Genomic DNA, 288,358 nt, shown 5'->3' with positions numbered 1-288,358 from the left:
AAATTTACCAAAGAACAAAGTCCTAGAAAAAGTCACTCAAAACATTGTTTCTATTTATGAGTAAATCTCATTTCACTAATTCTTTTTTGTTTTACTTCACAGTATTTAAACCAAGTCCCAATAATTATTAAAATAAATGCCTATAAAAATCATTTCACAATGGAACACTGAAATGCCTAAAATGTTTGGCTTTTTTGTTTACTTTTGCCTTCTCAATTCAGTTCTCTGCTGCTATATAAAAAGCATAGTTTTGTTATTTTTCAGTTTGTAAATTCCAGAGTAATTTACTAATGTCATGCAAAAAAAGCATAGTGTAGATAGATCTTTATTAAAGAATAAAAGAAAAGTAAAGTAAAATAAAATCACTTGGATTCTGTAGGATTTAAGTGAATTCCACAATTACTGAAAAACACAGAACACTACTAACAGATACAAAAAATTAGAAGCCAGGCTTGTCTTCCCTGCTAACATAAACAAATAAAACATAGTATCCATGTGAGTTTAAATAGCCTAAGTAGAACTTTCATGGAAAAATTAAACCTCTGTGCTAATGTCTTTTTTTTCAGTGATTTTTAATTAAACCACTTAATCCACAGATCTAGAGATACTGCAAAACAGATCCAAACATTCAAAATTTCTATGTAGATATAGATTCCAGAAGTGATACACCTCTTAATACATTATTTCTTCTGTCAAGAAGAAATACAGTACACCACCAATTTCACAGAACAGTTTTGTCCAAGTCCCTTGGGGAACATTTTCTCAACTTTTCGGCACAGTTTTCTTTCACTCAGATTTTTGGCAATCTCATTGTATTTGAAAAGGATTATCAAGAAAGACCTCAATACATATAAAAATGCAGACCTCAGAGAAAATGATTATTTTTCCAAAAAATTACTGAATAGGTAATATTAATGGTTTCTGTGCTGTATTTAAATTTAGATTACTCGAACCTTTAAAAAATGTTAATGACAAATGCAGTCAGAGAAATATAGAGCCTTTTATATGTTCTTCAAAGGTAAAGCCTGTAGAAAGGAACATATAAAATTCACTTTTCTTTGGTTACATAAGTAGAATGTTCTAATAATTCACAAAAGTATGTAAACAATTTGCAAAAACAATTTGCAAAGATTTATTCTCAAGTTGTACTTCAAACTAATTTTAGAAAATCAACTATACATTTTGAGAGTTCAATCCTCAGGTCAGCCTGAATAGTCAGTGAGTTATAAAGATCTGGAAGTGCTTAGCTTGTTTTAAAATCAAACCATTTAACTTGAATACCAAAAATCAAAAGCCCCATTAGAAAATATGTCAGCAATATATTGCTTGTTCTTGTCTCTCTTTGAGTGCTTGTAAATTTTTAGTAGCCACAATATCCTGTGGCTACTAGCTCTACACTAGCCTGGCCAATGTATAAAGAACCACTTTCTTCTGTTTGTTTTGAATGGGACTCCTACACATGCAAGCTGGCAGCCCAGGTTCTTGTATCACGAGAGCCAGGGCACAGTCATTCCTCGCTACTGTTCCCATGTCCTCCATAGCAAGCCCCAATAGGCTTCAGTCATATCCTCTTTGAAGCATTTCTTTTCAAGACTGAAGAGTCCTATCCCACTTACTCCTCAGATGGAAGCTTTTTCCATATCTTTGATCACCACTACCATGCTTCCCTAAACTTTTCCAACTCTGTATCAACTTTCTTTTTGTTACAGGAAGGGAGAACTGTTCACAGGATGCAGGCTCTGGAAAAAAACACAGAGTTATACAGTAGCTTAATGATTTTCTCTGCTCCGATCTCTATTCCCTTCCTAACAAATCCTAACAATTCTTTTTTGACTGCCAGTGAAGTGAGATTACATTTCTAGGGCTCTTTCCTTCCTAGCTCTAAAATTTAGCTTCTGACTGTGATAATTCAAAATCTGTATTTTAAGTGTAAAGTTAGGTTTGTCCTTTCCCCCCACCATCTGCATCACTTTACATTTATCCATATTGAAGTTTATTTTCCATTTTATTATTGGTCACTGAATCTAATAAGATTTTTCTACAATTCTTCATAATTGCCCTTGTCTTGCAATCATGAATAACTTCATGGTTTCATTATAGTCATTCTGAAAAGTCTTTTGCAGCACATCACAAGTTGCAATCCTTGTGCATGGATTACTCATCTACTGGATGCAGTGTTACTCAAACAGTCCTGCAGGGCCCAAAACATCCCAGGCAGCCAGTCAGGTGTAGTGTATATAGCACCCAGTAGCTTATAAAAATGTTTGATGGAAGGAGCAAAGAGGAGAGGAAAAAAAGAAGGTCCTGCCCTATTTACTTTGAGGAAGGACATCCAGAATTCAAGAAACATGGTAACTTTCAGTCCCCTATATGATGCCTAAGACTTCATCACATCTCACCTACCCACAGCTTTATTTGTAACAGATGTTATTTTAAAATATTTAACATATTCTGTAGCTGGTGATAAGAAAGCATACATTAGGTGGCTAGCAACATAGCAAGTCACTCTAGGTTTGCCTGGGCGTGCCATGGAAGCTGGAACAGCTATTTACTCCCATTGTAGGAATTGTTTTGCTCATCTCCTTGTTTTCATGCCAATTTCACTTTCTGAGATTGAAAAGAGATACAGTGATTTTTTGATTGAATCTGCAGGGACATTGAACATAAACTCATCATGGTTATTGTTATAGAGGGGCCCTACAACTGAAGATTTCAGACCTGTTGTATCTTTGCTCAAAGATACAGAATTTCCGTGATTTCATCAACAGCAGATGCTCCATCCTGAATGATGCTCTCTTTCACAGTTGCTGACTTTCCCACACTCTTCAGTTTAAATATATGTTAGTGAGTTTTCAATTTGAAAAGCTGAGATTTTTCATTCAAATTAAGTCCACCTCTTCTACATGGACTTTCTTTGTTTCAGAAGCATCCCCAGTTCCTGATGAATATGAATTCCTGCTTACAGCCCTTTGGCAGCCAGGCACTAAAAATCTCTTTTTCAGCCAGTTTTCAAACCAAAGCAGGGTATTATGAGAACTTAAGTGAATGCTACTATAGATGCTTTGGTCTTCAATTGCCTTTCCAAAGACCCAAATTTTGCTTCTATGATAAAAATGACTAGACTGTAGATGAAGGGAAAGCACTGGATGTCAAATATCTTTATTTTAGCAAGGCTTTAAACCCTGTTCCTACAACATTATGGTCTGGATGGATAAACAACTGGATGGGTGAAAACCTGTGTGGATGATTGGGCTCACAGGGTCATTGTTATTGAGACATACTCTGCCTGGAGGTTTGTAACAAGTGGAGCACAGCAGGAGTCTGTGCTGGGCTGCATCTTGTATCAGTGACTTGGAGAAGAGGGCTGAAAGTGCTCTTGTCAAGTTTGCAAATGTCACCAAACTGGGGGGAGCCATCAACACACCTGAGAGCAAGTCTGACAGAGGGACCCAGACAGGCTGGAGGAGAAGAGTCAGTGTCATTTACCTCAACTTCCAGAAGGCTTTCAACACTGTCTGCAGTAATATTCCTGCTTTCAAGATAGGATGTTACATCCTGGGTGGGTGGGCAAACAGATGAGTAAAAAATTGGGTAGATGCTCAGGCTCAGAGGATTGTACTCTACCAGAAGGCTGGCAACAAATGGAGTAGTGAAGCATTACAGGGGTCTGTCCTGGGACCTGTCTTGTTTAACATCTTTATCAGTGACTTGCAGGAGGTGACAGATTGCTCTCTCATCAAGGTGCAGATGAAGATAACACCAAGCTGGTGGAAACCGTCAACATTCAGAGGGACCTAGACAGGCTGGAGGAATCAGCCAACAGGAACCTCAAGAAATTCAGCCAGGACAAACGTGAAGTCCTGCCCCTGGCCCCGGGCAGGAAGCAACAGCACAGCCTGGCGCCTGGCTGGCTGGCTGGGGAGCAGCTCTGCAGGAAGGGACCTGGGGGCCTCAGCAGGCACAAGCTCACCATCAGCCAGCAGCGTGCCCTGGCTGCAGGGATGGCCAGCAGCCTCCTGGGCGGTGCACACTGAGACATGGCCAGGACATCGAGGGGAGGGATTAGCCCCCTCTGCTCAGAACTCATGAGAGCCCATCTCAATTACTGCGGCCAGTTTTGGGCGCCACAATACAGGAAGGATGTTGGTACACTGGGTTCAGTGAGTGACCCCCAAGCTGGTTGGGGCTGGAGCATTTGCCCGCTGCGAGGAGAGGCTGAGGAACTGGGGCTTGTTCAGCCTTGACACGAGATGGTTTCAGGGGACCCAACAGGAAAAAGCCTTGAGCAACCTGGTCTGATCTTGTAACTGACCCTGCTTTGAGCAGGTGTTTGGACTGACACCTCCTCAGGTTCCTTCTAACCTGAATTATTCTGTAATTCTATAAATCTGTACCCCCTTCTACTCAACACTTGTGAGAGCTCATCTCAAATACTGAATCTAGTTTCAGGCCCCACAATAGAGGAAGGATGTCAATAAACTGGGTTTGGCAAGGACCCCCAAGCTGCTTCGGCAGTGGAGCACTTGCCCTGAGAATAAAGTTTTGAGGGACCTTGAGAAGAGACAGCTTTTGGGGAGGTAAAGAGAAACTTTCTTCCTGAGGACAGTCATGCAGGGGAACAGGTTGCTCAGAGAGACTGTGCAGTCTCCATCCTTGGAGGTTTTCATGACTGAACCACATAAAGCCCTGAGTAAGCTGGACTGACCCCATAGCTGACCCAGCTTTGAGCAGCAGGCTGCTCTAGAGATGTCCTGAGGTCCCTTCCAACATGACTTATCCCATATGACCCTTTTCTGCTCTTCCTTGTGTAGCCTCTAATAAAAAGGAAACCTGCCTGCTTGTCCTTAGGATTTTATACAGTGACTATGATAATGATTTTAGAATGCACTGGGCACATGTCAGAGTATATGACCAAGATATAGCACAGTTCAGTGTAATTAAGCCTGGGAGACCTGCTCTGTTAATAAATGCCCAAAAGGAGAAAAGAGGATGCAAAACAAAGAAATTTACTTGGCAATTTATACAAGTGTTCCCACACCTGCTTTTCTTATGTCTTTTTCTTTCACTCTTTTATTATTTGAATTGCCTGTACTTTTTTAGGCCTATAGATTTTTCCTGATGCTATCTATTGTTTCCCATTTCTCATTCAAGCCTGTCCTCAGTCTATTGCTTCCTAAAAGAAGACTATAATTTGAATCCCTCCTTAAAGCTGAGATAAAACTACAAGAAAACAATTAAAAAAGGCCTCTGACAAAATGGTTAATATATGAGATTTTATACTAGCACTACACAGTTCAGTCACACTGCTTTGTATGTTTATTACTGTAATCCATATTCCTCATCTGGTTTGGTTTCATTATACTTGCTTATGATAAGGCTGTCTTCATATCTACCTATCATATAATTATCTTGTCATTGATATATACTTATATTGATAAAATCTGAACTGTAATTATGACAATCTTCCAGTATGGCAGGACTCCCAATGACCTCAACAGCACTGGACTAAATGGGAGGAAGTTCTTTCTCTACAAAGAATAGAGTCCAATTTTATGATCTGCTGTGTTGAGAAGATATGATTGCATTTCAGAACACTATAGTCTATTCTGATGAGATACCTATTCTTCTAGTCATTTCAGGAAATTTCTACCAGGTAGAGGTGCATTTAAAAATATAAACAAACATTATAGAAAAGAGTGAATATTTAGGCTTTCAATGATATTGCAAGGTACAACATAATAGTATACTCTACTGAAACCTTCTATTTGCTGGGTATGTTTACCTAATGTATTCTAAATATCCCTGCACACTGTGTTAGCAATCAAGCACATGACTGCACTTACAAGTCAGTTTGGTGTTGTCCATTGGTTTTACTACCTCCCTAAATTTTAAATGCAATTGAACTTAACAGGTAGTCTGTCTTCTTTTCTGATAAAAATGTTAATAATAATGTTTCCCCAAGGCTTTCATTAAGTCTTTTAAGTTAATACAACTCCCGAAACTAGTGAAGCAGACCTTTTGGAAGTTATTTTATATATTTTAGTCCATATTTGTAAAGAAAAAAATAGCTAAGTACACCTATTTTTAGTTTCCTATATTAATAATAAAACCTGAGTAGTTTCAGCTGCTATGAAGTAGGTATTAGCATGTAGCTACTGTACTAGCTCCCCACATACTTTCAAGCTGCAGTAAAGAATGCAATTCAGCAACACTGATGATTTTATATTAAACTATTACAGTAGAACAGATGATTTATCATATGCAATGTGCTGTGGGGGGAAAGTAGTATTCATAACAGTATTACAATCAGAACTTGGTATCTTTCTAACCCTTAGACAAACTGTTTTATGTATTAATTTGGAAAAAAAGAAAAAATAAAAGATTAAGATTAGATGAAAAGATGATTACTTAAGGACACTAGATATGATAGAATTAAAAATGATAATAAATCAGCCACAGAACAGGAAAAGAAATTATCTCTTTCACCAAAAAAAAAAGTGAAGAAAAACTGAGCTTTTCTTAAGTGTTCAAACCACATACTCCCTAGCATGAATTGGCTGGCTACCACCACTGGTCACCTTGTTGGGAATGTGTATTTTGAGTCTTCTGAGCTTGGCTCATAAGGTATTGATTTATCAATAGCCAGCTACAAACAAGCTTGCTGCAACTGTTCCCAGAAGTGTGCTAAGTAAGAAAAGATCTGTCTTAGCTCCTACCATTAATTATCCTTGGGTCTGCAGCACTGTTAGAAGATCAAGTAGTCTGAGCTAACTTGGACCAGAACCAGCCACAAATTCCAAATTCTTGAGAATCACCATTCCCTTTCCTTCACGCTGTCCAAGGGCACACCTGAAAAAAGAAGCACATCTCAGGTTACTTACAGCCCCCTTTGGACTCTGAGCCACACTTTCATTCCTGTAAACAGGGACAGATTTTCCTGAGATCTTCCATGTCAGGGCCCAGTGAGGCAGCAAGACCAGAGTGGGACATCAGTGCCTGCCTGGCCATCAGGGCTGTGCCTCTCTGTGGGGTGCAGTCCTACAGCACCACAAATGGCAGGGCCCAGCAGGGCCAGGGCTGGCAACAACCTGGCAAGGGAAGACCAGGACCAGCAACATAGCCACAATGCTAAAGCACAACTTGGGCAAAGACCCCACCAAGGGCCAGCATTGCAGGGCAGCCTCCAGTCAATACAGGGAGGCCCCTCATGAGGTTGCTCCTGCCCCCAGCTGTACTAGATCAGAGCTCACCCTGAGCACAGCTGCCAACAGCTTTCGAAGGGGAACAGTGAGAAAGAGCTATGCTCAGGGCCCTGACACCTGGTTTCTATGTAGGCATTTAATTAAGGTCAGCTATTCTAAATTGGCTGTCTGTTCAGCTGCCCCGTGCTCAGCTCTGTTGTAGCAAACCACTTCTTTTACCCAAAAGCTGCAACCTGGACCTGAACAGGGGGCCTGAGCTCATCTGACAACTCCTGCTTTCTTCCACTATCTGCATCATCTCTAGTCCTCCTTATTCACCTGCTTGTGAGCACTGAAAAGTACCCTGCTTTGAATGAAATATTCTTGGTAAAGTGTTCCACTTCAAAAAGCTGTGAGAGCACTTCTCACAGCTTCTGGCTGAATTTAAGATAGCTCTGTGATCTCTGGCTATAGAAAAGGGTTTTTTTTTTTTCCTTCTCAGTAAAGAGACATACACTTGGCAGGAACAGTTCCTTTTTCATTATGGCTTGGCAAATGTACTATTAGCTAGATGTGCAATTTCAGAACTATATGAAAAGTTATCTGAATCATGCTGAATTTTATTAAAATTAAAATTTTGTTGTGATATTTTGAAAATATCACTGCTTTTTCAAAGTTTCGACCTCAATTCTGAAATTGTTTTAATTCAACATTTGCATAAATTTTTAAGTCTAAAGAATAAAAGATATGCTGAAAACAAGTGCAGTGTTTTATTTCAAGTCAAAATTAACTTTTTCCCCAGATTTGCTAATGAAATATTAAAACCTTTTATTTCTCATCAACTGAAACCAATACTTCTCTCCCCTTATATTTTGCTTCACCCTTTGAATGAAAAGAATCCATTACTGCATATCTTTACCTACATACACAATGTCACCACCTTGTGAGACTCCGTATTTCAAGCAAAATGCTCTTAAAATCTTTCCCTGTTCTTTCATGTCCTCAAGACCCATGCAGCTAAGGGGTCAGTGATCACAGCTGAGACAGTTTGTCTCATTTGTCCACATATCCATGTATACATAGTCTACTTACAATGTACATAGTCTACTTACAATAGATCACTTAAAACTAATGTTACTGGCTACACTGTTCAAATATAAAATAGTCCATAAGATGCATACTATTAACATCCGCGCCTGATTATCTACCCCAACATGGTGTACATTAGGAGCACTCTAAAGGAATCAAACAAACAATTATACAGGCCCTTACGAAATTTGAACTTTGGGAGTTATCACTAAAAATAAAGAAAGTCTGCCTAAGTATTTATGACATGTTTCTTAATCACATCCATCTGATGGCACCACGATTAATCAGACACATACTATGGTTTAAACCCTGAAGTCTTTATAAACTACTTTTGTTGCTGATGGCAGGACAGGAACTGCTTAAAGCACTAGTAAGAGTATTGCGTGTTATTTTCCAAAATATATTCAGGATGGATTTCACAAGAAGTATTTGGAACATACCTACAAAAAGCAATTATAACTCAGATTGTTATATCATTAGCTTGTAATGCTGGGGTCTTTTTTGGGCATTCCCCTAAGTTACCTAAAAATTTACCATTTAGCAAAATCCTTAGGAATGAAAAGATCAGCTAAAGAAAATACTTTTAAAAAGCTAAACCTCAGAAAAATGATGATTTACTTGCAGGGCACATAGGATTTACTTAAAGTTTATGCTTGTAAGAACGTAAAGGCATTAATATTTATGTAGACCAGATGATTATACAAAAATGATATTCCACCATGAGGAAAAACACAAACCTCTTCTGTAGACTGGGCTGTTCTTAAGAAAAGTCTGCTAAATTATTTTATGTTTTCTTTACATCTTTCTAGCAGAACACAAATCCAAATCCAACTCAAACTTCAGCAGGAAGCTCTTTGTTCTGCTCAGGAATCACCACCCTCCTCCACATTACAATATGGACTGTTATATGTAGATCCCCCTGTAGATCTTTGCTTAATATTGGTTGCAAATATGCACAAATTCTTCAGGAATAGATTTTAGGGTGGCTCACACTTTGAATGCAACTTGGTTTTGTTGATTAAATGGCACAAAAAATGAAACATTCCAACACCATATGGCACAAGCTTAATCAATATATTTTTCTTTGGTTATAATGTCATTCTATCTTTCTAAGGGTTAGTGGAATAAAGGAGGAATCCAATATATGTCTCGATTTGTGATGAAGTTTCTTCTAAAATAACTTTGATAAAAAACTGACAATCTTTGTGTTTTTCTGAAAAGCCTTCTAATTCCCCAAGTAATTGTCTTCAACGAGCATTATGTAACTCTAGATTAATCTTACTGGTTTTAGGCTTCAGTGATTAAGGTAGCAAGTACTGCCCAGTTACTCAATAGCTCAGCTTCTTATATGGATTTGCTCATACCTGTGCACCTGAGTAAGGACTTCTAACTTGTAATATTTTTTTGTACATCACTACCAAGTCAGAGACAGATTTAGTGCTACAGAAGAGATTACCATGTTCAAACTGCAGCACATAAAGTATGGTAATCTTCAAAATACTCCAGTTTTATGTCTCTATTTTAAAGAAAGGAACTGAGACCAAAGAGAGATTTGCCGAAGGTCCCATAAAAAGCTATGTCAGAGCACATAACACATTCAGTCCTGTTATATCTCCATCTTTCTTCCTAACCTTAGGAGCAGACTTCCTGTCTCTGCTGATGATGAAGCTCTACGATTTTAAGTGTAACAAAGTCTTCATGTGCTGGAATATAGTCTTGCGCAGTTAGAAACAAGTCCATATTAATAACATGAAAAAATTTGGAGGAGAGGAGAGAAGGGAGAAAAGGCAAATAGCAAGTTTAGGAAACTATTCCAGAAAGGACTATTTTGAGAAACAAAAAATTAAGCTGTAAACTCAGTGTTGCCAAGCAAGCTAAAAGAACCTCAGTTAAGTGCTTTCTCACCAACTGAAATGACAAACAGAATGAACTGCTGTGTCCTCAGTAGATACGTGAGGTGGATGGATGATCCTGAGGCTAGAGCATTTCTTACAAAGTGCACTGAGAAATTCCTGGCTGCCTCATAGCTCCTTAGAGCTACAGCTCCTACCCCTTCTGCAGTGCCTTCCCTCACAGAGCACACGTGAGGCAGCGACCTCTGCGATTTACTCACAGGAACATTTAGTTCAGTCAGTCACAGGAAAATGTACCCGCGTAGGCTCAGGAGACATTTGCTGTCCTGCACAGGATTCAGGCTGGAATCTGCTGAGAGCACTTCTCGTCTTAAACATCTTAATTTTCTGTTAAATTATAACCCCTGTGCTTTTAATACTTCATGAAACTTGATTTTCTAAAGACTAAGATTAATCAGGTGCCCAAAAGTTGTTAAAAATTCAAGGCTAATTACACTGTGCATATATACACATACATACATATATCAGACACACAGAGCACTGCAGTACTGAATTACTTCAGACTATCTATTAAATACTACACTGCTAATGGCGCCTGTTTGGGAAAACCCAGCTCCTAGGGGTGGTGGTCCCTGGGTGAAAAGCCCCTGCCCACCGCCCCCTGGCCGGAACTGCCCCCCGGCCCTGGCCACACCGCAGCCCCGGCCACCCCATGGCATGGCCGCCCCCCGGCCCTGGCCCCACATCTGATGGGGGGGGGAGGGATAGGAAAGTCCCTTTGTCCCCTCTGAGCTCTAGAAAGCACCACTGAGAAAAACATGAGGCTTCACCAGGCGATGTTCTCATGCTTTTCGAGGGAGCTGCTTTTTCCCTCATCTGCGCTGAATTGTGGCTGCTGCCCCGCGCAGGCAGGCGCCAGCGCCCAGGAGCCCCATGGGCGCCGCGTGTTACCACCAGGCGCTTGTGGCGCCCGGGGCACTTAGCCCAGTGCAGAGCTGTCAGCAAGGACGGGCAAACACGCCTAACTCAGAGCTGCCATGGAAATAGAAAGTCATTTTGTTAAAAAGCCCCTTCGTTTAAAAGGTCAGTTTAGGTGTACAGACTTGCTTCCCGTTAAATGATGTTGAGTTTTGCTACACTTTTTGTAAGAGCAATACTGGATACTGAGCTTTCCCCAAACAAACATCAAGAACTGAATACTTTGAAGTGAAGAAGAAAAAATAAGTATGTATAGTAAACAGGATGACATATACCCATCTCTGTACTGATAATACATATTAAACCTTATAGACTGGTAAAACTGCTTTTCGTAATACTCTATTAGGATTAATGAGTTTAACTAACATGAAATATTTGGAGCCAACAATACACCAACACTACTATCAAGATACAATTTAGAATTGTTTTTCCTAGCTGACACTTCTTTCGTCTTATTACTGAAAAAAAAGTCTCAGCTGTATTTATATTTCCATGATTTAAAATAATTTCTTTTTGAATCAAACTTTCCCTAGCATGCTGCTTTATCCTCAGCACTGCATTACATGAATAAATCAATAAATGAATAAGGGGCCACTAGAAAACATTTTGAACATAACAACTATGCAAAACTGAGATGACAAGTGTCAACTTTTCTCTATTAGATTAAAACATAACATTTGATGGGACTCTTATCCTTATCCATGAAGGACTTAAATCACACTAAATACACAAACATACCAGCAATGAAGTGAAAGAGGTTCAACATTTGACTCCTGCAGGATACGTCACTGAGAATAACGAAGAGAACTTTGATGACATTCATTTACCCTAACAGGATGAATGCTAATGGATAACAAGCAACAAAATATCCAAAAATACAGGATCATTGTATTAAGTATATACTTTTTAAAAAAATTGCAAACACAGACCATTAACATGAATTTCCAGTCAAGAGGATTAAATAATTTACTGAAATGTTCAAGAGGCTTCATGTTCTAATTGAAGTTTTCATGTTTTCTGTTCACTCATTTTCCTTGAAAGGCTCTGAAATAAAAAAAATTTAATAGACTGGGATTAAATTGCAATCTCCACTCTAAGAATTACTTTTGAATGTAGCATACCATAATATAATGAATAGCTAGCACCTGGTATGTGAAGGGATGATTCTAAAGAAGCAGGATGAAATTCAAGAAGAAAAAGAAACCAAGTCAATAACCTGATTTGACAGAAGTCAGAAAACATGTTGGAAAAAAATGATGGGTGGATCCTAATGGTTACCAAGTCATTATGTAAAACATTTTGAAGCTAAACAATGGAAAGCCTGAATCTTGCAGACAGTATCTTGCATAAATGTTGTATTCAGAGGAAAGTATGCCAGCAAAAAAGGGGCCATAAATGCAAAGAATATGCCCATCAGGAAGGATATCTAGATGCTGCTATGGAATAGGGTCCCGAAGTGGGTGGTGAAGCCTAGTTAGACTCAAAAAAAAAGCTAATAAGAGTACAAAACACTGTTCTGTAACCTTGCATTGGGAAGACACGAGTTGAAAACTGCTTACTGAATGAAGTGAAAGCCCAGATTTCTTTACTTCTAGAAGAGGGAAAGAGCTTGATTCTGATGAACATAAATCACAAAAAACCCCAGCTATAAATGTCATTTATTTGCCTTGGTAGGTCAACCTGATAAACTCCTTTTTGCTATGAAAAAATGCTTCTTACAAAGGAGGAACAGCTACTGTCTAAACCCAGGAAGCATCAGCATCCTGACACTTAGGTGAAGATCACTGAAATTCAAGTGAAGTAATTTGCAGCTGTTGCAATTAAATGTATGTGTATATATTTATCTGTTAGGGAGTTAGAAATTGCTGTGTTGAAAGTGTTTAAAAGACTGGAAAATCAAGCCACTTTCAGACTTCAAAACACTTTACTGGATTGACATTCCTAACAACACATACTGCCAATGGTTAGTTCTTATTCACGATCAGTCTTTATCAGTACATATTCAAAGCAATTAGTCATTTCAAAATATGAAGAACACATCAACAACAGATTTTAGAGCCAGATCTGTATGGTACAGAAAGCATAACACTTTTTGATAGATTCTGACATAAAGAGGATGATCCCAGTGATGCCCTAATGTCAAGTTATCAGTGTCTGAACACTCGTCTATATATCACAATCACATACAAGAGTTTGCAATAGCTTAGGATATCTGCTAGATTGCTAAATGTCCCTGAGAGGTAAATCTGGATCACAGATGATATGGTCCATACATCAATTCCAAAGAGTAACTCTTTTGTTGCAAAATTAGGGATCATCTAACTTACTGGTACAAGCAGAAGCAATGCTAATTGATATTAGTACTTGAACCTGAAATGCCTGGAAGAAATGTGGGATATGTGCACCTGACAGGTCTGAGTTCCTGAACACTAATAAGCAATCAGCAAGTGTTCACAGTACAGAGACCTTGGTCTATACATCCTTTTAACTTTGCTCCCTTCCCGATACAGATGAATAAAAAATCACCTTGTGGTTGGAGGAGATTCAAAGAAATAACACAGCTTCCATACATTGCTCAGGTCTTTTCTTCCAGTGGATGGATTTATGCATTAGATCACAAGTGCATGGAGCAAATACTTGCTGTTTAAACTACAGCCAAATTTTAAGGTTCATCCTCTGTGCCAATGGGTCATGAAACTACATACTGCCATGTAGACCAAGAGACAGGAGAGTGTTGATATGTGCTCGCTGGAGTACGCAGACAAGACGAGATCAGTCAGCGCCTGAGCTGCTGTAGGTTCCAGTAATGCTCCTATGAGTTATAGCTGCTCAGCATGCTAGATGCAATTTTTGAACATCCACCAGAGGTTCAGAGAATTCAGGATTTCTATGGTTTCTCTCATGGAATTCACTGTTCTGGAAAAAGGAATTATCCTTTATGTGTCAGTTGTCAGGATAAGGATGTAACTTCATGATATTTAGGAATCATAACCTCACCCACTGGCTAACCAGTGTCTCTGGTGGGCTGGAGGTCTCAGACACATAGGGAAAGGTTGGTTTCCACTGCTTCTTAGAATGGGCTGACCCTTGTTCTTGCCAAACTGCTGTCTTTTTTTCCACTGCTTTTTTTTCTTAGTGTTTTATATGTTTTTGTTTTTCTCTTGAATCCTTGAGCTGTCACCATATAAACAATTTCACTCCTGTGTTTTTTCTTTTATAGTCTTACACGGCTTTAACTCACATCCCTTCTCATGCCTTAGCAACAGTCTTCATAATAAAACTCAGTCAAAACTACACAGCTGTGCTGTTCCAAACAAGCTCTGAAGTAACAGGTTGAATGTTACAGCATGCTATCACTGGAACTAGGAATCTCAGTAAACAGTTACTCATTAAATACATTCAGTGTCATATAAAGACCAAAGGCCAGAACTGAATGGATAATAAACCCGGCCTGTTGTGAATCTAAGGCACCTATAGCATGAAGAGCTAGAGACATGGAAATAAGCTCCAGACTGAAAAAATGGGAGTCAGTCTGTTTTCTGGAACAAGCGGATTATCCACAACAGAGTCACCATCCTGAAAGTGAATTTTGGAATACTTATGCACAGGTTTCTCAAATCTTAAATGATTCTTTAATAACTGGAAAGTAATTACTGTAGAAAGTTATGCTCAAAATCCTGCTATGAGCAAAATGGAAACACATCTCATATGTAAAGCCAAGAATTTGTCATTACCATGACTAAAATCATAACAGTCTGATCAAAGAACTATTTTTATTCCAGATTTAAGTATAGAAAAAGACAATAAAAGAATAGCATTACAGAAGAAGTATCAATAATAATACAATTAAAAGTGTTCACACACCTCCTAGAATCTACCCCTTTCCTGGTGTTATGCTCACATTTCTGTCCTCCCTCTTGGGCTTAAAGTTAATGTCTTCAGTCTGGTCTGGGGGTGGGGGAAAGCCCAGTCATCAGCATCCTGAGGCCTTTGCTGGGACGTTAATGTTTGTTAACTCACTCTAGGGTTTGCTTGGAGTCATTTTTATATGTCTGCTAACATGCTCTATACGTTATTCTTCACTACCTGCAAGTCCATCTTTCTTACGCTGAAATACACTATAGATGGATCATTTATACACATTTACTACTTGCTTTTTGTTGTTACCCCTAGAACTGGTATTCCCAGGCTCTCAGGTCTGCATTTTTAACTGACTTTTGCTGAGTTTTTTATAGCCCTGGAGTCTCCAGTGTCAGCATGTGCCGCTTTTCTTATAATCCTCTATCTGTACACCTCTATAGTTTGTTTTAATTTTAAGGCCTCTGCTATCATACCAAGTCTGTATTTCCTCTACATCACTATGTTATAAATATTTCATTTTACACAGAATAACGACTTCTTACAACTATCTATATAAAAATTATGGTTATAACATGCAAAGCTAAGCAAAAGTAAAACAAACTAGGCATAGCCACCAGTCATTAGAAAAACTGCTGTTACAGCTGAACAAGCTAAAAAAAAGCTCCAGGCAGACCAAGAAGAGATCAGATAAAGCAAGCCTGACAAGCCTCAGTCCTGAGGCCTTGCAAAGTCAGTACAATGCCTCTGACCTAATGAAAATATTTTGCTTATTGGGCTACAAGACACATGAGGCTTTTCCCACTTAGATTTTGTTGGCATGTCCATGACAGCTTCAGTAAGGATTGAACTTTATGGCAAAGCCAGGAAGGGTCCTCAAGAGGGGATGGAGTGACTATATATAATTGATACAGTCAAGAGCCATTAGCTATTTGGAGATGAGGGCAAAGGAACAACCTTGGGCATAAGGGTGGTAGTAACAGTGGTGGCAGATCAGTGGTATCCAACAACAGCAATGGTTTTGGCTGTTTCTCCCCACTCCTTCTGGGAAAAGGAATAGGGCTCAGGAACAGCCTCTGCTGATGCAGTCACCAGCCCTGCTGCTGTCCATGTAGCAACTGTTGGCTCCTGGTAGTTTTATTTTGATATGATCTCTGCAAGGAAAACAGAGGTGGTAGTGAAGATGATGGCAGCATGGTCATGGTAAGTGATGGTGATCTGCTGAGAAGAAAAGTCTGCAGAAGATCCTTCTTCTGCAGTTCCCCACCCTTAGAGCAATAGGGAGCAGGTGGGCTTGGCCACTGTCAGGGAGAAAATCCTGGAGAAATGGATTTTCTGGTCTGACTCAGTACAAGTGTCCTCATGTGCTAAATATGTTACAGCAGGTAGTCTGTGTGCCAACTCCAAGCAGCACGGTGCATCTCCAAAATAAGCTACTCTCAACAGCAAGTTGTCTGTAAAAGATACGGTTCAGCTTAATGTACAATTTGGATGAAAATAACAATAGACAGGAAGAAATAATATCTAATGTATCTCCTAGATTCACACATATCTGTTGTGCAAAATGATCACAAAGGCAAACTCTGCCCAAACTGGGAGGATAGATCAAACTGACAGGAAAAAAATATTGTAGCAATAATTGTTATAAGTCTCCAGGGCTCAGTAAGCAAACTGGTCAGAGATCTGGGACTGGCTTATGAAGAAAGAAGATAAAACATTTATCATAGCAAATTTCATTTAGCTTGACACTCAGGAACAAAATATGAGATGTGGAAATGTTATGAGATAGAAGGTAATTTATTGTCTTCATTGTCCAGGAAAGTATGTAAAACGAAAAAAAAATTCAGTCTTTCTTGTTTTTAATTATAGGGACAAATACACTGTTGTATACTATACCAAAGATTATCAGTCTTTGCACTTTCAGTATAATTGGAGCTGCAGTTACATGAAATGTCAGCTAAAGTATGCTAGGTTCAGGCCCTTCAAAAGAGAAACTGATTGACTGGACTAGCCATATTGTCCATATTTCAGAAAGTTTCCAAAGTAAGATCAGCTTGATGTAAGCCCTACATCAAAATTTGGAAAAAATATGTAAACATAAACATACAAAAATATATAATTACAGTAAAGGACAGTAGTTAACATAGCAATGATAAAAATGTATATGTCACTGATTGAAAGTTTTACATCAATTCACTGTGGTACACTGAAGCAATTGTATTTCGGACTGAAATGCCTGTATGTACTGACTATTCATATCTTTCAAACACTTCTTAAAAATGCTATTTGGACAAAAAATCCAGAAGGAAGTAACCTATGTAACCCCTCTGAAAACCATTTTCAGCCAGCAGAAAGTGTGATTTCTCTCAAGAAGTTACCATGTTCCTACTAAAATAAGACTCTTTTTCAATAGGATTTTAAAAGGCAGTAGCTATAGTCCTTATAGGGGCAACTGCCTGTGGGACCCATGCTTATGTATACCGTAAAACCTTCTGTCACTCCTGCCACACAAACTGGTAATCGATTCACTGAATTCAACTGGACTGCATATGGCACAAGGTCAGAGATGAAAAAAGAACAGAAGGCAGACAACAGATCTCTTCAAAAAAAGAGAGGGGATACAGGAAGAATGATACTGGAGGAAGGTGGGGAAAGTGAAACTTCTATGACACATGACAATTTAAAAGATGATCTAAAACCAAGAGAAAACAAAAAAGCAGGCAATAGCGAGGGAGGATGGAGATGGAGCACATTAAAGAGGGAGAAAAAGCAAACACTGGAAAAGATTAAGAAACACCGAAAAGAATAAAAATGCACTATGAACTATTTATGAAGACAAGAATGCTGGAGAAAGGGAGAAGGGAACACAGGCATAACAGAGACCCAGTGGACATAGATTTTGGAAGCAGTTTATTTGGCAGAAGACTTAAATGCCAAGGTGTTGCGAAATACAGCCCAATGAAATTCTTTATAAAATAGGAAAAAGTAAAATGGATGCTGAGTTGGAAGAGGACACATATTGAAATTAGTCTAAGAGAGAATAATGCATAGAGCTGGCTCTGCAACATGGAGAAAGAAGGATATTAAAGTATGATTTATGTTCCATAGGAAGATTTTGGGAACAGCAGGAGAAAAGCCATAAATAAGATCCTGTGTACAGAACGTAAATTGGATGCACTAGCGACAATACTGGGGTTAATGCCCAGACACAGGCTGTTGGAGTCTTCCCAGGCAGTGAGTTCCCCCTTGATTTAGCGGTTCGATTCATCATCATAAGAAAATGGAAGCAATCAGACCCACCTACTGAGGCTGAATGGTGAAGCCAGACAAGAGGGACTTCAGAATTGGGGAAAAAAATTACTTCAGAAGTACAAAATAGACACAGACAATTTCTGACATTCGGTCAACTCTTTTATTTCCCACCAACATTCAAAGATAAATAAAGCTGTAAGTTTTTCCACACTAGGAACTGCTGACTGAAAAAAAAAACAGGTGAATCAATGCATTCCGCTCTAATGGAAATGGATAAATGTATTTTATAAGAGAAAAAAATATATTTAATTTTAGTGGCAATGATTACATTTTTTGCTTGTAAAAGTAATTATTCATGTGATTTTCTTCCAGTTTACACAGAAGATAAAATGTAACAGAATATAAATAAGACTGATCATTTTTAAGGTTTTGTTTAGAATTTACAGTATGAATGTTAAAATGGTTAATGAACCAAGAATTCTGATCTCTTGCAAAATCTGTTTGCAGAGAAGTAATATCCTATTTAAAAGCTATTTTGTGTAATGTGATTCTATTAATGGATAATAATTATTTAAAAATAACATTCCTCCTTAGGGAAGAAATATTAAACATATCAGATATGTGAAATGCAAACAATTAATTGTACCTTAGTACATCTTAGTGATCCTCTAAGTTCTACCTATCTAATACTCTAGGGTTATTTTAGATGTAAAGTATTGTCACTCAAAATTCATGTTGCCATTACAAAATTCACACCTTCTGCTTTGAGATGTTTACTAAAACGAATAAACAAAAACCCAGATTTTTTGACCTGTTCACTAAAACTTGTCAAAGTTGTCTAGGTAGCCTAGCAGTAGTCTGCTGAACTGGTGGTGTAAAATGAGGTTATGCATCAGATAGAAGTGTTTATATAGTGCATTGTCTCACAACTCCCCGTGGATGAAAAGCTAGCGTGGCACAGAACTGGATTTCTATCAATAACTGTTTATTGTAACTATATAACTAATATCTATCATGAAGCCTAATTTCTTTTCTATTTTTGTCAAAGGTCTTCTTTTCAAACATTTCCAGTACCTATGCAATGTGATGTACTGAGAAGCACATACCTTCTAAGCTTTCATGCTCCTTATGGAGCAGAGAAAGGGGAAAGAAAAGGAGATCTGGAAGAAAAGTTTAAGCCACTAGTAAGGACCCAGATCAGACCCTTAAGGGATTTTAGTAATATTTAACAATGTCCTCTCTCAGGTGAGCTCACCTCCAGATGCTTTATATGGCAGCTGCATCTTAATGTGTTAGAAAGAAAATATCCTCATGTACTTGTGCAAAGTTTATAAATTTTGAGAACATACCAGTGATATTGCCGTAACTAGCAGATACTTGTTCCAGTTGACTGCCAGAGAATTGTGTCTGTATGTGTCTGTATTCATGTGTGTCTTCTAACGGATCATTATTTTTGTAGAGTGAACTATTAAGGACCTTAGAACAAGGGGGTGGGGACTAGCTTGAGCTAATCTGGAGCTATTAAGGTCATCAAGAGACTACAGCTTGAAAACTGAAGAAGAATAGGGAATTGTAACAGGAGCACCCAAAAGTACAGGCACAAGATGACCCCAAAGGCTCTAGGGCTTTAAACACAGATCACCAGTGGTCAATTACTGAAGATTATAGGAATGCAGCCATGGGAGCTGGATAAAACTGGTTTTAAGGATAACAAAGAACAACTCTCCAGTGTATGTAAAACACATCACAGACAGTAAATCAGGAAATAATATTGGGTTGTGAACCAATGAAAAAAGAGGAATTAAGCATGCTGTGTTACAAAATTTATGAAAATGGCCCCAAACAGACCCGGAGTGAAGAGGAAAAAAACCCCAACAGTTACATCATACATCCCCTGTTGAAGCACTTGGATGTTCCCGCTGGCAATAATCCCAGTTCCCCACTTTCTAAAGAAGCCTTGAAGCCATTGACTCTAGAACCACAGAGGCAGTGGAAGGGTGAGCGTAACAGCAGAGAAAGAGGCAGATTCTAGCCTATGTAATCTGTGATTCAAAAACACACTGCAAACTTCCTAAAACCTTGGGAAATTCCAAAAGGCAACTGGGACTACACTGCACAACTTCTTACTTAGATAACAGAAAATTATATGTTGCATGGGAAAGCAAAAAAAATTATTTCATATGTTCACATATTTTGCATGCTTTACCTTTAAGGCAACTACTTGTTTTTCCTCAGATCTTCAATACTGTCTATAGCTTTCTTGTTTGTACTTTTTAGTATTAGGTAGGTAATCTCTTTGCTTAATAGCCTTCAACGCTGTAATTTTCAATAAAATGCTATCATTCATGCAGTTCTATTCATGCTTAAACAAATAAAATTTACTCATATATCTTGGCAAGTTAATTCATTACACTAGACAATAATGTACACCGGTTAACATTTGGAAATGTCAAGTAGATTCATTTAGACCTACTAGCAACTTTGGAGATGGGAATATACAATTTTAACCTTCTGAATGGTCATATTAACATTAAAAATAAATCTACATGCATCAAGCTATGAAGAATATTTGTTATAAAGTTCAAAATATTTTGAATCAATTTATGCAGGATTAGATAAGAACATGCAAAGGGCAGAAGGAAAATACAGAATTGCAGATTCAGCTAACAGCTGAATACTAAAAGTAGACTGATTCCAATTTGAATTTGCAGGTATAATGTTAAAAAAGTGTCCATCTCCTCTGTCAGAAATTCACACACAAGCTGAAAACCAAAAGCAAAACAAAACCACTACAATAAGTTGTTACATGACTGTGTGTGTTCTATTAAAAAAAAAAAACAAAAAACAAAAACACTTAACCATTAAGTAATGTTAAATCTGAATTGGTAGGTTTTTAAAAAACTGCCTTCTGCAAAATAAACCATGAATAGCAATATGCATTTTTAAAATCAGTATTTATCTAAACAGATATCCACACATACATTTTGGAACTCTAGGAGAGATTATGGACCTTTTAGCAGTTTTATTTAAACTGTCTGAGTTTCCAAAGCATATTAGCTGATAGTAAATTGATGAAAACTGTTCTCAAAATTTACAGGGATGGGTGAATTCCTTGAAGACTTAAGCATAAATCTAAATTGAAAAGGAAAGGACAACAGAAAATAAATACTCTAAGAGTAAGATTCAAAAAGCAGTGTATTTGTGTCTAAAAACCATGCACCATTTTCATGGTCATGTTATTTTCTATAATCCTTCATTTTCCCTTTTTCCCCAAATGAAGTTTTAGGAACATACTCTTTTTTTTTTTTTCTTCAGAACATAATATACACACATATAGTATGTTCACCTTGTAAAAAACTCAAGTCATTGCTACCTTATGTACCATGTAAGCCTTATCATTATTCACCTTTTTAGTTTGTATAATGGTAATCTTCAAAGGCTTTGATTAAGATTTGTACAGTGCATTGTACACATTGGAAGAGAAAGTCCCTACCCTAAAGACATTATTACCTAAAGAAACAAGAAGAATAGAGTGGGGAAAATAGAGAAAGGTGTACAATGCTTTTTGCCCACTCACACAGCTGCAAGTTAGAAGATGAGTGGGAAATTTGCACTATGGTAAATTTCACCCAATGTATTGTGGCATATACCCACACACCCATCCATAAATCAGGTCTGGATTACCTCTTCTAATACCTGTCATTAGGAACGTAAGTTTTCCTTAAAAGCTGCAGAATTATTTGTCTGATTTGTGTTTGCATTTCTAATGGTTTTCTCCCCCCGCCCAACTGCTGCTTTCAAAGTCAGATTTAAAGCCAAAATGCTTGTGCTGATAACTGCATACGCTCTCTACAGAATTTGCTTAAAATTAGGATGATTCTCTACTTCCTGGAACTTCCATTTTGCTCCATTCTGTTTAATTTCTTTTAATATGATACAATCTTTAAAACCTCTGGAAAAAGTGTGTAAAATGTGTGTTTCAGCCTCACATTTTACACATGTTAATGGCAATTCCAGATTGACACTCTTCAGGGTAATCATATCTATTCCATATTTGTAGTGGTATGCTTTCTTATACACTTACATTGTATCTGTTGAGTACTGTAAGTGCTCAACACTTCAGTTCATCTCAGGGCACAATGCAGTGGTGAACAGATACCTGAGACAGATCAGGCAGTGAAAATGGTATGATGCTCTGCCTAGACTAATCAGCCACTTGAGAAATGGGAGCCTTCAACCAGACTTGAATATCACACTATAAAATGGTTAAACTGCTTCTATAGTCCAAGCCCTGAATCTGGCTCTGAGCTATTTTTTGCACAGTGCTGTGTTGTGCAAGGCAGTCATACCCTTTCTCTCAGTTACCGAATGAAATACTTGGAAATTTACAACAGGTAAAATTGGGGCCTTTTGGACCGTTATGCTACGTCTGTAAGGGGAAAACTGAACAGAAATGCAATAGTCTGTACTAGTACATGATTAAAGATACCCTGGCATGATTTTGGCACATGCCAACCAGCAGTCTCCAAAACAACTCTTGGGCACAGTTTAGGAGTGAGAATGCTCCAGAAAAGAGAGCCAAGAGACAATTCCCATGCAGCCCCTCTGCTTTGGAGGTTAAGTGCATGACTAGCATAGCCTTGGGGTATTGCATTGTGCACGGTCTGAGGTCGTAGAAACGCTTATGGGCATTTAATTCCTTAGTAGATAGATATAACCGTATTGCTTGTCAGTCTTTGTCCCACTGAGTCTCTGACAGATAATGGAGCCTTACCAGGGGATTCTAAGTGCAGCGCAGCCAATATTCAGGGAACAGATTTTCAGAGATAAGAATATTACGTGAAAGTGCTCAGACGACCTTGATTTTGTTTCAGTGTTGGTTCCCAAATGGTGTTAGATTACACATGTAAATTCAAATTAATCAAATTTGAAGGTTAAAAGCACCAACATTCCTTAATTTGACAGTCTCATTAGAAAGGAGGGTTGAGACTGGATGGCTGCCTAAAGCAAGTATTGTTTTTCTTAATCTACTGTGATTTCTTTTAAAACTTAATTCCTAATTTCTTGAGTTTGTATTACTTTGTTTTAGAGGAAGCACAGCATTCAGTTATGTTTTTAAATCTTAAATTACTCACACATATTATCAGCAATAGCACTAGGTTAGTATGATCTTCCAGAAGTATCTATTGCACGGAAAAATATCTATGCTCATATTATATATAAGAGCACCTAGTGAAGAATTCAGATTTAGAAACTGTTGTATTAGGTAGGCTGCTATGCAAGTGTACCATGCAGTCTTTCAAATACTATTTTCTCATCTCTCATCTTCCGCTTCACGCCATCTACAGGCCTAGTACTACTTGGGGAATGAGACAGGTCTTCAATTTTATTTTGTATTTGCATCATTCAATACATTCAGCCAGGCTTACTATTCCCATACTAACCCAGGACCAAGAATAGAATTATTAATTTCCTATTGGGCTTTGTTATAGCACTGCGTACTGCTGAATCTAGATAAATATTTAAGGAGTTTAATATTCACAATTTTCACAATTCACATATTATTTCCATTAAGCAAGAAGGGATTAATGTTCCCATTTCACAGATGAGGACTTGTAACACCTAGTTGAAAATACCTGTTATATGAATGCCACAAAGACTGAATTCGAAAGTCAAAAAGCACAGATTTTTTCAGAAGTATTGAGCATTCACAGCTCTCATTCTTAGCTTAAATTGTGACTACTTAATACCTGTGCCACTTAGATCCCAGGTATTTTAAGTCAAGAAAGGGTTTCATTATGTCCTTATTCAAGTCAAAGAAAAATTCAGTCAGCTTGAATGATACAGGACTTAGTCCAAAACAAGAGAAGTGAAAAGCATGTCCATCTACCAAATGTAGCTTTAAGCAACTTCTCTTAACATTCAATGGAATTACAGAATTGAGGTGGGAAGGGACCATTGGAAGCCATCTAGTCCAATTCCTTGGTTAAAGCAGATCTAACTTCAAGGTAAAGTCAGGTTGTCCAAGGCCTTGTCAAGTTTTGAGTAACTCCAAGGCTGGAGAATCCACTACCTCTCTTAACAACCTATTCCAATGTTTGATCACCCTCTTTTGAAGAATTTTTTCTGTATAGCTAATTGGAATTTCCATTGCTGCAAGCTGCATCTGTTTTCTCTTGTCCTATCAATGTGCACTTCCAAGAAGCTTCTCTATAAAAGACCCATTAGATGTCTGAAAGCAGCAATCAGATCCTCCCTCCTCAACTTTCGCTCGCTCCAGCTTCCGAACCAATCTGATGGTGCCTCCACTTAATTCATTCCAGTTGTCGGTATCTTTCTTATGTTGTGGAGTCTAACTAGCTAGTGACAGTGCCCCACATACAATCTCCAAAGAGCCTAACAGAGGGCAATAATGACTTCCTTTGACCCGCTGGCTGTGCTCTGGCTAATCCAGCCCAGTATGCAGCTGGCCATTATGCCCACAGAGAAACACCGCTGATTCTTGTTCAGACACCTGAAGCTGACTTGTTTTTTCCTAGTCAGGCAAGCATCTTCGTCACAAGAAAAGTCCTGAAGTCCTCTAGTTCTTTCACTCACAGTAAGAGGAGCAGGATCATACACTTTGTTGCCATACTCATTCCTTAACCCCAGTATCTAATAAACAGCACCCAGGCACTGAGTGAGGTAGAAGGCTTGTGGGAAAGTAGTATGTGATCATTTACTGGGCAGCATGGAAGGGGTGACTGAAGTTCATCTAAGCAGCTCTCAAGCTTTTTTGCAGGTGAACGAAGAGCAGATAACAGCTTTGTATCTGTTTTGTAAATTCTACTGTTGTCTGTAAATTACTGAGTAAGAAGAGATTTAGATTTTCTGAACTTTCCAAAGTAACAAATTTCCAATTCAGCTGATGACAGATGAAAAGATTACAAAAGACAAATAAACAATAACTAGATCAGAACAAACTTACCTTCCAAATTATAAGATACTGATAAACAAGAGGAATACAATACCAGGACTCAGAACTCCAAAAGTAATGTGTCAGAAACCAACCCAGAACAGACAAAAAACCAGAATGTTATCTCTTGGCAGGAAACATCAATCGTATACTTATGTCACATAGATGAGGAGGCTTTAGTTATTAATTATTTCAAGAATTAGACAAGTTAGATTTCAAAATGGCTAAAAGTTAACCATATTTTAGTTATAATAACTATAGTTACATTAATAACATCTGGACGGTCACAAAATAATATATATATTAGCCTTTTATGAGTTAACAGAGATGAAGTACATAACCTTTTTACAACTCAAAATGTTGTCAGAAATAACCAGTATGAGTAACATTATCTTTGGAATGGAATGTTTAAATTAAAACAATTTGCTCTATAATAGAAGACAATCCCATCTGGAATACAATTTTTAGATAATTCCTAGGACAAATGATTTAAAATGGGACATTTGAATTTTTATCATTAAAATTCATGAAAAATATTTGCATAATTATTATCTCCCATACAAGGAAATTTCCTTCATTAAAAAAGTTTCATTTACACGAAGTATGTTTCTGACAAAGTATATATAGAGCAGAATATACTCATTTGTGCAATCAGGTATCTCATGAAATTAATAATACAAGAAACTAACAGAACATTTCTTTGTATATAGCTTTGGGAAACAAAATCTCCAAAGATGTAATCTTTGTGAAATTACTTTGGCCCCCACTGCTTTTAGTTAATCAGCATAAACAGATACACGTAAAACTTAGAAATGTGTATGTAGTAATGGGAGACCAGAAGAGACTAAGAGTCCTAATTTTAGGACTCTAACACTAATCTGGAGTAGCTGCATACTGAATTTGCTAGCCAGTGACAGAAAGGCCTCCTCCCCCCCCCCAAGCCCTTCAGAACTCCTCTTTTTTTTGCAAATAGAGCAGTTCTAAAAATGAAGAAAACTTTCTGAAAAAAAGTTTCTCGCTATATGGAAGTTAAGCTATCTGAAAAACCTATAAAGGGTTCAGAGAAATGAGATTTTTATCCTGAATTCCATACAGTTACTTAGTTTTAGGATCTCAATGTCTAGGTAGGAGCACTTTAGTGTTCTGAATCAAATATGGTACAAACACGTATACTAGACTGTATGTACTCATCTAAATTCTTTCTTAATATACAAGCACATTTCTGGTCTTGCTTGAACTAGAACAAAAGGCTGTGAGTTTAATTATGAAGACTTATGCATAAAGGAAGTCGTTATATTTAGCACAAAAAGTTTTGATCTGCTAGAATCAGTAACTAGCACACTGTACCAGCAATATGATTTCTAAGGTCAATATCATTTTTGCAAAATAGGACACTGTTTGTCATTGTTCTATGACTTCTGTATTTGCCTATCAGTGAGCCAAATTTAGAATTGGATTATGTATCACAGATTTTACCACTTAAAAAGAGACTTTTAAAACCCTAGAGATTCACTAGAAGGTACCATTGTTAGTATAAACAGAAGCCTGTGAAAGAAGGAGCAGCAATCTATTTCCAGATCAACATCATTGTGGGTGTTTCCTCAGACAGGGCAGAGACATCCTACTAAAGTACCATGCCACAACTTATTTTAAGCTTTTCAATTAAAGTTCTTCCTCAAATTATTCCCATGTTTAACCAATGGGGCATTAGGAGCACAGCATTTCTTGAGATTTATAATCTAATCTGTCTCATGAGGGTTATGATTATAATTCAAGCAACTGCAGCACGGACAAAATATAAAAGAACAAGCTTAACTTGCAAGAAACTGGGAGTAGATACTTATCCTGCATATTCTAAGTACCGCATATTGATTCAAACAACTTAACATAGCAGAGACCTTAGCACAATTACATTATTACAACATGGTACCTAATGGATTAGCTAATAAATGCTAATAACACACTTCAATTCGGACTCTAGATGAGACCATGAATATCATTACAGCTGAGCAGTTATTCAGCAAAGCTGAGTAAATGATACTGGCCACTGTGTCTGCCATATTGCATTGTACACTCATGTTGCATCTATTGTCTGTACTGCCAAGGCCTCTTTTTAGTAAGATTTAAAAGATTTTTAAAAAATGAAAAGATTTTCTAGTCATGTCTTTCAAACCAAAAGTAAATTTTATCACTATTACTTCAATATCATAAAATTTAGTATCATCTCTGAATTGTATTAGTATAATGTTTATTCCTGCTCCTAAATTACCAGGATACTGAGACCAACAGTCCCCAACTGATGCCCCAACAATATTGGTATCTTATTTTCTTAATTTAAAAAACAGTTTGCCTGCTTATGTATCAGCCAGAACTAATATATTTTAATTTTCATAAACTGTGTTTTTGGAGAGCATACATTTTCAGTTCTTAGTAAATATAAAGTCATACTGTCATTTAGGAAGTATTTTTGTAGTTGAAATCAAACAAATGTATCATTCATTTTGCAGAAGGACAACTGCAGAAGCTGAGTAAGTTCATTCTGTTTCAATTATAAAAGTCTATTATTTTCACTGTTCTTTTGCACAATTTAGGTGACTGCAAGCTATGATATCAAGAACAAGGAAGAAGGTATTAAGCACTGGGATCTAGCTCATGTGTTAAAATAGTTCTGTGTATGTATCTCTAGCCCAAATACTTCGGGTCCTTTCCTCTTTTCCTTTACTTTAGCTTATTAGGACTTATACTAATAATGAGACATTTTTTCCATCCTTAATAAAGACTTCCGTATTTATCTAGCCTTACTAGATTTCTTTTGTTCTGTGTAAGTTTCCAAAACTAATTTTCAAGAGTTTGTCTTGTTCATATCATACTGCCATTGAAATCAATGATGTCAACTCTTAACTTCAATTGAAATCCATTTGAGCAATATATTTCCCTTAATGCTCCAGGTTATACATCATTGAGACTAAGCTAACTTTTATATTCTCAACATCTTCAAGTATTCCCTAATCTAACTGCCTATTCATAGCTATTGTAGAAAATTTCATTTACTTTTTAATTATCCAGTCATCTTTTCTTCTTATTAAAGATAACTGAACTAAGCCTCCCTATTTTTTATCATTAATTTAATTCCCCATTTATCAATCACGCCACTTTATCTCACTATATATCTCCTAATATGCTTGTAAAAGACCTTCTTAACTCCCTTAAGCCTTTTAGATGCCACTCTGCTCTTTTGTTTTCCTTCCAACAGCCTTACATGTCACATCTGAGACTTACACTCATTTGTCTGATCTCTCCCCATCTTTTGTGCATCTTTAAGGAGATTTTTTTAAAGGGCCTCTGACAGTAGCCTACACACAACTCTGAACTATCTTCTAAGCTGATTTATCAGAAAGTCAAATCTTGTATAGGGTTGGTTCTGAGAAATTGGTAGAAGGCTGTGGTATGGCCTTAATAGTCTCCCGTTTTCTAAGTTGCACAACCCATTTTATGGTGGTAATTCAACCCTGATAGTATTCCTTCTTCTGAAATTCAACCTCTTTGCACTGCTGTATTATGTGAGCTCAGAGCTTATTGTGTTTGCAGTACTCAAGTGTTCACTCAGTACTCAGGTATTAATTCATATATGTAAGCGTTTCATATTTACCATCATCTAACTTCCTTAGTCCTACTTAAAGCCAGTCAGCTGGGTGAGGCTTTCAAGCGCATTCAAGATAGCTTACTTCCTTCTCTGGATTACAGAGACACCATTTTGAATAAACACACTTCTTATTTGCCTGCAGAAAATACCAGGATATTATCAGGGAGCAGCAAAGACAGGCTGCTCTGGAAGGGACAGCGAGCCAGGAGCTAAGCGCAGTAAGGCAGGCCGTGGCAGCGGCCTCAGCAGCAAGAGGCACAGTCCCACAGTACCTGTGCAAGGCAGACAGAGCAGGTCCAGTGGTGGCCACCAAGTTTGGGCCCAAGTCCCGACCACCTGACAAGTCCATAGTGACAAAGCTGGCCTGAGGTCAAGTGAGGAAGTCAAGTCTGCAAGCCAGGGTCAGGATCAGCAGGTCACCTGGCCTGGCACAAACATGGCTGTGGTAGCCACCATGGTAGATCAGGTAGGGGCCAAGGGCAAGAGGCTCAGCTTATACAGCAACTCCAAAGCAACGGAGGGCGAGCCCCATGGAGGGCTCTTAGGAGGGCTTCTGGAAGTGATCTCCTCAGGGCCACCTGCTGCGCTACTCACTGAGCTAGATCCTTAGCTAACAAAGCAAAGCAATCAAAAACAAAGTGGAGTATTTGTGCTTGACGAAGATGTGAAAATAAAACTTTGAGGCCTGAGGATGGGGGCCTTGTGGAAGTGTAGGACCAATCCTGTCTGCCTTTTTGTCACAGACTCCCTGGCAGTACATCTCATATGATTTTATTATCTGGCTACCTGGGCTTAGACTAGATTAAACAGAGCTGTGCTCCTTTTCCTCTACTCTCCTTCTACACTGCTTAAGACACCGATCTAGAGAGACTTGCTACTTTCTGGACAAGCTGTAGGCATGGGCCAGATAAATCATCTGCCTTCTTTCTCTTCTCTTAATTTTTAGGGTAGAAGAGTTTTCACCCTGTTCTTGTGTTACATCTATCTTGTACATCTGTTCTTTATGGATTCTAATTAGAAATGCCTTCTGTGACTTCTACAGATAAAAGATTTGGGATTTTATTATTTATGATCTTTGAGTTAATGAGAAACAAAGACCTGAGGCAAGTACCTCAAATTCTCTCCTCTGTCAAAAATCACACATATGTAATATTGCAATTATAGGATATAATCAAGCAAAGAATGCAGAATATTTTTTCACAAAAAGGATGTAGTGACTTGAAGTACAAAACATGAGACTCACTCAGAAGTGAGTTTCTCCAACAGAAACAAAACATTTTTGCTTTGCAATATAAGTTAATCATGTTATTTTTATGAATAATTTACATGAAATAATCAACTTTCAACTGCTGAAAATTCATAGAACAATGACAATCCTTTGAATCCACAACTTTGGACTGGTAAGTTCTCACATCACCTAAAATCTAGATATATTTAGAATCTAGAAAACAGATCCATATGCTGAATAAAGCCATTCCTTAATATAAAAAGTACAGTTAACATTATGCTGGTTGCAATCTATCTTGTTCACACAGATATGAACAGAGCTGCTATTATTTATATGGTCTGATTCCCTTTTCTGACACATTCTACATTTGCATACATCCACTTTTCCTCACCTGTAAATCAAGTGTACTCCTATTGTTTTCAACACATTCCTATTCCATCTCAGGCAATTCGTCTTTGAGCAGTTACTTTTTTTTTTTTTTTTTAACCACGTCCTATATAAGCAGGCACCAAAAAATTATTGTCACCAGATACTCTTTGCTTCTGAATTCTGTCCAGAGAGAGACTGAACAGCTGTGTGTGTTAGACATTACTTAGTAAATCCAAGACTCCTTTTAGACTCTGTCTGCTCTTCCCTACACATAAGCACATGCATTAACACAGTGGCTGAGGCACTCATTGCATACTTCCTTTCATATACCATGTTTGTTAGGACATTTCCCTCCACATTCCTAAAGGAAAATTCCATCAGAAAGTTAGTGCTCAGTTAATTAAATACCTTCTAACTTTCTCTAGAATGTCCATGCCCGGTTCTACCTTTTTTTTTAATGCTCTCTTCCTTTAGTTAAATAGCTCTTCCTACTAGTAATCCTCTCCCTTATCTTTCACAACTTATTTATTGATAGAAATTTCCTCATAGTCTTCAGTCTGATACATTAGCTAATCAGTTTTAGTCCCATTCTGCTGAGAGAAGCTGGATGACAAGACCACTGGTTTGATCCAGTAGGGCTTTCATATATATATATATATATACACACATACATATGTGTGTGCATATATGTGTATATATGTGTGTATATATATATATACACACACACATGCTGTTATGTTCTTTGAACCTGTTCTTTTAAGAATTCATGTCACCAAAACTGTTCATGGTATTCTACACCAAGCTTTTCCAGTGTCTTTTTCAGTGTATTAGTACATCCCTGTATCTCTGGAAATGCTGCACGCAGACTAAGACTACATTTTTTATTTTTTTCATGCTGCATCACATTGATGACTCAGGTATGTCTTGTGGTACACAAGTTCACACAGAACTTTTTCCTCCTTATTATATGCTTCAATTTCCCAGTCTGTAGTCAATATTCTTATCTTTCTAAGTGCTGCAGTGCTGAATTTTATGCCACTTGTACTGTGCTAGTTCTCCCGGCCATTTAGTTCTTCCTGTCTCATATTCTCATCCCTCTGTTTTGGCAAGCCTTCCCATCTTTGTGCCTGCAGATATCTTTAGTCCATTCCCACTTTTGTTTCTGACAAGATTTGTAATTGAAAATACACAGCCCAAAGAGTAACTTTAAGAACTCCATTAGTAACCTTCCCTACTAGCCCTCTTTTAGGTGCAATCCCTTGCCGTCTCCTACAGCCAGTTCTTTAAACTGAGATGCAAACAGGAAATCGGTAAGTGCTAATTCTTCAGTTTAATCAATCATTTCCCATTTGACATGATATCAGATGCTTTCTGGATGTCCAGATTGCATCTGCTAAACTTATCTTGGTCAAAAAAAGAAAAAAGAAACTGTAGAAGAGAAACTGATATCATTTCTCTGATATATTTGCTTCATACCACTTTCTTCCATATCCTTTAAGATTTGAGCTTGAACTCATATGTTCAAGCAACCCAGTAAGACAAGAACTGTGAAGAAACAATAAAACCCATTAATGCCCTGTCCTACTTTAATATGAACATATTCTTGATCTTGTATTTAACCCTGGATTAAAAATTACATTAGAGTATTAAACTTCTCCCTTCCCAACGAAAAAAAAGCCATTTTAGTTGATTCAACCTTTTAAAATAGCCCATTATATGAGTTTGGTTACCCTCTGCTGCCTTCTCCATTTTTGCATCATCTTCTTAATGTTGTGTAATTGACCAAAGGATATGTCAAAGTAAGTCACTTCATAGAATTTTATTCCATGCAAAATTCAGTACTAGTGATTGAATTAATTTCTACAGATAATACAGTTCAATTTCTTTCCTCTGCTGTTATTATTGTCAGTAGTAATACATGCCAAGCAAATGAGTATGATTTATTTTCTTATTTTTACTTCAGTAGGCAGACAAAGATTGAATACTTAGAATTTAACCTTTTATGTAACTCATTGCAGCTTAATCCACCATGGAAGAAGATAAAACACATATACATGATCTTAATCATTGCCAATGTTATTTTATCCTAGATGTAAAGGTATTCACCCAACTTGGTGAAAATACTTGTCAGTTCTAATACTAAGATTTCACTCTTTCTGTTAATACGCCTTCTACAATCACAAAAAAATAGAACAGGAATGATGAAATTTTACATAGGTGTCTTTGAGATGCAGACAAACAGCAAAATCTGAATAGAAAGAATCTTTGTTTCAGTAAACTCTCCATCTTTCTTTGTGAGAGATATATATATTTAGTATGCCCAAAGTACTTCTTCAGTTTTGTCTGGACAAAAAAATAGTATCACTTGCATCTTCCCATTTCCATAAAAATTGTTAGCCCTGTAAACATTACGCACACAAGACAGTCTACAAACTACTTCTGGCCTCAGTTCCCTCCCCTTTGAGCTACTGGTAGGAGTTAAAGCACAGGGTAGCTGCTCTCAGTGTATGATTCTTGATGCTTAGAATAAACTAACTCATCTTCTAAAACACTGTTTTAAAGTCCTGACAACATATAGGCACTTAGCACGTACAGAAATCCTGTTTTTTTTTCTTCAAAATAAGTCTTTTTAACTCTAGCTTCTCCACATCCACACTTTTTCCATTTCCCACAAACCAGATACCTAGTTGAGTAACAGAATCCAAAAAATAACATCTTGAAAACTAAAACTGACTTTTCCTAAAGTTTGAGGTAATTCTTATAGCTGTATTTCTTGCAGCTGACACAATTGTACTCTTTCTAATGATGCAGCAGCACACAATATGAAAATAATTTCTGAGAAAATCTTTTTACTCCCTTTTACTCTACTGCTTTCACTTATTTGTTCTTGATGCTGACAACATGAATGGCTTTATGTTTTGAAATTACGCTCCATTCTATCCTTCATCCTTTGCAGAATTTCAACATAGGTTGCTCTGTAATCCCTTCAGTTTTACCAAATACTATCTCTAAATGCTTATGACAGCTTGCACCAGGTTCAAAACCAATTTTTTGAATAAAGGTTTTCAATTACTGCCGGTGTTCAGTTTTACAAAACCCAACCTGACATGGCAAATTATAGTACTCCAGATTCTTCCCTTCTAGTCAGCTTTTGATCAGACTCCATCCTAAAATTAATACTCATACTTTTGACCTTTTAGATTAGCCTAAATCACACTTTAACAAATGCCTTTAATAAAATCTAGACCACGCTCATCCACTTCCCAGCGTTCTTTCAAAGAACTCTAACAGATAGCTTGACAAGACCTGTCCTTTGTAAACCCATGTTGACAATTGATTAACTCATTCCCAATTCTTTTCCAGACAGCTGTTTTTTGTATCACTGGTTGTGGATTATAAGCCTGCTCTGATATTGAAGTCCTCAGCCTATAATTAAAAAAAAAAAAAAAAAAAAAAAAAAAAAAAAAAAAAGCTTTTTAACTCTTTTTTTTCTAAAACAAAATATCCAATAGGTTACAGCTGTTTTTTAAAATGTTTGCAGTATGGTAAATTACATTAAAACCTTTAGTAACAAAACTGTATACTCAAAATGGCACATATGTATTAAACCTAAAATGGTAACGTACTCACTAGAACTTAATGTCAGAAAGGATGGCTGCTCCACAAGGGAGGATGCGGCCAGAGCCAAGGGTGACCCCAGCGCATGGACCAGGACACAGGAGACAGAGCAAACTGTGGGCAGAGCATGGTGCTGGTTACAGGCTACACTGACAGCCCCACACAAGTCAGTGCAATGAATCATGTCCAAAGTCCATCCAGGGGGTCCAGAAAGGAGAGGTGGTCAGATACAGGGCTGGAGATAGGCTACAGTGTGGGTCCAAGGTCCATCCAGGAGACAGGGTGAGACACAGGTTTGCAGGCAAGCTACCAAAAATGTAGGTCCAAGGTCCATCCAGGAGATGGGACCAGAGACAGAACCTGAGACAAGGGCAAGGACAGCACAGCTCAGATGAGAGGCGGGGGCCTGGGCTGGAGCCCCAGGCAAAAGGTCACAGTGGGGGTCCCTTATGAGGGTGCTCAGGACAATTACGGCCTCTTGGTACATGCAGGGTCATGACACTTAACTAAGAGACTTTTCAAGCTTCTGTATCTTTCTTAGCATGGTAACCTACATGTGCTAGCATTCTAGATTTATGCTTATATCAGATTTGCTTTTAGGAAAACTTGAGAATAACAAATCCAGGATTTTTAAGCCAAGTTTTAAATATATAAGAATTGAAAAAAAACCTAAAAAGTATACGAGTATCTGTTGAGTTTGTTGATCTCAATTGTTATTCTTTTCCCCATGGCTAGTTTTGTATCACTGACAGTGTATTCTAAAACATTCCCTGCTACTGAAGTACTCAGACAACAAAAAACATTCCATTCCATTCCAATTGTCTTTTCAACCTGAACATTTTTGTCTGCTAGGAATCTGCTGTTTCATCTTATGATTTCAGTTATATTTCAGTTATTTATTCTACTTCAGTCTTTCAGTTATTTTATTTCTTTAAACACGAAGAATTATCTATATTTTTACTCAAATTACACAAAAATGCTGACTGCACATGTGTGCCCTTGGCTTTTTATTTTTTTAATGCATCCAGATTACCAGTTTTGCATCATTGAAGACTACGTAGTGTCTATTCTAGCTATGCCAAAGGAATTAGCTCTGAAAAATAATCCTTTCTATAAAGCTGTTACAAAGGGAAAAGCATTTCGTTCCTAGGAAAAATCATGGGCATCATTTTGTATAACATAAGTAATTTGACGGAGCTCCTGAATATACTTTTCAGAAGTTAACATTTTGAAAGTATCTACAAGTGGTATCTCCCTAACTGATGCTAGTTTTACTTTTTATTGTCTGGTCAGCTACAACATTTTTCCCTGTATTTATCTGAATAATAATTTCTGAATAGAAGGAGTTGTAGAAATTGTTTTCATTATCTGCCCTCCAAATTTCTCTAGATACCAGGGGACAGGGATGATACTACCAAGCAACTGAGTATCTTTTTCTCTACACAACTTCCGAGCTGTGCAGTGTCATCATTGCTAGATACATGCAGATGTGTGACATCAAGACTATTTTTTTCTGAAGAGATGGTCTAATATTAGGTATAGAGTTTTTGCCTATATAGCTGTCTAAACAAAGGCCCAATTTTTAAATTCTATCTTAACTGTACAGTCCTATGTAAACATTGGGGAAAATAGGGAGATTTTTATATATTCATGTACAGGAAGGTAGTTTGCTCTATACTCTAAGAATAAGGTAAAGACTGATTTAGAGAGAGAAATAATTTTATTACTGTAAATTGGTGTTGTGTTACTTACACTGTCACTGAATTGACCCATTAGCTGTCATGAATTCAAGAGAGGGAGAATGAAGCAGCGCATCTGACATATTCATAATGTCACCAGAGTTCTATGACTGATGGTCTTTCTTGCTATCTAATATCTCCTCTCCACCTTCGGTCAAACCATTCCGAGAATATCCTGACTTATTCATTTATATGAATAACAAATTTTATTTCAGTCAAATGTCACAAATATGTCATCTTCTTTAGAGTTCAAGATCTACCATAAGGACATATAGAAAGGAAGAGTGAAAAACAAATAAACTAAACAATGGTGTTATTTAATCATTAATGATGTATCACTGTATGAGTCAGTTACAAATCAGACCAAAGCAATTATTTCAAATATTAGCATCAGTATAATGGGCCCAATTTTGCTGCTTTTAATGGTGCTCTTATATTTCTCTTCAGGAAACTATTTGCTTCATGAGAACAACCTGTAAAATAATATGCTCCTCCATGAGTGTCAGTAATAGGAGTTTGGTTCAAAAAATAGGAAAAATGCCATTTTCCTCTACCTCCAATAACATACACTCTCTGCTCTTCACCTAAATATTAACTTATCAAGATAAATACACAGTTAATAGAAAGGAATATGTAAAACTATAAACCAGATCTATATGACAAGGCCCTGTAATTTAAGCAGAGCTGAAGCTTAAAGTTCTGCTAGGGGAGCTGTAGATCCAGGCCGGAAAAAAAAAAAAAAAAAAAAAAAGAAAGAAAGAAAAAAGAAAAGAAAAAAATCACAGAGATTTATGAAAGGGATAGGACAAAGTTTGATTTCTCCTTTGCAGTTGTCTTTATCAGGAAAGATATATTAATGTGAGAACATGACCTGGGATGAACAACAAGTAGTTGGCTGTAGGCCAGGCAAATGTGCTCTCTTGTAATAAAACATGTGTTCCTAATTTAGGGCTGTTTGCCACCAAGAGCATCTTCTTGCACACACAATAACATTTTGACTTCTTTATCTACCACCTGGTAACCAAGCATAACAATAGTCCAACAGATGGATGCATACAAAGACATGCCAAAAAGCCAGTGCCCACATCAAGTTGAATTTGTATCCAAGTATGTCAAATGCAGGCCTGTGATAACTATAGCATCAACATCTTTAGGATGATTACAGATTAAGTTTATTTTGGTCCCTAATGTTCAAAATAATGCACAACTATGGTCATTTAACACTCCCTAGGGAAGAGGATTATTTAATAAGTTTGCCCAACTATCCAGTTGTTCACAAGAACGTTCTTGTGACAGTGATTAAGATCTTTCATCTTTCCATCCTGTCCCATCTCTGAGTCATTAGGATTTTCTCACAATCCTTTGTCTCCTTAAAGTCTATGTCTGAGTCTAAAATTCTACTCTGAACTTAAAAGCTCAACTCTGGTCATTATCTTACTTGCCACCATCTTTTAACTGAGTCTTTGTTTTAATGTGGGTGGAGGCTGTTCTTAAGTTAGGCTGTCCTTTGTTTTCCTGATCTGGGAATCCTGAAAAGCAGGAGCATGTAGGTGTGCTGTTATTCTGATGAGTGAGGTGCCACTAAAAGCTGGCTGTTCTTACAGCTTTTCTCTTTCTGATGACCTCACCACTAGACATCCCCATTTTTTCTCCATTCTTATCAATCTTAACATTTTTATTACAAACCTCTACATAAGCAGGATTTCGGATACAGATACTGACACTTACTATAGAGCGCTGGATGGTACCTAACACAACAGTTTTGATCTGGCTCAATCTGGGTATTACCCAATCACAAAGATGTATCTCATCATATGAAAATTCAAAATGACATGTATGAGGAACACTGACACCTGATACATTGAAATTGTAATGTGTTTACTGGGGTCCTAGCTGACACTAAATGAAATTCACATGATTCTCACAGTTGCCTAAGTACTTAGGCGATCCCATACTTGTGGGTTCTGACTAGTTGATTGCCTGACCTGTTATTTCTCAAACATTGGTAATTTAGATTTTTTTTAGTTCTATGATAGCTTTAGAACAGCCCTAAGTATAAAAAACTCATGCCGATGAATAGACAGTTGTAAGCATTGTCATTAAAAGATTAAATGCAATTAGGCAGTGATGTAGATTCATAATGGGACCATAAAATATACTGTCAAAAAAAAGGCTAGTAGTGCCAGTCAGATTGCACAGGCTGACACATAAATTAAATGGAATTCTGCTATCACTCAAGCTAGAATGAGAATTAGGTTGTAATGTTATTACACAGAGCTTATGAAAGTAAGTGACTGCACTGATGCCAAAACAAACCACACATACGCTTCAAGACTGGGAATGTACTGCAGCTATCCATAGACTGTATAGCTTCCAAAGCCTTCTTTGATGTATCCTGCTACATGTGTAACATTGAAAGCCATGAAAAACGGTGGTGGTGGTGGGCTCTCCACCCAAAGGAAATAGAAACATGAATTTCATTTCCAAAATGGGCTAATGACATTTTTGATATAAAAGCCACCACTGATCAAAGATAATTGCAAAAGCACTGCTGAAAATACATACATACATTTTCTATGGGATTTATGAAATCAGCACAGGAACCTGTGCAGCCATAGTGTAGGTAAATGACTAAAAAAGTAGCCTGATAGTGCTAGTCATTCAAAATGCCAGGCTCTCAAATTTTGGCAGGAACTCATCCACGTACTTGGTACCTACCAAGTCTTCAGTAACTTCTCCTATCATTCACGCTCTATGAGGTCAGTTCTGTGAAACAAAGCAGCCACCAGTGCAAGGATGCTGGGGATATTTGCCTCAGCCTTAGTCTGAACAATTCCATAGAACAATGAAAAAAGAAATACTTTGATGTCTTGAACTATTGACTTGACTTCTGCATCGCCATTTGTTAGCAACTTGAATACTTATTGCCAGCACGCTGAAGGGTTCTGCTGCTTGAATGCTTTCTACTTAAATACAATCATAAAATTGTAAATCCCTTACTGTAATACCTGTTAGCATATAAAGATGCTTGGGCCCTTCCGAAAGATTGTAGGCTGCATGATGAAAGTCCTTCAACTCATGTAGGCAGTGCATCACAGAAAGACATTGAAGCAAAATAACGAACAGAGGCACTAAATACTGTGTTACTGGAATGCAATTGGGCTATGACTCATTTTGTATTCTGCATTAAACTACAGGAGAAATTTAAGTATTACAATATAGAAATTGCTGTGAATGGCCCTTCTGTGCAAATGCAATCCATTAGCACTGCCTGTAACAGGGTTTATTATAAGCAATTTTATTGAAAATACTAATTTCAAAGCATCTATTAGACTCTTGTTAAGCTTGGACTATATTACTGTTCATAACCTTCCCTGGTAACTAACTATTTGGGTTATTTCCCTCTCCATTTTCTTTCTTTTGTAACTTCAGTCAAAGCATATTCACAATAGGTACTAGAAGTGCTGCAAAGCTCATTTCTTGACCTTTCTCCATTTCTCAGAACTTCAGAGCCAGAAAAAAATCTTAATTCTGCAACAACCACAACAAAAATTAGACAAAGCATGATTTCTGCCCAGAAGTACAAACAAGCAAAATCCATTTATTCTTGACAGTTTACACAAGCTTTCTAATGCAGTGTTAGTCTCAAGCACTCAGAATATGGTTGCTGTTGCTGAGAGACTTACATTTCTTCTCGTTTTCACCTCTTTCCTTACCCCACCCCCAAATGAAATAGGAAAAGGCTGGTAGACAGCACCATAAATTTAGCCTTCAAACGTATTAGCCATAGAAACACAAATATTTTCCAGCTTCAAAAAATAATCAAAGCAGTTTCCCCTACTGACAACATGACTATTAACACAACAGACTGGAAATGCTCTAGGTCTTCTGTTTGCCTGTTTTTTTTTTATTATTATTATTATTTTTCTAGTCTGAGAGTTCACACTACTTGTATTGGTAATTCTTTTCTCTTTTTTCCAAATAAAGATAAATACTAGTTGATTTTTTTTTCTGATTTCCTCATGGGCTTCGGTTCTAGAGAGCCAGTTAAAATTCATCTCTGACACTTTGTGTTCTCAAGATTCCAAATGCTGCTTTGTCATTGTTTTTCCAGTGTGTCTGTTTTTCAGGGTGCATATATTATGGGTGAGGAATCTCATGAAACTGAAATCATCTGTTATTTCCTAACAAATGAGCACTTTTGGTATTTTCAGAGTTTTTGTTATGAACTTGTAACTGTGAAAAGCAGCTTTTGAGGAAGCTGGTAACTTTCGTCAGTGTTTACTCTGACTTGGTATAGTAGTATCAATCATGTTGTTGTGAGGGAAGCTATAGCCAAAACCACACATACTGCTCTTTAAAACTGTGATTTGCTTAACCCAATTCTACGATTATGCAGAAGTGGAAGAAAAAGAGCAAGAGACTATTCAGAAAATTGTGTTCTTTCTTTACTGAATGTGAGGGGGGAACCTGCTGGCATTTATATATCAGCAGTGATGAGACAGTGTTCTCAACCACAGCAAGACAATGCTAGTACAGTTCTCTTCCTGTATCTTCCTTTTTCCTGTTCTTGTAGAGGTTGTCACTGCCTTTTATACTTTCTTGTTATATCCTTTTTTGTTTTCACCATACATACGATGTTTTACATATATTGGATGTATATTATTTGTTCACCTTGCTGTGCCTTAACATGAGTTCTGCTCAGGTATCGCTGTGAAAGGGAATACCCTCAGCCTCTTTCCATACTGCACTCTTCAAACCTTATGAAGAGATTTGTAGGTTCCGTCTTCTTCCCTTCTACAAGACAATCATCTTGTCCTTTTTTGAATTAGGCATGGTTAATAAGTTACTGAATGAAAGTAAGGGGAGATCTAGGAAGCCTAAATAGTATCCTGTTGAGAGGAGAAAAAGGCAAAATTTGGTTGCCTAGGTGTAATAAGAGGAGAGTAGAGAAGAGCATCCTGGGAGTCAACTACACCAAACTATTTTTATGGACTAAACCTAGTTCTCATACACTGGAGCTGCAAATAGGCTGATTTAAGTTCTATGACCAACAGAGTTCTTGCTTCAATGAATGTGAATCATGTAGAAGAGACTCATCAGGAAGCTTCACTGAAGAAATGTTACTGCTTTGAAAAGACTTCCATGATAGAATTTTTCAAAATCTTAAATTCTTACACATTTTGAAAAATCAAAGAAAATTACTATACTGAAATAGTCACTTCTGTTAAGAGGTAGTCGTGATTTAACAAGCTTAGTACAAGAAAAAATTAGTTGTAATGGATAATGCTAATCATCAAAATGGAAATCCTGAGTTTCTAAAATGCTGTTTTTGTGCCCCAGGAAAGTGACCATAATTTTAATATCTTATTTTCTGTTGGGCAATCCCAGACTGCCTCCAAAACTAAAAGGGCACATATTACAGACAAACTAATTTTAAAAAAAAGTCTTGAGTTAACTGAGGGTTGCATCAGTCTCCCCTGAAAAACTACAACAAAGACCTTACTACATTTATCTTGGTTGCTTATGCTAAACTTGACTCATTATATCATGGATACAATGTTGCTCTCCATTCAATGGAGTGCTTTATCCCCCACCCCCATCTCACAATGAAACTAGGTAACAGACTATTTAGTCACAGTTGAGTATTAAAAACGATGCAAATTTTCCCTATAGGTTTGTTTCACTATACAATTGTAGTAAACATTCTCTTACTTTAACAGAGAAAAGGCAATTTTGTGATAAAAGTACTTACCTGACAAAGAGGGAGGAAAGGTTTTTCAGCTCTTTCACAGATTTCTTAGAACACTGAGGAAGTAATTTATGACTGCTGAGATTACTGAATTTAGCTATGTGTCACAAGATGTATGATATTTCCATATATGAAAATGATGAAGAGACTAAGACCTCTAGATTACCCTGGAGATGAAGAGAGCACTGCAATCTGAAGATGCATTCTTCTCCAGAGTTCCCAAAGCTTCATAGAAAAAAAGGGTGAACAAGAAAAGTTCGAAAGACTGTATCTGCACAGAAATATGAACTGGGAGAGATTACAAGGAGCTATTTTGCCTTTGTAACATTCTGTTCAAGAACATTTGGTTGTATTAACTGAAGTTGACTTACTCTTGGGAGATGAGTTTTTAAAACAAAACTTGAGAAAACTGCACTTACTCTGTGAATGAAAATCCTCTCTATACAACCAATTTTTACTTCAACATGCATACAGCAGAAGTAGATGATATTTCAATCCTAAGATTCTTCACGGAGCATGATTTTTTTTCAGTTCCTTATCATCTTTAATCATGCCAAATTATTCCCAATGAATATTTAAGATTTTAATATTGCTGAATAAAGTCCACTCTCCAGGAGGTGAATAAAGTCACTTTCCAACTGGCACTAAGTTGACACATTTTTACCTACTGATGAGAAAGCTTCTGGAAATATTTATCTTCTTCTGAGCAAGTATCTCCACGGAATAGGCAGTTAAGTAAGCATTTCAGATACACGACAACAGGCAATTCAGAAATTCAGTTAAATTTTAGATTAGCTTAATTTCAACTACCGTACAACACTATTAGATACAAATTGTTATTATTTTAAACAAGATCACTATATCACCTTCAGTAAAAAAACATTACAGCCCCACCTGGTAAGTATAAAAAGATGGAAGATATAAAAGCTGTTATTTCATTTGAAATACAGAGTTTTACCTCCTCTTTGTCACTTACACATCTGCCTTAGTACATATATATATGCAGGTAAAGACACAGCCCATATGGCAATACAAATGATTTGTATAACAGAGCTTGTGTTCCATCCACATCTACTGGCCCCAGAAACACTCACCCTGAGCATCTAATTTTTCAGTGTTCTCATTTGTAATTTTAATGCTGCAACCTCATAACTCATTTTACATTTTTAAATTTAATTTTGCTGTGCAAACTTGTAGAGACTAGTACTTGAAATCTGCTATTTGCCAGAAGCAGCTAAGAAGGCAACACAAGCTGAAGTCTCATGATAACAAGAGTCAGTAGTGTTAGTCATGTCCCATTCATTGCTATGTATCAAGTTAGGCCTTTGAGGTATAATGAAAGACATTCACACTGAAAATTAATATCCTGTAAGGTGTCATTTCAGTGGAATGAATAACTAAATATGGTATTCACCTGATCCTGCTTCTCTCCCACAAAATCTCAAAGCGTTTTTCTGATTTCAAGGACTATCCTGAAAATGGGGCAATTAAAGAAAAGCCCTTTAAAGATCTATGAAAAGTATTTTTGGCCTATCTTCTTATATGTAATAGGGAAAAAATACCTTCTGCTTTTCAGATGGAATCTACAACTCAAAAATTCAACTCTTCAAAACACTTCTAAGAAAAAAACACATCAATAAGATAACATTATCCAGAGAAGGGACTAAATTCTAGGAATAAAACAGGACAATGATTCAGTTCCCCTTCTGCTATGAAACCTAAGATAGGTTACATAGAACAAACCATTACTAAGAAGATATTTCACTAGGATTTACCTTTGTAAAGTACAATTTAGTTTATGTATTGTACACCTTGCTTTTATTTATCTCTTTGACCCTACGTACAACCCTCAATTCATTTTACTTCCATTACCCACTGCATTTCTTTTTTGAATCCTCTAATCTCTTGCTTCTATGCCAACACTACAAAGAATCACTAATATTACATTGGATTCCTTATTCAAACATTTTCTTCCCTTGTTTCCTCCAGGTCTTTCATCCACTCCCCGTATTCAGCTAGACTTATATCTTCCCTATTGGAAGTCCCATCTGAAGTCCATTCTTCCATCTCTAATCCGTTTGCACACTTTCTTCTCCCATGACATATAGGTGTCAAAGAGTTTTAGGTGAAATTAATCAGTTTACCAGGAAATCAGGTATGAGAAAGCAAAAGGAATGATTAACTATGTTAATACTGTCAGATATAAAAGCACATTGCAAATCCATTACACACTCACAAACTGCACGGCTACTCAGTCACATCCTACACAACACCTCCTTTCCTTGTATTTCCAGGCCACCATATGGTAGTTATTAATGTAAGTTATTTTCAGTAATTCTTTTTATTTTCTACCCAGATTGCTCGGAGCTCTCAGTATGAGGTTGCATTACAGAGGATACGGCAGATTCTTGCAGGTAGCATCCCCTCTCTTTGCTTCAAGACAGCTGAAGGTACCCTGGCAGCAGGGGCCATAGCACATTTAAAAAGTGTCTTTTAAGATCCTTTTACAATACACCAACATAATGGTAAGGCTACCTCGCAACTTGTCATGTGTGTGTTTTTAGAGCATGATGCTGAAAGCGTGTACTGTCTAGAGGGGAGCTGTGTGACAGCAGAAGTCCTGCCACATGAGAATTGCAGGACTGGAGTATGCAGAGGGAATAAGACTTGGTATAGTCCTTCCCTTTAAAGTAGCTCCTAGACCAAAAGAAACACCAAAACAGCCTTAGGTTTTGTCTTGGAGTGCGGGGTGTGTGTGTGTGTGTGTGTGTGTGTGTGTTACTGCCAGGTTCTAGAAAGGATCCCAGGAATAATGGAGCATTCATGCAGTAGGGTCACTGAAACAGAGTGATCCAGACTGAAAGTGAAGATACACCCAGTGAGTAAGAGAAGAACCAGGTGTGAAAGTACTTCTTAGACATCTAGTAACACCTATTTTGCAGGCAGAACAAAGTACTGGCTTGCTCCTTTCAATATGCATGACAATATTTACTTTTGTTTAAAACAAAAACAAAAACACGCTCTTGGTATCATAGTACTGGGATGGACAAAGGAGGAGAACTGAAACAGCTACTCACCAACCTGTGGACCAATACTTCAGCAAAAACAACAGGTTATATATGTTCATGGAAAGTACAGCTTAAGGCTTGAAACCACAGATATAAGTGATCAGTGTATCAAAAGAATTCAAGAGAGCACCTTGTAGCCTTAATTCCCACATCCTATTTGTGCATAGTCAGGATCAGGGCAGAGAGCGGACTTTTGTGCACTCCGCAGAGCCCCATCTGGATGATTACACAACCAGAAATGCAGGCACATCACAGAGAGCACCTGCTTTGGAATGTAGACATAGCCCTTACAATAAGAGAGCCCCATGGTGTCATTCTTTCAACAGTTTCCTAATCTGACAGATCCGCTCCCACATCTTTTCCCAAAAGAACTCCTTTGAACCAGCAGATTGACATTGCAGCGATACAAACCACTGGATATATACAAGAATTTCACCAGCCTGTGCAGGAATATATATTCTGTGCTCTATAACCTATGTTTGTTCTTTTTAGAACAGAGCATACAGCGAATGGTGGTGGTGTTTCATGTGCCCTGTCAAACTAGGATACCCCAGGTGACAAGAAACCCTGCTCTGCACTTCAGATGAACTTTGATTAAAACACTTGGACATAAACACATGACTTCCCTGTTTTTCTCTTTCACAGTTTCCTTTACGTTTTATTATTTCCTGTAACTTTCCAAGTTAGTGAAAACTGCTTTTTATTTTGAATCTAATGATTATAGCCATGCAATACAGAAAGACCCAATCTGTTGTTGCATTAAGCACTGATGACTAAACCCATCCCTGACTTCCATCTCAAAACAGCAAATCAGATTGACTTGAAAGCCCTGGAGCCAAGTTGTTACACATTTGATAACTGGAAGATAGGGTTCACTGAGTGCTCAGAGCCTGCTAAGAGGTTGGCACAATAGTAACAGTAACAACAGTAATGAAAAGCAGACCCACCCCACACCCCACCAGTCTTTATTTATCTTTCCTGAAAGAGTCAAACTTGGGGGAAAAAAGTCTGTAAAGTCCTAACACTAACGCTTTGTTTGGGAGTAAAAGCTAAAATGCTTTTCATTCAGAATATCTGAAAGACACTTTGGTGTGATACCTGATTTTCTGCAGTGAACAGTCTGTTCAGTATTGTTATTTAATTCTGATCTCTTTTTGACTCTTTCTCAGAACAACCTGATCTAGTCACAAGCATACTGTAAGGCAGCAGCAGATTCCAAAGTCCCACCAGAAATACTATTCCCTGCCAACTAAAAACCTTCCAAGATTGCTCTATTTTGGAGGCCTCAAAACTCAATTCTACCAAGTGCCCATTCCTGAAGAATTACATTGGTAGTTTGAAGGATAAAATTGTAACTACTGAAACCTAATTGTTTATACATAATGCTAGCAAAGTTTGAAAAAGTTTGTAGATAAGAAATTAAGAAAGTTGCAAAGTCTTTTGTCCACAGAGTCCACATGCCAGGGAAAACATGCTGCTCACAGTGAAGGGAAAAGAAATAGCCCTGCGTATATTGAAGCTGCAGTCCAGTGCACAGCATCTCAGAAAGTATAGTGCAAGAGTCTCTACGTGCTGGACTTTTTCCCAGAATGTATTTTTCATCTGTGTCTAGTTTCAGTCCACTTACAAAGAACACAGCTGGAATTTTTCCTGGCTCAGAATTTGTGAATACAAGCAGATCTGTCTTGTCTTCAGCTGCTCTGAAAAGAAAGTGAGAAACAGCAAAACTGGTGGTGGTGGTGTGTGTGTGTGTGTGGGGGTGTTAAGCTATAAACCATTGTAGGATATCATGGTTGCTGCCAGTTTTGTTTTCTGCCTAAATCACAGAACTGCCACTTATAGACTGAGATGTTTTCAGCCTACATGCACAAAGTAATTTGAGGAAAAGCTTATGACCACTTGAAGATGTTCAGGCTGTACTAAAGAAACACAGGCAGCTACCATTAGTCTATCCTTTTTTTCATCTCAGTAAGTTAAATTCAGCCTGGAATAAAAGATCTAAGAACAGAACAGACTGGGCCCAAAAGTCATATTCCTATGCAGTCTATTTTTCTGTCTCTCACTTGTTTAGGCAGGAAAAAATCCACATCTGATGGAGATTTGTGCTACATTTTACATAGATATGAAAAATTGCTCCCAAATATGATACCTTATCATTTTGAGTTGTCTATTTTGTTAGTTAATGTTTAAGGCACCTTAGTTTAAGTGGTTAATTTTGGAAGTCACAAATTTAAATGTTTCAAAGCTAGAGAATGCAATATTTCAACTATCCGTGCAGCCTAGAGCACTCTCCTTTTCAGATACCAGTTTGTGAACTGAAACAGATCAGGAAATTGTGGGAAAAGTATAGTATTATATGATTAAAATCTGAACATGCAGTGAACTAAACAGAAGTAACACTACGAATACTATTTACTAACTTCTGAAAACTCGATTTTTCAGCATACCTAAATTTTAACCTATGTAATATTCTTCCATGTAGAATATATTCTTTTACATACAATTTCATAACATTTTCCCCATCTAACACTAATAACCTCATATGACCATTGACTAATCATATGACTAGGCTTTGAACTGAACCCATTTGCTGCTTCCTGGTTGAGATATATGAGCGGCAGGTCATACAAATATACTGGCAGAATAAGATAATCTCTTTGTTCATATAAAACTGTCTCTTACAACAAACTTAGGTATTCTCAGCACAGGGTGGTTTCACTGCTGGAGCAGAACCACGAGCAATAGGGTATTTGTGTTATATGGTCATATATACTTCCATTTTTCTTATATTCTTATTCTTATATTTTCTTATATGTTATGGATTTCACTGTCTACACAAAGCTCAGCAGCCACTTGAGATACAGAAACCTAGAAAAATATAATGCATGCATTATGTAAAACAACTTTGCTATAGGTATTTATTAGTACTGATAATATGTGTGTCCTTATAAACTCTTAACAGAGTCCTTAAAACTTAGATTTATGAGGCAAAATTGATCCATTTTTAGCTTCTGCATATAGACTATTTATATTGGGAAAACTGGAGGCTGGTGGTGAAGATCTTGACTGGAAGATTGTGGAAGCGGGAAAAGATCCTTTAGACCAGAGAGACGGATGGAGACGAGTGCCAGGAGATGTCCGGGGACCTTGGCTGATAAAACCTGAGACTAGTAACTGCCAGCAGCTGTACAGCAAGAAACCAACATGATTTTCTACCCTACCTTCCCAGACAAGCAGGCATCTCCCTGCTGGGAAGGGAAGTCAAGACCTAGTGAACATAGTGCTGGTGGGGGGGAGCAAGCTTGTGAAATAGTCACTTAAGATGAAAGCTCCAATCTTGTCGGTACTTAAATGAACTTGAATATCCAGATCCACTACGGGTTATTTACTCTGTCTCACCTGTGACAGGGCATTAGTGTACAGGCACTTCAGAGTGGCACCCAGTGATGCTGATCTTCCAGGAAAACGGTAAAAGCTTCTCTCATAATGCTGTCCTCTCAGCACTTCTTTATTTGTGTGCATACAACATTTAGAAACACAAATAGCAGATTCCAAGCACAAGTTGTCATTGTCGCTCTTGTGCCAACATTCACTTGGAAAGTACAATTACTATGACCGCATGTGCAAGTTAGGAAAGCTTGTGGACTTTCACCAAGAAAAATTCAGGAACTTCCCATTTTGTTTGCCTTGTTTGAAATTGTGAAAGAGTTCAGAGACAGAGTAGCTGAGTACATCTGTTCTTCAGGTGAACAGGAGAGCCTGAAAAAAAATTGTGAATATAATACATTTAGTTTATAGAATTCATTACTTAAGTCAAATCATGAGCAACATGAATCATGGGAGCTTCCCAGCAGTCAGCTAAAAAGATGTCAAGAACTGACCTCCAGGAGACGCTTAGCACAGCAGAAGACTGCCATGTGGACGCCACTACTATGAACCTCTTCTTACGAAAAAAGAGATAGAGGCAAAAAAAGGTGCTACTTGATGGCTTTCAGACTCATTACTGTAATCATGGCTAGGCATTCATTAAGTCAAAATTAAACACTTCAAACACAGGAAGAATAAAGATCTTCATCCAAACCTAGAACATAAATCCTTTTGGTAAACAACAATGAGGCAACACAAAAACATTTACTCAGATGTAAAGAAAAAAACATAATGATGATCTGCATCTCCTAGGGTTTATTTACATCTGGTGATCATTTCCCAAAGGTCACTTCTGTGACCATAAAGAGAATATACTATTCTTTATTGCATTTAGTAACAGCCAGGTAGAGAGGGATTTTATGTTAACATCTTATTTTGTTAATTTTTATGGACTGCCTTATCTTCTTCTCTTTTTTCCAGATTTAGCAGTGCCAGATGACATCATATCCCCATCTTGGTTTACAGAGTGGATTATATTTGAAGATAAATTATTAACTTACATGCTCAGTTGAAGAGCTCATCTTATTGCCATTAATAAACAGGCTTGTCCTAATGTATCAGTATCAATGAACAACGAGGGAGGCAGAGACACTGCAATGGTGACTGCGGAAGGGTGGGCATGTGTAAAGTTGAACTGCTCTCCCATGAACAAAAGGGAAAATTGAGCTTTATAGAAATATAAAATGACCTTTAGCTTTAACCTGTACAACTATTTTGCTTGTACTTATTGCATTTCTTCTTTTAAAGTGCCATGAGGTCTTGAAGAATACAGGACACTACAAGACAGCATAAAAATATTAACCTCATACGAACACTTTCCACTTCCCAGTTTTTCAGATCAGCTCAGAAAAAATGCTGCTTTTGTCTTTTCAGAGTGTAGAATACTAAAGTAACAGTTCTCTGATGCAATAAAGAGCAAGGCCTTGCCTGAATTGAGTTCTCTTCCACTGGGTCCTTCCAAATGCAAGGAGCCAACAAAAAGCTGAAGCAAGCAAAATCTTTAAAAAGAAGAGTCTTTTACTTTAATTATGAAGGAACAGCAAAGACTTCATCATCGGCAACTGTACAGCTTTGCTCAGGAGAACTCTCCTGCCACACTATCCTGTTGGGTTCCTCTCAGCCATGTATTACGACAGTTCCTCTTTTCCCAGTAGAAATATGAGTTTGGGGCACGGGGAAGGACAGCAAATAACTTCATGCTGTGTCTCTCCCAAGAACTTAGGATTATTATGTTCTGCCTGTGAGACCTTTTCTGCCTTTACTCTGCATGAACATAAGCTACAAAAATTTTCTTACACCTTGTGGGAGAAAAAATTGAAGGACTTCATTCAATCCTCCTTCAGTTCTGCTTTATTTACCCAAAGTGCTGTACTTGAAGCCCTCTTAAAGACTGCATTTGTTCATATACATAGGCCCTACATATGTATATCCACACATTTTTAACACAGAAAATAGAATCAAAATGGATAACTATTTCTGTATAAAATGATGAAAGACAGTCTTGTGGTCAAACCTGTGAACTCAGATTGGCCTTTGTTTTCCAGGTTTTGTTTTCCTTGGAAAATGCAGGCTAGGAAGGATTATCACCAAAAGCATTTACTCTTGAATGCCTTAACTCTCTTCTGAGATACTTAGTTACGACACATCAGCTGGTACTTTGTAATTCTACAAGCTCCGGTAACTCATTATGTATTTGAGCTCTCTGCGACTGAACAACCTCCACTCCTGCTTTAAATTACTTAGATAATAGTTGTTTAGATTAATAGTATTCATTTTTAAAATACTAGCTTTAGAAAGATTACAAGCCTTTTAGAAAAGATCAGCTTTAACTCTTTGTAATTGAAGATAAATATTTGAAACTTTTCTTTTCCTTCTTGTTCCTTCAAATTTAGTTTGAAGGAACTCTATTTTGGTACCTTGGCTTGAGGTGAGGGTGTACCAAACTACACAGAAATAAATTGTCTGATACCTATTGTTGCTGCCAGTTTATATATACTACAGTCTCAGCCCTGCTTCATTCTAGTGCAGTGTTGACGACCTGATTGCTACAGAACATTGCAGAGACACTGAAGTTGCCTGGCCTCTAGCAGAATTCAGTTCCTCTACATGAGTCAGTTGAAGAAAATAAGAATTACTCCTTTCTTTAGAAAAAAATGACATGGTAGAAAGGCCTAGGAAGCATTCTTTTAATTAGAAGTATACTCGTTCTGCTAAGCTTTTGCTTCTAGAGAGAAGATAAATATTCCCTCTATTTATTAACGCATCATCCCTTGTGTCAACATCACCTTTTTGTTACCTATGATGACTAGACTCGTGAAGTCAAAGTTTTTTACTGAAAATTTTGTCTTAAATTCATTTAGTTAAACCATCATGAAGGCTTCAATGAACACTTATTTCTAATTAAACCAGGTTTGTTTTGATTTACCCTAACTCAGTTAGGAATCTGTATCAACTAAATCAAAAGAAGCACTGAAAGTAAGAAAGAGCATCTAAACAGGTATTTGTAATGCTTTAGATCAATGAGTTCAAAAACAAACTTGAACTACTCAAAGTCTAGGTTTAAAAATATTCGCAAGGTTTTAAAGATAGGAGTAAATGCTAACACAATTTAGGACTGCTCTATGTTAACAAAACAGTATTACATAATGAATTCATAACTAATTCAAAATTCAAAACAAATATAGCATGTTCTATATGCCAAAATATTATTCTGCTTCCAAGAACAGCTAAAAAGGTACAACTGCTCATAGCTATCTCCTTCAAGGCTGTTGGTATTTACCTCCTGAAATAGCTGAAAATAACCTTGGATTTTGGACACGACTGAAAGGGTTAGGCTTGTGTTTCTTACATACACATCATTTTAATCACAAGTTCAATTAAAATATAATTGAAGTGCAGATACAAAAGCACAAACATGAATTATAGAAAAGAACACACACCCTGGACTTAGGATCCCAACCCTGGACTTCAGGAGAGCAAACTTTGGCCTCTTTGGGACCTGCTTAGAAGAATCTCATGGGACAGGACCCTAGAAAGAAGAGGGGTCCAAGAAAGTGGGTTAATATTCAAGGATGGCTTCCTCCAAGCTCAAGAACTGTGCATCCCAATGAGCAAAAAGTTGAGCAAAGAGGGCAGGAGACCTGCATGGATGAAGGAACTCCTGGCAAAACTCAAACAGAAAATGGAAATGTACAGAAGGTAGAAGCAGGGACAGGCCACTTGGGAGGAATACAGGGACATCGCCCACCTATGTAAGGATGCGACTAGGAAGGCCAAGGCCCATTTGGAGTTTAATCTTGCAAGGGACGTCAAGGACAGGAAGAAGGGCTTTTTTAAATAAATCAGTAACAAAAGGAAGATGAGGTAAAATGTGGGCCTGCTACTGAATAGGGCAGGGGCCCTGGCAACAAATGATACAGAGAAGGCAGAGATACTGAATGTCTTCTTTTCTTCAGTCTTTACTGCTAAGACCAGCCTTTGAGAATCCCAGACCCTGGAGACCACAGAGAAAGTCAAGAGAAAGGAAGACTTTCCCTTCGTCGAGGAGGATCGAGATAGAGATCATTTAAGAAAACTTGGCATCCACAAGTCCATGGGCCCTGATGAGATGCAGCCATGAGTACTGAAGGAGCTGGCACACATCATTGCTAGGCCACTCTCAATCATCTTTGAAAGGACACGGAGAACAGAAGACATATCTGAGGACTAGAAGATAACAAGTATCACTCCAGTCTTCCAAAAAGGCAAGAAGGAGGGCCCAGGAAACTAGAGGCCAGTCAGCCTCACCTCAATCCCTGGAAAAGTGAGGGAGCAGCTCATCCTGGATGCCATCTCTAAGCATATGAAGGACAAGAAGGGGATCAGGAGTAGTCAGCATGGCTTCACCAAGGGGAAATCATGCTTAATTCATCTGATAGCCTTCTACAATGGGATGACTAGCTAGATGTCTAGCTAGCTACGGTAGATGAGTTGAGAGCAGTGGATGATGTCTACCTTGACTTCAGCAAGGCTTTTGGCACTGTCTCCCATAACATACTCACAGGTAAGCCGAGGAAGTATAGGCTAGATGAATGGACAGTGAGGTAGATCGAGAACTGGCTGAATGGCAGAGCTTAGAGGGTTGTGCTCAGTGGTGCAGTTTAGTTGGAGGCCTGTAGCTAGTGGTGTCCCCTATGGGTCAATGCTGGCTCCAGTCCTCTTCAGCTGATTCCTCAGTGACCTGGATGAAGGCACAGAGTGCAGCCGCAGCAAGTTTGTTAGTGATACAAATGTGGGAGGAGTGCCTGATATCCCAGAAGACTGTGCTGCCATTCAGAGGGACCTCAACAGGCTGGAGAGATGGGCAGAGAGGAACCTCATGAAGTTCAATCAACAGAAGTGCAAAGTCCTGCCTCTGGGGAAGAATAATCCCCTGCAACAGTACAGGCTGGGGGCTGACCTGCTGGAGAGCAGCTCTGCAGAGAAGGACCTGGGAGTCCTGGTGGACAAGTTGACTATGAGTCAGCAATGTGTCCTTGTGGCCAAGACAACCAATGGTCTCCTGGGCTGCATTAGGCAGAGCATTGCCAGCAGCTGGAGGCAGGTGATGCTTCCCCTCCACTCCATCCTGGTGAGGCCACACCTGGAGGGCTGTGTCCAAGTCTGGACTCCTCAACAGAAGGAAGACATGGAGCTACTGGAGCAAGTTCAGCCAAGGGTTGCTAAGATGATCAAGGGACTGGAGCCTCTCTCATAGAGGAAAGGCCAACTTTTAATGCATGAGACTTCAGATTTTTTTGTCTTTGTGTTCAAAAAATACATATATTCAGAAGTCCTGCAACAGCCTAATGAACAATTTTTTCCTGTGGTTCCTAAGCCTAAGGTTCTATTACCTTGAAAAAATAAATGGGTATACTTCCACATAGCTCTGCAGAAATTAAAACCCACAGTGCTATTAGAGTGTCAGGTCAAAACTTTCAACAAGCTAAGGATCAGCTTCCTTTATCATGGGAACTACTTGTACTTTACCACGGTGCATCAACAAATAAAACAGTAAGAGAAACAAGAGGACTCATTGTTTTTAACAGCGAGACAGGGGAGCTCTCTTGGGCTTTCCGACAGATCTGAGTATGAACTTAGGTAAGTCTCAATTTCTTCATTCTTGCACTTTGTTCCTCATCCACTATCTAGGTTCGCACAAATTTCAGGGGCTTTATAAGTATCTTCAACAGAGTCATTACATAACTATAAATGAAAAGTAACAGCTATTAACATTATTTTTTCCTATAATTAGATATTTTAAGATAAATTATTCTAACTTTCATTTGCCTGAAATTCTGCAATTCTATCTGAAAAATTACAATTATGATTTTAAGGACACAAATTTCATTTACAAAATCAATGCTGTTTTGAAAAGCTATCTCTACAAACACTAACTGACAATTAGTTCATGACTGATTTAAAAAAAATGTACAATACAAATGCTATGGTGAGGGAACTGAAAAGAGTTTTGATAATTTATCTTTCTTCTTGGTAAGTACATGTATCTTGCTTAATCTATGACACAGTGGACTTGAGACAAAATATATGGCTTCTTAGGAATTTCTATATAGATTTTAATTACAGAGGACTTGCTTGTGGCTGCCGTTTTTGATCCATTCCTCCAAAGGCACAAGTCCCCATGAGCCTTCGTAAAGTATCATTTTTCTTGAGTTGCAAATAAGTATTTGAACATCAGTAATAAAACTCAAGTCTGTCAAGCAAGCTGAGAACAAAGTTTTTCAAGCTTCAGAGCTGCCACAGGGACACACTTCTTTTGAGGAACAAATCCAAAATGGCACTCCGGATTTTACGGCTCCTGTGGAACACCAGTGATTGCTATGTCACCCCCCCCCCCCCCCCAGCAGGGATGCTGCATTTTTAAAGCTGTTTTCTTGTTTATTCACAAGTCTTGTCAGAAATGCAAAATCATGGCTATTCTTTCCCTCACCCCCATTTCAAGACAAAACCCATACGCTTTTTTGTGTTTGAAAAGATTTTTATTTTAACTCAAAAAAGCATAACTGAGTATGGATGATGCCCTTGGGAGGAATAAAAGTTCCTTTTAAGTTAAGGCAAACAAGTTATTTTCTCTATTTAAGGGAATACGGTGATGTACAGATTAAGAATAGCAAAGCCACAAGAGTAAACGTGAAGGCTGCATCTTCAGCCAGAAAGAAAGCATAAAAATATCAGAACATGGAGTTTAGAAAATATGTCCTTTAACCACATAGCAAAACAGTGTGCAATAAAAAGTAGCAAAATTGTGGGTAATGATGTTCATCCCTTATGTGATTCTGTTGGCTTCAGTCAAATTACAGCAGAAAAATTCAACTGTATCTGGCAATAACTAAAGGCAGTTCACCTACCTTCTCTAAGAATTACCTAGGAAATGAAGTCAAACAATGTTTGTCTCATACGGTACTTATAATAAATTGATGCTGAACCTGCATGGAAAGCATTAGGGCAAATCATACACATTTTGTCAATTTGAAGTCCCAGCTGCTCACCAGAATTTAAAATATCAAGAAAATATAGTGCAGAAAAGATACTTCACTGTCTGCCTAATTAGATCAGACAATTCCTACTGCACGTCATGGGTCCCATTTCCTAGCCATGGCAACTGTCCCCCAACTTAAACAGAACTTTGCTGGTTTACAACAGAACTCATCTGGTTGCTTACAAAACAATGGAGAAGACATTTGCTGCTACCTTCAATTGAAAGCAACTGAGCATTATTTTTCTAGTAATGAATTTTTCAGTAAAAAGAAATTCCAGCTGCAGTTGATTTACGGAAGCAGTGAATCAGAAATGACACACAACATTTATATACCACCGGAGTTGTGAATGTACGTAATCACAACCATAAAAAACAGACCCAGTGTTTTCTAGTGACACTTGAAACTTACTACACAGTGCAAGAGAAGTCCTTTCTCCAGTTCCTCCTACACACATTTCCCCAGTCACATAATGGGAACCTCTATCTACACAGAAGCTGTATGCAGCTGTCTTCTTCATTAGTTGGACACCCAACCACAAGAACAGTGAAGTAATCAAGAACAGCTTTCTGGCATGGCTTGATTTAAGCCTACCAACACTTCCTCTAGAAACAGAAGCACAATTATTCCTTTTGAACTCTGTTCCCTTGGTCTCCAATAATCTCAGTTTAACATATTCTCCAGCCCTGGAGTGGTAAGTTTATTTCTCTCTCCTCTCTGACACATCTGGACAACACAGGCGAACTCGGTGAAAGTAACAGAAGCACTCTGAACACATGCTAAGAGCCACAGCTCTCATCTTTGCTTCCTTGTGAGAACTAGGGGCACCAGGCATGGATCAGGTATATTTCCTTCTCCCAATATTTGACTACCTCTCAACACTTTTCTTCAAAGTCACTTTATACCTCTCTTGCTTCTGGACTCTGCCTCTATGCAATCTTGTATTAGCTTACAGAGTTCCACTTGGGTCTTTCAGACTTTCCAATTTCTTTTCACCTTTTCTATCTAGAATGGTAGGCACAGTAAGAGGATATTGCATACTAATCACTCTTTTGGATCCATTCAGGGAGGTGCTATGGTACTTTTTTTCCCCTCCAGTAGCTCCACGGGTTTTCAGAGTCAAAGGTCTTTATCTTTGGGCCTGGAGGAAGGCTTAGTAAGGAAGCTACTCATGGGTGGACTCTTTCCAGAAGAAAGTGACAAGAAAAGCAGTAGAGACAATAGCACTTTCTATTTTCAAGCGGCAAAAGTGGAATATCCATATGGTAACCACTGCATGACCAACAAAGACACAGCCCATGCTTGAAAGCATTTGAGTCTTAGTAGACTTACAGGATCTTCCTCCAATACCCTCTGAAATCTTAAAGGCTGTGACTGAAATCTGGCAGCTCTGGAAATCTCTTACCAAGGCTTGCCTTTCACTAGCTTCCGAAATAGGCCCTATCATGAAGACTAAGAAGGTAACTGTTGCAGAAATTAGGCTTGTCGGCCTCCATAACAGGGCTCGACCCTAGGTTCCCACAGAAAAGTTCAGAGTCAAATCAAAACAAATCAGATAATTTTAATCACACGCGTGCCGTAATTACAGCTCGAGCTGGGTGCCTCCGAAGAGGGACCCCAACATAAACAAATTCTGGGTAATTATAGTCTTTTCGACTTACATTTCCCACCCCTCATGTGATAGTTAGACCAATGGTAATTTTTTGGTCTGGGGTCTCCTGCTCCTCATTGGGTCTAATCGTCATTCTGAGGCAAGCTGTTTTTCTCCTTATTTTTGTTTTTTGCAGTCTCTGATGACGGTTGTACTTCTGTTTTTGTTGGCGGTTGTATCCCAAGGTCTTATGTTCCCAATTGTTTTGGCGTCTTCCCTCTCGGAGTCGGTGACACAGGTGCACAGACTGCATGTCGCTTCCTTATTTTCCCAGCCTGAAGGAGATCTGAGGCACTATTTTTTATGAAACTAAGTAAAGATTTGTTACCTTTCCCACGCTTGGCCTAAGGCTTCAGCAAATCTAGCCACTCATGCTAAGCAAGTTTTATATAAGTTGTTCTAAGCAGCCATTTCTAGACAGTTTCAGTTCACTATTCTTTAACAGTAACACTCCCATGCCAAATTTGTTGTTTCCTTCGAATACACATCTGGCAACAGATTATTGCTCTCTACATTAAAAGAAAAGCTCAAGTCATGGAAACAAATGAATGGCTATTTTCTTATTCAGCCTGTTAACTTGAGTTTGAGATAGGCTGTATATTTGGTTATGCATATTTTATACATCTTTAGCCTCATAGCTGCATATATAGTGTAGGGAACTTCCTTTCATACAAGTAAGAGATGACATTTTGACTTTTTCTGTATTATTATTGCAAAGTTTGCATCTCTAACTAACTGTGGAGTTTTACTGCACTTGGAAAGCTAGAATACAGCTGCTCTTGGCTAAAGTTATTCCCAGAAGAAATTGTCCCTAAGCAATTCACTGTCCTTACACTTCGCAATCATTGATCCTAATTGCATATGCTTGAGATGGCTCTGTATTCAGCCATTCTGTGCTCTCACACTTTATTCTCTACAGCTTCTTGTAGACAGCCACTCTTGTTTGCTAACCAAGCTTATGAGCCCTCTTATTAATCTGCACATGTGTTTAATATGAACTTTGAGATTTTTTTGTATGCTTGGGGGTATGTGTCACTGAAACGTGGAGTTAACTTAGGGGATATTCTCTAGTACATGTGATGGTGGAATTACAATTGCAAAATCTGAGTATATTCTTTGATTTTCTCTTTAATTTTTATTCCAATAAGTAAGGATAAATTCCATTTACATCTGCCTTATAACTTAATTGTTTCTACACTTGCAAAAAAAACAGTCTAATTTACTGTATTTTACAGAAATTTTTACCTTCTGCACAATGACATTTTCTGTTAAAGCATTCAAGAGGACCCTCCTTAAATCACCATCATCAGTTTGACAAAGAATGGCGTCCATGAGAAAGCATTCCACAATGTTGCAAATGGAAATTTTAATAGCCCTCCCTCTTTACTTGAACCCAGCTGAATTAGAAAGAAATATGCATGCTGTTAAGAAATTACTCTGAAGTGCATCTTTTTAGAATTCATTCTCCAACATATACTTTCTTCCTGCCTTGCACTTTCTCAATGAGTTTGTTCTGTGATAAAGCTTGCAGCTGGATGCAATTAAACACTATAGAACTACTTCCTATCAGAAACTGCAGTTTTAAAGGTACCATAAATAAAAATAAATGCAGTATGTTGTTTTAAAATAAATGTGCAAATTAGCATAACACACAGGCTCTTTTTATCATTAAAGTTTTTTATTTTTTTCCTATTTACTGCCTTGTATTTCTGAGTCAGGATACAAGCATTAAACGTATTATGCCTTCAACCAAAAGGCATTATGATCAAATTAAACTGTTAAACCTAACCATGTTTCTTCATGTATTCTCTACAAAGTAAGTTCTACCAACAGCTGAAACTAATTCATTGCCCAAAATAAAAATATCAAAAAACAGTGCTGTTGAAAATCAAAATTTGAAATACAGGAGTCAGATGGAAAAGGTCAGCTGTCCTATTTTTAAATGTCTCAAGCAAAGATTCTGTATTAATCCTTAGGAGGTAAGTCCATTGTTTAGTAGATATTATTCATATAAACTTTTCCTGATATTAACTCTAAATAAAATCTTACTTTACAATCATATAATTATAAAACTTAGAGTCAACAAGGTAACACCATGCACACGTAACACAATCCTCCTGAGAAAAACATTAGGAATCAATCTTTCCTAATCCACTGTCACCCAAGAGTGATTAATTATAACCATTCCTGGGTTCTATCAAGACCTAGCAGTAGCTACATACATGTATCACATTTATAAACATACACTAAGTAAATTTCTCAACATGTGGATTGATATAGATTAGGCCTCATGCAAGTTTAAGACATTGTCCACTGAAGGATAATGCCCCAATGGAAAAGAAAGGTTTTTTATGACAGAACTTTGTTAGTCAGGTAAATACAGGAGCTGATTGCTAGTTTAACTTGTTTAACAAAGATATGTTCACATACTTAAGTAGGAGAAAAGAAAATGAGCTTCGGAATGGAAATGTTATCTCAAACTTCTGAAAGACTTCACAGGGACACTGATAGTATGAACTAACATGCTTCATTAAATAGTGAGTAATCCAAGCCAACCTTTGCCCTCCAACTGAAGGCAAGTTGTAGGGGTTACTTCTAAAGATATCCAGTGGAAATACAATCTTTTGGGAAAAACCCTGACTGAAGCTCCCAAATAGGCAGTCTGCAATAAACACAAATTAAGGTACAAGATATGCACACGGACTCAACTTTGGTTCTTATCTATTCAATAAATAGTGACATATTTCTAAGGTACACAGTACCATAGCAACATTGGACTGCATTCCAAAAAAAGTTAAAATCAGGAATCTATTGTGGTTAAGTGAGATCTCCAAAGACTGTCAAAAGGTAATTGAACAGAAGAACAACAAATAGCAGATGTGGCAGTGTAGCAGTAATCCCAGGACGATGCCCCAGTTCACACAATAAGACTCACAGCAACACTGGAACATGACAAAGAGAAGTTCACATTAGAATTCTGCTACACTCAGGCTTTCCACAAGTCTTCTCAGGGCACGCAGGAGGAATAAGGGGTAGTGAAATTAGAAGTTTCATATGAAATATTCGATTACTTTTAGACACCTGCTAAAGAGCCAGTTCATAACCAATTTTCAGAAAGTCAAAATCTATTGACTTGTTCACTAAAATAGTTATCCAAGTCTCATTATATACAAACATTTTTATTCAAACATGTAAATTAGCTAATTAGCTTGGCAAGAACTGTGCAAGTCACCTGAACAGTTATGAGATCCTGGTACATTTTACATCACATTATAAAGCATGGAATCCTAGAAACAGCATGCCTCCTCTGCATTGTCATTTTAACATCAGTTTATATCACTATGAAGTATTTGAGGAGCTGGAGCCATCTTTGCTGATGATTAGACATTACACAGCAGTGCAAAAGGACTTCCAGTTGGTTCCTTTAAGTGTAATACAAGCAATATTACTAAGTTTTTATATGCTCTTAATTCATGCAAAGAATCCCCCGCCTGAAACCAAAAACAATCATGTAAAGCGAAAAACATGTAGAAATAAAACTGTATTTGAAAGCTTAAGGTTTTTCAGAAAGCTCAACATTACTCTTTCCTGATTCATATTTCTGTGAATAATTTCAAAATCTTATTGTTAGTAGATAAATGCCAGTTTTAAAGAATTCTTTTAGCTTTCAAATTATTACAGCTAAAGATGACTGTGCTCTTACATTTCCAGCATGAAGAGAGGCTGAGAATATTATTGGGGGAAGGATCACTATGTATTCACTTCATCTTTTACTCTTTTATAGGCATCTGCCTAGGACCACTGCTGGAAAGATTATACTCTGTTATATGCGACTACAGCTTGATGCTATACAGCCATTTGCAGATTCTTGCCATATCATTTTTCTCACTGGGAGATGGGACATAAAATGAATTATATTATCAGTTACGAATAGCTAACATCATTAAAATTCAGCTTTAACCTGTTAGAACAATATAATCCCAAGATTATCCTAAAGTACACTACTATTACTCAAATAAAGCCTTTTGCTCAAATTTTTGGATTTTGACTGTTACATGTAGGATTGCCTTTTTAATCCTCAAGTCCTGTAGCAAAAAACAAACCAAAAAACTACAACAAAGCCCCTTTTCAGTCTTTTAGGTCTGATTTCCCTAAGAGGTTGATAACGGAACCATGTTTTCTTCCAGCAGACCTGTACTTGTACACCTGGAAGCATTTAGTCACTAAAATGACTGCCAATATGCCAATGTAATGAATCTGCAGAGAGCATTGCTCCTTTGAATTAAAGACATACAAACCTTCATCAGCTGAGGACTTAATGTGACATTTTAGCGTTATATTTTATAGGTGCAGCACAAAAGTTGCAGCTCAGATGGGAGCTTCGGTATGTAAAGTGAGTTAGAGGTCTCATTACTGTGTGTGATGTGATGACTAAGATAGGTGTTAGCAAGCAGATAGACCCAAGTTAACATCATAAAACAGCTTCCAGCCACTTTAGAACATACACACAAGTTTACAAGTGGCTACATCCATCTTTCAGACTTAACTGTAGGCATCCAAACTCTATTCAGGGAGCCAGGTCCCTAAAAGGCAGCTTAAGACTGAGTGTACCCAGGCCAAAACACTGAGAGATGTCTACACACAAAGTAGGAAGCATAAATACATGTTAAAACCAGTACCCTTAACATTTTTGTTATTGGGAGGAAGAATAATTATATGAATTGCCATTAAACAATACATACATATGGGACAATTTAGATGACTTAATGCATCTTATACGTGTGATTTAAATGACAAAATATAACTTATGTGATATAATGGCTTCCTGGGTAAGGCTGTTGGGACTAGATTCTCAGTTCCATGTGCTCATGGATTTCAGCAAGTCACAAAATATTTAAGTACAGGGAGCCTCTCTAATAGCTTTAGATTGTTTTTGCATCCATGACTTTGGCCACTTACTTTGACCCCAGAGTTAGTATCTAGAACACCTGCAGCAAGGATTTCCACAGTTTAACTAAGCATACTGTGAAGAACCACTTTCTTGTTCAATAGGTACCTTTCTCCTGATTTTGTGTTGCCTATTTCTTGTTTTCAAAGAGACAATGGAGTTGATTTTATTTTAATAGGGCGCACACATTGAGACCTACCACAAATGGTCAGTGCCAAAATCCACACTTCTGATCCAGGGTGCAAGCAGATGGTATTTCAGGAAACAATGTGAGAAACTTGCTACCATTTAGGCTTACAGGAAGCATCTGTCACATAGGTCTCTACTGGGCTCTGCCGTGCATGAGGGAACACAACTCCCATTTGTAATAGAAAAGAACATCATTAATGAATCAGACTTCAGACCAGGTCCTAAACCAGGAGCAGGTTTCAGACAGTAGAGAGATGTAAATCTCTAGGCAAGCCTATAAACTGGCCTGGAGAGGCAGACTTCACTCAAATAACAATGCTGTGCAAGTTTTGCCAGATCTTGTAATAAAATGACAGAATCCACTTAGATCCCGATGTTCCATGGAATATACTTTGACAATTCCTCTGTTCCAAGTTCTCTAGGAGATCCTCTAGCTATCCCAGACCCACAAAAAATGATGTAGTCATTTCCCAAAACACAGAAAGTAGTATGTCTGCACGTCACCTGGAATGTAAGAAAATTAAGGCACCTTACCCTTCTGCTGTATTCATAACATCAGGATGCACCAATCAGCTGTCAGATGTGCAGCCCACAGTGTTCTGCAAATCTCTCTCATCATATCTTCTCTATGATAATCAAAGCGGTTCCACTGTAATGGAAGTAAGAGTAGTCAAGCCAAAGAAAGGGAGAGGTAGTCATTTATAAGTTTCACATAATTGTACTGAGATTCTTACTGTTCAAGTCAACCACACAACTGGTTACAAGTATTGTATTACTGGGGACTTCCATGGGAGTTTAATAAATTTGTGTATAAATTTTTCCAGAGTCTCCCCAGTCTCTACAGTACCTTCCAGTTTTAGCTCCTTCTGCAGACAAGAGTACAACCAGTCTTGACATCAGTGCATTATCCTATTGGCATGTCCTATAAAGATAGAGGAGAAATTGTTTATTTTAAAAGTGAGCATTTGGAGTGTCCTATAAAAAAAGATGAGCTCACTGATCTGAATTAAAAAAAGGCTTGAGAGGCAATGGAGGAGCTGCATTACTGGCTTATGAAGTGTTTTCATCTGCACTGAGGGCCCCCCTAATTTATCTTAATACATAAACCAGAAATATCTATTGAAACATAAGATACACGTTTGATTACTATAAAAGCTATATTAATTCATTCAGATTACCTTATGTTGATCAATAATCTCTTTGGACTATGTAATGCTGTAAGTTACAAGTCACTGCTTTCTAGGAAGCCAGAAGGCGCTCACTTCAGCATTTCACATGTTCACCATTTATCACTACCTCCATGCAACTGTGACAAGGCTTGTTGTATTTTAGAATGATTCCCCAAGAAATACAAGGAAAAGCACCATCAGGTACATGGACTGGAGAAATACAAGTGCTGACAGGAGCAATAGTTACAAACACTTCTCCCTCACATCCCCAATTATTTTAACTTGGCCTTTAGCATGCAGCTGCTGCCTTTCCAGTCAATATAATACAAGCTAACCACAGCAGTTAAGTGCTTTCAGGGTCATAACACTAAAACCAATGGGTATTATACTCTGCTCCTGCAGAGATACTTTTAGGAAGTAACAAATGCAAGACTTGGACACAAATGTTTGCAATGACAAAAATTAAGAGAGTACCTCCACCACCTTGAATAAATCAAGTATTATAGTTAAAGATCAATTATTAATCATATTTTCTGTGATAGTGGAAAGGATTTATTTTAGTTTATTTTCTATCTACAACCGGACTACAGAAAAGCACAATCATTGTGTCAACTCATAGAAAATCAAGAACTTTAATCAACTATACAGTTTAAAGTCACTAGATCTTAAGTTTCAACAATATATCATCATCAATACATAGAACAATGGAAGTATAAAGTAGATAGAGTAGGTAGGTTTCAGATCAACTGAAACTGCTGTAGAAAGAAATAACTTTTCACAACCATATTTTGGTCAGAATATTGTGAGTTGCTACTATCTCATGATAACATATCATGAGATATGTTTGGTTCCTAGTATAGCTTTCACTTATTTCAGTGAAAGCTAATGGTGCTTTCTGGGGGAAAAGATCCATGGGGTCTTACCCTAACATTGTCAGTAAACATAACCTAAATATAGTGATTTAACCCCAAAACCTCACTACAGAGAATAACTGAAATGACTTAAAGGGAAATCATTAATGAATGAGAAGGTAGAAAGTGTATTAATATTAACTGGAATAAGCTAAAGAACCCTGATAACACTTAACATTGCATTTAACCTATAAATGATAGAGCTTTGAAATTTGTTTCTTATTAAGAGTTTACATGTTCTATGGCACACAAACACTACTACAAAATGTTTGACTTCTGTACAACATGTACAATCTAAGTATGAACAGATAAAGAGATTTGATTGAATCATGCTGAGCAAAGATTCCTGTATTTTCTAAGCTTTTTTTAGTATTTCGGCAATTTTCTGGAAAAGAATGAAACATACTAGTGACAGTAACAGTATTTGTCATATTATGATTTTTCTCCAATCAGTATCTGGGATAGACTACGTAGGCAGAGTACAGAGCACATATTTTAAATAGGTGAAATACTAGCATACATACTATAAATCCATTTTTATCAGTGTCGTATCAGCGTATAAAAACCTATGGGAGCAACAGCAAAAGGGTTATTACCAGTTACTTAATATTAAAACTTGAGTCCTATTTTAAACAGAGAGACAATGGAACTAATACAAGACTAACCTGTACAGCAGCCTAACCTTGGGACTGATTGTGATCACTGCAGTCATTGCTGGAAGGAAGCTAAAGATGCACAAGTGGTTCAGCTGATAGACAGTTGCAAAAATCCTGCAATAGGAATGGGAAGAGCTGCCTGAGGATGTCTGTTGAGGCCAAGACAAGAGATGGAAGTTTCATGTTTGTCTGTTGTAGTTTCCAGCTTTAGTGCTGGTCATTTCCCTGGATTGAATTTAAGTACTGAAACTTCAGTTAAACTCCCATCTTGCACACATGTACACTCGAAGATTAGTTTTCATTATTAGAAATGAAAATTTGATTCCTGGCTATACTAAACTATTTCAGGCTACAACTGTACTAAGCACCTGGAAGTTCCAGTATACATTTAAAACTACTATACCAGAATTATAGGTATAAACAACCCAGGGGGGAAGAGGAAGTCACAGAAAATTGTCCGCATCCCAAAACCTTCACCAAGGAGAGCTCAATATTGATCAGGGTGGGTTCCTTCCTCCTTCTTGCTGAGGAGAGCAGGATGTTGCAGCTTTCTTGCTTCTTCAGCCTGGCCTCTGCCTGGCTTTTTCTTCCCACATTTCTCAACACAGCCTGGCTCTTCTCCAGGCTGTCAGTGCAGTGAGACAAGCACACACTGGCCACCCCAGCCCTGGAGACTTCCCAGGCTGTGGTTTGTTACACAGCAATGACCACAGCTGCTCACGCTGTTACCACAGACGGCTTAACCCCAGCTCGCACCAGGTAGGCGAGAGTCACTTAACTGTGAGTGAACTGGGATGTTAGGCTGAACTTGTCTCAGGCCCAGGTTAACGCAGACAGGTCCTGAGACCTTGCTCAGTTAGGGCAATACACAACCTGGGCCATTTTCCTAGTAACAGAAAAACTGGAGTCTCCATGTGACAACCTCCCCCTTTTAATGGTCCTCTAAACATATATTACAGTTCCACCGGTCTAACAAGGATATCCTGCGAGTCCTCATCAGGACTAAGCAGTACATCTTGGAGATGTTCAGTTTTTCTGATCCGACCTTGCCTCAGGATAACTGGGATAAGCCTGGAAGTGACTTGTAATTTCTCACTGCAATGGATGGCTATTACTTGAACTGCTAAGTGTGTGACTGCTGACAGGTGCCACACAGGAAATCATGGGACTCCAGATGGTGCAGGCCGTAGAAGAGGGGCCTGCTCTGGGGTACTCCCCAAGAGTTAACAAACCCCAGGTATACCACAGCTGGAGCCACACTGTGGGGTTCCTGCAGCCTGGGGGCACACCCTCCAACTTGTCATGATTGACAAGTCCAGACAGAGGAGCAGTGACACCGCAGACCCACATCACAGACATCTCGGTGCTGTGGAGCCATTCCCCTCAGAACCACTTGCTAATGGGCACATTGTTACCCACTGAGCAGTGTTTAGGCTGATGTGCACGCTGTTATTGACTAGAGCCATACAGCTTTCCTATAGCTCTGGGCTGGCATTGTTCTGACTGGGTATAAAAGAGTAAGCCACATAGGTTGGTGCAGACTTGGACCCACAGTCAGCTGGCCTGCAGACCCAAGGACCCACCTGTCAGTGGGGACAGCCCTGATGTCAATAGCATGGTGAGGGAGAAACCAGGGAAAATCAGACCACAAGGGTGGCCCATGCGGGGTCAGAGCAGTTGCTGTAACGTGCACCCATTGTTAGAGAAACTGAGGAAAACTATACTGGAGGGGTGACCCATAAGGGGCAAGAGTGGTTGCTGTACTGTGCATCCGTTGCTTGAGAATCCAGGGAAACTATATTGGAAGGGTGGCACTGAAAGAAAAGAGTGTTCATTGTGTTGTGCACCCATGATTGAACTGGAGACCTCTGATATATATATATATTTTTGATTGTTATATTTCTAGCTCTGCTATACTTTTAGCTTTGTTATAACCTCTTCTTTAGTAAATTTTCACACTTGACAATGATGATCTCTTGAGTTCAGTGCAACTAACCCCAGAAACTGAAAGAATCCTGGATGCCCCTCTAGTGGCACCTCACACTCACACAGCCAACATCATCTGCATGAGCACCAGATGAGCACGATTGTTAACAGAATGAGTACAGGAATACTGTTCAATTCCAACTTCTAGAATTGTCTAGAAGCTGGAAATCACATCCTTACTTTGAAAGGGAAGATGTCATTAAAATCCCATCCTTCAACAGGGACTATACTAGTTAGACAATGATGTCACTCACAGCACTTTCTGTATGTTGAGTATCGACACAAACATAACTGGATCCCACAGAAATGATTAGAGTGACCAGAAGCAGAAAGAACACGACCAGTCACATCTAGTCCCACTTTGACTGAAGCCATCATCCAAAGGTTGAAAACTCTTATCTGCACACAAATAACACTGGCTGCCCTGATCTGATATCCTTCCAGAGAAACTGCTAGGACACTCCATCAAGTCTGGCAGTCCTTCTGCTGACATGCACATCTTTGATCTCAAACATTGGTGTACTACAGCAAATTTAAGGATTTTTCTCATCAGTTCCTTAAGACCCAGCAGAAGAAACTCTCAACTGATGCTTGATTACATACATATGTGGAGATGCAGGCTGAGCTCTGATACCTCCCTGAGGAACTCCTTGTCTCTCCCTCTGCCAAATTCTGTATTTCTAAAACAAAAAAATCATAACACATAAAACTAGGCCAATGTGTACCCCTACTTCACGGAATTAGTTTACCATGATGAACATTTTTATACTCAGATTCCTCTTTACTCCTTCTTAGGGTGCTGAAAATCCCATGAAGTATTCCAGACCCCAAGTACCATCCACAGAGAAATGAATATTTGTGGTGCACACTCGTACAAACACTCATACGGTGTTGATCTAGTAATCATGTTCAGGGTTAAAAAGAGGTCAGCTCCTCTTCATCTAGGGGAACAGAGTTCTGCAAGTGTGGACTTGGAGACACTGTAATGCAGACCCACTTGCCTTCAAAACACAGCCAAGACTGCTATGAACAGCTATCTTCATTATCTAAGAACACTTCCTGGAGTTCCTGGTGATATTCAGGATAAGCTGTACTGCTGTTTCCTTAATTCTTTACACAGTATCTTCTACTAACAGCTTTATTACAAGATTAAAACACTTTACTCAAACTTAAGGAACTGTTCACTGATCTGCCACCCTTGTTTCTTACCCTTGAATTCCATCTCTTCTTCAGAAGAGGAAAAAAAACACTACTTTCAACAAAGAGTAGGCATTACACTTACACCTACTCTTTTACCTCCCTCTTTCTCTGAACAGAAATGGTTTAAACATATCAAATAAAACTATACCTTACACCATTATCCTTGTGGCTCATGCAGATTTACTGGCCTCCAACCCTTTCCCAGAGTATAAAGTTTTTTTTTTCTTTTCCCCACTTATCCATTCTTTTATTTACATACTACAGCAACTTTGAATCTATTCTTCCATACATTTGTGTGTTAAGGCCTTTGAAATTAATCACTGTCTCTTCAATTCAAGTATCTGCCATACAACAGTAAGAAGGAATTTTGTTAACATTCTGAGGTGGCAGAGGTACTAAAGAAAATTAGCTGTTTTCAGGAGAAAAGTACCTGAGGGCTCATGTTACTCCTACTTTCCTAAATTGCATTTTTAGATGTATTGATGTTCCTAATAGTCCTGTTTCCGTACACACTGATTTTTATGGTGTTGTTCTTGCAAGTGTAAGTAATTCTCTCATTTCTTAACTGAACTGGAACATGACTGATGTATGGTGGAAAGATGCACAAATGAACCCTACTAGGCTGATATAAATTATTCCTTATAATTTACAATTTGTGTGCAGTTGCCAAGGAAAATTAATACTTATTTATCAAAACTGATTAGATGCCTCATATCTCTAAATTGAAGTGTCTGGGATTTTAAATTTGTACTCTTGTTAATTTCAAAAAACAGTCAAGGAAGTTAGAACCTGGCCTGCGAACTTTGAATCTCCAGGGTCTTGACAGAGATGGGAAACTTCTGCATGAGGCTGTTGATGAGATTACCTCCCCCATCCACCTGGTTTGTGGAGTATGGACATACAGTGCTGTAATCCAGGTGTCAAAGTATAAGCACGTAATAACATTTGATATTCTCAACAGTATCCTCAGCATCCGCATATAGCTGCCTGGTATTTTACAGGATCCACAGCAGACCCAAGCTCTTCTGAAACAACCCACAGAAGTCTGGCAGGATACCCTGTGCATCTGAGACTAGCTACCTGCAATCATGCAGTTGGTTTGGTACAGGCCCTTAATTGCTGCAGTGTACAGCACAGCACTCAAATTACATCTTGTTCCAGAACTGTGTTATAAAATAAAAACCTCATGTGGTCTTATTTTCTGTTTCACTTTCTCTAAGCTGGACCTTCATCTGGAGTCCACAGAAAAAAAACCCCAAACACTAAAAGCAATGGAAAGTTTCTAAAGCTATTTATAGAGACAATATATAAAACATGAAAACTTATTTGAAAGAATCATAAAATACATGCCTGAGATGAGCCATACCTCAACCATACCAAAGGAAGTCCCACCCTACAACTCAAACTCCCTTTTATGCAAATTTAAGTGTAGTTGGATCTAATAACTATTAAAGATCATTGAATGCACTGTACTTCTTAGCTCAAACGGCATTAACTTTTAATTGGCATTTTTGCATATGATTTTTCCTGATGAAAGCATTGTGTAAATAGTGACATGAACAATTTAATAGGGAATTCATCCAGTTTGATGTGTAACTTGATTTTAAAAATCCTTCAAAGTTATTAACTTAGATTTTAGAGTAGATGATAGCTTCTTTTCTGCAGAGGTGAATTTTACAGAGGTCATTTTGACACATACATACATGTTTGAAAGCCATCCTATGCATCTGCTATCAAATTTTTGTAGTGTTCTGAAGTGAACAATCACTGTAGTGCTCTGTACAGAATTAGCAGCAATGTTATGCTTAGCTCATCATAACACATCTCTATGATGGAAACTGATTGAATGGACACAACGGCAATAGAATGATATACTAACTTCAGAACTGAAACCATTTTACTTACTGCAGAATAGCACTGAAGGTCAAGACTAATGATCAGGAATACTTGTCATGTGAGCATGACTGTACTGCTCCTGGATAATAATAATCCAACATATGTTGTTGCAGTGCACTACATGAATGTACCAGCATATTAGCTCAGAGATCTCTGCACCATATTCCTGAAGTAACATATCCCAGGGATCCAAACAACATTGATCAGTCCAGCTTAGGTAACTGGAAATATGACTGATAGGCTGAATGGACACACAGGGGATATATTATTTTTAAAACTGGTTTGGTGCATTTAACTTCAGTGAGAAAGTGTTTTGCTAAGCCTTTTTTAAAAAGAAGGAAAAAGTGAATCACCATGAAGATGAACTGAGTGTCCATGTCAGGTCATAGATCTGTGGAAGATGTCACTAAGTCTTTTTTTGCTATATACCATATATTTGCACGCACATAAACATATACACACACACACACATCCATTAAACCTAAAATGTGTACAGCACAGCAAATTAAAGTACAAATGCTCTATCAATGACACTTAAAAGTCAGGATCAAAGACTTGTGATCAAGAGTCACCTACTAAACTACTTTCAGAATTTCTCCAAAAGAAGTGAGTTTGTTCAAGTTACTTTTACAGACGAAGCAAGTTTCAGAGTAAAACAAGAAACAGTATTGCTCCCCAAACTAAGCCAATCAACCACCACCTTACTATTAATACTTTGCATCCATATAGGTATCATTTAGAGAATACTTCCCTAAAAGTTGTAGTATCTCTTACACAGCAGGTAGACAGGTATTAGAATCACAGAGAAAAGTATTCAGCAAAGGAAGAATTTGCTGACATTTATCACTGAATATTTCAGGTTAGAAGGGATTTCAGAAGGTCTCTAAATCAACCTCCTCCTCAAAGCAGGCTCAGCACTGAATTCAAACCAACTTCTTCATGGCTCTGTCCAGCAGGGTCTGGAAAACCTCATGTGTTTTGATTTTCTGTTTCACTTTCTCTAAGCTGGACCTTCATCTGGAGTCCATAGAAAAAAACCCCAAACACTAAAAGCAATGGAAAGTTTCTAAAGCTATTTATAGAGAGAATATGTAAAACATGAAAACTTTTCCTTTGGTGCAGATATTACATTTCACCTTAAATAAAATTTTATTTCCACTTTTCTCATTGTCATTTGTTTGTAAGCTTAGGCATCATGATGCAAAATCCAAAATTTGTTTTCTGTTATATTTTTATATATAAACCTATGCATTGCTTTCCAGAGCACTTAAGAACAAGATATATTGTAACTCACATTTATCTGCCTGTCTGCCTATCTATCTATCTATCTGTATTTTGATGATCAGAAGTCCTACAATAGCTTTTTTCCCCTGCTTACTTTTAAAATAAAGCCGGCCACCATGGGATAGAGCTTCACTTAGTCATCCAGATGCATTTTCAGAAATTTAACCAGTATCAAAAGCACCAACAGGTTGGGCTAGTATCAGTGGAACTACTGCTACTACCGAGTTAGCATCTACTGCAACAGAATGTACTTGGCCTCATGCTAGCAGTTTTTTGATCACCCATGCCAGCAAAGTCTCTAGAACCGTGTAGCCTTACATCATTACTTAATGACCACAAGGGGAAAAAATGAATTTTTCTTATGCCTACTACCAGGAATCCTGCTGACATTGTCAGTGGCAGAGGCTGACTACAGCTACCAGCATCCTTTTACACGTGCAAAACAGGGTAATGTGCTCTTTCATGCTATTGTTTGAAAACAAAAATTCATCTTTCTGAAAGATCTCCCCTTGCTTTCTGAGTTTATCTTTTCAGGTATTGCAAGGGAACTGACCTACCTATTCTGTCCTCCATGTATCTGGCAGAGAAACAAAGAATTAGATTTTTAAAGTCCCCTAAGGTCTGAGTTGAGCTTTGCCCTTTCTAATTGTTCCTCCAAACCTGATAATCTCTGTAGCAAAGACAGGACTACTGAGGCAGACCCACAGTAAATCTCTAATCTCTTCTGGTCTGGAAGGACTTTAGAAAATCCATCACAGGGAATTATAATAATAGAGATACCACTGGAATGCACGAAGCTTATGTGCCATTCACATCTGAAATAAAAATGCAGTTTACAGAATAGCTTCACTTCTTGTTCCTCTGTAGTCTACAAGACTTTTAATATCTTTAAAACTGTAAACTCACATTCACCTCTGAATATGATTAGCTACCAAATGAAACAAAGTTTTCATAATTCATTCAAGCCTTTACTCATTGCCATAATTTAAGTAATTATACATTCACACCCACAGAAATGAAGAATGAAGACTTTATTGGCATGTATAGGATGTTATATAAAATAACCCTAATAATACTTCTTATGCAAAATTTTATTACAATTTTCTTCTTATAACATAAATGTTCTAAAACATGTCTCATTTAGTTAGTTAACATTTCACTGTCTTTGAATGTAGTTCTCACTCAGCTAACACCATCTGTTTACACCCAAACATTTTCCTTACATTCAGTCAAGTTGACAGTATCAGTAAAAAGCCTGTGTAGGAAAAAGAAATGTGCTGATACACATATACATTAACACAAGAGCCATTCTTACTATTGCTTTACTAAGAAGCCAAAAATTGAGCTGCTACTTTTGAAATTCATTTGAATGTAACATGGAAAAAAAAAAAAAAAAAAAAAAAAAAAAAAAACTTGTACACATCTGGAACTTGGATCAAAGCCAAAGGCAGAACTTCCATTTTCTTCCATACATGAACATCATGACCCTGATTCTATATACTAGAGTTTGTATGCTAATATCAAAGATTTTTCTCCCTTGGGAGTTCAGTGCCTATTTGCATTTAAAAAAAAAAAGTTTGAGAAAGTGAAGAATCATTATTACATCTTATACATAAAATTCTTGTCCTCTGGGATAGTGACACTCATATTTCAGAGCTCACCTTCCATGAATTGAAAAGTGAAGAATAGTATTTACCTCAATGCAGTTTGTCATCACCTGTGATCCTCTCTTTCTGATATAAAAAATAGCTTTATTCATTGTAAAAGTTTGTATTCTTCTCTTTCATGTTAAAATGCTGTTCCAAATCATTGCCATACACTGCTCAGCTTCTGCCACTAATCCCAACTGTCTGATGTTTTGGCTAGTCATGGTTCTCATGAAGTAATAGACCAAAAACAACAACCAGAAGGGTGCCTCCAGAAAAAGGCAAACTAACTATACTGATACATAAATCTTCCTTTTTTTTTTTTTTTTTTTTTTTTTTTTGGCAGGGTAAGCATTTATAAATGCTTGTTCATCTACATCAAAAGTCTTACTATTTCTCTGAGGAAAGGACAAGAAAGACTCTCTGGAACTCAATAGGCCCCCACTAAAATTTTTGCACATGATTTTATTGTCTGTATTGATTTCTAGTCTGAGTTGCATTCAGTTTGGAAGACAAGCCATGTAAGTAATCAGCAGCCCTTTAGATCAGTTGCCCTTTTCCATAGTCTGTTTCCCAGACTTTCACTTGCAATTCACATAAAGGAACCTGTGCAGAAATAGCTAACAGGAACAAACATAAAAATTTATAGCCTGCTGTATCAAAGAAGTGTGTGTTGAGACTAGACAATTTTTGGAAAAACTGCTCAGGATTTACAGGCTAGAAATGAGTTAGTGCTGGGGTGTTCTTAAACATCTTTCTCCTACATACTGTTGAGCTGGCTATAATAAGCGAAGCTGAAGTGAAATAAATTTTCCACTGTCATATAACTGATCAATAGCTGAAGTATTGACCAGTCACATTCCATGAAATTAGGGTTCTTATCCTATGCTCCTATATATTGACCTTGCTATGAGTTTTGTGTCACTCTTGTATGTACTAAATTTGTATCTCAGTTTTGAAAATGCTGGCACTGAGGAGAGAAAGAACTTTCAATTTAAAGCATCATTTGAATGTGCCGTCACTAGTCAGAAAAGGGATACTTTTGCTCAAGTGTTACCCATGTTTTCTTTTCAAATTTGTATATCACAAAAGTGTTTTCAGTGATACGGCTTTGTCATAAAGCAATAAAATGTTAATGAGTCTGATTAACTAGCTACTCAGGTTGATATATCCCGATTCAGGTGTATATTAATGTTTTTTGCATATGATAAGATCCAAGAAATTGTAATGATTTGTATTTTCAGACAAAAATACCTTGAATTCTTTCACCAATTATGGTTTTATATAATAGAAAACAAGGGTAGTTCTGTGTGTCTGAAGATGGTATGAGCCACTACTGTAAAATTAAGAGGAAAATAAATCACAGATAACAAGCACTTTGGAAGGAAGTTCTCTGATAGAGAAAAGTATACGTACATATCCGTACACGAACACATAAACTCAATAGGCCCCCACTAAAAAAAAGCTGCAAAGTGACAGAACATCGAAAATGTGACTATTCTCACCAAGGCACTGGTATTTATTGACTGACTGGCCAAATCTGCAGCAACAACTTATAGAATGGTTTGGAGGCCAGAATGATTTCTATACAGTGCTTCGGTTGAAAAGCGCATTTTCTTCCTAGAAAGGTTATTTTTGAAGTGTCACTCTGAATTCCCATATCACTGCTTGAGAATAGATTTCCATGTTACCACACACTGAAGGGGCAATATAGCCAAAAATGGAACTTGACATCTGCCATTTATAAACAGAGATGCTAGGATAGAGGTCTCTGCTGATACCGTGGTTAAAAACCCAAAACAAGAAAAGAAACTAACACAGCTTTGATCTAAGGCATTCTTTCAATAAGTTGAAATTTATACTGTGATAACACTTTGTGTGAAGCTTGCTATTAAGAAGAATCTATTCATGGTTTTTCTAATTGCAAATCTTTTCAGGCAGCTTATTTTTATGAATGACTTAAAATACATTAAGGGAAAAACTGTCTAATTACAATTTGTGAAAATAGCTCGGGAGAGAAAAGCACCCCTACATAGAATGTTACTAGGCAGGAAAGATGTGCATTTTGTAACACCTCTGTTGCCAGGGATGTACAGGGATGACACACAGAGACCTTTCACTAAATAACTTACACATTTCTTTATATTTTAAATGGCTTATTCAATCCAGTTTTCAAAGAAATATCATTGTGTAAAACACCCTATAATTAAATGCTTCATTGTCACAAAGATTCACTGTTAGTCACATGTAGACAGCTGATAAAAGTTTTCATTATAGTGTTCAGTATTGGCACACTAATGTAGGCTGTTACCAATCATACCTGACCAAAAAGGACAGCCAGTATTTGCCAAATGCCAGGTGGTAAATGAATCTCTGAAATATGGGGTGACTGAATCAAGACTGTTCTTAAAAAGAAGAAGGTATTGTTTTTCTTTTTTTTTTTTTTTTGTCTTTGCATTTAAAAAAATGCTAATTTTTCAGAACCTTTTGCAGATGAATTCTTCATTAATGCATTTTATGACCTTTATTTTATTTCTCAGCAAATTTTAATGGTTTCAAAACAAGCAAAATAATAGTTTTCTGTTATATTTACAAAAAATCATACTAATAGAATAACCCTTCCCCCAAGTGTCAAAATTGAAGAGTTTCAAATTATCTCTCTTAATTAAAAAAAAAATGGTTAATGAACATTAAATTTCCACACTATGTCCAAATAGGGAACAAGAATTTTTGCAGACTGTCATTTTCACTGGATAGAATAAGTTGTGTATTGTCATAGGTCACTCAGAGAAAGCCAGTATTACAAGTCAGCTCTTGTACTAGTTAGTAAATTTGACATTTGTCCTTTACAGTGAAGACCCAGAAGCTCACAAACAGCTTCTACTATGACATGTTAATTTCTGTCTGCAACAAGGAAGACTAGAAGAAAAAAAACATAGGAATGCACATTTAGACTCCTGAGTCTCATACAATCCATAGCCGGGATCCTTCCCACTGTAGAACAAAAGGAGCAAAGTGAGTCATCCCATGAGACAAGGTCTGTTGAGAACACCACTTTTACACTGAAGGTAGAGCTACAAAGTATGTCCCCTGTGTATGGCCGCCTTCTCTTAGACCCACTAAGATCACCCATTGTATATTTTCCTGAGCTGATAAAAAAATCAGGATATTCTCTCTTCTTGAACAGCATAATGGAGATAAAATTAATCTTTTTCCATTTGAAGAATAATTGATGATTAAACTCTTCCCAAAAACCCAGCCAGCTAGTGTGTACAATGCTGTGCAAGGGAAAAAGTTTTCTTGTCCTAGAAACTGATCATCTTGTGATACGAAGCATGAACTTTCATTAGACTTTATTTAATTTACACAGTTGTGATGTTAGACATATTTCAAGTCTACCCATCCTATTGTACTCTGCGATCTCTTAAAGAATGAATTACACATTCATAGGCTGATTTATATGCTACAGGAGGTACATTTTCTTATTTCCCCTAAAATTACTGCCCATCCATTTAAGCATTGTTTGCTCTTTTATACTGCATCAGAATATAAAAGATAAACCAAAAAATCAGTCAGTATATGCTTAGTAATTCTGCATATCTAAGTTAACTCTTCTTGATTTCTTATTCTTATGCTATTAGGTAACCCTAGATTTTTCTGACTTTACATACAGAATTACCTCCATTTCCCTCCTCTGAGCCATGTCACATTTTCAAACTGATCCTTCTTGAAAGTCAGGAACTAATTAGGCACATTACTGAACAATTGAGTGTTCTCTGGAGCAAAGTACAAAGTAGTTATATCTGTTTATACGTTGCTTTCTAAGCGTAAGTAAGCATCTTTTTAATTTTTTGGCAAACATTGCACGCTGCACTTCTTAGTTGAATTATTCACAATAATCCTATGTCATTTTTTTTCTTGAAAGCTTCCTAAACACTCAAAACTCCTCAGCATATCTGAAAAGTTTAGAACACTTCTGTAAAGATACACTGGCTTTACACTAATCCAACTGGAACTTCATCTGCCACTATAGAGTCTGTATTCCCGTGTCTGTGTCCATCTGAATGCTTAATAATAGAATAAAATTTTAAAAGCATTAGCATGATTACTTCTTCTCCACTTTTAAATCTAATGAACATGTAAGCAATAGTTTAAAGCCAGCTGCAGTGAAGTTCCTAAAAACACCAAATAAAGGCACTTCTTGCACAGACAGCATTCACTATGATTGCTTGCACGTAGTTCTCCACATTCTACAAATCTTCTTTATGGCAGTATTAAAACCTTGTGCCTATCATACTATTTGCCTTAAGTATCTAATCTAAGTTAGGAATCAAGACCTCCTAACCTAGTATGAAAAGGGGTATGCCCCTGAATCATGCATACAAGATGACCACTTCCTTATAGTCTACATGGACTATACAGATGGCAGAAGCTCCTTAATTAGTTTCCTAAAACAGACTATGCCTATAAAACCAACTGTGCCAAAACATTAGCCTGAGAATCATGAAAATTTACAATTCCCAGGTCTATGAACCACCTTCTGACCCTAGGTAAGTCTATTTTCCCTGCTAGTATAATGGAAATGAAGATACACTCCTTCCTAGTGATAAAAACATAATTAGATATGTAGAGCAAATTTCTAAAGCATTAAACATTAACCTAATACTGTTTACACTCAGGCCACTGGCTACTGTAGGAGTAATGGTATGCCGTAACTGAGTGCTGCTTTAAAAAAAAAAAAAAAAAAAAAAAAAAAATGGATTGCGTGAAAAAAAAAAAACATGATTAAATGCTGTCTGCATCTTTTCAAGGAGCTGGAGAAGTACATTCTACACATTCAGCTCTTAGACTATTCCATGCATAATCACATTTCTATTTTATTGAATCAATGAAAGTTCATGAGAACAAATTTAGGCAAGGTCATACCTTAAGTACTGGAAAGCAGAGTAAGTTACAGGGCTAGAGTCTCAACTGAGGTTAAATGCACTCAATAATCTTGATGTGAGAAGATCTGTATTGCTTTATATCAGCTTTCAATCTACAGCCTTATTTTTAATGTGTATCCATATCAACAGTAGGAGGATTTAAAGGAATAAAATAAAATTCTGAGTCTTCGAACAGCAGACCTCCAAAGTCTGAGATGATTTCCAGCAGCTTCTACAGTTATTCCAAAGTGTCTTCCAGTCACCATATTATTTACACACTAAATTAGGCAGCAAGAATCTTTGTAAGTAGGGATTTGCTTACCTCCTCTATGCTTTACCTCAGATTCAAATGAAAGATGGAACTATGCAATTACTATGGAAAGTCTGCAAGGATGAAGTAGTCAAAGTAAGAAATTACTTTGTATCAGTCTTACTCATGTGAATTGCTGAAGCTTTAGCTGACAGCACCTGAAAATCGAAGAGAGATAAAGTATAAAAGAACCCAGCTTCTAGTCATTTCTTCTAGCCGTATCTTAGAGTAGTTGCAGCAGAAGAAAAATTGCAACAGCTGTCATTTTTATCAATAGTCATCAGCTCATAGTATCCAAGATAGTATGACATAATTTTCCTCTATATAGAAACAATGTAACTATGGCATTTACCTTGCACAGTGTGATTTCTGAAGGGTCATTTTTCCATTCAAATAGGATAGCACTTATGTGTAAGATAAGGAGATAAATTAGATGCTCATGTGCTTCAGCAATGAACAAGTGAGCTGCAAACCCTAGTCATGAAGCTCTGGTAAAATAAAAAGCTAAAGGCTTGAAGAGGAGTACTCAGCACCCATTTATATACAAGGATATGCTCTGGGACCCAGAGTCGCAAGCCAGAGTACTCCACTGCAGGAAACCATGAACATCTTCCACATATTAGAGTGGGCGCTTCATGGAGGCTGAACAGACTGGCCAAGAGTGAACCAAGTATGCTGCAACTTAAAGAAGTATCACAAGCTTATCAGGTCTTCTGTATAGCAGAGATGTTCTAAGCACAAATACAACATGGCTTAAAGCCAGCAGTGTGCAAAGAAAAAACCAAAACTCCCACACACCTCAGAGCTTAATTTCCTATGTCAATATTCAATTTCAACAAACACATTTCAAGTAACAGTTTAAAAATAATCCATGAGGATAAGACCTATAATAAAATGTGTAAAATATTTAACTCATTAATATCAGTGGAGATCCAGCACAAAAACACCTCTGAGGATCTGGACTGAAGCACTCTCCACCCCCAAATCATGTAAGAAGTCTGCAATAGAACAGGCACTTGAACATAGCTTCTAGTCCGGGGTCTTAGCAATAAAACAGTCTCCTTTTGTTCAGCAAATAAAATTATGCATTCTTAATTTAAAACCTGCAGTTCAGCTCTTTTGACTGAAATATCAGCAATGAGAGCAGAGTGGTAGATGAGGGCAATTTTTTACATGAAAGGGTTCTAATATCAGTGTTCTTAAGCAACTGGAATTTTGAATATTCAGCATATAAGCAATCAGTGTTCTTTTTAATTTTTCAGAGACAGGTCCTTTCCATAGCAGAGGAACAATGCACCATCTGTGTATAAGCTTGACACTAATTGCTAGTACAACAAACATTAAAGTTGATTATCCAGAATTACAAATTGTAATAAATACAAGTAAAATTGAAGACAGCCTTCTCATCTCCACCACACACACTTCACCAGCTAATAAAATACATAATAATTAATATAAAATAAAACATTCTTTTTAAAATAAAATTGGTCACAAGTATCCTGAAGAATTTCAGTGTGTCATTGGTCCATATAATCCCTCCCTGATGATAAGCAATAAGTATGACAGGATTTGAAGGGAAGCTGATTTCATTTCAGACTGTGGGAAATCAAAGTCAGAATAAGAGAAATCCTTTCAATAAAAAAATAAATTTTGAAGGTGTTTAATAAGAAAAAAGAAGACCACAGGATTTTGAGTTTTCAACTGTAATACTGGCTTTTCTGGAGCAGCAAAAAATGATTGGAATTTTCATACTCTCAGACCATGCTTATTCTGGTAACTTGAACTTGGCCAGGATCTAGCTTTAAGCGCTCACATACGATCATCCATAGTGTTTAACTGTTGGTGCACTCCTTGGCATGGGAATGTGCCAAACCATCATTTTCCCAGACAACATCTGGGCACAGACTGAAGAACTGCGTGGGCCAGGGACTGTTGCCAACAGGCTTTCTGGATGAGACCACTTGTTTTCTTAAGGGAAGAGAGCTAAATTGTGAAGACATAATTATGATATCCCTAAAAAAAAAAGTAGTTTGGAATCAGGTTCCTCCAACCCACCATTACTCAGTGGCTCACAGGCTTCAAGTACAGTTTCAGTTCAGATGAAAACCAGGAACTGAGCTGAATGAGGAAGAGAGAAACTTTTCCTAGTGTAAGTAGATGAAACATAGTATCTCCTGTCTAACTTCATTTATGCCTGTAAGAGACATTTGTACCTGCTGTTCTCTATGCCATTAAAAAATGTTTACATGAGCAAAATTTTGGCTTAACTTAGTCCCAGTGTGACTTAAGGTGACTGGATGACATCAAGGTGCTCCATCCTGAAAGGCATGCCAAATCTATAAGCCAAGACTCTGAAATACTGTAGTATCCCAGAGGCCTGCAGCTCCCCATCACTTGATGCATCCAAAAGGCAGTGGCATTTAAGCTGCATGGGCCAGGTGCAGAGCTGGTGCCGTGGGGGCTAAGGGAGGCAGGTGCATCTCCTAGTGACTGCTGTTTACATTGAAAGGTCTTTGGCAGGCTGTAAGATATGAGGGTGCACACATGGACCCCCAGGAATGCAGTGTGGAAAACACACACAGTCTGTAGCATGCACCTTGCCATCAGGGCTAGAAAATGAATTCTAGCCAACTTCATTTACTGACAGAATTTTAGTCTCAGTAACATGGAAGACCATTGAAAAAGCAGACTGAAAGACAAGTGTTGAATCAAAATTATCAAGTCTGCCTGAAAATAAAAGCCTCTAGCTTCTATTATCCTGTCAGGTATTATGCTAGTCAGATTTTGGGTGATATGATCTGGTCACTGACATTACAATTTAACACACTTCATTTATCATTATTGATATTCAAATATGGATAGAAATATTTAATAGTTGTGTGGCAAATATTTCATATCAATATTGGAAAATAGGGCTAAGGAATACTACTATTTTTGAATAAAGCATAGAAAATTACCTGTTTTAAAAATGGATGGAGTTTAGTCTTGCTAATGTCTGTAGATTCAAGCAACCTATTTTTACATATGTGAGCATCTAGAAAAATGAAACCTAAGTTAGCATCCTCAAATATTTGAACAGGACATTGTAGAAGGGTTATAATGTCAAAAAGAATTGCAAGATAAGGGAAAGATTTTCAAAGGACTAATGGGAGTTAGATGACTAATTACCCTTTGCATACCTTCAACACTCACTACTCAGTCTTCCCAGGCCTACTCAGATCTGAGCCCATTTTTGTTATTTGGGACCTGCAGTTTGTGTCAATGACTGAAGCGACAGAACAGTATAGACCATTCAACAAATGGTTGATGGATCAGTTTATTTCTTTAACACAGCATATGTATCTTTTTCCCTGAATAATGGTCTCTGCTGAGGACTGACAATACAGTTAAGCCAAAGTCAGTGATCTCACCACACCTAGGCTATAAAGGCTAAGATACTCCCCCAAGCAAAGTCACACAGAAAGGCTGAACCTCTGTACTACCAACTTGTTAGAAGGAAAACAGCTGATAAGCTGAAAAAATGGGAAAAAAAACCCAACTTTTTGGTGTTGCCTTACGGTAAGTAAAGTCAGCAGAGCTTTCCAGTCTCTCTTCAGCTATGCCATCTCCCTGCACCTTTCCCTGCAAACCAGTACCCTGTGGGAATGTTGCCAAGTTGATGTAAAGTCCAAATTTCCCAGCTGCCCAGAGCAAGAGCTGTGGGAACATGCTGGGGTTCTCCTTGGCCCTGTACATGCACTTCCCTTCATTTGGAAATCACTTGGCATACTGGGTTCACTGTTGCACTGTTAGTAAGCAATATTGTTCAGAAATCCATGTCCAAAGGTACATTTAACCAGGCCTCTTCTTTCTTTCTGACATTTTCTACTTTGTATTTCTGCATGCAGTTTGGGTCTGCAAATGGCAAGACACTTTCACATTTGTACTCATCACTAAATCATCATACTCTCAAACTCATGAGCAGTTTGTGAAGCAGATTGGAGAAAAAGTTTCAGGGGTATATTTTTCCCTTTCAGATTGCCTTCTCCAGTGCAAAGGTGAGGCTTTGAACTGGGACTCTATTGTGCCTAATATTTCATATCAGTTACTGAGACTGCACAATACTAATCTAGGAAAATGCCCCATTATAATATTGTCAGTATTGCCAATGCTGTCAGAACAAAAAAAAGTTAGAAAATAAAACTAATTACCATGTTCTTCCAGTGTGTTGACATTATCTATTTTTAGTCTCCAAGTAAAACTGATGTTTATTTTAAGCCACTCCTCAGTCTCTCCCTGTTACTGTTTTCTTAAAGGTTCCAGATAGTATACCAGTGGGACTTAGGGGTCATGTGGTATTATTTTGTCTTTTGTCTCAATAATATGACATAACTGCTTTCTCAGAATTCAAAACATGTTTTCTGCAGTAAGAACAATATAACATTGTTTATTTCCTTGAAAAAATGGCTTACTATCATACATACATTACTCAAATTTTACACATTATCATTTTAAGATTTTTTACTACATTTTCATAGTTCACATTTTCACACAGCTTCCTCCTATATTTTCACACTATGACACATCATCACACGGTGAGAATATTTTTAGTACATTATTTCATTATTCTTGATTATATCTTATTTAATTTTATTTTGTGGACATTGAGAGGTAATAGTGATCTGCAATACTGATTTAGTATCTTCTATACGTGTTCTAACCTTCTCCTGTGATTTGCATCCACAGTGCTGTTTAAGAGGAGTACACGTGCACTTACAGGCAATTTCATCCATTGTAAAACACATTACCAATATATGGATTGTCTTGTAATACACATAGTCTGAAGTCTGTAAGTGATGTATAATTTTTGTATACTGCAACTCAACCATCAGTGTCTATTTTTAAAATCTCTGTGTGGCATGGTTTATTATTGCAATCATTTCTTCTTTAGCTATACTTAGCTGAGAGAGTTAAAGACAAAATGGGTGTCTCATCTCTAGCAAACCTAGACAACCACCACTGATTCATGCATTCTGTCTTAGATTTAGTTCAAAATGAAAGCAAGCTTGAAATAGTAATTTATTTCTCAGGACATTAAAAATTCACCCAAACCCGTAAACTCTTTACAGTACGGGCTTCATTTGAAAGGTGAAGCATGATTTCCATGCTTCTGAAACAATAGCCTTACGGACTAAAGGTTAGGTCCTGATGCAGCATGCGAAAAATAGTGACTGTTTTTATGTAAGCTCTTGTTCCAATAAAAGCTAATAAATCAAAGACAAATGATTCAGAAATTATTCAACCTGTCACAGCATAAACTTGTTACAAACGCAGCATATTTCAGAACTGTAGCAAATCTTCCCTTTTTAATTGGAACTTGAATCACCTTGACCTTTCCTAGCACAGAGCAGAGTGCCCCTCTGAACCAACGGCAGCTTCTGCATCCTCATTCCATTTTAATCAGAGCTCAATTTGGATTTCTATGTCTCAGCAATCAGTGCATTGCAGAGCAAGGAAACTGCAGAAATAAATGAGATGTTGCCTTGTTCCAGCTGATTAAAACATGATTCAAGGTGACTTTTAGGTGACACTACAAGTTGTCAGAACAGCAGTGTACTTTATGAAGAAAAAAAATGTTTGAGGGATGTTTATTTCCCCTATCTGAGATAAGTGACAGAGTTGAAATGAGAGCAGTGGTGTGTCCATGAAAATATATCAGTGTTTAAAGAACCCTATTGTTAGGCACAGTGGAAATTACATCTTGGATAAGGCTCCCATACTGTGGGTAATTATCACAAGCCAGAATGCTAATTGCTTTTCGATCTGCTGTATGCCTCCAATGAGTCTTGTTGAGGGCTACTGGGGCTGTACCAGACACCAGCACTTAATGAGACTAAGTTTATCGAAGTACAGCATAAGCTATTATTAAGTGAAGAATGAGAACAACATGGTTTAAAGTGAAAAAAAATAAAACAGAACAAGAGGCAGAATAAATTAAAAATTATTTTCATTATTCTTTCTTTTCATATACTAAGTAATTGTGTCTTCATCACACAAGCAACTGAATTGAAAAAATGGTAAGAATTTGCATGTTATTGCTTCTTTACCTGAAATGATGACTGTTTGTAAATAGAGGAAGGACATGGCACAAATATTTAAACATAGAACAAGATGGAAGTCCATCTATCAGCTAAGAATTCCATAAAGAAATTTTGTTGACTATTAAGACCAGTATGATTGGTAAAAAGCTATCAAAGGGAGCAATCTACACATTTTTCTACCTTCTCGTGAAAAGTAAACAACAACAACAAAAGTTTGGAAATTATTTTCTGGAACTACCTGTCTTCCATGCTACATTTTAGCCTACCTTCTCAGACTGCAGAAAATATATGGGATGTAAAACGTAGTTTGTGCAGAAAGCCTAACCCACTGAAAATGCTCTCTCTGAAGCAAAGAGGAAACATTCTAAAATTCTTTTTGCCTTGATTTTTCCATTTTAAAATATATGCCTTTATATAATTAGATCTTTTCCATATGAAGATATCAGTCATGAATTCAAAGAACAAGGTAGGCAGTTTTCACAGAGTATGATTAAACTTTGAGTATGATTAAAAGATGATCAGATACAATGGCTGTTTTAAAGACAGAATGAACAGTGAAGTCACCCACTGGGTAATTTGCCCCAAATTGTACTGAGAGTCTGCAGAAGAGTGAGGAAGCAGGACCCAAAGGACACCGCTTCCTGTCCTATATTCAATACAGATTCATTCTTTCCTATAAAACAATGCTAGTACCTCTGAAGAAAGGCAACTACAACAAAATCTTGGCTACTCCATAGGTTATAGATTGCACTGATGCATGCTCTTTTTTGTTTCCTTCACTAATCTTTGATTTAGACAGGGTAAAAAGAAATAATTATAGTGATCAAGGAAGGAGAGAGAAGAGATTTGGACCTTGGCCCTGCAAAAAATCTTGCAATTCTCTGTGCTGACAGTTTTTAAAGTTGAGGTCAAAAGAGCAAGAACAGAGAACACAAATAAGACCAGTACGTTAAGGATCTCAATAGCAGTAACACTAAATACCAGTCACAATAGTTGTGAAGATGAAAGCAAACCTGAGTAAAACAAGTGAGCAGATTGTATCGCAAAATTTGAATGCAGGCATCAATATTTGTGTGTGCACACGTGTGTGTTCATTCACCTTTAGAAGAAAATACCCTACCATTCCTAAATTACCATTTAAAACAAATAAGACAAGACAACTTAAAACAATGGCTTTAAACCTAATGTTCATGCAGTCCTGGAGTCCTAGTAGTTCATGAAGAAAAGCAAGCCTGTTTTCAGTAGGCTTCTTTGGGCACAAAGCTTTTCGGACTGTCAGTGAAAAACATTTAGGGGTCCAAAACAAGACAAACAGAAAAGTAAATCACAAACCTCACTGATTTAAATATATAAAATAAACATTGAGCTCTTTATCTGGTTTGCTTTTTCTCTTTCTCATGTAATCATAACTTTAATTACTTGATATCATAGATCCTAACCTCTGTGTCTCATATAATAGACACAAACTTTATTTCTAATGAATATTTTTAACATCTGAATCATTGTATTAACCTTACATTGCTCCATCTCCAGGGCAATCTCCTCATTCCTCTGAAAAGGTGACCTACTTCCAAGATGAGGTCTAACAGTTGGGTTGTACAGTGACAATACTGCTTTTCTTTTCTGTTTTCTCACCCTTAGCATAGTCTGCTTGCCTTAAAAATCCCCTGCCCTCATTCTCTAACTCTTTTGATCCCAGTAAATTCTTGACAGCTTGTCTTAATATCAAGCATTATGGCAAATAAAATAAATATGCCTCAGCAGTGACAATAACATTATTCTCTTCATTCTCTGTACAATCAGTCAACACATATCATACATCATTTACCAGTGATATAGGAATTGCAAAAGACATTGTGAATGAATTCCAAAGTGAAAATTTCATAGTAGCAGGGGATGAATGATGCATGTATAAGATTACCTTTCACTAGTTCTTTCCATCTCTCAGCTTTGTGTCCATACAATGCCTCTCCTTAGGGATAAAACCTTGGAATAAAAACTACAGAAGTCCCACAGAGAGGAGGAAGAAAATATTCAGAGAGGAAAGATAGCTGTATTGTCATATCTCTGTGTACTGTACAGCCTTATCTAACTCTTCATAACAGGAATTTGGTAAAACATTTGAAAAAAGTGAACAATATGCCTTCTCTACCCAGCATACGTGCTGCAAAAAAGGTATGATTTCAGCCAAAACTTAGTGCTCTTAACATTCATTATCTACACTGTCATTTCCCTCACCCCTTATATTCTTTTACTGATATAGAAGGTAAGAGCAGTTGGGCTGAAAGGCTAGAGAGAGACCTTTTGAGACAGGTACCACACTGCAACAAGAATCTCTGAAGTTTAAAAAGTCCTTCCTCAAGGAATTCAGCTGAACTTGATCCAAGGTGGTTTCACTTGCTTCCTCTCCAGTTCTGCTGACTGCTTCACCCAGGCGGAGAGATGATGAATGAGCTGAAAATGGAAACATCAAGTCAGACAAAAAGGACAGCTTTCTCTGTCTATCCTCTGTTCCTCCCTTATTTTCCAAGCAAAATATCAAACAGAAGTGGTATTTTTGGATATCAGGAAAAATTAAAATTCTGCTAACCTCTGAATGAATATTTTCTTTTATCTGTCTCCTGTGCATATTTATCTTGGAGATCCTGAGTCACTCAAATTAGCACATAAGTGCTTATGGCTCAATTTTTTTCCTATCTTGACCTCATTGAGGTCATGCTAGTCTTTTGGTAGTTTTGGTAGCAGCTCTGGCTTCTGTCATGGACTACGGTCCAAACTGGAGTCAGTGTAAAAGAATTTTATAAGTCTCTGCACACAAAGAAATGTTTCAAGCACGCCTGAGTTCCTGCCAGGGACCTTGCATACTGGTTTTGTTCCTTCATTTCTGAGCTGCACTGATCCCCGCTTTAGTCAGTCTAATTGACGGTGGAAGGGAGAGCAAGAGGGAAATACATATGCAGTTACTTCAGCCAGGCATTTGCTTCCTGTTTGTTTTTTGCATTGTATTAACTTTCCTTTTTGTGCTGTGGCACGGTGGATTTTGAAACTGTTTGGACACTGTGTCTTTCTATCAATCAGACTGCCAATGCTGTGGTACACTTACTGTCAAGCTAAAATAACAGTCACATAATATTGCTTGATGGGAATAGTGAGCTAAAAGGCTATCAAGGGGAGGTAGTTTACTCTCTCTCTTCTCACCCTGGTACCCTAGGGTCAGTCTCTTCTCCCATTGAAAATTCCTCTAGAAGCAAGTGGTGTGCAGGATTTAAAGTAACCACCAAGGCAGAAACCACCTTGAGTACTCCACTTCACTTCAGTATGAGGCAATGATTCAGAAAGCGAATACAATGGTCTGTTACCCAGTGTTACTCCACTGCCTTCAACCCAAGTTACCTTAGATGTTACTAGACAAATGAACTGTAATCTACCTCTGATTTTTGCTGAATTTCCACAGACAAACTAGGTGTAGGATTAAGCCAACAAAAACAGGCATGATTTATGCTTTGTTGGGTTTGGCCTTAAACTGCCTATATATTGAAACTAACTTCTGGCCTACAGGGAAAGTCTAATTCCTTATAGTGCTCTGTCAAACCAACAAAGACAGGCATCTTCTGAGGGTGGTTCAGAGAAAATAATAATATTCCTATAGTAACCACGCTCTATTGCATTTTGCAAGCTCTCGCTCTTCTCCATTAAACACATAGGTTACCAAGTTAAACTGCCAACATGGGCATCAAAACAACATATTTCAAATTAGACAGAAGTGTATGTTCCCCCTCTGCCAATCCTTTCTCTGCAGAGCACCTTAGAGGTTGTGGCCACATCTCCCACCCAGCTTCCAGCAGAGTGCAGATTTTTTATGGAGTCCCTCATAAACCTCCTGCTGTTGGTGTTTTGGGATTTTAGGCAACAACATAGCCTCATAGCCCAGTAAATAAGGGTATACGCATGAGTACTAAGAAAACACGGGCCTTGTATTAAATCAGTGCACTGTGTCTCAGGCCTTGTCAGGTTTTGAGCTTGTTTTAGCTGAAATAGCAAATTGTTCAATGGTCAGTGAACTACTATATAATTTATTTTAGCTTTAACTTAGCTTTGTGCAACTGATTGTATCCTAAATAAATTATACCATATATGATATAGATCTAACAAAAGTAAGTGGTTATTGTGTGACTAAATTTACAGGCCAATAAGAAAGGAAACATTAGCAACGGACTGTTAGAAAACTGCTTAAAATAAGCCCCAGTGGACTCAAGACTGAGAAAGAAGAACCCTAACATCAACATCCTATTCGTAGCAAAGAGTATGGGATGCTGACAACTCACTATAATAGTACATTGGAAAGGTAAGCATAACACTAGAGAAGAGTCTCTATGAGAAGCTTTCTGTGTACTAATTATTGGGAATTAGCAGTAACTGGATAATTTGGACTATAATCATTACTATCTTGGTAACTGGACTAATAATACCTTTTGTTTTTCTTTTGTTTAAACTGCCAAGGTTTTGATTAGACTATTAATCCTTGCACATGCACTGCATATAGACTGAGTTTCTTTAGCTCATGTGAATTACATGGGGAGTAGTGCAATAATGTGTCTAACAGTTGTTCTCCTTTTCCTTGTACTTCATAAGGCAGTGTTAAAACAGTCTACACCTTTGCTCAGATTGTCCCTCTGAGAATTTCAGTCAAAATTTTATCTTATCACATAAAATGCTTACAGTACACTACTCTGCAAAGATAGCAGCATGAGAAAGGGAACTGCAGGCAACCCTAGGAGTCTTCTCAATGCAACAAAACACAATGTCCCTTATCAAATGACTAATGCAAACTGCATGAATGTTCTCCTCCTTCAGCAGCACCCTCTCATTGCACCATGGGTGGCATCTTGGAGTCCTTCAACATCACACCACCTTGACCAGGATATACAGTACCTCACTTCTGGTTCTGATATACACACTGAATACTGGAGAGGGTTCAGAGAAAATGTGCAGTACAGGAAATGTACAAGAGCTCAGTCTAGTTAGCTTAACAAAAACAGTGACCGACAGCCTAGGAGGGTAAAAGATGGGGTAAAAGATTAGCAACAGAGTCCATTTAGCCTAGCAGGCAGCTGGTATAATAAGATCCAATGGCTAAAAGCTGAAGCCAGAAATAACTCAGATTGTAACTATACTAGCATTTTATAAAAAGTCAGATTTAGTAACCATTGGCACAATTTATAAAGGACTGCAATGTATTTTGCATCATCCAAACTGTTTATACTTAAGGTTGGCTGCTTTATTCAAGGATTTCTATATTGGGTCTATCAAGCCAAGAATTCCTAGAAACAGATTTTTAGGGAAACATTATAGGAAACAGGGAAAGTAAAAGCATTTTTTCATTCTGGTTCTGCCACAGATCCCTTCCTTCTTTTCCCCACACTTCTATCCAGAAAACATTCCAAAATATATCTTTGTTTACACATGAGAATTAATCATGGCAAAGTCCTTTGGTCTGTGTCATGCACAAGGTCAGAATCAAAACTCACAATAGTGCATCCTGCTCTATGAACATGATTCTTACGTGCATTTATCTTTAAGAAAGTGCTTGAAAATTTAGTAGTCTCCCTTTTAAAGGGTCTTTAACAACACCTGGAATGGTGACTATAGAAACATGAGCAATATTAGTAAGGTCATACGATTTTTTCAGTAAAACTGCTGTTACCTCTCATCATTAGTTGTTTGAGCACCACAGAGCCTTAAAACAAAATGTAAAGAAATTCTATGGAAGTTATATGGGAGGGGGAGGGCAGGTGATGGACAAGACTACATGTATGTTATCTATGTGAATTTGAATTATCTCTTGCTATCACCTATAAAGAAATCAGAGGTTTAGCATGGATTTGAAGACGTTACTAACTTTTGGAAAACAATATATTTGTTAGCAATTCATTTACATATGTTACCACAAAAATTCCAAGCATACACTCTGAGTTTGCCCAATTTTTTTCTTCCTGGTCAGCTGCTAACTATGATACAGTATTATGTCCTTTAATTTAGGGAAGCCAGTGTTTTGAAAAACCAGAGAGATCAAACTCCCTGTGAGTGTGATCAGGTCTACCACATTCAAGTTACACAAACTGTGCCCGTTAGGGGCCATGTAGCCCAATGCAGCAAGTTATTTCAGTGTATTTCAAAACACTGTTTTCTGCAGCAACTCATAATATGCCCCAGAACCTGCATTATATCCCTAACTAACATTATGGGATCCTCTGTTCATGAAGGCATATCCTATCAAATTCACATTTATGCATCTATTTTGTGTTTTTAAAAACATATAAAAATGTGGCAAATTAACAGCCGATATAAACAGGCACAAGCAGTTATCAAGCTTAAAAGATAAGGGAGGTGAAAGGAAAAAAAAGCTAACACAACTCTGAACTTTATATGTCAAGAAATATTTGCTGCTTTCAGAAATGGCAACATTTTGAATGGAAGATTTTATCTCTTTTTACACTTTGGTTTTTTTTAATTCTCTCCAGTGTCCAAGTTTACAAAGGTCAGGTGTCAGTATGATCTAAAATAAGACCATTTGTGACTGATTTTGAAAGGTTACTGAAGGGGAAAACTTATGCATGAGAAGTCTCAGGGTATGCAGCTGACTCCTATTGTTTTCTAATAGGTCTGATACCCCAATGAAAGACAAAATTGCTGAATTCTTACATGGATTCTGAGAAAACATATCAGGACATCAAACTAGGACTGCTTTTTGGCTCCATGTTGTGTCACAGGTTTTCTTCAGAATCCAGCACTTGTCAGAGATGCTTTGCACAGTACCTGGATATCATAAACACGATCAAACAGAAAATGTGTGCATTCACTCCCTACAACCACAGAAACAGTTCAACCTTCACAAGCCCAGCTTGGTAAAATAGAAAACATACCACAGTAGAGAAGCAAGGCCAAAACTGACATTCATCACTATACTGCTTCTGCAAATTTCTACCTCTCTATTATCAGGGCCCACTGATAATCACGTTTAACCTGCAGAGGAGAAAATATTTTCCAGGTGTCTGAAATAAGACTAGTCCCATAAAGGGCTTTGAATATTAAAGTGAAGAACCTCACTGGGGTCCTGATGGGAAACCAAAGCAGAATACAAAGAGCTTCAACTATGTATTCACAGTAACCTGACTTATTAAACAGTGGGGCTGCTGCACTTTGTACCTGACAGAGTTTCCCAGAGAATGTATATCATTCAAAAGGTATGAACTAAAGCAATCAAGCTTAGTATATTTGGACTTCAGGAGTCTAATATTGTGCAGTGCTAATCAGGATTGGGAGAAAATTTTCAGATGAATAATTTATTTGCCCAAAGTGCAAGTGAAAGTCAACTGAACTCTTTATGAACAGAACAATTTACTCATGCGAAATACAGAGCTGGAGAATTGCCAATTTAAGGATTTCATTTGGGTCAAATGAGGTATTTTGTGTGACTTGCAAAAAAAATGTTCAATTATTTATTTCAGTCATCAAACCAATCAACTATGCACACAACCACAGTCAATATCTGGCACTTCATCTTTAAAAATACATATACTTTGTACTCTGGACAAAAACAGATACCCAAAAGCACCGGGCAGTCCAGGCTAGCTGAAGGCGCCAAGATAGCTAACATTTGGAATCAGAAGGTGTAGGTGTAGGAATGTTCGTCCAAATGCTTCTTTCTCTGAAATACCATGATCTCCACCTCCCCTCCATTCAGTTTTAATGAAGCAGCTGATTCTAGCATGACGTGGGGAAAGCTGGGACATGATGCACCTATACTCGATCTAGGGGACATATGATCATGTCATATGTCCTGAAAGCATAAAAACTTGCATTGTCTTACCACAGCTCAATAAATTCCCATAAGGCAGGAACAATAGAGGGGAGGAAGACTGATTTCAAGCAGAAGAAATATTGCCGACGATGAAGTGGAATCCTGTTCCTCACACATGCAGAGAAATCTGATGTTATTTTGAAACTCTTAGTTTTTAAAGATTTAAAAATGCTGCTAAGTTTTACATGTTTCTGCACCATCTTTTCTCCTTCATCTTAAGGAAAAACATATTTCAGCAAACTTTTGAAATAAATAAACTTTTAGCTCTAATTATTGAAATTGATCTACTGCAAGAAGTGTCATTTCTCCGTTTCAAGTACCAATTTGGGTAGAAATAAAAGTGATAGTACTTCAAGAATATAAAGGCACCTTAACTTCCTGATTTAATTACTATTTCACAGGCTATTGAAACTTTTATAATTACTCAGATCTAGGCATCCATCTATTTTGGCCATCTAGAAGTCCAGACTGGCAAATGCAGATAGCTATGTCAAGCTCCTTTTAACCCTGTACCAAATTTTTCCCTACACTATGCCTTTCAGATGGTCCAGCAGAGAATGAAATCCCTAAACTTTTCATCTCTAATCTTTAAAAATAAAACTATCTCTGGTTATTATAAATTATACCAAATAATGCATGATTTTTATAAAGGCTGGCACTTTTTGTTATTATCCTTTATTATACGAAGAACTTACTTAAAAAATACAGAAATCAAGTGGAAGTCTATTTTCATCTGATTTCTTTTATTAATAAAAGATAAAATTGGCTTGAGAAACTCCTGAATATTTTATTTTTTGAAGACTGGAAACAATAACTTCATGTCAAGTTCATTCACCACCCAACGAGATGAAATGCATCCATAATGCCCAGAACAGAAAGAGTCAATGAAATACCAGAGAATCAAGTCTCTAGTTTTTGTGATTCCTCCAAACATTTCCTGAAAGGCTATGCTGCTTCTGCTGAGAAACTCTTAGAATTTGGTATGTCATCTAGCCAGGTTACTGAGTGAGAATACATAAAAACCACGGTAGGTAAATTGTCCCAAAGTCAGGCTTGAATCAGACCAGCATATATCAGCTGGTAAGATGTTTCATTAAATTGACGGATTATACAGACAGTGTAGCAGATAATAATCTGAACCACAGTGCATGAAGAAATATCACAGGTACCTTTAAATATAAAAGATAAAAAAGAATAATCACATTGCTTTATATAATAAGATTAAAAAAGAACATCATGTTTTTTCAGTAATGCATGTGGTATATAGGTCATTAAAATGTTTCTAGATGGCACAATTGATATATTTTAGCATCTTAGATGAGGCAGAGAAAGTGTTGTTCTGTGACACTTTGGACTCTAGCTCTGACTTGGGCCTTTGACCACTGGTGCAAAAAAGAACAAAAGGAAACAGACCAGTATGCTTCAACATGCAGTGTGCCACTATAGGGAATTTACATTTATATTGAATGATAAGTTGTATTTCTGTGCTGTATAAAATTCCAGGACATATTGCCAGAAAAAGTCTAGATAATGCTAAAAATGAGCTGGATGCAAGCCTGAATGTTATAGAAAATTAGAATTGCACAGAGAAACAAATGCCTTCCACTTAAAGGATCTGTGAGTCTATATTCCTGTAGCAGAGAACTTTAAAGAGAGACCGGTATTAAAATGCTATATCCACACAAAACATTTTGCCTGCGATAATAATAACAACCTTCTCCATTTGTATTTTTTTCCAAATCTTCAGAAGTACTTTTTGCTCCCCTTGTGAAAGTGAACTGCAACTGGAAAACTTGGAGATTAAATTTACAAAATTATGAGATATGATTTCAGAATTTCAAAATCACAGCTTCTTATGTTTCACTTTCTGTATTGAATGTGCTAATATGAAACAGAGTATGGAAAGGGCTTTTTTCCAGTTTATTTTCAAAAATAAGTACTGAGTTTGGATTTTATTTTCCTTCAAACAGAAATAATTTTTTGGTTACAATCTGCTGCTACAGATGTGAAATTTAGAGAGTTTAGCCAAAACAGGTTTTAGCCCTTGGGGTCCATTGCCATTTATTTGGATTAAGGGTTTGGCCATAGGGGAGAATGTAGGACAAAAAAGCATTAACTAATAAGGGCATTTACATTAAAAAATCTGCTGAAGAAACAAGGTATTAATACTGCACTTCATGTGCTTGCTGGAATCACTGGCAGGAGAGAAGCAATGATGCCTAAGGCTGCCCAGTCAGAAAACACTTGAAAGAAATAAAGCTCAAAAGTATAAACTCACCAATGATGCTGCCAATAGTGCAGTGACTTGACAGTAGTTCATGTAATCACAGTCAAAAGATGGACTAGTCATGTACCTCTAAAACACTATTTTTATCTCAGAGTTCTCACATAGTCTATTACTGCTAGTTAAACATTACTTGTTTTAGTTTTTCCCACCAATAACCATCAGTGGGCAGTGGCAATGTTGATTAGCACATTAAAGGGAAGGTGTTTCACCGGATACTACATATTTGCTTTATGCAATCTTCAGCACTGATCTGGATATTATTTACTGATAAACTGGATTTCTTTGTGATAATTTTCAAAGGAATTCATTCCATTGCAGTGTGAACACATATTGTTTAAACAGGATTAATCCTTTTTTTTACTATTATTTTTCAAGGCGCTGGCAAATTGTCTGCGGAGTTATATGTGCTTAAAGTGTATGTTATGGAGACAATAGAAGGACTGGATCTAAGGAAAAGCTCTGGAAAGTTGTTAGGCAAAGCTTAAAAAATTTCAGTTCCCTGCTTTAGTTTTTCAAGTAATGAGAAAGTTACCATGTTTTGAAATGAACATTATCTAGTGTTTGTCTTCTGACAGCGTAAAGTAACAGCCTAAAGTAATTCACTTTTGTGAAATCAAGGGTAGGAAAAATTGTTATTATGCGAAGTTATTGGTATTTTGTTGTAGTTGTTCCTGTAGATGGACCAGCTACTAGCAACTGTTTGCTGATGCGTTATGAAGTCGACAAAATAAGCACGATTCAGCGGCAGTATTTTATTAATTAGTTCAGAGGACATCTGGGCATGGTTTGTAAGCTTACTGACTTCCAGTTACAGTTAAAGAAAGAACATCAGTATAACTGCATTTGACAATTATTGTAAATAAAGTTGTGAGCCTGGATTAGCTCTAAAGCTCTTCAGCCACACTGAAGGGAGATACAAAAACCCTAAAGCTGTTCTTATATCCTACTACCCATATTTCTAAGAGACAAGAAAACCATCCTACTATCTCATTTATTTAAAGGACATTGCTACGTTTTAGACTAAAGTAAAATTCTGTGACTTCATATAACTGGATAGTATGAATAGATTTGGAGGGAGAAGGATTTAACAATAAGCTGTTTTAGCTAACCTATTTTAGAAATTATTCATGTCTTCTAAAATTAGAAGCAAGAGCAAACTGACACCCATCATAAATTAAAACGGAAAATCAAATTTGTTCTTAACCTTATCCACCTGCTTTCTGACAAAAGTCAAGGTCTGATATGTTCAACCCTCATTTAGAACTTCATTACAAATGGAGTTGAATTCACATCCAGAGATCAAAATTTAACTGATTAATTTTGTAATAATGTAGTGGCATATCTGCTCTGTGCCATTTTAAAGGTCCTGGGGTAAAAGGTGATCTGAGCAAATTAAAAATGGCTTAGCTCATGCATTGTTGTAAGAACAGCTCATCAGTATAGAATTTTAAGCAGATCTTCCCAGCTACGTTGTATTGAAAATAGAAAAGGCTAACAACAAGTGCTGAACATGAGTTGAGTATGACGGAGAACATAAAAAGTTGTATTTCAAGAAAAATTAAAAATACTGCAGAAGAGAAAGCACGTGAAATATATAGAGATGGCCAGCAGTAATCCAAGAACTGAATATCCAACCAGTGATAAATTCATGATGTTCCCCAGGTGCTGAATATTTTTTAATATGGTACATTAAGCTGAAATACTAAACTACAGGTATTAAAAAGTATGGTTCATAAGTCCACATTAAGAAGGGGTACACTGGGTGAAGAAGACACACTGAAATACTTTTAAAAATAGTTCTATGAAGTCAAACTAATTCATGCACACTCTTTTTTTATGTTATAATAAGGCCATTGTCAAATGTTATATATTTTTAATCTTCAACAAGGTCAGCAGCTTGCCTTCTACTTCCTGTAACTATTCCTTTGTGTGGCTTAACAATTTGCATTCAAAGAATTCAGCATTGGTGGGAGCTCTTATTATAGGACTTTTGAATACATTACCTCTCTCAATGTTGTAATTAATCTTTTAGTTGCCTGATACTGCTTCTAGAGAAAGAGGTGGTCAGTTAATGCAGACACACATGCGGTACTGTCTGTGCCTACTAATAGCTTTCCTTTTGATACTACGTCACATGAAAATAGTTTCAATGATCAATTTTTTGGATTTACAATGCCTCTGTTCAAATGCTGCCATTTTCAGTCACAAAAATGCTTTGTCTTTACTTGCTTCTGCTAAAATTTCATTTTTATTTTGCCACTCTTAAAAAATTTAGCTTCTCCATGTATTTTTTCAGGCCTCTCTTCCAGTTCCTCACACCTAACGTCCATTCAACATGCACTCTGAAGTGCCTGAACCATTAAAATCCAAGGACCGCAGTGGTCACTTCTTGAGCTGTGACCCAGACCAGTTAATTTCTCAGGTATGCTGTGTATTTTGACTAATGACATTATCTCAGCCTTCACTAAGCCACTAATGGTAGCATGCATACAAAATCAGTCTGAAGTAACATTCTTAAAAAGAAAATCATAGCAAAAGAACAGATGGTGGAAGGCATGGGCTCTACCACAATGCACAGTTATGTTTTGTGGTAGTTCAGAGTGTGACTAAAATGCTACCAATCTAATTTTAAATCAGTTTATAGAATTATAAATAACTGCAGAAAGTGTTTAATGGCAAGAAGAAATTATCTCTAAACCCAAATTCCCAATCCTACATGCCAGAAAATAAGTATTAAAATCCACATCCAAACATGATGTATTCCTTTGGCTTTGTCTTATCATTTTAATTACATATCAAACTGTAGGATTAAAGTATTAATTTTCAGCTCCCAATGTGAAGTATGCACCTATGAATTTTATTTAATGTTAAAATGAAAAAGAGATCCTCACCAAATTAAATTTAGTTAGAAGATAGTGTTTTCAGAAATAGAAGAAATGCAGCAAAAATGCAGGAAAAAACAGTTCATTAAAAATTTTTAATCATGCTGCTTGAGAACTTCCCAGTCATTGAAACTAAACAAGGAGGCCATGTAATCCACAGGTTTCAAAGGAACAAATACATGACTTTGCTAAATGCATCTTCAATATTTTGTAGAAGGATAAAAGAAAATAAAGGAACTTGTGTCCTAACATATTTTAATGCAGTGTGTCTATTTTTATCCAATGGATAGGTAAACAAAACTACAAAATTTCAAAACATAAAATCTTGCCCTTCAATCACATAATTTTGACAGCTTTCACTGTGCTCCCTTCTTACCAAAAAACTGTTCATTAAAAACCAAAAATTAAGAAAGCTTTTAGGTCAACGCAGGCTACTTTGGACAAAATCAGAAATCTGAGCGAGTCTCAGGGAAAAAAAAATACTTTCTAGGAGATGAGTTTGAATTCAAGTTCAAGAATCTCTTCTGATTGACGTTAATGATATCATGCTACTGGATGTGAGACGTTCTTTGCACTGGCAGCTCAAGTATTTCCTAGCTCTATGGAACACAAATAAATCCCATCAACTTCGCCCAGATATTGCTAGGGCCAATTTAAATTCATGTTGATGTTTGCAGTAAGTCAGTTTGCATTATTGTTCAATTTTGTTCTCCAAATAAACATCAAATTCCATGTTATCTAATTTACACTATCCTAAGAACAGACACAATGAACCATCAGAGGAAGCCACCTGAAATCAAAAAAGACCTCCTTTCTCTCTCCTTCTATCTTTTAGGCATTGTAAAAGTATGGGCCACTAGAATATTGATGTGTCAAAGATAAAAATAGTAAGAAATTAACTCCAAACACAGCAATCATGTATAGAGTGTGTTTTGGTAATGTAATGGAACATGCAGTGTTCTGATTTACTACTTTACTTTTAGATACCATAGATAAATACAACCTGCCAGGAATTCATCCTGACTTACAGACTCAAAAATATGGCAGTCACACATACACAGTCCCTTGATTTCTTACTAAGGTTGACAAACTTCAAGAAACCCTGGGCCATTCATCTTTCATTTACATTTTATGCTTCATAAACAAGATGAGGCCCACTAGAGGGCTATAACAGAGTAACAGAGTAGACAGATATGTTACAGATCATTTTGAATTAGCAGGGTCAAAAGTGGTCTAACTCACCTAGAATTTGAAGTGTTTTTCTTCAGAGTTGATTAAACTATTCCAGGCTAGCTTAACACAGTTCAGCTCTACTTCAGAAATGACTAGCACTTCAAAATGCTCTCCCATCTTTTCTTCTACAAGAACTGTTCACAGTATCAGTAATAGTATTATCACTTTTTTAGCTATTACACAAATAATTTTTTCTGATACATTTATCATTTGTATATTTGCACTGATACAGATAAGAGGTGCTTTGGCTTTATGACATATTTCTTTGCCAAAGGCAAAATTCCCTGAGCTTTATTTTATTCATACTTTGTTTCACCTATTTAAAATCTGTTCTTATTACTTTTTTTTTTGTCCCTAACCTTATTAACCTGTATGTTTCAGAACGTTGCAAGATTTTGGGGGTGTGGATCTAGTTATTCCAAGCTTCTGAAAGCTATAATGAATTTTGCATCCATTTTGTGTTCTTACTGCTGCCCTTCCAAGTCAGTGTCAGTACCGCTACTGTGATCAAGATAAATCTTGTTGGTTTTGCCCTTAAAGTTGTGCAAATCGATTGGTTTCTCAAGGGCCTCCAAAGGAATCTATGGGTATAAACAAAGTACATCATGCACTAGTTGAATAAAGGTAAAGATGGACACACCAGGACCCAAAAATAAAGGGACCCAATGCAGCACAAGGAGATTTATTTTGCATTGACAAGATCACTGCTGTCATGCATCTGTGTTTAATACTGCTTGATGTAAATACCTGAAAGGCACAGCAGGAGAATCTCCATGCACTACTAAAAGTTTCCATTTCTGTTTATAACCTCTAAAATGTATTTTTTTAAAATCTCACAGCTTAGAGAAAGCTTTAGGGTATGACATTTCACTCTCTTGAAGTTCTGAATTTGGAAAATAATCATCCTGGTGTCGCACAGAGGAACTTTGAATCCCCTGATGCATCATATTCCACTGCAGGTTAAACAGACCACTAGTGCTAGGAGAGGAAAAAAGTTCTGGAGAACCTACATGTGAAATCAAAGGCAGAAGAAAAAACATTATCTCACCTCATTCCAACTTACCTCCTTTAAAGAATAAATAATTTACACACTTTTTTTCCCCCTGCTTGCTGTACATTTTTAGCTGGCATGTCAATTTCAAGAGACTCTTAAAAGAGAATATTGGAAAATTACAGAAAAATAGGCTTTTTACACTACACCAAAAAAAGCAGAAAAGAATTTTAGGTATTCTACTGCAAAGGCAACCAGATTTGTACTGGAGTGATCTTTTTTATTGGGAAAATGCAGAACATAACAGAGAGTACTCTGATGTCACTATAGAAAGCTAATGAGTTTTCTGATTCACTATACAGTACGATAATAAGATAGTTATAAAATGTTCATTCAATTTTCATTGAATGTATCAATTGAATTCAATGGACAGCATTAACATTCATCGAAGAAGATAACACCAGCTTTTGAAAATAAAAAGATAAATAAAAAACTGATGATAAAGTATCACATCCATCAGGACATTTTTCTCTTGTCACTTCTCTTATTATTTCATTCATGAGGGAATCCTGTATTCCTAAGGAATTCCAAGGTAATTAGAGAATAGTTTTCCCAGATGGTTTTGCTTTGCAGGCAGAGTTTCAAATGTCCTGATCAGAACCTTAAAATAACCGTATTTGAAGTTATAAGAATTGTTCGGTGTCGTTCAAAAAAATGGCTCATTTTATTCAGCTTCTCCTACGTGAACTATATTTAAAAGCAAATAAGCTTAAATTCAAGTATGTTATATGCAGTGAAACCTCAGAACTCTGATGAAAAAAAATACATAGGAATTGGTTTATGTGGGATATGAGAAGAAGACACACAGATGTCCCCTCTCAATCACTTGTCTATCAGCAAGATATCCAGGTGAACAGCAGCTAAAGTAGGCATGCTCAGGAAGCTAAGCAGGAACAAATGAAGAACAAAGATACATACTGTATCTTCTCTTATGCTTAGTAGTGACAGATAAAGCAGATTCTTAGAACACTTACATTTTTAATTTGTGATTTTCAACTTGGGCAGAACTGGGTGAAACTCAGAAAAAAAGAGACTTTTGCAAATATTTCTACTTTTCTGTTCCATTTTCCCACAGCAGAGTAGGACAGCAGGTTTCTCTAGGAGAAACTCTAGGAGACTTGGTGATCTATTCTGGCACTCTGGAGCTTTGAGAGCTCCTTTGGAAGATCTGGGGCAGCTCAGAGGCTGGAGGCTCAGGACAGCAAAAACAGAAGCCTGGAACCCCTTATACCACAGGGACTTGCAGCCACTTGAACCACAGAAGAGAAGCTGGATGCTGTGAGAACTCTTTTCCAAGGTAGTCCACATACCGGGACTATTGTAGAGCTCAGGGCCTTTGAAACTCATGTTTAACCTCCTTTTTTTCCCGTCAAATATTGGTTCAGGAAAGAATGCGTGCGAATATATCTTGGAAACTGTTTATTATCTGGTCACGGCAACATCTTCCAACAGCTGTGACCACAGTTTGATTCCTGTTGATACATTTATTCTAATGAGATGTGATGGCATAAACATTTCAGGAAATACACTGGACTTGCCCCTTCTTAAAAGAGCTACTTGAAAGGTCATACTTTCTGTGTAAACTATCATGATAAGCTGTAGTTTCCTTAAGACATCTTTGTTATGAGTTGAATATCTGAGAGCACTGGAAACAATGAGGGGTGAATATGATACCATGTGATGATCTATACTGTTATTTTACCTTTATCTGAATATATCTGGACTCTTTCAGCTGAGGATAGGTGTGAAATATTCTGTGCTACTCTGTTCAGATCAGATACTCTGATCAGATCAGAAAATTCACACACATATAAATGAACTTAATTCTGATTTACGGCGGTTTTCAGTCTATTTATCTATGCTAAGACTCAAATTCTAGATCTGGAAAGAATAAGTAATAAAAAGAAAATATCTATGCTAAATGTGAACTGATTTCTGAGGTATGCTCTATGTTGTCTTACAGAATCTCAAACACTAAAATAATGAGATCATCTCTGGCCTTGGGCTTGGATCCTAAAGCATATATAGCCACGGGACTTTATGAACTTCCACAGTCTCATAAAAATCAACAGGAGTATTCATGAGACTAAAATTATTTGCATGCTTAGGTCTTTTCAAAGTCAATGCCTTTATTATTTGGATTCAGGTTCCAAGTTCTCAGTGACCAACCATGTCAGCAATGCACTCAAAGAATAAGAGACAATTTATGCCTGTCGTGCTGGGTTACCAGATAAAATACTTTCTCCTCCCACCTCCCTTCTTTTTCTGTGTGCTTTGAATATATCAGCAACCTAATACACCAAATCGGCATGCCAGTGGTTTATGAAAATTGTTGAAGTATGCTTAAATCAGGATTCAGCTGTTTAAAATTCAAAATAATTTACAATAAAATGGGAAAAAAAACTAGGAAAAAAACTCATAAAATATTCTGTTGGGAACTTCTGGATGTGATTTATGCACTGATGTTTACTTCTAGTGATATCAAATGTAGTGAATTTTTTTTACTATTGTACTATTGTTTTACTACTGTTGAAGCACATAAAAATATCAGTGAGTTTCTATATAAATCATGGTAGAAAGGACAAAACTAATAGAAAAGGAGCTTGTGTGAGGAAGGCACTGAAGAGATTCAGTCTGGACAGACTTCTGCCAACCTCAATCTACTAAGCAAGAGATGGAGGATGTAGAATAGAAAACACATTATTTGTTAATTGAACCATCAGTGATGATGCACAGAAATCACCTGACCCTCACACTGCAAAACAGTCAGCAACAAGATGCTGCTCTTGTATAAAGTGAAACCAAGCCAGAAACATCTCTTTGATCCTCTGCTAGAAGGTCAGCACTAGCAGAACCATTATAGAAGAGCCAGTGAGATGGTGAAGTCTATTTTCTAACTTACTAAAGATCAAAAGAAGGTTGTGCCTCTTATTATATCATCTGTAACACAAACTTGATAGCCTAGTGCTGCTGTCTTCTTCAGCCAGGAGTTTAGATGAGTGGGAAGGAGGATGGGAATGCCAGTCACCACACTTTTTGATAACTTATTCTGGTTGAGACCTCAGAAGGTCTCAGGTCCACCTTTGCACTAAAAGGCGGGTACTTGCACTTGAAGAAGGGGATTTAAAGCCCTACTCAACAAAAAGTAATACACTTATAATTATCCAGTCTCTACAACACAATGTCAATAGTCAATGTGGTGTCTTAATCGCAACTAAACTTTTAAATCATCTCAGTTCTTGCAGCTGTGGAATAACAATCCCTGATTTCATAAAACATCCCCTGTAGTTACATATTTCCTCCATAAAAGAGTAGTTTACAATCACCCTCAGAGAGTGTCCTAGTTTGCATACATCCAGATATATTTACCTTTGAATAGGAAAAGTAGTAAACACTGATCCAATGTCTACAAATTTACAGTAGCTTCTGAATTCAGTAGAAGCATTCCTGCATCAAACTCACTGTCAGTATTTTCCTCTGGCCTTCCTATTCTTCTGCACATTCGTTTAAAAAATTCACGAGCATCTTAATGTCAAAAAAAAGTTTTACTCAAAATTGGTATATTTATCTTTAAAAAAATGTATAGAAAACATTTTTCATTTAAATCACTTTGAAATATTTACTAGCTGCCTGTGTCCAGCCTTTCAAGTACTAGACAAATTCTCTTCAAGTCCCAAAACATGGAAAGTTCCAGTTAAAAAGGAAAACAAATTTATTAGTATTTCCTTTGCAGCACACTAAAAAGTTTATGCATTTCCCCCAATAAGACCACTAGTGCACTTGCTCTTCCAGAATAAGCAAGAAAATCTACTTTAAGTCAAGAACGTTACATTTAATTCTTGTGATCTAAATTGCAGTTAAACTGTCCCCCTAGACTTTAAATATTGACTAAAAGTGGGATCCAAACACTTTCTGAAAAAAAGTCTTCCAATTTAAGATGCTGGCTACTGCTAATATATTGCTGTCTTATAGTTATTAGCTGCTGTCCACCATGAATTTCTGTTCCTGGTAGTGAAAGAAAGCGTTCTCCCTGCTCTGTGCATTAGTGCCATTTTATAAGCCGAAGTATCATACATAAAACTAGTCCTCTGTTATTTACAGAACTTTTCTTTTTGTGTAAAAAACCAAAAAAGTTAAATAGAAGATGATTTATCTAATTCTATTTACAATTTCTCCATATTTCATGTAGATCTGCTTACTACTGAATATACCTTGCTCACTATCGTATTAAATTACTCATTAAAGATTTTGACATTTAATCCTTAAAAACTGAAGAGAAGCCCAGCTATTATAGGATTATTGTAATTTTTAAATTTACTTCCCTGACCTGGATGAATTCTTTTGGCAGGTAAAAAATGCAGGTATGTGTATTTGTGTCTTTAGGTAGGATAACTTCTCTGTGTTGGGTAGGATTATCCCTACCCAAATTGCCTAAGAAGTACCATAGAGTTTGATGGAATTCTCTAGCCCAAAACCAAGAGAATTACCCACAAGTGCAGTATATTCACTGCACTTACCATTAGCAAAATCATTTATTCCAAAGTTCCAAAAGGTAATAAATTTAAGAATTCTGCAACAATTGTGTCAAACTCTGTCCTTTAAGAAAGGCAAGTACCAAAATATAAGAGAGCATCTGAACGAATTGAAAGCCTGGGCATATCACAATATGGAATCAGGATATGGTCTACTTATACACAGATGTAGAATAGCTTCAGTTCATATTCTTGTTCATACTGCATAAATCTATTCCACGGCTTTCAATCACATTACCAAGTCCTGGTTTCCAATTAAAATTTCAGATACTTTCTTATTTTAAGCTCCAAAATCTTCATTCTGAGTAACTGATTCTTTGGATAGGCATTGTCTTTTGCCTGCTTTTCACTGTCTTACATGTATTCTAAATTCACTGTTACAGCATTCCTGAACACCGTAAGTAAACTGAGCTTTCTTACAAAGATTCTCCTTCTTCCTCATTACAATACATATTTTAGGCTTTCTCTGCAGTCTTGTGCTACATAGTTTTCTCTGCAGTACCCTTCCTCCTTCTCAAAAACAGCAGCAGAAAGGAAACCATTGTTATCATAGCTGTTTACTTTTGTATATATATATTGGAAATTTTTCATTATTAGTCTGCTTTGTTATACTTTGTCTGTGGAAAGCCAATGAAGAAACAGCTCTCAAATACAATCTATAGAAATTGCTTTACCAGTTAATCTAGAACACCAGCAAATTATTAAAATGGAACTTTTATGTGCAACTAAATGCAACCTTTATTTCATCTTTTAAAATCTCGTATTTTACGTAATATGAGAAATCATGTATTTAAATCTATGTAATAATCTGTATACCTGCCAGAAGAGGCAGAGTTCAGATTGCCCAGTTCATCCTAGCATGGATACCTCCTGACAGTGGTACAGTTTAAACACTGGTGCAGGATTTTTTTTAATGTTTTTGTTTCCCTATGGAACTATGTAAGTATTTGCTCCCTCAGAAAACTTCAATACTAGGTATGTTGTTGACATCCAAAGTAAGAGTCCTGTAGTAACTCCAATCTGAGAAGGAACATAAATAAAATACTGTATTTGGGTTTGACTGTGCCAAAGTCCTGCAGCCTATTACACATCAGAGAGTGAGGGAAGAAATAGTTTGTTGCTAGCATTACTTCGCCATGTTGCTTTCTCTTCCCCTTTCTATGGAGAGGAAAAGATATTCCATCTGGTATGCTTCAAACACTTTCAATATCCCTCTACAAAGGGACATTAGAAAAAAGAAGGCTTCAGTCTTCAGACAGGCATAGATTTCAGCAGGATGGCTCACCAGACCTGCCTGAAGAGGTGCACTGATTCAGAGCTTGAAGACTGATAGCAACTATGAATTAGGGAAGTTACACAGCTGTAGACTACAGCTACATGTGGCTCTGCTCTCAAGCTTAGCATTTTAGTTTCTTACCAATCACAGAAGCAGTTCTAACACACACAATTATTGAAATAAAAAAAAAATTGTATACATTCCCAAGCTACTTGTAGTGACAAATATGACAAACTGATAATCAGTGCCATTAAACCTTTGTTCTTAAAGTTGTTCAATTCCCATTAGCTTCCACTTTTTTAAGCTATAAACAAAAGGAGAAGCAGACTCATTGTGCCATTTTCCTTGTTTCTAATGATCAGTACTCCATCCATTCCTTCTGCTATGATGGATTTTGTAACCACATCTGTCATTTTGCATCTATTTGATATTAAAAGAACACAAGTCTGCAAGAGCATAGATTTGATTCCATATTTTACTGCAATAGCATAGCAGTAGTCAACACATTGAGAGAAGGTGCTAGCCAGGCAGTTACTTTTGGTCTAATAATATTAAAAAGTCCAAAATACTGCTTATGGTGGAACACTGCCACAATGTCTTTCAGCTTGCTACAGGCTGAAGGAGCTTTTACCACTGTCTGCTTAGGTTTAGGGAATACACTGAACAAAACACACATGTGGAAGTATAAGAAATAGAAAAAGAAGTTGCCAGGAGGAGGATACACAGCAAGACATGCTGGGGGGGACCTGATAGCTAAAGCAACACCTAAATTTCTTTATGTTAGATAAAATTTGCATACCTAGCAAGGAAATGGATCGACTTCTGACATCTGTATTTTCAAGGCACTGAAGGCACTGTTCAGGTATGGCTCTGTTTCCTGTGACACTATCACAGTACAACCTTAAGTAATCTATTTGCCATTTGCTCAAATTCCAGTAACTGCTATTAACACTACTGTTTTATCCACAACAAGTAAACTTCACACTGAGTATGTTGACAAATATTCTCTTAAACATTCACTAAATTTCACAGCAACATGGATGTGCACTTCAACACTACATGCAACAAGGTCTTTGCAAAATTTCCCCTCCTCCAAAATGAACATGGTTAATTTTAGCTTCTCTTTATTATGAGAACATTAAAATCTAGTACATGGCTGTGCAAATGCTGCATCCAGTTCCAGCCCTGAGAGGGAATGAATTTTGTCTGGGTCCCTCCAATGGCTGATGAAAAAAAAATGTCTTCTGTTCTTCTAGGATATCCTTCATTCCCTACCGTTCTTCTTTCTCAAAAGTACTTCCAGCACATCATCGTGGTTTCCAGCCTCAAAAAGCACATGCATATCTGGTTGGCTTGTCAAAGCTAAAGTCAACTGAATGCTTCCACTGAGAAAACTCAGTAAAATGATACACCAAATCTTAGTAAAAAATAATCTAGTCTACCTAGCTTAGCTAGGATTTTTACATGTTGCTACCCAGTGAGTAGAATATCTCTGCAGCCACTTCTTTACATTTGGGGGACTCACAATGGGTTTTCCTCTATCTTCTGTTAAAAACAGCATATATATATTCACATGGCAACAGGAAATACATAAACTGTCTTTGAGAAAAGTTGAAGTACTCCGTTCTTCCAGACACAAAGCACACATTGCAGATCATGTAACGGGTCTGTTTTTTTGTTCAAGGCAGTATTTAGTCCTACTGCCTTGAGAAACATATTACTGAATTACCTTCCCAAAAACATTGAAAATCAGAAATTTATTCAGTTTAAATGAGGCCTCATGCTCTTGTCTGTCTCCATACACCAAGTATGGGATAGGACACCAAGTGACATCACAGCAACCAAGTTTCTGACATTACAGGCCAAAGTTTTCACAACAATCCTGTTACAAAAGTCAGTCAAAGCTCCAGCTGTGCATCCCACAGCATGGACCAAGACCAAGTGCTCACCTCACAACCAGGCAGAATAGCCAAGTATGAAACCTGTGAGAGTAAAATCCATATTCCTGCCTTTTAATGCATTTCGATCTGGTGCACGCAATTTTGCCTCCCTCTAGTGGCTGGTTCAAGCAGCTATTGCAACCTACTACTGACTTGTGAAATAAAGGAGACACCTAAAAGATAAACTGGTAACTGATAACTGATAAACTGGTAGAAAGCTGAGCTTTTGATTTTGGAAACTTTCGCTTTGAGGTACTCCTTTGGTTTCCTTTATGGATGATAAATGACACGGTACCCACTGTGTGGGTCAGAAAGGCAATTTTTTTGAACTTTATAAAATCCTCAGTTTGGTTCATATTATTCCTGCCTCAGAGATTCAGAGCCCAAATGCTCTAAGGCTTCTGAATATTATGAATAATGAAAGTCCAGGCGGGAACAGAAAAAACACTATGCAACTTTCCTGAAAAATTACAGCTAACCAGGCCTGATACAACCAAAGTTCAATATTCTCTGTGAAATATACCCGGTCAGTTCCAAGATTAAGAGACTTGGAAAAAAACTTACATGAATAAAGCTGAGCAATAAATAATACGACAGGCTCAGCCTATCGTATTATTTATTGCTCAGCTTAGCTGACACTAGTGCTAGATATATAGGTAGATGTTTGTTGATATTTTTAAGAAAAAAAATATTTCACTACAGAAAGAGGGGAAACCTCAAATTGACAGTTCTGACTGAACTGTGCATTAACTGTAACTGAGGGGAGGATGTAGCAGATATGGAGTAGATTTGTAGATACATATGTCTTTGTTTGGATGCTCATATTGTGCTTTGAATGTCTCGTGTTTCATTGAAGTGATCTGGTTTCAAGAATATAAGTAGAACTTATCCCATAATTAAGAGATGTTTATTAGATCAGTTTAATTTTGTGTGCACAATCTTTCTAAAAGTCTGCTAAGAAAGCAGAATTAAGTTTGGGAAGCACACTGAATAATAACTACTAACAAAAACAGAACAAGTTATTTCCATAGGTTGTATGATAGGAAACCTTTTTTAATAAAGTGTCAAGGCCTCTGGCTATCTACAGTAGATATTGAATATAAATTAATTTAACCCATCACAGAAAAAGCAATATTCTTAGCTAAGCATTAACACTGAATTACTATGGAAGAATTCATGGAACAATCAGACAACTAAAAATTTCTCAGATAGCAAAGACTTGTTTGGCAAGTTCAATTTAGCATATATGTAGCCAGAAAACATGTTACTTATATAAGAACCTTTTAAAGTTAGTTGGCTGGGCCAAGGAAAAATGTAAGGCATTAAACTCCAGGAAACTGGTTGTCTGGATAATCTGAGAGGGTTTCCCTTTATGTCTACCTAAAATCCCAGAATGAGAAAAAACTATTAAAGGGATTTCACTAAGACTAAGAAGCTGTGTTTCCAAAGAGGCACATGAATGACAACAATTCACCATCACGTATCATTTGACATTCCTAAGCTCAAACTAAAAGCAAAGCAAATGAGCAGCTCCTTTAATCTTACTGCAAACTTGTCCTGTGTTTTCCCTGCATGCAATAAGAGCAGGTTTACAGCATATGGAATGTCATGTATTTTGCAGTCAAGGCAAAAAGGGATGTAAGGCACCATCAGAATATCAGGTGCACAGGGTTTATACATAGAAATATAAAGTAGATAACCTCATTTTTATGGAAAGCTTCCTAAGTTCTGATACGGACTGGTGCTGGCAAGAGGCCAGAGAACACATGTTGCAATGTACTCAATAGTTTTGAAAATTAAGGTATACCAAAATGGGCATACAGTGAGTTACAGCAAACAGTGGTCCAGCTCCCTAAATACAACCACAAGATGTGATCTTGTCCCCTCCAGGCCTCCTTTTCCTTGTGCTATGAAAAAAAGACACATCACTATTAAAAAATAAAAAAGACAAATATGAAGAATACAATTGTTATTACAAAAAACGTGTTATGCTTACCCATATCCTTTATGTATCTTCCCCACAATGGCATATGCTGAGCTCACTAGCACAGGTGATACAGACCTGCATGTACTGTTACCCAAGAAGCTCTTTTTTATCAAAATACTTCTAGTAATTGGCAGGACATGTCTACATCTGGGTTTCACAGCAGGTGACAACAGAACAATGCAGAATAGTCTTAAATAAATGCAAGTGGTTAGCCCACAGCATCTTAATGATATATCTATAATAATGTTGAAAAAACTGTAACTAATGTCTAGGATTCACAGTTCCATATTCTAGAGGATTTGCCGTGTATTTATTCATTCATCAACATTAATGCAAGTTATTTTGCAGGTGCTTAACCTGGCAAAGAGATTCATGTATTTATGTAGTCCAAAAAGACAAATGAATGTTCAGCTGTTAGCATGCTTTCTCACCTATCTAAGTTTTCTATAGGTCAGAACATCAGTTCATCTTGTGCAACAACTTAAAGCTCTACTGAAAAATTACAGAATTAAGCTGCCTAAGTTAAGTAGCATTCCTTTCCTATTAATGTTATTTAGATAGTCGTGGTGAGGAAAAAGATAGATAGCAAATTAGAATTAACAGAATCAGTCCCCTGAAGCCAATAGAAGTATTTCCCTGGATTTCTGACTTCCAGAGTTGATCCTGAAAAAAGAAAAGGACATGACAGAAAACAGCAGAAGCTGCAGAGAAAAGATCTCTCATCAACAATATTAATACTGCGGAATGATAAAGAGAACAATATCAGGTTCACAGAAAAATAACCAGAGCAGCTCAGAAAATAGGCAAATATATGAAATATATGAAATAAGTCCTATAGGATTTGAAAATCAAGAATATAAGACCAATCCAAACAAAAGTCTGCAGAGTCATTTAAGGATAGAAGTAACAGTGCAGCACTTCCTCTTTTTTTTTTTTTCTAATAGGGGAATCAGATTTCTAAAGGTCAGAATGTAGTCTGACTCTGGTCTTCATGCAAAAAAAAAAAAAAAAAAATCACTCTCCTTGCAGTCCCAAAACACAGCTTTTTTCTGCTTTTTATTACATGTTTTATCTGGTTGACAGAGGAGAGGTAGACTACATTGAAGACTCCTAAAATATGATAGTACTGAAGGATTAGAGTTGTAGCATAGCCTCATACCCAGTAAGGATGTTAGTGCCATTGCTAGTAACAAGCCACATGACCTGTGTCAAGCTAAAAGAGACCTAAGGAGTTGTTGGGTTTTGTCTGGACTGGTCTTGGCCTCTCTGGAACTATGTTTTTGCTGTAACAGGAATTATCTATCCATCACACAATTAACCCCCTCCCCCTTTTTCTAGCATGTTAGCTTTGTAAATTGTGGGGTGTTAATGCTTATTGTTATACATATATCTATAGTGTAACTATAATAACAACTGTTGGGGCCAATGGGACAGCAGTGCAGGCGAGGCCCAGACCGGAGCCATGCCTTCCCTGGTGTGATGCAGTCCCACAGTCCTGCAGTGCCACAACCAGCAGAGCTGAGTGGGGCTTGGGCCAGCGACTGCCAGGCAAGGTGGTGGCGGCGATGGTGCCAAGGCAGGTGCCAGGGTGGTAAGGGCAGCAGATCGCGGACAGCGAGGCCCATGGCAGGCCAGGCTGATGGTGTCACTGGGGAAGGGCTGAGGCTCAGATATGGCTCTGGAGCGCGGGGAGCTCGGGCCCCACCTGCTCACAGCTTGTTTTCACAATTAGCTATTTCCCCAGCAGCCTGATCCAAGGTCACACTGCTGCACCAAACGCTGGCACTGAGCCCAGACAGCAAAACTCATGGGAGGTAGAGGGGACAGGCTGCACTCGGGGCCTGGACAATAACAAATAATTAATCGGAGCAGAATAAACTATCAGTGGCCCTAAAGCATAATGCAGACTAGAAGAGTACAGACAAAGATTGATAATCAGAGGCTCCAAGGCTATGAGCAAGTCATTAGTGGCCCTTTACTGATCATAAAAGGGGTGCAACTATTGGAGCAGAGCAAAATCAGTTTTAAGGGTAACAGAGAACAAAAAGTATCCAACAGCTATCAAACCCATCACATACATTAAATTTGGATATAACTGGGAACTGCAAACCAAAGAAGAGCAAGGTGTAGAGCTTGTTAGCAAACGGATAAAAATGACCACATATAGACAAAACAGTGAAGAGGCAGAAACCATCAACATGGCAGTCCTCCTGGTGAAGCACTAGGGATGCTGATGACCCACCCTAACACACACTAATCCCATCACCAGACCAAAGCTATAGGCCTTAAGGACCAGAGGAGCACTGGAATGGTGAGCAGAGCGCCAGAGAATAGGGTAGATACTAGAAATTTTAACTGTATACAACTTGACAAGTATTATTATCATTGTAACTGGACTAATAATGATTTTTTCATTATACCTTTAAGACCTTAATTAGACTAACAATAAATTCTTGGCTTTGTATGTAAGGTGTGTTCCTTTGGCCCACAGACTGCTCAAGCTATAGTGGAATAAATGGAGAATTCAAGCAACCTAGCCTGTTACTTGGGTGCAACAGTGGTAACAGTATTATTAAGCCCTTGCTGATAGTATTTCTTGAAGACATTTACATTTGATAAGCAGGCTTTATATCTTTGTTTTCTACTCTACCTTCAGTCTCTAAACATGAAGTCTTCAACCATTTTCAATGGGTTGCACCCCACCAAGTCCTTCCCATCACCCAGCTTAAAAGATAAATATTATCTCATTTTCTTTTGCTCAGAAATTGAGAAGAGTCATGCAAGGAGCATAATTCAGTAGTTCTCAAATGAGTATCTTTTCTAGCTACACTTGTAGCCACAGAAAATTCATGGTTGCTGCCAATCTATTGATAAATAACTTGTGGTTTTTCAAAACAGTACCATGGCAAATACTAACATCTCTTTAAGCTCTTGTGGCTTCAAGCAATTAATTTTTAAAATAATTGAGTTTGCAATTAAAAGAATTTGAATGCTTTCATACAGACTCAGGTTCTGTTCTACTATATATTAACTTAGGGAGTTGAGCACATGCTTGCATAAGCATCTTACATAGCTTGCTACTCTCATGACGATAGGGAATTATATGGCTATACTAATTTCTGCCACAGGGTCCAAATTACTATATTTGGGGTCCTTCCTGGGAAATATATGGTACATCAGGCTGTAAGACATGTAGCTATCCTGCTTATAGTAGAGTCCAACTCTACTCGTAGACTGACAAAGCAGTCTAATATCAAGTGAATATTGCTGCCACTTTAGTCACATGTTAGTGTACAAATAATTGTCACTCTCCAATAACTACATTAGTTGCTTCTGAGAGAAAATACAAGCAGGAAGCTCTAAAAATCTGGATGAAAACAGGACAATACTTCAGCAGTTCTGTTCTTAAGAATCATTTTTGAGATGGGCTTCAGAGTTAGGCTGAAATAAGACTCTTTAGGTCATATCCATCTGTGATGGCATCCAGTAACTGGGAAGTCTCAAAATTTCACTTACAATATGCTGTCACACCTCACAGTCTTGTTAGGTAAGCTCCTTGGGCTTTTCTGTGGTTTTGGTGGCTTCTCTGGAAGCCAGTACACAGTCAGGATTCCAAATGAAATACAACCGTACAATATCAATTGTACTGATAACTCTACTTTGAACATCTACCTTAAGAGTTTGTTCTTACGCAGCTTTCAAAACCAGCAGTTACAAGAACTCTACAGAAGGTGCCTAAATCTTTCCTGCTGGGAAAAGTACAGATACTCATTAATTAAGCATGCCTCAATTAAAAAAACAAAACAAAACAAAAAAAACTTACATAGTCTAAAGGATTTTCTTATTCAAACATTAAAAACTTGACAGTAGAACATGTCTCCCAGCTGTTACAATAAAGAATAGTTAATCAGAACTTACTATGTTGTCATTAGCAGAGAGATAGAAAAAGACAGTGTAAATATTTGTTCAGCAAATCACTGCACTTGACACAATGAGACATTCAAAACAGTGCAGCAGAGATAATTGTGCAAAAGCTAGTATTTGTTTAATGTTTTGTCTAGTCTACACCCCCCTGCCAAGAAAGTGACTGCTTCTTTATTTCCTAGTGTTGTTATGGGAATGTTGCAAAGTATCTGGAGACAAAAAATTTCAACATCTTCTATTTACTAGTCTATTCACTGAAATGTAATATTTCTGCATTATTTACTACAGTGCTCACAAATGCTTACAAAAATATAACAAAATATTTTCCAATAGCCAACATCTGATACAATGCAAACCAAAAACATAGTGCAAGGAATATTTATGTTTGTATCAGATTATTTACTTTGTATGAGAGACTGCTAGAAGCTGTTTCTATCAGTGGAGCTGATGCTAAGTTGTTTCCTTTGATTATCATACTTAGAGCATAAGGCTATAATAAAGTTTGTTCCTACAGAGTAAGTAAAAGTCATTTTATGCAAAAGTGCCGTTTCTGTAACATAAGGGAAGAAGTGAAGAATAAATTAATTTGTTGCAGAATCATAAGGAACTTGTACAGACTGATACAAATGCCACTTCTTTATGGAAACCATAGAATTTTCATCCTATATAAAGATTAAGGAATGTTGTTTGTTTTTACTATGTTACTCTCACTCCCATGCAGACTGCCCCTGAACAGGGCTTAAAAGCCTGCAGGGCCAGAGGCCACCTGTGCAGTGGGGTGGCACAGCTGCAGCCACGAGGGCTACCCAAACATCAGTCATTCTGCATGGAGGAATGAAGAAGGTAAGCTGTCAAGACTTGAGGCAGTGTATAACCAGTATAAATTGGATTCCTAGGATGAACTCTGGGATGAAAGATGTCTGTTCAGTGTTTGCACACTTCATTAAAATGAGACATTATCTATTTGCCTCCATCTCCTTTCCCTTCTTTCTCACAATCCGCCTTCTTAACCAGATTCCCACTGTACAAAGTCTGTATCTATTCAAAAAGCAAATATCACTTAACTCTAAAGTTTAAAAATTCACTTGTATTTCAACAGGGTTTCTTGATTATGGTGCTCACAATTTTTAAAAAGGCTGAGGTGGCAGAAAAGCCTTACCCAAAGGAAAAGCAATTAAGAAATAATTCCACTCCTTGAGCAAGCATTGTTTAAGTTCAAACAACTTGATCTGCCTTTCACTTGAACCCATCAGTAATTACCATGTATGATGCTGTGCCACTGTAACACCAGGTGATTCACAGGAAGAACAGGCAGTGTAAATCATGAAGTATAGCACAGTTATGTCACAAACAAATGGGCTGTCTACACCTTTTCTTGCTACTGTTACTGACTTGCATGATCCTTTCCTAATGACTTCATTGTAGAGGCAGGTACTTGGGCTCTGGTTTCAGAAATTTTTTTCAAGAAACAGCAAGAGTGGATCTGCTCTCCCAGGGAGGATGAGCCAGAAACCACCAATGATGCCAGTGATTGCCTTCACCCCCACGGTGCCAATCCCCAGCATCTGAGAGGAACGAGCAGAGCTGAGTGGTGACAGTGACAGGCCTCATTGATGGTGCAGTGATTGAGAGCCAAAGGCAAGGTAACAAGTCAGGTGTGAGGTCAATACAGGAAAGCTCAGTGATTACTGAGGTACAGTCTGAGACAGGACCTGGCCCAGGCACATGAACAGCATAGCTCAGGCCAGGTCTAGGGGCCCTGACCTGAGTAAAATGCAGCCTTTTTAATGGACTCTCTTTTTTTAAAAGACCAGTAATGTAATCTCTTAAGGGTCTGATCTCTACACAGATACATGATTTTATAGCTTTGACTTTTGCAGAAATTAAATGGATGGAGGGATAATTTTTATATGGTGTGAATATTTATAAGAACATCTGTATTTGTGTTGCTACTTCATGTAATAAACTATTCACACAGATTATTTTTGTTTTCATTCTTCCTCTTTTAACTGACTTATGACATTTGTTAACATTTTCTGTAGCTCCATATCATGGCACAATGCAAATCCACCATGGAAGACTCAGAGACGATTATCCTTTGCTCAACAGAAAGGTGTCCTTCTTTTGAATGGGACAATTCACAGCACAGTCAATAATATGTTATAGTTGGCCTTCTTTATTACCTTTGGCATTCCTCACAATCTGAATCCACCAAGAGATTAAATTGTAATGCACAGTTTTTAATCACTAACAGACTATGGAATTTTGATCTAAGAGGGCAGGAATTCAGTTATCAATAATAGCATCACTGAAAAGGGTGCTGAATGGAGCCTCTACTTGGCACTTCCACTTAGATCTGTATGCAACTTAAGGTTTCAATTCTGTAATGCATGTTTATGCTGGCAGACCCCCAGTATGGCACAAAGCCCCACTGAAATAGATGAACCTCAGCCCTGCAATCAATGCAGAGTTCAGGTCCTCTCCTGTTGCCATATGGAGCAAAGGCACAGTCACACAAGGCAGACAAATCACAGCATGATTGTTAACAAATAAGAAGGTATCATCACTCCCTTTCTATTTATAGATGGCAAAGCTGTCATGTTTACGGTGGATTTTTTTTTGAAGGGAAGAGGGGAAAGAGGAAAATGCTCTCCTGTCGGCAGCTACAAGTCAAACTAAGCTTGAAAAACTGTATCTACTTTTCACTCACAGAAGAAATTTTAAGTTCATAGGAGAATAACATGAAACTGATCCACACAATATAGAGACAGAAAAGAACAGCTCTCCCTGAAAAAGGTTAGATTTAATAATGAACTTTTGTGACAGAACACCAAGGAGGTGGAGCTTTGTAATTGAGCTGCCTGGATCTTATCTTCAAGGCAAACACACCACAAAATCATTACAAGAGCTTGTGGAAGTAGGTACAGTTCTTAGAAGAAATTGGAAGAACAATCTTTTCAAGATGTGGTGCCCAATCTGATCATCAAGGAAAAACTAAATGGATGTGAAAACAATCCTACCATGATCTCATACCACTTAGTAGATCCTGTCTTTCAGGGTCACAGACCACTGGACTTCCAGCAGATTCTCCTTTCTTTCCAAGTCTGACTCCACACTAAGCCCCCACTCTTCAGAGCTGCCTCCCACACTAGTTAGGTTGCAGGCTCCTAATCAGCTCTGCAGCCTGCTCTGTACTCTGGGAAGTTTTCCACATAGGGCATGCTCTGTTAAAGTGGACTCTCCTCATCTGCTCCTCCAAAATTAGAGACGTCCTTGTTGATGCCTGCAATCAAAACTTCAAATAGACCTTGCATTATGCAGTAGACCATTATGGAGAAGGCAAGCAGGGAGTAGGCTCTCTTCCGCTAACCCATGGACTTTTAGTGGGATACAACATGGTGAGCTCTAAGACATATTCTTTCTGTTTTCTAACAGAGAGGTAGAAAGAAACAAGAGTTTTTTCAGTTAAAAATAACTCAGTAATTTGAAGCTATTTACAATTGGAAATACAGAGTAAGCTCATAGTCCAATGAAATTGTCTTTACTGTTTGTCCTCCAGCTCTGTAATTTTTAATATTTGATTAATCAATATTCTTTCTAAAGAATCAGTATTCTATCTAAAAAAAAATAGTTTTTTTTTAAAAAAGTGTCTCTAGATGTTAGATAGTCTAAGCATGCATAGTCCTTTTTTAAGGCATGTTTCACTGAAATTGAATAGGCTTGTTTTTCAGATGGACAAATCAGTTCTACTCAATCAAAGTGAATTAAGTCTTGTAACTTACTCCAGGTAAGGATTTCACTTCATAGCTTATTTATGCTAAGGAAGATTTTTTTTTAATTTAGATTTTATATTATTCATGCAGTAACAGTAGCAATTAATAGGTAGGACAAAAAGGCAATCAGCAGTCAACTATGACTGAATTAAAACAAAAAATGGGCAATAAAAAGCTGCCCTCTCCTTTGACAGCTACATAAATACAGCCATTATGAATATATGTTATTAACAGAAGACTGTACATCTAAAGAATTTAGATGTACATATGCATGTATATATAAAAAGGATAGAGGTATCCTATTTAAGAATAATTGATAAACAGGACATAAATATTATATTTAAGAATAACTGTTGAAAAAAGATTTTACTTGTGCAAATAAGTAACACCATAGCTAATGGAACACAGTAGGAAAGACATCAAAAACAAAATAAGAAAATGGTCAGTCAGATACAGATTGACTAGGTCTCTTCAAATTAACAAAGTTCTTCCTAAGCCAGAGCAGTTTCATGCAAGTTTTATCCTCACTTAAAGTATCAAATAAGACGCTTTTTTCTTTCTATGCAACACACTGAATACAGCACAGTATTCATACCAAGGGCTATACCTACAGTGAATCAACTAATAGATTAGGTAAGTGTACTCCAGCTGGGTTGCTACAAGTTGTATAGCCACAACAACTTCAAGCTCAGTTTTCAGCTACATTAGTCATGACAACTTGCCTGCGCTGAGATGTATTGCACACATCTGAAAGAGTGAAGCAGTCTGGAATCTAGACTTTGTGCTCCTGCTCACTCAAGTCTTTGCTGTTTCTCTTCTGAAAAAAATCATGTCTCCTGCACAGTTCTTAATTAGCAATAATTCATAATTTGGAAGCCATTTTCAGTACATTATTTGATATTGATTTATATTTGTGACAGGTGAACAATAATTGGATAGCAAAAGCTTTATAACTTCTTACAAAAAAATGTCGTATGTGAAAAATGGTTAGATTTATTGAAGTATATTTCAAGAGCTGAATTTATCCTAAGCATTGTACCAAAGACCCCATGAGGCAGAGCAGCTATAAAAGTGTTACTCTGAGCCATGGGAAGATTCCCTTGGCTCAGGCACTGAGGAAAACAGCCACAAGGCAGGCCACTAATGAGCATCCGAAAATCTGGTTAGAGGCAGTGCTGGTGAGCCACTAACATGGCTGGGGGTAAAGAAGGTATTGCAGGACTTCAGAGCTTTTGCACAGCATACTGGTACATAAGGCAAGGCTCCAACATTACAGAACAAGCCCTCAGGATTTTCTGTTATGTCACAAGCAGCAGAGTAGGCCTGGATTAGAAAATCTAAAAGGCAACTTAAAGCTGCCTTCACTATTTGCCTTCACCTTCAAGAATGACTTTCTACATTAGAGCAGCAGCAAGTCATTTAACAGCCTTGCAAAACAGTATCAGGTAAAAAACAGCCCTCACATTCTCTGTAAAGCCTTCTATTGCCATTGGTGTGGTCTCAAATGAGCTGCTACTGTCTGTGGGTGTGAAAAGAAGAATACTTTTGTTTAATTCTATGAAAACCAAGTTGCTCAGAACGTTCTGAAATGGAATTAGTTACATTTGAGTTTGTGACAGCAACTGAAATAAGCAAAAAAGCCAGCAATAAAATTTTCATTAGAGGTGTTAAATAGCAATAGATACTATTTACCAACAACTTATCTTTCAAAATAGGTAAGTGACTAGAAATTAATAGAATAACTATACTGGTTTTATTTAAGGTGCTGTTCTTTTCTGTCTTGGAGGTCTTCTTTTTCTATAAAAGAGGTATAAACTGTTTTCCACAATAGTCATCTATTCAGTGAGAATGTACCCCTCAAATCACTTTTTTTTTTTTTTTTTTTTTTAATCTAGGTTGGGCTCTGAAAAGTAATTTAGTAGAAGAGAAAACTTGGAGTGGATGCATGGTATAAAGAAAGATGCTCCAGGGAAACAAGGTACATATTCATGTTTTCTAAGACTCTTTTCTGTATCCTAATTAGTCTCAACTCACTTTCACATCCGGTGCTGAGCTGAAGTGGGATCCTTCCCTGGTGCCTTGTACAGCTAACTCTGATTCATTACTTGTGCTTTTTGTTACTTTGTCCTCTGACATCCATCAGCGAATTTTAAGGTAGCCATCCTTGTTAATCATTTGTATTGCCCTTTGTTTCTAATCCTTAATGAAGACCTTTCCATCTCTTTCATGTACTAAAATGTAATAAAGATGTAAGAAAACATTAAGTTGCAATGAATACTATAAACTTAGCTGAACATAATTTAGTGAGAATAGCTCATATTTCACTTGGACTGGCCCCAGTACATGCCACTTAAAAAAGAAAGAAAGAAAGAAAGAAAGAAAATAGTCTTTTGCATATTATAGACTACAGAGCCAACATTAAGATTCACAAGGAACACAGAAAAGAGAAAGCAAACCCCAAGGCACTTGAAACTCAGAAAATGCTATTGAACATAGTCTCCATAAAACAATTTTTACCATAGAATAATTTCATTATTATAAATACACTTGAAACAGAACTGAAATTTTCTCATCCACATAATATAATTGAAATAAAGTGTTTCAATATGTCTGTTTTCCCCCATTTTAATGTCAGAGGAGACAGGAATTTAACATTCCCCCTCCCCTCCTGTTGCAAAGGACTGAGTGCATGGAGGAGAATAAAACAAAAACAGAATACTCTTTGTTGGAAAAATTTATCCAGTATTTATCCACTGTTTTAGAGTGTTACCCTGCCTACTTTCCAAACAAATACGTGCTCAAGGACAGAGCCACTTACAGTCTCCCTTGCTGTACTGAAATGCTGTATTTTGTGAAAGATCCAAATACCGCAACCAAGAATAAAGAAACTTTCTTCTCTCAGGCCAAAGAAATGTGCCAAAAAGATACCTGGATTAATAACTAAGAAGATGAAAAAGGCAAGGACAGTTTGATGCAAAGATCTTAGTGTGTAACAGAAGCCAGTATTGGGGAAAAGAAGCTAGTGCTAAGAGCCAGACTGGATTGGCTATACAAAGAACCTGGGTCTTAAAGCAAGCAGAGAAGCAAAGGAAATTTTTGTTTAAAGAGAACTAATGAGACTGTAATAAGGAACATAAAAAGCAGAGAACAAAGGACATTAGACAGGGAGGCTTGTATGGAACTACAGAGCAGGGAAAGCTGTCAAATACAAACAGTCAAACTAGGGCTGTGTGAGTAAAGAAAATAAAGGGAAAAGAAGCTGAAGGAGGTGGAATGAGGTATCTACAGTCTGGAAATTATAGAGGCAAGGAGAGTGAGCCTGGGATAAGAACTACAGATGAAAAAAGACACAGGATAGAAACAGTTTGGAAAAACCTGTACACCAAGAGAAGAGGAAGAAGCTTATATGTATTAGTGCACCTTCTCTTTCTCACACTTAAAGTAAAGACCACAATTAACTCTCCCACAAACCCCTGCAGCTTCATTAAATCAAATGGCAACAGCCTGCAGTTGTTCCTACTGACTCAGCAGCAGGATTCCACATGATGGAGGTTTCAGATAAGACAGAGGAAAGGAGTTAGGAGAAGCAGCCAATTGGAAACCACCTCCTTTTTAAAGACTGCATTAAAAATGACAGAATACAGGCTATGATATTTATAACCATAATTAAAGAATTTTCCTTCACTTGTGTCATAATTTTCTTCTCTGTAAAAAACATGCAAAAAGAAAGGACAGTTTCCTTGGCTGCCAGATCCTTAGACTAAAGGATCTTCTCCTTCTTGCTTATCTTTTGAGGTATGTGGCCTAGCCCTAACTCTGATTTACTGTCACATTAGTTTGGAGGTAGGTGACTGGGTTTCACTGTGTTACTTTTCCCTTCCTACAGCTGCTAATAGCTCTGAATGCTCACATTAAACCTTATGCTTAATCAACTGTTTACTGCTTTCAGATGATCCTTCTTTACACATTTTCCTTTCACTGCCGAGGTAGCAAAATACAGCATGAGTGCAACTGAAGTAGAAAGTACTGATAGGGGTGGGTAGCTTCCTTTCTCAAAGTCCAGCTCTCAACATCCAGTTTAACATTATTTGCTTGTTTTAAATGTGACTGCAGATAAAAATAAAGACTATATCTTATTTTGCTTATATTTAAATTGCTGCAGCAGAAAATGAGCAAAAGCTGTGTCTGGATTTCTCTTAGCAACAATAATAATTCCAGCTGTTTATATTTTAACAGCAAAAGAAACTATTAGGACAATTAAATAGGATATTCCACATAACAAGGATTGAAAAATTTTGTCTAGTAATTCTTTTATTAACTTCTAATTGAGTTAGAATATATTGTTTGGGACAAAAGCAGTGACAGTTTAAAGATGTAAATATGTTAACTTATAAATGTCCTTTCAGTTTTTAATTAGCATTCATAGCTGTTTGTTCAGTGTGGACTAGAACTTCCAATCTGTGGTGTGAAAAATAGTCTGTAACGCTGAGTAGGACCATGAAGTATTGAAAAGATCTTTACAACTGGAACAGTGGGGCTTTTTCCAAAAGAATCATTGCCTTTTAGCAATGTTTAATCTCAGAAATCTATTAGAGGGAAAACTGCATGAGATATCATGCTTGTGATAGACAGGGAAAACAGGTTAATGATCTAATGATTTCTTGCAGGTTTAAAACCTATTTCCCCTGCCAATAACTCAATGTAGCATAAAGAGCGCCCTATACTGTGCAGACTTTCTGATTCTCACAGTTACTAGTGAGCTGTGGATCACTGGGACAATCCAGAAAAGACCAAAATAATACTTCAAAAATGTACAAGTGCTGGCCTGGAGACAAGCACTAGTCCTGAAGGGGAAGGATGATTTCACAAGACCTTTTGGAGAGACAATAGCCTAGCAGGCATGCAGGATGGAGGCAGTCACTTCACAGACACCAGACATGAGGCATTCAGAGCAGGCTAGTAGTAGCAAATGTTCTCAGCTAGGACCTTTATCTTCAGATCTATTAAGTGGAGATGACCTGCCTGAACAATAAACTCTGTATTTCAAGCCAACTTCGTTAATTCCTTTGTTAAGCGGAGATGAGGAGATATCAGAAATTAGATTCCGCAAAACTTATCCATCCCAAGGAATTATGTTGGATGAGTCTTACCCACGTCATCCCTAATGGTCAAGGCTAGACTAGTTAATGGCCCTCCAACACTTGCCAACCACAGATTTTCAGACTCAGGAGTGGTCAAATTCAGCAAAGATTATTTGTTCTGGGGAGAACTTTTTCCAGATTAAAATTATGAAATTAAAAATATTAAAAAGAAAATCATTAAATTGAATTTGCAGTCTACAGATCTCTGTATCCTCCTCATATTTCAGCCATCTGCCAAGGTATATAATAACTGAACTTCTCTGAGCACATGGGTTCAGGAAATGATTATTTCCATTTGGCAGGAAAAAGCCATTGCACACTCAGAACTAAAACAGGACCAAGGACTGAGCCAACCTTGGAAGTGCAGCAACATTCTTCACCACACTCCCCAGAATCTTGCTCCCCTGTGGTAGGAACTATTGGCCCAGATTTTAGTACATTAACCCATGCCACCACTTTTGGGCTTTCCAAAAGACATTGGTAACAACCTGGCTCTCACGTTGAAAGCACAAGAGGAAGAGAAAGTAAAGAGAGAGAAAAAAAAAAGTGAATACACAAGCATCTGTCCTGGAAGAATACTTGGGTCTCTCCCAGCTCTGTTTTTCTGTTAAGACATTTATGCTAGCCATTCCACTGAATACACTTTCTTGATCTAAAAGCTCTATTTCCCAAGTAATCAAATGATGAAGCTACCTTAAAGAACATGGAAGAACAGCCAAGTGATAAGCTTGAGCTGTCAGTGTATTCAGCAGTTCTACTTCCAGGATTAGCCTAAACACAAAATCTACAGTCTTGATTCAGGCCATACATCTGCTTTCAGTGAATCTTGCTGAGATGACTAACTACTGCACTCGTATTTTCAATCTCTATCAGCCCAATGATGATTTAAGCAGATAATCATTACGTGGATCAGTACAGCTTTGCACAGAGAAGCAAGAAAGACAAGAAAAAGAGCAAAGCCACAATCGAGTGATCACACTTCTCATTTCTGAGAACATGGTGGAAAATCTCAAAGCTGGTTGCCACACTGGGAATAAGCAATTTAGCAGATAAGATATAAGGAATAAATATGAAACAAAAGCCAAAGGTTTCCCAGCTGAAATATAAAATGTGTCCATTATTTATCAAACAAAATTTTAGAATGAAAACAATGGTGAATAATTTAAGGAAGAAGTCCTGGCTTATTTCCAGGAGCTTGTTGTTTCAGATTCATTCCTCTATTTAAACTAATTTCTCTCAGATTCTGCAGCTGCTAATAAGCTCCTAGCTACTGAATCACTAGCTATGTAAAAGAAATACAATTCACATGGCTAAGAAAGCAGAGTTACAAGGAGTACTTTACAGAGAAGCTGTTTAATTCTACTGTCAACATTAAGGAGTTTAGGACCAGTCAGAAGTCTAGCAAATGAAAACCAAACAAAGGACTCTGAATTCATCATATGCTTCCTCTTTCCTTCCAAATTCCTTCTCAAAGAACAATTTAATTTGTACACTTCTTTGGATAAAAGAAATACAGAAGAACCTTTACAAAGCTTGATTCACTCACAAAGTCTATGAAACTGAAACACATCAGAAAGGAACTTTCTGGATTTTTTAAGTAAAGTGATTATATGTAGTGAAGTAAACACTGTCAAAAAGGTGTAAGCAATTAAAAAAGTACCTCTTCTCATCTTTTGGTATTCCTAAAACGTCTGTCTGTGTTAGATTTTCACTTTGCCTGCAACTTCAATCATTTTGTCTCTCTTTGGGTTTTGCTGTTTAGCCTTCCTGTTACTGTTGAGCTGGGGAATCAAATCAGTGAAATCTTGGCGATTTCAGATTATGTAAAAGAAGGTCCTCTCTCTCTGATTCTCAGCAGCTAATAAAATATTTTTATTATGAAATTTTATTTTGTGCAAGCTAATTCAAATTTTAAACCCTCTTTCTAACAGAAGAGAAATTAATCCCTATCCATACATATCTGAATCTCTATTATTCATGAGTTACAAAAGAAGAGAGTCAAGGCTTTTTATTTTAAGTATTCATTTGTTTCATATTAAGGTGTTAAGAATTACTGATGTCTCACTAATGGAGTTTTTAGCTGCATAAGCATAAGCCACAACTATTCTGACAGTATGCCTGTTTTGCAAATTCTAATTTGCTGTATCAGAAAAAAAAAACAACAAAAAAGACGTTAAGGATCTTTAATAGATGTTATTAAACTTACTGTGCTGCAAAATGTCATAAATAATAGTTTCATTTCAGCTGCCAGCACATCTATGTGTATCTGCATCTCAGAAGTGCTGTTCCAATTGCTTGACATTTGAACTGCTTTGCCAGGCAGTGGAAAACAAATTCACACTTACAAAATAAGAAACCCAAAGGCAACTTGTACTACTATGTCTCTCCAAGGGCCAAAACACAGAAACATTAGGAAAATAAAGCTGTATTTCATTTATCATACCTAAGTACAACTCAAACTTTCAAAGCAATTTGTTCTGAATATACAGTATATGAAGTATTAAAGTCCTCTTACGCTATATGGAAATACACTGTATTAAAATTAAATGTGTGCTGTTATCAAGAAATAATATATTAGTTTCTGAAAATAAATGTGATAGGCTATCCCATGATGTGTGTGATACATAAACCTTGGAAGTGCTGTTTACTGCGTTTCTAGCTATCCAGAGATTATGCTACTTTTCATAAACACTAGATTACCCTATCTTAGACTCTTCTGCTAGATCCAGTTCCCTTCCAGTTTATATATTCTCCTTTCTCCCAGCAGATTAGATTGTTAAATTGTTACCTTTTATTGCTCATCATCCCAACTTTCATCAAAAGTATTATAGTAGACTCTGATTTTTCTGGAAAACATTTTGATTCTGACAATTTCAGAGCCATTTCAGACCCCCCATATCTTAACAGCAAAGCCTAGTACATGAGGAAACTCTTTAGGACTACAAACGTTCAAGGCACCCGGCTGAATATTTTTTTAATCCACTTACCGAGATGCCATAATTCTCAGGTGATGTTAGTTGACATAGTTTCATGGAGTTTATTTTAATATTAGATTGAGATTAGTGTTTTCAACAATAGCCTCAGAAAGTTACATTTTTGTGTTCTCATGTTAATTTACTACTGCTTTTCAGTTCTCAAGGACTACATGATTATTTAGCAAAAATCAGCATTAAGACTGTTTGCAAAGATGCAATATTTAGCAAAAGATAAGGAATTAGCTTTTACAGTGTCCAGTCTCTGATGTCTGTTATACACTACTAAAACAAAGACTTCTCTGAAATTATTTGTTTAGACAGATAGAAATGATATCAGATTCTGATCCATGATATTATTATGAAATTCATTAAAAAAGATGTTGTGTTTCTATCAAGAGCTGACAAGCATAATGCTGAAAAATTTGATATGCAAGATTATGGTTATCATTGACTTAACATCAGCGGAGCCAACTCCAACATGAACCAAACACATGTAGGGAAATAATGAGAGATCAAACCATATATGACAAGAATTAAGTCTTACTATTTAATGGACAGATTAAACCCACTCAAAGATTAGGACAATGAAAATAGGATAAGGTGATGTCTGGAACAGAGTAGAGAACCCAAAATGTGTGCTCCTATTTTGTCTGAAAAATTTAAGAAGCTGTATGATACTGTATCTCCACACTAGCTACCTGGACAAAGAAGCATCATTACAGTTGTACCTATTGTGCAACTTTTCAGTTCTTACCCATGGAAAATAAGTGATTTATCTATAAAAGGTTTCAATGCCCAATAAGATGGATTCCTGTGCCTTTTTAGGACTGCTTGTGTCAGTTCTTTTCCCTTATGAGGAAAGGAAATAAATATTCTACCTACTCTCAGAGCAGGTAGATTGCTTTACTGAACCATTTGCATTTCAACTGCTCTATCATTATTTGAAGGCATTTTGTTCTCTTAAATGACTGCTCTCTAAATGTTTATCTTTGGGGCCAATCTGACTTCACACCAGCTTTTCCTCTAGATACTATATACTACAAGCTCCTTCCAATTCCACTCCAGGAAAGCTTCCTTCAACTCAAATCATTTTGACACTCTTACTCATTTAAGAAGTCACAGTAATGCAGAAAACTGTAATAAGGTGAAAAGTCAGGCTAATCTGCATATTCACAGCTGAAGTTGCAACATTTTTTTTCTCTCCCAGTAATCCCATAACCTCCTCAGAAGGCAACTGCAAAACCTTTGTGCTTCCTTTCCAGTCTTGTAATCCTCCCAGAACAGTGTTGTCTCCTTCTGGGACTTTTTTTTTTTTAATTTCCCAATGGCCAGGCACTTTCCAAGTCAGAAGCATAATCTACCATTTCCTGTAGAGGAGGATGTCTAACATCCTCTGATAACTTCATGAAATGCAAGTATGTTTTGGGTTTATTTGACAATTGTTTTAGAATAATTGACTTCCTTTACTTCAGTATTTCAGAAAAATAAAAGTAAGCAAACATAAAACCAAAACAAAAATCTGATCAAGAAGGCATTTCCTTTTCCCCCATGGCACTTATTTTTTTTACCATGTTTACCAGGTTTACCATGGCACTTAAATGCCCCAATTTTTCTTTTTTTTTCCCTTTGTTCCCACCACTTAATACACCACCCCTGAGAAAATGCAAAACCCAGAAACAAAACAAAACAAATGGTAGAAATACTCCAAAGAGAAAGGATACATCTGTTGTGTGAACAAAGGAGTTCACTCTGATCCATCAGAGCCTGTCGTATCTCCCAAAAGACTTGGATGCCCTAATCAAACATTTACTTCCTCCCTACAGCCATAAGATGAAAAAAATCCCAAACTTCACAAAGTTTTCATGAAAACGCAGAATCACAGCCTAAACAAACAAATAAAAAACACTTTTCCCAAGGTACTATCCACCTGTTTTTTTTTCCCTTCTTTTCCTTACAGTGATATATGGTAACTAGGATATTCCATATTGTATACTACACACACACATATATACATATGTAAACACAATTGTTTTTCATATGAGCAAAAATAGACCTCAAATACGTTGCAAGCTTCAACAACCACACCAAAATATTTTGTTGCTGAAAAGATTTGAAGATCCCTTTTTTGCTGTTTTAAACTGCTATTGCCTCTAACATATCCTTGAAGTTTCCTCTATTGTGACTACAATTCACTTTGTCTAAAACACCTACAGTCACTGAGGAATACACTGATGGCCTGGGAAACATGCTGATCATGTTGGTTCTGATATCTAAATATTTTGTCATAGAGGAGTTTCTTTCGAAGTCTGATTCTCTTGGGTTTCATGCTAGCCAGAAGGTAATTTCAGTGCAGAAGTGCAGATCATAGAATGTGATTTTACTTCTAGATCTAATATCACCTGGTAGTAAAAACATGTACTATATAACTTCTTTCAAAGATTCCTAATTAAAAGGTAACAAGCCTCCTCATATAGCAATATGAGCCCTGGAACTTAGTTTATCACATTCGTATGTCTATCTTTGACCCAGGCTCAAGCTGCTAATATTGATAGTAATTTCTGTTTTGTTTTGATCCAAAGTTCAGTCTACTGCACGAAAATGATCTAGGCTGCTGTAATGGAAGTTTTGACATCCTTATGAACATTTTCAGTACAACCTTAAATATTAAAATAAGGTCATCAAAGGTAACAGCTCTGTCATAAACTTCTCTGTATCCTCACTAAATAATTATAAATGTTACCTGCTCTGATGTTAAATTCCTTCTTAGGTTTAGTATTAGAAGTTGTGGTATTAACCAAGATAAATCCAACTAGACCATAAGTTGCTAAAATATAAGGTAGCTTGAGCACCAGTAAAATAATTACAGCTGGCTCCATAAGGGAATGTGTCAAGTTTCATGCATCCCTTATTCCTCAAAGTGATGGCCTGGAACAAGACCTTGCCATATGTTTCTTCCTTCTATGCTCCCCTTATTTTACTCACCTGTGGACTGGCAAATCAGATGAGGAGGATGAACTCGTTCTGCATACAGGCACACGCTTATTTCGTCTGTACCCTCCCCTTCGCTCCTGCCTGCCTTTTGCCTTACTCTTCAATGACTGAAGAGGCATTGTTTTTTCCACATTTACTATTACTCTCTGCCACATTAAAAGATGTTATTCCTAGTATGGCCAGGATATATGCTCACTTTATTAGGAAGTAGTAATAACCTTCATTATAATAAAATGACTGTGGTGATAGGAGTACCTTAGTATGCAGGAAAAGGAATGCAGGGAGAGTGGTTGGACAAATCTAACGGTGCCAGTGTGTCTTACAGCAGCTATAAACATTCAGTAGAAGGTGGCTCACATTAGAACAAACCATTCCTCTAAGGATTAATGCAGGAAAAAACAGGCTGCAGCAGGTACAAGAGCATGTTAAAGCTGGAGAGAAGAACTGATGCTTTTTTGCATGATTATTTTAGTTCTGAGCTTTGTACTGGGAAGTGGCATGGTTCTGTTAATGAATAACCTGTTTAAACATAGCTTTCTAGTTTATCGTTTATTCAGGCTATAGGATGACCTTTTGGTTTTTTCTTAGGGTTCACAAAAGGCTGCTTGCTAAACTGAGAAGCAATAACCTACTGTTTTCAAAAGAGAGAGGATTCACAGTCAGTCAAAAACTCACATCAGAAGGAAGAGAAATCCATAAGCTAATTAAGTAAATCTCTACAGAGGAGTAGAGAGGGGCTGGAGTATACTTCAGAAGACTAACTCTATTTAGTGGACTCCTTACTTGGATGTGTTTGTTACTTGGATAAATATAACATTTTTCAGACTTCACTCTTCACTTCCACTCATCTTCTCCCTCACTAAAGAAAGTGCAGCCAATAAAACCAGTTAATCATCCTTGCTCCATACTAACAGTGTAAATCTTCCCAGGAATGAAGATGAGATTTTCATTCAGTACTTCGGTACCACAGCAATAGATTTGTTAGAACAACTAGTGGCCAATTGCTGTCAGAAATACCGTGACAAATCAAAGCATAAATCCTGCTTATTGCTTTTCACTACTGAGCATCTTTAAATGAGCTATGGACCCAGTAAACCACCCAAACAGAAGTTTGTCACTAACTTCAGAGAGAAGCAGCATTCCCAAAATACGGTATCTTTTCCTTTCTGTATTGGTCTCTTCAGTAACAGAATATAAGATTTTGTCACCGCATTTTACCTCTGGACCAAAAAAATCTCATCTATAATCTTTTAAATATCCATTACTGCAGACTTACTTAACTTAGTAACATGAAGGTTTTCTGTTTGATCGTTTGTTCTTACAAGTACAAGTTTTCTTCTGTTAGAAAAATTTTGGAATTTAAGGTTGCCTTTGGATCATATTTGGGAAGTTTTTCTCCGCTGGCAAGAGAATTAAAAATATTATTTTATTCTTTAACAAAAGCTAATATTCACATGTACTTCAAGGAACCCAAAAGTTGGACCTTCAAAGATAATGTGCAGCATCATTGGAGTGGCAATAACATTACTAAAACCTCTGGTCTTAACATTATAATCTTTCAAGAAGAAAGAGTTACTGTGGATTTCAGCACAGTTTCTGTATTTTTTCACAAAAATTGGTGCTGCAGAAGAGGAGGAAACATCACGTACATCGTGTTTCTTATTTTTTTTCTTACCACTCCTTGACCATTTCCTTCTTCTAGTAGAGTACAGTTATTCCCACTTGTGAAAACTCTGAAACAGCATTGCAGCCAATTGGAGAAACATTCTGACTTGTCACTTTTCCTTTCCACAGCATAAATTTATATGCCCGCTATGTATTAGGAATACAAATACTTTCTATTCTATTGAACACAGCTTCAGTACATGGCATTGAATGTAAACAGAAGACATGCAGTGATTACAAATGTAGCATATATTCAGAGATGAACAATGATAAAATATTTCTATGGATTCAAAACCTGCTTGGAATACAGAGATGTCTCCTGTTTGTGTAATGGTGGAAAAAGCTAAGGAAGAAAAGCCTTGAAAGTTTAAAAATCCATAATTTACTATATAAATACATCTTTATTTAATGTAAACAGATTTTTAAAACAAATAACCTAGTAATTATCTGTAAAAGTACCTTAGAGGGAGAGAAAACCACTTTAGTGCCTCTAGGTTTTGAAATTACTGCATATCATTAATATTCCAGCTGAACCTGAATAGATTTAGATACACATAAATTGATGAAGAGTACCAGCAGTAAACACAGAAACTGTAGCAATGGCATGAAGCTGTTAGATAGCAGCTCTAGTACAAAGAAGCAGCCTTGGACATTATTCTGTCTGAAATGTAGTTCTTTATGCCATAGATACTGTAGACTTCATCCTGCTCTTGTTTAAGTGAATGGAAAAGAAGAATCCTTTTTTTTTTTTTTCAGTAATGCAATATTGGCCTCTTCGTTAATGGGCATTTTGAAAGATTTGTCACTTGCTGCTTTGTACATATGTTGGGGACCAAGATTGAATGATGCTGTGTAAGACAGCAGAGAATCTCTAAGGCAGAAAGTAATGATGTGGTAACTATGATTTGTGGCCAGAATGTGTGCACGTGAGTTGCCAGTGATCATGTGCCTTCTTGCCTACGTGTCAGCAGTTGCGGTGGGCCTGTCCTGCTGGACTGTCCTGCCCACCTGCTAGGCATCAGAAGACATCTTCCTACCTATCACAAGATGCCACAATGTCTAGGAGATACTTGGAGGAGTGGCTGAGCTTGATTGCTATATAACCAGCCATTGTGTTTTCAGTAAAGGATCTTTTGCACTACCCTACTTGAGGTCTGTGTCGTCGTATGCCACATACGTAGAAAATGAAAGCTGTATAACAAATATTTCTATTCTTTTAAACTCCTCCCTGCAGTTTTGTGCCTAGTTTTGCTAATATAATGATGTGCAATTTTTTAAGTAAGCTTTATCAAGCACCAACGCAGCTTTTAAAGGGTCAAATACCCAACTGCTATATACCTAAGTGAATGGTGCTATCCAAATTTACTCCAGCTGTGGTTCTGGAATATACTGAACTCTGTAGTATTTCACTCTTTTTCACCACATTATGGTGTTCAAATGTCTCTCCTGTGTTTCCAGGCTCCGTAGGGATCACTAAGGTGTACTCAGAAAACAAGAGAGGCAGTAGCTATTCACAAATCTACAACCATGATGTACTGATGACAAAGAAAAGTCATGGGAGGAGACTAATTGTTACCTCAGCAACCTGTAAGACTGGCATTAAAAACATCTAGTAGCAGATTTTAGTCAAGTAAATGAAGAAAGTATTCATACTGCTCATGAAAACACCTGATAGTAGAATGAAATGATGGATGTTTCATCATTGGAAGAGCAGGAAAAGTATGATTTGAAATTTTTCAATTTGTACTGGAAAATGATTCTAAAGTGGTGTTAAAACATGTATTGTGAGTTGTACTGAATGCCACTTTACCCTTTCAGTCCTTCAAGAGAACTACAATATTTTTCTTACCAATACAGCTGAGAGGAAATCTCTTTTACTATAGCACAGAAAGGGCAGAAAAAGAGCCCAAATACAACATTGTTGAAGTATATGAAAAATTCTTCCTTTTTGACTTTGATAAGGCCACACTTAAGAACAATATTCTGTGAGACCCAAAGGAGAACAAGATCTATAATGATGCTGTGGGAAAGGGTACTGCCAGTGGTTTCCCATTAAATATGTTGCAAACGTCACTTTGCCTCTGTGATATGAATTTGAAAATTAACTTCCACATCAGTGGTACCAAATCAGTGTAGATGTGTAGCAAGCACAGAATGTCAAAAAATTAATTAGCTGACTCACTATTAATTGAAAAATATCCAAGGAATGGTTTTCCAACGAAAGACACCTATCCTCATCCACTTTGCAGAAGATCTAAGTGATTAAATAAAATTTGAAACATCTTGCAAGAAGTTCTGCTGTTCTGCTGCACTGACAAGCTCTGCTGTGTTCTCCTCTCTCCACGAGTCAAGAGAATTTCAGACAGAAGGCCTTTAGCATAAAACATTTGCTATGCCAAATCTCTGATGTTTAAGTGTGGAACCATCATTGAGAACAATCTAAGTAACATCAGCAAAACGCAGTGATCTATCAAGAAGAAGAGTTTCACAGATAGTTGAAAATGTTTGATTTTTGTATTTAACAAAGAAAAAGATGGGAAATTACTGCACTCCTTTACAGTACAACAATTCATTATAAAAGTGTTTATCTTTCTGGAGCAACTAGCAGCCTGCTAGTAATAATTCCCAAGTGAGTAGGATGCAGACTGATCAATCTACATGAAGAGGATGCAGTGAAAAGTGATGCAACTACACAAAAGCTTCTACAGAAAAACAACAGTATTAGCTCAAAATAATAAAACATTGTGTGTGATGAAAAAATAAAAAGAGGCTGAATGTATCTAAACCTATCAATCATAACTGGTCATGTCTAATTTACCTGCATTCTTGTTGAACTTACTTCCTTTACTATAAATCCAAACTGCTCTAATGGAAGCAACAAAACAAAGCTCTTTCTACTTTGAGACAGATATCACCACATAAGAGGAAATGAGATGTACTTTTCAGTACTTTTTCAGGAATATGCCCCCTCCCCATCAATGGAAGATTGAAGCCTGCTGTTAATTTTAACTTCCTCTTTAAGTCCCTTAGTTCAAGTGCCTTATACAAGAATCTGGAGAGGCCACTTGTACTGTTTCTGGCTTCTAACAGGATGAATGTTAACTTTTATTACACATCCTGATCCTGATTCATCATGTCATGCAAGCATATGCTTACTATTTATCTTCTAGTACCTGCTTAAATCTCTCTGAAGATAAAAGAGATGAAAACAAATGTCTTCAGATAAGCATGTCCTTGAGGATAGGATTATAGTTGGGATACCAGTGATCTTCTGAATTAGGTTTTGAGTGAAGATGCATAGATGCCATGTGTCATTCAAAAAATTAGACATTTCTAATGTCAAATTGCAAATATATACTTACGTGAATTATTTTTAATACACAGTACTCCATAGAGTCAGTGTATTTGTTTGCACTCACTCAAAAATTATATAAGCTACAGGCACACATACAGATATTACAGTTTATTCAGAGATTTAAATTATTTAAAGGCACTGCTCTCAGAGTATTCATCCACTAGTAATGGTGTGCCATTCCCCAGGTTCAAGTGCACAATTACATATTTGGAGATGTTTTCAGAATACCATAGCATTCCTTCAAAACAGCAAGCCAATTCTTTTAGAATTCTGACTACTTAGGAGTAACATGCATTTAGGTTATTTTGAAATAACCTACCCTGTAAAGAATACAGTTACCCATTCTCAGCTATTACAACCTATTGTTGCATCAGTCCATAATGTGGATGCTTTATTTTGATAGCATAGGTATGAACCTCAGGAATCAAATTAAATTGAAATGCTGGCAGTACCATATATTCTATATTATCAATTTAGCAATGACTATACTTGTAGAAATAAAGTTTATTTTTTATTTCATGTAAAGCTGAGTCTCAAGTCAGCAACGCAGTAAGAACTCCCGCATTAATTCAACAGCAGCAACAACAAAAACCCTCATGTGGGGACATGTAGGGATATACTAAAGTTAATTAAATGATGAACAGTGAACATCTGTATTTAAAATGAAAGCTTAAATGAGAAATAATTCTTTAATGACAATACTAGATTTTTTTGCATAATATTTTGGCAAATATATATCTTGACTTTCTGGGCCTTTTAATTCAAGTAAGCCACATAGATTTTCAGTATTTTCTTTTCAGTTTATTCTGCAGGGCTGAACTGTGGCTCTAAGGAACTCTTAGCACATAGCTGTGATGTTGTCTGAAGGGCAGTTTAGGCCACCTAGGACTATATTATTACTCTGAATCTCTTACTTTGCTTTTTAATTTCTCCCTTGCTGCAAGGCTGGGAAAGCAACATACTGTCCTTAAAGGGTATCATTAGCTTGGTGGAAATTAGAGAAGTCCTTGTGTGAATGTATTGGTCATAATGCTTATACAAAATTCCCCTTCAGTCTTTTCAGTGCCTTCATCTACCAGGGGAGTCTGCTCTTAACACATTTAAAATTCTAATAATTATTTTGTAGTGAAAAGTAATAAGCCTCTCTGCACTAATTATATACATTAATATCATTTTCAGTATGATTAATCTATACACCGGTTCTGTAAGGCTTGCTTTGCAAGGTTTCTCATCTGATTTACATTTCATATGGAAACACAGGTTTTCAGCTTCTGCTTGGGATATTAACGCATCTTGAATGCGAACTGGAAAGGTGGGATTGGTGCCAGGAAGAACAGTCAAGTAGCTCCAATTCACGCAAGTTACTCAAGAGGAAATAGCCCTGTAGTGAAGTAGCTTTGAATTCTTCATGGTGCTCCCAAAAGTGACAGATGCCCCCCGGCTTCCAAATTAGAAAACCTAGATCTGCTTCTAGGAAAAGAACAATCTGTGGTTTTTTGTAGTCTGGTTTTTAGAAAAGATAATGCATATGAACCATAGCTACTGAGGTGCAAAGTTGCAGACTGTTCATTAAAAAGACTAAATCTAGGGCTGTAGCTATTACTATGCTGTTTAAAGTTTCTCTGCTCTACAATTATGCTTCAAGCTGGCTGTTCTCTTTTTCTTGTCATTCTGTATATTGGATTAAGTGGAACAGGTTACATTCCAAACTCACTTTCACTGAATTTGAACTAGACTTAAAGAGAACTAATATATCTATCTGATGTATGTAAAATTTTGTCTTATGGGAAATACGCGTGGAAATAAATTAAGCTGTTTTTATTTCAACATTTTGAAGACTGTAAGAAAATGGGAAGTATAGTATCCTATTGCAGCTTACGATAGGTTGCTTAAAACAACCTGGATGGCTCGTACTCCTCCGAACTACGAGATCAGATCACCAAATTTGGGGTTGTAGGATGAAGGCAGGTTGTAGGACAAAGGCAGATGAAACTCTAACTCTGTGAATATAGAGGAGAAAAGTGCTTCTTCCATGACACAGAAAGTGTTTGTCTGGTAATGAGCGGAAAAGGCCCTAACTCTTGGGAGGATACCAGCTTCCTGGGGTTGCAGTGTTTTGTTTACCTTGTGGAAAGTTGCCTCATAAGAATTTGAATTATACCTGGTTAAACAGAAAGAAGAGATAAAATTGGTGTTTATAATAGATAATGTTTTCAGAAATTAGTTATGGGATTTCAGGATATTTATATAAGAAAGCAGAATTTTAACCTAATCACACTGCGTGTCAGGACCCTGAGCTCTGAGTGCACAGAGGCTGTGGGTGCGGCTGCTGCCAGGCTGGGCCAGAGGAGCCAGGAATGGTTGGGTCTGGCGCCTCCCCCACACTCAGCATCTGCCTCGCAGCCCCGGGCCATGGCCTTGGCCCTGCCCGGCAGCACCTGCCCGCCCTCTCCTTGTCCTGAACCCACCTGGCACTGCCTTGTCACCACCGCCTCCTTGCCTGGCAGTCGCTGGCCCATCGCCACCCCTGGGCACCAGCCCTAGCCCTCTTAACTTATATTCTGTTTATTTTTGTGAAATTGTACTTTCCTACTACATCCTTAATAACTTTATTTGTGAATGTTTGTATGGATGTATCTAACAAACAGCTTAAAAATAATAACAGAATTTCACTAACTGTTGCCACAGTTCAACAACTTACAAATAGCAGCATAGTAATGCAAGAAAACATAATGAAAGATCATTATAATACAGCTCCTCTAAATTATACCACTTGAAAATCCTATCACATTTGTTCTTACTGAAGTTTTATAACTATGTTTTCTGTTGTAAAGGAAATGAGAGCAATGAGAATCCCATGTCTTTGCTCAAAAGTCACCTAAACATTAACATCTTCACCTGAAATTTTGTCTGACCACTGCCTAGAAGTACCTTCTGAAAGTCTGAGCAAAAACGCATTAGCTACACTATAAAAAGCTAAATCAAAACTAATTGTTGTTCAATAAAAAAAAATCTTTGAGGAAAAGGTGAGTTTATTTTCCCAAGCCAAGCATAACAAACAATTCATTCTGAATACAAATATCTCAAAACTCCTACCTGTACTGAAAGCTTTCTGATTTGCCAATTCAAAACTTTAACTGTGAGGAAGAAATATGCTCAAATTTAATAAGATGAACAAATAAAGGGACACGTACATGGGACAAAGTACATGGGATGTACTCTTTGGGACAAACACAAATATTCTACCATGAAGAAATCAAAATCATTCGTCTTTACTGCATAAGCAGGTATTATCACACTTGCTACCTTGCTGCTATACTAGTGACTGACATACAATCAGGTAAAAGGAAACCACAAAAAATGTGTTAGGGCTCCCAAATACGAAATACGGAAACAGACTGCATTTTCATTTGCATAGAAATACAGAAAATATTGTTTATTCCAATATAGGCATTTTCATTTCAACTAAAAGTTTGAGTTTCTGAATTTATGCATTTATTTATCAGTTCTTCTGCAAGTCTTCCTCACTACCACTGGAAAATATCTCAAGAAGTTTCTCTCTTCTGTTAGTGTTTCAAAATACTCTATTGAGATTTCTCTATTCTAACCAGGTGGTATTATTAACAATTAACAAATGTATTGTCATAAAATATGAAGATCTAGTGTTAAAGGCACACATATGAACAAGTTCTTTTTACAACAGCATTTAGAAGAATTTAAGCAGATGCGTACAAAATGAGCCATCAGTTTCTATTCCAAACGGTACAATGCTAGACTTTAATTTGTCTTTCATTCAGTTTACATCTGGACTCCAGATTTCTGCTTCAGGAAATCAGGCAGCTGTACCATGGAAGTCTCCATTTATTCATGTTTTATTTTATTTTAACATAGAACAGTAACCAGACACAAAGCTTCAGAGTGGCTTCAAATCTAAAGGTAGAACCATTACAGTAAAAAAAGCCTGACTAGCCAACATGTAGTTGTTCTAGAGCAGCCACAGCATTTCAGAAATCAGGTAGGTTTGAAGAAGGTTTTGGTGGCTTGGCTTAAGTTAATTAAGAAGCTGCTACCACTGCAAAACATAGCCCAAAGGAACTAGGTAAAATGAATAGAATTGTTAAAAGAGCTGAAATGAAAATTCTGGGATAATCATATTGGATTAGTAAACTGAAAATAACTGCTACCCCAAAATTGAAAGACTTATCAGTATCCCATGAAATATTCTGAGAAAAATAGTGTTTAGATTACAAGATTTCAGAGCACAGCTCTCTAGACCAGATGCACTCCATGAGGAAGCATGCCTGATGCAAGAGAAAACTGGAAGACACTAAAGAATCTGGACAGACCTCCTGTATAGACTTAAGGGTAGCACATCCATCATATTAGAAATGGAGACCAAGTCTAGGCTTTCTCCAAATTCCAGCTGCTCTCTAGGCTTATGAAAAGGAGACCCGCTTATTTGCCCCAGCATTGGCCTTATGTCAACATCAGAAAAAAACAGATAGAAAATAAGCTGCAAGACTAAATTGCATGTTGTGCTGCTGACAGTTACACAGCCCTATGTTTCTCTCCAGCATGCTCTGGAGAACACCCATGCTCTATCCCTAAACATGACCTTGCACCAAACACAGAAGAAAGATAAATTTGACTTGAATATGAATTTAGCTGGACACACACAATGTAATGCTAGTGTTCAGAAGAAAGCAAAGACTTTTTCCTTCCTGAAGGTGCAAAAGGAACAGGTAACAGATTGAAACAACAAGTTTAATTCATCCCCTGCCTTGCTCTACGGGCTGGAACTACATCTTCTTGCAAGTAAACTGCTCCCCATCCACCCCGAAGAGGAACTACCTGCATTGGCACTCTGAGTGTTGTTCTCATCAGCAAAAGTCAACTGATGGTAACAAAAGCGGGAAATACTATGAAGAAGACTTTAATCTTTAAGGCCTTACTGTGGTAAGGCTTTACTCTTCATGTATCTGCTTCTGTTACATTATAGGCTCCTCCATTTTTATTTGGTGATATAAAGGCTGACCAGAAGGATACTTTAAAAGACCAGGAAGCTGGGGGAAATGCGTCTTCTTACAAGATTTCTGTAGGGTAATGGTAAGATAGTCAGATCCCGTAATGATTTGTGATATGTGAGAAATCTAAATTATTATTGTAGGTTTGTGGACAATTTTGTTTCTCCACCTGAACTGGCTTTTAAAATAAATAAAAAAGTGATTTATTTCTACAATGCAATATGCCATCATGCAATGTGTTCGTTAAAGAGTTTATACAAAACCTTGCTAAATATTTGTGTAAGAGCCTGTTTCTATCCATCCTACAGCTTGCACACAGAAAACCCGTCAATGTACTGATACATCACTACTATGCGTGTCCTTCACTTTTTTCAGAAAGCAGTGCAGAGAGCAGACCTTATGAAGGGGACACAAAATTTAATTTCTTGTCAGATATATTTATCTTTCCAATGATTACTCTTTCAGAATTTAGAGACAGCTTATTATCTGGCATTGTTTTTCATGGTTACTTGGCTGTAACCTGCAATTTAGCACTGCATCACTAGTGCACAGTAGCCCTCTAGTAGGCATAACTTACCATAGATACCAAACTCTCGTTCAACAGACCTAGCAGTGACAGAGGAACCACAGTAAGTTCCAGACCAGTGATCCCCATTTCCTGTAATCAACAAGGCCTATGACTCTTGAGAGCCTATGACTCTCTCAAGAGCCATAGGAAAGTAACAAAAAGAAACCCAAAGCCAATAAGGAGAACAAAGAAGAGTACTGCATATAGTATGATGCCTTTCCAGTATGGTTGCCCATGAACTATGGGAGATTAGGAACTACTGCTAATGGCACTCCCTGTTAGCAGTAAAGGACGTAAAACCTGCACACACCGTGTCTTAATCTCTCCCAGACAGCTTGATGGCCCACTGGGATCACAGGAAACCTGGAAGGTGCCCTAACTTACATCAAGGATCAGCACTACAGCTTTACAGTAGCCTCTAAAGTTCATTTTTCATATCTCCTCCCTAACACTATTATCATATTGTCTGCTACTCTTCCACAGCTAAGAAGGATGACTTTTCTGTTAAACATTTTGGTTTGCTGGAACTGAGATACATGGGTGACAGCAGGTCAGTATACAACATTTCAGCAGTGACAAGTCCTGCTGCCTTTCCTTCAAAATAAATACTTTCTCTGAAAATATTTTAAACTGTTGAAACAGTTCTTCTTCCACATGCTAGGAATCAGGCAGTTAGGAAAAGTCATGGAAGTGCTACATTCAAATAAAGAATTTCATAATGCTGAAGGTTTCAATCTGCCTGATGAAATAAGCATCTGATTTGAATACTCCACATGAAGCAAAAGCTTTTTTAAATAAATGAGTCACTGGCGTGACTAAGGGTGAAACAAAATTACTTCCCCACACCTCTTTCCCCAATACATTGTGAATAATTTCCTGCTTTTACTGTGTGATGCATGATCCTGTGTTTGGACTATTGACTGCCTCAGAGAGACAGAGAAAGGGGAGTATGCAAGTAATGATGAATTTCAAACAATATGAAATTACAAAAGGAAAAAAAAAACTTTCACGAGGGAGATGGTTTAGGCTGTGTCATAGCATCCTAAGAAATGAAAGAAGTCTTTCTACTTCTTAAACTTAAAGCACAAGAATAGAAAAAATAAGAATAATCCTTCAATGACAAGAAAATCAGTGGGTTGATCCACTAGGTCTTTTTTATTATTCATTAAAACTTTATCATATTCAATTCTCCCCCTCCCACATTTCATCTCAGAAGGAACAGAAATTCTGTTCAAACCTCAGAAATGCTGACATGAATCATAATAATCCTTTCTATGCTGATGATGCACAGCTTTGTATCGCATTTAGGGCAAGTCAGTCTGTTACTCTGTGCCGGTAGTAATATCCAGCTGGTATATTTCATTATACATTGAGAGCACAAAACTCCCTGAGACAGGGAAACACAGATGTGGCTGTCTGCAAAAAAAAAAGTTTCTGTAAAAAACCTCGACCGGCTACCTTCCAGGCACTGAACATGGAGCTGGGCCAGACAACCTCTGGAGCTCTCGTCCATCCTCTATTATTCTATGATCTATGATTTCACAAGTCTTTTCTATAATATTTCAAAAGTCACGCCCAGTCTTTCAAGGCATGAAGAACAATACTGGAAAAGGAAGAAAAAATTAAAAAAGTAAAGATAATGTTTAGATTTGTTTACAAGCAAACAACTTTATCTGAACTGGTTATAAGTACTAATTTTAATCCTTTTAATCCTTACTATTAAATGCATCATAGCATTTATTCCAGGGGACACACAAGCAATATTATTACTCTTTTGTCTCTTTGGCCCTATCACTGAGTGTGTGCTTGATCAGATGGAGACGGAAGGGTCAAATATACACCTCATCTGTGATGATGAAGTTAACAGACGTGTTTATGGACTTTATTCCCCCAAACAATGTGTCCTCTTCTTGTATTTTCTCCACTGGTTTATATTCCTTCCAAATATATGATTGAAGAAAACATTACTTCTTCAGGACTCTTCCCATTTTCTTACTTCTCTGGCAGCAAGCATCTGCTCTTTGTTTGTTTGCCACTGGGTTTTAACAGCAAGTTAATCACCAGCTGTGACACTATCATCTGCAATCTGTGGTACAGACTCTGATGGCCTAACTTCCACCAAGGGCTTTTGCCAGCAGTCTTCTCTTGGCTTAGCGCTTCTCCAAGTCTGAAGCAAGTCAGCACAAGGCACCCCAACTGCAGCAGAATCTGGACCTCAGTACACTTCTGCTTAGAGATCTGACTGCTGTTTAAATTTGTTTGGAGCTGTGTTAACTATAAGTCCATTGCCTCCACAATTGCTAGTAAGTAATTTCAAGTGAACATAGCCTCCCAGAAGCACAGTTCCTACTCTGAGGTATGCTTTCAGGAGAGGTTTTTTTTCCAAGGACAAATTCACTCCAATGATAAGCAAAGCCTTCTTCCTACCTTCACTAGAGACAATTAAAAGAGCTATGAAGAGATTTTGGTAATTTCACTGTCTCTTAGGTTTCTCTCCCTTCTCTGCAATAGGAGGAAAGATGTATTTGATTTGGTCTGAGAAGAAGGGTTGTCTTTAGCTAAAAATTCCACGGTTTCCAAAGTTTTCGGCATTTCATTTCCACTGGCTCAATTTGAACCCTGACATCCCTCTCAACTTCAGTGTTTATCACTATTAAGAGGGTGTTTTTTCCACAACAGTTGAAAATTTGTAAAGATTTTATACATGTATAAAGCATATACATGTATAAAGATAAAAATGGGAAGCATACTACATTTCTTTTCATGAAAAGGCTGCAGAGTAGAATTATTTTACTGTGTGTATTGTACTGCATGTAAAATTCGATAGTTAAACCAGTCTCTGAATTTCCAGGAACAAAACATCAGAAAACAAAGCAAAGCCAGGCTGTTCGGCAAGACTGTTACTCAAATTTTTCCCTTCACTCTCTCAGGCTATGTTTAAATTGCCAGAGCCAGGAGTGCTCCTGAGTGCTTTGGAGTCCACAGGCTTGTCCATGTGGCATCTCAGCTCCATGATAGCCAGAATAGGGCATTTTTTTGCCCCCCATTTGAAAAGGAAACCTGAGAACATGACCACGTATGTGTGGGCCATCATATGCACTGATGTGGACAACTGGGATTCCAGTTCTGATTTCCAAGAATTAACCAGAAATATGATTCCCCCATAACCTTAACCTACTACCTTGAGTATGTTGCTCAACTCCCTCTTTATATGAGGAAGGAAATACCATTTTTTGCCTTGCTCTTTATCTGCCTTGTCTAAATGGGCCTTTATCTTGTAAGTGCTCATGTATTTGATTACATTGACGCCAATGCTAAGTCAAATGAACAATGAGACTACGCAGAAACTTGAAGTGAGTATCTCCTTTGTAAGTGTTTCTGGGATGTAGGTCTTAGACTGTAAACAGTTCAAGGCAGGAGAGCTCTCCTGATAAGGTGCATGTATGCCTCAGACAGAGGATTTGATACAGACTGAGGATTACTACTTCCACATAACAGTGAAAACTAAAGACCTTATGTTCATAATTACATGAAACTGAAAAACCATGAAACTGTACTTGAACAAATCTAATTCATTTGATAATCAGCTCTCTTGGTATTATTAGTATTTTTTGCAAAAGTTGGGTAGGATACAAACTCATTTAAAATTTACATTCATTTATTTCCCCAAAGATATGAACAAATTTCTTACATTCTTTAGCTTTTCATTCTCCCTGAATAATACATAGAGGACTCATGACTTTATTACTTTCACAGGTGATACAAAGATGAATTTAAGAGACCTGGTGAAGCAACACAGGAAAGGAAAGAAAATCCAACCAGGGTGTATGTGTGTGACAGGTGGAAGATAAGTAGCTTTCAAGTGCTGCATCTTGTTTTTGTTACTAGAACACACTGTTTTTTACCCTGTTGCCTGCTATCATCTCGTCAGTCTCACCCTGAGTCTCTAACTCTCTGGGTTTTTTTTTTAAAAAAAAAACCATAAAGCTCTAAATGTGAAATGCATGTTTTCACTCTTCAGTATCTGGAGTGTGCCAGGTAATTATTCCCATCTACTTGAAATTTTTAAATACGAAGCAAGTTCCGTTCCACCCATCTGGAGTCTTGTAATTTGTTTTCTTCTAAAATAGAGTACAAATGAGACCTTTTATCCTTGACAGCCATTATCTTGAGAGTTAACTTATAGGAACGTAGGAGACTCAATTTTAAGCCCTTGTTTCAAGTGAGTTGATTGGTATTTTTCCAATCCTTAGCAAGTGTTCCAAGTACTAATTTATTCTGTATTTTAAGGTCTTTGTCATTCCTTCCTTTCCATCCAGAAGGAAAGAGTTTGTCTTGAAATTTTTATCAAAATACATCCTTATTTGTGAAAAAGTTCTGTAAATTTTGTATTACGATTTTTATCTTTTACTTTTCTCTTTATCTAAATCATAATTGCGTAATGAAAATATTGTTCTTATGTATATTATCTATTAAAATGAAGAAAAAGCTTCCTTAAAACACATGAAAACCAACACATGTACTGTGAACATAAAGTAGCTACATTAATGAATTTGATCAATATTTTAAAGATAGGAATATATGTTCTGCCTCCGGATGTCCTGCCTCCATCCTCTTATGACTTCATTTTTTCTACATGAAATTATCAAAATCAAGTATTTCCATCAACAGTCAAACAAATCGCTCCTACTGTTTTTTTACAGTGTTCTGATTGGACATGCTTTAATCCTTGACCAGTATCTGTAACTTCCTTTTTTAACTTCATCAGTCTTGCCTAAAGATTTTTTTCTATTCTGAGTCATCTCAATGCTTCTTTTCCCAGTTTTCTATTCTTTATTCCTCTTCTGCCATTACCTTTTGTGCTTGCTTTTGTTCTAGCCTGAAGTTTTAACAGTTTGAGAGACACTATATCATTTTTACCATATTTGTAATGAATGGAGTTATTGACTTACATATCAACTTACTGATATAGAACAATATAGTTTTTCATTTTAAACCAGTAGTGCATTTTGTAGTTGACATGCACTCACTGTGGAAATGTTAATCCTGCCAGCAGTCTTAAGGTTCCCCTACTTTCTGGTGCAGATAAAATTATTTTCCTCATAAGGTCCTTTGAAGAATAGTGGACTGATGCCTTGGTGCATGGATGCTCTGCAGTCTCCAGGCACAGGAACATATAAGCCCCTACAAAGGTTTTTATCAATTTTTGGTTGGTTGGTTATAATAGTATCAAACAGTACCCACTTTGCCCACTTGTGATCAGGCTGTGTATTCTGTCATCCCTGTCTATTTTTTTCATTGCTGTGAGTATAGGTCTCAGACTTCATGGGCAACAGAGTTCAAGTTTAAGTCTAAAGTTTAGAAGGCTGTATGTTACTAGGGAGGCCATTCCCAATGCAGATTAATGAGACTCTAGCCCTTTCCATGCCGTGCTCTCAGGCTTATTTCTGCAGGAAAAGGGGAAGCAGGAAAATGCAGGTCTAGCTTTTCCTTTGGATTTCAGCTTTACCTTTCCCCCCCCCCCCAGCAACTAAAGACTGCATTTATAGACTCTCTTCCAGTTTCACAGGATGGTTCTTACTTCTACAGTCTATTACAATGGTTTCTCTAAAATGTTGCCCCGCTCATAGTTCAGCAGCTCCTTCCAAGGCAACCTTCAACTTCCTCTATGTTTCCATTAAATGTAGGCTGTAGACTTTTGTAGCAGCATTTGCATTTGGTCTTTGACTGAATGCTGTTGACCCCATATATTAGCTGGTAAATTATGGGAGTTCAGGGCACCCAACAGATAAGGATTAGGTCTTCACAGTAACAAATGACATGAATTCTACTTAACAACTTAATGCTGCAATACAACAAGCAAGCAAAGAAAACAGCACACTGCAATACCGATGCAACATGGCAATTTCAGGTGCTACAGTGATATGTAGGAGAAGTGTGCAAATGATTATATGTCTAAAGAATGAAAATTTAAAAATGGGAAAATTGAAGATGAAGACATAACTATGGAATGCAGATTGTTTCAGAGAAAATTTAATGGGAAAGTTATTTATTAAGCTAGAAATCTTGCCTAATTTCAGCACCTAAGTTTCAAAAAGAGTTTGGGCAGATGCAGATGGAAACCTCTAAATGAGCAGAAATTTAAGAGCAATTTAAGTAATACAATTGGAGCATTGTACAATATTTTGCTATCTTAATAATACAAGCTATCTTAATCTATATAGAATAAATGGACATCTTGTCTTAATCTAAATAAGATAAATTCATGTTTAATGGCTACCCAGCATTCAAGAAATCTCTTCTACCTTTTGCCCGCAGAAAGCCTCAACCAACCTGTGCTATTTCTCTGAAATTTCTTTATCTTGTAACGCCCATTAACCAGAACCAAAGCTAAATTCACTTGTGCTTCCAGCAATAATAACTCATATACAGTGAACTACAACTTAGATTCTTTTTCTAGTCTGTCTTTAAAAGTTATCGTACACTGTTTCTTATGTAAAATTACAGTACACACTATTCTCAGGTCTGCCTAAGAATTAGGATTAAACGATACCTCTACAAAGTTATTTTGACACAGAAAAATACCAACCATTCTAGAATGAATGTGAAGGGCTAAAAGGTCGTATTCAGTGCCCTATGAAACAAGTGTCAGTTAACAACAGGATTACAGAAGTATGCTTGCCAGAGTGTTAATCTTGTGAACAGCTTGCTGTAGTTCTAGTTCAAACTGAATTTATTCTAGAAAAAAAGTGTGAAGTGTTGAAAAGCTATTGAATTAGTTATATTAGTATGTCTGTAGGAAAAGATCAATTTATATTCAAGTCAGAATGCCTTCCACATCAAGTTTGCAGCCAAATTCCACCTAAAATATCAATGTTACTAGACACTGAATTTGTAAAAAAATACATGACTGACCAAGCTTGCTGCATTTTGAAAAGCTGCTGGGAATGTCAAAGATCACTGTGCTTCAAATGTTCCTTAAAATCTGCCAGCAGCTGCATTATCATATGGGGCTTGTAACTTTTTTTTCTTAGCCAGACCACAATACAGCTGAATTTATTTACAAGTTCACAAGTTTGCAATAAACAACTTGGCAAAGTATTCAGCCTTTGTTATTTAGCATTAGTACAATTAATATTTATCCCCTTGATGACTACAGAAGTTATAGTGGCATTAATATGGAGATAGATTTAGCAGTACCTGTGTGCAATATATTAATCTAAGTAGCCCAAATACAGGTGAATGGGACTATTTAGGTGAACACACAATGCTCCAAGTGGATAAAAGCTGCTAAATTGGGAACTTCAAGAGGAGAGCTTCTGAAAGCAAATGCTTTGGACAGCAGAGGGATATCCATATCTTCCAGCCATGAAGACAGTGTTATCTGTATGTTAAGGACTACAGAAGTAAGTGTCCTAAGATGTACGGCTGGAAGTGAAAATGGAAGAAAAACTGTAAGAATGGGAAAAAATAATCCACTGAGATTTCTGCAGTTTGGAACAAATGTCACTATCAGATTCCCAATGGAAGGAATAATGGGTAAAAATGTAGTATTGTGGAAGACATTCATAGCAGAGGCTGAGACCACATTCAGCAGAATACTTCTGTTCCCTTCAATGGACTGCAAAGGTAATGAAATGAACAAATGTGTCATTTTAATGTCTGCAGGAGCAAGGCAGGTGATGCCATCAGTAATAAAATGGGCTTTCAATTCAGTTAGGAAAGAGGATCTGGTAAGTAGAAAAAGCAAATGAACTTTGTAAATTCTAAGACCAGGGTCCTGGGTGATAAAATAGAGAGGACTACTGCTGCAGGTATCATTGAGTAATAAATCATAAGTTAGTCATCAGATCAAATCATAAGATCATCACCAAAACTCAATTTTGGAAGAAAATATTCAGTTTCAGAAGGAGAAAGATAAAGGTAATATTTGTAATATAAAACTGGGCCCAAATTAGTTGAAAAAGTATGCACAGCAACACAATGCATGTGTTGACTATAAATAAGACTGAGAATTGTGTAATTTTTGAGACTTTTACCTTCTTGTTAGAAAAGAGGAGAAAAAATTCTTTTAATAATATGGCCTCACATCAGATCTGATTGCCAATAGATTTCTCTACCAGACAATAAATGACCACCCAAAATGTTGATGCTATTTCAGGTTATTTTGATAAACCATGGAAGATTAAGAACAAGAAGGTCTCAGAAAAAAATATGCTTGAGTGAATAGAACTGATCTGAAGTAATCTAAAATGAGCAGTAAGTAAAATCGGCTTATACTTAAAGGGCTTATATTATTTTTATGTTAAATGACAGACTTCGTGAAACTAAGGGATGTAATTAGTCAAGACTACTGAACTGAAGGGCTCACCAATACTTAAATTTCTAAGACAAAATCTCAAAAAACTATCTAGTTTTCATATTATGAGCAAAGGGAAACAAATTCCAGGGACAAGACCCACACTTAACTGCATTCCTCACAACTTCAAAATCAGGTTGCATACATGTCATAGGAAAAGATGGGAAAACTGTATTTAATGGGTTAATGGTCCCATGCATCCTCCTTTCATATGATGAGGTCATGGCCACAGTACTGTGCAACCATTTTCTCTCCTACTTGGCTTGGTGTTTCTTAAAGAGACTAATTTCATTTAGCAAACCACGTCACTATAAATTCTCTTTTCCACACAAATCCCACTGGAAATATCTAGTGATGTGGCCTCTAAAACCTATGCATATCCCAAGATCTGCAGAGTTCACTGGAAATCCATACTGGTCAGAACCATTCTGGGGCTCTCCAAAGGCCTAATCATTGTTTCCCATTTCCCAAGCAGTCTGGTTCCCTCAAGAGCTGTGTTACAATGAGATGCTGCAGAGTACTGAAACTCCACTCTCTTGTCACCATAGACAGGAAAGGGAAAGGAAGGTAAGCTCTTACAGTGAGAGTTTAATTTCATTTCAGGTGCTCCTGAAAATGGTAACTTAAATTTATTTAAGTTATAAAGGGGGGAAATTTCTAATGACCTTTTTGTCTTTTAAAGTATACGCTGTCACTATGCTTCTTTTATTGCTAAACTTTTAACCATAAAATATGCAAAAAAGTTAAACCAGGAAAAATTAATGAAGTTTAATTTTTACTTCCCAAGTGACACTTTTAATTTATATAAATGAAGAAAATGCAGAATTTAGCATTTGTAATTCTCATTTAAGTAGTTAAAGTAAATATTCTTTCTGGAAGCAATTTGTTACAAATATCTGTGAAATATCAAGCATTTAAAAAACTATTTGATTTCCAGTACAGTATCTTCCAATGAGGAAAGCAAGAGGGTCTTTGTGGTATAGTAAATTATTTGCCAATTGAGAGGAAGCCAGATGTTCAGAAAGCTTCTTTGCTGCTGAAGCTTTTAAGGGATATTTTAGTTACATGCCGAAATTAGCCATTAGTATTCAGTAAGATGTTCTTCAAACACCAGTAGTACAAACGGATTTGCTCTAAAAATTATTCATGTACGAGAGAGAGGTGGAAAAATTTAAACTAATCCCTAGTGCTGTGGAAAAGACACTTGGTCAGTAAAGACTTTAATTAGCACTTAGAAGCCATTTAATGAATGTGGCCTCAAAACCTAATCCATCACACTGTAACTAGTTATAACTCATTTAAAAGGTATGTATTAACAAAGAGATTTGGAAAAATGTTACAGATCCATCTGCATTGTACGAATAGCACCACACACCTGCAGCACTAAACGTCCCAGGGCTATGAGTCTGTCAGGGGTGACTACCCTGGAAAAGCAAATTCAAGGAGGACAACTTAGTCTAACTTACTATAAGTGATATGAGGTTTGCTCTAATTCTTCGATTCCGAGAACTGTAAAGTAAGATCTTACTTGGGTCATCACAAAAACTTAAAATACTTCAATCAACTGTCTCTTGAAATTCATGAAATCAAATTATTTCAAAGATTGCCTGTTTGTTGTTTAATATAGTTCAATAATTGGCATTAACTGTCAGAAATCAAATTTAGCTCATGGCTTGAAACATTTCAGAGAAATACACAGTTAATTGTACTGTCCCACTGATACTTTTAAAAGGATTTGAATTTACAGATAAAAATCATACAACAGAGACATAAAAAGCTGGATTCTGCAGAGGAAAAACATACTTCTGCTATCTACTACAATGACTGTCGGTTAAGAAAAGTGTTTCAAATAAATCTACAGTAAACAGATTTTTGGCAAAACACAACAGTGTACTGGGAAGAGAAGGCATAATAAATAAAGACTGTGTATAAATTTTAGCCAAAGTAGAAACCTGTTGCACACAAAAAGTAGCAGCAGACTAAGCATGATATAATTCATATAAGCTTGCCTTAAACCTAGACATAAACACACTACAATAGTATAACCCGTGACAGTTTTGTAACATTTTAACACTGCTAATACCATAACCAGCAAGAAGCACTGTGTAACACTGCTAAGCATAGAAAGAATAGATGACCACGAAGAAGCAAATGGAGATTTTATGGTACAGTTTTCCAAAGTTGGTACAGGAAAATGTGTGCAAACAGTAAAATGCACAAGATGAGGATGAAGGATGTCAAACAGGCAGGAGAGATGCCTAGTGGAACCAGAATAATACTGCAGAACAAGTGAGAAAGATAACTGTCATTATGCATGGTCTGTGCTAGCCATGTAAAACCATGTTCAGCTCAACCACAGGAACTGAACAAGGAACGTCCTCCAATCCAGCTGAAAACACTGCTGCAAGAACCCATGCAATGGGGCTCCATCACCACTGGACAGCAACTGACCATCCTCTTCCAGAGATCTGATTCCCCATGAGACCGCTGCCCTATGTCAAATTCCCCCCAAATTAGGGTTTTTTTCCCTACTTAACAAAAGCTCTGTCTGTGATGCAGATATTAAGTTGCTACAAAATGTTCATGGACAAACATGCTTCAGGAATATACTAAAAGAACATACAAAAAGAGTTTTATGTACTGCATTTCTTCTATTAAGAAGGAGGGCAAATGAAATAGTGGCAAGATTCGAAAATGACATAAATTTATTTAGGTTAGTCAAAACTAAGACCAAAATGAAGAATTCCAGAGCAATTTCTGAATACTGGTGATGGGTCAATACAGACACCTACTTCTTATTGTTTAATGTTAAATTGTAATGTACACTAGAATAACTAGTTTCAACTACTCATACATTAGAAAGGCTTATGCATTTGTCAGTTTCTGTCAAATTTAACACAATAGGAAATAATGACAGAAAACCATTGTGTATCTCTCCAAAATATCTGTTTAAACAGGGACTACCTCAAAGGCATCTACAACAATAAAATTGTTGTACAAAACAACAAAAAAAGTTTTTAAAAATGAAGACAAAAAAATAAGAACAAAATAGTCCATGAGAAGTTAGGAGAGCATTAATATAATAGGAAATGGAAAATACTGTGTGGCTAAATAAACTGTAGAAAGCACAGGGAGAATGACAGAGACAGATAAAATAGAGAGTAGTAAATGACATCCAACACAGTTAACTCGATTAAAACTGACAGAAGGAAATTCTTGTATTAAATAATGAATGATTAAACTTTGAATCTCATCAGCACTTTCAATCATTTCAACTAGAAGTTTTAGGAGGTTACCTACAAGTTAAAAATTTGTAGGTCAATGACATGAATAGGTAAATTCAGTAACTATAAGAAATGCAGATCTCCTTGCATGAAGGTATTAATCAACTGCTAAATGACTGCATGTTAAGGAACCACTGAGGAAGTACACGTGGCAACAGTTGGCAGAAAGCCCGTTTTACTATGCCTGTGGTAGCTGATGGGAAAAGCAGCAGGGAGAGATTAACGAGGCTCAAAGTTACAAAAAAAAATTGTAGCAGAGGTAAACACTGAATCTCAATTTACTAAGGCATAGTCTGGTGATTTAGCTACAAACCTAGAGACCCTTGAAATGGATCACATGGAAGACATGCATCACTTGTGCACTTTTCTCATCTCTTCATTCTCACTCTTTCTGGTTTTGTTTTGGAAAATATAATTTTAGGCTGAAGTAAAGCTTTTATTTTTAACTGCCGTAGTCTGAAAACAGGAACACACAGCGATGGAGAAAACAAATGAAGAAGAAGCAATGCTACAATTTCATACTTGGCAAATAAATGTGAGAATTCTGACAATGGACTGTGCCATAAGCAACCACGTATTTATCCTAAAGGTCATCTTAGGTACCAGAAAAACACATCAGAATTCTTTCCTCTTTTATCCCGATTTTTTTTCTTAACTTGAAACTCATTACTAAAACAAGAAAGGAAATGGTATGACAGAAGCAAAACGTGTTTTACTATTCCTGGAAGAGACCTGGGACATTCACAAGGAAGAAAACATATGTGACAGGATATGAGCTCAGGAAAGGCTTTTTGAAGAATATTCTGAGAATAATGCAACTGAAGCCTCGAGTCTCTCTGCTGAAGGACTGGTTTAGCTTTCTTCTTCTGTAGTAAGTTACTTCTTGTATCAGTTCTTCTTGACAGTTTTCCTCTCTGTATTAATACTTACAGGACAATATCTAGTGGGCATTGCTCTACTTTTAACCTATACACCACTCTGTGCAAGCAAACTCCATACTTCTAACTGGAGTGCCACTGTTTCTCTGAATTTGCATTGATTCAGTAACCCCAAGCACCCTGCAGTATCAGGGTCATGAAATAAAGTACTTATTCAGCCATGTTTATAATATAAAATCATGCTTACAGGTATGTACTTGGGTTCTTTGCAACAATAGCTTAATTAATTTCAAGTGCATATGTCTTTGTGGAACAAGGTGCCACCCATTTATCTACAACACATAGAAGTAGGAAGGAAAAAAGAGAGTAGCAGCAGCAATACGAATATTTCTGGCCAAGTGTAGAGTTCAAAAATTTTCCAAAAGTTTGGAACTTATTACATAATAAATGAACATGAGCAGAGTAAATGACTATTATGAGTGCGTTATATTATTTCTTGTATTGATGTGGCTATTTCTTTTTTACTTTTTAAACTTAGTAAAAGCAGTACATGTAGATGTAAAGTTTTTTTAAATAAGTTTTTTATATGCTTGTTAATAAGAAAATAAAATAACAAGATATATGCTCCTAAACTTTATTTCTCTTTCTGTTATACTAGAACTGTAGCATCTTTACCAAACTCTGCTAACATTGTCAGTGTTTGGAATACACATTTTACTTGGACCCTTTTATTTCTAAGCTGGCTATAACATTTCTGTTACATATATTCTTGTAAGATAATATCCACTTAAAGAAGAAATAGCTGCTCTCAGCAGGTCAGGAGGAAAATACTGGCACCTGGAAAGTAGGTTTGTGACTGTGAAAATATAGATGACACTAAAATGGTATCTGAAAAGAATGCCTTACAGGAAAAAAACAGAATTAGATCTCAAGAAACCTTCATTCCAAATATTAACTGTTCTCACATTTTGTTTAATTACAGGAAAATTTCTAAGATAGCAATCTGGCTTTACCCATCTTGATCATACCTTCAAGGGGCTGAAAAAGGCTGAACTGGCCTGCACAGTAAGACATGCTTCAGTGAAGTTCTGAGCATTTTCAGTGACTAGTGGCTCCTGAACTGTTTAGTCATTGGCTAGGATCCTTGCTAAAATCCCCTCTTCCAGACTGTTCTTCCATCTCCGGCTAAGAAATTTGGGAAGATCAGAAGAGTAGCAACAAAATAGAGCAGAAAATATCACTCATCTTCCTCTCTTGCATGCACCTGAATACATATTTTGAAGTTTACCTTTGAAGCATACAACAGCGAAGACATTGGAATAATCCTTAAGGCTGCCTTTATTCCCTTTTTATGTCACACTGAAGATATGCTCAGAGTTAATGTGACAACTTTGCTACCTGTTCAAACCTCCAGCTGCTGTACTCTGTAACATGTGGTGCTGTGTCCATAGCATTCTGATGAGCTCATCTCTGAAAAATACCTGTAGTGTACAGTCCAAAGACCTTAACCTACACATTCTATCTTTTAGAAGTTTCATGCAACTCTTTGTGATATCTAAAAAAGCCCTTTATACACTATATGGATAGCATCTCTACGCTTTTGCTTCTGCAGATGATTTTGTAGCTCTTTGGCTTCTTTCAGCCCCACAGCTCAATGGAGCTGAGCAGCATACTGCTAAACTTACCTAAAAATAATGTTTTTGAATATCACTGGCACTTTGGCTCAAGCATCTTAAAAAACGTGTAAGCTGTGTAGGGGCATTTCCAGAGAAGTCTTTACTTAGTCAAAAACAAGTCAGAATTGTTCTTTGGTAAATGTACACCTACAGTGTCTGCATCCATGCTAAAGTCTGCAAGCCTGTTCTTCTCCCCTGCTCTCAATTCACTTCAGTGGTGGCACACTGCTCTGAGAATGAACATTTTCTCACAACTGCTGAAGTGGTATGTTATGTTCCAGTAAACCACAAAAAACTATTCCACATACTGCAGACTGGAAATAAAAACAATGAGGATTCCTGTTAGTCTGATATTCATGACAGTGAGGATGGTCAAAGTTCTTGCAGTTTTAAGAAGAGAAAAAGTAATTATTTCACAAAAGGGAACGTATGTTTCCTGATGTGTATGTTACTGCAAAACAACACAGACTAAGAAGTACCATCATATCAGCCTAAATGCTGCTTTTTCACAGACCAGTGCACAATCAGCAAAGGGTAGGATTTTGGTTTTACGAGCAAGGTCAACATGAATAGACAGATTTTCATACATACACATGGGCCAGACATAATTTGAAGAATAAAGTCGAGAATATGGAGTTGTGAAATAGTTAAATAACACCTTAAATGTTATTTCATTGTTTTCAGCGTTATTCTATCTTTTTAAAGTTCTGTTACATGACTTATCTTGGTAACTTCCTGCTGACTTCAGTCATAAGAGTGTCCTCTGTAGCTTAAGTAAAAAATAGTGGCTTTAGCCAAGGGTGACCCCTCATCTTCATACAAAACTTAAACATAAAGCAGCAGTTTTTCATTTTTGCCTTTCATTCATTATTTTGTATATGCTGATTAATGCAGACCTTGGGAACTGATACAGACATAGTGCCTGAAATGAACAAAAAGAACTTTTAAAGGAATTATTCCCTCTTATCTATCTCTGCTGTATAAAATAATTAACTGACTTTAAAAAGTTGCAGTTCTGGAATATGATTTTCTATCTGCTGACCAATTGACTTATATTTCCAAGGTACACTTCTTAAAACAATTGAAGTTCTTCCTAAAATGGAATATTTCAAGTTTATATGGCATCAGAAGAAAACTGCTGAATGACCAGGCAACAAGAAATCATGTGGGATGTGCTGTCTACCAGTTCTGCCTTTTCTGTTACATAGCAGAACTTATATATCAGTCTTGGGAAGCTGTGCAAGCTGATTCTCAGGCTTAGAAATACAAATGAAAAGCTCATAAATATCTGATTAGCACTCTAATCTCTTCTATAAACACAACACAGCTAATATTGCATTATTACTGACTTGAATGCTTGTTGCAAGCATTTATTTGCTTTGTATACATGAGCTTGGTGGTTGAGGCTTGAAAAGAAGGGTAGTCCCTTCCAAAGAGCTCCAGAGGGATGGCTGCTAAGGGGAGGAGTGCTTTCTTCTCACATGACTGAGGAAAAGGAGGGCAAGTGAAAGGGACCAGTGGTCAGGCCTGAAATACATTCATCCTGCACTGAACACTTGCATTTATGTATCACAAATTTCTGTTTAAAAAGTAGGTATGCCATAAAGTAAAGGGAAAAGTCTAGCTAAAATAGTACATAAAAATCTGAGGAAATAACTATCCCTAAGTACATCCAAGGTGAAATGTACCTAAATATGAGGCATCAGTCAGAAGAAGGAGGCTAAAGCTACAGGCTGAAAAACTGAGTCATTTAAAAACATCAGGGGGCTGTACTTTCTGTGCTGCTTACTGTTGTTAAAAAACAAAAAGTCATGGGTATGAGCAGTTAGTAATTAATGGTGATTAGGTAGAGCAGCTAGTGGAGCAGAAGTTGCAGTTCTTGGTGGAGCATAGTGAGGGTTTGCTGCTGGGCAGCATCCAGGATAGAGCACAGCAGCTACCACAGAGTGGGGTGTCACTGCAAGAGCTGGAATGCAGCAAGCTGCCCTGGCAGGTGCCTCAGCGAGAATACACAATGGGTATTTAAATAATCTTTAAGGAGCTGTAAATATTTTTTGTTGTTGTACACTGAGAACTGAGTAATTGTGTATTGGTCTGTCCATCTTCCTTGTTATCTTTTTCTCTTGTACCTTCAATAAAGTTCTGTTTTGCTGAGCTGTTTGATTCAGTATTTGTGAGACAGGAATAAATTGTTTAGTTACAGTTTCCCAGGTTTGTAGATGAGGGCTTCAGCTGGTATTTATTACTGAGGAGTAAAAACTGAAGCTGGCCATTGCTGCTGCTAATTTAGGCTTAGCAAAAGGGCTACCAGCTTGTGTATTTTTCATGTATCCGCTTCATGAAGACTCCTTTTTTAAAATTATTGCATAGTTGAATTGGTCATGCCTTAGCATCCTAAAATGGTCAGCTAGTAACAGCATCCTCCAGACGATCACAGAAGACTTTGGGACATGTTTCCTTACAGTGCAAAGACCTGGTAAACAGGTTTCCTCCATGACTTGTTCAGAAGAAGCTGGGTGTACTGAATCTGCCCTCTCTGGTAAAGACATCAGTGTCATTTGATAATCCAGTATCAAAGTCAGATCATTTTTCCTGGCTCTGTTGCAAACATTCTGTGCCTGCAAAGTCCAGGCAACTGATTTTGTAATTTATGTGGTAGCTCGCGTAGTAGCATGCAACCATGTATTGTGTAGTTTCTGTGACCAGTATGCCTCACCTCCTTGTTTGCTATAGAACTATGGAGAACCCCTGACCAGCATTGCTGTCTGGAGCATAAAGCAAATCCCTCTTCTACACACAGCAGAAATACGCCAAAGTTGATAGGGCCCTTTCTGAGACATGCGCACAACCACTGACTTTTCATAGAAACTGACAGCTCCCTCTATAACTTTTAAGAAGGCTGAAATTTGGCCTAGGCATAGAGAGAGAATGAATCTAAAGCAATTTTAACTGTTTTTGTAACTAGACTTTCCCCCCCCTCTTTTCTGTTTGTAATCCATAGTAATATGCAGTACAATCCAAGTTCTTTCAAATAACCATCTTGCATGTCAGCAGCTAGAAAGGGGGAAAGCTGCTGCACATGTGCAACAGATCAAAAGCTCTGAGATACACTTTTATGAGGCTGTAAGTGTAAAGTTTCCATCTGCCTAATAACAATTTGGTGTAAATGGCAGACATGGAAGGAGAAGCCACTATCTACTAAATGTGTCATCATCATCCCAGTTATTCAATCTACAATAGGTTCCTTTTAACTCCACCAAAGATGCAATCAGCACTTCTTTATATTCAGTGTTAGAGAAGTCTGTGTCTGAATGCAGCAGACAGTTGTAAGTTAAAGTACATTTTCCAAGAGAATAATTCTTTGGCTTCATCATGTTTTCTTTAACAGTCTGCCAACAAATGTTACATCAGATTTGTTATTTCCTTATGGTCGAGTCCAATTTAAGTTGACATTTAAAGGATATTTTTCATAGCCTTTAATTCCATGGAATGGAATTTCAAGAGAATTTCAGGAGTGGGATCCTTCACTATATGTATAAGGGCTGAAACCAAGGAGGCAGTGGCGTTTTCAGAGAAGTACAATACCAGTAGAGTATGTTCCATATATACTCCTCAAAGACTATTTAAACCAACATTGTTCATAATATTGTATACTCACTAGTCTTGTCAAAAATGCTTCTTCCCCTGAGTGAGGAGTTTTTAAAATTTATAGGAAGATGAGGGCCTTAGACTACAGACATCTCTCCCAATCCTGTTAAGTCTTTTCCTCCTTATTTTCTATAGCTGATTAGTTAATTAAACAATTCATCCTTCTACGATGAACAGCACTCATATTTCACCTGGAATAATTCAATAGGGAATAGACAAAAGATTGAACTAAGCAATTCAGACCACAATTTAGTCACTGAGTGTCACCTTTTTCTCTGCTCTGAATATGGCAGTCAACATATTATTTTCTTGAATTTGCTTTTCAGAAACACTTACTAGATGTTTTGTTTGAATAATTATTTGACAGTAGCTTGTAATAAGCAGTTTGACTACTTAATATCTGAAATTCAGTTTGAAGTGACTGAACACTTGAAACCTGCATTAGAAAGGTACTCATATTTATAAGAAGCATACTTCACCTTAGACACACGCTTAAATTCTAGTTAAGAAAAGTAAGAGTTAAGTATCTATGTTTAACTGAGTGAGGATTTTGCACAGAGCAGCTAGAACAATTTTCATAGAACTTATTCTTTTGTAAAATATTTCCATTGATAGTATTTCTCATGAAACAATGTTATTCAGCACTTCCCATGGATTTTGCTATATGACAGAAAAGGATTTCTGCTCTCAATAGCATTGCTGAACTGTGGAAGCAGAACAGCCACTAACTTCCAAAATAAGGACCATTATATGCAATGAGTTATCAGAAACAACCCCAACACAAGCTGGCAAAAAGAATACAGATTATCATATATTTTTTCTAAAACATTCAAAAATACATTATAGATTACCAATGACCTAGCAGAGACAAAAAGCTGTGCAGGCATCCTTTGTATTCTTCCTTTAGGCTGTTAGATCTGGTGGTTATGTTTGAGGATGATTGGCATAATAACTAATGCACAATGAGGTGTATAGAATCTTTCACTTGACAGCTATTCCACACGTCAGCTCTGAGGTGTACAGTATCACCACTTCCAGCTCAAACACCACACTTCTCTGTTGGTCTTCATGGACTTATACATGATACAGGACTAAACAAAACAAAATCTCTGTTGCTTTATAAGAAGAGAAATATGAACAATCCCTTAACTGGCTTAAATTTATGAACTACTATTAATTACAGTGGAGCTTTACCAGTTCACACCATTTGAAGATCTGGCTTATACAACTATGAATAGTTTATGTTGGTGGTGTACTTTTTTATTTTGAATTGTGCAGTAAATACAAGGCACAGAAAAAAACAGGCCATGTACACATAGAGAGAGGCAAGTAGCAGAAAGGTAGCAATCAGGAACAAAAATGGTATCAACATTTATCAATAAGGTATAAGCTGCAGGCTTATTTCTTGAACCTGTTACACTATGAATCACTTTCTTGAAAATGGTTACTTACCTGGCCTCAAATCTTATTACAATACCATGCCACATCTTGTCAGCAGCATAACTAACAGCTGTACCTGCAGAATCACACAATACCTTCCCAACTCACAATGTTCATACTGTGCAGTGAAGCTTAAACATCACAGATGAAAGGTGTGCGAAGAGGGGAATACTTTATGTAGCCTGGCAAGCAGATTCACCAGCTAACACAGGATTCATATACTAGCCTTTCAGAATCTTTATAAGGGGCTTGTCTATATAATCCACAAAATAAATCCACTCAAACTCAACAATTTCTGCAGCCTATTACTTACTCATAAATAAGAAAGGGTGGATATTCTCTCAGATTTCTCCCTTACTATGCTCCAAGTAATGACAACCCTTGCTTGAATGTGTGAACTGCTTAGAGACTGCAGCACCTTTACCTTGTCATGGCGTTAGCAGTGTCATGCTCTCCTTTGTCCTGCTCTCCCACATTTTATATTAGCATAATGTTCTGATTGCTAGCATTTTTAAACTTAGAAAATCTATTATTCCTTTTTCCTACTTACTTCTATTTATTTCTACCATATAAATATTAAACAAAAGCAGAAATTTCAAAAAAGCTTTGTCCAATGTTCAGAAAACTTGGTTGGAGACAAATGTAAATTTGGAATATAATTATTACCAAAAATATTAGAACATCAAGCAGTAAGCGTTCACAAATCACATGTGTGTTCAAGAAGTGTTTGCTGAATAACAGTCTTGTCCAATCACTTTAAGCAAATAATTTAATATTAAAGCCTGCTTCTTTGTAATCTGTAAACAGAAATTAGCCAGACTATTCTTTGCATGTGCCAATCTTGATGTAAGAACTAATTTGCAAGTATGGACCTGTGCTGAAGCCACTGCACAGTCAAATTCTCCAGTGACTTGAAAATGTTTAATTGGGGATATCAGGAGTAGGGGTTAGAAACATCCTCATAAAGCCCAACATGGAGAGCTGGTTGTATAGAATGTCACAAAATCATGTGTTAAATCATCATCCACGTTTCATTAGGCAGCTCCTCTGCAGCTCTGCCATGATAGTTTTCCTTGACAAGAAAGTTCTTACAGAATGGATTTTCAAGACAGTATGCAGGTTTGCACAAAGTCCTGTGGGCTTTCAGTAACTAACAGATGCATTGATAAAACTGTACTTGCCTATGACTAGTGTCCTTAGAGAATGCTATAAACCTCTGTGAAGGTTTTGATGAAGTTTTGATAAGGAAATATCATAATGGATGGATATACCACATGGCTGATATGTACTGAAATATTACTGTCATCAACTGTTATTTTATCATATATAAAAACATTTATGTATGCTTAGTTTTATTAAATGGCTCTGATTCACTTGGAGAAACTACATTAAAAAACTCTGGGTAAAGGTGATTTAATGAATAATTTACTGAAGTCAGAGTGAGGATTCCATGTTCTCTTCCCCATTCTACCACAGACATGACCTGAGGGCAGCAGTTATCTGGGGGATAGCTAGGTCCCTAGCCTGCTTAGATGCTCTTAAAAGAACCAGTAAAGATTTGGCTGTTTCTTTATACTAGAAAGACTTTTTGAAGTTTTAATTTCTTTATATCTCAGGTCCTTTTTTGCTATATAGCACTGCAAATGTTTACTGACTTTTGTGGATACTGTGAGGATTAATTCATAAATACTACAAAAATACTCAAGTATGATGAAAGAAGAACATTATAAATACCTAAAAGGATTAGAGACTGGTATAACCTCATTAATGCATCAGAGTCACGTGATTTCTGCACTCAAATTGGTGATGCCTTAGTTGCTAGCCCATTACTGTCACTGCTTTAAGTAATAAAATAATACCGTACATCCTAAAAATCAGTGCCAGGTTACAAGGAATATTAGCGCCTGTGAAATACTGCAGTACAATCCTGTTATGTACATGACTGGTTTTGACAGTTCCGTGGGTTCAGGAGAAAAGCTTAAAACTGTCTTCCTCTGCTAAATGTCTTTGTTATTAGGTGCAACATGCAGTGAATGAGCAAAGTACAATTATTTGGTTTGTTACTGTTTTCTTTAAAACTTCAAGCAGAGGAAGTGGACTTATGTAGCTGGGAAGCAGCTGCATCTACAAAGTCTTCTAATATTTTCTTTATGAAGCTGAAGAAAATCCACTAATTGTTTGGAGATGAACAGTAGGCCTCAAAAAGGCTTGAATGCAGCAGGAAAGCGAAATCTCCATAGAAGGGTGCCCCAACATTTTGTTGCTGCTGTTCAAGTACTTTGAGTGCTGTAAGAACCAAGAGAATGGCTCAAAGCAGAACTCCAGATAAAAACCAGAAGCTTATGTACTAGCACATTCAGCCATCTGTTCTCATCTCTGGATCTGTTATGAACTGTATCTGCATAACCTTGAACCGTGATGAAATTTCAATCTGAATCTGACAAGTGCAGTACAGGCCTATGTTTGATTTCAAATATGGAGAGTAATCTTCTATTTTGACCAGTTTTGTTGCATGTCTCGTTCTGTTTTTTTTTCTCTTCTGCTTTTAACATGAACAAAGCTCCAATACTGGTTTTCACACAGAGTTCTTGCTTCACTGCTTCCTCAAGAATGCAGGACTTCACTTGTATTTATTAAATATCCATGCTGACAAAAAAAAAAAAAAAAAAAAAAAAAGATGACTATGTCAAGAAAATAACACGAAATTGACTGAGTAAACTTTTGGGGGAGGTTTGAAAGCAGATAGGAGTTTTCATGCTGTTGGATGTTAGCCATATCCAAATATCCGAAACACTCCAGATTATTCTCTCCACCAGTATTACACTATATTTCTTTTAAAAGGTCAACACCTGACGTTTTATAACGGATGGAATATAGAAAAGATAAATAAAGATGCTATTACAAAATTATTATTATAGAAGCAAGCCTTATCTGTTTGATTTTCCAGTTTTTATTATAACTTCTTCTCTGAAGAGAATTGCATGGTTTGGACTGAAGGGCTTTGAAATTGTACTCATCATTTTTGTATTATTATAACAGCATCCTTTTGGATGTGAGTATAAAGTTGAAATATGTTCTGATAATGTGAAAGAGGAATATTGTGTATCTAAGCACTTGAAATTTCTTTTATTTTCTAAAAAGCTAGATGCATATTAACAAAGGTATCTTAATCTTTTAAAAAATACTAGGAGTAGTTTTTTACTTTTACTTTTTTTTTAACCAATATTTTACTTTTATCACCTTCAAGACTGAGGAGGAAGACATGAGGACCACAAGGAATATTGCCTTACTACAGAAGAACAAAGAATTTGTAACAAACATGAACTACATTTTAATCAGAAAAATAATCTACTGATTCATATACTTTTCAGCTAAGATAGTAAGTGTACAAATGTTTGCCTTGTGAAATGTTGCAAGACGTTCCACTCAAAAGCTGCAACATGAAAACTACAGAAGAAATAAAGACTGAGAAAAGCAGTGCTGAGATTTTAAAACTGACAGCTCTCTTTATCTGAATTAGAACACAGTATGCAAGTGTTCATATACCAGTGATGGACACTGAAATAACTGGCAAAGAATAACCAAAGAGGTATGGGTACACTAGCTAGTTATGGGCACTGAAATGACTCAATAATAAAAACAAAACCAAAAAAAAAAAAGCATCTGAGAGGCTATAAAATGAACAAGATGCCAAAAATGATAACAAAGTACATTAGAGAAGTAGCAGCTGTTGGCAACTGAAGATAAATACCGACAAGATTTATGTATAGGTACATCAAGATGTTAGTATGCCAAAACTGACAAAGCACAGGCCTAAATTTGCCAAGAATAGGCCATTTTATTTTAGGGAGTAAGACTGCGGGATATGATATTCCAACATTGTGAATCTTTAAGGGTTAATCTGAAAAAATCTTTTTGCATAAGTTTTCCTTCAATAAAGCTAACAGCAGAATAATGGAGATGAGATAAACTGCAAATTCAAATTTCTTAATAGTAAAAAAAAGCAGTGAGAAACAGCTCATCTGCAGTGTGCTGGGCGTTTTAAATACACACCAAAAAGTGAACAGGGAAAACACTCCCTGGAGTGAACTGGAATCAAGTCTGGAAACTGAAACATTCACTGTGTGTAATTTAGGTGTATTACAATGCAGGTTTGAGATACATCATACCTTTGCTGACCAACAGCTGTTAGAAAGGCTTGCTCACAGGTTTTTGGATTTTTACATCAGACTCAGAATACCATTTAGTAATTTAATGAAAAAACTTTTGCTAAATCAATACCAAATGCATTCAGACATGTTTCCTCTCTTCATTGCAAAGTGAATTTTATTGATGACTTTTGATTTACCAGAAATGAGTGTTTAGATTAGCAAATTTACTACCAAGAAAATAAATATAAGTTGAAAAAATCATAATAGTCTAGATCTCAACAACTTTGAAAATCTAAAAAGGGGAATATGTATCAGTAGTTACAGATTAAAAATTATTATTTCTTGTATTCGTGCCTAACACGAACCAAAAGCAGAAAAATGCATTAGAAAAAGACAAACATATTAAGTGTCTTGACATTTCAGGAAAATCAGATCTGATTCCACTGGGAGCACAGCCCCAGTTCTCTCAGCTTTTCATTGTACAACAGATGCTCCAATCCCTTAATTGTCTTCATTGGCCTTCGCTGGACCAGTGCATCCATGTATCTCTTGTAAGGGGGAGCCTAGAACTGAACGCGGCCAGAACAGCACTCCAGATGCGGCCTCACCAGTGCTGAGCAGAGAGGAAGGATCACCTCCTTCAACCTGCTAGCAGTGGTTTTCCCAGGGCTGTCAGGAATGCTCTTGGCCTTCTTTGCTACATGGGAAAGGATTCTGTCTTAGTCTGTTTGCAAGTTTATATCATGGGTTTTATCTTGATAATGTTTTCAAAGGTTTTTTTATAACTATGAAAAATGAAAATTTTTAAAAAGAAAATTTGAATCATTCTGCTATGAAATAGTTCCATGAGCTTGAACCCAAAAGCATGGGGACTTGATGACTGGAATTGTAATCCTTTCTTGACGAAACTGAAGGCAACTTTGGGCCTTCAGATGAGACTTTAGCAACTCTGTCCACAACTCTTAGTCTCCTCTCTTTCTCTTTCTCTCCTGATTTGAAATTTGAAATGGAATTTGAAATTCCAACCTGAAACCAAAAGTCCTTCTGACATTGATTTAATGTTATAATTTTATAACTGTCATTTTCCCTGAAAAGTCTTTTTAATCAAATATCCACTGCCTATCATTCAAAAATATATTCCTGAAATCTAAAAGCATATTCTTAACATCTTTTCATGGAATCTTCTTCTATCTGTAAAATTAATATGGAAGGTCAGACTGTTACTGGAAAATGAATAATGATTTGTATTTTTGTTCTCTGATTACATGAAAAAACTACTCATTTCCAATTCTATGATGCTTATCAAATTGGCTAAAGAGCAATTAAAATAGTATTAAGTCTTTTAGCATTTTTTTCACGGTAGCAAATCTCATATTTTATAGTCATAAAGTTGCTGATACACCTTTAGCTCATTTTCTTAAAAACTATTTAAAATTTGTTTATATGGATCAGTCTTGGGATTGCATTGATATTCTACAGCTCATTGAAATTCATACAATGTTTTGTAAAAAATCAGAAATGGAGACAGATATTCAGATTAAATTTAGACTATCATTCACATCCACGCACAATGTTAAGCAGAAAATGCTGATGCTGAGAATGATGTTAAGGGTCCTGAAAGATTCTGCCCTGAACTGGAAGTATAGTAAAGGTAGATAGTCTGGCTATATTTCCATCAAAACAGAAAACAGAAAATTCATATTTCTTAAGAAAGTCTTCCTGAATCAAGTATTGAGCCCAGAGACAGAACACTGATAGGTCTGTCCTACTCCAAACAAATTAGGCGGTGTCATATGTGTTTTACTTCTTCTAGAATAAAGGAAAAGGATATTTGAATTTGGCATGTTTTTGTTTTGATCCGTATTTTACAGGAAACCCTTTGTCAGTTCCTCACAATAAATATAAATGACTACTTTTTTCTCCCTTTTTTCCTCCCAAAGCCATGTCTTTTGCAGTTGTATCATGTTTTGACTAGTAGATTATGATTTATCTTTCAAGTCTGTTCCTCAGGAAGACACAAAAAATCCCCAGGATTTCTCCCCATGCAACTAAATGCTTTTGTTCTTATTCCCAAAAGAATGTCATGATTAAATGATCTGAAAGATTATACTCATGCTATGCAGATTGCAAACATCTGCAACTTTTTCTGATTTACATGAAGAATGATGTCTGATTTTTAAAATGTTTCAGAGTAAAAAACATTTTAAAATACACTAACTAGTATGTGCAAATTAGTTCTTCTAAAACATATACTGAGGTGCAAGTTGACTGCTGGCTCAAATGCTTCCGATTTATAATATAAGTTGTTACGTTTTTAATGCTTCCTATACTCAGTGCATTTGTCTAATCTCCGCAGTGTACAAAGCTGAAATCAAGGCAGGTATAAAGATATGTATTTATCAACTTGTGTTTATAAATCAGATTGATATAATTTTAATACAAAATTTACAATGAAGTACTACTGATACATACAAATTTTAATTCTGTTTTCATATTCTGGTCTTCTAGAATAACCTGATAAATTACAAACTAAACCTGCATGAATACCACAGAGTACCGAAAAGAAAGGAACTATTATTGATTTCAGTAGAAAAAGGCAAAACTTTTCAAATAATATCTTCTCAAAAGTATATGCCTTTTCACTGTTCTGTCAAAAATTTGTATCACACAACAGATCAAAGGGGCAAATCCCAATCAGCCAGCCAGAGTTCAATGATTATGTCAGGACACAATCACTCCACAGCTACAATTTCATTCCAGTGCTTGGGAGTCCAGACAAAAGAGGATATAAAAAATGCTCACTAAATAGCACTAATGTCTTGGTACCTAAATATCAAAATTGCACTTGTAATCAAAGACCGTTTGTTTTAGTGAACAGAGCTTTTAGTCCTCTGAATGGCTTCTGATCACATTTAATCTCAGCAACATTTACTAATTATGCTTTTTACCTCCGTCCGTTGGAGTTAGGTAAGAATTCAGCTAAATAACTACCTCTGCTTCCAACACCTGCCTTCCCAATGACTTGCAAAGGCATACAATACTGTTAGACATTCTTCTTTTGAACAGCTCCAAGGTAAAGTCTGTATCTGTCACATCAAACTTTCTGTCACCTCTGGAGCATTCAGCAGTTTAGGCTTTCAATGTATTTATTTTTTCAGACTCTGTTATTGCTGCAGTCTATCCTTCTCTGTGTCCTCCACGCAATGGCTGCACCCTGGGGTTCAGCCAGCTTTATACTGCTGAACCCCTGCCTGCCTCCTTTCCTGGGACAAATGTATTATGAATGCTTAAAACTTGTTTTGCCTCCAGTTTCTATTTCATATTCCATTTCTGCAACACTTGAGCAAAGAATGTCAGAAACTCTTTTAGTTCCTCTTAAGGAAAATACCTTACTACCTCTGTCTCCAGCCCCATTGTACGTCAAAGAATGTATCAATCAATTTTGATTATAGTATTGCCCCACCAAAGAAAAGACACACTGTGAGAAGTCCGATGCAATCTGAGAAAACCAACAAAAGGCCATACTATTCTAGAGTATATCCAGAAACCGTGTAACATTTCCACAAGGCTTTGAAAATCCCTTTAGTGTACTGAAAATGGTGCATGCATACCCACAACTAAAAGACTGTTTTGAAATCATTAGAACTGCTGACAATTTTCTTTGTACATTCCTCTATTTTGCAAAGCTCCTAAAGTAAGCAGTCAGTTCCATGGGAGAGTGTTAAGTGAAGGACTTTTCAAAATTCTTGTATAAACAGTTACAAAAATGAATGCAGAAGTAAAAGACTGTTCAAAAATACTCAGAAAAAGAGGGTAAGTTTCACTGACACATTGAAACAATTATTCCAAACAGTTCACTCAATCCAGCATTTAATACCTGGAACGTGTTACACTGTTAATCAAACACCTAAATCCTACTTTTTTTGAATGGCATTTGCTTCACATTCTGTACCAAACCTACTCCTATAGCTGAGGTGCTTTGGCTAACTGAAAAATACATGATATAAGTTAGCACCATTAAATGAGATGGACCTTTGATGAAATGAGGACCTTCATTACTGAATTCCAGTTTGGTGTTATGGACTGTTTCTATCTGCATGTCTAAGACCGTCTTTCCTTGCATTCCTCCTCACATTGGTGAGTTGAGGATACTGAGAGTGAAGGCAGCAGCTCCATCCTTGAATAGATCTACCATGACACATCAGGAACACAAACAGATCCTACCTGGGAGGAACAGAGGAGTAAAATGGGCTTCTCTTCCTACAGTGGGTTTCTCCAAGCTCTTTGCTAATGGCTTTAGTTTGAAGAAGAGCAAATTAAAAAGTTTAGATGCTCATACCAGAAATTTAAAAGTACAAAACCTTAAATATTCAACAGAAAGACTCACAGTGATAATGAAATCTTTGCCAGGAGAAAGGAAATTATACTCTGTGGCAGAACAGTCCTTTTTTCATATGTGGAATTAGCAAAGGAAGGAGATAAATGGCTGTAGAGAGACAAAATTCAATGGATGCAACCAAAAACCACTGTCAGAATGGAGAAACACACTATACTTTTGGTAAGGAAACAATTTGGGAAACGGGAAATGATAGTAAGTGCTTTGTTAAGATCAGTGTGGTTTTGTGCACCCTGAAGTAGTGACTGACTGACTTCCGGGGTCCACGAATTCTATGATCCAGTGACTTGAAGAGGTCATCTGTATCAGAGAGAGAGGATGCCTGGAAGGTGGAAGGTGGAGAATGCTTTAAGCATCTGGGCCATTTCTGGTGGTTACTATTTAACCTGGTAGCCAAGAAAAGCTGGGCAATGAAATCTCATTTTTATAATGGTGTAACATAAAGTCTTGGTCCAGGAAATATTCCAGAGAAGATAGATGAAGACATTCTAGTAGCTGACTTAGCATGCTGGAGCTATGTATCTCACAACCTGCCAGGTGCTATGACTTGGTTCTTTATCTATTCCTAACGGAGAAGTTTAATGTAGCCCACAAGTACAAAGTAAGAGTAAGGGCATGTCTAAAATATGCTGTTGATACAGTCATTCTTATAGACACTAACTTTCTTCTAAGAACCTATGCTTTCTTAGTTCCTTTTCTTTTGTCTCAGCAGAGTGAAGGGGAATATCTTCTTCCTCTCTGATATAAGCTCTCCTTACACTGTGATCAAGCACTTCTTCCTTTTCAGGCCAGAGCACGCCATCTACTTTGGAGGTCTCCATTCTCTCAGAGAAACCCTTAGGAAAACCTCCACATGTTCAACTTTTTCTTAAAGAACAAACAAAAAAGGACAACCCTACACTCTTCTTCTTAAAAAAAAAAAAAAAAAAAAAATTTCACATTCTGGATCCTGAAACCATTGTTATCTTTAGAGGATATTTACAAGTTCTATACACCTGGTCCTTCAAGAATTTAACTCTAGTAAGAAATGCCAGCAGCACTCTACCTTCCATCTCTGTTCTTTTCAGAAAGAATAATTTTTACCCTCGAGGTCTTTTCATTAGAGAGACTCTCTGCTATACCCTTTGCCTGTAGTACACAGCACCAAAATGTCTCGATCAAAATAAATTCCTTCCATTGAACAATGCTCATCCCATGGCCCTACTTTAAAGGAACTTGAAAAAACAAAATGAGTGTTACTATTCTAAACACACTGTTCAAAGTATTTGATTGGTTCGCAATATCATTCCCAAATTTTTCAGAGTATTTTACTGTGTTTTTTTGCCTTTCCTCCTTTCCCCACACCACTCAAACACACATTTGTCCTTTTCAAGAGCCCTTGTCAATACTGTCAGTGTTCCATGCATGTCACATATTCTTTAGAAAATAAAGCTCAATTTTTTTCCCTCATGGATCCCTCTCTTAATACTTTCGAGACACTGTCACTAAAACACAGTAAAATACATTCACCATTTTCCTATAACAATACAATGTTACGGTGTGAGTTTGTGCACAGTTATTGACTCATCTGTGCCTCTGTTTTCTTCTCTGAAAAACTAGCATAATGTTATTGCCTTGTGTGTAAAGCACTGGGTAAACATTGCACAGGGCTCCATTTTAAGGCTATTTTCACACTATTCCAACCCAATTTTAAGATGAAATCTCTATAACCAGAAACATTTTTCCTGAGAATATAGAAGATATTGAGAAAACCATTTCTGGGATATATGTCCATAGAAATAGTTCCTATATTCTTGCAAATATGTAATTATTCTTATGCTTCCTGTTCTGAACATCATGTGGTTCCTCAATATCACATTTGAAGCAGAGTCTAATCATAGTCAAATGACCACAAATTGCCATTATTTTAATAGTATACATGATTCTCAATTAGTACAAATAAATACTTTCTTTCCAATTTTTCACCTTTGTCATACAAATTCCAGGTAGCGAGTTCTTTCACTAATCTAGAATGAACTGGTCTCTCTCCCTCTTTCTCTCTCAGTTTCTCATGCCAGTAAAGAATCGGTTATTTTCCTAATGTATGAAGGTTATATTATCGAAAAACAGCATTTTTCTCCACTCTAACGTGTTTCAACATTTTCAATAACCCTTGAAAAAGAGAGTTCAAATGAGAAAGTCCTCTGCTTATTTTAAGAGATGAAGTGACATTTTCTCTCTTTGCTAATATGATTAGACACTTCATATGTCTATGACTATTTACTGTTTAAGATGTCTTCAAAATTCAAACTGCAGTGACAATGCACAGAGAGAAACTGGGAGAAAGCACCTCCTGCTTTTGGTAATTGTAACATGATGGTAGGGCAGAGCAGCATAAAAATTAAAAAAATAATTAAAAAATAACCCTTTGATTTTTTTTGTATGTGTGCTTTATGTCATTAGGAATATGACATGTGTCTAAAGCAAATGACCCAATGGGGAAAGTAATACTTATGGTAAAGGACAAGGAAAGGAAGTCTTGATTAGCCTAAACTGTGTTGGGAAAGGCAAATCTAGTAACACTAGGATGAAAATGAACATACGAACTATGAAGCATGAAAGCCAGAGTAATATTTTCAATGGTAGTGAGCTGCTAATTTCATCCAAATCTAGGAGAAGATAATATCATGAATTGTGATTAATATAACAAGTGTTCCTCCTATCTCTGTACTGATAACAGAGCAACAGAGTCCTTTCTGTGCTGATGTTCCATGAAGAAGTTGCAACAGCAAAAGTGCTTGAGGAGATTATCTTGAAAGATGCAGTCCTCTTTCAGGAGGGATACTCAGCTGAAATGGTGGTGTAAAACTGAATGTTACATAGATAAAAACTGTATCACTGATGCTGAGATTTGTTGATTTTTTTAGTCATGAAAATAAACAGAATGGAAATAGTAGGTGCATAATGCTGTTCATTCTACAGTGCTACTTAAAGAAAGATCATTGTTTGAGGAGGATAACAAAAAGCTCTTTCTCTTAATCTAACATTTCCTCTTTGCTATGTACAACTATGTAGAAAACTCCCATAATCACATTTCTGAAAAGAAAATCTCAGCTGGATTCTTTCACATAACAGTATAAAATAATACATTATTACAAATACTCAATGCTGGCCTAATGCATTCTCTGTATTTATCAAAGTCTCAGGGAAATATATAATTTTACAAAGAGACTGACAAATTCCCATTTTATTTCAATAATTCTCAAGTTTCCTAGAGGGAATTCTGAAAGTAAGAAAAATGGCACATTACCTCTGTTTCTTAAACTGTCAGAAGCTGCAAATAAAATTCCTTTACCTAGAGGATATCCAGATAAAAGCAGATTCCAGAATATTTTAAATACTAAACAGTAAGAACCACAAATCTTCCCCGCCCCCCCGGAACAGATTCTCACAGTAGAGGATGCCATTGTGTGCATCTCCAGATCTGGTTTGCTAAAGCAAACCTATCAATAAATATCTAACCATGAGAGTATAGATGTATAAAATATTAACACCACAGTGTGTAAAAAGTCCATTGTTCCTCCATGGTTTACTTTCTAATCCACTTCATTTCATTCCTACCTGCCCCCAAATTAAAATACCTCCAAAGAGATTCTGTCCTGTGACAGGGAATCAAAGCCTCAAAGCTAGGGTTGTCTGCTCAGGCAGAATGGCAAAAGATGGAACAGCAAGATGGCAACCCTGGCACCAGGTTTCTGAAATCAGTTATTTGATGAAATGCTTTTCAAAATCAGTATTATCTCAAAAAATATTTTGATTTCAACAAATGAACTGATCTCTGATGGAAATTTACCAGTGAAAAATGAATGTTCATTTTCACTGTTCAGTTTTAGTGACCTAATCTGCAATGATGATAACACTTCTGCAAGGGCAGTCTATCCAAACATAACACAAGCGAGTACACTAAAAGTGAACATTTTTTAATAGTAGCTATAAAATTAGCATACATATATCTTATTTTACAGTGCGAAAACCTGTGGCAAGGCAGACAAGATTATTTGGTAAATAAGAGGAATAATTATCACTTCCCCAAACTGACGTTACTATAAACCTAATGAGTAAGACCGAACCTTTGCTATCATTAGCTGTATTGCAGTATATGGTAATATTTTCTAGTGTAATCATTGCTTTCTCTTATAACATATCCCTACTGAAAATATTTATGCATATGTATTTTATAGTTCATCACATAACAGGGACAAAATAATTTTTACTCCTAGAGCACTACGTGAATCAGAATGTGACTTAGTTTCTTTGATAATAAGCTCTTTTTCTCAGGGGAAAACAAACAAACAAACTGCCATTTCTGTGCATATCACTGCAGTTCACAGAAGACTCTTAGTCAGTTCAAGTCAATGACTGCTCTAAAGAGAACAGGTGTCTGTGTAAGCCTTTGGTCCACTAACCTACTGCCCATACTGTCTCTAAGTCACTCAGTAGAGCTATCTGGGTGAGAAGGTCCATCTATATCCTCAAAGCGGAAGAGAAAAGATATTAACTGTTCTGCTCTTAGTCTAAGGAAGCTTCATTTAACAGTGTATCACATTATACCGTAACTTGATGCAGCTTAGGAAACCTGTCACATTTTCTAGGGTATAACAGATACCATCAACCTGTAGGTATATACTGCTATGTAGCTAAAAACAACCCTTCTGGTAATCAAATAGATGTGTAACACTGCCAGCATTACTGATATTTTTGGACATGATTTAATACTAACATACAGGTAAGTCAGTACAATGAGTCAGAAGGTGTTGAAAAAGAGAGCTCCTGGACACAGAAAAGCAACACTGCCAAGCAAGCCAAGTAGTTTTATTACTTCAGATAAAAGGCTTAGATAATCAGATGATTTAATTGTATTTCTTCATTCATCCTAGTTAATTTTCTGCAGTGAAGGTTGATGTAAAATATTATTCTGATGCTGCTCTAGATATACGAGTTCAGTAGTCAAAAGCCATTGACACCTGCGTATGAGTGGATATCATTAGCATCATGCTGAATGAGACGGGCTGGTCTGAAGAAAAAAATGCATTTAAGTATAAATTAAATGATTTTAAATGCCACGTGATAGATTGACTTCTACACAACATGTCACTGAAGGTTGATATTTGTACTTCTCCCAGTGCTTTTCTCACTACATTAGGAACTAATTATAGCAGTTCCATCCAGTTATATATATTTCTGCAAAGATATTACTTCAGCTACGTGCATAGTACGCATAGGAAGGTCATCATTCTGCCTGACTTACACAAATCACCAACTTTGCTTACTAGTGTAAGACTGCTAATTTCAGTGGGTCTGCTCAAGAGCACATACACACATACTAAGTACATCCTTATGTCTTTGTAGAAAAGGATGTAGAGAAAAAAACCTGCTAAAGTATTTCATCTGAGGGAACAGTTTCTGTCTCCCAGTCAACCAGTGCAGACTGTCTCATTTCCACATGGCTTACGGCTAGACCCCTCTGTAGCACACTGGCTGTATGTTCACTGTGCGACATTGAACTACATATTTCCAAGACTTAAGCATAACCTTTTTGCCTTTTTTTCCCCACCATTTCAAACTGCCAAAAGTAAGGGAGGGCTGCACTGCAGCACAAGGTATGATACACGGGCTGGTATTTTCATTGCAAAATGTTGAGCCTTTGTGTTTTATCAACTGGGAACTCCAGGAGAGAGTCAGAGAAGTATATAGCATACAAAAAGCCAAGCTGATGTCTCTGGAGCAGTTCCTAGAGGGAACCTTCCCCAGATCTGCACCCAGACTTCATGTCAGAGGGAACTGGTTTCTCTCCTTGAAATGGAGACAGGTAGCAACAGTATAGCAGTCAGGAGCTGAGAATTTTTTCACAGCGCGGACATACCCCATTATTCCAGCTTTGTAACTGCATCTGCATTAAAGCTGAACTAGCCATTGCAAATTCTCACTCTGCTTCAGCTAAAATCAAAACAGAGTTCATTTCAACCAGTCTTATTTTCTTTTAGCAATATTTTATATTTTATTGTAAGACTGTCAGGAAAGATGTTCCTTCTCATACAAAAAGGTGCTGTCATAAAGGTCACACAGGAGCTATTTAACCCTGTTTTTGTGTAACATTTTGAAATCCAAGCTGAGGGCTGGGAGGGAGAAGGGCAAAAGATTTGTTCTTGTTTGTTCTTCATATTGACAGAAGGGGAAAAATTAAGTAATCACTGGCAGTAAGGAAAAGACGATACCCTGCAAGACTGAGGGTACATCAGACAAAGAGAGATAGGTCCATTCCCTTCCTGATGGACCATTTTATCAGTCAGAGGGGCTTAATATCCCTTTTTGATAGAGTCCTGGAAACTCAGAATTTGGCAGAAGCAGATACTTTTGCAATAGAATCCCAAGCACTCTTTTTCCCCTGAAGCTTGCCAAACCCTTTTTAGTGTTAAGATGCTAACTGGCTTTTTATCTTTAACCTTCAGGCAAAACAGTAAATTCAGTTTTTTCACAGTATCCTTCTCAATGAATTCAAAGGGACCTTACTGCCTCTTACACTGGGATCAATGGCCACACCATAAGGTAAACACTGCATTTCAGCACTGTGAAATATCCATTTCTTAGCAATACCATCATGAGTAGAAGGGAGAGTCGGAATTTTCTGAACACAATTGGCAGGCCAGATTTAACCTGAGCAATGTTTAAGAAAAGTCCATCTTAGCCAGGCAATATTTATAATTTTGTACCTAAAGCCTCTTTGTAAGAAATTAGTTATTTTTGACCATCTGTTACTTATGTACCATCAGGTCACAACACAAGACTTTCCAAATCTGGAAAAGAGGCAACATTCCTATTTCTTACTCATGAATAGTTCCCTGTAACTCTCTGGAATGTTTTTTTGTGTTATGACTGAAAGTCGCCTAGGAAAAACTGATGCAGGACTGGGAAGTTTACTGTTGCAACACCTTCTCCAGTGACTACAGTGGCCCTGAAACATCTGTTTTTTTGTCTGCCCTGTTCCTATTTAATATATACATTGTTATGCAAGTGCAGAAGAAAAATTTTATGACAATGAATAGTTAAGACAAAGTCTGTCAACCTTCCATGACAGAGAACTGACTCTCAGTTGGTGTAAATTAAATTTATTTAGGCAAAAAAAGATCAATAGAGCCGCACCAATTCTAGGTGTGGTCCATGCTCACAAAAACTGGCTTTAAGGGGAGTGACTTGCAAGCACACCAAAACATCTCTTACTACCTTGAAGAATAGGGACAATTACATGGTAAGTGGGATCTACTGCTTTTGCTTTAATGAAAACATAACATTGATAAAGGCCAATTTCTCTTTACTCTCACACTGGCTGTGTTCACTGCTCCCTAACATGTTACATGTTTATTTCTCTAGTTCTGCAGTCTTAAGGTTTGAATTCAGCCTCAGTTGTCTGTAGTACGGTTTTGCTTCCACAATTACTTCGCTAGGAAGGACCAGCTCAAAGATAACTATCAGACATATCTGTGGGAGACAAGGCAAATGAATACATTTTTCAGGTAACTGCTAAAAGACAACAAATTTTGTTCTCTGAATTTTCTTAAAGATAAAGCAGCCCAGGTTCTCTCACCACAGTCTAGTGTATTGAGGCTCCTGGGAAATGACAGAGACTCATGGATACGTGAACTTTCTAATTTAACTACAACTTTTGCTCTGCTGCAGGGAGCATTCAAGGACTCCTGTTTTTGGTGTATGCACTTTCCATGCTGTAAATTCAATGTTCATGTGCAATGAGGCAAATCTGAAACACTGTGCGCATTATAGGCCCAATCGCGTTACCTACCCAGGCAAAACTTTCATTAGTTTCAGTGAAAGTATTGCCCACATGAAACTGGAGAAGCAGAGTGTAAGATTGTTTTTGAAAGATTTCTCATTAGGTATTACTGTTCAAAATTGTAATAGACATTCTTGCTCAGGGAATTATTGATTTAACATATCTCATTTCTGAATTCTAAAATATAAAATGCAATGGACAACACAGTGATTCTCTTAATAGAAGGCAACATTATATACATAAGTAGTCATTATACAATTACTGTTTTTATTTAAAGGGTATTTCATAACACTGAATCTTAATTTTGCAGGAGTTACTGCCTTTCCATGTGGCACTGGAAAGGATTTACAGAGTGAGTTTGTTCCCTTCCTTGAACCTCACCTGTTGCCCTACTCTTCCCTTCATAATGCCAGTCAGATCCCAGCCCCGCTAGCCAACTTAGTAGGGACATCCAGAATGACGGTTTGACCCTCCTCTTGGAGGGCAGATGCAGAAAGTGCAGATCACAGACCTCTGTCCCTCACGGGAGTGTGAAGTCCCCTCCACATCATCTGAGATGTCTGCTGTTAGGCTGTCACAATGTTCTGCAGAAGATCCAGTGGATGCAGCTATAGTTCTACAGGCAGTGAGGAGGCAGCAAGACAAAAGCAGGATCACAACCCTGGACTTCAGGACAGCAGACTTTGGCCTCTTCAGAGACCTGCTTGGAAGAATCCCATGGCATACAGCCCAGGAGAGCTGGCTGATTTTCAAGGATCATCCCCTCCAAGTTCAAGAATAGTCCATTCCAATTGGCAGAAAATCAAGCAAAGCTGGCAGGGGGCCTGCATGGGTGAACAAGAAGCATCTGACTAAACTCAAGCACAAAAAACTGTATGAGAGGTGGAAGCAGGGACAGGTAACCCAGAGGAATATAAAGACACTGTCCAAGCATGCAAGAATGCCAAAGGCCATGTGGAGTTGAATCCAGTGAGGGAGATGAAAGACAAGAAGAGCTTCTACAGGTACATCAGCATCAAAAAGGAAGACTAGAGAAAATGTGAGCCTGGTGCTGAATGGGGCAGGGGACATGGTGATGGAGGACATGTAAAAAGGCTGAAGTACTCAATGCCTTCTTTGCCTCAGTCTCCACTGGTAAGATCAGCCCTAATGAATCCCTAGCCCCTCCCTGGAGGAGGAACAGGTTAGGGGACATTTAAACAAACTGGACAGACACACATCCATTGGGTCCTGATGGGATGCACCCACAAGTGCTGAGGGAGCTGGCTGATGTCATTGCAAGGCCACTCTCGATTATCTTTGAAAGGTGGGAGAGGTTCCTGAGGACTGGAAGAAAGCTAACGTCACTCTTACCTTCAAAAAGGAAGACCAAGGAACTACAGACTAGTCAGCCTCACCTTGATCCCAAGAAAGGTGATGGAGCAAATAATCCAGAAAATACTTGAAGGACAAGAAGATGACTGGGAATAGGCAGCATGGTTTTATTAAGGGGAAATCATGCTTAACCAACCTGATAGCCTTCTGTGATGAAATGACTGGCCTGGTGGATGAGGGGAGAGCAATGAATGTTATGTATCTTGACTCTGGGAAGGCTTTCAACATTGTCTCTCACAACATCTTCACAGACCTGCTGATAAAGTATGGACTAGGTGAGCAGACAGTACGGTGGACTGAATTACAGGCTAAACTGCCAGGCTCAGAGAGTTGTGATCAGTTACATGAGATCCAGCTGGAGGCCAGTGGAGTACCCAGGAAGTCAGTTCTGGGGCCAGTGCTGATTAACATCCTGATTAATGACCTAGATGATGATGCGAAAGTGCACGTGTATCAGCAAGTTTGCAGACGACATCCATCTTGGAGGGAGTGGTTTATATGCCAGATGGTTGTGCTGCCATTTAGAGGGACTTTGACAGGATGGAGAAATGGGACAAGAGGAATCTCATGAGTGCAACAAAAGCAAGGGCAAGGACATGCACCTGGGGAGGAATTATCCCATGCACCAGTACAGGCTGGAAGCAGCCCTGTAGAGAAGGATGTGGGGTCCTGGTGGATGATAAGTTGACTCTGAGCAAGCAATGTGCCCTTGCGGCAAAGAAGTCCAACAACATTCCTGACTGCCCTGGGAAAAGTGTTGCCAGCAGGTTGAAGGAGATGATGCTTCCTCTCTGCTCAGCACTGGTGAGGTCGCATCTGGAGTGCTGTGTTCAGTTCTAGGCTCCCCCATACAAGAGATACATGGATGCACTGGTCCAGCGAAGGGCCATGAAGACGATTAAGGGATTGGAGCATCTATTGTACAACGAGAGGCTGAGAGAACTGGGGCTGCTTAGCCTGGAGGAGAGAAAGCTCAGGTGGGTCTTAACAATGTGGAAGGAGTAAGGAATGCTTAGACAAGGGAAGGAGCCATGTTTTTCTCAGTGGTGACCAGTGAAACGACAAGAGGCAATGAGCACAAACTGAAATACAAAAAATTCCATCTAAACCGAAGGAAAATCTTTTCTACTGTAAGGGTGGTCAAAGACTGGAACAGGCTGCCCAGGCAGGTTGTGGAGTCTCTGTCCTTGGAGATGTTCAAAACCTGGTTGGATACGGGCCTGAGCAACCTGCTGTAGTTGGCTCTATATAGCCTGAAATCTCTTCCACCTTTTTTATCACTCACCCACCTTTTCTTTTGCCAGGAGCAAGCATTTGACCAGCTGGGATCACAGCTCACAGGTAACCTGGAGGTGCTCACTTTCACACTTGGTAGGCCTCTCCAGAGTCCGCATGCTGCTGCAGTGTTCTACCAAGCTCAGTTTAAAAACCTAACCAACCTGTCATTTTTGCTTAAGGAGTACATCAGGGCTGACCCTTGCTTAACAACACTACCCATCACTGTCAAATCATTCCTCTGTCTTCTGCTGGGAGGTGACAAGGTGCGTGATCAGAGAGCCTAGGATGCTGGTGTAGACTGATGATGTGGTCCTTGTCACTCAGGATCTACAATTTCTGACACATGTACAGGCCTGTCAAGATACTTACTCAGTAGCCTTCCCTACGCAAGTTAATTGCATCTAAAGCTCTGGCTCGCTAGTTGGAAAAGGGCACAGATATGATCCTTTCTACCAAAACTCTCCACTATCCAGTGGGGCCAATCTCACCAGTCCCTGCTACCTATCACTCTCTAGCAACTGAATGGGATAAAGTGGGAACCAGGAAATCTTGGTTCTTATCTTAGAAGCTGATAAGGCAGTTTCAGTGATTTTTAGTCTTCTTCCCACTTTGGTGAAAAAAACAAACCCAGTATTTCTGATGCCTTCAAGTTGATCCCATCTGGGAGAACAGAAGAAATCTTTTGCTAAACTCCTTGAAGAAAAAGAAATAAAAAATAAATCCCACCAAAAGACATTTTGGACCTTTTGAAATTGCAAGGCGAACTGAAGGAAGAAATCAAACTATAAAAAAGTCTTGACAAACTAAGTATTTAGTTGATGTTATCTGTAGCATCTGATCTGAGGAAATTCAGGCATGACATTTACTATAAGGGCCAGAAGTGTACTCTCCCTTTCTATCAAGTTATTTTGTTGCACTCAAGGCCAGCTCGCTGGTAAGAGCTGCTGTGAAGAGCTGGAAGAAGCCTCAGTAGGGGTTTCCCCCTCCTTGCCTGGGAGCAGTTTTTAAGCTGAGGCTCTTACACTTGGCCCCCACCAGAACTCTCTCTCAAAGCACAGCAAGAAGGGGCTGGTTTGCAAGAGAATGCAAGCCAGGAGCAGAGAATCACAGTAAAGCAGCAGGGCAGTGACCTCACCGACAACACCACGATCCCGCAGTGCCTGAGCAAGAAGACAGAACAGTTTTGTGACAGCAGTCAGAATCAGCAAAGATCCAGCAATCACCCAGCAGGTCTGTAGTGACAAGACAGGTCCAAGGTCAAACCAGAAAGTTAGGTAAGGTTAGGATCAGAGACATGTAAGAGCAAATGCAGCTGCAATGCAGCCACAGTGTAGCTTAGGTGGGGCTAAGTGCAGAGCCGCAGCTTGCAAGCAGCCCCCAAGCAAAAGTGAGGAGGCTTCTGCTGAGGCTTCTTCCAGCTCTTTATAACAGCTCTTCTCAGTGATCTGGACTTGGAAGCAGCCAGCCAAACTAGAAGGAAGGGACTGCACTCCAGGTTCTGAAACATATATAGGAATTCCCATTAAGATAAAAGCTTCTTCAGGGAAGGAAAGAACTCTCCTAAAAAAATGCTATTTCATTCGCCTATTGGGCAGGTGAATAATAGTTCCATTCAAAACAGGATTTGGTTGTTACTTTTTTCTTTTATATTAAACTTCCAGGGAAAGCTTCAACATACTAACTTACCAGAATAACTAACCAGAACTAACCAGAATGTTAATATGGAAAATGAATCCAAGAAATGAAATTGTCAACGACACTTGCAATGAAGGACAGTTATCACTTTCTCCTGTGACACTAGGATATAGCCGTCCCTGCTAGCACAGCACACCTCATTTCCTGCAGTAAGAAATATAGTGTGCCACTGTGCATGTTATCCTCCACTTCATTGTAAAGGTGGCATCCACATATGATAATCCCTATTTTCAGTAGTACTTTAACTGTGCCACATATTAGCGATTTAGGGTGATATTTTTCCAGGTTTGCTCTGTGCACTCAAGAGTCTTTCTTCTTTCACACAGTGAAAATACACAAGGAATACACATATGGTCAAGCTACATCAAAGAAAATAAAGAGCATAGAATTTGAGAATTTGCCTAACAGAATCACTGCTGTAAGGTTGCATTTAAAGAATAATGAAGAAATCTTACGCATTTACCTAAATATTTTGTGATCATCCACAGCTGGATGAGAAACAAAAAATATATACGAAATACAAATCCTTACGCTTCACGATGTACACCAGTTGCAAACTGCTTGAATTTAGGTGTATTCCTGTGAGGACAACATTCTACATTGCTTTCTATAGGGTTTCTTGCATCACTTGACAGTAACCAACACAGTAACTTGAAAGCAACTGTAGAAAAAACATTGCCCTAATTTACACTAGTTGTTCTGGAGTTATTTGAATAAAACAATTAAGCAAAGAAAGGATTACAGGTGGCAACGCAAAAAGTTGTAGGTGCCTTAGCATTTATATCAGCCACAAGACTCAGGCTGCAGAAAACAATCTAGAAAGATGTAGCCATGTTTGATTGTGTGTAGTAGTAGAGTCAAAAGTCATCATGAGACTGTGAGAAAAAGAGAAGTGGTGGTCAAGAGGGCAGAAGTAAAAACAGGAAGACAGAGATATTAATATGAACTTACACTTTCACCATGTTAAGTTTAAACAATTCATGAAATCCAGTGACATGACAGAAAAAAGAGGAGGGACATTGAAGAGGGGAAAAGAGCCTAGAGAAATAATATTACTCAAGCAGAAGATAACTTAAGCTGTTTCGTATTAATAGTATGGAAAAAGTATTGTTGCAAGCATTGTAACATCACCCCATTGTAGCATGGATAGTGATTCCCCAGAATGACTTACCAAAAATGAGGTAGTCACTAAAATGTAATGTTTGCCTTTGTCTCATCTTCTAATATTCCATCTTTATTCCTCTCAATTAATTTTGGACATAGATGTAGATATAAAATAAATAAATGTTTCAGCTTTTGTAATAGAGATCCTAAACAGAACTGAACTTCTACGTTTTTTACGATCTCAAAGCTAAAGAAGTAAACCCAAAATCTATTTTTGAGAAGTACATTGGTTCATAGTATTTCCTTCTTTGATTTTTTCAGGCATGCACTAGCAAAACCATGTATCATATTCAAACTGATGACATGATGCAGAGCTCAGTTCTGAATATTAGCTATGTTTTATCAACTTCTCTGACTGCTATGCCTGGAGCATTTGGGTATTTTCTATTGTCTTCATTCTTCAGTAGAAAAAAATATTTGAATATTGTGAACCTAAATTGTGGATGGCAGCAAACTCACAGGCTAAACCTAATTCTCTTTGATGGGTCTGTTAGCCAGAATTTGAAATCCTGTCAAAAAACTCATAGGAGATCTGTTTTTTTAAATACGCATAGGCTAAATTCTGAAGTTCATACTCAGTGTGGCAAATTGCAATAAATGAGTATTTCACAGAAGCACAGACAGATGCATTATTTCTGCAACAACACTAATTATATTTTGTTCCTAATTGCACAGTAAGTATGTTTTCCATTGAAAAGTTATATTCATACTGTAAGTTCTTCTTGTGCTGTAATTTAGTGTTGCGTAGTAGAGGCTTGCACAGTGTCCAGGACTCCTGGATGTTACTGCAGCACTAACAATAACAATAGTAAAACGTAAACTAAGCAAATTAAAGCAACTCCAACTTTTTTGCTCCATACACACTTGCTTCTCAGATTTAGGATTTACATATCTCCCAAAAAAAACAAAGACAGCAATTTAAAAATCAGTTCAATTTGTCAACTGAGAGCCCCATCACCTTCGAACGCATAAGCTTTTTCTGTAAAGGTATGGAAATGGGTATGCTACTCACACCATACTCACACCAAAATCATAATTCTTAGTATGCACAAAACATGAATTTGATCCTAACCCATCAGCCTGCTTGGACTACACAAGCCCATCACAACAAGAAAGGATTGAGGGTGTAGAGGTGAACAGCACCAACCTCATGACATGACGAAGGACCACACAGTTCACTAGTGACTGCTGCTACAGGAAAACTAACTTTCCTCTTTCCCTGCAAAATCAGCACTTGTACTATCAGATTCCTCCTTTCTATGTTGTTACCAGTTTGTAACTTTTTAGCGTTGTAAGGCAATGCGGTCTAGCATAACCCACCAAAGGACCTTCCAACTTGATTGATCTTTAATGACAACAGATTTTTCTCCTGACCAGAAGGAGTCCTTTTTCTCCCGACCAGAAGTACATAATATTCTGAGACAGCTGCACTAAATTCTGTGTTAGATAAAGATCCTTCACTAGGTGTCTCTTGCACTTGGGATCTGCAATTGCAGACAATGATGGCACAACCAACTTCCCTTTATTTTGCATGATTTTGATATTAAGAACAATAAGGCCCAGAAGCATGGGCTGTGAGAAAAACTGTATAAACTGAGGCCCTATAGTACAGCACTGCCATTGCTAGTAACAGGCCTCAGGCTTTGTATCGCATTTACAAGGCCTCAGAACTGAGGCTTGTCAACCTTGCTCTGTCTGAACTTGTCTTGGTATGCCTAGAACTTTGTTTTAGCTTGTTTGGCTGTTAACAGCAATCTTTTTTCTGACCAGGTGGCTATGGCTAACTTCTTTTGCTTATCTTTGCAAAAAAAGTCTTATAGTGCAACCATAGTTTTATACGGATAGAAGCAACAAGCAGTTATTCTGTTTAGAATGAGATACTTATGACTCTAACATAATGACGTAGTACTGAGAAATGCAGGCCTTGTAAGATAGCAGAGGCTTTGAGAAGTGGGGGCACAGGATGCTGTGGAGTACAGGAATGGGACAATAAGAGACGGGGCACAGGCTGATATGGAAGAAAATGTTTCTTTTTTGCCAACAGAAAGATTTTAGGTGTAACAAAACCCACCTGGCATACTGGACCTGTAGCTAGCGGCTGAAGGTCACGCTGCTAAATTAAACCTATGTCAGTTATGTATATATGCTGCTGAACTCACTCTCAGCTCTCACTACTGTCAGTTTTCAAGAGAACAGACACTATTTTCAATAAGAATTAGCTCTTCATGCAAATGCTTACTTTTGAAACTAGAGTCCCTATAGGAACTGGACATTTTCAAAAAGATTTCATTCTTCTTGAATATAGTAATTTTCTGTGCTTTACCTAAAAACTGAAAGAAGCTTAATTGTATTGTACTGGGACTCAGAGGAAATATGGGTAAATGGAATTCAGTTATTGCTCACATTTTAAAATGTCTAATGTGATTTAGGCCTAGGCCAACTGTTCCAAATAATGCTTCAGCAAAATTCAGAGATTACTATGGACAAAGACATTCCCAAGAGGTAGCCTGGATGTGACGACTATGTTTTGGGAAATAAAAAAAATTATTTGCATGGATGTGACTTTTCCATTTGAGCTGCCTTCAAGGTTAGTATCGCTCACTTCATTTGCTAACACTGGTGTAGCCCTTTAAGGTTCTAAAATCTATGTAAAAAGATCAATTTCTATTGTATTTGGTATTAAGTAAATCTGGCAATTTCAAGGTTTTTTAAACTTGGAATGGACGATCCTAATCTTTGGATGGAGGAGCAGAATATAAATATGGCCTTAGAAATGCTACTGGTGTTAATGCAATAATAGGTTAAAATTTGTACCTTAAGTATGCCTCCCCCCACCAACAGAGCATCACTGACTTTTTTAGAGAAATTATTTGTCTGACCTAGAAACATCACATCGTAATTCAGTAAATATTAACAGTGGTGGTGATAAATAATTTCAATTATATTAGTTTGTGTTTTTATAGCATGTTCATCCTGAAGTTCACCAAAGCATTCAGATAGAAAATAAGGTATATTACGTTTTATGGATACGTATTCCATTATATCAGGTTCGTATACACAACTTTCATGGCTAAACTGAAACTCTTTAATCAATGGAGACTGACATTCTCACATTCTCCAGCATATTAAGAGAAAAAGAATCAAAACCTACAAAACTAAAACGTTAGCCTCTGTAGCTTGAAATAAAAAGAAACATTTCAAGTAGTAACCATTACCATTTCCTGGTAAAAATGGATGAGCTGAACTTGATGTGGATACTAACATTGACTTAAATGGCTGTTTCCAGAATTCTTGTTTGTGTTGAAGGAGATGCAAGTAATTGAATTTATCTGTTATTTTTTGGCTATTATATGACTGTATGCAGACTTCTGTGCAAACACACACTAAAAAGAACTGTATTCCTGAAAGCTCTGTACCTCCAAATGGGCTTTAAGGTATCCCTTGTTGTTTATGAACACCACGTATTTCTTCCTTGTGTTGCAAACTCTAGTTTAATGGTGGGTCTTTTTCTTCCTGCTTTGTCTTCAACTACAATTTTCAAGAGACAAATAACATTAAATTGATGAGTTGGTGTCACTGAAATGTACTAGCTGTAACAGCTAGTTCGTGTTTATGCAGGAAAACTGGGTTGCCAGGTAAGTCACTTAGGCCATAAATCATCTAATAGGGAGCTGTAAACATGGGTTTAAGGGGGGCGAGGAGCGGTTCTGATAAAGGGACTGGGAAGGAACAACCCTTTTGTCCGTTCCCAACTGCTTACACAAGAAAACCTGCATGTCAGGCAGAAATCCTTACTAGCCAGGATGTCTTAAGAAACATCATGTATGTCCATTCGCTTGCATGCCTGTATCAGATTAGGATGTTAGACCAGAGTGCTCATAATTCAGTAAGAGGTTTAAGCTATGGTTATACTCTAAGGCATCAGTTTTAGCCATGGAACAAGCAGTCGGATTGCAAGTTCCTGTTCTCAGGACAGGACTTGAGATGCAGGGTCTTAATGCAATGAACATGCTGAGAGATTCTCAGACTGATGCACAGTCTAAACACTGAAGAGCTAGAAAATAAAATTTTTCATTTTGCTTCTGGATTCTCTGGCAGCAATCTGATGAACTGCTGCCAAGAATCATATATGATGACACCACTAGGAATGGGAGAGTACTCTAGAAAAATCACTGAATATGTTGTGCTCATGGTGTTTTTTTTAGTTATGGCTGCTGATAATTGCCAATTGTTAAGTGACGGAACAGCAATTTAATAGCATCAATATGCTGTGATGTGGAAGCACCTTAGACTGATGAAACCTACCCTCTGGAATGAGGAGTATGGTAGGTACTAGCTGTCAGTTTGCTTCAGCATCAAAGTTGGTTCATGATTTTGTGCTGTACCCAGAAGATCACATTGCAAACTTCTGTTCCTATGGTTTATTACCCCTAATAATCAAAGAAATTATGGAAAAGGAATGTCAGGCTGTCACAATACAAATACTCACTTTGCACAAATCCACCATGAAATTTTGTTTTTAGCTGCTAGGGAGAGTCTTTATCACTTGTATACCTGGGGAATGCAGTGTAGTATAAGACAGGATATGCTATTAAAGTACAATAGTTATTTACTGCTAACTCCCCATTTGAGTTAGCTCTCCTCACTGTTAGAGAGGAAAAAGCTGTCCTATGTGAATCTGGAGATGAATAGATAGATACTGTATCTCAAATTCCTCCCATATCTTAATTTATAGTGTTTTCCACACCAAGTTCTAAAAAAATCATACAAGTCGAAACATAAATTGTATAGGAAAGAAGACAGTTTAAGAAGGCAGGGGTTAAAAGCACAGTCTGTGAGGCACAATTCTAATGTTTCTTGGTATAGACTCAGTTTTCACACTTGTTATAAATGGGTTTAAGTCACAGAACTTGCTACCAGATTTTTCTAACCCTGAAGTCTGAGGCTTACTATGCAGGTTCATTTCTAGATTTGAGGGGAGGTGGGATTATTTTATACTCTGAAATACATAGAATTGGTAAAAATTTAAAGGGTTCAGAATGCCACTGCAGTACAGTATGCATGTTTATATAACTCACATGCAAAAACACAAAGACAGCTTTTAATCTGGGTTCTCCTAAACAATTTCTCTTTAAGGGAGATAAAATAATGAAAAATTCTTGGTTAAACTGCTAGCCAAACTCTTATTGTTTGTACCACTCCTGGAAAAGACTCTGGGGACCAGCAGTGGAATCTGTGCTATTGATTGGCTGGTTAAATAGAGGCCTATTAGATTCAGACAGGCTAGATTGATTATACAGCAGCAGAAGGAGCTCAGGCTCAGAGCTGAGCAAACGTCAGGGTGAGAAAGAGAGCGAGCGAGACAGAGCAAGAGAGGGAGACTGTACATACTATAGCATCAGTATGTGACTGCTGGTGCCTGGTAACACTGATACCTAGCTCCTTCAGTGGACAACTTGCTGAGCTACCTTTTTTCATTTGCAAGAGGATGCCAGCCCTAAGCTAGTGCAACTGATAACAGACTGGACCTTGGAATAGTTCATTTTGCTTACAATCTCATCTCTTAATGTTCTGCGTCTGACGAAGAGGCTTATTACAGAAGACAAAAATTCATCCTGTCCCCTTAGCCCATATAGTACTGATGATATATACAGTTTGATCTTGCAGGTAAGGAAATTATCCTTTGCTTTTCTCAGCAGTGGAAAAAAAAAGCATTATTCTTTTTGTACCTTGTATGTTTAATACAAGCTCTGGTATTTCTGCATAGAATGCATTTATTGCACTTAGATTTCTTTCATTCACAGATGACTACATATTAAATATTACTTATGTCCAAAGAGAATTAAGAACAGGATATAGTTTGTGCATTATATTTATTATACTTAATGCTTCAACTACATGGGAATGAAGCAGCCAGAAAAGACAATTTCAAACTACTTGCATGGTGTTTTTATGTAACATGTCCCACACATTCCAAACAGCCTGGAATAACAGCAAAGAAGCTCTCTCATATTATTAATAGCTTACTGTTCATGTTGTGAAGCCAGGCAAGCAGAACATTCCACTGGAGGATTCCTCAGTGCTTGTCAGTAGTTTAAAACAGTATCTGTATTTTGACTGCAAGATTACCTCTGCTGCACAAACATGATCTGCCTTAAATAATATGGCATTAGACTGCCACCTTATTATGGATACAGTAGTTATTGCTAACATTCTGCCTGCAAAGCAAAGATCAAGGCTTACGACCTGAAATATGAATCCTAGGATGTTCAGTTATTCCATGCTGCATGTTTAAAGCAGCAATCCCATGTGCTGACTGCTTGTTTTGATGTGACATTGACACTGTCTCCTATCTGCCTACGCTCTACATAAACTTTTCACATATCATTTCCTTCAGTTGGGTTGGAAATGGTTTTGCTGTCTCTGTGGAAGGTGATATGTTAAAACAAAAATAAGACAGCTTTTGGTTATGTAGCAAGTCAGGAAGTTGATTGACTTTGGGTTTGCAGGCTATGAGAGCATAAAGCTAAGACAGCACTGTGACTTCATTCATATCACAGTCCTTCGAACTGATGAGCTGCATCACCTTCCTCATCAGCTTGTGCCTTCTGCTCCTAGATCCAAGCTGAAAGGAATTTGTTGTATACCAGCTATTTTGATTATTACCACTGAATGAAGCAGAGTCATCAATCTATTAACCCAAGCATTCAAGCAGGTGTTCACACAACCAGGTATAACTTTCCAATAGGTTGCCCAATTAAGAAGCTGGCAATAATAGGTTATCACTGCTAAAATGGACACCTAATTGTAACCCATCTTATCTGATGGCAAACATATCACAAATACAGAAAAATCACTTATCTTCCTCTACACAGATATTTTTGTAAGTTTCGATAAAGCACTATATTCAAATACTTAATGATGTCTGAAAATCCCAGGTGTGAAGTTCCCACAATTACCAAACTGATTATTCAAAATTTGTAAAAGACAGATTAAAAATGTTGGAGAACTTGGGAATATATAGATTTTTTTAAATGAACAATAATTTGAAGGAAAAAGATGCCTATGGGACCATACAAAGTATGCAGGACTGAAGAGATAGCTTACATAATTTTTCTTTTTAAAATCTATAATGTATTGCATGAACAAGTACAAGCAAAACAAGAATAAAACTCCTCAGCCAAAAACAAAGGCTTACTTAAAATACAACATTTGTGCTGTTTACTTTCTTTCTTTATATTTTCTCAGAGAATAATGTTGTCTCTCTTTTATGTTTGTTTTTACATACATGATTGATGCATGTCAGCAATTTCAGTGTCTCCTTCTGAAACTCCTTCCACAAAGAACATATTTGGGGGCATATTTTGCTACCTTAGCTTACACTGAGTGGTTCTTTGCTCCATAAACAGTGCTATTAAAATTAATGAGTATACTGTCAGAGGTGAGAACTGCATATGCTGAGTAAGAGTGTCAGAATATGACCATAAATAAGGGAGAGAAACCTTTTCTGTTTTCATTAACTGATTGAAAATTTTAACAATAAGACAAAGATCTGGCTACCAAAAGAGTTGGATCTACAAAATGTAGACATAATTTTGAAAATAGCTAAGGTAACTGGATAACAAATTCACTTTGGCTCCTTAGAAACTTAAGGCCCATCTCAAAATACTTCATATGCAATTTTATTTGCTATATAAAACAATCCTTCACATATGTTCAAAAGTTTTCTTATAGCTCTTGCACATATTTCTCTTCCTCTTCTCTCTGTGCAAAAAGCCTTGTTTACTGTACCTATGCTCTTTAAATATACAGCCTTAAGAAATCACATAATTTTATGATTCAAATTACAGAATTAGCATGATTTTATTTTCACCAAAGACAGTGAGATGATTCCCCCCATTAGTATTTGTTAGTATTCAGATGATATCCTTACTATGAAATTATAAATAATGCAGAAGGTTTTTATTTTTGCAAAAGAAGTATTCCATTTGAATGACTGTTTTTTACATAAAAGCAAATCAAAAGCCCAGACATCAGTTAAGGTTGCGCTAATGAAATGTATTAATAGTTTCTGCACTAAAGATTTACACCGTAAGTATTTTCTTTCATCAGTTTCAGTTAAAAATAACTGAAATAACCTTTTAAACTCTTTCTGCTTTCAGTTTATGTACCATAAACTGTCCTTCTCCTTTTAAGTCTAGAATACTGTTAATCTTGACATTTCACAACACTTCAAAATTTTGATTCAGTTGCATCACCCATTCCCCAAAAGGCTAATTTGGCCTTTTGGAAACTAATTTTGCTTTGCTTTCAAGCTTGAACTCAGGGAAAATGAAGTTTCTTTTCATTTTCCTAGGTAACTTGAAGCCATTAGGGGGCTCTTTCTTCCTATGGTATCACACAGCAAGCTGCATTAGACAGATATATTTGGTTACTACAGTCTTACCAAACTTACTTACCAAACAACTTCTTACCAAAAAAGTTCTGTTTGAATTAATTTATTCTGAGTGTAGACCATTTTAATAATACAGAGAAACTACTTTTTTTTTTTTTTTTTTTTTTGAATGCAGATAATTAAAAGAGTTCTTACACTGCCAGTTAGTTAGACAGTTATGTTTTGAAGTTATGTGTTGTATCCCGTAAGGGAGAAGCAGGGAACACATCCAGCAAGGATACAATGCTGTGAAGGAACCTCTGGGGTTTTTAAGTGAAGCCATTAGTCCGATCAGACTGGATATGAAGCACCACTAATGTCCAGAAAAAATAAGTCTGCAACAGTGACCAACACTGCAGTTATAAAATAAAATTATCTGCTGTGTATTGTAACATTGTACTGAAAGGAATCTGAAGTGTGTACAACCAGCATACCTTTCACTAACGCAGCCTTCTTTCAGAGGGGCTGAATACATAACAAGGCATTTTGGATCAATGTTCCTTGCCTGAAAAGGGACAGAAGATAGTTTCAATTTCGTAACCATTTACTCATGTGAGTAGTTGCACCAAAGTTACTATGGACCAAATTCTAATATTCTTTGCTCTATCCATTATGTCTTTGGTAGTTCCTCCGATTTCATTGCAGCACTGTGCTATCCCTTGAGAGTAAAGCAATGTCCTTGAAATTACTTGCAAAATCGGGCCTTTGTACTATCTTTTCTGGGAGATAGAAATAACTTCTGAATAGCAGAATGTGGATAAAAAGTAATAGATTTGGCCTAAAGCACAACAGAACAGTTTCAAGCACTTCCCATCTCAGCTCAAGTCATCTTCCAGGGAGCTGCATGCAATGTATTTTACTGCAAATTCAGTCACTCCACACAGGAAGTGATTGTTCCTTACCCTTTGAAATGGTTGCCCCAGTACAGTATCACACATGTAGTTCTGAGAGCTGAACAACAGAGAGGATTTGAAAAAACACATTCATAAACATCACAGCCAAACAATCTTTGTACTTGGGTCACAAGAAAAAGTATTTCCACTTAATAAGAAGTATATATGAAAATTTTTTTAAATTCAGGACTGCAATAAAATGCATTTTAAACTCGTTATTAACCTATCTTCTGCTAAAACTGAGAAGTAAAACATCACAGCATGTTCAAAGAATACTAAATGATGGCATGCTGGGAGAAGCACTGATGTCAAAATGTGTGGAATAGTTGCCTGTCTGTTCTAGTCTGAAAGAACTTTCTTATCCATGCTAACTTTGAAGTAGAATATTCCGTGTTAGTGGATCACTAGCCTTACCACCTTGTTACTTTCCAAATCTTGTTACCTTGCAGATATTTTGATATTACTAGTCCATTCAAAAGAAAAGCGCCTTTTTTTAAAGAATCATGTATACCGAACAGGAACCACTCAAGGTGACTATTATTATTATTACTACTACTACTACAGAGCAAGATATTTCCACCCTAGTCCTGCTTAGTAACACCTTGCTCCACTGAAGACAAAATTATCAGTAAAGTACTCACAGAGTACAGCATGAAACAACATGAGACCTGAAGGCAATTAAAGTAAAAGACAACTTACTAAGCACTACCATAAGCTTAACTTGAGGACCACAAGTACCCTTCATGGTTTTTTACATACATGTAATAGGAAGAGTGTCTGCCCAGCTGAAAATCTTAAAGAAAAAAACTAAAAAATTATGTTCTTTCTAGGTTTTACTACAAAACTGAATAATAATTCACTTTATGAATACAGTTCTAGCAACTATTTTGTGACGCACAAGTGAAGAGTTTATTCTGTTAAGCAGCACCTAGAAATGCCAGCTAGGATCTGGAAGACATTGTGCTCACTGCTGCATAGAGAAGCAAAGAGCAAGTTCATACAATATAATCAAAACTGTCAAAAACTGGAATAAATTATTATTTCTGAGATATATAACTGTGGGTTCCGACTCATGACAGATCATCTCTAGTAACTACATTATTAGCCTATAGCAAATACAGTGTCATATCAGTTAGCTTACCATCAGTGGAAGAGGGCTTTTTCATTGCTAAAAGGCAGCTTAACTGTGCTAAAAGAAGGTTAACTGTACCATTTAAAGTAAATTCACAGTGTGTATACAAACAGCCACCACAGCTCAGCTGACACAATTATTAGTTACTTTGACTTTGTTTAAGCCCCAAAGCAGATTAAGCAAATTGCCACAAGATGACAGGAAGTCTGTGGCAGAACCAAGAAACAGAGACAACTTCTTGGCTGGAGTCAAGTGTCATAGCTAGAAGACTGTTGCCTCCTCAATCAAACACAGTATAATTGTATGCTCTGCTTCCTTGAAATCCATGAAATTTCATTACAGTAAACAAATTAATCTCACCTAGAAATCTTGCCACAAAGCTTCTGCAATGTTTCACTCCAGCGTTGACTCTAATTTACTGGTTGGTGAATTGATCTCATATACACACACTGCACAAAGCACCTTGAAATACTTTTGAATGAAAAGTGTTGTATAAATGCAAGGTATTATCATGGTAAACGAAAGTCACTCAAACTTCAGCTAATGAAAGCTGCAACAGTGTAGGATGCCCTACTAAACATGAATAAATCATTTGTCACTAATGAATGTTTAAAGATTGATAAAAACAATTCTTCAGGCATGTCTCCAAATAAATACCTGCAAATACTTGAAAAGAACTTTTTTCCTGTTTTGTGGTTTTTGAAAGTCTACATAGAGAATCATTCTTATGTCTAGATATTAGAAGTAGACATGAACTTTATAAAACCAATTCACATACGCATTATGAGAACATTTTAAAGATATATAGGAACAGCACAGGTTAAGATATAGATCATAATATTCATAAAAAGCGAGAGCTCTTACTATAATTGTTTTACTGAAAAAAAAAAAGTAAAAATACAGAAGATGGAGGTCCCAACTCCTGTCTATGTGGTATCTAGCCATTTAACTAGCATTAGTTAAAAAAATAGTTTAGTTAATTAGTTTAGTTTTTAGTAAAAAAACTGTTAAAAGTTTAATTAGAAAAAAACAGGTTGCAGCTTCTTTATATTTGCATACAATCCCTGGGTTAAACCTGAAAAATATATATACATATATATATACACATGTATATAAAAAATAGCTGTCTGTATTCTGGCATTACTGTATTATGTCTGTATTATGGCATTACTGTCTGTATTCTGCATAAATATACGGACACTCACTACAGCAAATGTGCAATTTCTACCAATACCATAAGTTCGCAAAGTCATAGTAAAACAGGAAACCTGTAGTCACATAAATGAATTGACTCTTGCAGCCATGTAGAACCCAACTGTTCTGTAGAAGGGTTTATCACTTGCTATTTGAGGATACAAGTTATCAAAAAGTTGATACCAATATATGCATGTCATCAGATGCTAGAATCCTACAACAAAGTATTACTACACTCCCCAATATAGAAAGCTTTTGGTTAACATCATTTGCTTTAATGCGGCAAAAGCAAAAAGGCTTTGCTGTGCATCATGCAACACAATACCACTGAAACATGTAGTAGAGTTTAGAGAAAGGCGTTTAAAATTTTTGATTTTACTGGAATTTCAAAACCTTTAGAACTGAGCCAAAAATATTCCTGCTCTGCAAAAGTACTGATTATGTTTGGTGCTGGATATTGTGCCTGGACATATCTTTCTTGGAATAATAATTAATGACACAGGTCACTTGTCCACAGCAGCAACAGAACCATGGCAATTTCTTCATTATATATGCATCTTCCTGGTTTTCTCCAGAATTCTTTGTAAATGGTTTAGGAGATGGGACTGGGAAGTCTGTCCATCCCTGTCCCTCATCCGATCCCCCCCAATTATCAGAGATTCTTCGTATAAATAATTTTACCCTTACCTTTGAAGCAGATGTCTAAGGTGAGACCAATGAACTGTCAAAAATACACTACAATGAAAGTTTTCCTCGAACATAGTGAAACAATAGGTTTGTTCTTAAAACTGAAGAGTAATCAGTGATAACAGCTCTTTGAGGCCCAGAAAACTAAAAAAAAAGAGGTTATGACTATTTTGAGGCCTATGGAACTTATATATGCGAGAAAAGACAAAAAAAAAACCACAATAAATTCTTTTGCTTTTACATTGTAATATAAATCTGTTCTTCATGGAGGTAAAGAGACTTTTCTTTAAGTTCTAAAAACTACTGAACTATTTCTATTGCAACATAACTTCACCACTACATACGTAGGGCCAGTTCTGAAATCAATGTCGTAACTGTTATTAACCAGAAATAACAACAAACCCATTGGCTTGTACACAGGCACAGGAAAGCACGAAACTGAAGTGCAAGTGAATGAAGATTACTGGTCTTCTATGTCATCTGGCATGACTCCTGCATTTGCTGCATTTTCTTGTGTCAGATTAAAGAATACGTGTTCCTCATGTTTTTATGTCTTTTCATTTATAACAGACTATACATACTCAGCATCATATGAGAATTTAGTATTTGAAATTATCTTCTTACCTGAGATCACAAGTTAACATTTTATACGGAAAGTTTTTCTTTTCAAGATCCCAGTCCTATTTTGCAACATAGTAAGTTTAAAGTAGCTTCAGGTAAGCTTGGGTGATGCTGTAAGGCACCCAATTTTGGATGTCTGCCCATTAATACTATGCACTGGTATACATCAAGCATTTCCTTGATGATTTTGAAACACCATCCTGTAGTGAATTATATAATTAGTAAAATCACAAAAAGGCAATTAGCATGTACTCTTTCCTACTGTATGCTAATAAAACAAGTATGAGTGACCAGAAACACAGTTTTTGTGAAGTTGCTTATCCCTAGCAAAGCTAGCAAAGCTAAAAAGTTCCAGAGTGTCCATTAAAACAAAAAAATCCTTCCTGGATTGTACTGCTAGATTTTCTAGCCTCTCCAAGCAGGATGCGTGGTGCAGACTTTACTTCAAATGCTAGAGAGAATGCTCTGGGGATAAACATGTTTCTTTTGCTTTGGATAACCACCTATTGTTTGATTGTCACAGATATCTAAGACCCTGGACAACTGTTTACCATTTAATTGACCTGACTAATTTCCAGATGTATGGCACCAAGAAGATGACTTCAGTAAAGTGGTGCAAGGATACAGTTAGGGGATCCTGACATGTTATTTTCATGCTAGTGAGGAAATCTCACCAAACCAAAGCTGTATCTTGTTCTAAGAACAGGAAGCAGTAAAGTATCTTCATTTTCCTTTGGAGCAATCACACAAATTTTTTTTCTGCATAATATGCAACCTTCCTCCCACTCTAGCTTACCTGCTCTTTTCTCTCTTCCCTTTTTGACAATCAAACAGACGAGAGGGGTTGTTCACCTTGTGAGCTGTCTGATTTTTTAACTGGCTTCCTTTCTGATTCTAATGTCCTGTAGGCTTATCAGGATTTAATATATGTTTGGATTTATCCAGGTACACAGTCTTATTCTGCCTGTAAATTTTGTCTTAAAGGAATGTGAAGCCATTGAATATGTGCTCAAGTACTCCAAAATATCCTGGAGGTCTAAAGGAGCAAAAGTATGGGACAGCCTGTGAGGCATCCAGAAGTTTCTGACAAGACCATTCTGCAGGTGCTGACTTTGCTTTGCTTTTATTGTGCGAATGGCCTGCCCAAGTGCTGCAAACCCAGCATGCCCAGTCCTTGTCAAACTTCTGGTGAGAATGCTGAGGCTACCTATTCATACAGATCTGATGCATTCTACACAAGTGGATCTTCATGCATTCCTGAATGGAAGCATGTAAATCCTAGCCAGGGAATTAGAAGAATCCTCTATGAGATTTCACTTCTCAATGAATTTCTGATGCTTTGATATGCAAGCAGCCGGTTCATCCCTGGATCAAGTGCTAATGGACCTTAAGAATTAAATCAAATGACATTAGGCAGAATGAACACAGTTAAGTACATACCCTATCTACCTATATTAAATATTAATAAAACACACAGAAAAGACAATTACTAAGTCCTTAATGTGACTATTATATAATCCTCTTAGATATTTCACATTAATTACTGCCAATTTGTTGTATTAATTAAAAAAAGTCTTCTAGAAACATCCATCTAGTTTCATTATTAAGTGTTTTTTTTGCAAAAATTTTGGAGAAGTCAAAATGCATGAATTGCTATCAGTTTGTAAGGTGATACACACAAGTATGTGTGTATGAGAAATGAATACTGACAGGTTGTCAGGATCAGCCCATCCACAAACTTATCATGCAAAATAGTTTAACCATCTTTCACTGAGGAGCGGTATCTTTCATTACTTCTTATTTACTTTGGCATAAAAGTATGCATACAGATAGTGAGCAAAAAATAAAAGACATACTGTAACTCCACATATTGTTTTACCTTTGGGTATTTTATTTGCATATGTCATGTTTTAGTGTTCTCAAGAGGTATTACTGAATGCTTCAGCCATGAAAATTTTCCAATCAGTAATTCTAAGTCCACTCTTACTGGTTATGCAAATCCAGGGAACATCATTATGAAATAGTTACTTCCTAACTATTCATCATCTTTACCTTCATAAGACATCTTGAGAAGTGCTAGATCTACACTAATATGCAAGAGGAATGCTGTACTACATGTAAAAGTATAACATGTTGCAAATATGTATGTATCTGAAGGAAGAAATGAAGAGTAAAAACAATACTGAAGAAGTGAAAAAGTTTGTCATGAATTACCTCAAACACAGCATTAGTCAATTCAGCCTGCAACATGTGGTACTTATTAAAAAAACCAGCCATTCATCTTACACTATGTTGGAAGACTAAAATTTTTGCTGAAAAGCAAATCTCATTTTCTTGGATGGTGCAACTCAAAAGCAGCTTGAAGACTTCTCTGCAAGATCCCTATTTTGAAATACAATCTTCTTCACAAATTACCTGCTCCCAAGACTAGAGAACTACTAGCATCTTGGCACAGTTTCTCTTTACTTTCTCATTTAATTTGTTTTCTCAAAGTTAATATTAATTTTCTCACTTTTTCTTTGGAGGGAGTTTTTTTGTTTTTTATCCCCCCCTCCCCCCACAGGGGGTGGGGCAGGGGCCATTCCTCTAAGTATCAAAACAGAACTTCTTCCGTTTTTCACATGAAAACTGTTGAGGATTTTTTTTTTCTTTAATACCAGTCTCTAGCCACTGAGGTGATAGGTACTCTATAAATCGATCAGATAAATACTATATCTGGACAGGAAATGCTGTGATCTATTTATCTTCTTTTTTTCCCCCTTTTATAATGGGCATTTATTTAGTAATAAATTTGTTCAATTTCAATACCTTCTATAAATCTTGAACTTAGATATTGAATCTAATTAGGTCACACTCCACAGTGTTTTTGTTGTAGATGATGCTTAACTATTCTGGATTTAGCTGCAGTTCCATGGTTTCTCAATACATAAATGTATCAACTAGGAAAATTCAACATTAACATGAGGTGCCCTACCGTCAGAAAGAACACCATGTGTCTGAAAATACAGTATGTAAAGTCTTAGAGACTTCAAAGCCAAATCTTTAGAAAAATCTATGTTCAAAATTACAATCTACTGGCCAAACTGAAAGACTTTACAATATTTTACTTAAAAACAAACAAACAAAGAAACAACCCCTCCCCCCCTTTTTATACTTGTTTCAGTAAACAACTTGTGTTTATTACCACTCTACTAATGTAAGAGATGTAGGATTCTGGTATGACTTTTTCTTACTCATCAGGGTCAACTCTTTCCTTGGGGATAGTGGGGTCCTGCCCAACACAACTTTTTAAAGCTCATTTAAATCTTTTGTTGTCATTTTGTCTTAATAGCGACACGCAGCAGTGTGACAACGTCATGTAGGTTTAAGAGGAGAACAGCGTACAAAAAAAGAACAGTACAGGTTCATTGTTTCACATTGGGTAAGAGGAAAAAATGGCCATTCCCTTGTAAAGGGCCCTGTAAGTTTCTTGCACACACCCCTTGTCATGCTCAGCCTGAATAGCCACTGTTCTGTCTCTACAAGCTTGAGGACAGTCAGTGGATGCTACCCCATAGATGCATTCTCATACTCCTCAAGAACACGTGGTAGCACACAAAGGGATGACTGAGAAATAGCCCCAGAATTATATTTCTTAGTTTACTTTTTGAACAGCAACACAAGGTATAAACATGTACGCAAATGCTCTCAGCGTGGTAATACAGTCTTGATAGTAAATAACCTATACACTTGCCATTTTGTATAATAATCTCTTAAATCTGTTAGATTTTATATGCATATGTACACAGAACCAAATCTACTGCAGAATTTCGTCCTGAGAGGAAAATCAGCTTAAAAGCACCAGGCCCACCACTGCTACTTACATTCACATTAAATGCAGTGTAATCTGGGAGTTTCAAATTTTCTCCCACACTCTTACAAATCTTAGCTTTCACTTAGCTGAAATCACTGATTCTAATTCGCAAGCCTACTTCTTTCAAGATCAGACCCTAAACATCATCTACGCCAATGTTCTCACTTTACAGCAGTGAGAACCAGGATAATTATTTCCTCTGAGACGACACAACTGTTCTGGCATAAAGCAGCATATAAATTCTCATAAATGTACCATAACTCAGATGGTGCACTGTTACCATAATTTCTATGACTTTTAATGATAGCTATTCCATCATACTTTTAAGTAATGAAGCCATCAGTATTTTCTCTTCAGTACATATTTGTATACTGCACTGAGTTATCTTCAGTGTCTTTTTTCATCTGCCCTATAAATGAGAGGTGTTGCTCCTTTTGCCTATCAGAGCAATCATCAGCTAGCAACATAAGCCCTCCGAGTAGCCTTCTACAGATTTGCTCCAGATTGCCTACATTCCCTACTTGATGCTGCACACTATCAGGGAAGCAAGGACTGTGCTAAATTAAGACTGCCGCAACTACCGGATGAAAGTGTGAAGTAAACATTGGACAGTGCATTATTGTTTACAGTATCAGATACTAGAATTTTAATTTCCAATCCCTTTTTTTCTTCTCTTTTCCTCAGGAATAGACCGTTCTGGATTAGCAAAGTAATTGAGCAAGTAATTCATTAACTTAACTGAGACATAGGAGTATTGTATCTCAGTGGATTTCCACTTGCTACGTTTCCCCTTATCTAAGACAATACCTTAACCACTAATCTACTGCCCACTTCAGGCAAGTTACTGTGGCATATGACGATACGGACCTGAGGTAGGGTAGTGCAAAGATCCTTTTTTTTGAAAACACAATGGCTGGTTATATAGCAATCAAGCCCAGCCACTCCTCCAAGTATCTCCTAAGCATTGTGGCATCTTGTGATAGGTAAGAAAACATCTGATCCCTGGCAGGCAGGCAGGCTGGCCAGCAGGACAGGCCCACCGTAGCTGCTGACACATAGGCAGGAAGGCACACCGTGACTGCTGGTACGCAGGGAAGAAGGCACATCATGATCACTGGCAACTCACGTGCACACATTCTGGCCACAGATCATAGTTACCACATCATCACTTTCTGTCTTAGAGATTCTCTGCTGTCTTACACAGTGTCATTCTGTTTCAGTCCCCAACAAGTAACTGTTTTTTTCTTTGTAAAAAACTAAAAATCCTAGCCTACCTCAATTTCTATCTAAATTAGTAACAAATATAGATGTTAACATTTCTTATATATAAGTGCTCTAAACTCCAAATAGGCAAAAAACCCTAAGATGATCCTCAAAACCACATGCTCTTTCTTAGAAAACAGTACTTTTTTAAATTCAGGTGTCAGGGCCCTGAGTGTTCTAATAGGCCTTAATGGCTCTGATCAGCCTCACCTGGGGTCTGCTCTCACACCCATAGCCTCAGATTCCCCATCTGAGAGAACTCCATTCTGGGCCTGAGCTGTGTTGGAGGAGTACTGGTCTCCAGCCACAGCCATGCCTGTGTCTGGCCACAGACCTGGTTAAGCCAGGGTTGCAGACTGACTTCCTAGCTTAACCTCAGACCAGCCAGGCAATTACCAGACCTGTAGACTGACTTCTTAACTTGACCTCAGGCCTGCCCCATCAACACAGACTTTCCTGATGGTCTGGACTGTTGGCTGAACCTGACCATGGTCTCTGGGCCTGCCCTGCTTGGGCAGGACTGGGCAATAGCTGGTGAGACCCCTGATATTGTACTCTGTTCCCTTACAGAGCAGTGGGCCCTCCCAGCTCCCTTTTATCAGGGTTCTCACTTAACTCCCAGCCAAGTTTTTAAAGTGCCCTTGAGCTATATCTTCTACCTCTTCTAGTAGTGTAGACTGAGTTTCCCATGTAATCACTTTTTATCAGAAACTGCAGAATTAAGTAAAATATCAAGTATTTGAGAGATCTGTAAAAATATGGCAAGAATCCTCACTGTGCATAAACTGTAATGCGAAAGAGAAAGCTCTAAAAGCTGGATATGCTTGATTTTAAAAAGTTTAATGAAAAGTGTAGAGGCATTGATCTAATGAAAACAGAAATAAAAATGAGTTTTAAGATGTTCAAATGCTAAATGCTTAGCATAATATTTTAGTTGCTTATGTAATTTCAAAGGTTAATTTGAGCATAATTGTATCCAAATTAAATATAGTTTTATCCCTTAATACACAAAATTGATAAAATCTTTTTGAAGTAATACAACAGGAAGGTGCTAGATAACATCAATTTCCATGCTTCTTCAACAAAAGTAAATCCATCAGGCTTTCCAAAATGAAGTTAGAGTAATGGTTTCTACTGTATAACTTCAACCTACCATATTTCTTTCTTTTTCTCCCCTTTCCTTACCATGAAGAGAACAGTCCCAGTGGTATGATGCTTTTGGAGAATAACTGTAAACTTGACTCTTGTAGATCAAGTTCATAAAAGCCTGAGTGCCTTGGAACCCTGTCCAAAATGAGGAAGTGTTCCACAACTTAAAAACCTCAAGAACAAGATCTGAAATAGGACAGCCATACAACCAGTCTTCTAATATTGCCAATAATCTGTCTAAATTTGATACACTGGAACCATGTGGAGATGGATATGCTCCTCTTCCATCAAACGATATTTGATTCTCAATTTCATGACTTAAAAATGAAAAATTATTGATAAGAAAATCACAGGACACCTTGATTTGAAGTGAAACATGTCATGTAGCTGAGACAATAGCCTAGGACACCTCTCCTTACTTTTCACGTTCTTTGAATATTGGTGCTTTTGCAAAATGAATGATTCAATGATAATACTACATCCATCTAAGAATATCCCCCCTAATGTACTGTGAGAAAATTATTTAAAAGAATGCAACTCAGTTTTGTAGGGGCCTTCTTTGTGAAGGATTGTAAAGGTTCAGTGACCCATAATGCAATGATATTGGATGATTTATATTCAGTCACAAGTAGGGGAACAACCAATTTCCTCATGTTTTATCTGGACTGAAAATCATATTAGACATGCCAGAACATAACTGCTATGTCAGAACATAACCACATAAACTTGTTTATGAGTAAATACATACAGGTACGTACATAGACATCTACAGCTATACAAGCTGTGTCCTTGTAACCATAATCCAGAAACTGCAGTTTTCAAAGAGGTAAGTCTCAATGGTTGAGGACTTTCAAAAATAAATATCTATCCACCAAAGAAACCAAAATGGAAACAAATTGTGCACATTGATAACAAACAGCATGCTTGTTCAGCAGTAATAATTTTGCTGGGAATGGCCCCCCTTACCTGCATTTAGCATGTGTTGATTACTTGGTTTACTGGAGTGTAGAATGCTGAGCGGATCCATGGGTCAATAGAGTAATCTATAATGATCAACCTTCTGTGCAAAATATGTGATGAATCAGTCTTTACTGTTTTCTTCTAACAGAGAAAAGCTGTTCTTTTGTTGATGAGTATTTGCTAAACAACCAGCAAACTTGCCCATCTCTATAACTACCTTACACTACAGAAAAATGAGACGGTGCATTCAAAAACTGACAACATTACACCTGAGTGCAGTGTAACATCAACTAGTATTTATTTTTAATATAAATGACCAATGGGCATATTCATGATTGGTTTAACAATACTAGAAATTAATGTTATGAATAATTTTTAACGCTTCCAAAACTGCTATAATCTAGGTGTCTGAAGAACGGAAAGTAAAAGTTCATGTTTAGGGTGGCTTGAAGTCAGTGAAAATTACTTCCCCTAAATGCAGTAAAAGTAATGTGCAAATTGATTATTTCCATTTTTGTTAAACAAATGGAAACTATTTCTCCCTCTGTGTGGGTGTATATATATATATACACACACACACATGTAAAATATGACATCAAATCTAACTGATACCACCTTAAGATTGCAATGGGCTAATGTACCAATGAAATGGCAATGCAGGTCTACCTATCACCAAGCATGGCCACAGCAGTGGTCATGCTGCTTTACTCCAGCTGCCTCCAAGAGAGTAAACCTTCCTGTGAACCAACCTGCAAGTCTGACACGACAACACTGACTCCAAGTTAAAATCTATTTATAGACAGGGTTTGTCTCTATATTTTTGTATCCTAAGACATATGCACGTCAAGTTAGGATATCCCACGTTACACCATGCAATTCAAGCTTCATACTTCAGTGTTGTCTAGAGTGAGGTTAACATAGGGAAGCACAAAGGCGCTGGAGTAAAATCTGAACCTAATGCTTCACACATTTGCACTGAGCACAACCACACGTACCTTAACGAGCTTGCAAAGGCGCGGGTGCTACAGGAGTACCCAAATAAACCACTCCCTGCCCAGCCTGCCATTAAACATTTAATGTCAGACTCCGCCAAGGGCCTGCTCAGGGAGAGTAGCCACCACGCTGCACACCAGCCATTCCTCAAGGGGCAGAGGGGGGGCACCCAAGCTTCTGGAGTGGGGGGTGGGGCCGCCAGCACGGGCGGCACCTGCACACGGGCTCGGCGGGCGGGGCATCAGGCGTTGACAGTGGGTAAAATGGCGAAGCGTGGGAGTGGGTTGTGCTCTGTTGGTGGTGGGAGCAGCTGCTAGAGCTGGGGGGTGGGGGTGGAGACAAAGCCCTGTGCTGCAAGGAGCTAGGGTAAGTTTTGTGCCGCTCCCCTCCCCTGATGCCTTCTTTTTAGTTTGTTTAAATTCACTGATGTCTTGCTTCCTTTTTCAAAGGATTGTGCTGTTGGAGCCTATTTTCCTGCTTGTGTGCTTGCTACTAGTAAGAGCAAGGACTCCAGGTGGCTTGGTTTTCTGAATGGATGAGCAATAGCTATTATAAAACTGCATTATCTGTTCTGGTTGTGTCTGGTGAGAGGGGTGGTCAGCATGAAGGGAGGCACCTGCTAGCCAGGAGCAAGGCCTTTGGTGTGCTGGGTGCTGTGGCTGGGGGGAGCCTGGCCTGGAGCACTGCAGCCAAAATCTGCACACCAGAAAGCAGTGGAGGGCTGAGACAGGAGTTGCTGAGGCTGAATTTCTGTTGGATAAAAAGCAGAAAACCTAGTTTAGGGGAAAAGAAGATGAGATAGGGAAGAAATATGGGCTGACTGTTGGAGATGGTGGGATGTGGATGCAATGGTGCTAGAGGACCTGACTTTTGGCATTAGGGTTTTGATTGACAGCAGGTTTTGGAATAAAGGGAGATGTCATGGATCTTCAGCTCTGGGGCTGAGCTATATCTCAGACATTCCTGAGTGAAGAAGAGCTTCAGGAACTAACAGAAGTGTTCAGCTGTAAGGCCTAGGAGTGTGCTTTGTTTCTCTTCTCTCTTTTTAACCTCACCTTAAATCATACTTAATGAACTTTTACTACATTACCATTAGACCATTCTAATTGGAATAAGGATGAAAGTGACTCTGACTTTGGGTGCTTTGTCTCCATTCAGTGTGCAAATCCAGATAAAGCAACACTGAGATCTTCAGAGAAATGTGCAGCCAATATGTTTTTTAGGGACTCGTGCTGAGAGTTAATTTGGTCAGGCTGCAAAGGGCTGCAATGAGGGGACTGTGATGCCAGGTTTTAGGAAGAGCTTTCCTGTCAGGGATAAAACAGTACCCTTTCTAAAGTAGTATCTCGGGGGCATGAACAAGCCGCAGGGAATGGCATGTGTAGACCTCCTTGACGTTTGTAAGCTGTCTTCCCTAAACTATGAAGTCCATAAAAGAAGAATCTCTCTAGACTGTTGTATACAAAAGAAATAACAGGCTCATATACTTTGCTATTAGGGCTGCAGACAAATGACTAGGCTGTTGACTACGTGTTGACCTGAGTTTAAACTGACTAAACAGAACATGAGAAACTGCTGGATGGGCCGTAAGAAACTGCTTGATCTGACAGATAGCAGCGTTACTCAACTACGTGTCTCATGTGTTGCTATGTGTCTCAAAGCTGCTTTTGCTGTCAGGAGGGTTGGTGTGGGGCGTATGTGTGTTTTCCCTGGATAGCAAGGGGCACATCTGAGACTAACAGTTCCAGCATCCTGGTATCAGCATGCTAGTGCCTGTTCCAGACCAATGGCATTAGCATCCTCCTAATCACTTCTTAACACTGGCAGTCTGTGTAAAAGATATGTTTTTCTATTTGTGTTCATTCAGGCAGCAAGGGCTTAAGATTACCATCATGTTTAAGTTGTTTCACCTTTGTATGTGGCTGACTATGATTTTTTTTGCATTCCAACTGTTGTATTCAGTTACCGTACCTCTGTGGCTTAAGAATCAAACTGGCAGATGGAGGGAGTCTCTGGCCTTTTGCCTTACTTAATCTCTCTATCCCAGTGACAGTGGCCAGAGTCGCCCCTGAACAAGCTGTCATTACTCTTTGCTGCCAGACCTATTGCAGGCAAGTCCCATGGCACTCCATTAGCTGTCTGTGACCTCTGTGTTTCAAAAGTCTTTGGTTTTCCAAAGTTGTTTCTTTATTCAAGCTGTCAATCTGTTGGGGGAAAAAAAAGGAGAGAAATGATGGGCAGCTCATGGAATGATAATAATGTCTCCAGAACTTAGATTCCCTTTGATAAGTTAATTTTGTCCTAAATTTGTCTCAAATGCAGTATCTGTCATGCTGGTCTCAAAATAGGTGTTTTCTGTGAGTTCCAAGTTGTCCAGGAAAGATGTTTCTGAATTAATGGACTTGTAACTGATCCCGTTTGAATTGCTATTGTGAAAATACTGTTTGCACAAACATCGGAGGAGTGAAAACAACCTTCTGCAGCTGTAGTGCCCAAGATTTAAATTTAGTTGATTACTTAAATTTAACAGTTAATTTGAAATATGTTTGTTTAATATTGCCAAGTGGCAACACCTTAGCTCTGGAATCCTTTCACCTAAGGCCACTGCAAAAAAACAAACCTAAGCTTCCACTGACAGAACTGCCAAATTATGTCATCTTTGTTAACAAGGTCATTCAGGCAAGGAGGGAGGGCATAAGAGAACTGTAACAATTAAATTGTTTCACCTTTGTGTGTGGCTGATTATAAATTCTCTTGCATTTTAACCACTGCATTCAGTTACATCTGTGGCCTAAGAACTAATCAAACTGGAAAAGTTCAGCTAGGGATAATTGTCAGTGGAATTTAGAATTATGATGAACCTTTTAGTAGGAAAAAGAAAGTTTTCCTGTCCTGTAAAAGAGCAATTTCCTTCTTCCTGAAGACTTACTGACTGTTCAATAAGGCACTTTGAACACACTTTAAAGTGTATTGCTGTTCTCCTTGCTCTGTGTCTTTACTGAATCAACTACAAGTGCATGTGAGACCTGAACACTGTTAGCCTCTAAAAATGTTCTCATGGGTCACTGAAACTCTCATCCTTTTTGGAAAGGCTCTGTGTTACACAAGACTAACTTCTGTGAAAAATGAATCTGCCCATGTTTTTTGATGGACCTTTAAGAGAAAGAGGCAAGAGATTTCTGGAGGTCTTTTGATGGGCTTTGAAACTGCTCTGGAGATTAGGAAGAGAGAGTGTGTGTGTGTGGGGGGGGGGGGGAGAATGATGACCACTTAGCCTATTTCTTGGGACAGCGATGGTAGTAAAAAGCACATTCCGTTAGCACAGGCTGCTGTTTATGAATACCGATTGTAGGTATGTGAGTTCAAGTACACATCAAGATGGATAATTTTCTAGGACTGTTCTTCCAGATGGACTTAGAATCAGTTAAAGGGAACATAATTCAGATGAAAACAAATAATATAGTTTCCTTGTTTCGTTCTAAGGACAAAGAAATTATTGAAATTTTAGGGCTTTTTTTCATCTCTTGCCTTAGGGGTCAAACAGAGTAGGCTATCTGAAGATTCTTCAGTTCAACTTTTTGTGGCAATGGGTCCATAATTTAAAAATAAATTGTTACTGCCAGGTATTTATTTGACAATTGAGAGCAGATATTTTACTGCATTGTGGTGTTCTTTGCAGATTGTTGAAATACCCATATGAGTCTGGTATTTTTTCACTAACAGATGCTATTATATAAAGCCATTCACTGAATTCAAATTCTACCTAGCCTAGGAGGTTTCTGGGAGCCAACTGATAAAGAACCTTATTCTTAAAAGCATTTCCATTTCCTGTTGAATTCTAATACAATAGTCAAGAACTCAAATTATAATTTTCAAAATCACCTTGCAAACTACTACAGAAGGCTGAGGAAATACCATAGAGCTCTGTGCTGTCCATTCTTTTAAAATTACCAGTGGGACATAGTTAATGTAGGAGCTATTGCTTATCCGTATTACTTCTATTTTTATAAGGCTGCCTGGTGTTTTACTTCTCCTCTGGTCTCAAGTATTGCCCATATTTTTGACTTGTAACAATAAGCTTTCTTTTCTACCCCTACTAAGATGTACTGTATTTTGATGATATTGCACCCCAGATGTTATTTTCCTGTTAGGAATACATGTAGCAGTCGACAAGAGGGAATCTTGAATTCCATTCATATTGAAAGTGTTTGGAGAAGATGAGCAAAGGCTTTCTTTATAACTTTGGCAGTGAAGTTGAACAGATACAAGGAAGAACAATGTGTTTCACTTCCATCCTTGAAGATACTCAAAAGCTATCTGGACACAATCCTGGGCAATGTGTTCTAGCTCACCCTACTTGAGCAGGGGAGTTGAAGGATTTGATTATCTCCAGAGGTGCGTCCAACCTCAACAGTTTTGGGAGTGGTAATTTGTAAAAATACCCTCAAGGAAGGTAAAATTGCAGCCTCTTGGTACCAACATCAGTGATGTGTACAGCCACTTTACTCCTTATCCATATTAATTACCATTGGTTATCCTTAAGTTACTTACTAAGGGATGTGATGGGTTGTTCATCACTTGATAACTTTAAATAAAGGCTGAATATCTCTCTAAGGGATGTAGTACAGCTCATGTAAAAATTGAGGTTTTTCATGCAGAAGATATTAGGTGAAGTCCTCTGACTTTTGTTATGCAAGAGGTTCAGTCTAAGCAATGATAATGGTGTCTGTCTTCCTCTGAACTTCCTAACTTTTCGCAATAAAACCATAACTCACATGTCTTCACAGATCTGTTCTTTTTATATTTAATCTATTTTATGCCATAGTGATTTTTGTCTTGTTTCTCTCATTTGTGTCACTCAGGAATTCTTTCTTAAGCATCATTTGATCCGATAAAAAATATCATGACTGTTTTTACAGTGTTCTCCTGCTTATGACTTGATGCTTCTCTGCCTGAAAAAAGATAAATATATTATCAGCAAGTAATACCCGCTTAAACCAGGAAATGAGGTGGGGATTCTGAATTGATAAGTAGTTCTGGGTATTTGCCAAGTATTGATGCTTTTTATCATGTCTATTTTCTTAGTGAGGAGAATAAGAACAAGTGTCTACAGTGTATACAGAACATGAACATTCCAAATTTTTGACAGAAAAGGAGGTGAGGATCAGATCTCTAGCTAATAAGCTTAGTAAAACCCTAAAAAAATTTTTTGAATGTACAAGTCCATGCATATCTATGTAGGCAGAAGGCAACAACTTATTACCGGGGTTCCCGTGAGATGTATTTTCTTAAAAGGTGAGCAGTGCGTTTTACATCCAAAGTCATTGTATCATACTGTTCTTAAAGGTGGAGGACAATTAAAGGTATACACAAAGCTAATGTACTCCTTTCTAAAAGTACTGTCTTACATGTGTCTTACAAAAAGTAACTGATGTGTTTTGCAGTATTTTTCTTCAGATGTCTCCTAAATAATGAGAATATTTACAAAATACTATGCACCAAAAAAACGATAGCAGGAATGACAATGGTTTAAACCTCTCTGTACAGATAGTTCCTTCCAGTGAAGGAGAATAGTGTCTTCCATATTTTTTTTCCTCTGCTTCTTATTGTGAGAATACCAAGGAATTTAGAGTAAAGTAAGTAGTGTTTGTCAACAATTGCATCTTTGTGTTATGACTTCAATATTTGTCACCAGTCATACCTTGGAGAAGTATTGAACAATGATAAATTTGGGTCCTAGCAACCTTGACTTGAAGCTCTCCTCTCCTGTGAAATGTCCAGGTTCCTGAGACATTGTCTCTAAACAAAGTCTGCTTCTTAACTTTTTTTTCCTTCCAGCTTACTGACAAGGTGTGGTACTGATTTGAACTTCATTTATACAGTAAACAAAAATGAAGTCTGTCTTTGTCAGCACTCCAGTCTTCGAAAGAACAAAGAGTGGTGTTGTGATTAATGATTGTGATTACTTCCCTGCAGGTTGTGGCTTCATGCCCTAATGATTCTTCTGGCATTGTTCTGGATAAGATGCTACATTAGGCACATAGGCCTTCATCCACAAGACTTGATAAAAACCTAAAAGTTAACCTTTAGTTTTGTATTTTTCACTAACGTGCTTCTAATGCTGAATATGTAACTGTGGCTTATTTTGCTGAACTACCCAAGATGGTAACACATCAGAAGTGAATTAACTTTAAAGGTATTAATTCAACATGGAAGGGAGAATGAAGTGATATTAAAAAAGAAATAACTAGTTATGTTGCAGACTACTTTTGGAGGTGCATCTTCTAGCCTCAGTCATTTTCATATAGTCTACTTTGTTTAGAATCACTTGCACAAAGAAATTCTATAATTAAATTATTTAATATCAATTTAAGACAAAAGGATATTAGTGCTAAATACTGATTCTTCTTACCAAGAAAGACTTTTCACAGTTGCTTTGAATAAATAGCAAAGGAACACCTCATTTTTATATAGAAATTAGAGTAATTTTGGTTCCAGACACTTTGTGACACTTTTAGTATATATTCTATCAAGTACAAAGTATGGACGTACTATGTATACTGTTGGTACCATGTTGTTAAGCATGGATGTTGCTGAGCTGATTCAGACTTTGCCCTATTACAGTGTTGGGAAGAGCTGATGCAGGAGGGCTTACTTCCTGTAACCAAAATAACTAAGCCACTAAGGTGGCTAACCCCATGAGAAGGCTGTTCATGTTACTGTGTAACATGGGGGATTGCACACCACTGAAACTTCTATTTTGAGTGCTTATGTAATATATAAATTGCCATTAATTGTATGTTAACCTGGGGGGGGAGAAGAGGAGGGGTGAATTAAACATTCATCCTAACTAGGATGACTTAGTTAACTGGTTAGGTGCCTTATAATGGAAGGGGAAAGATGATGTGCTCTCAACAACATTCAGAAGTTTTTTGTGTGTTTTATTTTTAGTTGCTTAATAATATTAGAGGAGCTTTGGCAGGCTGCATAGCTGGATAGGAAGCCTTAAATTGGTACTGTGAATAGTGACTCTTAATTGCAGATTAAACAGACTGCAAAACCAAAACAGTTGTGGAGTAGATTTGAATAGAATTTCAGATGATGACACACACTTGTAGAGATATTGGTGGTCACTTCAATCACTTGGAGGGTATTTTTTCCAGGCTTTTTTATCATTGCCATTTTTCTTGAGAAGTACTTTGTCATTGGCTGATAGAAAAGGGGGCTTTATGGGGAATGAGTAAAATTGGACAAAAACTTTAATTCAGATGAATATGCTGTTTGTAGAGTAATACTGCCTTGGGCAACTAAAGCTATTTGCAAATTTGTGTCAAAGGCAATAAATTAGCAATGCAAGAGAAGGTTTTGATATTTTTAAAAACAAATCATAGCAATTTAAAAAAAAATACAGCGAGTAACATATGAAATTAAAAATCGCTTTAGGACAATCCAGACCAAAATGTTTTCCCAGCATATTCTCTGTCACTTCAGAACAAAATTAGTTTTCTCTTTTTCCTTGAAAAAATATTTGTTTTGTTGATAGAATTCTAGTTATAGAAATATGAACACTTTTGTCCCAGTCAGATTAAGAAATTTTGCTGTGTGCTACTGCAGATAAATATGGCCTAACAAAGCTTTAGAAGATAGTATCTTTTGTCAATAAAATATAAAACTCTGTTCTCTTACCAGTACTCTTATCTGCATAACTGGGTGGAATTTGTCTATGTGGCTAATTTCTTTATTGAGTAGAAGTTGCATATGATTTTGTAGTTCTTGTTTGTTGTTCTGTGTTGCTGACACACAACTGCATTCTAATTGCCAACTTCCCCTTCATTCTATTAACATTGGTATTTAAATATTTCTCTGAAAGGCATTTGATTGGCCTGAATTGCTGTTCTGTCTATTTAAATATATACTTCTTACTGTTCAGCTTTGATCAATTGACATCCTTCCTCCCAAGTTTCTTTGTATTCTACATATTGTGTCAAATATGTGACCGTTGGTACAATTTCTGTTATAGAATGCTTGCATTAAGTTGTATGACATGCATACTTTCTGCTCCTTAAAATATTGGACTTTAGGCATGTTTAGGTGAATGTTAGATGAAGGACATCTAACAATTATTCTGTTTCTAGTTAAAATATGAATGAAACAAAAGAAACTTACATTAGAAAACTGTACAGTTTCTCCAGTATTTAGACTGTATTTGTCTGTACAGAAGTTATCCTTTATACTTAAAATAAGCTGTAATTTTAGGATAACAATATGGTAGTTGTGGTCCTGCTCACTCTTGTCAAATAATTTTTAAGTGATTCTTAAAATGTAATTCATTCACTAATTAACAATGCACTTTCTCAAAAAATGTGCAAAATTAAAATGCAGACATCTCACCAAATACAAATAAAACTCTTTAACTTGCTGAAAGTTTATTTCAGATTTTCCTTTTAAATCAATTAAGGTGTCTATTTACAGGATAAGCAGAGAGCTAGGGTGCACACCACAATTACTATAGAATGAGCTTAGAGAATGATTGATTTTTATGCATATTGATAGTCTTTAGGACTAAAGAGAGTCTCCTATTACCAGTCCTGCAATTTTCTGTATGGTCCCATAGTTGTGAAGAAAATTTCTGTATTCCCTTTACAAGGATCTTATGAACAGATTTTTTCCATCCAAAGTTTCCTTGTTTAAGATGAGCTTGTTTCCAACATTAAGTTCATCACATCTTTGGTACAACATATGTCTTGGTTTATTGATATAGAGCTGTTCTGCAGTGTGCTCTGACTTTCTGTTTTGCTCTTTAACAAAACAGAAATACATTTCTGTATGTTTATTTGAGTTAATATTGCCATGAAAATGTAAGGATATGTGTTGTTGCCCCTCTTTGCGGTATTACTGCAATTAATTATGTTACTGCATTGGATCAGCACCCCATTTCTCTATAGCTTGTATTGCAAAACCAAGAAACTTTTTAGCCCCCAAAGAAAATGATTTAGATTACAGAATCACAGAATAGTTGGTGTTGGAAGGTACCTGTGGAGATCATTTGGTCCAATCCCCTTGCTTAAGCAGGGTTACCTAGAGTATGTTGGCCAGAACCCTCTCCAGACAGCTTTTCAAATATCTCCAAGGTTGGAGAGACCACCACCTCTGTGTCCCAATGTTCAGCCAACTGCATGGTAAAAAAGTGCGATCTTATGTTCAGGTGTGATTTCTTGTGTTTCAGTCTGTGCCCACTGCCCCTGGTTTTGTCACTGGGCACCACTGAAAAGAGTCTGGCTCCTTCCTCTTTACACCCTCCCTTCAGATAGTTATACACATTGATAAGATCCCCCCACTCAGTCTTCTCTTCTCCAGGCTAAACAGCCCCAGCTCCCTCAGCCCTTTCTCAGATGAGAGGTGCCCCTGTCCCTTAATCATCTCAGCAGCCCTTGGTTGGACTTGCTCCAGTAGCTCCATGGCTCCCTTCTACCGGGGAGCCCAGACCTGGACACAGCCATCCAACTGTGGCCTCACTAGGGTTGAGTAGAGGGGAAGCATCACCTCTCTCCAGCTGCTGGCAGTGCTCTGCCTAATGCAGCCCAGGCGACCATTGGCCACCTTTGTCACAAGGGCACATTGCTGACTCAGGGTCACCTTGTTGTCCATCTGCACTCCCAAGTCCTCCTCTGCAGAGCTGCTCTCCAGCAGGTCAGCCCCCAGCCTGTACTGCTGCAGGGGGCTCTTCCTCCCTACGTGCAGGACCCTGCCCTTCCCTTTGTTGAGCTGCATGAGGTTCCTCCCTGCCCATCTCTCCAGCCTGCTGAGGTCCCTCTGAATGGCAGCACAGCCCTCTGGGAGATCAGGCAATGCTCCCATGTCTGTATTGCCAGCAAACTTGCTGCAGCTGCACTCTGTGCCTTCATCCAGATCACTGAGGAATCGGCTGAAGAGGACTGGAGCCTGTACTGACCCGTGGGGGACACCGCTAGCTACAGGCCTCCAACGAGAGTTTGTGCACTGATCACAACCCTCTGAGCTTGGTTGTTCAGCCAGTTTTGAATACACCTCACTGTCTGCTCATCTAGCCTGTTTCCTGGTTGCTGGGGCCAATGCAGGTTCCACCCCAACTTTCACATCCTCTGGCCAGTTTTTCTGTGCTTTCAAGTATGTCCAGCAGGGTGCCTCTCAGCGGCTCCTTGGTCAGGAAATTATCATCAATACATCAATGTCTGCAGAACCTCCTGGACTGCTTGTGCCCTTCTGTTTTCCTTCCCAAAGGTATCAGGGTAGTTGAGGTCCCCCATGAGGATGAGGGCCTGGGAATGTGAGTCATCTTCCAGTTGTCTGAAGAAGCCTCATGTATTTCTTCTGATTAGGCAGTCTATAGTTTATGTAGAGCTACCTAGGGATACATAGCATATTTTGGGAAGCAAGTTATAGACCCATAATTGAGGCATCCTCAATTCCAGCTCATTCTCAACAAAAACTTGGCTTTCCAGAGAAACAAATATTTTATGGGGGGGGGAAGGGGTAGGAAGTAAATACTTTTCTCTAAATGCCCAGGAAAAAGATAATTTCATGTACAGTTAATCAACTGTTTCTTTTCTGATCAGAATTTTCCATGATACAGAGCACTTCTTTTCCCAATGAATTCTAGGTGGGATTTTTCAGAAGACAATGCTTTTCCTTGGTGTAGTCATGTCTTTTAGATTGAAGAAGGCAATGCTTTTGAAATGATACTGCTCTTGACACGGTATTGATTGAATTTTTTTGGTATTTCAGCAAATGGTATAAATATTTTGCAACTATAGTCTGTCTTATAATTCTCAAAGTTTTTATTTTGTTTAATATACTCACAGAATTGTACAAGACTTTATGAATATAATGAATATTGTAATCATTAATCCAGCTTTCTTTTCCTGCTAGAAATGTATTACTGAAAAATGTCCTGTCCTTACTTTGTAGCTTCAGTTAATCAGCATTAAATCCCTGTTGTATATAAGGTACCCCAGAGGCATGTAAATGAATTTTTTATAAGAAAATAGAAGTTTTTTAAATTGAGACTTATTTTGCTGATTTTTTTTTTTTCTTCTCTTCTGTTTAGTATAACACAAATCCTTTCTTCTTTGGTTTTCTCCCATCCACTGGCCTGCCATCTTCCATCTGTAAATCCTATTATGTCTTTTTAAGATCTTAGGAAGGTGTATCTATTACATGAACAAATGTTCAGTATAGATGTGGAGCAACTGAACTCTCCTGGGAGTCCAGACAGTAAGTTCAGAACATCTCTTCTAATACTTTGTAGATACATCTTGAATGTTTTGGGCTCCCCTTATTTCTTCTTGATAGTTAGGAGGGTCATTCATTCGTTAGCCTTTCATAGCATTAAACTACTCATTTTTTTCCCTATTACCCTCTAAGAATAAGGGTTTGCTTCTAGTGCCGGTGTTTTTGAAAACAGATCCAGGAGTGCTGATTAACTTTTAAAGGTTTAATGACAATAGTCTATTTCTAAATTGATTTTCCTTTGTGTATTTGAAGAAGCTGTAACAAAATGCAACAGATAAAACAGAATTTTCAAAAGTGAGATTCCAGAAATTAGTGTTCAAGCTCAAGTTTAGTGACATGAAGAAGCAGTATTAATTGCAGAACTGATCACTTTCCAGGGACTTTCAATAAAAATTAGACCACTTCCTAATAAAGGAGCCTGTAAATATGTATTCATCCAAGTGAATTTGGTTAAGTAGTACTCCTTAATTTTATGCGGAAAATCACCTATTTTGGCCTGTTTAAAAATAATTTGTTATGTAAATTTGACACAGTGTGAAGTGATTAGACAATCAATAAAAGTTGCCATGTGTCATACATGTTGCCATGTGTTTCACCTTTTTGTAAGGAAGAGAATATAGTACAAATGGTGAATTCTGCTTGATTCCCTTCAATATACTTGTAGGTTGTAATATAGCATGCAGTGCTCCTGAAGTTCATCTCAATTATTTGAGCTGATGAAATAAAAGAGCAACTTACAATAAAAGTTTTGTCCTTGGATATAGTAAAATCAAGTTTGAATGACTTTCTAAAGGCAAATGCTAGATAAGCTACAGCTGACAGACTTGATCGTCAGTCAGTTCAGAGCAGTCTTAAGGTCTGTAGGGTGGTATAGACTGGTTAACCAGATAATAGACACTAGGCTGGTGAAATACGGCCATGTTCTTTGTGACCCATGCTGATGAAGGATAAATTGTGAGTGGGAATAAATTAAAAAGTTCAAAAGTGATCTCAGATATGCCAGTTAGTGTATGAAGCTTACACAATTGCAAGTCTGAACTTTATCTGTAGCACAATAAATGACTGCTATCTTTTTGAATATGCAGATAGCCTTTATGATGCACTGTTTACAGCTGTGTGTGTACATAAATTGGAAATAAATTTATTTTAGTCACAGGTCACTTTAACTTGCCAGTTTTTTAAACTTTTTGAATAAAGTCTGTTAAAATACCATTTTTTTGTGAATGAATCTTATGAAAAAGAGTCGGCATAGTAGTCCACTAATTTCTTGGCATTAAAAAGAACATGCAGAGCTTGTAGTATAATAATTTGGATATCTTTCAAGCTCAACAGATACAAATTGGCCAAGTTGGGTCAGAGTAAGGAGGAAGTTGGTATTTATAATTCTAGACCTGCTTGCCTCTATCATTGCAGTTATAAGAAAAAAAAGTGGAGTTATATGATCTATTGTTCATGTTTTGGAAGCCTCTAACATTCATCAAATGGTAATCTTTCAGTATTTCTGAAAGTTAATAAATTATTAATGACTTAATTTGTGAAATCACTGCCTTGATCACTTTTATATTTTAGAAGTATGTGTAAACAGTCTATAGTCCTTCAACTAATGTAGCTGTCCCCTATTTGTGTCTCATACTTAAATGACCTTAAGAATCCAGAAAGTGAATTCTAGGCAACATGGTATTCTTGATCTCTATGTGGCATGACTTTAACAAAATAGTTCTAATTCTGTTCAGAGGTTGTGTTATCAGTTAATACACATTCATGATCTGTAAGTAGAGTGAAATTTGCTCAAAGCTTGAGTCTGCACTTCATCTTAGCAGTTTCATGTGAACGTTGTTTCATTTCAGCTGAAATATAAAATTTGTTTCAGTGGAGTGAGGTTCTTACAGTACACCCAAAGATGCTGTGTGAGAAGGAGCTATAATCCTTTAGGAGTGTTTGGAGACCTCTGCTGGCTCCCCCCCTCTCCCCCCCCCCCCCCCCCCAAACCCTTAGCAGTCCTGAAACAATAGGCAGAAATCAGTTACTTTCTTTACTTGATAGCACTTTTTATATAACAATTTTTTTATAATACAGTTTTAATAGTGTTTGATATGTATATTTAAGCGGAAGAGCATTTCAATCGAAGAAACTAAGGAGAAAAATAAAAAATGAGTGGTGTAGTGACAAATAGTCTGAAACATGCACAAATTTAATCGGTAGGCATTTCCGGAAAAACCAATAAACAATTTCAGAGCCTTCTTTAAAGCGCCTTTTGTGCTTTCTTCTCTTCCCATGATTAATAGGTTTAAGCTCCCAAATTGCATTAAAACTACTTTTTTCTGTTCTCTGGAAAGGGATTAAATAAACAAAAAGCCCCCAGTAATACTTTGATAGCAATGAGTCTCAGGTGTATTCATCACTCTTCAGGTTTTTAAATTAGAGTTCAGTATTAATAGTTAAACGCTCACCACCCACCCACCAACCCAAAGTATCTGGCTATCCAAGCTGTCATGAATAGCAGTGTTCCTAGAAAAGAGGTGTGAATGGAGTTAGAGATCAATGAAGTCTGCTTTATGTAAGCTTTACGTACATTAAGGGCATAAGGAAAGAAGGCCCTGAGCTAAGACCTTGGCTAAGTGGAAGCTTTAAGATGCTTGTTCTTCTTGGTCAGTTAACTAATGAATGATCCTCAGTGATGCTGCAAAGGGGACAGTCACACAGGCTTTTACCTCAGAGATGAATGACAACATCTTGCTGGAAGGTTTGCTTTTGATGCTAAAAGTAATGGAAGGAAAATCTTCTTTTCTCCAGCTTCATAGGATTTGCACAATGAAGGGAATATATTGCCCTTTTTTTAGTAGTTCTGAAGTGTGTTTTTTTTTTTTTTTTCCCATTCCTTAACAAGGGGAGGGATATGCAGCACCTCATTTGAGACCTTAGTGCTAGTTTAGCAGTGGTATTCCCGGGTGACATTCTGAGGTGGATGTGACATTTCCTCATACCTGAAATAGAAAGCTGTTCTTCTTGAAGGAGTGAACTTCTGATCTGAAAAGTCTTCATCAATCAGCTGGAAAGCAGGGGAACTTCCCCTACTTTTGTTCAGCTCATTCCACTTGAGGCTTATAAAGATAGGTATCAATTACTAGCGTCATGCTATGCAATTACTATCTCCTCGTGTTTCGGTTTGAATTTATCTTACTTAACCTTTGGAGCTTAGTCCAGCTTGTGTCTGAAGAGATCAGTGTCTCTGGAGGACAAGTCTTTCCATTCTAAAAACTAACGTAGAGTGTGTTTCTGTGTTTTAGTGGTTGGATGATTTAGTACTTCTTCCTGTACTGCTATTTCAATAGAATTTCACATCCTTATATATTTCCATTGAGTATTGTGACTAACACAGACACTTGTTATTCTTTTATTCTCTTACTGTCTTTCAAGAGGAAAAAAATGTGTAAACCGTGCTGTAATTAGCTTTGGGGGATTGTTCTACAAGCCTTAGATCTTCCCAGTCTGGGATCTTTACTATTACTTTGAGGGTAAAAAATAAACTTGGAAAAATTTAGATGCAGGCATCTTGCTGACAAACAAGGTAATGCTAGTCAGCACTCAGTAATAAGCACACGTGGAAATCGGAAATGCTTTGGAGGAAAAGCTTTTCTGTGAATTAGAAAAAAAGTTTGGTGTTGAAGGTTTTTGCAGAAGATGTGTTTGCATTTTTCTGGAAGCTCTTTTGCATGCATAGAATAGTCTACAGCCATTGGCTTTCTCATGATGTTTTATAGTGTATGTGAACACATTCTCCAGTGTTGTCTACTCAAACATCCGAGAATTTGAAGGGATAGGGGAAACAAAACAAAATTCCATTGATTTCTTTGTCAGCACTGGTCACAAATATGCCTTTGTTCAATAACTTTGTTCTGCAAAAGTGCTTCAATTAGCTTTTGCAGTTGAAGACCCAAGACTGCAACGTTGTACTGTTCAGAAGTACTGAGGTTCTTAGTACTAGGGGAGGCTTTGCTAAAAATAATCAGAAACCACGCCTTTCAGATCTGGGACTGGTTTTGTTTTGAACAACTCCAGACCTTCTTGAGTTAACATTTAGATGTTGCTTTTGGTTCATCTGACATTCTTTGGATTTAGCTTTTCAAAGATAAGAATAGGTTTTAAATTGAAATAGGTGTGGAACAGCCTGGTTGACCTTCAGTTTGAACTTGATTCAGACTAATAGTACCTGAAGGCCTCACAGACCAATAAAGTATCTCTCCGTATTACATGATGGTATTATTCCTATTATCAGGTGGAGGACAGGGGTATCAAAAAATTCTGGCTTGCCCAATATGCATTGACTTGTCTGTGGCAGAAAGCAAGCAGGTGTCACTCTGGAAATTCAGAAGTTTCTCCTCTGTATGTGATGTCTACATTTAGAAGTTCCAGAGGGACTGGACACTGACTTGGAGGTGCAAAGTATGGGTAAGCTTCAGGAACCTTCCTCCTTTAACAGTTCCCAAAGTAAATCCCAGGTTTGGTGATAGGAGGGTGCTTTTTCTTCTCCTCCCCCACCCCCTGCTTTTTTTTCTCTCAATTACTACAAAAAACATGAACCCACATTAGAGAGTATAGCTTATTATGAAACATAGTTTGCTTGTGGTAGTTCCTGGAGCAAGAAGGCTAGTGAACTGAAACCAAATAGAGCTGATTCCAAAACTTGAATCTCAAAATCAAATAGCTGATTTTGTAACCCTGTTGAATTGCCAAATCATGAGATCACAGACTTAATTTTAAGCATGTTGAATTGTGTGCCCAACTATTTTGCTGAAATGATAGAAATACTTTTATGCTTAAAATTAAGCCTAGAGTTGAAATTATTTGCTGAACAAAGGATTCTTTGTGTTTTTTCACTAATAATTATTTCTAAAAAGCATAGGTACTTCAACTTTCTGAACCACTTGGCAGCTAGATTTACAATGAGTGATTAATAGTTTCTTGGCAGTTGATTACAATCACTAGTATGCAGTGGCTACCAGATGAGCATTAATTTAGTTTTATATTAAGCATGCAAAGCAAGTGGAGAAAATATAATCATTTATTATTATAATAGTTCTGTTATAACCAGCTGCATGATTTATGCCTCAATTAAACTATGCAGCTCATACAAAGTCTTTTTCCTGGATTAATCATGCAAACTGGCTCATTATTTATGACTGAAAAAGCAGAGGAGCCAGGGTTTTCAGTGGTGATTGGGCAGGGTCTCATATTTGCTACACCCCACATATTAAGCATGGTAGGGAACATGAAGCATTTTATAAGAAAGAAAAATTTGATAGTGTAGTATGATTGCATTACAGTACTCTAAAACTGCTGTTACTCTGTAAAAATGGAACTAAATGCTGCTCGCTCTCACACTGTTCAAAGCCTGCAGTTTGATAAAGTGAACTGCTTTCAGTTCACCAAGCTGCTGTTTGGTTTACAGTTTGTTCAAATGTGGTTGTGATTGGTAAATTAGTCACTGGGAAAGACACAATGAGTATCAGTTGATATGACAGCTAAGAGAATTGGTGATAAAGCCACCCCTTCCCGTCTCTCCCATTTTCATGTGTTGGGCATACTTGCTTTTGAGGTGGCCTTGAGTAGGGATTTCTTAAGATGGGAAATTTTTTTTACACAACTTTTGTGAATTTCAAGACACTTTCTGTATTATTGAGGTGATTCAGCTTTTCCTGTTTTGGGGAAATAAAGGTGAGCTGTGAGACTACTGAGACTGTTAGCTTAAAATAGTTCTCTAGTATCTGAGCCTGTCTCTCCTCCCCGCCCCCGACACACACACAAATTTTGACTAGAGACATAGTCTGTGCTCTGACAACTGTCCGAATACTCTGGCTACCTAGTGAGTAACTGTTTGCTAAAGAGTAGTTCTCCTGTTTTTGGTCTCTTGGACTTTGATTAGTCATAGTGAAAGCTTCACTGAAACCAGCATGGAAGAAAAGGAGGGGGAATAAGTTTTTTTATCAGTAAGGTCTCCACCAGACTAGTCTAATACCATGGTGGAGGAAGCAAACCCATCCATTCAGCCCGCCTGATTTTTATAAATGTCTACAAGGTGAACTGTTAGGATGAATATCACAAAAATGTGTAGCCTTGTTTCTCCATCTTCCCCTCCCCACCTTCCTTTTCTACGCTTCCTGTCCCCCATCCCACTTCATTCAACAAACTCTTCTATCTGTGTCTGGGATGTCTTAAATCCAATCATATAAAGTCTGTGTTGGAGAGGATAAGCCATGTAACTGACTGCAAAGAATGTATTTTATTCATGCTTTTGTTTTTCTGCAATAGTGTAGTATTAAATGTGATACTTACTCAAAGGCCTTTTTCTAAAAATGACTAATCTGTTGGCCCAAAACTCGGCTACAGTAGTTCAGTGGCCAAATTCTGTGGCTTAGTTTTCAAGCCTTTTCTTTGATATTTGTTTTTTTGTTTGTTTGTTTAGCCACCCCTGCTGCAAGATGAAAGTTTGAAATCAAAGGTTTATAGTCTAAAGGATGGGACTTTAGTCTTGATGAAAATCAACTGACTTAGTGTGACTGGAATGGTAATTTCATGCTGAAATGTGTTTTCAGATAGTTTATTAGGTAGCTTTCTGATTTAAGAAGCTATTCTTTACTTCAGAGTTTATGTACCCTATTATGGTAATGCATACAAGAAGATCTCAGGCTTGTAACCTCCCTTCCAAATGCTCAAACTTCCACAAAATATTCCCTAAACTGACTGCTTTAAGGTAATTTATTCTCATTGTTGCTGTAATGATCACCTGCTATTCAAAATAATCACGTAAAAGATCCTTTTTTCCTCCTCTGGCCTCATTTTAAAAACTATTGATGTAAAACTGTTGGCAGTAGCTAGAACAAGTTTTTGAAAAAAAAAAATTCTTCGGAGGCTAGTGAAAAACTAAGAGGGTAAATTTTCATCTATTTATCAAAACCTCTAAAAGACTTTATTGTTTTAAAAACTTCCATTCAGCTGCTCCTTTGGTACAGATAAGCATGAAAATCTCTGATCTCAGAATCGTGGTTTGTAGAATATATTGTAAATATAAAGGCAGGGGGGCTTTTTGGTGCTCCTGTTCTAAAGGGGAGAAAAGGTCACATTTCCCTATTGATCATTTTGTCATCAAACACTTTTGCTACATGTAAAATACCTTTGGAAACTTTTAAATAAACTCACATTTTCTTTATAGCCCTCCATTTCACTATACATACCATTTTCTTTAGAACTGCCATTTTTCAATGTTTCCAAGCCATGAGCAAGACAGACTGATAGGTAGCCTTGCATGACAGCATGGTTACTAGATGGGAGGCACTCGATTCAAGTTCAGCTCTACCTCTTTGGAAGCTAGGACAGTAACTATTTTTAGCTTAAGTACTCTGAGTAGTTAACTTCTGGCCTTTCTGGGATTGGTTCCTTTCTTTTTTGTTCTGTGTCCAAATGGAGGAGAAACCTCCCCAAAATCATAATCTTTCATGATACATGTTTATTTTTGCAGGCCAGGATCACAGCTGGCTGTCTCAGGATTATTTTTTTGATTTTTTTTTTTTTTTATTCTGGTCTTGTAAATTAGGGTTATAATGGAATAAGTGGATCGCTGAATTTGCCAAACTAAAACTGTTTTCTCAGGATTCCCAGTTTTCCAGTGTCTTCAATTGATCATTGGTTATGGTTTTGTGTAGCTATATGATCCTAATGCTATGCAAAGCAGAAAGTCTATAGGAGTTGAGTCCAAAAGATACTCTGAATCTATACCTGTTGGTGAACATCTTAATATGTTGAGAACAGAAGATAAAATGTAAGATGGATTAAATGGAACAAAGCTTAAAAAGCTAGATGTAATTTTGTTATCAGAAAACTTACCTAAATTAATTAAAAAAGTAACATCCCTACTTTATTAACCCAAAGGGTTATACACAGAAGTGTGAATTTGTTAAATTATATTCCTAATCTGTATACAATAAGGATATAAACTTCTCATGGTTTGTCTTATATTAGTCTGCTTTTTTATTTCCTGTTGCTTTTCAGCTTTTGCACCTTGTGCCTTTTCATCATTTCCATTGTTGTCACTCTTCTCACCATCTGGAACTTTCTGCTCCATTTAGTGTTTTCACTCCTCAACTTGAACCACTTTGTTTCCACCTGTGGAAAGAAATGGAAGTAATTCTTAAATCCTTTTGCTACAATTAATGGATTTATCCAATCTCATTAATACAGTGACAAAGCACTAGGCTAGGCTTCTTTACTAGGCTTCTATATTTTCGCTGCACAGGTAAACCAAATATGGGAAATATCAGAACAGGTATTTTCTTCTCTAGTGGTTGGAGTTCAGCTGCTGTAGCTACTGTGTGTCATCTCCCAGAAACAAGTAGTAATCTATTTGGAAATCACTTAAAAAAAAAAAAAAAAAAAAGTGAAGAAGTGGCTGACTTTTCACAAGATTGTGTGCATTTTATAAACATGTATTTGGACAATGAAGTTCAATTGCTTTTTCCAGAGCTCAGCCATAAATGAGAAACTGTACAAAAGATGCCTGGAAGTCACTCAAAGGCAGACAGAGGGAACAAAAAAATTTTGAGAAAGTATTTCTCATGAAGTGCATGAAGATGAAGATTTAGGTAAATCATACTATACTTGAAGATTATCTGACACTTAATGCAAGCTTTGAGTGCACTATCTAGATGTAAATGTTTGCATTTGTGTGTAATATCTGCTAAATGTTTTGATTATGTAGTTAGTGTTTGTTGTGTGTTGCAGTATTAAAATCTTCAGTATGATGGGGTTTAATACTAGCATGTCTGCAAAGATGAACATGAGCATGTTTAGAAATAGTTGAGTTCCAAAAGTGCAGCAGTGCATGTTTCTGCATGTAAAGCATAATACCTTTGTGATGTTTTTATTGCATCTTATGTGTATTTGTATTTTGTGTGTGTATACATATATAGGCTTGTGCAGTATGTACATACACATGGCTGACTAAAGAATTTGATACCAAAGAAGAAGTATACGAATAAAGTTTTGGTTGTGTTCATTAAAGACTACTAATATACTGGGGCCTGACACATCTTAAGATAGCATCTATGTGGATTCTGATTCCTGCAGCATTAGCCTTAAGAAAAGAACATACATCATCTCATTTGTTGTTTCAATTTTCATTTGAGCGAGGTAGAAGAAAACTCTTAAGTAGTACAATGTTGATGGTAGGGGGAAAAAAAATAATAGGAATTAAACTGTTTTAGCGTAGTGCTAAATCTTGTTCATTCCTGTGGAGCAGTATGTTTAATTCACTTTACTGAACACTGAATGGAAATAAATGAATTGAAAGGATGAAGCTGTTAAATCATGTTGTAAATGCAAACAAACATATGTGAATTTGCATTGTTTTTCCAAATTTTAAAAATTTTCTTGTTCAAATTTTTTTCTTGTTCATTGCTGTTAATGTTTCTAATGCATTTCATTAAACAATCATTACTTGACTAATGAAGTTAGCTAAATGTGTTTGGAGTTGGTAATGGCTTTTTCCAGATGCTTATTTTCTAATTCTGAGGTCTATCAAAATGATCAAAGAGCTAAAAGAAATAGCACAGTGTTGCCTTCAGATGCATTTTCTTTGCAGAATGCATGGAGTTTCTGTTATCCTCTGATCAAAGACTGCACAGTAAATGCCATAGTTACAGAGTTGTCCCACGCAGGGAAAAATAAATACAAGTAATTTATAATAAATATTGGTTTCTGTGACAGCTTTAAGCTGTTGAGATTTGGGGTATGTGGGCAGAGTAGAATTTACTTAAGTATATCCCGAATTGTAAATGGTTCTGTTTGGGAAAGGAGACATTTGTTAGGAAGAATCTATCACTTCGTTTAAAAAGATTACTGCGGGAACATGGTAGTACTGTTAACAGTATGTCAAGTAAATTGTTAGTCACATGCTGTGTGCAGTTGTCTAGTGGTTTCATATAGTAAAGTAAAAGAAAGAAATGTGAAAGCAGTGAATTTAGAGGATGCTTTAGGAAGCACTAGAAGAACTTTTTTGCATACCGCGGGGGTGGAAGCACTTGACTTGTCATCTTTAATTACAAAAGGATGGTAACTTTTCTCAAGGTGAAGAACTAATCAGAACGTATCGTTGGACATGTCAAGTAAATCTCACTCTTTACATTCAGAATACTACTGCTTTTTGCTCATCTAAAGAACTGGTTAAAGAAGGATATGGAAAAAGGGAGGGAGAGAAGTCTCCCCCCACTCCAATAGACCTCCTGCAAAAGATGTATCATCTTTTTGAATAGATGTGAGCAATATATCTGATGCTTAATGTCTGTGTATCAAAAATTTGGAATCTTCTCTGTAAAATAAAGTAAGGGCCAGTGAAACCAATGTAATCATTCTAACAAAAAAAGAAACAAGTTAGACTAAAACTGTATTTTCCAAGTATTAAAGCACTATTTCTCGTACAGAAAGTGTAGTTTGAATGAAATTTCAGGAAATAACAAAGGTGATGTAAATAGCATTTAAAAACTCCTGAGACAGTGTGAGAAGTCCCATTTCAGGTCTCAAGAGGAAAATCAATTCATTTTGGTTGAAATAGAGCATAATATTTTTCTTTAGTTTCTGGTCTGAGATTTTTTGAAGGTAGTTTTTTTTTCTAGTATGACAATAAACTACACATAGAAGATTTTGGGAAGGGGAAATTAGAGAACTTAGTGTTTGAAATTTCTAAAAGATGTTTTTCCTGAATGCTGTAAGACTTTGAAAAGTGGAAGAGAGCTATAAGCTCTGAGCGCACATTTAAGAAGCTTTTCTTCACTGTAACTTATTTTAATTGCAAAACTGAGTTGGAAGTTCTGGCTGAGATTCAGAATACTGCAAAGTGTTTAGGATTCATCTGTATTTCCTTACAGGGCAAGTTTGCATTAGAAAGGTATGTTGTTGAACTCATAATGACTTGGATTGCAAAATACTAATAAAAAGTAGATAATAGATCTTGATAACAGAGAGAGGCTTTATTTGGATTATTCCTTTATCATAACTCAGGTGTTCAACATAGTAACAGAATCAGATATTCCTATTCCTGCCACTAATTCATTATAAACTCTGAGGAAAATGAGCATAGCTTTCTTCTGTAATAAAATATCCAATCTTGGACAAACCAGCAGCAAAACTCCCACTGTGCTGAAAAGAAACAGAGCTGACTGTTTTATTTTCAAAATTGCTGAAATAATTAGGTGTAGTGAAAAGTACCACTAAAACAGCAAGTCACCTGTAGTTAGAAACAAGATTAATAAGAGGAACTACAACTTTTTTTTCACCATTTGTAGGCAAATCACACTATTTGAAGATTATCTGATATTTAATGCAAGCTTTGAATACGCTACCTAGATGTAAATGCTTACATTTGCATGTAATATCTGCTGAAATTTTTTATTGTGTAGTTAATGTTTATTGTACTTTGTACTAAAATCTACAGTATTATGATGTTCAGCAGTTGTATATCTGCAAAGGTCGAGTTAAGCTCTTGGCCTGATAACATTTGTTTGTTAGAGAGGAGGTGTAGGTATGTGCAATTAGTGCAGGAGCAATAGGCCAGCTAACAGAGCTATTAAGGAGGTGGCCAGGTAGAAAGTGGAAAGAGGGTTACCTGGTCAGTGAAAGATAGGACAGTTATATTAAAAAAAAAAAAAAAAAAAAAAAAAAAAAAAAAAAAAAAGTGTTAGGCAGTCTTAACCTCCGTGATGTCCTGGCATGTCAGGGCAGATGTACTCTGCCTGCTCAGTGGCAGTGCCTCTTGATGTTTTTAAACTCCTGTAGAACATCTTGGCTGTTTGCTTTTTGAACTGAGTAGCGAGCAGTTAAAACCTGAGGAAGTCTACAATACTTGTCTTTGCTTCTGACTGTATTTTAAGATTTTTGTTATTGTTTCTTAGTATTTCCAGGTATAGGCAAATGCATGCCATGTTGTGTTCATCTGTGTTGACTAACTGAATAACCTAGATGAAGAGTCAAGAAATTGAAGGAAATACTGCTTAAATTTTCTGACTCTCAGGAGAGGAGGTGCATTTAAAATCTTGATTTTGACTTTGTGAACACAACTCAGTCTCCTATCTGAGCAGCCTTAATGAAAACAGTAAACACAAACTAGCGTTGCAGGAACTAGATTATATTTAGCACTACCATTTTTGTGTTCCCCGTTTTGAGGATATTTGGTACTAATTTAACTAAGGAGCTAAATGTTATTCTAGCAGTATAGATTGTATTTTATACCCTTAATATTTTGACACCTTATTTTGAAAGTTGTTTTTTTGAATAAGAAATGTTATATAGTTATGTAACGTCTTTATCAACAAGATTTTCCTGTTTCACAGTGTAAAAAGAAAGGTACTGGCCGCCATATTTTATGTCAGTGTTTCCAGGTGCTGTCATCCTTCAAAATAAATGGTCTTTATGTTACCAGTTGTTGTATGTCTTCTGTTGCTGTGTCACTGCGTAAAAGAGGAAAAGAGGAGATATGTATGCCCTGGCTGCTTGGGTAGCCTCTTAGGGCCTGGACAGTCTGGCTTTATTTATGGCAGTCACAGGATCACAGGAAACTGCATGAGATGACCTGGTGTGACTAGCATATATGATATCAAGCTACCTTAAAACCATGTTTATTCTTGTTTTTAAGTTCAGCTGTACATACATCTAGCATTAATCTTCATTCTGTCCAATATATGCTTAAATTGTACTTCTTTACAATGAATCCAGAGTCTAGCAATAAAATGGTGGGGAAATGAGGCAATGTTTTTGCATGGTTTGAGCTGTGATTTACTTCACAGTGACTGCTTCACTTACAGGATTGCTGTTAAAGCTAGTCTCTCCTGCATGGTTGAATAGCTATTGTCTTCTCTTCAGTGCCCTGTTGAGTGGAGCACTACCAAAAAGTTAGTTTCTACTTCTTTGGTGTAGCTATGCCATTCTCTTCTGAGTGTGCCATTGCACACAATACCTCTAAAGAGTTGATTTCTGGGTTGTTTCATACCTAAGCATTTTCTCTGAGAATGCCCCTTCTATACCAATACTATTTTAGTTTTCCGTGAGGCAGAATAGTTAATGAACAAAGACTGTGTATTGAATTTTTTTCCAATATGCTATGTCAACCAGTTCTTGTTATGCAGCCAGATAACCTGTTAGTTAAGCTGAAACTTTAGGTAATACTAAATTAGGCAGTAGCAAGTAAATGTTGGAATACATTACAGTGTTCACAGAAAACTTAGGCAACTGGAGCATTGAAAATTTCTTGACTTTTTTATCGAAAAGAATAGAAGATCCTAATAGCCGTTGGCATTGAGAAGACATAACTAGTTTTTTTTGGCTCTGATTTGTTTTTCCCTTTTGAGATTTTTGTCAGTTCAGTTGGGTTTCGGGGTGTGAAATTTTGTGTTTACTTCCACTGGGCCTGTATTTTGACATAGGATGCATCATGCAGGGGACTTTGTTTCAGACTGAATGAACATTAGCTGTTATGTTTAACTTAATACTCTAAAAAAAAAAAAAAAACCCTAATAATCCTTTTAAATCTGTTGGCAGTTTGTCCATCAGAAGAGCATGCTGTCTTCATCATGTGAGAGCTTTAGTTCAGAACTATCTCCTGACTTCCTGGCCCCTGTTTTGGTGAAATGCTGCCTAGTTAGTTAAAATAGCTGTCAGAATTAATAATGTGTACAGATCTTTTGTGTGTGTGGAGTGAAAGAAAGATCACAGTATCACAGGGTGGAATGGATCTCTAGAGACAATCTGGTCCAACTGCCTTGCTCAAGCAGGGTCACCTAGAGCAGGTTGCCCAGGACTGTGTCCAGTTAGGTTTTAAATATCTCAAGTCACTTGGATATTCAGTGTGATATTCCATGGCCACTCTGGGCAACTTGTCGCAGTGGTCAGCCACCCTCACAGTAAAGTTTTTCCTTATGTTCAGGTAGAATTTCTTTTGTGTTTCAGTTTGCCCCTTGTTCTGGCACTGGGCATCACTGAAAAGAGTATGGCCCCATCCTCTTTACATGCTCCCTTCAGGTGCTTATACACATGGATAAGATTCCCCTCTCAGCCTTCTCTTCTCCAGGCTGAACAGTCACAGCTCTGTCTCCTCATATGAGAGAGGCTCCAGTCCCTTAATCATCTTAGCAGCCCTTTCCAGACTCACTCTGGTAAATCCATGTCTTTCATGTACTAGACACTGGTCTCACCAGAGCTGAGTAGAGGAGAAGGATCACCTCTGTCAACCTGCTAGCAGTGCTCTTCCTAATGTAGCCCAGAATGCTCTTGGCCTTCTTTGCCCCAAGGGTACATTGTTGGGCCATGTTCAACTTGTCCACCAGGATCCCACATCCTTCTCTGCAAAGCTAATCTCCAGCTGATTGGTACCTGGGTGTGTAGGGTTATTCCTCCCCAGGGCCAGGACTTGGCATTGTTAATTCAGTGAGGTTCCTCTCTGCCCATTTCTCCAGCTGGTTGAGGTCCCTTTATATGGCAGCTCAACCCCCTGGAGTACTAGCTAGCCACTCCTCCGAGTTTTGTATCATGTGCAAGCTTGCTGAGGGTGCACTTGATCCCATCATTCATGTCCTTAATAGAGATGCTAAACAGTATTGGCCCTGATATTAACTGCAGAGGGCATCACTAGTGACTGACCTTCAGCTGAATTTTGTGTTGCTGATCACAACCTTCTAGGCCTGGCAGTTCAGCCAGTTTTCAGTTCACTTCATTTAGCCCACCATTTGTATTATCTATGTGGATATTATGAGAGACCATGTCAGAAGCCTTCCTAAAGTAAACATCTGCTGCTCTCCCCTCATTCACCAAGCCAGTTATCTCTTCAAGGGAGGCTGTCAGGTTGGTTAAACATGATTTCCCCTTCCTAAATCTGTGCTGACTGTTCCCAGTCACCTTTGTGTCCTTTATGTGTCTGGAAATAGTATCTAGAATTATTTGTTTTAATCGCCTTTCTTGGGATGAAGGTGAGGCTGACAATCTTGTAGTTCCCCGGATCTGCCTTCTTGCCCTTCTTGAAGATGAGTGACACTTGCTCCCTATTAGTCATCAGGAACCTCTCTTGATTGCTATAACCTTTCAAAGATGACAGAGTGGCCTTGCAATGACATCAGCCAGCTCTCTCAGCACTTGTGGGTGCATCGCATCAGGTCCCATGGACTTTGCGTCTGTCCAGCTTGTTTAAGTATCCCCTAACCTGATCCTCCTCCACCTTCATTGCCCCAGGCTTTCCCTTTGGTCTCAGGGGCCTGGGATTCCTGAAGGCTGGTCTTATCATTGAAGACTGGGGCAAAGAAGGCATTTGATACCTCTGCCTTTTCTGTATCCTTTGTCACCAAGGTCCCCACACCATTTTGTAGCTGGCCTCTATTTTTCACTAACTTTTCTTTGCTGATGATGTATTTGTAGAAGCTTTACTTGTTGCTTTTCCTGTTCCTCACCGGGCTCAACTGCTGTTCCTCACTGGGCTCAACTCCATGTGGGCTTCGGTTTTCCTAGCCCCATCCCTGCATGCTTAGATAGTATCTCTGTATTCCTGCTGGGTCACCTGTCCCTGCTTTCACCTCTTGTACACTTCCTTTTTATGTTTGAGTTTAGTCAGGCACTCCTTGTTCATTCATGCAGGCCTGATTTTCTGCTAGTTGAGATGGACCATTCTCGAGCTTGGAGGGGGTGGTCCTTGAAAATCAGCTAGCTCTCCTGGGCTGTGTGCGATGGGATTCTTCCAAGGAGGTCTCTGAAGAGGCCAAACTTTCTTTTAATGTTTGAATTCAGTCAGGCTGTCCTGGAGCAGGAGATCCTAAACTCCAGGATCCTAAACTCCACACCCTGTGGTTGCTGGGGCCAAGGCTGCCCGCAGTCTTTTCATCCCTGACCAGTTTTTCTGTGTTTGTTAAGTATTACTTCCAGCAGAATGCCTCTCCTCAGTGGCTCCCTGATCATGAGTTAGGAAGTTATCATCAATGCATCAATATCTGCAGAACCTTCTGGATTTCTTGTGCCCTTCCGTGTTTTCCCTCCTGGTGATATCAGGGTAGTTGAGGGCCCCCATGAGAATGAGGGCCTGGGATTGTGAGTTGTCTTCCAGTTGTCTGAAGAAGGTCTCATCTATTTCTTCTTCCTGATCAGGCGATCTCTAGCAGACACCCACGACAGCATTGCCTGTGTTGATCTGCCTGCTCATCCTGACCTGTAAATGCGGCTCCCTGCATTTCAGCTGCTCTCTCACATAAATGACAGCTCCTGCCTCAGGAGACCTGTCCTTCCTGAAGAGCCTGTAACCATTCGTCACAGTACTCCAGTCATGTGAGTTATCCCACCACATCTCCATTGTCCTAATGAGTTTGTAGCCCTGTAACTGCACACAGACCTCTGATCCCTCCCATTTGTTTCCCATGCTGTGTGCATTAGTGTGCTTCAACCTGAGCCCCTGACTAAACCACTGGAAAAGTAAGGCGTAAGTATCTGTTCTACCTTTTAGAATGCGTCAATAGTAACAGGGAGTAAAAATACATATATTGATACATACATAATTGGAAATTTTCACTAACTTAAAATAATGTGTTAGAGAACTGAGATATCTAAATGTTCTTCGGTTTAGACTCAAAGTAAATAATGCACCCCAAATTACCAAGCATTTGGAAGCTGACATGCCTGTGGTTGTGGTGCTTGGAGCAATTTGTCTTCATTTGCATACCAGTAATTACAGTGAGAAAATTAGACACTATTTTGTATAATCTGTATTTAAGCTTTTTTAAAAAATGTCTGTTTGCTGATGAATTGATAGAAACAAAGTTGTAATATGCAGCTGTCAATTCCAAGTCTAAATGCTCCTAAAGTTTAGATTTCTAATCTATTTGCCAGTCGGTCAGCATCAGCAGATTTTGTGCTAGTTTTTGTGATAGGTTTTTAAACTAGTTTATAATTCTGATAGTTTATAAACTATGTGCTTTACCAAACCAGTTTCTGTGCAACGTAAATCCAGCCATTGTTTTTCTTTTTCCCAAGAGCAACATGCACTGATTTTGTACATTTAATTGCAAAATACTCCACTGAGTAAATCTGTCATAGCGGATGCTGCCATCGGAGGTGTCAGCTGTGTCTATGCCTCTTTTGTGTCAATATTTTCCATTTAAAACTAATAAAAAAACTGTAAGTGCATTCCATACAGGCTACTTCCTTTTACTGTTTGTCTGGACAGGATTTGAATTTGTGATGTAGTTTTGAGATGTTGCTCACAATTCATGTTATTTTTTTGTTTGTTTTAAGCTAAATAACAGATCAATCTGTTAATACTCGCTGGTAGCTTTCAGTATACTTTCAAACTCCATGATGAAATCAGCAGCTAAGATGATGCTAGTATCTTTTTTTAGTCTGAATGTTCTTTGAATGGTAACAACAGAGCTGGAAAGGGAAGAAGAACATTTACTCCACCAAAACTAGAGACGATGCTTTGTTCCTCATTAAGCTGTGTATTATTGTTTTGTCCAGAACCAGCTGGGAAACTTTGTTCCAGTTTGAGAAATGCAGATTAAGTTTGCCTGTTTAGTGTAATGTTTCGCTAAACTATCCAGGGATTACTGAATGAGGTGTGGGGGAGGGGCGGATTTGTTTTTTGCTTCTGATTGTAAATCATTAAAGCAGAGAAAATTCTATGCTTGTTCTGCTCTTGTGTGTACTAGCATTTTTACAGGGAATGCTGATTAATTATTGCCATCCTTACGTTTGCATAATGTGATGGATGGACTGTCGTGCAGTGGTGCTTCCCTGGTCTTGTACACTCATGGCTGTACACTTGAGGGCAAACAGTTACGAAAGTAATAGGTAAACAGTAAAATACTCATGGGGTGGCTGTATCTGGTATGCTGACTCAGGGAAAAATTTTTTGTGGGAAATATTTGGCAAGAAAAAACATCTGAAAGAATACTGTTGGGGAGATGTGTTTTAACACCTATGCTTTTGGCTGGGATTTATCATTAATATCATCTCCAAGTCAACAGAATTTAGATCTGAGAAAACAGTGGAGGTTTTTGAGCTGAGGTAGAAATTGTGTAATAGAAAAGATGAAAGAAAAAAGTGGAAGATTCTTTTTTCTTTTCTAGCATGTCTGATCATGTTTCTCAAAGCTGTCTGCTTGGCATTTACAGGGCTATGCTTTGTTACCTTTGGATACTCTGAAACAATTCACTGGGGAGCTGGGCAATAGCTTACATCCCACTGACCTGATTGCTAAGGATTTTCACACCTTGGGAGGAAAAAGATTCAGAGATCATTCAGATTTAGCATCATCACCAGCCATACTAAGGATAAAATTAATGCATCTATTTTAAAATGTAGTTTTCAACAATGTAAATGTGGTTTTCAACAATGGAGGAGTTATTTTTTTTAAAAAAAATCTAGTATTACTGTTGCACTTAACTGTGCATGTGATTCTTGGTTATTTTAGCATCATTTTTAATCTCTTTCCTCTGTTAAATCTCTCTCATTTAGGATGGAACATCTTTGCTTAATGTAAGGGGGAACACAGGGTAAAATTAAACTATTCTGCACTGTCATATGCTAAACTCCTGCAATTCTTTTTACTTCTTGTTTCTGTGATTTGGCACTGTATACTATTGTGCAGGGACTGGACTGGAATGAATTTCCTTTACTCATTTCCATCTTATTTAATATTCTTTAAGTATTTAACTAAATGCCTTAAAGAACACATCCCTAGCTTTAGGCTGTTTTTCTGCAACAGTCTTCTGAAGATGTATTGTTCATAATGTGTATAGTTTTACCAATGCTAAATGCTGTGGGCATCCCATGTGCAGACCAAACATGATTGCAGATGGGAGATTAGAACGGCATATTTATTTTAATCCCTTTGGCAGGCTCTGCTGCTGTGGCGCCCCATAAGCATTCTACATCAACATATAGCTATAGGATGGGGTCATGCAAAACACCAATTATGTAATGATGTTTGCCTGACAGATCCCTCCTGGCCACATGCTGAGCTGGCCGGGTGTCCTGGAACCAATTCTATCAAGGATTTAAATCTGGGATAAATGCATGGAACGCGCATTTGAAAGTTACTAAGGCATACCCTACTCCTGACTCTTTTGATAGATTAAATTCATAATCAGTCTCTACAAAAAAGTAAATTCCCTACTTCTCAGACTCATGGTGACTATAACAGCTGCCTCCTGTTTTTCCTTAGGGGCATGGATGCCTTTAAGCAAAATCTCAGACAAATAACCAGTGCAGTTTCACCTCAGACTCAGTCTGCAAGTACATTATGAGCTCGGCCCGTTTGGATCAAATTAGCTTTGCTTGCATATACAGTAGGACTGTCATCAACACGTTGGATGTACTCTTTTGGGACCTGACGGTGTTGGGAGATCTGCAAATTCTGCCTTTTAAGCTTTCCTTTTTAAGCTCCCCTTTAAACAAAGAAATAAAACATCAAACAGAATGGGCAGGTTGATAGGACCTCTCACAGAGTTCATTGCTTGTTTGGGAAGAGTCCTTCCATTCTTCAGTTTTCTTGTTGTTACTGTTTCCTTGTCCATTATCAGTGCATACCATACATGAAAAGACCTGAGTGAGACTGCTACTCCAGTGGGTTAGCTCAGGCACTGTAGGCACTCATTCTTCATCTTGATGACCTTGTTTTGCTATTTGGTGTGTAGGATAAGAGAACTGTGATGTTAACTGTTGAATATCTGATGTTGAACGTCAGTTCTACGTTACATTGTATTAGAGTTGCTTAAAAATTGTGATTATACCTGAATAAAACCTAGCAAAATAGCATATAAGATAAATCTGACATTAATGTTCATCTTTTTTAAAGCTTGGAGTATGCTAAGAGTCCCAATATAATATGGAGCAGTAGTAAAAGGCTTACAGAAGGAATGAAAGAAGCAAGCTTCTGGAGTAGGGACTAAGAGGGAACACTGAATATTGTTACCTTTCCAGCCCATACTTTAACTAAACATTAAATACAAAATTATTTGGCCAGGCAAAAAAAGAGTTTTATTTCCCTATGAAATGGAACTTAATAGAGATTTGCTGACGTGTATATACATAGGTGTTCAGCTGACATGCTTTGAGGTAAAATCTGTTAAGTTACATTAGTGAGAGAGAATCTGGCCCATTACATCTATAACAAATATGACTTCATGGTGGGACTTGCTCTTTGTGACCCTTGGAGATTCAAGTGTGTGTACTACTGTCTTCTGGCATACTAGAATGTTATTCTAGGTATTCAGTTATTACTGGTTCCTGGAATGCACGTTTTCTTTCTTGTGACTAAAGTGGTCAAGGCAGATGAAACAAGGCTCAATTATTACTCTTCGGAGTGAATGCTAAGGAGTTAGGTCTCCCTTTAAAGTGCCTCCCTGCACCTTCCTAGTCTTGTCAGACTTTGAAGCAAGGGATGGCTGTTTATTTGTACTTATGACATGTTGAATTAAAATGCAAATAAAAGCATATATTCGTTTTATCCAAAGTGGACAATGCAATGACAGATGTCAATGGCTGAAGAAAGTACTACCTCAAAAAAAGCTATATTCAGATTACTTGTGCTAAAATAATTAGCAGGGTAAGCTACTTCATTGAAGTATAAAATGTCTGTTTTTAAAGCTGTATATAATTACCAGAAAAATAAATGAGAATTTAACTTTCAACTACAGCTGTAGAATACAGCCTTTATATGTTTTGATATAGTACATACAGGTATTCTGTGGGCCTAATGAGTGATTATGGAATAAATGTGTTCCTGTTTCAGTCTCCCTGCCTATTTGATAGATAGAGTAGGATGAATGAAAGGGTTGATAACAGCCCGTGCATTCTGGCAAAGCAAACTAATAAAATCAGGCTAAATCCAAAGGTTACTTTTTTCCCCACCTTGAAAGTCCATGTCTTTTGTGATACTTGAATTAGCTGTCAGTGTGTCATAGTCTCTTATTATCCCAGTTTCTAATCCCATAATGGGGAGGAGGGTGGAGAATTTAAAGGAACACAGATGCTAGAGCAGGGAGAGAAATTGGAAACTTAATCCAATTGTGAGGTGGCATTTTTCAAGCCAGATGGGCAATTAAGAGAATGTTTTCTAATTTGTCATGTTAAAGATAAACAGTTAAGTGGTTTCTGAGTAATTGGCTGGGCTTGGCCTTGAGCTGGACAGAGTTTGAATGTTCTTGAACTGTAGAGCCTTTATGCTCTTTTCTAGTGCTCCAGAAATTAAAGCACCAAGACTGGGCTGTCTCTGTTCAGCCTTTGTTTGTAATCTGTTAAAAAACAGGGCTTTTTACAACATTCCTGAAAGCTAGGTACCTGTTTTACAGCGCTGATATTTTATGGATTAATTACTGTTTGGGAGAAGAAAAGAATCAAATCCTCTTTACTTAGCTAAAAAGTAAAAATACAATTATCTCATAATAGAGGCTTGCTGTGGGGAAAATGATGTACAGTGAACAAAATGGAGGGATTGGAAATGGAGGAAAATAGTCGTGGAAATGAGAGAAATGTATCTTTTTCATTGAACCATTTTAAACCACAAACTGGAATGCATTTTAAGATCAAAGCATGAGTACTTGAAGTTAGAGCTTAGGAGTGAACTGTGGAGTCTCACATTGGAATCTAAATTTTGATTTAGATTGCAGAATGGTGTTTGTAACTGTTCTTCTGAAGAAAATACCTTCAGATTTCTTACATTGAGTATAACTAAAGCAGTGTATTATGGTTTGTAGGGAGCCTTAAACAATAACTCTTGAGATCTGCTAGGAGCTACTCAAATATCTTAATAAGGTTTCAGCTCTGAATTCTGCTGGTCCTGAGGTTCTGATAATGCTATGCCAGGGAAAGACTCTGTGCCTGAACAGGCTGAGTGAATGGAGCATCGCTCTTCGTTGGTCTGTTCCTGTGATACTGAAATTAAGAAATTCAGTGTTAAAAATATTTGAAAATACAGTTCTTTAATACAAGCTATCTTTTTGTATGAACAGTGTAAGAAGAAGGGAAAAAAAAATACACCCCAAAATTACGTGTCACTGCTACAGTCTTGATTACAAGTCATATAATCACTTACCTCACTTCAAAAGTGTATATAACAAAATACAAGGTATTGGGGGAAGAAGACTATTTTTAATCTTGTCAACCATCTTTCTACAAAGTAGGTAGTCTAAAACTAATGAGAAACATAATTACGGCTGAAAAGTGTGTTAGTAAACGGTTATGTTTATTATTAGTAAGGAGAGAATGTTCTTAAAATGTATGTGCAACTGTTTAGGAAGAATGTTCCTGAAGTGGCTACTGCGCTAACAGTAGACGAGAAATATTTCAGTTTGGCGCTGTTCTAAATGGAAGACTATTAGAAGGAATGTAAGCAGGAGGGACAGTGTCATGGGCTGTGGCACTCGTCCAGCAGGGTGTTGCATCTGTTTGCTTTGGTAAGGCCTATATGAAAAAAAAATCTAATCATCATGGTGTGGGGGGGTATGTCTTCTTGTTTTTTTACTATTCTCCTTGTGATGTTTCTGAAAATAAGAAAAAAAATATTTCAACAGCTAACGTTCTAATGTTTTAAGATACTTGTTTTACTGTTGTTGAACCATTGAAAATAAAGGTAACTTTTTTTGAAGTATGAGTTTCAGTAGTTCTAAGGTATCATTATTTTTCTACTCTATCCTGCATAGGGTACTGCAGATAATTTCCCCTTTTATTTTGTAAATGAGCATTAAGTTAATTCTCTGAACTTTGTCAGGATTGTTTTTACTGAATTAGGATGCTTGCAGATTGACCTGATCAGCATTTTCCCCCCTATTTTGTTTGAAGTGTTTAGCAACTCATTCACCTAAAACAAACAAAGAAACCTTCCATCTATCAGCATGAATTTTAGCATATCATCCAACTTACTGTTTCAGACAGCATTCAGTCTTCTAGTTGGCCTGCAGCAGTTACGAATGCTTAATAATCTATAAGAAGGCACCATTCACTTCCCATTTGAGTACTTGTGCCATACTGTATAATATATATTGCAGATCAGACAGAGGAGGATTGTTTCTGGACACCCTCTAAATGAGTTTACATCTGGAATCATGAAAATACTGGAACTAGCCAAACTGAAATTTAATAGTTGTTTTGAATTCCCATTGTATTGTGACTCTTCACATCAACATAAAAATTATTTTAGTTTACATGTTTACTAAGAATCATTAAGGTGTTGGAGCTGAAGCAATTTAATCCTACTTCCAGAGGGTTTATCTGTCTTTCTGTGTCTTTGTAAGGTAGTCTTTAATGAGAATAATGGAAAATTTACAGAGCTACTGCATGCATTTTACCTCCTGAGAGGATAAAAGGACTGGTGGATAACCCCATTGTAAAGGCAAGATTCAGTGTTAGTTGATACTATTATAAATTAGTCTATCGATGAGAATCCATTTCTTTTCAGTTTGCACTGGGAGTAGGATTGAACTCGTTTTTCATATTGATGTTTTTTGAAAAAAGTAACGGCTAAATACTAAAGCTTGAAGCTGAATGCCATCACTGAAAACAAAATACGATTTGACTTTTCCCAAAATAACACTAGAAATCTCAAACTGTGTGTGTTACTTCTCGAGCACAACTAATCGGCCTTTTTACAAATAACTTTTACATCTCAATAATTTGGAGGCTCAGTAATGTTGCAAGAACCACTTTTACTTTGATCAATTATTTGGAGATAAAGTACAGCAATAAATCTGGAAAATGTCACTTAAAGTTACTGTCATGATCGGGTTCATTTTCCTCAGGAGGGGGCTCATAGTGTTGTTTTCTCACATAAGATAGTACAAGCTGCTTCTAATGCTTTTTATAGTTACTTCAGGCATCATAGCTAATTCAGGATTCCTGATTTCAGTGAGTGAGATGACAGAGGGTATTTACTGTCTGGTGGAAGCCAGTTAATCTGATTTCAAGTAATTCATTCAGTTCTTTGCTCAGATATATCAGGGAATAAGTGGTGCCTTGGCCGTAGCTCAACACAGCATTAATGGGAAATGTACAGATCCTAATTCTGAATACAGATCTCTGGATCTGGGATTTTAACTCAGCATATCATAAAGATAAGGGCTGTTTGCAGACTTCACATTTTAAGTTGGATTAGTATTTGAAATACAAATATTGTATTATTCGTAGAACAATCAGAAGCCTGGCTAACTGCTCAAAAACAACCTAATGGGTTCCAAAAGATTCTTGAACCCTTCAATATTTTTTCTAGGGCTAGCGTGAGCATTTTATTCAGTTCATTCTCTAATACCTGTATTTGATTTAATCCTAGTTTTCTTTTATCATACTTTGTATTGGAGTAATATTTTGAGTGCGAGCTTATAACTAGTGCACAGTATATTGGAAGTGTGTGTGTGTGTGTGTGTGTGTACATATACATATATATATATAAATGGGAATTTGTGCATAGGATTAATTTAGAAAAAAAAAAAAAAACCCTACTGAGTTCCTCTGTCTTCAGAATCCATTCTGAAGTTTAGAGGAGTGTTGCCATGGCCGCTTGTTATTTCACCATTTTGGCGATATGCTTAGTGCAAACACTTAAATGAATTCAATGTGAATATTACTACTGAAAATGCCTTTGGGATTCTGGGTCTTGGTCTCTCTTACTGTGTTTATACTCTCCAGTCTGGCAGTGTGCTGAACTCTTGTGTCTGGAGCATGTAATCAGATGCAGCCAACTCCGTGCAAGAGAATAACATGAGCATATATTATTTTCCACCCCCAAATTATGTCTTGGTTTCCATAAGAATGAAACTGGACCTTCAGCTGTAGGAATCACTATGCTCCCTGACCAGGTTCATGATCATCTACATGTAAACTAGATACACAGCAATGTAACTCTCATCAGTAAAACAATCTCTTACTGGGATGCTGTTAGAGTATACTGAAGATTGAAAGAATTAACATGTCAGTGTTATGTCTATTTTAGCTCTTTTTTAAAAAAGAAAGTCAATTTTGTGAAGTAAACATACCTTAAAAGGATTCCCCTCTTCTCTGTAAAAATAATCAACAAAGGTCCTGTTGTAAAAAAGAATAAAACTAGGTAAATAAAGATTCTCTTCCTCTTCCAATAACCTAGAAATTGTGTGTCAAAAAGAATTAACTACAATATTTTCATTTCATTTGAGTAACATCATCTGGTACAATGTGCCTTTTTCCTTTATTTGCTGATATCAGATATACGCTATTACCTATGTTTTGTTTTGTTGTTGAAACTTTCCCTCCCAAAGTTTTTCACATCCAAAAACCCCACTAATGCAATGATGATAAAGTATACATCAAAAGCTGTGTGCAGAACTTATTTTTTTTTGTTTCTTAGTTATTTCCTTGAAATACTTGATTAATCAACCAAATTTTATAATACTAAAGTATAATATACAATGGTATACAATATACAGGATTGCTATAAACATCTCAAAACACGGTAGGATTTTAATTGTTTTTCAAGGTGCTTCTACAAGAAATAGTAACCTCCTTTCTATTTAATTAAAGAATTGGTTTCAGCTTGAGCAAACTGGGTGTTTTTATGGACTGATACACAATGTTAGCTGTTAGAATCTTAGGGACAAATTTTCATCAAGTCATATGTCTGGTTTTCCTCTTTTGCAACTGCAGAGCAACAGACTAAACTCTTCAAGTAGCAGACTAATAAATTTCTGTGGGCTTTTTTGGTTGTTTTGTTTTACTGCAGGAAAAGTAAAATTGCTTTCACATGCTTTTCTTTTGAGTTAAACTGCATTTTCTTGGGGGAGAGGGAGGTTCCTTGTAAATATATTCTGTATCTTCAAAATAAATTTTTGTTTTGAAAACATCATAAAATTAGGAGCAATAAACTTCCGAGCATAAGTGATGAGAACAAATGTTCTATACAGTGAAGTGGTGGCATTTTGAAAGCTCTTTGATTACATTTTATCATCTTAATAGTTCCATTATAGATGTTGGGTCCATGAATAACTATAGCCGCTAACAAGTGCGTGAATGCTACAGACTGATAGTGATATATATTACCTGTTTTAAAGTTTTCCAGAGTTACTCAGAGCAAGCTATCCATAACACATCACATTCCATCGGTTAGCAAGAAGGGCTAGAACACAAAAATGAAGAAACCGCAGTTTCATTCATATGTTTAACTGTGTTTATATGCTGAAGTCACAGTGGAGAGCAGATTAAAGGTCAGTAATAGAAGCAGTCATATGGTGAAAGACCACAATTATCAGAATGCAGAAGTACACAACAGAAAATATTTAAGTTTCTAATGGATTTAAAGATGTAAATAATAGAAATTTCTAAAGACTAGAAATTGCTGAAACAGGGGAAGATGTTAAAGGGAAGAACTAACAAATATATACAATCTATTCAGTGTTTTTGGGCCAAATGAAGCTGGGTTTGAATACAGAATGCAGTATCTACAAATTTAATTGGCAGAGCAATAGTGCTGCTTCTTGTACTTCATCTATTCTTCACAGACTGTTTATAAATTTACTCTCAAGTCCTGCAGAAGGCAGGGGGGTGAGCTGTTCTGCCCCTGCATGCTGGCTGCTAGAGGAAGGGATGTGCCTGTACCATCCCAGTGAATATCATCTCACCTAGGCTTCAGTTATATTAAAGAGCTTCTGGAAAAAATTGTGCTTCCTCTTTCAGCTCCCTCCAGGGCTCTTTAGAAGTAGGGTAGTTAAACCACTATTGCAAAACATGCTGAAGGTGAGAATATAGTTAGATAGAGGACAAAAGCTAAAATTAAAATACATTTTTGTGGTATTTAGATAATCCTCTATATCTTAAGAACAGCTCCACTAGACCTGTTTAATTTATGCTGGATGAATGTCCAGCCTGTAATATTAGCATAACTGCAACTTTTTAATGGTGAGCTCACCAATAAATGAAAGAACCAAGCACTATTGTTAGTTCATTCCAGTTTTAAAGACTTAATTTCCATTATTCTGTTAGTGGTAGATATCACTTTTATGCTATATATGTAGGGACATTAGCAACGTATTCACATTAACTCTGTAGGAATTTCAGATGAGAATTTACAGAACATGGAATTTAAAAGGGAAGTAAGTATTGTTATGCTGGTATGTGCATATATAACATGCATCTTGTAGGAACTAGTATTTCTCTCTCTGTGGACAAAGTTGCTTAAGCTAAAGGTAGAATCAGCAGAATTTTCATTTTTCTGGGCTCTTCCATAGTTTGGGAGGAACTCTAAAATTCATATTAAAAGAAAAAATTCCTCTCTTATTGTCACATAACAGACATTTCAAGTTACTTTGTCACTATAAGTGTTTGTAATAATTTAAAACTATTTTTTAAAGGAAAAAATATTTTTGATTGCAACATTTCTCTTATTCTCTAAGTGAATAATGCTGTTCAATAAATGAGCAGATTGTGTCAAATTATGATTATTTATAGGCAAAAAAGTCACGTTTGTGTTGACAACATGTTTTAACAATAACTTAAACTAAACTGAGTTATTACTACAACTTTGCAAATACACATGGTCTTATGATTGTAATGGCTTTGACAATATCTTATTTAATTTTGATGTGCACAGATTCATCTTCCTTTGAAACGTCAGTTCAAGCATACGTAAAAGCAATTCTTACGTGAAATTCATGTGTTTCATTTACTTTTGGCTGTTCAATAACAGGACTTTGCATATTGTTGGTGTAAAGCTCAAATGCATCCCTGTTTTTCTCAATTTTAGGGTCCTGTTTGCACATGATAGAATCAAATATTTAGCTCTAAAAACACAGAGTCTTCAGTTTGTAGAAAAACCTCAAATTACCTCTTTAGTCTTTGGAATCTGCTGTCAAGTTTAACTTGGGCACCAGATGCTGGCCTGTGTTAAAGCTATTTTACATTGATCTGTTGGCTCTAAACAGATTAAAAGATTTGTAAGTGTGAGAAGTGTAGCTGATTTGCTTGCTAGAGCTGCCTTTCATGGACTGTTGATAGCTAGATAAAATGGCTCAGTATATCAAAGTTAGGGCTGTTCTGCCAGAGACTGGGCCACTACCGTATTGTTCTTAACACTGATGGGAGAAGGCATTAAGGTGATTTGAGATAGCTTGTTCTATGAAGGCGGATAGGCTTCTAGTGTATTATCTTCTCTTAATTATGCTTAAATGTTTACTTCCTCACAATTTTTACTGGTACCTGGAGTAGTTACTCCTCAAAAAGTCTGTCCTCCCCGCCTCACCCCGTGTTTACCTTTCTGTTCCCCTTAATTTCTGACTACTTCCCCTTGAACTGCATACTGGATAAGTCAGAAACTTAAAGGTGCTGGAGAAGATAGTAATCTGGTTATTAAACTAGCAAGACATGTAAGACTCAGCATGTAGAGGACAGTGTGCTGAGTAAAGAACATATAACACAATGAAACAGGAAGGTTATTGCTCAGGTCAGGACTCCTCCACAGCTGGAGTTGCTGGATTCCTCCAGTGAAGCCTTGGAGCAAGTGCAGAGTACCTGTGAGGGGAGTGAGAATTAGGAAGTGCTGCCTGGGCTTCTCGTGGGCATCTTCTATGTCCCCTTCAGATCCCCCCTCCCCCTGCCAGGGGAGCTGTATGGCTCTGGCTTGCTTTGAGTCTGGTGTATTGTGTGTCTAGTGACTCTCTCCATGTAGAAGGTTTCCTGTGACTCCATCAGGGTTTTCGGTTTCCCATCGTGACCCTGATGCAAACTGTTGGGAAGTGGGCAGGGGGCTGTGGCAGCCCCCCGTGCCTGCGCTTCTATGAGCACCTTCTGCCAGCACATGTGCATGAAGTCCCTGCGGTCCCCTTCTGCTCCCCTGTTCTGCCCACACCGACAGGTGTGTGTTCCTGTTCTCCACTGCTTCTGGTGCATGTGAGCTTGTGGTCAACTGAATTGCTGAACTAATCCATAGAAAGACTAAGCCCCTGTGCACCGCCCCCCCCCACCCCCAGCAAAGTAAGTTATACTTTCAGCAGGGACCACCTCAAAGCATGCAGTGAAGTGTCGAGAGCAAAGAAAAGAAATGTCATTGATCACGATGAAAGGATGTGAGCAGTGGGGGGAGTAGGAGAAATATGGTTTCATAAATAAAACAAGAGATAGTATTTTTTCTATATTTTGTTGCAATAGTACACATAATTTTGCAAGTAGTGGCCCTTATGCATTTAGAGGGCTCTCACAGTATTTACATTTCTAAGGAGGAGGTTTAAGTACAATAAGAATTCTGTAAATAAGCTGAAACAACGGCATGCAGGAGTGAATGTACTCATTTATTATTCCTTTAAAGAATAGCTTTTTCATCAATATTTCAGTTTTACAAACCATTATTTTGTTGTAAATTATTAAGTTACATAAATTATTCTCTGTATGTAATATGTAAGTTTGAGAATATAATAAAATTTTATACTTGCTATCAGATAACAGATGCTGCTCTGCCATTGATACGCATTCATTTAAAAACACTGCAGTTCTTAATTTTTTTATTTTGTTTTATATAACTGAATCAAGCTTTGACTTAAGAGTTATTTTGCCATGTGGGATGTAGGTCAATGAACAGTAGAAGACTTTAGAAGAAATATTTTTCTCTGAGGGAAAAATTATAGACTATTAAATATGCATATGTCTTTAAATATATTTGTAAAGATTAAGGTTCTGTTGTGATGGCAGTGGTGTTTTATCTGAAAAAAAAAAGTGGAATAAGATTTGTCTCATACAGATAAGTCAAAGGTGGTACTGTTAATGCAGTTTGGAGATGGACAGTACAGAAAAAGCTGGCATTTTCAGAAGAACCAAAGCAAGTTATGTTCTCTCTTTCTGATGAAACTTGGCAACTAATCTCTCTAGGATAATCTGGAAAAAGTCAGTGTTAATCTTGCCCAGTATTATCTCCACTCTTCAGCCAGAAATATAATTCATGATAATTCAACACTTAACTGTAAGGTGTCTTTGGTTTCTAATGCCACTGTGAGGTGTTTTCTGTTGCTTGCTCTGGCCAATGCCATCTTGCATTTACTTTTTCCTTCTTTTTGTTTTGTTCTTTCTCTCTTTCAGCACAGTCTCTACCACTGTTTATTAAAAATTCTCATATGCAATTGTTTTTCTCAGAGTCATCTTTTTCTTTACTGTTGGTAGTCATACTACAATCTGGGCGACTTTTTTTTTCCCCTCCGTTGTGGAGGAGCAGAAGATGTGGTTACTTGTCTATTTTGCAAGCAATTGTGAATCCTTTCCAAATGGCATGAAAGGAATAATGTTGGTAAGCTAGCATTCTCCTGAGGCAAACCATGGCTGTGCTTCTTGTGAGTTATGAATAACTGATTTCTAGGCTTAATTCATCTTTCACATTCATTTCACTTTTTTTGCATAGTTTTCATTTATCCCCCTCATCCCCTTCACCTCTATAAATATAGCAGCAGTATTGTCTTGGGCAAAGGAAAGTTGTAACAAACTTGACTTTTAACTGGTTGCGATTGTCAATGCATCATTCAGTTTTCAGGCAGTATCTCGTTAAAGCTGTTTTCGCTGCAGATTGCAGCAAATATTACTAGATTAGGGATAAAAGTAGTCCCTACTCTGATGTAAGAAGAATTGACTATTTCTCTTCTTGCATGAAGGGAGAAAAGCATGAAAACCGTGTTTCTCTCTGTCCGTATTTGGTAACTTGAAATGAGTCTGAGTGATTTCCCCAGATTATTTTTCATGAGTGTGAATCCTTGGCAATCCAAGAACTCACCTTGAATAGTTGAAAACTGAGCAATTAGCTTATTAGATGAGCTGGGGCACAGCCTCTGGTCTTAGGATGCCATAATTGCGATTCAGATGCTGTTTTTATTTTGGCAGGTGGTGAGACTGCACACTGATGGGAATAGCCCAGCAAAAAATTGATCAGTATCAGCAAGCATTTCTCTAAGGTTTAGCATTTGTAAGAAAGAAAAATCTTTAAAGAAATGGTACTCTCATTAGAGGTAGGCAGCAAACTCCAAACTTCATCCTTCATCTGTAGCTGTCCCTTTCTGAGTGATTCTCCCCTCCTCCCCCGCAGTCTTTTCCCCTATCAGTCCCTCTACTGCCTTTCTGTGCACAGAGAAGTGAAAGAACTGACTAATTTTTTGTTCACTAAGGTTGAAATACTACTCTTGCATGGAATTGTTTTGGAAGCTCTGGCATTCTTCTGATAGGGGGAAGTAATGTTTTTGTGTGTCATCTTTTAAGTGCTGTTCAGTAAATGATATCTATGTACTTTTAATATTTCTTACCAAACTAATGAAACACTGAGGATAATGCACTTATCTGTAGTGATGTTCATTGTTGTATCTAGATACCATAGTATTTCCTTACTTATTCTTGAGAATCTCAGAATTTTAATTGATGATTATCAGTATTTAAAAAGACATTTTCATACATCTTTGACTGCAGCATATAAAATCGTTGTGAGTTTAATAAAAAACAAATTTGTGTTCACTTCAAGATAACTATGTTCAACACTGCATTTTACTGCTATTATTTTCAATATGTAATTTATAAAGCTTGTTTGGGACCAAGGAAAGATCAGGAGATGAATATTTTTTGACTGATGTGAATGCTTTTAAAAGTGCCTCAAGTGGGTGTATACCAACTGCCTACCCTACTTCTTCCCTCCCCCCCCCCCGCCCCCAAAAGCAATGTCTGCTTTTTTAACAATACCAGAAATCACAGCTAACATCAGCTAACTATTTGATCCTATTGGTCTGTCAGGTTTGGAAAATGAAGTTCCATGAGTTTTGTTTAAAATGGGATGACCCAAGGGGAAAGCCTACCATTAAACCAATAGGCTTATTAGGCTGATGCCGAGTTATTTACTTACTAAGGATAATTTTATCAATGCATCAACCAAAGTAACTGGAGAGGGAAGTTTGGATTGCAGAAGGACTGTTCTTGACATGTACGGGTTAAATCCTTTGAGCCAACATTGCTTAATATTTAATATTCACATTTTGTCTAACTTAGATTTCTAGGTACCTCTTATTGCTTTTTCTTAATCAAATAAGTAGGTAAGCCCTTTGTTTCTAAATCCGTGTGTTGCTTTATCAGAACAAGGAACAACAGAGAGCAAACTATGTAGAAAAAGAATTATTTTGATAAAATTGATCCTACTTGTTACAAAAAAAAATGTTAGTAATGTCTACATCACCTGTCATCCATTATTTCATGTAATGGTGAGGTAGGCTAGAGATTATGGTGAGGAATGAGGTGGTAATTCACGGTTTATCTGTTTCTGTATTTCTTGCATGCCAGTCGTCACTGCCGTAGGTACTCAATGCGCCGCTCTTCGAGTGAAGAGTATGGCGCAGCTGCTCAGCAATGAACCCCAAATGGCAGCGTGACAAAAATTCCCTCTGACCTGACCGTATCAGAGGTCTTAGACCACTGAGTATGCTCACTCTTCTACAAGAGCAAATGCAGCTTAGTGAACACAGGCTTTTATTTGGAGAGACAGAAAATCTATCTAACAACCGTGTAGCCTAAATGAAGGATGAGAGTGAAGAGTTCTGTACCTAACTTGGCTTTAATAAACATGCTCTTGGGAAAGGAAAAAAATATTCATGTGTGTTTTCAGGGAAAGGGGTAAAAATCTGTTGGTAAGAAGGTAGAAAATCTGTTGGAGACATTAGTGAGTCTATAGTATAATTCCTAAAATGATGTTAGTTTTTAGGTGTCTCTGTAGTTGTTCTTTAGTTCAAATTGTCTTTTGGCAAAGAGAACTGATGTTTCAATGCCTTATTTGTCAGTCAAGGCACAATTATATATCTAGGGATATGTAGAAAGATGAGCAAATGAAAAGACCGAAGTGTATATACACAGATATATCTAGCAATATGTTTGGTAGAAACCTATTGCTCTTAAATATAACACAGAACCCTCTGTTCTTTTCATCCTAGAATGTTCTCCATATCAGAAATTGAAATAAAGTTCAGAAGCGTTTGACTCATATAAGTTTTTCAATAATACAAACTGTATAATTCAGTAGTTCCTCTTTTATTCTGTTGTGCACATTTTCATAGTATCTTATATTATGAAATGCTTTTACCTTGCTGTTTCAAACCATGAAAATGTCAGTTACGCAAATGGTACAAGATAGGTATTTGGTAATAGCTTAGGTATTTGATATTGGATTTATCTTTGGTATTAATTCAGGTCCACAGATGTGGTGGCTTCATGATGTAAAGAAGTCAAAAGAGGCATTTCTTGCATAGCTCCAACTCCTAAATAATCCGTTGACAGTGACTGATATGGCAGTAAACCCTATATTATATCTGAGCACTGTTAGGGCATTGTACAGACACTTTCCTTCAGTTTGAATGGAATTTGAACCACTGTTTGTTCTAGCCTTACTTGTCTTTTGATCAGATGGAAGACTCCAGCACTAGCAAACTCTGGCACCCTTTTAGATCTTGGACTCTCCTTTGAAACAAAGATTCAATAGTGAAATGCCAAAATAAAAAAACAAAAACAAGACTTACTATACCATTTGATGCAAACGTCTGCATACTAAAAAGATGTTCTCCACTTGTTAGAGGTGCTTCTTAAGGCACTAAAATAAAAGAAAAAAATATGATTCTTCGTATGTAGACATATGCATTAAGAATCTTTCTCATAAGCATAAAGGACTAAAGCCTGAGTCCACTAAGAAAGGATTGTAATAATGCACAGCTCTAATAATGCAAACAAGAAAGCAAGGCATTCTCTTTAAAATTTGATAAAATATAAATAAAAATTTTGATTTGATAGAAAGGGCACAATAGGTCCAGTACAACGTTAAGAAAGACTTGGTTGTGCGGGACTTAAACATTGTGGTGTTCTCTTGGAATTGGAAGCTGCTGACAGCTACAGATTCAGCACAGGGATGAGGGGTTTTTTTGTTTTAAGTTTCACTAATGCTACCAAGTATCAATTCTCTTGGTTAACAGCAAAGTTTGGATACATCAAATCATCACTGTCTGGCATTTTTTTCTGAATATTTTTAAGAGAAAAGTCTGCCTGAATAGAAAGAAATGAATTATATAAATCTGTTCTAATGCTGAAGGTTTAGCTGAAAGGTTAAAAAAAGAAAAAAGAAAAAAAAAAAAAGGCCTGTAAAGGATTTGCTTTTACTTGTATGCACTGTAGAGGCATAACTGAATATTTAAGTGCATAGAGATGTTGGTAACCACTGTGATTGTTTCTAAAAGTTAAGTTTTAATGGCAGTTAATACAGCCCGTAAACCAAGAGAAAAGTCTTTTCCCCAGTACAGAATGTAGGAAGATGGTAGTATTTTAGGCAGCAGTGACATTTACTATTTCAAACCTTTACTCAGTAATGGCAGGTAACTATGCAGTTTGTACACAGATGCACATTACTACCAAAAACCTATTATCTCTGAAATACATTATTTTATTTTTTCAAATACAAATGACATTCAGAAAGTTGGGAAGGCAGACAGCAAGACATCTTTTTTAGATGTGTCACAGCTAGAGACAACTCCAATTAAAACTTGAGGTGACTTGAAAAAAGCCTGTCCTACAGACTGACATTTGCATCCTGAAATGGAGGACAAAGGTGGGATACTTTAAAATTCAGAAGCTTTCCAGCTGATGAAACCATAAAACAAAAAACACACAAAGTGATTGTATGTGGTTTCCCTAAGAAGCATTAAAGTGTGGAAATTCTGTATTCAGGAATGAGGTCTATCCTACATTAACCTAAATGAGGATGTGCTGAGCTGTGCCCACCAGTGAACACCAAAGCGACGCATGCATGCTTTTGACGAGGCAGCACTTTTTGAAGTGTTGTTGCTCTCTGTAGTGATTTGAAGGTGACTGCAGTGTTTTATGAGCATAAATATTTTCTGCTTGTAAGGTAGTTCTTAAATGTGATGGGATTTCCTTCTTCAGTTACTCTATTACATTATTGAACTAATTATCTAGAAAAAAAAACTACACCTTTTTTCTTTTCTAATAATTGAGGAATTCTACTCTTTATAAATTTCCATCATTTTTCAAAAAAAAAAAAAAGCACTTTGGAACTTTAGAACTCTAAAACAGAATTCTTGTGTTGTGCTTGGTGGCTTGTGTGGGACTTGAAAGTCTAAGGATGGAAGCAACCACTTTTTCTTCCTCTCCCCTGTATTGTCTCTGAGCAGGATTTCAAAAATAAGATGAAGAATTTCAAGAGCATGAGATCAGCTTGCCTTTTGCAGCTGAATGGTTCTGAAGATGTGCTAATGATTCCTGGTCTTCTGCCACTGCAGTGTGACATTAAGCCAGTCAGTACCTCCTTAAAGCTTTGAGTAATTTAAACTAATGAGTTGCTAAGGTGTTGTTTTTTTTATTTTTAGATCAACCTTAAAAAATAATCAGCCATCGGATAGCTGATGTATAATTACATGAAAACTATAATTTTGCTTTTGTTTAAAAAAAAATGTAGAAAGTGTCTTGAAACATGGATTTATGGGAATAATAAGAAATGAAAAGTTCTTTTTTCACCGGTTTTGAGTTTTTTTCTATTATTACTCATTTGGGAAACAAACAATTTTCCTTAGTTGATAAATTAGGAGTACTAGAATTTACCTGAAGTATAATTGCCTTTATGAGAGAAGCTTGTCTGCTGCTCAGCCCCCAGGGCTGAGGTTTAAACAGCTAGGTTCTCTGCTAGCAGTCAGCTATGGGATCTTGGAATTTGTATATATCAAGTAGTAAAATGGGAATAATAAAATTATCTGTTTCACATGGGCATTAGTAATGAGATCCTCAGATGGAAAATGGTGTGTGAATGTCAATTATTAATGTATTTGATTTTATGTTCAGAGATGCTTGTTTTTGAACATGTGAATGTTTTCGTAGGCCAGAGCAATTCAGAAGGGTCTTTAATAAGATAAATGATGAACTGAATTATGATACACTCCACTGTTTTATTGCAGTAAGTCTGCCCCTTATTTGTATTGTTTCATTATGAATTGTTCCCTAAAGGATAACACACTTTTCCACATGTTATGATAAATAATGATGCAGTTTATCACTATGTTGTTGGCTGTTACAAAAGGCTGATAAATCACAGAGACTGGTATTTTTTGTTTAAAAAAATAAATAAATAAAAGTAGCAGTTGGGACTTCAGAAACCTAGTTAAGATAGACAGCCAGAACTACAAAAGTGTAGGGTCATAATTGATTAGGTTCAATAGAACTACATTCTCCTTACTTGTTAAATGTTGCCTGTGGATTTCAAGGGAAAGCAGCCCTGTCAGCAGAGTAGGTAAAAGCAGCAATATTCTCAGTATGGTAAACATGAGATGACTGCTTCATCCTGCAGATATACTCCAAGCTGTATCAGTAGCCCTAAGTGATGCATGGGAATGGTGATGCAGGATGAACCATCATTCTCCTCTCATTCCCTGTCTTTATGGTTAGGTTATTGTACTCCCAGTTTCATCATTCTACTTAAGAAATGCTGGAAGAGGAACAGAAGTAGAATACAGACTGGAGCAGCAGTCAAGAGGCAAGAATGTAGTTTAAAAAGGGAGAACAGGAAATTAAAATGAAAACTAGAGTGCTTTTATGCAGTTCAGAGGGCATTCAGTTGCACCAAGCAGAGTTTTAAATTTTTTTTCTATCCTTAATATATGGAAGAGAAAATAGTAGTGCTAGTTCATGTAACTTTCACTTAATTAGCTATATGAGATTCATTTTAGATTTAAGGCTTTGTAAAGACTTATTTTCTGACTCACCAAATTAAACTTAAAATGGCTTGAAAAATTCATGCTTAGGAGTCCATTCTAAACAGAAGGATGGATAGTATAAATGCTGTGCATCAAAGTCTGGGACTGAAGAGGAACCTCAGGTGAAACACTTCACTGAGGTGACCTGAGAGCTTTAGTAGTTCATTAGACACTTCAACAGGTCAAGACTTTTTCCTAAACTTGTTCTTCTGGATTAATTTAAGATTTGTTCATGCTTGTTTTATGAACTACTTTCTTTATAGCAGATCTGGATGTGCCTAAAATGAGGAGTCAGTTTTCAATAAGACTGAAATCTGGTATTGTAGCATTAAAACCCCTTTGTGGCAGCCATGTTCACCTTCCAGTATGTTGATTGCTTTTTATTGCCATCTGAAACAGCATAATGGCAGTAACTGGCCCTGGGATGGATGAATATAGCTTCCAGATTTGGGCATGTTATGCCTGTGCTGGATGTCTTCATTGATAGTTCATTCATTACTGATTTTAGAAGTTTTATCTCTATCAACTTTTTAAGTCCCTATGGATCTGACATGGAGTCAAAAGGGCTCCTTGAGTGCAGACATACTTTCAGAAGAATTCCAGATAGGGCATGTGGACCATAGTTGGGAAGCTCTTCCTATTCCTGAAATATTGTGCTTCGCAATATTTTTGCATTTATCACAGCTGAATGGTTTACAAAAGTTCTCTTTCTCCCTTTTTAACTGAAATAATTACTGAAGAGTTCACAAGGAGAACTGTTGGTAGTGACAGAAGTTGAGTAGGATACTCAGAGTAGGTAGGGATAAGGAAGGAGGAACAGCTGGAAGGGAGATGGGAAAGAAGCATATAGGAAGAGACAGCAGGAGGAGGAGAGGAAGAATAAATAGTAACAAGTACAGGAGTATGTTTCTTGCAACCTGATTAAAAAAAATACTAAGTATAACAGAATTGTGGAATATTTTCATATAGCAACTAGATCCTGGTGCTGTTTTCTTAACTGCCAAGTGTCAGTAGTATTTTTTTTTATATATATATAATATCCATCACCATAAAAAGCAGAAGTCTCTAATTGTTTTTAACAACAGTTCACTGGTAGTGGATTTTACATAACTGTTTTTGCAAACATAGCTTTCTTGTAGAACTTGTACTGCATCTTTAAAACAAATAATTTGCCCTTCTTAAGCAGCTGCTGCTTTATATTCAAATACAGCCTGCTATGCATGCTGTCTTGTGGAGATGCTACTTTTATTTTTGTCTCTCTTAATATGACTTGTGTTCAGACTGAAAGAATTTATAGGAATTTTCTGATGAAGAGAGTTGTGATCACCCAGCTGTTATGGCACTGCTGTAAATAACAGTTGAAAGGAGGAAATGGACTATATTTGCCTTCATCTAATTAGGTTAACTCCCTGTAACTCCCCTGTTAATTCCCGTACTCCCTAGGGTAGAAGTTGCCAGTATGTAATGATCCCCTGGAAGTCATGTGTGGGGCTCCATTATGTATAGTGAGAGGAATTTGTGCCCTTGTCTGGACTGTCCCCTGATGCCTATGGTTCTGGGAAGCAGGGCTGAGAGTTATCCTGGCAGTAATCATATGGAAAGCCCCAAATGGAAACTCAGTGAAAATATCAGTGTTTTGCTGACAGCTTGCCAGTGAACTAAACTGCTTTCATTCAACATCAAGATGCATTAACATCTCTGAGAAAAAGAGTGGAATTAATCCCTTGGATAAATTCTTTTGAAATAGCAGCTAAAACTATATATATTTTTAATTTAAAGTTATAAAGTGCAGTTAAGAATCTGTTATTACACATACTTTTCTTTACCCATGCTTTTGCAGCAAACTGTTTGAATCCTAGCCACCAAATTTCAAGTCATGTGTAACAAAAACACTATGCCTAGCACATAGTTATTACTAACTTTTATCCTGTAATGCAAAACTGCAAGCAAGTGCCACGGGTAAATTAAGCTTATTTACTAGTTCTGCATGTGTGACCTCTTCTCCCCTTAATGTCTTGCTCTTTGTTACAGAAACTTTAGCAGAGAACAATCTTAAGATGAGATAATTAGACAAATAGGCCAAATGTATCTTGATAATTTGAGCATATCTCTGTGCAAACTTTCATAGGAAAACAGAATAATCAATGCTGTCAGTGGGCCAATCTGTACAGTTACAGCATCAAAAATGTATTATTCTGTATCTAACTGAATGCTCACAATTTTATGATTATTTTAAATTTTAATATTTTTAAAGATGCTTACTATGTTTGCAGTGAGGAAATAACTCAATGTTGTCATTCTATTTAAATACTTCCAGGAAATACAGACTATCTTGCAACTTCTTGTCTCCCTTGTAACACAGACTGATTCCAGTCACACAAAGGCGCCATAATTACACTGAGCCATTATTCAGGTAAAAAGACAAAAAGTGGACAGTTAGTCTTTCTTGCTATGACTCACATGAAGTACAGGACAGCGTAAGAATTTGAAGGCTTTTATTAAAATGTATGAAAGTCCTTATATTTATTGAAGATGTGAAATTACTTGCAAATGTCTGAGATGAATATTTGAAAAATTCTATACGCTGTCTGGATAAGAACATGCATTTAAGTGCTTACATGTGCTTTGTGTTACTTTGGGTTTCAATATTGTTTCTTTGTATACTTGGGAAGCAGGTACTGAAATGTTTTAATACATGCTTGGTGTTAAGTTTCTGGTAAGTTTGACATTGTAAATAGGAGTGCAGAGGCCTAATCTTAAACCAAGTTTTTATATACTTATAACCAATATTAACTGTAATGATGCTAAAGTTAAAATTCCATACAGCCAATTTTTATTGGTGCCTTGGTGTTCAGTTACTTTTTTTTGATTACTTAAATTTCATACCTGAGTAAAATGGTGGCCAAATATTATATGGTGATGGATTTTATAATGTCAGACAAGAATCAGGATAAACAAATGAATAACTGATTCACTGAGGCTGTCATAAATATAGACCTGCAATGGTCTGGATATCTTGAAAAAAAGCAGTAACATCTATGAAGATGGTTCTAAGTATTGTTATTCATCATTTCCTCCCTAATCAAGCTTTGGACAAAAAGGATCCTGCTTAGGATTGCAAGACAAGCTTTCTCTCTAGTCTTACTGAGTGGCTAAGACAAAAATTATGTCACAAAATCAAGTGTTTAAGTTTGTCCATTTGCATGTGTAGCTTAAAATATTCTGATGAAGCAAATAACTTTGCAGCATATAATGCAGCAGGTAAGTATTTTCAGACAAAAATGTAACTTGTTGTTGAAAGTATCCAAGAACTAGAGTACTCTCTTCAACAGTTTACTATTTGTGGTTACAGAGCCCACCAAATATTTCCTTAACTTAGCACAATGAAGTAGCATTAACTGCTTCTATGGCATGTTATATACCATTGACTCCATGTATTAATTTTCAGTGTAATCTTTGAAAATAACCATTTAGGGCATGCTAATGCTGATTAATGTATCTTACCTGTAGGTCATCTTTAAGTCTCTTGTGAAAATTAATTTCTTAATTTTCTTATGCTGGATAAGTTAAGCTAGTTCTTTGAGTGCAAGATGACTTTGATGTGTGGCCAGGCCTTATGGTGCTCTAGCATGTATTGCCAAATATAAGCAGATCTACATAGTTGAGGGAAGAATTATTTTGTGGGATTACAGAAGGTAATAAATGATCTCTACTTTCCTTGTGAGAGAGGAAAACGGGAAAAGTTGTGTGCTGCTCTTACTTCAACTGCTCTCAGTAGCAGTTAAACAGTAAAGGTACGCAGGGTTCCACATAATCAGACTGAGCTTTGGGCTGTCATAGTCATCACAGTTTATAGATCACATCTAGATCTGCACAGCGTTCGTGCATCTGTGAAGCAAAGGCTTTCTATGAATCAGTTTGCAGACCATCTGTCAGATATTCTCTCTCTCTCTCTCTCTCTCTCTCTCTCTCTCTCTCTCTCATTTATTCATTTATTTATTTATTTATTTATTTTTCCTGGACAGTAGAGACAGTATAGGTGAAGAAGGAAGAAATGGTATTAGGGTATTATGACTCACAACATGGATCTGAAGAGTGTTTACAGGTTCAGAGACAAGAGAGTGCAGGGATCTGTGAGAATGAGCAGACATGGGGCCAACTTCATGCCCAGGATTTTGATGGATCATACAGGTATTGAATGAGTTGCCAGATGAGTTTGTCCTGAGAAGCTGATATATAGGTAGGGTCTTGGAGTTTACTTCAGATTGACTCTGATGTACCTGCCAAGTTATGTTGCAAAGCTGAAGGCCTGCAGTCAGTGCAGGAGTGCTTCAGTCCATTCTGCTTTGACTTCTTCCGCTGTAACCTGTGTTCACAGTATGATTGTTACTGTGCGACATAACACTCCTGCAGAAACGCACTCTTTGAGAGAGGAGCTACGGGTAAAGGGAACAGCTTGCCTGCTTCCTTGATGTGTTATAGAATAATGTTCCAAGATGGCTAGTGGTTGATGTAATGTTATCTGGAGGGGTAATTAAAGGGAGCAGAGGGTATCTATCCACTATTATGTGATGATGATTTCTGCTTGGAAATCCTGCTGTGAAGATGAGATTTTGTCCTTTCTTTCAAAAATCCTACAAATTCTTGACATACAGTCTTACGTAAAAATGGTATATGTGTTCTGACATTCCTCAGTGTTCAAAATCACTGTGCTCTTTCTCAAGTAGTCCAAAATAGAGTGCTTCTTATTGATACCCTGGTAGCAGTTACTTACAGAGCCTCTGCATGATGTGCTTTACATGTGGAAGTTCTTGAAGGTATGCAAATTTAAGAGGCTGCCAAAAAACATCTTTTAATTAAGGCACCCTAAAATAAACTGCTGCATTGGTGATTACCTAATTAGATAATTGTTTCAAACTCTTGCAACCATGCATTCATTTGAAGAGTAGTTGAGTAGGATGTTTTTACTCACACGCAGATGTCCTTTTTTGTCTTCTGCATTATCGTTTGATCATTTAAGATAATGACCAAAATAAGCAGCAATTCAGAAATGTGGTCTGATTTCAACTTGTTTGTATTTACTTTTTACAGATGCAAGCATGTAGGTTGCCTTGAAGTGGGTTGTGTAGGTTGCCTTGAAGTGGGTTGTTTACAGTTAAAATCTCATAATAAAAATAATCACTAATCCAGCCATAAATTCAGACATCAGTTCTGCAACAGTGAGCATTTTAGCTAACATATCAAAGAGCATTCAGCAAATTTTCCCTCTTAAACTTCAAGACACGCATGAACAGTTGCTGGTTTTAGTGAAGAGTCAACACTGAATGCATTTGTGTATTGTGTCTTTCCATTTGAAGTTGCATACAGCACATTTCTTTGCAGTTTTTTTTCAAGTAATATATTCGATTTCTGAAATTATTAGAGTATACACAACCAAATACACTTAGTCATGGAAGAGCATCGTGTTTTAACATTTCTTTTATAAAAAAATTATCCCATGAACAATGACAACAGAGCCATTGTTAGTTTTAGCTGTAGTAGGGGGCTGGGAAAATAAATATTTTGTCTTTGAATGGGATCAGAATACAGCTACTATTGGGACACACTATTTCAGCTGCTAGCACAGTCATTAATGTGTAACATTGCTGCAGTTAGCCTGCAGTTGCGCTTAAGGATGTTCTCATTCATCATGCTGGAAATAGTCAAAAGACTGAGCCCTGTTGTTCTATTTTTATTAGTTACCCTTTACTGGAAATTTTCTGTATTTGTATATATTCAGTATTTATTTTCATGCTCTTAAGAATGGGCTGTTTTCAAAATGATTTTCATGGTGGAGAAACCATACCCTTCTTCCAGATGTGCAGAAGAGTCTTTGTTAAGCTGAAAACCAGCCTTTTAACTCTTGACTGAGGAACGGCCAGAGTGCTTAGAGTGAGAGACTGTAGTGGACAGTGAATAAAATGGAGCTGGTAGCCATGGAGACCCAAATAACCTTTTTGCAATGTATAACAGCAGACTTTATACTTAACCTTTTCTTGATTGTAGCTAGTCCTTGCCTCTAAGCCATTCTCTGGTGGGAAAGCAGAATTTAAAAGACATTTCAAATTGCCTTTGATTTAGCTGGAATGGTCCTTGTAGATTGTACAGATGAACAGCAAGTCCGGTAGCTGGTCTTGAGAAAGAGGGCTTTGCTATACTGGCCACCTCTGGAAGTGATGGGAGGATTTTCTTCCCCACTTGGTCATTTACACTGTTTAGAAGTTGGGTAGGAAAGGTTTAACTTTTTTGTTTAACTTTCTTTGAATTATGGTGGTTTACAGGGGGTTGTCTTTGTACTGTGCTGTAATTCTCAGCTAATGTTGAGCAAATGAACAATGAGAATACTAGAAATGCAAATGCTCCTTTTTAATGACTACTGTTTGAAATTGCCTCTCTCTAACATAGAGGTGTTGGCCCAATATATTTATGGAGAAGGCATTTATGGGGAAAGGGGAGGATGGACGGAAGGCTAATGTGAGATCTGCATGGAAGTTAGCCAGTTTCTGCTTTCTCTGAAGTTACAAGATGGAAGCAAAAAGTGCAGACAAGGACCACTTGAGTGATTCGGTGACTGTAGGGAGTCCCAGCTATACTGCGGATCTTGTACTGCAGTAAGACTTCATTTCAGCCAGTTTACTAAAATGATGAGGAAAGCTCTTGGGCAAGAAACTGTGATAACAGATATAGGCTGATGCAAGGCTCCACATCTAAAAACTGGTAAAATCCTGTTCAGCCAGCTGCTCACCACTTCAATAGGTCTCTCCTTATTTGATATCTGTTTTTTCCTGGTTTGGGGGAATTTTTGTTTCTGTATATGCTGCCTTATCTGAGCATCTTAGCACCTGTTAGTTGTCTAAATAGATTGGGATCTAAAAAGTTGGTAGTTTTCTGCCTAGCTGCCTTTAAGGAATTGCCTTAGGAATGCAAGTAAAATACAGATCACTTTTGCTAAGATGCAAGGACTTGGCACGGAGAGGGGGAGGTACCTTAACATTTACAAAATAATTTATTGGTCTGGACATGTGACCAGGAAATCAAGAGTATTGGTTCAGTTCACAGCTTACACTCAGTCTAGTTTACTTCCCTCTATCATTTCCCATCTGCTGGCTGAAAGTAGTCACCATCAGGCGGTAGATTAATCTGGAAGACACGTTATCCTATTCTTCTGATGGTATTGCCCTCGGGGTAAGGAAAAACAAAAAAGAAAAAAGAAAAAAGTATTTTTCTATATCAGCATGACAGGGTGAGAGGTGGAAAGGATTTCTCACCAAAAGAAATCTCAAATTCAAGTTAAAGCTCTCTTCAGGTGCCTGGTTATCCTCTGATTGAGGGATGGATTTAAATCCAGAATTTTAAAAATCTGAATAAGTGTACAAGCCTCTGTATAACAGTTTGACTGTGTTAGTAGAAAAAAGAAAAAGAAAGACGATTCCCAAGGGAGGATTTAAGACTGTTTGGAGATGCCAAAATTCTGAGGGTGGGGGCTATTTTAGGACAAATACCTGTTTGCTTCATGGTATATTAGAAGTCTGAAGGTGGCATCACCATTTATTTATCCATCTTAAAATGTATTTAATTGTTTGTTTGTTGTATTGCCAGTCTGAAAAATTTACCTCTCTTCATGCACTAAGTAGGGAATGAAAATTAGGCAACTTCTTGTTTGGCAACCCCCCACTCCCCTCCATCCCCCAGTGTAGGCTCATGATACTTGAGTGTAAAAAGTCAGATTGATTGGTTTTCAGTCAGGTCATTTAAATAGAAGGTATCTGAGGAGCCAAAGCTATGAGGCATGTCTTGTCAACAGTTCTAATATACAGTGGCTTCCAACAAGGGACATCAAAACAGTTTGACAAGTGAAGCAAATGTGGAAGGTATTCAGTAGCCTACCAGGACTGTAAAACTTATCAAGTACATAAAATTATTAATGTTGATGATCCTACATAGTTTGAAATTCAGCACAGAATTAGCTGTTTTGCGGAGATTACAGTCCCATGCATCTGGAAATGCATCCTATCAATCTGTTACAGTAGTGAAAAATGTTGAAGATGACTAAGAATCAGTGCTTGTATCTGGTTTGTATACATGCTACCTACTGCAGTTTACTTGTTCAAGTAATTAAAGCCCTGAAACAGCTATAGTCACTTTGTCACACATACGTATATGTATGGGTAAATAGCAAGGGAATTTTTAACCCTCAGTAGCAGAAGTGGATTTTTATAATTGTGTAGGGAGTGTGCATATTTGATCAATGGGCTACACATTAGAAAGACATGTTTATGTTTGATGCAAAAGCATTATTGTAATTTGATGCGACCTGTATTTTTCTGTAAAAATCTTGTGTGTTCTGAGATGACTGGGGAATGAACAGCAAGAAAGTGTATGCCGAGAATAGCTGTTCCCTCTATTGCTATGCTAACATTACACTTGCTGCTCTAACTTCCAGCTGCTCGTCTCGGTTACAGCAATCACAAGCCCAGCAGTTCCTGACCATAGAATACATGACAGGCTGGTTATAATATCAGTTTCTGGGCTTTTTGGGTCATATATTGTAAGCATATGTTTTGTGGAGTATTTTTTATAACTTAGCACAATGTATTCTGTGCGTTTGCATGTTTTCCAAGAGTACAAGGGTAACACAGTGCATGCAGCCTGGAACATTGAAGCTCATAAGATCTCACCAAGTAAGAAGTGACTTAGAATAGCTTTGCTTTCCTCCTAGAAAAATAAAGTAGGAGTGATCTGTATTTTTTCATGAAGAGTTTTGGTGGCATTTTTCTATTCATGGGACTCTGTTTCTAATGTTGATATTACTACAGCAGACACTTGAAAATTCAACACAATTTTTGCACGTGTTGTGAATTTCCTTATTTTTGTGACCTTGCAAATATGATGTAGTGGTGGAGTTCTTCAGTAATAAATATGCTCCATTGTACAGTGAAAATGATACTTCAGCACTGCAGTGGAATATAAAATAAGAGCGCAGCGTGAGGAGAACATTACTGTGGTTTCCATGGCAACCGGGGAGTGCCGTATCGTTTGCATTGCAGAAGGCGGTGGGTAGCATGCACATCAATAAACGCCAGTGTTTATTAAGACTGTTAGGACAGCGATTTCTGTAAATGCACAGATCTACTGGGCTGTAATTTTTGCCTAATTTCAAGTTCCAGTCTTCTGCAGTGCCAGCTGCTTTCAACTCCTCTTGCCGCTAGTGGAAATGGAGGTAATTGGCAACAGTTAACAACATGTCCTGACACCAGCCGGTCCAAATGGAGGCATTACTTTATGAGAATGTGTGACGCGTACAGGGAAGGCAAGGAAAATTGGCTGTTCTGCTGGCACTGCAGTGCTTTTCTGTTGTCTGTGTGTGTGTGTGTGTGGGGGGGGGGTTCTTGTATGTTTTTGTTTACTTTTGAAACAATGGAAGTGTTTCATAAATTATTTTGGACACTTTGGGAAGAACCACGGTTAAACTCTCTGCAGCTAAGTCAAAATACTCAAAACTTGTTCTCTGTAGGAGTTCCAGTTTAATGAGCTTCAGAAACAACACAAGACTTATATGATCAAAAGTTTGGCAGATTTTGTTAGTTATTAGTATAACATGTAGTTTTTCCTTGCCCTCTGTGTTGAGGCACTTTTACTTTATAATCAGTTGAGTTTTTAACCCCCCATCTGTCATATACTTAGTAATGTAAAATTCTCAATTAGAGGTATGCTGACTCAGGAAACGAGTCTGTAATGAGATACTAGCTAAGTCACAACCTTTATTCACATAAACTTGGAATTTGTGCCCACTGATAGATGTCACCGTTGGCCAAACAGAAGGACCCATCACATTTGCTTTACTTTATCTGGTCTGGAAGGTTAGTGGTGCTAGGCCATGAAGCTGAACACCCAGCTGTGTTTTCCGGGCCATGATGTCTCAGCAGTTACAGATATTTAGCCTTTAGAGCAGAGCTGGCTGGTGTCCTTTCTGCTAGCTTGGAGTGTGGGCAGAGCAAAAAAAACAAATCTGCCTGAATTTCAGAAGACAAACTGGTAGTCCTCTCTGAAGGGCCTGAAAGGGATGCTGGACTAAGTATTTATTTGTGGTTGTTTTATTCAGCTATCATCCAACCTTTAACTTGCTACAAAGTCAGTGGGACAAGCCAAGAGCATTTTTTGGCTCCTTGTGTCATTCTTCTTTCTCTAATTCTATTCTTCAGCTGTTAATGTAAATATATTAAAAAAAAAAAAAACATTGAAGATGCAAGCATGGTGCACTTCTTTTTTTGCTCTTTACATATCTTCATTAGAGTACTTCACTTTAATTTTACTGAGCAGATTATAATTAGGAGCCAGTGTGATAGTATGAAACATCTGTATTTTGAGTGTGAGAGAAAAAGCAATTCATACAAAGTCAGATCTTTGCTTTGGAGTCAGGGGGCTTAGAATCAGCCCCCTAATGTCAGTCATTTGACACATCTAACCTAACTTTCAGTTGAAGACGATTGTAGTATGTTTTTTAGTGACTTCATTAATATCTTCATTAATATTAATAAATGTGTAAATGCCTGTTTACTCATATAAACAGATGTTTAGAAGTGGTAACTGTGAAAAGTCAACAAACGAAGCAAATGGGTGGCAATAAGCCAAAGCTGATTTTCTGCGGGTTGATTTATTCATGAAACATACGAGAACAAATCCCATTTAAAGTGGATTTCTTATGAGAATAATAAGAATTCCCATAATAATAATTTCTCCATTTCCAAGTATTTTGAACTAATCCCCCATGCCCCATGATTATTGTTTGTCATTTTTTGTTTTTCTCTTCTCTTTCATTTTATTTGAATATTCAACGTATACTAACCCTATGGAATTACTAACTTGATTATGTAATTCAAACAGTGCTATTTTTGGTAGACTAGCCTGTTTTTTTGGTGATCTTTCAATATCATGTATTAAATTAAATGCATTTGCTTGAATTGCTTGAAATAGGGGGGAAAACTCCAGAGATTTAAACCAGATCTCTCTACTCCAAATGTCTTGATTCCCAATGTCTACGGTCATTTGAAGACCTACTACTTTTGCCTAGGTCTCCAGATTCCTAAAAAAAAAGTGGAACTATAGATTTTTAATTTAGGTTAAGATTCTGCACCAGTATATTATGTAAATGTTAGTGTCCTTTTCACTAAAGCATTTCACTCTATCCTTTCTGATTCTGAATGAACAAAAGTAAAGTATTTACATTTTATGTATAATCATAATATTACCTATCAAAATGTTCAGCTTCCTTAAAATCCTTCTCTAGAAATAAGTGAAAGATTGACTTTTCTCTCTATGTAGTTTCAGTATGAGTACATCAAGGTAAAAATTGTCTGAGTTTTATCTTAAGTCGCCCCCTTGTGCAAAGGTGTCTGAATGGTAAAATTTAGTATGAGATTCTTGGTAATTGGCACTTTTAGCAGGCATTTTCAGGCAAGAAAACAATGGATATGGGGACTGAAGTGTGCTGTCCTGTTTCTGCTAACATTGATATTCCACATCAGAGTAGAAAGTTTTATTGGATGGAGCAGGTAATTTGGGTTTTGACTGTTATTCTTGGGCCATTCACAGCAAGTCAGAAAATGTCTTGAAGAGCATGCAGAGATCAACTGATGGTGTCCAAATGCAAAGGAATCATTTTAGTTTGTTCCTAGAGCTTTAATGCTAGAGTAATATGCAGGGGTCGTCATCTTGGAAGGGAGTGTTTTTTAAAGTCCATTCTTAGACAGAAAACAGTAAGTTGCTGGTTGTGAGAAACCATACCTGCATTCTTCTACAATTGCATGCCCTGCAAAATCTAGGGTGAACTTGGACCCATTTGCTCTCAGAGAGATTCCAGCCACATCTTCCACCTTTCCTTTATTGAAGGACTTGCAATTATTGTGTCCTGACTGCCTCCTCAGAAATGGCTGATGCCTCTGCTCTTAATTTGGGTAAGCCAAATTAAGATACCTGTCTACTTTCTTATGCCATACAACTTCATTTATTTGTGCATAGTGTTTGTATAATCACTGCCAATCACAGAATTGGCAGGTTTTTTTGCTAACTTTTGAATGCTAGTTACACATGTCTGGCAGAGGAAGGTACTGGAGAGTCAAGGCCTTAGGCCTATAATTCTGTTCCAGCTTTTCCTGTAACTGAAACACATTGCTTATGTTTTCAGTAAGAAAATAATGAGATAGAACTTGTTTCTGGTTTTGTTTTTTAAAGCTTTTAGTTTTTCTTACTACTGGAATATTCAGCATCCCTGCCTATACATTTTCTACTACAGAGTAATCCAGAGCCAGAAATACAGCTGGCTCCTGATTCACCATTTCTTCTCTTATCCTAATTCATTTTGAAGTTAAACATTCCTGTGGTACTTGAGAGGTTACTGCTTATGCATTGAGAAGAAGCATTAAGAATATCTTTTTGCGAGACTCTGTAAAGAGAGGGCTTATCTTTCTGATTGTTATCATCATTTTTATTCAGCATCTGTAGCACTGGATTTCTTTTTTCTTTTCTTATTTTTTTTGTTTTTTGGATGGCCTGCTCATATGGTGAGAATGTGAGACTTTTCTTTCTTTGTTCCACTTTATTAGTGTATATGGGGGTTGCTCATATGTTAAAACTTTTCAGAACTTCCATATGATATTAAATTAGTTTGGTTTATCGTATGATCTTTTAGATATCAAGTTGGCATTGTATAAATAGGTTAATGTTTTGATAAGCCTTCTGCATATAAATTAAAAGGAAGTTCAGAAACTCGGACAGTTTGTCTGTGTCAGCGTATGCGTGCATATGTGTTTGTGCGCGTGCATGTTTGTGAGAGAGAGACTGAGAGATTCCTCACTTGTACTATCCATGTAAGACAGTATTTATTATGGCATCTGGCTATAGAGCTGCTGGTTTAGCTGAAAATATAGCAGTTTGTGAAGTTCAGTGGTTCTTAATTACAGCCTGTATCAGCTGTGTATCTGAAAGCTCTTTGAGATTTTCCCCAAATTTGTGAATTTCCCAAATTTGAGAATTTCCCAAATTTCAGACTTGCTTAATTTCTTTTGCCCATCTTTTGCTTTTCAGCAAAAACACCTTTTTTCAGTATAATCTTTTCATGTTTCAGTTCTCTAAATTTTTCATTTTCAATCATCAAAAAGAGAATTTTATTTGCAGTTCAAATGCATTACTGCTTTACAATTTAAGAGTAATTATAGTTACAAAGGCATGTTGCACTTGTAAAAAATGCAGGGGAACCATCCTTTTAGCTATCCTAGCTTTAAAGATCTTTCTTAAAGCACGTCTGCTCTTATCTGACAGCAGGCTAAAGCTTTAATGTGAAAGGCTAACAATGTGTTTCCAAATTTTTGGGAATGGTTGAGTCGCCAAAACCAGTGACCTAATAGAAGCGAGGCTGCTGCAGCAGCACGTCTGCAGGGCGGCTCAGTGTGTATTCCCAATAGGCACACCTCTCGCCCTGGAGAGCGGTTGGAAAGGGAGCTTAAGAAGAAGACAGGACAGACTGCGCTGATCAGGTGCAGGTCATGGACAGTCAAGTGTACTGACCAGCAACCTGTTTACCCATGGCCTCGACTTCTGTCTTTCCCTGACTTTGGTCTTTCCCCTCAACATCTCACAATGCGTCCTGCACAATCCCAAAATGCTGTTTCCCAACATCCTGTAAGGAGTCCCATATCCCTGTAGGCAGTAACCCCCCTCAGTCTGTAAGGTCAAGTGGGAGCCTCCTTGTGACGGGTGTTGCAGCAGGGCACTGGGCTAATTGATCACCCTCCTTTGATAGCCCACGAAGGATGCGAGTCCGGGAGCTTCTGTTGGGTCTGCTGAGGTTACTGGCTTCCTCTGCCTGTTGCTGGTGCTCTGTGCTCCTTTGTGTTTATGGAGCATGTCTTTAATTGCATAACCTGACAATGATCTCCGCAACAAATGCAATACCACATCAAATCTGAAAAGATCTAATTGTTTGTGCCCTAGATTTGGAGATGTTGTTGTATGCCATAACACTGGTACCTCTTTTTGCTGTTTATTATTTAATATAATGCATTTGAGCTTAACTTCTTGGGTTATTGCTCTGGAAAGTGTATATACATGCTTGAGAGAGAAATATTTCTGGCTTAGTTTTTTGGGTTGTTGAGGGTTGCTTTGCGAAGCAGTGTCCATTTGGCAAATGCAAAGTAAGGCGAAGCACAGCCTAATTATTTACTTCCTGCCAACATCCCAGATGTGCATAGTATCCCAGCTGTTTGCCATCAAGTCAGCAGACTGAAGCTCACTTCAAATACGTTTGCACCATTTGAATTTCAGACGATTTCTAAAAGTTACTGAGTTTAGGGAGTGATAAGTACACATTAAAAAGTCTAAGATTTAGAAGCAACCTCCAAAAGGAAGATTTTGCCTGTATGCATTAACATTTCATCATCTATTCTAAATTTAGAGAGCAAAGTGCGAAGGCAGCCACTGCCAGTAGACATGCAGAAATAAAGCACCACAATCCAGCATATTATTTTAACTAATCTGAAGATACTATACATTTATTAAATATGATGCAAAACTTCTGTTGAACTAAAGACAGTATTAGGTGTAATTGTATGTCTGCTAATACTAATTTTGTATGGTATCAGAGTACCCAAATTTGCCCATCTTGAGAGACTGCAGATTTGTATTGATTCTATGATAAAGCAACTACAAGTGTGGAATAACAATGGAAATCATGTACCGAGCATTGTACTCAGTGTACAGTGTATTATAAGTCATAGCCTAATAATTCAGTTTACTTTCCAGTAATTACCTGTGGACTTTTAAATTATTCCCTAGCCTTTGATGTTCATCAGTCACTGGAAATGAAAATGGCAAGGAAACCAGTAGTGCATAATTTGGAACATTTTTAATGTTTATAGATTTCTTAGCATGATTAGAAAATAGAAGTGGTACTGCACTTTCAGATCACTATAGGCACATATTAAGAACCATAATAATTTCCTTCTCAAGGACAGTGATTTAACACTGAAGTGATGCTGAGACTACTGATTTCTTACATCTTCATTAGGGCTCAATAAAAACAGTGGATTAAAAAAAAACTAAAGTTTTATTTTTAATTAAGCTCCTTTTACCATGTTTAATTATCAATTTAATAGACCATTGATGGTATTTAATAATGCTGCTTTAAGGTTTTAATAGTTTCAGCTATCCCTATACTTCAGTTACAGTCACAGAAAGGGTAATGAAAAATACCTAGTAAGAGAAGTTTTTAAACTATTTAAAACAGCTTCGATAGAAGTCCTTTCCCTCTTAAGCTGAAATTTGATAATTAAATGTTCCCTCTTCCTTAGCAAACATATTATGATGTTCTTGGCTTGATATATCAATCTGCAAAAATGTATTAAAATGCAAATTCAAGTACGTCAGCTGTAGAGCTGATTCATTCCATTCTTTTTAAAAAAATCGTATTTGTCTAGGTATTTAAAACAATAATCAATTATCTACAAATATTCTAATCAGATTAAACTTGTTTTATTTTCAGATTAACAGTGGTTAAAGCCTAATTTATTTGCTGTAGAATCTATGTAAAGTAAATGGAAAATACAATTTAATTGTTAATTTAAATTCAGTTTTTAATAGGAAAGGTCTTTTATTTTCTTTTTCCACCAGAACTATACGTACACTTTAAAAGAAGAACTGTACTTCTGCAAATGAACTGAAACAAGAAGACAAACCTGCTAGAGCAGGGTACAGTTTTGTGACATTTCTGTTGTATTTAGCATCAGAAGAAAATCTGAGACTATAGATAGTGTGGGTTCTAGAGTACTGCTGCTATCCCTCTGAATAATATCTATTATATTTTAGTTCTTACAGGCTGGGTAGTATGTATTTCTTAGTTATAGCAAACAAAAGGGGAGAATACCCTAAGATGAAAAGATTGATAGCTCTCACCAAATCATACATTTGGTCAAGTCTAGGGAAAACTAGCAGTAACTCTGAATGAAGGATTGTCTGAGAAAGATGACAGGGAGGTGATTGTTAATAGCGTTGAAAAGTGGACTGCAGTTTGCTTCAGAAATAGTTTCTGCTGATGCTATATCTTGCCTAGTGGTAAGTTAAATTTAATTGTAACCATTATGCAAAAGATCTGCACATCAAAGTGGATAGCTTAATGGAACAACAGACAAGTATTTGGAGATACAGGACAGTTTGGATGGCAGCTGTGAAAGTAAATGTCACAGAGCTCATGACATGGCTTCATCTTGAAGACCATGTTCATGTCAAAATGGGTCAACCCATCTTATAACCAATACACATTATAAGATATATGGGAAAGATCATTATGGGAAAGAATGCCAGAGAAAAACAATACCATTTAGCTTGAGGAAAAGCAATACCATTTAACTTGGGAAAGAAATAAAACAAAATGCATTTCCAGCTTTGCGTACTTTTTCATGGAATTCTATCCTATTTATATTGTTGTGCCTAAAGCTTAGGAAAGGAATAGGTGAAGACATAAAACATTTGCATGTGTACTGTATGCCTTGGCTGTATTGGATTGATTTCAACTGATCTTGGAAATTAAGCAGTTCTGGACCTGTCTAGCAGACTACCGAGAGGCCTCCTGGAAGTCCCAGGAAACTGGCAAATGAGCCATGGTATCATAATACAGAAGAGAATATAGAAAGCAAGAGAAAAAAGGCTCCATCTGGCTTTGCTGCCTCTGCTGAGCTGACAGAAAATTAGGAGGAAGTACATTGCTTAATATAAAAGGTAGAGGGCATGGCTTTCAGAGGTGCCCAGTGACCAGAAATGTGTTGTCTGTGGTTAACTCAGAAGCCCACAGTGTGGGAAATCCCTGAGTGGTCAAGGTCAGATGCGGTGATTCTTTTATGTCATGATCCAGCTTTATCACAGGAGGGTAATACTGGGGAAAAAGGAAAACATGCTGGCATAATTCTTGTCATTCTTTTTTGTTGCAATATTCAGTGTATGTATGTGCCTTATGATTAATCATAAGGTTTGCTATAGCTTAATTCTCAGAGTTTTGATCTGTAAGCAAAAAAAATAATTACAACACAGGATCCTGAATAATATCTACAGTATATCTTTGAGATAAATTCCAGAAGGCGGCTATGATTTGTTGTACATTATGATTAAGTAACAGAGAATTGAATCCAAAATAACATCAGGATTACTGTAATACAGCTCAAGAAAGCTATGAAATTTGACATCAGGTGAACATCCAGAACTAAGATACAGCTAGAGGGAAATTAGCCATCCTTTTTTAACTTGATCTGTTTTGCCTATGTGGTCAATTTGAGGATTTCAAATGTAAGTCATGATGAATTAAAAAAAAAAAAAAAAAAAAAAAAAAAACTTCAGTACTGCTAAAATAGGAGTTCACATGTTTATGAGCTAGTCTTTGTGCATGTGCTTTCTTTCTCTCTTGCGTGCTCTTTCTCTCATATATACTCTTATTGAAGGACAATTTTTGGTTATTCCTATTTCTTTTAAAGATGTAAGCCATGTCTTTTCTTTTTTAACATAAAAATGCAGGTAAGGTTTTTGATGCATTAGTGCAAAGTTTTAATTGGATTCCAAGTTTTATGACTAACCCTTCAAATCTATGAGCATTTATTTATTGTGTGACCAACATTTAGTGTGTAGATATCATTCATATAAGGATTTTATTTTCAGATATGTCAGTATACCTGTTCTGTTTTTTAAAATATGCCTGTTTCTGCTATAACAGTTGTCTTGTATTGTAAAATAGCAGGATTCTATGAGAAGCTTTTAAGCAAAACCACTGTAATTTAGTTTGCTTAATGTCAGACATGAGTCCACACTACAACAAAAGTGCTCTAAATGTCATAACAAATCAATTTTGCAAATGTCAGACTGACATTAATGAAAGCTCAGTTCTTTCACTAAGGATACTCTCCTAATTCATAATAAATGCTACAGCATCTTACACATTGTGGTCATTTATAGCAGAAGAGATGTGTGCAATTGCAGTCTTTATTACAGATTTGGTTTCACAATTCAGGTCTATCACTTAAAAGCCTCTCTATTTTAATAATAGAGAAAGTTCAGACTTGCAGAATAGTCTAGGTTGGAAGCGACCTCAGAAGATCATCCAGTCCACTCAAGCAGGACCCACTTTTAATGTCTGATCAGGTTATTCAAGGCCTTGTTCAGTCAAATTTTCACCATCTCCAATGACGAAGATGTCTTCCTGGGCAATCTGTTTCAGTGCTTAGTAAAAAGCTGGGTGGCATTTCCCATTTTGCAACTTCTATGCATCGCCTTATGTCTTTTTACTGAAGACCTCTGAGAAGAGCTATCTTTGTACACTACCTAAAGGTGGTTTAAGATCACTAGATGGCCTTCTCTTCTTGAGGCAAAGCAAAGGCAGTTCCCTCAGCCTCTCATTTCATATGCTCCAGGTACCATCTTAGTACCCCTTCACTGGGTTCTCTTCATCTTGTTGATCGACCTTGCACTGGAGGATCCCACACTGGACACAGTAGTCCAGATACAGCCTTACTGGGTGCCAAATAGAGAGTAAAATCACTGCCCTTAACCTGCTGACTGTGCTTTTGGTAATGCAGCCCAGCAAAAGGGTAATCTGCATTGCTGCAAGGGTGCACTGACTTCTAGTTATTTCACTCTTTGCTAGGACTCCAAGTCCTTTTCTACAGGGTTGCTACTTACCTGTTCTGCAGTCTGTGTTGGTTCATGGAGCTGTTTTGTCCTAGGTGCAGGACTTTGCCTTTGTGGTTTTTTGAATGTTGTGGGTTTTGCCTGCTCCTTTTTCCAGCTTGTCAGGGTCCCCCTGGATGGCAGCCCTACCCTGCAACATACTGACTACTTCCCCATATTTGGTGTCAGGGAACATGCTGAGGGTGCTTTCTTTCTCCTTGTCTGGCTTATGAATAAAGATGTTACACAGTATTGGCTTTAGTATCAACCTTTGAGGAATGCTGCTATTGATTGGCTGCCAGTTGGACTTCCAGCCACTGATCATTATTCTTTGTGCCCAGCAATCTAGCCAGTTTTCCATTTGCTTTACCATCCACATATCCAGTCTGTAGCTCCCCAAACAGGATACGAGCATTCTCTAGGAGATGATGTCAGAGACCTTGCTAGAGGTAGCACAGCATCTGGTGCTCTCCTCTTGTCCACAGGCATTTCAACAAAAAAGACAGATTAGTCAAGCATGGTTTGCCTTCGTAAATCTCTGTGTGGCTGTTCTCAGTCACCTTCAACTTTGCCTAAAAGTGGCTTTCCATAAATGCCCTTGCTCTGTAATCTCCATAGGGACTGAGGTGAACCTGACTGGCATATATTTCCCTGGATCATCTTCCTTTTCTGATGATGGGTTGATATTTGCCTTTTTCCAGTGATTGGTGATCTCCCTGACTGTCACAGCCTTTTGAAGCTGATGGAGAGTGACCTCACATTGACACCAGCCTGCTGCCTCAGCACCTGTGGATGCGGCCTGTCTGGCCTCAGGGATTGTATGTGTTAGTTCCTAAGCTGAAGTGCAGAAGTGCTTCTCTCCCTGGAGCTCTGCCACTAGGCGTAGAAACGTCACGGACCTGAGGAACACCTTGGCATTGAAAACTGAGACAAAGAAGTCACTGAGTACCTCAACCATTTCCATGTCTTTTATCACTAGGTTGCCAGCCCCTTTCTGCAGCAGGGCCACATTTTCTGCAATCTTCTGTTTGTTAATGTTAATATAATACATATGTAAAATGTACACTTAAGTATGAAATCTTATTTTATCTTGCATGGAAGCTGGATTTTTAGCAGTTAACAAACTTGACCTATTTTAAGCGGGTGAGTCCTTTCACTGAAGTGAAAACTTAGTTGTTGAAGTGCCTTGATGAATTAGGAAACAGAACGAATACCGTAAGACTCAGCTAGCCAAGTGGATCTAAACAGTACAGCCTGTGTTTTGAGTATCTGTGACGCATCTTTCAAAAAGGTCGTATTTGAAATATTTTGAGATCATGAAGAAATTTAAGACCACTAACAAAACACACACATTCTGCAGCAGTAAAAGAAAGTAAAATTGTGATTGTTGCCATTTAATCACTCAGCTGTAATAGAGTTCAATGTACAAAACGAATGATGTATGATTGGGCAGGGAATAGTCATGTTACCCATAAATGAGAGATGATTATTCTCCTCAGAAGTGTAATAGAGTTTTGCTTGGGCGCTGTCTACCTGAGTTCCCCCTTGGCCTGTTGTCAGATGCTAATGCTTTCAGAAAGTTTTTTGTGGATGCAATTAATTACCCTGTTTGGAGACTTAAATTAAATTATTAGGATTGTATTTCCTTGGCCTAAATGCTTACTAAATTCTCATCAAAACAACAACAGATGTCCTGACAGATTTCGGTATGCTGTTAGGTGATTACACTTTTTTTCCTCATAATAATTAGTAGTAGTATTCTTGTGAATTGGTCACTAATCATATAGTAACCAGACAGATAAATTGCATTTAATTTTCAGAGAATTTTGTAGAAAAAAGTGATGTGATGGTTTTCTAGAAATCATAGGCAACCGTAAGTGCTGTATTCCTGGTTTCTCTGGCTATATCTACATTGTGAGCCTGGGGAATGCTTTCAGGATGATGAGTTTGGAGGTAGACTCTGGCTTTGTCTGAGCATGTTGGGGAAAAACGCACAAGCCCTAGCTCCTCCTCTCCTCCATACCACCTTTCTTTGGAAGAAAATCTGAGAATGAGAGCAGGGAGGATACCATCAAATGCCACAGCTGGACTCTTGATGTGGATGACAGCAACACCACATCATGTTTTATGTTTTATCTTCTCTGCTACATTACACTTCATGAAAAGCTGTCACTGATATTTAAGGAAATAAAATACAAATGTTCAGTGAATGTAAGAAAGCCTGTGTAGGGAATGGCCATGTTTCTGCTTCATGCAAGGCTCCAAACAAGAGAGGGAACCACACAAAATAGTTTTTAGCAGAACTGGTCTGGCTGTCATTTTGGCTGAAATTATATTGTGAGCCTTTGTTCTATATGCTTAGTTAACTATCATTATTTCAAAGGTATCATGATGCATAAATGTACATTGGAATTTACCAAGATAGCGGCTGAAAACAGGAATGGGACCGTGGTTGTTCTTTTGAGGTTACAAACACTGACCCAGTAAGAAAAACCTAGTGTATCTTTATTTGCAGTTCGGCCCAGTACCAGATATTTGAAGATTTGCGGACCCTGGACCTGGAGAAGATTACATGTCTTTGTAGCAGAATATGCTACAAGTAAGAGAAAACAACATAAATATTACAGCTTTTCAAAACAAAGGTGGCTAGGAAAAGAAAACAGGTTTGGGATCTCCTGCATGAAGAGTAACTTTCATATATATTCAGAAATGAAATTTAGCGTGGTCCAGTTGCCTGCTGGCTGTTTGAGCTAGCAAAATCAGAGTAGAAGTAAAATGAAAATTACTAGTGGCAGCTCCTTTATCAACAAAAACTGTAAATTTCATATTCTTTGAAACCAATAAATTGAGGTGGATGTCAATTCAGTGATGTCTCATCTTTGAAGCAGTTATTACACATAAGGAAATGGTTATGAAATAAAATTCTGTGACTTATTTTTAAGATCAGACTAATTTGTCATAAATGGGTCTCTATATAACATATTCTGTAGTATTCTGCAATATTAATGTATAATATTACTGCATGAATAAAGATAGATATCTTTTCCAGAATGAAGTAAGAATAAATCTCAAAATAAGGATGCTTTTAGAGCAAACATCAATTATCATTAATGTGCATATGCTGCATGGTTAAGGATTGCCTTTCTTCAAGGACCTTGTCAGTTTTTCGCATCTATTCCAAGATGCGTGCCTTCTGAAGGCAGAAGGAATCCTATGTTTTCCTAATATGAAAGAAAACCAGTCTTAGCTTTTATTCTGAGAGTAGCTTTGTTACTTTTCTTCACAAAGTACTCTTTACTCTTCCTGACGCTGTGTTTTTTCTAATAGGACTATCTGTACACTAAGCTATGCCCTAGAATGACTTTTGGTTCAATGCATCAGCTCTTTATTTTGTAATGACTGTAGTTTCTTAACATTCTCTATTTTTCATATTAAAAGTAGTTTGTGAGGGGGAAAAAATACTCAATCTTAAAATATGTTCCCATTCTGTCTACTTAGTTTTTCTCTCAGTGTTTGGTTATCTGTAGATTTAGAAAATCCCTTTGATTGGGCAGACTGTGCTTTTTGCTTTGATAAAATAGGGCTTGAAAGGCACTGTCTTACATCCAATCATGATATGGCTGTTTAATCAAGAAAAAAATGTATATACAATGTAGGGTTGTTACAATTGAAACCCATGGATCAGTGACCCATAATTAAGTTATAGTCCAAATATTTAAATAGTTTACTGCAAATTAGGAAAGAGCAGAGCTGTGCTTTGCTTTTAGGAATATTCCTTTTGTTGATTTCACAATCTGAAACATTTACCTTCTCAAGCCTGATTTCTTTTGTAATTGTTTTTATAGTGCTCCTTCTCTAAGTCCCATCTTCAGATGCCAGGAATTCCGAACCTTAAAATTTTCCATTTTGAACAATACTTGTTTGGATATAACCATCTTCCTTGAAAGTGATGCAGCATTTTGTGAACACCTCAGCAGTTACTAGGTAGCTCACAGGAGTGACTGATGGAAGTCTCTAGTTGCTGGCTGTTAACTAAGTGATGAGTTTTATCAGATGGAGGGTTGCCAAAGGGATATTCTGGAATAGGTGGCAGCTATTCAGTGTGCTTCCTTTAAGGTAATGCTAAGTAAAAACGTTTTATCTTACTAGTCTGCTTGTTTGGGTGTACCCTCCCCCACTCCAGTTTTTAGTGTATACTTTAAAAAATGTCTGTGAAACAGGAGGGGAAAAAAAAGACATTTCACAACATTCTATATTCTAATAAAAACAAGGTCAGAGAGTAAGAGAACTCTTCCCAAAATCAGCAGTCATTGCTGGGGGACTTATCTTTCATCCAGCATTCATCAGTGAGAATGGCTGTCGTATCCCAGTAATAGTAAAGGAAAACTCTTGTTTTCTAAAACAGTGGGAATGTGCACTTTTCCATACTCAAACCTCTTCCAACTGGAAAAGAATTCCAGCCAATTACACTTTAACCTATTTTTATCTTGTTGATATATTTCAGAGTTGATATATCTTTAAAGTTCAGATGGTGCACGCTGTCTTGATGTTTAAGCCTGGGCAATCTCAGCTTATCACTGAGAGTCTTTTAATCATTGTTTGGGTTATCATTTGAAGATCTCAGACTCTTAGATGTGCCACTGTAATGACTTTAGTGTAACTTTAATTAAAATATTTTATTCCTAACATTTTATTCTATCACTTCCAACCAAAAATTATATTCATAAGCACAGACTACTTAAAATATTGCTTGTTATTGTCTTAAAACTAATGGATTAATTTCCCAGTCTGTTACATATCATATTATTAAATGACAATAGAAAGTATTCTTCCTTGACATAGTGATCATGCATTCGTTCCCAAATCTTCAAACAGGGCTTGGGGAGCAGTATAAAAATCTGTTGAAGTTATTTTTAATGGTTTCACTTCCACAGAGGAAGTTACTCAGGTGAGCTACAAGACCTATGTGAAGTTTATAAGTATAATTTTAGCACCATGGGATTTTCCTCTTGCCAATTATTGTAAGGGTATGATTGATTGTATTGAATGTATTGAACAGAGAACAAGTATATCCCTCACTTCTAGTGTTCATACCACTTCTAGGCACAGAAAGCATATATTTTGTAGATCAGCGTAAGAGATGTGCTACTCAGTACTGGTATTATTGTAGTAATGTTTGAAGACATGTCAATCCCCACTGTTTCAGTTGTCCCAAAATGTAAAGAGGAGTAACTTGGTCATGAAACACTAGGAAATAGGTGTTATGCTTGCCTAACCAGTACTATGTATGACAATTATTCTGATGGTATTATACTGACAACTTTTTCTTATTCAGTGCCAGTGCCACGTGTGCCACCTCATTAAATTTTGGTAGTCCCTGACCAAATGATCTGCCTTGCTTTTTAAAAAGAAAGTTGATATCAAACACCGTCAGGTTTTATTTTGCTATTGTAATCCATACCCCATTCTGTACCGAAAGTATTTAGAATATCAGACCTTACTGTTGCCATTTGGTCCATGCAGTATGATACTATAGCATAGCAAAATCAGACTGCCATTGCAGGGCTCAAGTGATTACAGCAAAGGGGTCTCTGCTCTCTCCTCAACATAATTGCCTCTGCATAGGCAGAGAGGTAGCTGTACTTGGAACAGGCTTGCTGGCTGAAGATTGCTGCTTTTGATAATGGTTTTATTTTAAGCAAAATATTGTTCATTCCATTCGCATTAAATGCAAATCACTGTTATTTACTCTTTTTTTGACAGAAATATTCCTTACCATTTTCCAAAATTATGTAAAATCTTTGTACTTCATTGATGATGGCTTGAAAACTTCCACGTGAAATCAAGGAAATAGTCTTCTCTGGGTTAGCAATACATGTGACTGTTCACTGCTGGCTTTAGGAGATAGTAGAGGTCATGTGTGTTCCTCACAGCATTTTTGTCCTATATAAAATATACATAGGTTTCGTTTGGCTGACTGATTGCTGATTGCTTGCTCATTCAGCAGCTGCATAGCATGAAAAATTTCATGGGTTCTGCTAGCTTTCTGCAGCCTTTTAATTTTGGGTGGAGCTGAGAAAGCTGTTTTATTTTTTATTATAATGCAGGTTTGAATGCAGTGCAAATAAGAATATTAATATTTTTAAATTAACACATTTAACATATATTACACTAGTAAGTATAAAATATTAGATGTATACTGGCATTTTAATTATAATCTGCTAAGTAACTTTTTTAATTGCTGGGATAAAGGAAATAAAAGCAGAAGATACTGGATTGCATCCTATAGATGGTTTTTAGGACCAGAAGGGAAGCGGGTATGGGTGTCTCTGGTTTTTGTTTTTGGATGTAGTAGATTTCCATTCTATAGATACTGAACTACTAGCATATCTACTGAAAAATATTTGCAGTACTCTGAACCAGGCAGACTGCAGATGGCTGGACTGGGAGAGTGTTAAGTATTTTGGATTTGAATTATAGTACATATAATTATGCAAAAGTTTGCAGAGGAAAGCCATCAGACAGTGCAACGGGATATATAGAATGGCATTTACTTACTGTAATACTACTTAATGATGTGGAGGGTCAAAAAACACAGAACACTATATAAAGAAATTGGCACTGGGAATGTAGCAGAATGCTCTAGACTTAATAGGCTTTTAAGAGCAGTGGAGTTTTACTCACTATTTTATATGTTGTCTGTATCTGGGATTTATTCCAAACAACCTCAGATTTCCAAATTCTGTTCTTACTGTCCAAATTGGTCAGCTGGAACATTTTTTATCTGCGTATTTGTTTAATCCTTTATTTTTTCGTCAGTCAAAAATGAAATGAGACATCAGGAAGGTAACTCTATTACTTGTGATGAGGGTCTGGTGAGGGAGAGAGAATTTCAAGATGTCTGTTTTTCGTGCTCAGCATATAAAGTTACGTGGCAATGGAGGGATAAAGTTACATGGCAATGGAGGAATAGAGTGAAATTTTTCCGGTGTTGGATATGGTGCCTCCCTACCCCCAAGAATTTCTTTTCTGTGGGATATGCCATTTATAAGCTTTTCAGCAAAGTGTATGAAACAGCAAGCTATGCTGCAAGTTAAGCAAGCTTCTCTCAGAAATACAGGAGGCACCCTGCGAATGAATCTTGGTTACAGAGTGCGCTGTGCTGCCTATTGTACTCATTTGAGCGTAACATGCCGCCGCTTGACAGGGTGCCGTGTTCTTGCTCTGCAGCGTGCCATACCTCTTTGCTGAGCCCAGTTGTGCGCTACCTTACTGTAACTTCACCTCGCTGTTTGCCAAAATGCTGTTTCAGGTCACTGTGCAGCTATTCTTTTTCCTTGTGTAAAGATACCCCTCCCCTGTTGCCTGCAGTATCTCTCTACTGCTGTGTGTGCACTGTTCATCTCCTTTCACTGGTCCAAAATCTGCTTTCCAATATGTTTCTGCAAAGGTGTTAGCTGTTAAGAAAGGGAGTCTTTTCAAACTATTACTCCTTCAAGTCCCTCACCTCCTCTTCCCTTTTTTTAAACCTGCAGAGTGCTCCAGTGGTATGCTGAGAACATTGCATTCAGGCTCACTGTTATTCTTTACGGTTTTGACTTCACAGTCATGCCGCTTCTCCTGTTTCTGCCCATGAACAGGGTCACGTGGTTTTCTTTGATCCTGCCTCGTAATTGTTTTCTGGTCTCCTTGTGCTGCAAAACCATCAGAGAAAACAGCACAATATGCAGTCCTAGAGCAGCATAGAGCTGACTGAGACCATCAGCCCAGCCACATATCTCTCCCTCTCCCCCTCCCCCTCCCCCTCCCTCTCCCTCTCTGTAAAAGGTTAAGAAACAAAGGGTGAGCTAGAGAAATTGCCTTGGGGGTGGCAACACACCTGGCTGCCATCTTACTATGGTGCTGTTGGTCTCCCCACGTGTATAATTACAGGTATTTTCCACCTCTGTGTCCTGGGAGAGACTCTTTGGAAGGATGATGATCAGAAATAAGTAGCTCTGTTGCTATGTGAATTATTGTAGTGGCAACAAACCCCACTCCTGGTTGTGTTTTCTTCAAACAATGTTGGATTACAAAGAGACTCCAAGGGACTGACGTCTTTATTGGAAAGCGAAGCACAAATTAAGCTAGTATTAAATAAGAAGTAAATGGAGAAAGCTTGCTTGCAGGACCTGGTGAGAACTTCTCCAGTTTCCAAACATGGCAGTTCTACTTTTATAACACATTTTACTACTAATGTTATTTTACACTTTATACACTGACGTTTTAAGAAGCTGGTCATTTGACAGGATGGAAGGTGTAACCTACAAAGCACTGACTGTGCAAGGACAATTTGTGCCTTCTATTTTGGGGCTTACAGTAACAGGAGGCTTTGACCAAAACTTTTCTCTGCTGCCTGGCCAGCTTTACTTTTTAACACTGCAGATTGTTGAGCAATTTTCATCAGTTATTTTTCTTCTGTTGTGCACTTCCATTTCAACTTCACGTGCAGAAAGCACCTTCGGTCAGCTGGGGAAGAACATAAGGTGGCTACTTCGTGTCAAGAAACAGGACAGCTACTGCCAGCTTGTGGTCTGCCACAGCATCCATATCTCTGATAAGCAGAGCAGGGTGTGCTTTTGGCACTGTCCTGTGGTACTGGAAGGTGGCTTGCGCTCTTCCTTGGAGGAACAGTGGATGGGAGCATCAAGGAGAATCCACGTTACCTCTTTTCTGTTGACTAGGAAGCTCATTCTACACCAGCCTGCAACTATACTTGGTGTGCGTTAGTTGAAGGAACTCTAAACCTTTTTGAAAAAACTCGCATACTATCTTAAGTCAGTATTGCCATATTTCATTTGGCAGTGAATTAAAAATATTGTTACAAACTGTCTGATTTTCACAAAGATCTTTTATAATTCACAGAAGCCTGTTTTTGATTTATAACTGGATATAAAAAAATAAGCTGAACTGTGAGTATTTATTGCTATTTGTTTTTGGTTGCTCACTTGACTGTGTGAGAATGTGTGCATAAGTATTTTGGTGTTTTTTTTCTTGGTGCAAAGTGTTTTGCAGAGCTTATGTTTTGCTGATCTCTGGTAGTCTGTGGACCACAGGTTGCAGATTATCGGCCTAGAATGTACAAATTATGTCAAATGTAGCCTTCATGGAGGTAACCCTCCATAAGGAATCACAGACTTATGTGATTTGTACCAGGAATTTCATCCGTTGCAGAGAGCTATAGACTACTTGTCCTGAAAAAAATCTTAGTAATTTTTAAACCTGCGCGTATCTACAAATAATCTGGTCTCAGCCTTCTGAACAAGATTTCTTTCTAAATACAGACAATATATATTTAAAAAACCCTGGATTTTGGCCATGTTATGAAAGTGTTAAAAATGTGGAAATCACTCAGTAAAAACATTTCAGGCTCATGTCTGTATTTAACATTTTTTTTACTACTGATTTGCTCTGCAAAGGAGAGAATGATTGTATATCAAGTCAGGTTTTTCCTTGGTATTGTTCTTGTTCTACAAAGAATATCTCAGAAATTGCAGTTTCCAGAGCTGTATTAGGGAGAAATACAGCTATAATTGCCACTGGAAGAGCAATGCATGACTTAGGAGTATTCTAACAACATTTGTTTTTTAAAGTTGTGGAAGTAGAAGCTCATGCTGGGATATAAACCCTGCACTTTACCTTTCCTTTAGTAGTGGAATTTGCTAGTTCTGCAGGGCAGGAAAGTGCAAGCGAAGAGGCAAAGCACCACCGTGAGGGTGGTGCAGGCCTTCTGCAGGGAGGCCACAGGAATGGCTCCATCTAGCTGGCCAGAAAGGAAAGGCATAGCAGCTAGTGCTGTGCTGGAGCACGGGGATCAGAATTAGAGATTGTTATGCTCTTACTGTGATGATAGAGCCTGCTGAGAATACAGTCATTAAGATGAACAGGGACCAGTGTTATAAAGGGCTTGTCTAGAAAGGAGCAGCTAGGGAAATCTCACATACAAGACCTAGTGTCGATAATGACTCCGACCTCTTTAGAGAGGGGTAAGCACAGCGAGAGAAATGCCTGAAGGCTATATACAAAATATATTATTACAACTGTATGTTATAAATCAATACTCTCATTCTGCAGGCAGAACAGAGCAAAAGGACTCCTGAGTTTGTCTAGAGTTCATTTAGGTCTGTGGGGCTCTGTGCAGAACAGCTATGGGAACAGCAGACCTGATCATATATGATCAAGGAGACCTGATCATATATGATCAATCAATAAACATTTGCCAAAAAATCCCCTATTTTTATTTCTGTACCAAAATAAATTTTAGTATGTGTATAGTTGACATACAACATGACCAAATATTATTAACTCCTACTGCAAGATACAGGAGCACTACCAATCAAAGAATTTTCATTAGCTAGAAAAAGATGCATTCACAGGTATCTTATAAACTCTTGCAAAACACAGTTTTGTCGGCATCATCTCAAGGGCTGCTATAAGCTAGTAAATTCTAAAAAGCACAGCCTACAGCCTTCTACAACTGTAGGACATGTGACTGCAGAAATGCAATTAACGGTATCATCTCAAATGTGCTTGCTTTTGACAGTAGCAATGTGAAGCCAGATTAGACCCTCAAGTATCTCCGGTGGGTATACCTGCAAAAGTTATGATGCTCTGTTTCTTTACAACAGACTTTTCTTAGCTTACCCTTTGTGCTCAGGTTTCCTAATAGGCCAGCCATTTAAACAGGAAAAAGGAAGTTTCTCCTGTGTTTGCTGAAGAGATCTGCATCTCATTTCATCATTCCACCTTGTAATCCATAAGAGACAGGATGTGTGCTTAGACAAATATTACATATTCTAACCCTGGTTTTCCTGCATAAACCAAGAGGGTTTTTTTTAACCTAGATGATATCAGACAATGAATTTTGTGTTTGATGACAGTGAGCCCTTTTTCTTGTTCCAGGTGTTGAAAGGAAAATTAAAGCTTGATTCCTTTAGTGTTCAGAGATTCCAGACAATACATCCTTTATTGTGCCAGCTATGTAATAACTGAATTTTTGTATCACATGCTCTACTCTCAGTACAAATACAGGGGAGGAAAAACTATATTTGTAATGGTGAGAGGACATTTTTATTTTATTATTCTCTACACTTCCTGCAATGAAACCTAAAGAGGCAATGCTGCAGCACAGAAATGTGTGGATGTATACAGAGGGGTTATGTGGCTGATTTTACATTATCAGAGTGCAGTAGGCAGAATGATAATGAAATAGACAGAAATTCAGGCTTGTGCTGTCTTTTATTAATTTGTGCATCATATGTTTTCCAGTAACTTATACTGCAGTGATTTAATCACCTTTACTGACCTCCTTCCAAAACAAAAACAACCCCCTCCCCCAAACAAAAGAAACCCCCCAAATCCCATGCCATAAAATTTCTAAAGGACATAAAATACTTTTTTTAAGTAGCTTTGAATTTATCTCAGTATGACTGCTACTTGTAAAAGATATACAAATTCTATGATCTGCAAAACTAAAAAGAACTTACTTTATGTGTAGATTGGTGCCATTCAGTCTGTATTTCTTCTACCCAGTGCTGCAGTAAAATCCAAATTCTCCTGTGTGTCTTGTGATGTTGCTACTGGGGAAAAGGCAGAATGCAGTGAGGCTTTTTTGGAGCCATGGTTATACTTTCTGATGGGCTCCCTGCTAGATGTAGCCTAGCTGGCCAGCCAGGTGCTACTGAGAGTGTAGAAGAGGCGTGTCTTTCCTACCTTTCCTCCGCAGGGACACTGATTTGGAGCTCTCTGCAATGCATGGCTACCACTTTTTCAAAAACTTGTGGGATCGTGATTATCTACTGACCTTGAGATTTGATCAGTAATCTCCTGGAGGATCAGAAGTTACTGAGTAATTTAACATTGACAGCACAATCCTATATATTTCCTTTACTCGGCGCTAAGAGAACACACTGCCACCTTATCACTGTTGTACACAAGAGTTAACAATCAGATCTAAATTTTTCTCGTTGGCTATACCTGTCCTGATGCTCATGATAATTTGTCATGTCAGGAGAGTTCGGTTCAGCAATAGGCTGTAGCTTTCATTGCATGCTTATGCCTGAAAGCAAAAGCACTGTACTATGTTTACATAATTGAAACTTAATTGATTCCTACAGATTTGCCCTTTACTAATGTGTGTCGTGACTTTTTTTTTTTAATCAGAGATTAAATAATCAGAGATACTATGTAATACACCTTTAAGCTTTGAGTGTGATGTATAGTGAAAATACCTGACTCCTTGAGGCTGGCTAACTTTTAGTTTGTTAAAGCTAGAACTGTAGAGGTACAGCAGTACCTGGAGTGCGAGGGTATCCAGTCTGTCAGGATATGTAGTTAGCAGCTCCTCAGCATAAGAGGAAAAGTAGTAAGTTGAACCCCCAGATACAGGATGTTTAGGGGATGGGCCAAAAGTAGGGAAAGGCGGGGATAAAGGTGGATGGCGGAAGAGCAAGCGTGGGAGAATGGAGAGGAGATAGGATAAAAAGGACTTATGTGTAATCAGGTGGCCAACATGCTTGTATGACCCAGTCCTGTGCCTGATTACTGTAGTCTGTCCTGTTTTCTTACTAGCTTTCTTCCTGTTTTCTGTGTGACATTGCTCTCTGGTCTGTGTTGGGTGTATGTGTGATTCACTCACAAACTTCAGGCTGGAGTAGCCATCAAGTAGGAGAGCAGTATCTTCAAAGACTTGAGGTCTGAGCTGGTGACTGGGTAAGGGGCATAGGATCCTGGCATGGATATTTGATGGATTTAAAGCCCATGCTAATACTCAACAGATCCATGAATATAAGTGTACTTGTGAATGTCTGAGTACATGTATGTGTTCTGTTAGTGAACTTCAGTTGAGCTGGACTACCCCTAGAGCTGGAGGAAACCTGCACCAGGAAAGACCTAGGTGACTAAGGGGTCTAGAGTCTGAGCATGGATATTAGAGGGAGTTAAAGTCCATGCTAATATTCAAGGGATTGATGAATGTGTGTTTCTGAATCCAGAGGGTGAGGGTGTATGTGCATTTCATTAGCAAACCTCAATACTTACCAGCTGGAGAGAAGGAACAGGCTTAGGCCAACTCCGTTCATGTCTGTGTGAGTGCTGTTGGGGTTTCAGTGCTGGTAAAGGCATTTGTCTCTGGCTGTATTGGTCTGTATAGCCAGCTGTTTGTGTGTGTCTGTGAGTGTACACACACGTGTGTTTATCTGCATGTTGGGATGCCTGCTCAGCCTTACTCCTAGCCACACTGCACAGCGCAACAGTAGTAAAAGAGGAGAAATACCCTAAGTCTTAAAGTCCACTGGAGTCTGCAATCCTTAATTATAACTGGGGCAGGAGAAGTTGCAGGGGAAGATGGAAAGGAAGAGCAAGGAGTTGGCAGGAAGTGTGGGAGGCCTGCAACAGTAGAGAGATTTTAAGCAGCTAAGAAAAAATACTAGAGAAAACTGAGATTTGGCTTGATGTAAATGAAAACTATTTATGGGACGAAGAGAGAGGAGAAACTGAGATGTTTATTTGTTAATGAATCCTGGATTCTGAGCCACTAAAATTGATGAAAACTTTTTCACAGGTTGCACTGTTACAGGCTCAGGCCTGGTCTTACAAGCTTTTGAAAGCTAGTTTATCCTTTCCCCCATAGGTTTTTTTTTTTTTTTTAAGAGATGTTTTTATTTTGATCAGTTTGTAAAAGCTTTGGACATGACATAACTATACTCGGCTAAAGCTCTGTACAGATCTGCATGTGTTTCTGTGAATCAAACATATGCATATAAACTTATTGCCCTTTCACACACAGGATTACTGTTCTACACACAGATCTTCACCAGGGTTCAGGCCAGAAACTAAGAGCACTTAAGGCCTGAATTATTTCCAGTAGGAGAATAAACCTGAAATGCTTACGTATAGTGACTGCTTTCCATGCTTTTTGTCTGTTTTCTGCTGCATAGGGTTCAGTACAAGTATTCACATTCATCTTGCATTTAAACATATTTTGCATTTAAAACATGAATACTTTTATTAATTTTAGATAAACATGAATTATGAATATTAACACTTTTTGTCTGCTTTTATTTATAGATAAAAATAAATTATTAATATTAACACAGTATGCTAACTGATAATTCACAGTGTGTCTTTTTATCAGTTTTGCATATACAGTACAGTGACTTTTGTTCTGCTTTAGAGGCCTAGATGTAACTCCCAGCTGATTGTTTACAGGATCATTAGTAACAAGAAAATTTCTTTACAAGAGTTTCCCTGCAAGTGTCTGTGGGTTTACTAGGCGGTGTAATAGCTAGTAAATCCCTAGGAGCGTTAATATTGAAAATATACATCAGAGGCTTGTTCAGAATGTTTTTTTCTGTAGATGCTCCTGTTTTGTTTTTGTTTTTTTAACCCTAACTTCATGTTCTGCAAATGGGCTGTAGCGTTAGAGATTTGCAGGTAACTTTGAGAGGTCACGACAGTGCTAACCATTAAAAATTGATTCCGAGCAGCTCAGTTTACACAGTGAAAGCCTGGGAGGAATGGCATGTGCACTCTCAGGGGCTGGCTGCAGCAGCCTGATGTCACAGCACTTTGCTGAGAGAGCAGCAGCACTGGTCATAATTCCAGAGAGAGCCACTCAGACTGAGCTCTCTGCTTCAGCAATGGTAATGACAGATACATGAGAGGAAATCGGATACTATGTGCCTAGGAGGGAAAAGGGAGTTTGTGTGATATGAACAGTCCTGGGAATTTTACTGACAAGATCAATCTTTTATTTGGAAGTTTTCCTATTGCTGTTGTTATTAAAGAGCCTACAACTGCTATCACATCTGGCTTCACAGGCCCATTCTGAGTGATCCGTAGTTTGATGGTAACACATGACTTCCTTCTCTATATTTTGCTTTGTTTTTATGCCACATTATACCATTGGATCTTTTATGTGTCAGATTTGAAAGTCCCCCAATTTTGATGTGCTAGTTTGTTGCAGATGGCCCCAAACATGGGAAGGAACTGGCACATACTTGAAGCCATTGTGTTTAGGGTCTTTTAGGGAATAGTGAATGGGAAGGAATAAAAAGCACTGTTAACCCTCCTTTACCCTCGTCCATACCACCACCTGATACCAATTATAAAATCTTACGTCTCTTCTGTTGCTGGGAATCCCAAGTTCATACAGCATTGGACAGACCACTAATCTGTGGCGTGCTGTGCAGATCCTGTCTGTGGTGATGTTCGCTGGTATCTGGTTGTTAGAGTTCATAGAGGATTTTCTTAGAAGTGCTGTGGTGTAAAAGGATGTTTTTATGTGAAAACATGTTGCTCGACTTCAAGATAAAGACAAGACCATGCCAGTGGCATCACTGCTGATGCCAAGTGGGTGCTGCCTCCAGGTTGTTCTGTTTCAGTTGGTTGGTGAAGTTCATCCTACATCAAGCAGTATGTGTGGCCCAGCATGGTGCTGAAGGTCAAGCGATAGGTGTAGTACAGTACGGCACAGTACCTGCCAGCACCTACGCAGGTCAACTTACGTGGATTACTAACTTCTTGATGTACAGTAGTCTTCTGGGTAGACCCACAGCAGTCATATGATGCTGTAATAAATTGTTCTGCTCTTTGTGCATAGTCTGATTTATCATGCTGGTGCTGCTTACGCGTTATGGCTGTAACTGCCTTGTGAATAAGTACCTGCTCAAAGAGAGAAATGCTGAGGGTCAGCATGATTTTTCACTCTAAACTAGAAGCAGTTGTCCTGGAAGAGCATGAAAGCACAGTTTAATACTGAACAAAATGATATTTCTTCACCACAGTCTATTCTAAAGAAAGAGAATTAAAGCAGGTAACTGTAAGATACATGTGTGGTAAGAGCAAGCAACGAGATTGCCTTGAGTCTTATGCCAAAATCTTTATTTTAGCTACTTTCTGAGGATGGGTTGAAATTAGCAATGAACTAGATTTATGATAATGACTGCTGATTTCATATCGCAACTTCAGAAGATACTTGGTAGGAAAAAGTATTAGTGCTTACAGTTCACTGTTGCTGTTAGCTAGTGCTCCAGCGTTAACTGGTGATTCCTGAACCAGCATAATTCTTAATAATGTAAAATCAGTCCTGTCACTGTAAGGGCCTGGACTGCATCTCCCTTCTAGGAGTTTAGGTGGTGAAGTTAGCGTTTAGCTGGCCGAGTCCAGGGCCGGCACCTTCGCTGATGAGAGCTGGTTTGAAGAAACCTAGACGCGAGGGTCTGCCCCTCCTTGCTGCCTTCAGCTGCTTTGAAGCTGAGGCTTTACCACTGCCCCTGCCTTGCTACATGGTAGCTGTGCAGCAGCTAGGTCTGCATCCTGTTTCCTACCACTGTGAGCCTGACCCTGACCCGGCTTGGCATCGGGCCTGCCTCAGCACTGCAGCCTTGTCCATCACTAGGCTGTGTCTGGCCCTGATCCTGAGCTGGCCTTGCCGTTCTTTGTCCCAGTCCTCGCTGGTGAGGTTGCGGCTCGTGCCTGCCCTGTTGCCCTGCTCCGCTCCTGGCTCACCTTGCCGTGCAGAGCAGCTGGCCCTTGCTGCTCTGCTTCTCAGCACTTTTTTTGCTTTGTTCCTTAACTGCTCTGGAGATGCAGCTGCAGTCTGGGCTGCGAGCTGGAAGGTCACAGCTTGTTAATTATGGTGATTAACAGATTTCTGCTGACTCAGTTCAGAAAGTCTAATGTAAATATATCAATTCAGCAGGCTTCAAAAATTAAACTTTAATCATATCAATTACTGTTGTGGCCATGTCCAGCTGATGTATGAGCAACATGGAAAGGGCAGTTCTCAGAGTTAGCAGTTTCTGAGGGGAGGGGAAAAGTCAACTTACTGAATATACTTTTGCATTATCTGTAATTACAGCTATCACTTAGGGTCATTCTGTCAGCTTATATGAACAAGAAGCAACCGTCAGGCTCATACACAAGCATCATGAGCAACTATCAATCATACAATCAAACAGTTACTTTTGAAGAGTAGTTTTTGTTCTTTTTTATTGTTATTATTGTTTTACTTATTTGAAGAGGAGGAAGCTCAAATAGACTCGATTTTTTTTCCAGACCAGGTTTTAAAGTCAGGGGCACCATTCTCTAATACAAAGTCTGACTCTTATGAATAAAAAATAGGTCTACAAAGGAGAAAACATTAAAAATGGAGCTTAAAATTCTCAAAGAATTCAGACTTTCCATGTGGATATTTAGGAATAACAGAAAGTATATTATGAAGTTATGCAGAAATTTGCAGTGTAGACTATTCTTAGCTTGTGACTGTTCAAGCATCATTGATGCTTACAGTAAGCAAATGATTCTTGATGATGATTCACCAGTTAGAAGGGTGGAAATTTCACAAAAGCAGCACATCTCTCTGTAGTGAATCCAGTTTCCTCGGGGGTACAGGGACATATAAAGTTGTGTTGGAACTGAACCTGAATGAACTTTTTAGCTTGAATATGATAAGTCTGTAAAATTTGTCTGTGGATCACCTCTTCCCATGGTTGCAGAAAAGAACCTTTCATAGGAAAGAAATCTTTTAAGATCTAGTGCTGGTGGATTGTAATAAATACAAGCTTGTTGTCATTTTAATGTATTGCAGAAAAATACAAGAGAGAGATGTAAAGCCAACCTAAAGCCTCACAGCATATGTGAAACCTAAAGTCTAGGAAGACCTGAGATTTAGAGTAAAAATGGTGATTTCCGCTTGATGATTTATATTAGCATATGCTGCCTTGGGTAACATAACCACATTTTTAACTGCTCCTATTTTAGATAATGGACAAGAGGGGGAAAAAATCAAATCTTAAAACCAAAAAAATTGTTGCTTTTTGTCTCCTTCTATCCAAATGTATATCAGATGTGAGTTTAGTACTTTACATAAACACAAATCAAAAAAGGGTCTGAAAAGTGCACTGTTTCTTTTGCCTCATTAGCAGATTGGTAGATGATTCTGCTTTTAACTATGTGCAGGGAGAATTTTCTTCTCCTGTATGTCTTTACTTTTTAGCTGATTTCTTCCCGCTATGAAAAAGCTAAGGTTGAATTTCATGTTGAAGATAAATCGGGGCCATTATCATCAGCTCCTAAAGTGAATTTCAGAGTGTTATGCTGGTATACTCTGTGGTAATGCAAAGCTGGGTCTTGTGAAAAATCATGTAAAAGGTATGAAGCTGTAGCTTCAAATACATTCTCCATTTCTCATCTAGGACTGAAGGGTTCGTGAAAAATAGAAAAGTATTTGGAGATGCATTTAAAGCCTATACACTCCTGTAGGAGAGGAGAGGGCTATGCAGTCCTGATGTTCCTGCAAACTGAGGTTAGAGTGTATGCTGAGCTGACTGGTTATAGCTGTGTGGCAGACTTCCAAAAACCTAAAGGTGTAATAATGGACGGGTTTTTTTAAAAAAGAAATTGAGCAAATTGGCCCCCTGCGGGCAAATCTGGTTTAGTTTTGGTTTTGTTTCTTATAACTGAAAAATAACAATTGCACAGCAGCAAAAATTGTACAGATTTGGAATGCACTCTTTTGCAAAGTCGTAGCTAACCATTTAGTCACTTGCGGAAGAAATTACTGATGAGTTTTTTTTTTTTTTTTTACAGATATGTAAGATATGGATATAGGTGTTTCTAGAGACTTCACAGATTTTGTTTCTGGAGCAAAGTTTTTTCTCAGAAAACAAAGGGTTTGTTTTGTATGAATGTGTCATTCCTGTGATAAAGCAGGAGTATGTCTATCCAGAAATTGCTGGAATCAACTGGGTGGAATCAACTGCCAGAAACTGTTAAAAGAAACAATTTGTTCAGAGCTCACAGAGACTTTTCTGACTTGTTGACTGGATGGCACATGCATGATGCCCTAAATATCGCAGGGGTGATTCCAGTGCAGGAACGTTCCCCTTCCCCTTTCCCCTCTTCCTTTCACTCTATAGACATTTGCTGTAATAGATGATAGCAACATCTCCAGAGCAGTTGTCAAAACTTACAAACACTGCAGGTTTGCATCTTAGTTGGATAACAGGCAAATATAAACCAGATGCACCAAAAAGAGGCTACAAGAGCAGTGCAAATGCAGCAATTTGTAATATAAAGTAAAGCCACACTGAAAGGTACTTAGTTTCTCCTGCATTCTTTATTATACCTTCATTTGCCATAAAGGATATCAGATACTTTACTGGCAGATAAACTTCAGTAAAGAATTATTGGTTACAGAGTGGAATAAAGAGAAAGGATGTACTCTGTATCATAAAATACAATGCCACTAAAGAAGTAATGCTGCTAAAGAATTTCAAGCTAACGCTCCGTGATCCATGCTTGCTACTTGAGGGTTGCATGTGAAAAAAAGGAAAGGTCACATTTGTCTAGGAGAGCTCCTAATTGCTTAGCCAAGTGTCAAATTCTGTTGTCTTTTCCTTTTTGGAAGAAAATGTTAACAATCTATTGCCTGCTCTCACTCAGATGAATTACGGGAGCACCTGAGAGACTGGCTTCCAATGTATCTGATACTGTGCATCTTAAAAACCTGTAGGAAGGTGATTTTTAAATGTATGCTTATTGAATGATTTTAAGAACTGCAAAATTTTATTTGCCTTGCCAGCTACTAGGTTCATACTACATTGCAAAGAACTGTAAAACGTGACCAGAGCAAAAACGCTCATGCATTCCTGAACAGTTTAGTTCATAGCATTTGGCTTTAGCCTGAACATCACCGGCAACCTCCATCTAATGCAGAAAGTACTGTCCACCAAAAGGTTTTGTCAGCTTGCTGAGTTATACAACTCAGGCCCACAAAATTCAGTCTCTTCTTTTTTATTTCTCGGAGGAAGTAAATGTTAATGACCTGAAAAACCTCAAAACATATAACTTTCAGTGTACATTCCTGAAACTGGGATAATCTAGACTATTCTTGCTAGCAATTTCAAAACAAAAGTCTTACATAAAAATGCCTGTGCATATTAGAAGGGTGTGAATTTAACATTTTTAAGTTTATACATTTAAATGAAGGAACTCTGGAATAAATTCTTGTATGAAACTCTGGTATTTATAGAAAAAACAATTTCTAAAACCTCTTCATCCCTTCTAAGAGATATCTGAGTAACTCCATATGTGAAGTGGGGCTGTTGAGTCTGTTTCCTACAGTTGAACTGCAGCTGGGATCTTTTAAAATTTAAAACTAATGTTTATCTTTTATTTATTCCTTAGTGCGAAGCCAACAATTTAATGGGAATAGGGATCAAGGAGTTCTGAGGTTTTAGGTACTGAGTACATTTAAAACAGGCCACTCTTAACTAGGTTTTGATGCGTTTTAGAATCTTAATAGAAAACCTCTCTTTTCTCCATTTGTAAATATGAGCTGGATCTGTAAAAGCTGGTTTGTGTCTCATAAAAAATGAGTTTTGTAAATGGTTGAGGTTTAGTACGCTGCAAATTTGAGAACAGACTGGCAGACTGGAGAGTAGTCAGAAAGTCAGTAGGCTGCTTCTCACAGTGGTGAAGAAGGGAGAATTAGTGTTTTGCTAGTTAGTTAAAATATGTTGTAGCTCTTTTGCAAGTTCTGCAAATGGTTTTTCCAGCGTCCTGGCTGTATAAATTGTTAGATACTCAGGAAGAGTGGAAGGGTTAAACAGCTGGAAAAAAAGTCAGATTGCTGTTTTGTGGGAATATAATTTAAAGAAGAATGTTCTCATCCATAGTGTTTAATTTTAGTTTAACAAAGATATGGCAATCTTCAGTTTTAAGGAATTGAGGTTAGTCCCATGTTTTTCAATGAACCATTCACATGACCGGTGTTGAAAACATACGCAAGTCAGTAAAAAACTGTGTCGCAGTTGGAGGAGAGGGGACAGCATAGGGACTGG

The 288,358-nt window shown here is 37.4% G+C and overlaps 2 long non-coding RNA genes across 2 annotated transcripts; both read right to left on the bottom strand.

The window, feature by feature from the left end:
- Positions 1 to 62,353: 62,353 nt before the first annotated feature.
- On the bottom strand, positions 62,354 to 174,631 carry LOC112996408 (uncharacterized). Its single transcript, XR_003262425.2, has 4 exons — positions 174,510 to 174,631; positions 86,178 to 86,330; positions 62,661 to 62,735; positions 62,354 to 62,462 (listed from the first exon to the last, which is right to left on the bottom strand). It is a non-coding gene; the product is annotated as an uncharacterized LOC112996408 (long non-coding RNA).
- A 63,409-nt stretch (positions 174,632 to 238,040) lies between these two features.
- Positions 238,041 to 279,039, bottom strand: LOC112996425 (uncharacterized). The gene is made up of 3 exons (XR_003262439.2): positions 278,999 to 279,039; positions 245,505 to 245,575; positions 238,041 to 238,111 (listed from the first exon to the last, which is right to left on the bottom strand). It is a non-coding gene; the product is annotated as an uncharacterized LOC112996425 (long non-coding RNA).
- Positions 279,040 to 288,358: the final 9,319 nt, after the last annotated feature.

The sequence above is a fragment of the Dromaius novaehollandiae genome, chromosome 2 (assembly GCF_036370855.1).
Source record: "Dromaius novaehollandiae isolate bDroNov1 chromosome 2, bDroNov1.hap1, whole genome shotgun sequence".
NCBI classification, from domain to species: Eukaryota; Metazoa; Chordata; class Aves; order Casuariiformes; family Dromaiidae; genus Dromaius; species Dromaius novaehollandiae.
This window is presented reverse-complemented; position numbering and strand designations above follow the sequence as displayed.